The 272,654-nt window shown below is 43.3% G+C and overlaps 2 protein-coding genes, 2 long non-coding RNA genes and 1 other non-coding gene across 8 annotated transcripts; 4 read left to right on the top strand and 1 right to left on the bottom strand.

Moving 5' to 3' along the window:
• The first annotated feature begins 23,432 nt into the window (after positions 1-23,432).
• On the top strand, positions 23,433-25,689 carry CLDN23 (claudin 23). Its single transcript, XM_528065.9, has one exon. The coding sequence runs from the start codon at positions 23,997-23,999 to the stop codon at positions 24,867-24,869; it is 873 nt and encodes a 290-aa protein (XP_528065.3). The 5' UTR covers positions 23,433-23,996; the 3' UTR covers positions 24,870-25,689.
• Positions 25,690-105,087: 79,398 nt separating this feature from the next.
• Positions 105,088-215,093, bottom strand: MFHAS1 (multifunctional ROCO family signaling regulator 1). Of its 4 annotated transcripts, none has more exons than XM_016959060.3 (4): positions 211,524-214,650; positions 118,782-118,908; positions 112,056-112,166; positions 105,088-107,785 (listed from the first exon to the last, which is right to left on the bottom strand). In XM_016959060.3, exons 1-3 carry the CDS (start codon positions 214,519-214,521, stop codon positions 112,139-112,141), a joined length of 3,153 nt encoding a protein of 1,050 aa, XP_016814549.1. In that variant the 5' UTR covers positions 214,522-214,650; the 3' UTR covers positions 105,088-107,785; positions 112,056-112,138. The 4 variants fall into 4 exon arrangements, with proteins under 4 accessions (XP_016814549.1, XP_063672932.1, XP_528066.3 ...); XM_063816862.1 differs by lacking the exon at positions 112,056-112,166 and adding an exon at positions 189,364-189,478; XM_528066.7 differs by lacking the exon at positions 112,056-112,166 and having other exon boundaries at positions 211,524-215,093.
• LOC104004246 (uncharacterized) lies at positions 110,914-113,411 on the top strand. Its single transcript, XR_677141.3, has 2 exons — positions 110,914-111,160; positions 113,190-113,411. It is a non-coding gene; the product is annotated as an uncharacterized LOC104004246 (long non-coding RNA).
• LOC129135636 (uncharacterized) lies at positions 177,483-185,421 on the top strand. Its single transcript, XR_008536607.1, has 2 exons — positions 177,483-177,679; positions 185,130-185,421. It is a non-coding gene; the product is annotated as an uncharacterized LOC129135636 (long non-coding RNA).
• A 2,221-nt stretch (positions 215,094-217,314) lies between the features above and the next one.
• LOC112204237 (U6 spliceosomal RNA) lies at positions 217,315-217,420 on the top strand. The gene has a single exon (XR_002937815.1). It is a non-coding gene; the product is annotated as a U6 spliceosomal RNA (small nuclear RNA).
• Positions 217,421-272,654: the final 55,234 nt, after the last annotated feature.

The following is a 272,654-nucleotide window of genomic DNA, read 5'->3' on the forward strand; positions in this document are numbered from 1 at the left end:
TTAATAGAGATGGGGTTTCACCGTGTTGGCCAGGCTGGTCTCAAACTCCTGACCTCAAGCGATCCACCTGCCTCCGTCTCCCAAAGTGCTGGGATTACAGGCGCCCGGCTGAGAAGGGCAGTTCTTAATGGCTCTGCACAACTTGCTGGTGTGCACTCACAAGTAGTCAACAGAGGTAGAGTATGACACCCAGGAGGCGTTTTACACTCCCTGTGTTGCAGAGTGCTTGGGCCCAGGGTCTGCTTTGCTGGTTCTGTAAGAAGCAGTGTACAGAGAGCTGAAGTCATTGGCTCCGTGTTTCTGATTTGTTCTTATGGCATATTCATATCCAAAGAAGCTTCCTCGAGGCCAGCTTCCTTCTCCCCTTCTCTGTCTCTGCTTTAACCAGAAATTCTTTTCCTTCAGCTCAAATTACCAACATTTAAAAGGGAAAGATTCTAGGAGGAATAACCATGAAATAATTCAGGGCTAGCAATGTATGTATGTATTAGTCTGCTTTCACACTGCTGATAAAGACATACGCAAGACTGAACAATTTATAAAGAAAAAGAGGTTTAATGGACTCACAATTTCATGCAGCTGGGGAGGCCTCACAATCATGGCGGAAAGGGAAAGGCTCGTCTTACATAGAGGCAAACAAGAGAGAAAGAGGACCAAGTGAAAGGGGTTTCCTTAAAAAACCAAAAGATATTGAGAGACTTACTCACTACCACAAGAACAGTATAGGAGAAACCACTCCCATGATTCAATCGTCTCCCACTGCGTTATTCCCACAACACATGGGAATTATGGGAGCTACAATTCAAGATGAGATTTGAGTGGGGACACAGCCAAACCAATGTACATTGGATGTGTGAATGTATAAAATTCCCTGTGTCCCAAACGGAGGGCTTTGAGAATGCTAGGATGCTGAGTGGCAGAAGTTTTCCTCTGCCCTTGGGAAAAGAAGGCAGGCTTCAAAGACAACCTTAGCTTCTTCACAAAAATGCCCTTTGCAGCTCCTGTTTCCATGCGGATGGAAATATGTAACTGAGAGTTGTGATGGGTTGAATTGTGGCCCCCTAGAAAGGTATGCTGAACTTCCAACTCCCAGTACCACTGAATGTGACTTGACTTGGAAATAGTGTCCTTGCAGATGCAATTAGCTAAGTGAAGATGAAGTCAGACTGGAGTGGTGCGGCCTTAGTCAAATATCACTGGTGTTCTTCTAAGAACAGGGAAATGTGGACCCAGACACATAAGGAAAAGGCCACGTAATGAAGGAGGCAGAGATTGGAGTTACCCCGCTGCAAACCAAAAATTGCCTAAGGCCAAAAGAAGCTGGAAGACACAAGGAAGGATCCTCCGTTAGAGGCTCAGAGGAAGCGCGGCCCTGCTGACACCTTGATTTCAGACCATAACCTGCAGAACTGCGGGGTAATGCATTTCTGTTGTTCTAAGCCACTCTGTGTTACTCTGCTACAGCAGCCCTAGGAAACAAACACGGATGTTAATCAAAAAAATAAAGAAACTTTGAATGCCAACATTACACAAAAGCAATGTGAGAAGTCAAAGGGAAACAAAAGTCCTAAGCTGTTATACAATATCCTTGTGTTTCTTATTCTAGAGAAATGTTAAAAATGTACTTATTTTCCACCACCTTAAAGGACCCTATTTATCCGTTCAGATGGAAAAATGGACTTTGAAGATTGTGGGGTCGGCCTCCTGACTCTTTGTTCTAAACTCTGGGAACCAAAAAGGACTCACCTACAGTCCACATAGCCTCAGTTTTTACAAGAAATAAAATTTTAGCTAAACTCGGGACCATACAACAGATCGGTTGTGCTTGCAAAGTTGTGTTTTAGAATATAGTTTTCCATTACATGAATAGCAACAAAACTGCTGAGTCAGAAACTCAAGCAACCTCTCCTAACCCCTATACCGGGTTTTGTAAACACTCACTGGATTCTGGGAAATCACGAGACAGCAGTAAGCAGAATTCCATTTTACCATTTATTAGTCATGCAAACTTGGGCAACTTATTTAACCTTTCTGAGTCTTAGTTTCAACATTTGTAAAAAGGACATTTGTAAACTCCTAATCCACAGATTAAGTGTTAGCAGAGTTTGGACCAAGGACCCAAAACTGAAAACAAGAAGTGTCAAGCACCACCACGTTTTCAGGCAGGCTTTTGGCCATTTCCACAAGACTTGCAGAATTATCCCCAAACCCATTTGCCGCCATTGCCGAATGAGCCAATTACTCCTCTCAAGATATAAAAGAGAATATTAAAGATGTGCTAGAGAGGCTGCCAGGGAAAGTGTCCTTGTGGAGGGTTGCTGGGGTGCCATGCAGTTCACCCAAATGGGAGGAGGCAGGTAAGGAAAGGGGTGCCCTTCTGCAACCCACCTGCTTCAGATCAGAGAGAAACCGGAAAATATTAGAAAATGTTGGAAAACTTGAAGTGTGGAGAGTATGCATGGACTGGTGTCTCATTCATGGTTTTTGTTTTGCTTTGTTTTTTAGAGACAGGGTGTCACTGTGTCACCCAGGCTGGAGTGCAGTGGCATGATCATAGCTCACCGCAGCCTTGAACTTCTGGGCTCAGTCAATCCTCCTACCTCAGTTTCCTGAGGAACAAGGACCACAGGTGTGCACCACCATGCCTGACTAATTAAAAAAAAGTTTTTAGAGAGGGGATCTTGCCATGTTTCCCAGCCTGGTCTCAAACTCCCGGCCTCAAGCGATCCTTCCACCTCAACCTCCCAAAATGCTGGGATTATAGGTGTAAGCCACCATGCGCAGCCTCACTTGTGTTTTATAAAAAGGCTGAAAGCGAGAAGCTGTGGCTGAGCTTCCCTGGAGGCAGAGGGAGGAGTGGGCTCTAGGAGGAGCTAGAAGCACCACACCAGGGGCATCACAGCGGCTATGACTTCCATGGGCCAGATGGCCTTGATCTGGGCCAAAGAAAGAAAGAAGGAGACTCCATCTGAGAAGACCATCTTGGGAGGAGGGGAGGTGGCAGCAGTAATCCCCACCTACAGGGAGTCAGAGTGGATAGAAGTTGAAGAGGCCAACCCAGGAATGATCATTGGTTGTGCCCAATGGGGCTGTCCAAGATCCCCACAAGAGGGACCCAGGAGACACACAATCCATATGTGGCCATGTGCCACACTTGCGTGGGCAGATTAGCACTGCCCCAGTCAAAGACAGCCTTTTCAGCCCCTCAACACTTCTCCTCTCTTCCCTTGAACCCCAAAGGAGCACAGTAAGTTCGGGGAAAGGACTAATGGAAGACAGATGAGGGGATAGGAAGGAAGTTAACTGTGGCCTGGCCACACTGTAGACCTCCTAGCGGGAGGCAGGATGCGTCTAAGGAGAGGAAACACTGTGGTGAATTGGATGTGGGTTGGGGCTGGGTGCGGTGTCTCATGTCCATAATCCCAATAATTCAGGAGGCCAAAGCGAGAGGATCGCTCAGGGCTGAGAATTTGAGACCAGTATGGCCAACACAGCAAGACTATGTCTTTATGTATTTACTTTAAAAATATTTTTTAAAATAAAAATAAAAAATAAATGTGTGTTGGCATTTCAACTACGTATCAGATTTTTTAATATCTGAAGGTGATAGGTAAATCAATGAACTCAGAAATTCATCCAAGGACAGAGAAGAGCAATTATTGGAAAAATACATGCCATGGTATTGAGGAAGAATCAGGTTGGTTTTTACTGTCTCTCTGCAGAGCCCGCCTTGTACAAAGAGCCCTGGGAGATACCGGGAAAATGGGGAGGCCACACGATGGCAGAAGACTCTTTCTAGAGGGATGTCTCTGCCCTGTTCTTCCTAGGTGATTTTTGCACTTTTTCTTATGGAGCCTGGAGGAGCATGATGAGTGATGGTGGCCAAACTGGTTCTGCAGAGATGGTCTGGCACCTGCTGTGGTTGAGCTTTGAAGCCTCTGCCAAACACAAGGAGGGCACAGGAAAAGTCACATTTCACACCCCGTTGCAAAAGAATAGGATGAGTTGATGTGAGCTAAGTACTATGCACAATGCCTGGCACCCAGGAAATGGTATATGGAAGGTACAGCATCTTCATTTTACTGTAGACAGAATGGATGCTAAAATTCATCCAAATCTTTAGTTGTCTCTATAATCTGAAATTCCACTCTCTGATTAATAAAGCTGTCTTTAAGAAAGTGGTTTTTCATTACGCAAATGAAAATTGTGACTAACAAACTCAAGTCCAGCCTCAGTCTCAGGAGGATCCGTTATGCAAAGGGACCCTGCCTTTTGCAACATACAACACACAAACCCACAGCGGGTTCCACTCTCAATGGCTCACTTGTCTGACAGGATCTTCGCTCAGAAAGAAACAATTGTCAGGTTCATGTTGTGGCCTAGCAAGAGTTTGGAAAGTTCCGTAAAGAAAAATAATGTAGACAAATTTAGAACCTGCCCCAGGTGTGTTGATTTGACGCCAAACCATGGATAGGTAACTTGATTCAGCTGAACCTCATTAAAATAATGTTGGAAAACATTACATTACTGCAACGTCCTTTTTATTTATTTATTTATTTACTTATTTATTTATTTTTGAGAGAGAGTCTTGCCCTGTTGCTCAGGCTGGAGTGCAGTGGTGCAATCTTGGCTCACTACAACTTCTGCCTCCTGGGTTCAAGCACTTATCCCACTTCAGCCTCCCGAGCAGCTGAGATTACAGGTGTGCACCACTACGCCTGGCTAATTTTTGTATTTTTAGTAGAGATGGGGTTTCACCATGTTGGCCAGGCTGGTCTCAAACTCCTGACCTCACGTGATCCACCAGCCACGGCCTCCCAAAGTGCTGGGATTACAGGCGTGAACCACCACGCTCGGCCCATTACTGCAACACTCTAACAAATCGGTAATAACCATGTCATTACAGAGAAGCCCAAACCTTCCTATTCTATTTGACATGCACTAATTGAAAAAAGGCACTTTGATTGCTGTAACATAAGCCTATCATCCACTGAATTAGAGTCCATAATTATTAGAATCTATTTTGATGAGCACGTGCTTTTCGGGATGAAATACTCTATATGAGGCCTCTTTCTATCTAATATAGGACTCTTTATCCTTTTAAATGGTGATTTGGTGGCAGATGACAGTCAACATGTCTCTGAATCATCATGAGTTTTTAGCATTTTACAGAACTGGTTTGGAGATTAAAACTAACATCATTTTGTTGCAACAGTGGTGCTGCGTAATAAAAACGAGAAGTCATTCATAGAGTTCATAAACCTTTTTTTAATAATTTAGATTTTAGGCCGGGCACAGTGGCTCACTCCTGTAATCCCAGCACTTTGGGAGGCCAAGGCAGGCAGACCACCTGAGGTCAGGAGTTTGAGACCAGCCTGACCAACATGGTGAAACCCCGTGTCTACTAAAAATAAAAAATTTGCTGGGCATGGTGGCACGTGCCTGTAGTCCCAGCTACTCGGGAGGCTGAAGCAGGAGAATCGCTTGAACCCAGGAGGCAGAGGTTGCAGTGAGCCGGTATCACGCCACTGCACTCCAGCCTGGGAGGTTGCAGTGAGCTGAGATTGTGCCGCTGCACTCCAGCCTGGGTGACAGAGTGCGACTACATCTCAAAAATAATAATAATAAAAAGAAGTAAATAATTTAGATTTTAATTCATTCAACAACTATTCAGCGAGGGCTATTACATGCCCATAGATAAGTGTTGCAATAAAAAGCAGAAATTTTTACATTTCTATTTTTTAAGGAAGGCATTTTCTGACATTTATGAGTAAGGATATTCCAAGAATATTGTCATGTATCTTGTTGTTTCACAGCTCAAGCTATGGGAATGAAAATGTTAATCTGAGTTTCTAATTATTTCCCCGAGACAGCTTGAGAGAGGGGGAGGTAACTTCCCCCATCTCCTAGGTAGGTGGTAGGTAACTAACCCTGCAGTGCAGAACCAATGCTCTGAAAATGACCAGGAAAAATGCCCCAATATCTACTGCTTCCTTCTAAGTAGGAAGATGGGAAAAGAATATTGGAAGAAAAAAATCAAAGTGATTATGAGAAAATCATAAGGGTAAAAATAAAACATGAGAGAGAGGAAAAGCAGCAGCTCTATATTATTTTTTAAGTCTTGTTATGGCAGTTGGTTGCTTTTATTTTCAAGTGGGTTAACCTGACATTCTATTCACTTTGACTTTAAATGCTAGAAGAGTACATTTCAGCAAAAAGAAAAAAAAAAAGCAATGGGAAACTTTCATTGTTATAAATGAAAAGTTGGCCAGGCATGGTGGCTCATGCCTGTAATTTCAGAATTTTGGGAGGCTGAGGTAGGAGGATCACCTGAGGTCAGGAGTTCGAGACCAGCCTGGCCAACATGGTGAAACTCCATCTCTACTAAAAATACAGAAATTAGCTGGGTGTGGTGGCATGTGCCTATAATCTCAGCTACTCAGGAGGCTGAGGCAGGAGAATCATTTGAACCTCAGAGGCAGAGGTTGCAGTGAATCGAGATCATGCCACTGCACTCCGGCCTGGGCAACAAAGCAAGACTCCGTTGCAAAAGAAAAAAAAAAAAAATATATATATATATATATATATATATATATATATATATATATATATTTCATACATATATATATATTTCATACATATATATATATATTTCATACATATATATATATTTCATACATATATATGTATGAAAAGTGACCGTAAACATCTAGGGAGCTGCAGGTGGAAAGAGACAACACCCAAACAGATAAACAAGTGTCTAAAAATGCTGGCAACCGAGCAAGCAAACAAAAGGCATCAGACTTCACCCTGATCCATTATCAGATCTCAGAGTCATCTATGGAATCTTCCTCCCTGAACTTTCTAAATATCCAAAGCCAAATTCCTCCCCTCCCACATCCCTGTCCCTGGCCTCCCCATTCACACACACCCTCTTTTCCCTGTCTTGCTGTGAAACTTGGCTTTCGCCATGCACCCAGTCCCCAGGCTAACCACCACCCCCAGTACCACATTACTTTTGCTCTTCTCTTCTGGAATACTGACTTCCAAGTCTAACATCTGTCACGTGATACACCGCAATTAAATAGCCTCCTAACCAGCCCCCCTTTCTCTCTGTTCTGCTACAGAGTGATGGCTCAAAACTAAATCAGGGCATGGCATTATCTGGCTTTAAAACCACTCATAGTTCTCTCACCTGCAGAATAAAGACCACACCCTCCAGCGTGACATTCAAGTTTTTTCTGAACCTGCCTCAGCAGCGTCACAGTGATGGCGATGGTGAGATCACACACACACATTTGTACATTTATAGTAGGACAAACTTCATGACCCTCAGGAGTTACTCTTCCAGGTTTTAGCTCCCACTGTTTCCTCTGCCTGGATCGCTTTTCTCCTTTATGTGCCTGGTGAAGTCTCATCCTTCAAGTACCAGCTCCCCAGCTCCATTACTTCCTGGAAGAGAGCTCATATGGAGCTAGAGTTAAGAGTGGTTCCTGCTGACGGCCCAGCACAACAAGGCAGAATGAGTGTGTGTGTCTACAGGCAGGAGTGGCTTATGCCACTTAAGGAAATCAAAGAAACATGAGGACATATTTTTAAAATAACAGAAATGGAAGCAAACTGAATGAATTTTTTAGAAGTTGCTGGAAAGAGAAGAATGAAACGTGTCACAAAATAAAGAGACAAGATGATTTCTGGTCCCTTTTTATTTTCAGATGGCTTCACTTGACATTCAATTTCACTGTAAGCACTGGAACAGCACAAGCCAGCCTTTTATTAAAAAGAGAGAGAGAGCACGCCATTTATTTCCATATTAACTAGAAACAAGCAATGAGTCAGGTGTTTAAAAAAGAACCTGATTGCCTTAATATCATCAAGAGTGCAACCTCTGAATGAGGATGTGGGCTAGTAAAAATAAAAATAATGATTGATACATTTTTTTCTATTTACTTATCTACAGGGATTAAAAGGATTAGCTAGATGATGGATTGGAATGTTAAAACTCTCAAAAAACATATTTCCCTAGTTACAGATACAAACAACGAAGAACACTTGTCTTTGTGTCAAATTCTAATAAATGATATTCAGGTATATTACAAAGAAGTTAAAACGCTTATTTCAATGCCAAAGGGGGAGCTGGTGAAGTAAACTGGTGGTAACCTATTAGAGTTCTCCTTTCCCATGTTCTGCAGGGAAGAAAATAAATCAGTTCATTTTCCAAGTGCAGATCATCTCCAAATGTCATGTGCAAAATTATGCTTACCTGTCTATTAAGATAAAATGAATCAGCAGTGAAACTTACATTATGTAAAAGACAGAACAGCAAAGATGAGACAAGGTATAAATTCTGAACCGTCTAGCTAAATATTATAGGAGGTGTCCTTTTCACTTTGTAGGTCCTAGCTGAAACCTGTTGCAAAAAGGGTGGTGAAGAGTTAGCTGAAATCAAGATTCCTTGGAAGGCAATCCACAATGGATTTGCAGAATGAGGTCTGCAAGGACAAAAGTCAAATTGAATCATGTCCTTTTATCACCTGGCTAGAGACTGGTCCATACCCCCTACCATTTCCTTGATTTGGTTTACACTAAGACATTTCTGGGCCTTTGCTACTCCTGTCTCTGCCTGAAATGTCCTTCCCCAACCTTCTCTGACTCATGAAATCTTATTGATCCTTTATGACCCAGTTCAAATGTCACTTCAGTGACCCTCCCACTTTGGCCCCATGTCCCTGGAAACAGCCCTCTGCATATACTTTTATTATACTGTTTATCTCTTGATATCATGGCTGTTTCCTCCTATGCCTGTCTCTCCCTCTGAACTCAGCCTGTTCCATTTTTCTGAGCACCAAGCTCAGTGAGCATTCAAAGAATGCTTGATGAAAGAATGACTAAATTAATGCATAAGTGGAGATGAAATTGCTGGTCTCAGACCTGCCCATGTCATCCCCTCTCTTAAACTGTCTACTCCCAGTTTCCAGTATCCCTTTGTTATAAGGCAAGGCCATTAGATGATTTCTAAAATAACTACAACTCCGGGATTCTAAAGCAGTTTTCTTCTGTATCAGTTAATTATTGCTGCATGACAGTCCATCCTCAAAGTTAATGATTGACTATTTATCATTTCTCTATCATTTGATGTTCTTGTCTGGGCTCATTCATGAGACTACATTCAGCTGGCTGCAGTGCAGGGACCAAGATGGACTTGTCAGGAGCCTTGGATCGAGCTGGCAGCTGGGTACCTTGGTCCTCTTCCAAGCCTCCTTTCATCCTCCACGCACTAGACTAGCTTTTTTACTTGGACAAGCTCCAATGCTTGAGCAACTATCAAGCCTCTGCTACGCCATACTTGCCGGTGTCCCATTGACCGAGGCAAGTCACATGGCCAAGCCTAGTCATTGAGGGGTGAATTAGATTCAACCTCTTTCTAAGCAAAGTGGCAAATAATTTGTAGTCATTTTTAATCTACCACGACTTCATTGAAATCCTATTAATTTTCTTGTCACCACCATTGTAAATGGGATCTTTTTTCTATTTTGCCTCTTCCTGTCAATATTTTTACCCTTAAATGTAGGCCCTTATCTAATTTCATTAGTTCGCCCTTCCAGCTCAATGCTTAAAAAATAGTTCTGAACTTGCTGGGAATGCTTCTGCTATTAAACCACTTATAAAGTTGATCATTGATTTAAGTAAATATTCTTTACCACTGAGGGAAATATCCCTGTATTTTATTTCACCACGGGTTTTTGTTGTTGTTGTTGTTGTTGTTTTAATTAGTTGTTCATGTTGAATGTTAACAAAATAGAATCTTAGAGGATCGAAAAACTGTCTATCAGGTACCATGCTTATTAACCGGGTGATTAAATAACCTGTACACCAAACCCCCGTGACATGCAATTTACACATATAAAAACCTCCATGTGTATCCCTGAACCTAAATAAAAGTTTAAAAATTGATTTTAAATTTTACAAAAAGAATCTGGTAGTATTTTTTAATTAATATAACGAGTTATATGAATAGATTTCCCACTACCGAGCATTCATTCTGTTTTTTATACAGATCCTCCCTCTCCTGCCTCCCACCCTCAGCTGTCAAGAGATGACTATTCTGCATACAGACTGTCAATGGATTTCAGCCTTCCAGTTCCACTTCTTCCTCTTCCCCAGCTGTTAGCATCTAGTTCTGTGCTGTGCAACCCAATCACAACATGCCACCTGACGCTACTGAACACTCTGAATATGGTGAGCTTGAATTGAAGTGTGACACAGTGTAGAACACACAGACTTTGAAGGCTTAGCACCAAAAAAAGAATGTAGATCTCTCACCAATAATTTTAATATTGAGTACATGTTGAAATGCAGCCATTTTAGATATATTGGATTAAATAAAATATCATATGAAAATTAATTTCTTTTCTTTTTACCTTTTTTAATGTCACTACTAGAAAATTTTAAATTATATTACATACATAACTACATGTATCTCTATTGGACATCACTGATCTAGAGGAATTCTACTCTTTGGTTGTAGATATTCCTAAGATATTTTTATATTCCTATTTAAAGATAGTTGACCAGGGACGTTGGCTAACGCCTGTAATCCCAACACTTTGGGAGGCCAAGACGGGTGGATCGCTTGAGGCCAGGAGTTCAAGACCAGCCTGGCCAACATGGTGAAACCCCTTCTCTACTAAAAATGCAAAAAATTAGCTGAGCATGGTGGCGTGGTGGCATATGCCTGTAGTCCCAGCTACACGAGAGACTGAGGCACAAGAATTGCTTGAACCCAGGGGCAGAGGTTGCAGTGAGCTGTGCCATGGTACCCGGTCTGGGCAACCGAGCAAGACTTTCTCAAATAAAATAAAATAAAATAAAATGGAGATAGTTGAACGTACTTGTGATCCATAGTCAGAGTTGTGACCTGGCTTTGTTCTCACCTCTCTCTATACATGCCCTAGATAATCCCCTCTTCTCTGGGTTTGACCACGTGACTTAGCAAATGCAATCAGAGGGTTAAAAAGTGTTTGTGTATTAGGGTTGCCCTCTCTTGCTGCTGGAACCCTGAACCGCCAAGCGAAGCAGCCAGGCCAGCCTTTTAGAGGATGAGAGACCATAAAGAAAGACAGGCCATGCTGTCTCACACATTTATTCCAGCCAAGCCCAGATCCCAGCTGACATCAGCCCCATGACTAACCCCAGGCAAGACCAGCAGAAGTGTTACCCAGCCCAGCCAGAGAATCGAAAGAAATAAGAAACCGTTGTTGCTTTGTCACAAAAATTTGGATATAATTTTTATGCAGCACAGGCCAACCAACTCAATGCTCTATGTCTTTAAGATGGAAATCATGCTATGTGTATGGTGAGCACTGGCCATCCTCAATTTAATTAGTGAAACTGATTGCCAACTTCTCTAGAGTCTCTTGCAATTTTATTTTAAACTAGCCAAACCTGTCACTGGTATGTCATCTCTTACCAATGTCCTCTCCCTTACTTTCTATCTTCCTTATCATGCAGTTCAAAATTCACATACTTTATGGGTTTCTCTCAAGCAACCTCCTTCTTTGCCAACCAGTGACAGATAGGCACTCTTGCCTCCATGAGGTAACTTTTATTGCCTGCACAATAAGTAACTTTTCACAGGTAATGTGACTAATAGGTGACACAGGTCATTACCTCTCCCACGTATCTTTCAGCTGACACATCCTCTAAATCCAGCCCACCTCCTCCCAATGGGATCAGCGGGTATTCCCCAGGCAAGAGAGGGAGCACATATCTTCAAATTCATTAAATCTGGTATTTAGAGCAGAGTCGGCAACCAAGCAACATCATCACTAGAATTTACTGTTCATGAATTACTCTCTAATAGAATCAATTTTCTAAGAGATTTAAAACCTATTTAAATCAAAACACAAATAACATGTGGCTGGGGGCTGATAACAGAACAGGGCGTTGACTGGCCACTGTAGGTTTCTTAAAGAAGGCTGCCAGTTCCTAATGTGTTTGCTTTCTTTTGATTTTCTATCTTCCCCATTCTACCCATTGCAACTTGTATCCTTTTCACAGCTTCATTTTATCATTCCAGTTTGAAATTTCACATTCAAATCGTCCAGTTACATATAAATATTCTGCTGGGTGCAGTAGCATGCACCTGCAGTCCTAGCTACTCAGGAAGTGGAGGTGGAAAAATCCCTTGAGCCCAGGCGTTTGAGGCTAGCCAGGGCAACATAGCAAGATCCCATCTCTAAAATACCTAAGTGAAATTAAAATTTAAAAATTCTACTTTCAGAAATATTCAATTATAATGTCAATGAGAGAAATATTTTTGGCTTGGCACAGTGGCTTACGCCTATAATCCCAGCACTTTGGGAGGCCGAGGTGGGAGATCACTTGAGGCCAGGAGTTCAAGACCAACCTGGCCAAGATGGTGAAACCCCATCTCTACTAAAAATACAATAATTAGCCAGGTGTGGTGGCACACGCCTCTCATCCCAGCTACTCAGGAGGCTGAGACATGAGAACCACTTGAACTTGGGAGAAGGTTGCTGTGAGCTGAGATGGCGCCATTGCATTCCAACCTAGGCGACAGAGCGAGACTCTGCCTCAAATAAAAATGTTGCAATGTATGTTGACTCTTTAGCTTATATTCCATAGGTACAGAAAGCTAGATATACCTAAATATTGCCTTCTCACATCACTAACAATGTCATCAATACAAATGTACTGCTCTCTGCTATACTCTTGTAGGTTCCCATTTTTATTATAAATTTCGGAAACACTAGATGATGAGTATAAGGAGGTTGAAACTCAATATTACCCAAATATAGATTAATCCAGCTCTGTTAGTATTAACAAAAAATATCATTTTTGGCCGGGTGTAGTGGCTCACATCTGTAGTCCCAACATTTTGGGAGGCCAAGGCGAGCAGATCACAAGGTCAGGAGATCAAGACCATCCTGGCCAACATGGTGAAACTCCATGTCTAATAAAATACAAAAAATTAATCGGGCGTGGTGGTGTATGACTACAGTCCCAGCTACTCAGGAGGCTGAGGCAGGAGAATCACTTGAACCCGGGAGGCGGAGGTTGCAGTGATCAGAGATCACGCCACTGAACTCCAGCCTGGGTGACAGAGCAAGACTCCATCTCAAAAAAAAAAATGATTTTTATATGTTATGTATTTTATAAAGGTTTTCTCACCCATCCTTATGGAAATCCTACTGAATAGAAACCATTTCATTTTATTTTATTTTTGAGACACGGTCTTGCTCTGTTACCCAGGCTGGCACACAGTGGCGCCACCTCAGCTCACTGCAGCCTAGGCCTTCTGGGCTCAAGCAATCCTCCTTTCTCAGCCCCACAAGTAGCTGAGACTACAGGCGCCCAACATCAGACCCAGCTATTTTTTTTTATTTTTGATAGAGACAGCTTCTCACTTCGTTGCCTAGGCTGGTCTCCAACTCTTAGGCTGAAGGGATCCTCCCATCTTGGCTTCCCAAAGTGCTGGGATTACAGGTGTGAGCTACCACACCTGGCTTTCATCTTACTATTGAAGAAAAAAGGCTCCCAGAGTTGGTGCTAATTACCTTCACATCATCAGTTCGAAAGTCACTTCTGCCTGCACCATGGTACTTACATTAAGAAAGTAAGGCGTTAGAGTACATGCTCTCTAATGTCCTTCCAGCCTCAACGTTGGCTTATTTGCACATACTATAGTAGGTGTGCCCAGTTCCCTATCGCTGGGCATTTTTCCCAGGTCTCTCTGACACGTAACAGGGTCAGGAATGAAAGTATACCTGCCCAATTGTTAACATTATATGTTGTTATTGATCCAAATGAACTGAAAACCTGATAAAATGCCTAACCCATGGCATCAAGCTTTGCAAACAAATGACAAGTTTGGTAAGTTTAACAGGTTCCGTTTTGAAAGGCATCTACAAGGTAGAGGTGGCAGAGAAAGCTAAGCTGATGACAAAATGGTCTTTCTCAAAAGCGTATGCTTAGAAAGTCTCTATTTTATGACATTCACTTTACTAGACTTTAAACAATTCTCACATCAACCATAAAGCAAGCAATATGCATTTCTGCATGTGTCTATATGGTGTACTTTTGAAATCAGTATGTATTAATCAATGTTAATAATGAGTAACTCCTCTATTTCTCATATTGTAGCTGTTTCAGTGGAATTTATCCCATTTCTGTCTGGGTAAAACATAACTGAGAGCAGCAGTGAGACAGCATAAAGAACTTTCCAGTGCAGGTTCACAGTGCGTTCCACTCTTAGCAATGACTGCTGAAAAATCACATGTCCGTCCTGCTACTCTGATTATGACAATGTATTACTGTTCAGGGAAGCCGGGGCTATTATGCCCTGAAAATATGGAAGGAGACACTTGCTTTTATACTCCTCTTTCTTTCCCAAGTCCAGGGGATTCATCAGTCAAAATGGCTTGTTAAATTAATTAGTTTTTACTTTCTCCAAAACAGTAAGTCCTATGGGATGGGGCAATACTTCTCTTACAAACCACCACAGTTTTATTTGACATCTTTCAGCTAAAATTTTCCCTTTTATATAATTTAAACTTTTACTTATTTATTATCATTATTACTACTATTGTTATTTTGGAGACAGAGTTTCGCTCTTGTCACCCAGGCTGCAGTGCAGTGGTGCGATCTCGGCTCACTGCAACCTCTGCCTCCCAGGTTCAAATGATTCTGGTGCCTCAGCCTCCCATGTAGCTGGGACTACAGGGATGCATCAACCATGCCCGGCTAATTTTTTTGTATTTTTAGTAGAGACATGGTTTTGCCATGTTGGCCAGGCTAGTCTCAAACTCCTGACCTCAGGTGATCCACCTGCCTCAGCACCCCAAAGTGCTGGGATTACAGGCGTGAGCCACCGTGCCCGGCCTAAACATTGTAACTGAAGTTTATGAACTAGAAATATGCAATGTTTCCCTGTGTTACTAGGTTCAACATATTTTGGACATAAGCTCAGAATTCCAATAGCATAATATTGTACACATAAAATTAGACCATTCATAGAGTTGCCTTATTTGCTTAGCGACCACAGGAAAGAAAGGGTATTCAGAGTTCCAGGAAAAAAATAAGAAAATATGTTTGTTAATACTTCTAAGGATGCTATGCTCACCAGTATTAATATGATAATATTTAAAATGACCTTTGGAAAGAAGAAACAATATAAAGATGAAAAATCAGGCTGTGTGGTTTTTCTCTTTACCAGTATACAGCGTATTTGCTGAACATATTCTTGAAGTTCAAAGTCAATGCCATATGTGAATTTTGTTATGACTGATTTGTATGTTGAATTTCATCGTTGCTATTTGTTTCCATGTAAAGACTGTTTCTATATCATGTTTAAACATAAAAAATACTTACAAATGTGGAAATATACCACTCCATTTTTTCCTGGAATATGTGCACATCATTTATTCTGCATGTATTTCTGTGAATGGCCTGTTATTGTATCAAAATAGAATTTAGCTCTGTTCACATAAGACTAGAGCTAGTTATGGCCATAAAAGACTAGAGCTAGTTATGGCACATTCACAATTATGGGAAGAAAAATGTGTGTCATAGGAATGTGAGATTATACTTCAAAATTAGAAAAACGGAGACACTTAACTGATCATGATTTTTTAAAATAATCTTTTTCATATGTTTAAAATTCTAGAGAAACAAAATGTGTAAAATCTCAAACAAAATAAAAATCAATTGTACATCCCATTGTTCCTTCTAGTATTTTTGTATACACAGATATTCTTTTCAAGATTTAATTGGTTTCATACTGCCCCACTACTTTATAATCAGCTTATTATAAAGGGTACTCTAGGCTGGGCGTGGCGGCTCACACCTGTAATCCCAGCACTTTGGGAGGCTGAGGTGGGTGGATCACGAGGTCAAGAGATCGAGACCATCCTGGTCAACATTGTGAAAAACCTGTCTCTACTAAAAATACAAAAAAATTAGCTGGGTGTGGTGGGGCACACCTGTAGTCCCAGCTGCTGGGGAGGCTGAGGCAGGAGAATCGCTGGAACCCTGGAGGTGGAGGTTTCAGTGAGGCGAGATCACGCCACTGTACTCCAGCCTGGCAAAAGAGCGAGACTCCGTCTCAACAACAACAACAAAGGTACTCTAGTGGATATCTTTATACTAAATCTTTCTACATACTCTGTTTATTTCCTTGAAGCAAACACCTAGAAAGTTAATCCAGAAACCAAAGTAAAGGTTCATATTTAAGATTGTTAAAAACAAATTTCAACATCATGTCTGAAATAAATGTTTATTTACTTTACCTCTAGTAGTGATTTTTTTCCACAACTCTGGCCAAATTTGGGTAGTATTTTTCCCCCTACATGATTCCAATCTAAGAAGGAAAAAAATGGTTTCTCTTTGTTCTATTTGGCATTTTTGTGAACAAAAGGGTCATTTAATTCATCACCCTGGAACTTGACTAGTTGATGTCTATTTTCTTTTTCTCTGTGAATATTCTTCGCCCAATTTTCACCGCAATACTAAGATTTCCTGTTGATTTGCCAGATAGATGAAACATCAACTTCTTTTCCACCACGTAAACTAATAAAGATTTGTCTTAATTTTGTGTGAGGCATGTTGAAATCAAAATATTTTAAACTCTTACGTAGCTAAATCTATCAACCTTTTTCTCTATCATTGCCATCTTGGATGTTTTGCTTAGAAAACCTTTTCACTCCTGTAGCTTTATCTCCACCGCCACTTCCCTCTAATTCTTTTATTATTAGTTTTTTGTCTCGTTGTGTTTTGTTCATGGTTTTTTGTTTTCTTTTGTTTTTGTTTTTTTGTTTGTTTGTTTTTTGAGACGGAGTTTCGCTCTTTTGCCCAGGCTGGAGTGAAGTGGCACGATCTCGGCTCACTGCAACCTCCAACCCCCATGTTCAAGCAATTCTCCTGCTTCATCCTCCTGAGTAGCTGGGATTATAGGCACTCGCAACCAAGCCTGGCTAATTTTTGTATTTTTAGTAGAGATGGCGTTTCACCATGTTGCCCAGGCTGGTCTCGAACTCCTGACCTCAAGCGATCCACCTGCCTCGGCCTCCCAGAGTGCTGAATTACAGGCACGAGCCATCGCGCCCGGCCAGTATTAGTTTTTACGTGTAACTAGGTAGTCCACCTAGACTTTGTTTTTGCATATTTTGTAATGTATATGTATGAACTTAGGTTTTTTTCTTCTTCCAAAGCTAACCAATTGCCACAATACTATTGAGTTTTCATGCCTTTCTCTATGATTTGAAATCCCACTTTTCTCATATTATAAATTTATAACTAAGTTCTACTTTTTTGCTTCACCTGATGATATTTTTATTGATCTACATTCATATTCTAGTGCTAACATAGAATTTAAGTTATTATAGCTTTAAACTACATTTAACAGCTGGAGTGTGCAGAACCTTTCATAACTGCTCTATTTAAAAGTTTCTTGATGTGTTTCATTCATTTATTTTTTTTTTTTGAATGAACTTTGAAATCACCTGTCCAGTTCCTGTCTGACACTTTATTGGGATTGGATTGGGTCTGTACATTAACATGGAAAGGGTTACCATCAGTGTAGTACTCGGTTTTTACATTTAGGACTTTGCCCAGTGGCCATGTGGTTTTCTCAAAAGATAAATTTTGCCAAAAATGAAACAAACCCCTTGTGAATAAAAATAAATAAATAAATAACAACACAAACTGAAAATTATCTCAAAGACTTCAATGAATTTCGTCCATGGCATGGTAAATATGTTTGCCCTGCAGTAGACAGGAAGGGCCAGGGTTGAAGAGAAGCAAGCATGGTGAGACAGAGGCAGCTGCTGATTCCTAGAACAGCAACTCCCACCCCAACTCCCACCCAGCATTTCCCTCTTGACAAGGGAGGCCACTGTGACTGTACGCCAAGAAGGGTTTGAAGCCACTAGAAGATAAAACTTAAGCATATTTTTTGAAATAGTGGCACAGTATCACAGGATGCCTTCTGACTTGTGTGAGAGGGTGGCAAGTTGATTCCTGTTTTAGTGGCCATCTAAAGTCGACACAGGAAACGAAATAAGACAAATTCAAAATGTTGTATACTCTCACGTGTGTAATCCCAGCAATTTGGGAGGCCGAGGCAGGCAGATTACTTCAGGTCAGGAGTTTGAACCCAGCCTGGCCAACACGGCAAAACCCTGTCTCTACCAAAAATACAAAAATTAGCCAGGCATGGTGGTGTGCACCTATAATCCCAGCTATTCAGGAGGCTGAGGCAGGAGAATCGCTTGAACCCGAGAGGCAGAAGTTGTAGTGAGCCAAGATCACTACAGTGAGTGAGATTCCATCTCAAAAAAAAAAAAAAATGTATACATCACAGCAGCATTCACAATAATCAAAAAAGGTAGAAGCAACCCAAGGGTTCACTGATGGATGACTGGATAAACAAAATCTGGAATTTATCGACAATAGGATATTATTTTTTGCCATAATAAGAAGGAAATTCTGACATATGCTACAACATAGACGAATCTCGAGCGCATTATGCTAAGTGAAATAAGCCAGCCACAAGATAACAAATATTGTATGAATTCATTTATATAAGCTATCTAGAGTAGTCAAATTCAGAGTGACAGAAAATAGAGGGGTGATTGCTAGGGGCTTGGGGGACAGCAAGGATGGAGAATTGATGAATGGGGATAGAATTCCAGTCGTGCAAAATGGAAAGAGTTCTGCCAGTTGGTTGCAAAACAAGGTGAATGAACCTAACACTACTGACCTTTACCTAGGTGACCTGTACATGTAACATGTTTAAGATGGTAAACTTTATGTGGATGTTACTATAATTTTTTAAAAAGCGATGTATGCTACATTCTTCTATTGTGTTACTATGCAGGAACTTTACAAAAATTCTTTCATTTATTTAATAGATTTGTACTGAGTACCACTAAAAGCTAGGCACTATTCCAGCAGCTGAGATATAGCCACAAGCAACATCTCTAGTCTTTGAAACTTACAATGCAGTGTAGGAAACAGTATAGATAAGTCAGTACACACATATTAGAAAACACCTGGCAGTGATAAATTCTATAAAGAGAACAAATTAGAGGGAAGTGATACTGAGCTAACAAGAGGGCTATTTCACACTCGATGTGAAAAGTTATTGATTTATTTTCTACAATATTAGGCACTCACAGTTGGTAAAACAGCTGTTGGACTACTGGCCAAAAAGAAAAACTAATACAATATTGAAGGGGCTTTGTTCAATTCAGGCTGTTTTAATGCTATTTAAAAATAAAGATCATAGTTTAAGTTTTTTCATAGTCTAATTTTTATTCTATAACTCACTGAAGTAGATTTACCGTAGGATGATTATCAGTGGAGTTCATTTCTCACTCCTATTCAGAATTCTCATAGTATAACATTGTGAAAAAAATTGTCTTATCGCTTAGCAGACACAGGAAAGGGTGTTCAGAGTTCCAGGAAGAAAAAGAGAAAATAGCCTTCGGAGAAAGTAAAATAAAGACCTGGCAGAGGGAATCTGAGGACATCTTATCATGGCAAAGTGATCTAGTGCAGGGGTCCCCAACCCCTGGGCCACCAACCAGTACCAGTCTGTGGCCTGTCGGGAACTGGGCCACACAGTAGGAGATGAGCCGTGGGCGAGCGAGCATTACTGCCTGAGCTCCACCTCCTGTCAGATCAGTGGTGGCTTTAGATTCTCATGGGAGTGTGAACCCCATTGTAACCCGCACATGCAAGGGATCTAGGTTGCCTGATCATCCAAGATGGAACAGTTTCATCCCAAAACCATCTTTACCCCCACAACCCCATGGAAAAATTACCTTCCATGAAACCTGTCCCTGGTGCCAAAGAGTTTGAGGACTGATGATCTAGTGGACCCTCTGTCCTAGCCAAAGTTGGTAATGTGACTTTCCAAGATGAAGCTGTTGCAGGTTGCACCTTTGTGCGAGGTGGTAGCAGAGGCCTAGAGTGCAGGCAAACAGGGGACTCAGCATCAGTCCCTTCAGAATTCATTGCTGGGGGCTCACTATTCATTTCAAAACCTGCAGCATAGTGAACAGATTCTTGCATTACTACCGGGCCCTTCTTCAGAAAAGAAATCTGTGGTAGAACCTGGGTATCCACTTACACAGCCAGGTCCTAATCTCAGCAATCATTCATTCATTCCTACCACACAGTGACTCATGCTTTATTTCTCCCTCAGACTTCAGATGAACTCAGAAGGCCAGGGAACAGAGGTCAGCTCTATCCCCAGATGCTATGCTTAACACAGTCACTTCTTTCTCTATTGTCGCAGAAAGTGAGCCCCACAGGCCTACGCTTATTTGTCGTAAATATCTGGAGCTATCCCATACTCGTATGGGATAGATTGCTTTCTATGCTAAGGAAAAAGAAACATTCAAACAAATCAACCTGCTTACTGAGATGTATGTCACAATCTGTTTTGGCCAGATGGTCATTTGTTGGAAAATTCAGTAGGTACTATGTGGAAGAACACAGGGCAGAAAGACATAATATTGATTTGTTGAGTGGCTGCGGTGGCCCAGGCACCAAGATGTGTTTGGAGGACAGAACAGAACAAGATCTATGTGGTCCCTGCCCTCAGAGAACTCCCAGACCAGCTAGAAAACAAAATGATTCAAGGACTAAGGAACTGTGGTAAGTGCTGTGACAGAAGGGGTGTCACGGAAGTATATGAAAGGAAAAATTAATTAACTTCATCTAGGGGATGAGGAAACCCTCCCAGAGAAAATGGCACTTAAGCAAAGATCTAAGGATGCACTGGAGTGGGGAAGTGATAGGCAGGGCACTAGGAAAAGAGAAGGGCATTTGCAAAGGTCTAGAAGCAAAAGGGCACACCATGTTCGGGGAAAATGTGGGGGGAAATCCAGTTTCTTTGGGTTATAATGTGAGGAGAGGAGGCGGAAGGGAGGGAGAGACAGGGCTGGAACGCAGGGCTGGGTGGGACTGGGAATGGTCTTGTAAAGGGTTGATGCAGGCCAGCTGTGAGGGTCGTGTGGCTAATAAAAAGGGAGCCACAAAGCCCGGTGCAGGAGACCAGTTAGCAGCTTAAGGAGAAAGATGGGAGAATGGCCTGTACTGGGAAGAGGCAGTAGAGAAGAAAGAGACATGGAAGGACGAAAGACAGATCTAGGAGGTAGAACACCCAGGATGCCCTTCCTCCCCACAGGTAAATAACACCTGGGCTTCACTCATTCCGCAGAGATCTAAGCAAAAGCGAAACTATGTTGGAAGAGGATTCAAATCACATGAAGCATTTATGAAGTGGCAGTGTCGCACATGATACCTTCTGATATGTATGAGAGGGATGGCAGATTGATTCCTGCTTTAGATAGTCAATCACCACACAGTTAGTGAAACAAGACAAATTTTAAATGATGCATAGGCCAGGCACAGTGGCTCACACCTGTAATCCCAGCACTTTGGGAAGCCAAGGTTGGCAGATGAGTTGAGGTCAGGAGTTCGAGATCAGCCTGGGCAACAAGGTAAAATCCCGTCTCTACTGAAAATACAAAAATTATCTGGGCATGGTGGTGGGTGCCTATAATCCCAGCTACTAGGGAGGCTGAGGCAGGAGAACTGCTTGCTTGAACCCAGGAACCAGAGGTGGCAGTGGGCCGAGATTTTGCCGTCGCACTCTAGGCTGGGCAGCAGAGCAAGACTCCATCTGGAAAAAAATTTTTTTAATTAAAAAAAATTAAAAGTGATGTATATATCACTATTACATAAATGATGCAACAGCATTATTCACAATAGCCAAAAGGTAAAAGCAATCTAAGTGTCTATGGATGGAAGACTGGATAAACAAAATGTGGTATTTATGTACAATAGAATATCATTCAACCTTCAAAAGGAAGGACATTCTGACACATGCTACAATATGGATGAACCTGGAGGACATTAAGCTCAGTGAAATAAGCCAGTCACGAAAGGACAAATACTGTCCGATTCCAGTTCTATGAGGTACCTAAAGTAGTTAAATTTATAGAGAGAAAACAGTAGAATGGTGATCACCAGGGCCTGTGAGGGAGGGAGGAAAGGGGAGTTAGTGTTTAGTGGGTACAGTGTCAGTTTGGGAAGAGGAAAAAATCCCAGGAGTGGATGGTGGTGAGGGTATCACAACAACGTGAATGTACGTCATACCGATGAGCTGTACACTTAAAGATGGTTACAACGGTCAACTGTATGTTACATATATGTTACCACAGGCTTTTTTTTTTTTATTTAAAAATATTCTTTTAAAAAAAGCAGTCACTGTCATTCCTAGTGTTGTCCACTCTGGAATATTCAAAATTATTTCAAACCAATGCTAAATTAACTTGAATTTTAAAAATAGTTTTAATTTTAAACAATTATAAAGGCAATACGTTTTCATTGTAAAAATATAGAAAATACAAAAAAGTGTTATTAAAGGATTTTTAGAAAAAATGTAAACATCGTGACTTTCACACAAATATAAAATTAATATGTGTGAAAGAGGTTATTTAACTCATTATTGAATAAGGAAACCAGTATGATGTTAAAACCAAAGAAGCTGGCCACTTGCCTGCAGTCCTAGCTACTCCAGAGGCTGAGGCGGGAGACTCACCTGAGCCCAGGAGTTTGCAACCAGCCTGGGCAACACAGCGAAACTCCCCAACCCTGTTTAAAATAAATAAATAAATAAACAAAAGAAAAAGGAAAAAAAAAAAGCAAAGAACAAAAGGACACACATATACAGGCAAACAGGAATGCTAAAATGAATTTACAAATCAATGCCATACTGGTCAGTATCCATTGGACAATAATCATTCCACTGGGACGAACTCATTAGCCTTGATGTTGGCAAAAGTCATTTGCAATACTACAGGCTTTCTATAATTTATAGAGTTGTAAAATAACCTACAGACGAGGAAAGGCCACAGTACACTGTAAAATTAAATAAACCTGCAAAAAACGCTAAGCAGGACATCCGGGAACACTGGTCCCTCTTTCTAGTCCCCTTGAAAGTCTCACAAGGCTGAAAAAGGAAAGTAAAATCCTTGTGTAACCCTTCTGCCCAGAAATACACTGGCACAGATTCTTTAGAGACGAATTTAATCCAGAGTGTGGAGCCTTTATTAAGGAAATAATCAGGTGCAACGTTCTGGGACACGCTCCTGGGCTGGGTGGGCTTCTGCACACTCACCCAGCGCACCTCCAATCCCCGGGAGCGCTCGGCACCGCCCACTTCTCTGCGAGTGGCTGCAAGTTGCAGAGCAAACCAGGGGGCGATCTGGAACCCTCTGGGAGTAAAGGGCTAAGCTATAAGCGCAGGGTCGACGGGCAGGGACCGGAAACAAATTCTAGGAACCGAGATCCGCTGAGCAGCAGGGAAGCTGCGCAGCCACCGCGTCCCGCCAGCGCCGCCTCTTTCCCTCCCCGCCCACCACCCTCCTGGCCCGGCGGGGCGGCGCGAGGAGCCAGGGGCGGGGCGACCTTTGCTCCAGCCGTGAGCAGTCCAGGCCAGGCGTGGCCCAGCCGCCCGGCTGCAAGGTGGGGTGTCCCCGCCGCTCGGATCCCCATCTCGCCTGCCGCGGTCGAGGTGGCCCCGCCGCTTCCCGCGCTCACCTCGGGTCCCTCCCTCCCGGGCCAGGTTTGGCCGCGGCGGCCGCCCCTGGGCGCCCGCGCCCGGACCCGCGGTTTCGGTCAGACCCGCCCGCGGGCTGGTTTCGATTAGGGCCAGTAGGAGGGCGGAGCGGCCGGGACGCCAGAAGGGAACTAGCCTAAGTGGGGACGGTCCCCGTGCAGGAGACAAAGAGCGTCCCTGGAGCGATCAGGGCTCAGGAGCCCGACCCGGAGCCCGGGGCGTCCGCGCTGACTTCGGGTCCCCGGAGCCTGGGGCACGGCAGGGAGAAGACGACGGCGGAGAAGGCGACAGCGGAGAAGGAAGGCAGGCTGCAGGGGCGCCGTCGGCGCGGCGGGCCGGGATGCGGACGCCGGTGGTGATGACGCTGGGCATGGTGTTCGCGCCCTGCGGGCTGCTGCTCAACCTGACCGGCACCCTGGCGCCCGGCTGGCGGCTGGTGAAGGGCTTCCTGAACCAGCCAGTGGACGTGGAGTTGTACCAGGGCCTGTGGGACATGTGTCGCGAGCAGAGCAGCCGCGAGCGCGAGTGCGGCCAGACGGACCAGTGGGGCTACTTCGAGGCCCAGCCCGTGCTGGTGGCGCGGGCACTCATGGTCACCTCGCTGGCCGCCACGGTCCTGGGGCTTCTGCTGGCGTCGCTGGGCGTGCGCTGCTGGCACGACGAGCCCAACTTCGTGCTGGCAGGGCTCTCGGGCGTCGTGCTCTTCGTCGCTGGCCTCCTCAGCCTCATCCCGGTGTCCTGGTACAACCACTTCTTGGGGGACCGCGACGTCCTGCCCGCCCCGGCCAGCCCGGTCACGGTGCAGGTCAGCTACAGCCTGGTCCTGGGCTACCTGGGCAGCTGCCTCCTGCTGCTGGGCGGCTTCTCGCTGGCGCTCAGCTTCGCGCCCTGGTGCGAAGAGCGTTGTCGCCGCCGCCGCAAGGCGCCCTCCGCCGGGCCTCGCCGCAGCAGCGTCAGCACCATCCAAGTGGAGTGGCCCGAGCCCGACCTGGCGCCCGCCATCAAGTACTACAGCGACGGCCAGCACCGACCGCCGCCTGCCCAGCACCGCAAGCCCAAGCCCAAGGTCGGCTTCCCCATGCCGCGGCCGCGGCCCAAGGCCTACACCAACTCGGTGGACGTCCTCGACGGGGAGGGGTGGGAGTCCCAGGACGCTCCCTCGTGCAGCACCCACCCCTGCGACAGCTCGCTGCCCTGCGACTCCGACCTCTAGACGCTTGTAGAGCCTGGGGGGCGCCGGGAGGCAAAGGACTCACCCCCGCACAGGCCCGCCTGGCTTCGAGTTGCAACCCGGACACTTGCCCCTCACTGGTGTGGATGGAAATCTGCCTTTCGTGGGACCAAACAGGACTCCTTGGACGATTAGTTCAGGTTGGGTTTGGTTTTCTTCTTAAAGAGTTTAGTTTTCCTCTCCAGAGGGATCAGGGTCCTCTTAGGGAGTGACGGGCTTTTCCTATATTTTTGCTGAAGAATATATGGAAAGGGTGGCATTTGCGTCACGTGGACCAGGGACAGTGCTGAAATCAGCAGTGCTCAGAAACAATTTAACGTGTTGAAACGACAATATTCTAAAATACTGATGAATCTTGCATCAATATAATTATTGGGTTTTTTTTTCTTTTTCCTGCTGTATAACTCCTTGCCATGCAAACTCTCAAGAGGCCAATATATTCCTGGCCATGTTTGAATGAGCCTCTTAAAATAAACTTAGAACCATGCAAATGCCAGCAGCTTAATGGATTTCATGGAATGAAATACCGTGATTAACTCATAGCTACATATCATTGCATAAATGGGATTTATCTTTTTTCTCACTTATTTTTGCTGTGAAAGTCGAGGGCATGCAAGAGTTTCTCTTCCAGAAGCCAGGAGGTGAACGAAGGTCCTAATGCTGTACTATTCCACCCTTTGGACGCCTCATCCAGGACGCAGAGGACTCTAGGTTTAACATTTTGTACAAAATGGAACCTGTTAATCACATTAAAGCACATATGTATATATCTTTTATTTATAAATAAAATTTTAAAACAATAGTTTCAGTATATCCACAAAAGCTCTTTTGTCTTCACTACAACGTTTGGGAGTTTAAACATTCATTACTAACAATTTCCTGGCTGCCTCGGCACTTGTGTTTGAAATCTAGCACTCAAATCTTTGCACCTCTTAGCATAAGGTTACTAAAAAAAGCCAACGGGCCCCACTTAAGTCCCTGATTGCTTTGGTTTCAGGTTCATGCCGTTTCTGTGCAAAGCCAAGTCTATTGCTGAGAAAACGAGAAGCACCAGTTTCCACTTGAGGTGAGACTGGAAATCTTTTCCTTTGTAGCAGTGGTGTTTAGAATCACAGGAAGGCAGCTATGTGTTCCATGAAGGGGACTGGGTCTCCAGCAGGGCTGGCTTCAATTCCAAGTGGTTGATTTAAGGGTACCTTTAACTGAACTGAATCTCATCTTTAAAACCTGCCGTTCAGAGGTAGGAACATTCATTCAGTTCAGCAAGCACTGATAATAGCTATAGTGAGGCTAACTTAATAGCACATGCTGCCTGTTAGAGTGGAAGGGATGACAGAGATTCACTTCCCTTGCCATTTGGTACTGGAATCACTTCTTTCTCTCTTTCTGAAGCCAGGCTTTAACGTGTAGGCGGTATCACTTTGGAATCTCTTTCAAATGCAGATTCTGATTCAGTAGATCTGGAGTGAGGCCCTGAAAAGATTTCCTAACTGGCTCCCAGGAGATGCCAATGCTGCCGGCTCATGGACCACACTTGGAGTTGCAAGGCTTTCGCTGGGACTGTCTCACTCGAATTTCAATCCCAACTGGTGGCTCATATTCAGACCTTTGAGTGCCTGCTACCGAGATGCGCTGGGGGACTTGCTCGAGGGTACAGAGCCAGAAGGGAGAAAGTGCAACAGGGCTCTTTTCCACTAACACCTCCGAAGGCAGCAATTAGGGACCTGAGAAGTCAGCACCTAGCAGACACCGTACAGGTACTGGGCTCCTGGCAAATGGTGAGTCTGGGCTGCATCATAATTCTATCTCCAGGGAAGCTTTGGTAAAAACACACAAAACTGATGTTTTGTGTGTTTTGCTTTTCTCCCCATCCCAATGATTCTCCACTGCCTTATATGCAAAACATTTCCTGCCTGAGGATTAGGATTCGGTTGCTGAGAGTTAAAACTCTACTTTTCCCCTATCAAGAGAACAAAGCCAAAACTCCTCCTTTAAAAATACAAACTCCTTTTTGCTATAGAAATATTCAAGACAGCCTGTAATCTCAGTGCTTTGGGAGGCCAAGTGGAAGGAATGCTTTGAGGCCAGGAGTTCGAGACCAGCCTGGGCAACATACCTAGACCCCATGTCTACAAAAAAATTTTTAAAAGTTAGTCACGCACAGTGGCAACATGCCTAGAGTTGTAGCTACTTAGGAGGCTGAGGCAGCAGGATCACTTGAGCCCAGGAGTTCAAGGCAGTAGTGAACTAAAAGCACATCACTGCATTCCAGCCTGGGCAACAGAGCGAGACTGTCTCTTAAATTAAAAAAAAAAAAAAAAAAAAAAAAAAAAAAAAAAAACGGGTACGATGGCTCATGCCTGTAACCCCAGCACTTTGGGAGGCCGAGGTGGGCCCATCACAAGGTCAGGAGATAGAGACCATCCTGGCTAACATGGTGAAACCCCGTCTCTACTAAAAATACAAAAAATTAGCCGGGCGTGGTGGCAGGTGCCTGTAGTCCCAGCTACTCGTGAGGCTGAGGCAGGAGAATGGCGTGAACCCGGGAGGCGGAGCTTGCAGTGAACCGAGATGGTGCCACTGCACTCCAGCCTGGGTGACAGAGCAAGACTTTGTCTCAAAGAAAAAAAAAAAAAAAGGTTCAAGACAGCATGGAAGGAGAGTCCTGCATCAGTCTGGGATCCACGTTTGCCCTGCGGGTCATTCTCTGCCACAGCAAGTCTCAGGAGTTGCTGCTGTGGGCAAGAATGTATCCTAAACTTTTCCTAAACTTACCACTGACCAGCCCAGCAACTGCACCACAGAGAACACACTCAAAGCACTTCTGTCTTGCATCAAGCCCTCTGACCTACCAGACTCATCTTTAATCCTCCCAATCCCCAAAGGAAGTATGAGTCCCCATTGAATGGATGAAGTCTTTTCTAGATTACTCAAGTGATGCCAGGAGGACGGTGAGATCTGTGAAGGTAAGGCAGAAACTGCTTTAACGCACCCCTGCTCTACCCGTTCGCCAATCTGGCTTTTATCTGGACACACGCCCTCACCAAGGAGGGGTGTGGCTTTGAGCACACAGCCGGTTCTCCACCGTGGAGGCTGCGGGAGGTGCTGTCAGGGTGCTTTGGCAACCATCCTTCCCTTCATTGTGTAGATCGTTCACCCAGTATGTTTCTGAGCGTCTGATATTTTGCCAGCACATTTGTGGGCACCATGGAAAACAACACCATCCAGGCCCATTCTGTGTGGAACTTAAATAATCTCCAGTGATCATGTACAAATAAAATGAAAAAGATTAAGCCAGGAATCAAGGGATGGAGGAAGAAAGGTGTTTTTTCTTTTTGTTTTGTTTTGTTTTTTGGAGACAGGGTCTCACTCTGTCACCCAGGCTAAAGTGCAGTGACATGATCAGGGCTCACTGCAGCCTCAACCTCCCAATCTCAGTGGATCCTCCAGCCTCAGCCTTCCAAGTAGCTGGGACCACAGATACGCATCACATCACCCAGCTAATTTTTTTTTTTTTTTTAACAGACAGAATCTCACTATGTCACCCAGGCTGGTCTCAAACTCCTGAGCACAAGTGATCCTCTCACCTTGGCTTCCCAAAGTGCTGGAATTAGAGGTGAAAGCTCCCACACCTGGCCAAAGGTGATATTTTAGGAAAAGTGGTCAAGAAGAAGGAGGTAGTTAGGCAGAGAACTGAAAGAAGAGAGAGAGGAGCGTTTTAGGCAGAAGGAACAACTTCAAGTTTCCACTAGAGAAAATGTGAAAACAGGTGGGCGTCGCAGTCTTACTACCAGCTAGTTCTGCTTCTCTTTCTAGAATCGGGTGGTAAGGCCAAGAAGCAGCTGGTGGTACAACAGAGTAACCCTGAGTCAACCTTGTCATCTACTCTTTGCCAGGCTAACAGATTCTTTCAGAGGGAATACCATCTGGAACAAATTCACGACTGTCTTCTAGAATATTTCCATAAGCAGACAGGGAGGGTCTCTGGGGATTCTAGGAATTTAATCAACTTGAGCAATCAGCCTGTTTTGCAGCCTCGTGCCCTGCAGTCTGTTTCTTCCTAGACCCTGCGTGGTCACCCAGAAGGTTAAAAGCAGCTCCTGACAGGCCCCAACAACTTTTAGATGAATTCGGTGAACTTTCCTCATGGCCATTCTATAGTCTCCACCCCAGGGGAACAGCAGCTTCAGCAGCAACCACATGCGACCTGTGTGCTGGCATGAGGACTCACTGCATTGGTGCCACTGGGACCCCTCCTCGGCATGCGACGCAGTCCCTCCTCTCTCCATTACCCCTTAAAACCCTCCTGTCACATTCCCTCTGGGAGACACTGCTTTGGAGAATAATCCCAGTGCCCCTCTTCCTTGTGCCAAGTAATAAAACTCCTATTGATCACACACCTGCGTTCTCAAGGAGCGTGGTTTGTTATTCATCGGACCAACAAACCCTGATTTTTGGGGGGTAACATTTCCAGAATCAAAAATAAGCAATTTCTTTTTTTTTTTTTTTTTTGACAGGGTCTCCCTCTGTCACCCAGGCTGGAGTGCAGTGGCATGATCTTGGCTCACTGCAGCTTTAATCTCCCAGGTTCAAGCGATTCTCCCACCTCAGCCTCCCAAGTAGCTGGGACCACAAGCACACACCACCATGCCTGGCTAATTTTTTGCATTTTTTGTAGACAGTGTGTTTCTCCATGTTGCCCAGACTGGTCTCGAACTCCTGAGCTCAGGAGATCCACCTGCCTCAGCCTCCCAAAATGCTGGGATTACAGGCGTGAGCCACCATGTAAGCAAAAAATAAGCAACTTCATGTGTGAATAGTCCTCCACTAAGCAGGACTGAACACATGAAAATGAGGTTTCATTTGTTCAAATCAAGGAAAATATAGACAGAGCTTAGCAGGGGGGACAGTGCTGACAAGGGGATTTGATTCTTCAGTGGCACATGGAGAGAATGGCTTAAGACTTGATTGAACCCATTTAACTCTTGTCCTACTGGTGGCCCAAGTTATACCAAGGCGCTGACAAGGTGAGCCAACAGCCCCTTTTGTAAAGCAATGTGACCAATAAGCTGGGTTGACAGCCTGGGAGGGCAGGAGATGTCTTTCACAGGTACCAAATGACTCTCCATTGTTTTGCATAGAGAAAGTGACATGGAGCCTGAGGCCACTGACACTTCTACCCCACCACCATGTTTGCTATTCACAGTGACTCCCAGAGAGCTGCCTCTCACCACGGGGCTGAGGGAGGCTAGACAAGATCACTGCAATTTTTCTAGAACTTTGATGATACCTGTCTCCCAAGAGGGTAAGCCTTGCCCTTGCTGGGCTTCTGTTTCCTCATCCATTAAACTGGGAAGAATGAATTAGATATTTTCAAAGGGCCTCTCTAACTTTATTCTGAGGGTGGCAGTTAAGAATTAAAGGAGGCTGAGAGGAGAGAAATAAAATTTGAACAGTGGAGCCTGAGGAAGCTGACTGATGTGTAAAATTTTTTTAATAATAATTTTTTTTAAGTTCCAGGGTACATGTGCGGGATGTGCAGGTTTGTTACACAGGCAAACGTGTGCCATGGTGGTTTGCTGCACCAACCAACCCATCACCCAGGTATTAAGCCCAGGATGCATTAGCTCTTTTCCCTAATGCTCTCCTCCCACCATCCTCCAAAACATCCCAGGGAGTGTTGTTTCCCTCCCTGTGTCCAGGTGTTCTCGTTGTTCAGCTCCCACTTATGAGTGAGAATATGCAGTGCTTGGTTTTCTGTTCCTGTGTTAGTTTGCTAAAAATAATGGCTTCCAGCTTCATCCATGTCCCTGCAACGGACATGATCTCATTCCTTCTTATGCCTGCATAGTATTCCGTGTTGTATATGTACCACATTTTCTTTATCCAGTCTATCATGCGCATTTGGGTTGATTCCATGTCTTTGCTATTGTGAATAGTGCTGCAATGAACATACATGTGTATGTATCTTTAAAATAGAATGACTTATATTCCTTTGGGTACATACCCAGTAATGGAATTGCTGGGTCAAATGGTATTTCCAGTTCTAAATTTCTGAGGAATCACCATACTGTCTTCCACAGTGGTTGAACTAATTTACATTCCCACCAACAGTGTGAAGGTGTTCCTATTTCTATGCAACTTCACCAGCATCTGTTGTTTCTTGCACTTTTTTTTTTTTTTTTTTTGAGACAGAGTCTCACTCTGTCACCCAGGCTGTAGTGCAGTGGCCGCTTCTCAGCTCACTGCAACCTCTGCCTCCCCGGTTCAAGCAATTCTCCTGCCTCAGCCTCTTGAGTAGCTGGGATTATAGGCACCTGCCACCACACGTGGCTAATTTTTGTATTTTTAAGTAGAAATGGAGTTTCACCATGTTGGCCAGGCCAGTCTCGAACTCTTGACCTCAGGTGATCCACCCGCCTCAGTCTCCCAAAGTGCTGGGATTACAGGCTTGAGCCACCGTACCCAGCCTTGTTTCTTGACTTTTTAATCATCACCATTCTGACTGGCATGAGATGGTATCTCACTGTGGTTTTGATTTGCATTTCTCTAATGATCAGTGATGCTGAGCTATTTTTCATGTGTTGTTGACCACATATATGCCTTTTTTTGAGAAGTTCATATACTTTAAATTCACTGGGTGTGGTGGCTCACACCTGTAGTCCAAACTACTCAGGAGGCTGAGGGGCAATTAGACGGCAAATTACTCAAGGATTGCCTGAGCCCAGGAGGTCAAAGCTGCAGACAGCCATGACTGCACCACTGCACTCCAGCCTGAGCTGGACCAAGTGAAACCCCGTCTCAAAAACAAAACATAACACAAACAAACAAAAGCTAATTATTAGTCTGAACCCAACAAACTCTATATTCTAGTTCCTGGTTTCTCTGAATTCCATCGCTATTCCTCGGTAGTTAAAACAGTAGAAACTTAGTACTTCCCCCTCACCATCCATGACCATCACCCATTTACTTCCTAAAGAGAATGAACATAAAGTGCGTAATCTAACTCTTAATTGCTAGATACACAAAAAGTCAAGCGTTGTGTGGAGCTCTTTCAGCTTAATGCACGAACCAATTAACTTTTCTAAAGCGTCTTGTTTTTCCAGAAGAAAACCCAAACCTATTACTATATTACAGAAGTTGAGTTTCTAGAATGAAATTCAGATTTTGCATCTGCCACAGGCTCACTGCTCCATCTATTGGGTGTAGAGAAATTAAGTGAGAAACCAACATGTAATGTAGAGATGATCACAATAGAAGGCTCTTAGAATTGATAACAAGACATTTCTACAAATAGATACAGTTACAAAATTGATGTATGAAAATCTATTTAGGGGACAGGGATGGCTAGGAATTTTTAAATATAAAATCTTGAGTATCCATCTACAAGATCAAGTATTTCTGATAAAACAGACATTTGGATGTGTTTTGTAAATTCTTGAATGGAGAAAGCATAACAGGATATATTAAACTAGGTTCTGGTAGGGTAACACCTAGGCATACATTCATAGGAGACCAAAGATAGGAAAAAAAAGGTATAGTATAAATAAGCCAGGGACAGAGCAAGGGGAAGAGGGTACATATCTGATATACAGGGATGTGGCTGCATATAGTCAGCAACCTTCCCAGGAAGAGGAAATGGCAGGTGTTTGTTTCTTGGATCCAAGTAGGAAATGAGACCTGCAGAGCAGAAGAGTGGGGCTGAGGGTAACATTTCTCACAGAGCCTGGGGAAGTCAGCTGAGCTAGCTGGAACACAAGCCCTAAAAGGCTGGTGGAAGGCTTAAGGTCCAAAGGAGGCCAAGGCACTAACTTAAATCTGTCCAGACAAAGTGATCATCCTGTAGTACATCATTTGTACATGCTTTTGAGCCTGATTCTTTCATGTCATTTTATGCATTTTGTGCATAGGGAGAGATTTACCTAGAGCAAAATTATCAGTGAGCTTGGCTCTTGGGAGAAGATAGTAAGATTCATTCTGTGTATGACAAGTTGAGAGTCTGGTGAAGCTGACATGGTTTCTCTGAGATACGGCTGAGCCTCTGGGGCAACTTAATGATGCTTGCTCTGTCCACCAGTCACAGAGACAGAGTGATGGACTTAAGTGATGGACAAGGTACGTACAAACATAAGTAGTGAGGTGTGGATATATATGCATACATATTTGTTAGTTAAGAACCATTTCAGGCCAGGTGCAGTGGCTCATGCCTATAATTCCAGCACTTTGGGTGGCTGAGGCGGGCAGATCACTTGAGGTCAGGAGTTCGAGACCAGCCTGGCCAACATGGTGAAACCCCATTTCTACTAAAAATACAAAAAAATTAGCCAGACGTGGTGGTGTGTGCCTGTAATCCCAGCTACTCAGGAGGCTGAGGCAGGAGAATTGCTTGAACCCAGGAAGCAGAGGTTGCAGTGAGCTGAGATCGCCCCACTGCACTCCAGTCTGGGCAACAGACCAAGATACTGTCTCAAAAAAAAAAAAAAAAAAAACCATTTCAGAACAAGAATTCTAGTAACCTCAACTAGATAAGTTTGAATTTATGAAATCAATATCACTGCCATTACTTTTGGTCAAACAGAAAAACAATCAAAAGTTTATATATTTTTTTAAAACTATATAACTTAAGACACTTAAAATATTTGGTTTCAGGACCGCTGCAGTCTATTTATCATACCAATCTATTTTTAAATGGCCATATGCATAGTTTTAACCAAAGTTATATTCTATAAGGATTCATGTGGTAGATCAAAGTGGTGAGTAAATGGACTAGAAATATTTTTCCCATGTAAGTAGGTGTATCTGGAATTATTTTAATATTGTGAGTCCAAGTAAATTGTAGGTTCAGCAAATCTATAAGTTGCAGATATGGAAACGGATCTGGTGGAAGTGGTAGAAGGTGCACACATAAGGCAGGAAGTAGCCAACAGCGTGCTTCTAACAAAAGAGAAATCCAAAAATTAAAGTTGTGTCTAAGTGATTTCACCATATTCCTTATTATTATTGGCACAAGAATTACTCCCCCTTGTGAACGCTACAGGCAAAACGGCTGGGTAGGAAGACAGCAGTATTAGCAATAAAACTACATCTTGCCTCTGCCTTAAGCTGGTATCACCGGGCTATTTCCACTCCTGTGCAGCTGGGGGACCTCTGTGGCAGGGTATATCCAGAGGAAGCCAGCCTAACTTTATACACCTGCTACCCTTCCCCTCAACCCACTCAAAGCTTTATGTAAAACTCAGGGTGACTTCATTATTAAGGAGCAGAGCCAATTCTTTGGCCTAGGCCATCAGGAATGAAAAAGCAGTGGAAGTACATCAGATTTCTGATTTAGTTTTAAAACCAAGTGGTGAAGGTAACAAATTCCCCACTCAATGACCCCCCGCATCGGGTGACAGCAACACAGGGTCTTCAACAAAAGCATCTTCATTTGCTAGCGTCTAGATTCAACTCTGGGAGTCAAAATTCATTTTCTTTTCCTATTTAAGATGATGTGACTAGGGGTCATAACTGCTTGTTTGTCTAGCTAGTGAAGTTTTAGGAAGAAGAGAATTTAAATTGTGAAGTCAATGAGAACTATTGACTATAAGATTCCCGTTCCAAATCTTTTCCTTTACTAGTTATGACCAGATTCAATACTGAGCTCACTGTCTCTTCTATTCTATAGCTTATAAATCTTAGATACCGTTGGAGCTGGAGCTGTAGAATTAGAGGCAGGTGGTTACAGAAGAATTGGATATTACAGTTGCTCAACTGACTGCCCGTGACAACACCTTTCCATGAAGACCCTATTTGGCAGGGTATTTCTTTTTCGTTTGTTTGTTTGTTTTTGAGACGGAGTCTCGCTCTGTCACCAAGCAGGCTGGAGTGCAGTGGTGCAATCTCAGCTCACTGAAACCTCCGACTCCCTGGTTCAAGCAATTTGCCTTGGCAGGATATTTCTGTAACCATCTGCAGCTAGTATTCGAGTACGAACATGACAGTATCAAGTTGTAACAGGACAGCTTTCTCCACATTCTTTGTGTTCCTTAACAACCCTACAAGGCAGAAAGTGCTGTTTCCACTTTTAAAAGGGGGAACACCAAGGCGGGTCAAATAGTTTGTCCAACCTCCTTCACCCCTGGCTATCGTCACAATGTGATCTATTTAAATTGACTGAATCAAATCTACATCAAAAGCATGTTCTCTGAGACAACATACAAATAGTCTAGCCCTTTGGAGCTCACTATCCTATTGTCTGTTCTAAAATAGAATCAAGGCCGGGCACAGTGGCTTATGCCTGTAATCCCAGAACTTTGGGAAGCCAAGGCAGGCAGATCACTTTTGAGGTCAGGAGTTCAAGACCAGCCTGGCCAACATGGTGAAACCCCGTCACTACTGAAAATACAAAAATTAGCCGGGTGTGATGGCACATGCCTGTAATCCCAGCTGCTCTGGAGGCTGAGGCAGGAGAATCACTTGAACTCAGGAGGTGGAGGTTGTGGTGAGCAAAGACTGCACCACTGCACTCCAGCCTGAGCCAAACAGTGAGACTCCTCTGTCTCAAAAAATAAATTAATTAATTTAATTAAATAGAATCAGAGAGCACATGAATTTTCTGGAGTCCTCATAGTCTGTATCTGTTGCCGATAGTTAGATATGTCATATTGTTCAGTTTAAAGAACCCACAGTATTAACAAGGTAATAATTTATAGGATGAAAACTTGAGGAATATTGCAGAATTAGATATTAATAAAAATAAGTCATGCGTGGTGATGAATAAATTACTCCAGCCCATGTTACCAGATGCATCCACACAGTCAGCAGGACCATCATAAACTGGCCCCATGGAAATGCATGTCTGAGCATCCTTACAGGATGTGACGGTGCCAAGCAGACAACGGCTCCAGTGCATGTGTTTGCATCAGCCTCGTAGGACTCCCTGGGACATCTAAGAATCTGTCCTTCAGGGTCTGGGATACAAATATGGCCACATCCTCCATGGTCTTTTGAGCACCTGTTACTACCTGTGGGATGTTCCCACCACCTGCCTGAAAAGCATACTGAGTTTTTAGGTTTCTTAAAGGTCTTCTGCAAACTTCTTGCAAATACATTATCAGAGTTATGGGACCCAAATGTTTTCCCCAAATTAGATTGCTCTTCAATTTAATTCCTTTTACTCAACTAGATACTGAATGACTGGAGATTCTTTCTTCATGGATAAGGATGGTTTTAGAAGCCTAGGAGTTCAGATGTTGGATGGCTTAAGAAAAACTGAGGGGAACTCTGACTCATTCAGGGCCGCATTGTGAGTTCTCTTTGCCCCTCAAGTTATACCTGGTAAAACACTTAATTGTGATAAAACAAACACGCACAGATTCAGTATTCTGACATGTGATGGCTTTCATCCACATTAATTTGTCTAGGGACAGTTAGTATGATCATAGTAAACACTCAGGAAATTCATACCATGCACTCAAAGCTGAGTCAGTGTGCCTGGACAGAAGCCTGAGAAGAGAAGACGGCGGCAGACCTGGCCTGTGGCAGGACTGGGAGGATCACTCTTTATCTGAGCCATCCTGACAGGTGCATGTGCCATCATGGAGGTGCTCCCAAGAAACACGTTCCTCCCCATTCCCACAGGGAACAGAGGATGGATGCAAAGCAGATGTGGCGGAGGAGGAGCGGGAGGAGCAGGAGCGGTCGTTGGGGCTGCTCCTTCAACCCCGGGATCCAAAGCAAACAGCTGCTTCAGCAAGTCAGTCCAGTAGGTTCCAGCAATAGGCATGTGCCCCTACTGTCCCCCTCCTTCAGAAAATCACGTCATGGCTGCGTACATACATTTTTCTATCTCACAGGAAGAAAATGTGCAACTGACCCAAAGCCTGGATCCTTAGGTTAAGTGTGGTACGTTAGCCTATCATCAACTCACAGTGAATTTGGGCAAGGAGTTTTTTCCTTTCCAGCCTACTAACTTTAGCCTTTGGGAAATTTCCAGAACATAGACAACTTAGAGAGAAGGCCTGAAGAATTGTGGGTTGGGACCACTGCCAGTGCAAACATAAAGATGCCCAGGATTTTATCCTAGAAAAACACACTGAAAAGAGTCAGGTAAAGTGGATCTCAAAGAATAACCCCACAGAGGAAGGCTAGCTGGCCACCTCCTGGTTGTCTGCCAAGATGATCATTTTCTTTATATATGGCTCTTTCAACACCGAGAAGACTGCTGCGTCCTCTTGTTCCACAGCACAAGAGCGGCTTTGTCCATAGTCACCAGGTAGGACTCGTAGGCTCCTCTAATCCCGTTGCTCCAGGATTTGTTTAAAGAGTGTGTTTTATTTCTATTTCTTAGAAGACTCAGACTACCTGGGCGCGGTGGCTCACGCCTGTAATCTCAACATTTTGGGAGGCCGAGGTGGGCAGATCACAAGGTCAAGAGATTGAGACCATCCTGGCCAACATGGTGAAACCCCGTCTCTACTAAAAATACAAAAATTAGCGGGCCTGGTGGTGGGTGCCTATAGTCCCAGCTACTCAGGAGGCTGAGGCAGGAGAATCACTTGAACCCAGGAGGCGGAGGTTGCAGTGAGCCGAGATCACGCCACTGCACTCCAGCATGGGCGATAGAGTGAGACTCTGTCTCAAAAAAAAGAAAAAAAATGAAGACTCAGACTTTGCAACCCTAAGAGTCAAGTTCTTATTAACTAATACTGAACAAGTCACCTATGATGGGGGAAAGCATGGGTCCCATTTAATTGTGTCTTTTGTGTGCATATGGTGGAAATGCCATGTAAAGGTTTGCTACTGCACATTCCTTCCCAATTGTATGTTTAATGATGTTACATTGGTAGCTTGAAATCTGGCATCGTGGGAGTATTTGCACCGTGATAATTGGCAAACACTACAAACGGGGATTTCATTTTTTTTTTTTTCATTTTGATTTCTAGACCAGGAAATGGCAAACAATGGCCCTTCAGCCAAACTCAGCCTAATGCCTGTTTTTGTAAAGTTTTAGCAGAGTAAAGCTATGGCCATTCACTCACATGTTATCAATGGCTAATTCTGTGAGACAATGGCAGAGAATCCACCTAGCCTAAAATATTTACTATCTGACCTTTTGGAGAAAAAGGTGGCCAATCCCTAGTCTAGACTTAAAGGAAGTGGTGAAGTATTAATGAGGCAGACTAAATATATGTGTATTGTGTCTATAACCATTAAATTTTAAATACCATAAAAAATTCAGGAAATATTGCCATAGTATTTGAAATCTATTATCCAGTTCAGCAAAGAAGTCACTTATGTCACTGATGGACTAATTCCCACAAGTCTTCATTGCTTCACTTTCATCTCACTTGTTTATGGAAATAAAATCATCAAAAAACATTCATGTCAAGAACACTCATGCACTGACTTCTTTGCCTAATCAGATAGTAATCAAGCACTTATTCATTGCTTTTGTTAAATCTTGAATTGTAACCATAGATTGGCTTCTGATCTAAGAATTCCAAATAAAAAAGCAGTCTGTGAAAATCAGTTAGCTATATGAAATTTGTAATAACAAATATCATGGCCAGGTGTAGTGGCTCACACCTGTAAACCCAGTACTTTGGGAGGTTGAGGCAGGAGGATTGCTTGAGCCTAGGATGTGGAGATCAGACTGGGCAATACAGTGAGGCCTCATCTCCACAAAAAATTAAAAAATTAGCCAGGCATGGTGGCGTATGCCTGTGGTCCCAGCTACTCGGGAGGCTAAGGTGGGAGAATTGCTTGAGCCCAGGAGGTCAAGGCTGCAGTGAGCTATGATTGTGCCACTGCACTTTAGCCTGGTCAACAGACTCAGACCCTGTCTCAAAAAGAAAACAAAACAGGCTGGGCATGGTGGCTTATGCCTGCAATCCCAGCAATTTGGGAGGCCAAGGCGGGCAGATCACCTGAGGCCAGGAGTTCGAGACCAGCCTGGCCAACATGGTGAAACCCCATCTCTACAAAAATACAAAAATTAGCTGGGCATGGTGGCGTGTGTCCGTAATCCCAGCTACTCAGGAGACTGAGGCAGGAGAATCGCTTGAATTTGGGAGGTGGAGGTTGCAGTGAGTCGATACTGCGCCATTGCACTCCAGCCTCGGCGACATGAGTGAAACTCCATCTCAAAAAAAAAAAAAAAAGAAAAGAAAACAAAACAAAACAAAAAGCAAAGAAAAGAATATTGTGTATTTTCTTATTTGTACATTGTGTTACATATCCTTTATACAGTACACTTAATTATAAACGGATGTAGGTATATATGTGCACATATTTTTTTCCCAGAGAGCTGATTGTTAAACATTTCCCAGTACATCACTAGGTATTATAGTAAGAACTCAAATATTAACTACCAGGGATGTTGACAAACAGGCAAAGCATGAAGGCGGAGCTGGAGTAGCAGAATGAGGACGCTGGTACCCCCAGGGCTTGACGTGCTGTAAAATTCTTCCTACATTCTGGGTGTTAGAGTGGGAGAATTTCTTTACTATTTCCTCACACTTGCATATGGAGGAACTTCCATAAAATTACACTTCTGTATACTCCCACATCCATGAAGTTATTCCTACCCAGGAAAGGAGAAGTGACTTAGAAATTATTGGAAATTGTTAAGATGAGGGTGGCCATATTTGGTTTGACCCCTTTGTTGGGCTCTGCCACCTGCAGAGAACACGCGCCTTCCTCTGGAGTTACAAATTTAGCCTTGGCACTGCACAGATTCAAGGTTGAAAGCTCAGGGTCACAGAATGTTCCTTGAGCAATGCTACACTGGTTCTTAAAGGCATGCACTCTAGTTCTGAAACAGAATTTTGGAAGCCTCCCATTTTTCACTAGAAATTTCGTCTGTATTTTCTAGCATCAATTTTCAATATGAATAACATGCTCAAGAAAAAACAACACTGACACTGGCACACTCAATGTAAAGATGAGCTGAAAACTATATGCTGATGGCTTGTCAGAAACCCTGCCATTTATAAACAGGCCTGGATAACAGACAGCACAACTTCTCTACATTTTCTAATTTCACATACTACAGTGAGGGAAATAGGACAAAAGGAATAATGGCCAGAGATGTGCTAAGGTGTTTCCAACATACAGAAGGCCATTAGGAAGGAGGAGGACCTTAACAGAAACATAACCGAGGAATCCAAGAGAATGTGACCTCAGTTTTAGACAATATTTATTATAGAAGTCTCAAATCAAAATTATATACACATTTATGCTTCAGGACAGGTGAGTCACAGAAGAAGATCGTCCGGATAAATACATATGCTTCTTAGACTATGGTTATGTGGCTTGAAGAAGGTAAGGCTCTTCCTACCAAGAAACATACTTGGATAGAGGAGAATAGAGTTCAAGTTCCCAAGGACAAACACATTTAAGACTTCATCCACCCAGAAGTACATACATGCTTCTCTCAAGATCATATGCAATCAACCTTGGCCTTGAATTTAAAGATATGAGAATCTCACAGATGCCTGTTTGTTGATCCAAGACATCAAGCTTTCAATCTGCTGCTGTAAGAATTTTAACATTATCAGCTGTACTAGAAGTAGTGACACATTACTTTGAAGCTTTACTTCACACTTTTTCCTTTAACTAAAGGTGTTTTCCCATCTCCTGTGTCAAAATCTACCTATCCCTGAAGTCTGGACTGTGTATGCAGAAGAAAGCTAGTTGATCTCCTTAGTTCCCCCTCCTTCCTCTGAACCTCAACACACTAAAACTCATCGTCGGAACTTTACTGCCTTACTTGGTTTCAGAGTCAGCTCCTCTCCCACCTCAGCGGAAGTCCTCTCCATGCTTCATACACAGTAGCTGAATGTAATTAAGTGTCCCAGTGGTAAAGAAACACAGGAGAAGGTGAGATTATATTGACTGGGTCTCTGGAGCACCTAGTTCTATAGTTTATAGATGACTTCATTTTAAAGACATTTAATAGCAACTTACCCTCAAACAGAACAAGGAATGTTATAATAGCAGCTTCCTTATGGAAAAAATAAAGTCGTTTCTATACTAGACTTTCACATGAATCATCTATATCACTTTTATCTATTACTGCTAAGAATAGAGCAGGAGCCAGGCTTTGCCTCCAGTATTGAAACTTACTTGTAACTTGACAGTTGTTGCCATCGTAGAGCTGGTGACCTTGAATACAGCCACAGGAGTAACAGCCTGGGGTATTATGACATAGTCGGTTGCTAGGACCACATGCCAGAGAGCACTCGTCTACATCTGATGATAGACAGCCCTAAGTTAGAGAGGACCCAGGAACAATCTTTTCAGTATTTTTGTTCTCCAGAGCCACTTCCCAGATGCTCACTGCATATGTATTATGTGGAAGTCACTGAGCCAGGGGCCAGAATAGACAGTCTCTTTCTCTATAGAGTTCCCACTCACATGAATATAATTTAACAGACACATCAGTATAGGAACCCCAGATGTTTGACTGGTACAGAATATTGATTTATGTTACTTTAGCAACATTTATTGGGATGCCACATGTCAAGCTGGCCAGAGTGTAACTCAGAATGACAAATATTACTGCCTGGACTTCACTACTGGTGCCATGGGACAACCTGTCCAAGGTGATGGAAAAAACTTAAGCTTCCCAGGTATAACTGGTGACATTTAGATCAAGTATTATCATTTCTCAAAGCTCGACGGCAGGGACGCTTTAGAATATGAGTCACAGGACCACGAATGATTTATTTTGGTGTTTGTTGTTTGTTTGGCAGAAAGAAATGTGGTTCCTTGGGGCATTGCCAGAAAAACATCATTTCTCCAAAACCATGGGGTTCTAGAATAGAATGATGCCTTCCCATCCCAGAAGAATAATCAATGTATGGCTACAAGTCAAGTTCAGTGGCCAGTCAAGTCCTGCAGTGGGCCAGGAATGCCGCAGGATGCCTGTGGAAAGATGCCACAGGAGCCTGGGTGTATGAATAATACAAAACCCAGACCTCTCCAGGGTCAGGACCAGAAACCGACTTCAGATTCCTAATAAAGAATGAATAAATAAGTTGTTTTATCCAAAATAGGCTTCAATAATTATTCATAATATGACAAAAACTTATTGATGAATTCTCAATATAAAAATCATCATTGACTGTAACTCTCATGTTATTAAACCAGGGCCTTTTCTCTTGTATCCTTCTGATATGGTTTGGCTGTGTTCCCACCCAAATCTCATCTTGAATTGTAGCTCCCATAATTCCCATGTATCATGAGAGGGACCCTGTGGGAGGTAAGTGAATCATGGGGGCAGGTCTTTCCCGTGCTGTTCTGGAGATAGTGAATAAGACATGAGATCTGTTGGTTTTAAAAAGGGGATTTCCCCTGCACATGCTCTCTTGCCTGCCACCATGTAAAATGTGACTTTGCTCATTTGCCTTCTGCCATGATTGTGAGGCCTCCCCAGCCATGCGGAACTGTGAGTCCATTAAACCTCTTTTACTTTATAAATTACCCAGTCTTGGGTATGTCTTTATTAGCAGCGTGAGAACAGACTAATACACCTTCCCACCTCAATGGGTAAGGCTGCAGGTAGAGCCCATGTAGAGAGAGGGAACTATTGATTAAGGGTAACTGATATTAAGGCTCAGACTGGCAAGACTGATCTACCCAACAGGCCAAAGCATCAAGACAACAAATCCTTTAACCTCCTAATCACATTGTAACCTAAAATACCATCCTGTATTTTTATGGACAAGTGCTACAATAGCAGCCATAACCTTTACACATTATTAATGAATGGTGAAGATATATGAGATTTATTTCAACCATTCTGGCACAAGAATCCCATTTAACAAAGAGGGGAAATGAGACTCGAAGACTTGGAGAAGCTCAGCCAGCAGAAACATGAAAGGATAAACATACAGTGGGTTCTAATTTCAGAATCTGTTCTGATGCCAAGGTGTGGACCTCAGACATGGCCATGAAGTAACAAACATCTATTTTTTTCCATGACAGAAACCCTTCAATTCCATAAGAGAAATACGCTAAATTTAATGTTTTCTCATTAGGCTACAGGTGACCAGCAGTTCCCACAAAAAAGGATGATAACAGGCATTGGTGAGGATGTGGAGACATTGGAACACTTAATTATTGCTGGTGAGACTGTCAATGGTACAAGCACTACAGAAAACAGTTTGGCGGTTCCTCAAAAAGTTAAACACAGAATTACCATATGACTTAGCAGTTCCACTTCTGGTTTATATCTACAGAATTGAAAGCATAAATTCAAACAGATCATTGAACACCAATGTTCAAGTATCTTGGTAAAGGGACCATGTCTTAGTCGTACTTAGTTGTACTTGTACTAAATACTTAGTGGTACTTAGTGTAGTACCACTAAGTACTTAGTACTTACTACTTACTAACTTGTACTTAGTATAGTTACTCATTTGATTTTAAAAGTCTGGCTTATAAAAAACCAGTACTTAGTTCTTACTAAGTTGTACTTAGTATAGATACTCATTTGATTTTAAAAGTCTGGCTTATAAAAACCATTAAAAATAAAATACTTAGGCAATATTAGTTTTTAATGGATAGCTAACAATTTTGCTATCTACTCACATTCTATCTGTACCTCACATGACTTGAAGAAAACTATTAAACTGAGAGTAGTCGATGTCAGTAACTAACATGGGAGCTCAGGCTCAGTCAACAGGCTACTTGGGTCAAAGTTTCAGTTGGATCACTTACTAGAAGCGCAACCTTGGGAGAGTTCCTTCCTCTCTCTGGACTTCAGTTTTCTTGTTCATAAAATGCGGCTAGTAAATAAGTGACGCTACGAAGGTTCAGGAATTAAGTGAGCACAAAACCGCTCGGCACAATACCCACCACATAAATGCTCATAAACTAGTAACTCTTTTGCTCCCTCTTCCCACAGATTCTCCCAGAAGGATCACAAGGTTGCAGTCAGCCCTCAAAGACTCACATCAGGTGAGTGACAACTTGAACAATGATGATTCTTAGTCCAGGGACCAAAAGTGCATGTGGATTCTACACATTATCTGCCGATGAGTCTCAAACCTTACTTTCCAAATTTAAGGAAATGCTTGCTGTGACTACATAAGCAATTTATTTATGAATGTATTTATTTTCATATTAAATTCCTGGTAGCTTTCTCATAGTCTGTCAATATACCAAGCACAATGACTATGTGCCGTTCTAAAACAGACATCATAAAGGTGTCTTCACACTAGAAGGTGTTAGAAATCACTGCTTAGTAGAAGCAAGAAAGGTAAGTAACATTGACTCCTGTTTCAGAACTGGTGTGGGCAGATCAGCTTCAACAGAGAGGCTGGACCAGGTTAGGCAAAAATTCTGAAGCAAAATCGGAGGGTTAGAATCCTTCCTGAAAGAGATGCAACTCAGATGCTAAGTGGCGCCCCCTCCAAACTGGTTCACAGTATCTTGACCAAGAAAGAGTCTGCATAAGTTAAAATTGCTTAAAATCGGCTTTCCAATCATAGGGGGCTAACCAGGAGCACCTGCCTGGCCAGGTGGTTTAACAAGTGCTGGGCGCCGGTCTATAACTCCAGGCACCGCCTTCACCCTTCGGGAACTGTGCGTGTCTGGGTCACCCTGGAACCGGCACTCAGCTCACCCCTGCTTTGGGGTCTGCCTACACCTGAATGGTGTCAATAAGTGCCTCCAGAAAGTGGCTGCCTAAATGCACCTCAAGCCCCCAACACCCTTTCCTCTGGGCTGTTTCTGGAGTTGGGCACCTGTCTGCGAGGTCCGGCGTCTCCAAGAGGCTAAACCTGCTGCCTGTAAAACCCGGGGCGCGGGGCCCGACCCACCGAGATCTAGGCGAAAGCGAATCCCACTCGGCCCCGACGTTAGAAGGAAGAGCCCAAGTGGGAGGGTGCGGCCCGCTCTCAGGTTTGGAGCGGGCCTCTTCTCCCACCTGCTTGAGGGTGCAAAAACGGAAAGACACTGAATTTGTCCGCTGAGCCCACCTCCCCTCCCAGCCACTGGGAGGTCTGTAAAGGCCCGAGAAGCAGGTGGTCCGAGCCCGGGGCATGGACGGCGGCCCCTGCAGAAGGCCCAGCCACGCCCTGCTAGGTCCTGGACAACCCGACGCTGCAGCATGGGACAGGACACACCCCGCGAGGGAACCCCAGCCGCCGGCCCCTGCCGCGCCCCTCGGCGACACGCGACGCCTGCGCCCTGCAGAGCGGTCCTCTCTCTGGGCGCCCTTGGCAGCCCGACCCACTCACCTGACCTGGACACCGCGACGCTACCAGCGTGGCCAATCCTGGCGAAAGGAGGAGGACGGGTGTCCAGCGCCCCAGACCCGGGAGGGGTCGGGCGTGGAAGACCTGGCGCTGGATACCGGCGTCTCCGGGCTGCAGCTGCGCTCGCTGGGAGGAGCAGAGAGGCGCGCGAGGTGCGGGCTCAGTTTCCCTAGGAGCTCTGGGTAATCTGAAAGTAGTTACGAAAAGAAATTCAAAATGTTTAAAAGATGAATTAAGATGTTCTAATTCATAAGTGGCAGTTGAACAATGAGAACACATGGACACAGGGAGGGGAACATCACCCACCAGGGCCTGTTAGGGGGTGAAGGGGAATGGGGAGAGAGAGCATTAGGGCAAATACCTAATGCATGCAGGGCTTAAAACCTAGATGATGGATTGATAGGTGCAGCAAATGACCATGACACATGTATACGTATGTAATAAACCTGCATGTTCTGCACATGTTCCCCAGAACTTAAAAAAAAAAGATGAATTAAGAGCTGTTGTTATAAAAGGCATAGGGTCACGGGTATGACAGAGGAACTGGCAGGGAACCAACCCTCTCTGTCTAAATAAACACCTAGAAAACTGGTCAACTTCCCATGAAAAAATTGTTTTCAGGGAGATTAATCCCCCAAAGAAAGAAAACAATCACTATGAGTTTCCACCTGGATGCATTTGCCAAACCTGGCAATAGAGGAGGAACACAGTAGTCTCATATAATTAAGGAGACAGAGATACACAGAGATCAGAATTCAGGCAGCCTGAAGCAGCTGGAACTTGAGAGGCAGAGCACTAAAGAGAAGAGAGCTGGCTGGGTGGGGTGGCTCATGCCTGTAATCCCAGCACTTTGAGAGGCCGAGGGAGGCGGATCACCTCAGGTTGGAGTTCAAGACCAGCCTGGCCAACACGGAGAAACCCCGTCTCTACTAAAAATACAAAATTAGCCCAGTGTGGTGGCGCATGCCTGTAATCCCAGCTACTTGGGAGGCTGAGGCAGGAGAATCGCTTGAACCCAGGAGACAGAGGTTGCGGTGAGCAGAGACCACACCATTGCACTCTAGCATGGGCAAAAAGAGCAAAACTCCATCTCAAAAAAAAAAAAAGAAAGAAAAAGAAAGAGCTACATAAAAGAGTTTCCAAAATCTTTACAAGAGTTTGTTTGTATCTTTGGCTAAATCCCAAGCTGTGCACGTATAGGGTAAGATTTCACGAGACCAGGCAAAGAATGACTACCAAAGAGTTATAAACAATTCATAGATTTTGACAGGTTTCGGACATCTAAGTTCTGAGCAGTTATTGAACACCTGGGATATTTCATAAGGGCCCAAAAGGCTTCTGGCTGTAAAATGTTCACCTGTAGTCACAGCTACTTGAGAGGCCGAGACAGGAAGATGGCTTGAGCCCTGTAGTTCTAGGCTGTAGTGAGCTATGATCATGCCTGGGAATAGTCACTGCACTCCAGCCTCAGCAACATAGACTGTCTCTAAAAAAAAAAAAAAAAAAAAAAAAAAAAAAAAAAAATTTAGGACCCCCCCCCACCAAGAACTTTTGTTTATGAATATCTACCTATATCTATCAATACTTACTGTATCCTAAATTAAAGCTAAGAATGTTAAAGAATATTTATTAATTCAATTAAAATAGCAATAATAAGCTGATTACATGTTAACATATACAACACATTTTTATGAATAATCACATTTGCCAAAATAAAAAACTAATGAGAACAGTAGTATTGTTTTACATTTTGAAAGCCTCTTTAATGAGATTAATAGAAGACAGCTGCACTCTCCTGTGCATTTGCATTCCATCTATTAGTGTGTTGTTTTGGTTCCAGTATACAAAGAAAATCTGGCCTTACACAGATATGCAGTTGGCCATGGAAAAAGTATTTCAATAGTCCTTTCAGATAATTGCTGATATTCTTCTTTGGTGCTGTTATGGGTTGATTTATGTCCCCTAAAAAGGATATGTTGAAATCCTAACTCCCAGTACCTCAATACATGACCTTATTTGGAAATAGGGTCTTTGCAAATTTAACCAAATTCATAGAATGTGGCCTAATCCAAGATGTCCAATGTCCTTATGAAAAGGGGAAATTTGGGCCGGGCATGTTGGCTTATGACTATAATCCTAGCACTTTGGGAGGCTGAGGTGGGTGGATCACCTGAGGTTGGGATTTTGAGACCAGCCTGGCCGACATGGAGAAACCCCATCTCTACTAAAAATACAAAACTTAGCTGGGCGTGCTTGTGCATGCGTGTAATCCCAGGTACTTGGGAGGCTCAGGCAGCAGAGTCACTTGAACCCAGGAGGCGGAGGTTGTGGTGAGTGAGCCGAGATCGAGCCATTGCACTCCAGCCTGGCCAATAAGAGTGAAACTCCGTCTCAGAAAGAAAAGAAAGAAAAGGGGAAATTTGGACACAGACACATACCTATCTGTGAAGGAAACCAATGTGAGGAGACATAGAGAGAAGGCCATGGAAAGATGGAGGGAGGTCGAGGGCAGGATTATCCATAAGCCAAAGAAGGTGTGGGGCTACCGGGAGCTGCGGTGGCAAAAGGAACATCCTTCCCTAGAGGCTTCCCAGAGAGTCCAGACCCATTGACACCTGGATTTCAAACGTCTAACCTCCAGAACTGTAAGCCAATACATTTCTGTTCTGCCAAGCCATCCAATTTGTGATAGTGTGTTATGTCGGCCCTAGGAAATTTATGTAGATACTAACACCAAAATCCAAGAAGCGGTAATTTTCTAATGATTAGTTGCAATGCATGATCATAGCTCACTATAGCCTAGAACTACAGGGCTCATGCTGTCCTCCGGCCTCAGCCTCTCAAACAGCTGAGACTACAGGCATACACCAATGGGCCCAGGCCTTAATAATTCTTAAGCCTTTATTCTAGAGCCAGTAGCCTTCTGGGAACCTACAAAATATCCCAGGTGTTCAGTAATGGCTCAGAACTCAAATGTCTCTGAAACCTGTTAAGATCCATGAGTTGTTTATCTTATAACTCTTCAGTAGTCATTCTTTGCCTGGCCTCATGAAATTCCACCCTATACATGTACAGCTTGGAATTTAGCTAAGGACACATATGAACCTCTGAAACCATATCAATGAACATTTAACAAATGTTGCGTGTTCTCATTCATCTATGGGAGCTAAAAAGGTAGGTCCCATGAAGATAAAGAGTAGACTGGTGGTTTCCAGAGGCCAGGAAGAGGAGGGGGCATGAAAACAGGTTGATTAATGGATACATTAATACAGTTAGATAGAAGTAATAAGAGCTGGTGTTTAATAGATCGGGAGGGGACTATAGTTAACACTAATCTAGTGTATATTTCAAAACAGCTAGAAGACAGTAATTCAAATGTTCCTAGCATAAAAAAAGATAAGCACTTAAGATGATGGATAACCCAATTACCCTGATTTGATCTTTCACACTATATGAATGTATCAAAATATCACATGTACCCTGAAAATAAGTACATATATTATGTATCAATAAAATAAAAAGCAAATAGCAGGGCCGGGCACAGTGGCTCATGCATGTAATCCCAGCACTTTGAGACGCCAAGGCAGGCAGATCACCTGAGGTTGGGAGTTTGAGACCAGCCTGACCAACATGGAGAAATCCCTTCTCTACTAAAAATACAAAATTAGCTGGGTGTGGTGGCACATGCCTGTCATCCTAGCTACTCAGGAGCCTGAGGCAGGAGAATTGCTTGAACCCAGGAGGCAGAGGTTGTGATGAGCCAAGATCATGCCATTGCACTCCAGCCTGGGCAACAAGAACAAAACTCCATCAAAAACAAAAACAAAAAAAAAGCAAATAGCAAACAAAAATAAAATAACAAAATAGATGAGGCAAATTGCTACACAAATTTTTTTATTTAGTGTTATATTTTGATTTCTACCTGTGAAATTTGCTAATTTATGTATGTTCAGTATATTAATCTCCATCTATGAGTCGATTCACCAATATTTTATACTCTTTCATTCTGGATAGCAGAGAGCTGTGTGGGTGTGTGCATCAAACAACTAAAGAGAATAAATGTTGAATGATGATGTGCCAGGAGATACTAGCCTGAAAAGATTTCACGAACAAGATGAAATTTAAGCAGCAATTTGAAAGAAAAAAGAAACATGCCACAGAGGATTGTTTATGAAGTAAGTAAAATCTGTGTGAATTTTCCCAGCTATTTGTTTGGCAATATGGCAAAGTGAGTCACTTTGAAAGAGTCCATCTGTTTTATACATGTAAAGCATGGAATACTATGCAGCCATTAAAAAGAATGAGATCATGTCCTTTGCAGGAACATGGATGGAGCTAGAGGCCATTATCCTTTGCAAATTAACAGAAACTGCCTTTATCTTTTGCAGAAACAGAAAACCAAATACCGCATGTTCTCACTTATAAGTGGGGGCCAAATGATGAGAACACATGGACGTAAGTAGGGGAACAACAAACACTGGAGCCTGGTTGAGGGTGGAGGGTGGGAGGAGGGAGAGGATCAGGAAAAATAACTAATGGGAACTAGGCTTAATACCTGGGTGATGAAATAATCTGTACAACAACCTCCCATGACGTGAGTTCACCTATATAGCAAACCTGCACATCTACCTCGACCTGAAAATAAAAGTTAAATTTAAAAAGTGTAGCTTGCTACTTTATTTAACAGATTCTCTCTCTTCTCTCTTTTCTTTTTTTTTTTTGTGATTGTTGCTGTTTTTGTTTTTTCCAATTTGGTTCTTATTTAGGTTTGTCCTGCTAATATTTGAAGATTAATGTTCATTTGTTTATGGAACAACAGAAATTATTCCCCAATAAGATCTAGGCAATAAATGGGAAAAGAAAGCAGCAGCCAAGAAATTAAGAGACTGGAATTCTATTTCTTGCTCTGCTCCTTGTTAGCTGTATGATTTTTGTTAAGTTTCTTAGACCCTCTGGGATTCTTATGTAAAATCAGATGGTAGAGATTGGCCCTCTCTTAGTTTTTGTTGTTGTTTGTTTTGTTTTGAGACAGAGTCTTGCTCTGTCACCCAGGCTGAAGTGCAGTGGTGCAATCCTGGCTCACTGCAACTTCCACCTCCCAAATTCAAAGGATTCTTCTACCTCAGCCTCCTGAGTAGCTGGGATTACAGGCACCCACCACCATGCTTGGCTAATTTTTGCATTTTTAGTAAAGACAGGGTTTTGCCATGTTGGCCAGGCTGGTCTCTAGCTCCTGACCTCAGCCTCCCAAAGTGCTGGGATTACAGGCATGAGCCACCACACCCAGTCATCTCAGATATTTTCAAACGTCAGTATTCTGTACATCCCAAACCATATTGTTACAAACATCTAAAAACATGCTTGAAAATCTACATGGAAGGGATTCGGAGAAAATGCCAGCTTAAGCATGCGATTTCCCGACCTTTCATCCTCCCACCTTTTTGCAAGCACTACCCAACAATTGAGATAAGGGTGACATGCCAGCAGGTGCCCGTGGCTGTGGGCAGTGGCCAAGGGCATGCATTTGTTATGCTTTAAGGTGCACACAAATGATCTGGGGATCTTGTTACTATGTACATTCCTTTGAATAGATCTGGGGTGAGGCATGAGTTTCTGCATTTCTAACAAACTCCCAGGTAAGGCTAATGCCATTGACCCGTGTCCCCTCTTTGAGCAGCACAGATCTCCAAAGGGATTCTTGAGTGCACCTGAGGACTGAATTCTCCAGAGGATGGACAGGTGCAGAGACTCACAGCTTGACGTGCTATGTGGAAAGCAGAAAGCCTAGGCTAATGAGATGGGTTTTGCCCCCCAGCAGGGAACCTCCAAGGTACAGGCTGCAAATGCTGAAGTCCAACTGAGAGACTCTACTGGGTCCCTTTTTTGGTACTCTGCATGTTTGCTGAACGTGATCTTTTGGGAGACTGAAGAACCTGGGCTGAGCGACAGCTGAGAAATGACTTGTTCCAAGGCTCTATGGTTGTAAGTGCCTTTTCTTCTCTCCCTTGAGCTTCGCCCCACAACTTGCACCTCTCTTCACCCTCAAAATAATAAGGCCTCCTCTCGTCCACCATAAAACCAATCTGCCATCCCATTCATCATTTCCTGCCCGTCCAGCATTTGCCATTGTTCTTCAAAATCCTGACTTTTGTGGTGGCTGAGGGAGCCCACCTTCATGAACAGGCAGACACTGAAGAAGTACCTGCCTCACAGGTAGGAAGCCTGGCCAGGGTAGACAGGTGGTTTCTACTGAGGCAGAACTCACTGATAAGACAGGAGAGAACGTTGATAAAAAAACACTAGAGAACACTTAGGAGATGTAATGGGAGCAAAAATAAGATGTTCAGAAATTCAAAGTATGATTTACAGATTTATACACTTAATGGAAAAGACATGAAAAATCTTGATAAATGAACTGTGATTTGGGGAGAAGAAATGGAAGAAAGAGCTGAGAACACCAAATAAAATACAAGGAAATAGAAAATATGAAAGAAGAGATAAGAATGGAGAGCCTAGCCTGGAGTTTAATTTTGCGAATAATAGCAGTTTCAGAGGGACAAAAAGCACTTGATGAGGAAATGGTAATGTTCATATATGTATACATAAGAAAACTTCCCTGAGGCCGGGTGTGGTAGTTCATGCCTGTAATCCCAGCAATTTGGGAGGACGAGGCTGGCGGATCACCTGAGGTCAGGAGTTTGAAACTAGCCTGGCCAGTATAACAAAACCCCGTCTCTACTAAAAATACAAAAATTAGATGGGATTGGTGGCAGGCACCTGTAATCCCAGCTACTCAGGAAGCTGAGGCATGAGAATCGCTTGAACTCGGGAGGCAGACGTTGCAGTGAGCCAAGATGGTGCCACTGCACTCCAGCTTGGGTGACAGAGCGAGATTCCATCTCAAAAAAAAAAAAAAAAAAAAAAGCCAGTTGCGGTGGCTCACACCTGTAATCCCAGCACTTTGGAGGCCAAGGTGGGTGGATCACCTGAAGTCAGGAGTTCAATACCAGCCTGGGCAACATGGTGAAGCCCCATCTCTACGAAAAATACAAAAATTAGCTGGGCAAGGTGGCAGGTGCCTATAATCCCAGCTCCTCAGGAGGCTGAGACAGGAGAATCACTTGAACCAGGGAGGTGGAGGTTGTAGTGAGCCGAGATCACGCCATTGCACTCCAGCCTGGGTGACAAGAGCAAAACTCCATCTCAAAAGAAAAAAAAAAAAGGAAGAAAGAAAGAAAGGAAGGAAGGGAGGGAGGGAGGGAGGAAGGAAGGAAGGAAGGAAGGAAGGAAGGAAGGAAGGAATGAAGGAAGGAAGGAAGGAAGGAAAACCTTCCCTGAGCTGAAGAGACTTGTTTCCTGTTAGAAAGTGTTCATTAATTCCCAAGAAAAATGAATGAGATTGGATATCCTCGGCCATACATCACTGAAATTTCTGAACCCCGAGGATGGAGAAAACACAGACTGAGTATCTCTAATCCTAAATGCTTGGACCAGAAATGTTTCAGATCTCTGATCTTTTCCGATTTGGGAATATTTGCATATGCATAATGAGATATCCTGGAGATGGTACCAAGTCTAAACATGAAATTCATTTACGTTTCATATACACCTGACACACATAGCCTGAAGGTAATTTTATACATTATTTTAACAACTTTGTACTTGAAACAAACTTTCTGTACATGAGGTCAGGTGTGGAATTTTTCAATTATGGAGTCATGTTGGTACTCAAAAAGTTTCAGATATTGGAGCCTTTCAGATTTTGCATACTTGGATTAGGGACCCTCAAGCTGTACAACATGTTAGACAGAGAAAACGAGTTCTTGAATAGGAAGAGAATCCAGGCTAGCACCAAACTTCTCATTTCAGACTTTCGATAGAAAGAAACATGGAAGTTTCTATTGATAGTCTTATTTCCCATGAGCTGAGAATCCTGTACAGATGCATCATGTTCAAATATAAGTGCAAAAGAAGAATATTTTTAGGCCAGGTACAGTGGCTGACACCTGTAATCCCAGCACTTCCGAAGGCCAAGGCAGGTGGATCACTTGAGGTCAGGAGTTCAAGACCAGCCTGGGCTACATGGTGAAAACCCATCTGTACTAAAAATACAAAAATTAGCCAGGGATGGTGGCACATGCTTCTAATCTCAACTACTTTGGAGGCTGAGGTGGGAGGATCGTTTGAACCCAGGAGCTGGAGGTTGCAGTGAGCTGACATCATGGCACTGCATTCCAGCCTGGACAACAGAGCGAGACTCTGTCTCATTAAAAAAAAAAAAAGGATATTTTTAGACTTTCAAGAATTCAGAAGTTGATCATTGTTGTACCACTACAAAGAAAATCACAAAATGCTCAAAAAGAAAGTAAAGATTAATTCAATTCTAAGATTTAATGACAGGGAAGCAAAATAAGAATACAGAATACTGGGAATGGAATATATATTCTTGTAAAATGTACAATTTCGTTAGATACTGCAAAAGTGTGTGAAGGTCACCTTCTGTCTTCCCCGCCCTGCCTGGGAGACTGACAGGCATGGACTCTTCAATGAGGACCTGTGTCCTCTGGCTACCACTGGGTTCAGACACTGAGGAGCCCCATCAGGAGTCTCAAGGAAGGGAAGAGTGAGGTCAGAGTCTTCATTCCCCATCTGGCAAAGTCTTCCGGGCTGACCATGTGCCTCTCAAGAAGGCCATTGAGCCTCTTAAGTTGCCTACTCTCCACTACTCTCTCCTTCCCAATTTTGGCAGCCTCTCCCGCACTCTGTTCCATCAGACTCTGGAGTGAAGTCTCTGCTGTGGCACACCTAGGCGTCTGTACTCTCCCTGTGGGTCCTACCTCATCACACAAGTGTTAATTGTTCCTTTTTGGGAGGCTGAGGCAGCCATATCACTTATGGCCAGGAGTTTGAGACCAGCCTGGACAACATGGTGAAACCCCATCTCTACAAAAAATACAAAAATTAGCCAACATGTTGGCGTGCACCTCTAGTTCCAGCTACTTGGGAAGCTGAGGCAAGAGGCTTGAGCTTGGGAGATGGAGGTTGCAGTAAGCCAGGATCATGCCACTGTACTTCAGCTTTGGCAATAGAGAGAGACCCTATCTCAAAAAAAAAAAAAAAAAAGAGAGAAAAGAAACAATTTTCCTATCTGACACTTTCCTACAATTATATCCCAAACAATATAATTGTAAACTCTGAGTGATAATAAATGCTTTTGAAACAGAAAAATAAATATCTTATAAGGAAAAAATTTTAATTACCTGGAATTGGTGACATTATTACTGTAAGTGAAAAATAATCAAAATGCAAACAAACATATATTTATGTTACCTTCGTGTAAGAAGAAAGAAAAATAAGAACACACACATTTCTCTACTTATCTTTATAAAAAGAAATGTAGGAAAGATAAACCAGATATCAAAGAAGAGGATTTCCTACAAGGAGTGGAGGAGAGCAGGAAATGGATAGGAGGAACCTGGGAGGGAATGATACTTTCTCTATGTGCACCTTTCGCTATGGTCATGACATGAAAGCATGTTGGTGGTGAAGGGTGGGAAGAGGGAAAGGATCAGGAAAAATAACCATTGGGTACTATACTTAGTACCTGGGTGCTGTACCCCAAACCCCCATGACATGAGTTTACCTATGTAACAAACCTGCACATATACCCTTGAATCTAAAATAAAAGTTTAAAGAAATGTAAAAACATGCATCACCTGTTAACATCCATTCTTCGCTATGTGGTATTAGAAGGTAGAGAGATGACTAATATTTTTGTATACTCCAAGACTGACTTGAAAAAAGATTTGTTCTAATCTTGTAATATTTTTAAGCACTGCAATAAAAATGAATGAAAATTTAAAAATGAATATGAGAAGAAAAACTGTTGCTCAAGTTGAGAGTGCTCAACTTTGAGAGTGCTCCTGCAGTCTTTTGACATATCTCCATTAATGTCACTGTTATTGCTGTTCTTTGAGCATTTCCTCACTTTCTGATGCTACAAGATACTCCACTCTCATCTTGTTTTTTTATTTTTCTTTTTTTTTTTTTTTTTTTTAGATGGAGTCTCACTCTGTCATCCAGGCTGAAGTGCAGTGGCGTGATCTCGGGTCACTGTGACCTCCGCCTCCCAGGTTCAAGCAATTCTCCTGCCTCAGCCTCCCAAGTGGCTGAGATTACAAGCGCCCACCACCATGCCCAGCTTGTTTGTTTGTTTGTTTGTTTGTATTTTTAGTAGCGATGGGTTTTCACCATGTTGTCCAGGCTGGTCTTGAACTCCTGACCTCAGGTGATCCACACACCTCGGCCTCCCAAAGTGCTGGGGTTACAGGCGTGGGCCACCACACCCGGCCTCCAGGCTCATCTTGTATATTTCCTGCTCAAGCCCTAGAATCAGCCATTTCTCAGGAAGCCCTAGTTCCTTTTATTGGAGAATGGGATTCAAAATCAAGATCTGGACACAACATATGCCCATTGCACTGGCAGGTTATTGCTTACAGGCCTTCTCAACTGATAGAGCAAAGAAACATATGTGTGTATACTAACCCCTATATATACACATATCTATCAATGTTTCCATCTACAACCATCTGTATCTGTATTAAACAAAATGAATTCATACTAATGTCATGTCTGCATCTCTAATCCATTACCATATGGATCATCCTAGCATTTTCCCCTTGCTTATCTGTAACATCTCACTCCAACAGTGAGAAAACTAGCTCCCACCATCTGCCATGCATTTACTTAATGGATCAATTCCCCTGCACATGTAGTATGGTTTACGTGTTTATTAACCTTCACCCCTGCCAGGGTTTGTTTTTTCTTTTTTTCGTATAAAGCAAACAGGAAACAAATAATAAAATGGTAGACCTAAGTTTAACCATTTAAATAATTACATTAAATTATACTAATTTGTTATAGTCTGAATGTTTGCATCTCCCCAAAATTAATATGTTGAGCCTCAATCACCAAAGTCATGATATTAGGAGACGGGGCCTTTGGAAGGTGATTAGGTCATGAAGACCAGAGCCCTCATGAATGGGATTAATACCCTTATAAAAAAGGTCCCAGAGAACTGCCCTGCCCCTCCCACCATGTGAGCCAGAAAGTGGGCTCTCACCAGACTTTGCATCTGCCAGCACCTGGATCTTGGACTTCCCAGCCACTAGAACTCTGAAGAATAAATTTATGTTGTTTATAAGCCACCTAGTTTATGGTGTTTTGTTATAAAAACCCAGCAGACTAAGATGTGATCTAAACAAACTAATTAAAAGACAGAAATTTATAAACATGCATTTTACAAAAAGACCCAACTATATGCCTTCTGTAAGTAATCCACTTTAAATGCAATGATATTGATACGTTAAAATGTGATAAATGTAATGAAAGGATGGTAAGCATACATTATGCAAATACTAATTAAAAGAAAGCTAGAATGGCTACATTCACATCAGATAAATATCAGAAACAATTAAAATTATCAGGGACACAACCTGCGTAGGTGATCAAAATTAACATGGTTCATGAAGGGCAGTGGATGCTGCATGCCTCCAGATAGAATGTCCTGAAGAAGACACAAAATCCCTTCATGAGAATGTGTAACCTGAATCTAATCACAATAGAATCATCAGAAAAATGCAAACGAAATAACATTCTGTTTTTAAAATGTCAGAGGGGAATGTATGCCTAAAAACTATTGATGTCATAAAAGACTAAGAAAGGCTGTGGGGAGTTGCAGGTCAAAGGAGGCTAAAGAGACATGCCAACTAAATGTGATATTTAACCCTGGCCTGGATCCTCCCTGGAGAGGAGTGAGGAGTCCTGTGAAAGACATTATTAGGTCAACCAACAAGACATGAATATGGGCCATAGATTAGATAAAAATATGACATCAATAGAAATTTATGAAATCTGTAACTATACTATGGATATGTAAGAGAATGTCACTCTTCTTAGGAAGTACACACTGAAGTGTTTAGGGATAACAGCCATGATATACGTACCTTACCCTCAAGTGGTTCCGAAAATAATCACACACGTGTGCATGTGTGTGTGCGTGTGTGTGTGTTCAGAGAGAAAGCAAATGAATAGAGCAAATGTTATAACATGTTAATAACAGGTAAATCTGAGTAAAGGGCATTACCAATATTCTTTGTACTATTGTATTTTACTAATTATAAAGTGTTTTCAAAAATGTTATAAAAATTGACCAGGTGTGGTGGCTCACACCAGTAATCCCAACACTTTGGGAGGCTGAGGTGGGTGGATCTCTTGAGGCCAGGAGTTCAAGACCAGCCTGGCTAGCATGGTGAAACCCCATCTCTACTAAAAATACAAAAGTTAGCTAGGTGTGGTGGTGTGCGCCTGTAATCCCAGCTACTCTGCAGGCTGAGGCAGGAGAATTACTTGAACCCAGGAGGTAGAAGCTGCAGTGAGCCGAGATCGTGCCACTGCACTCCAACCTGGGCGACAGAGCAAGACTCCATCTCAAAAAAGAAAAAAGTTATAAAAATTATCCATAACTCAATTCTTAACTTCATTAATAAAATATAGAGGTTAGGAATGGGAGACCCATGGGGAAAGTGAATGTCTTCTCAATGTCGTAGTTGGTGAGGAGTAGGAATGATGATGAATCTTTAGAGAGTCAGAGTGACTATTTTAGTATAGTCACATATTCACAGAGACTTCTAACCCTATGAGTTAAAATATAGAAGATATATAGTAAAATTTGTATTGCTTTATATTTTAGAAGGAGGACACAGAGAGTTTTTTAAATTAATGTCCTGATTAATCTGGAAGAAATTTGAAAAGGAGAAAAGCATGAACAACAATAGGTATAATAAATAGTAAAATGCAAAGTAATAAGAAGATGTGAAATCAAATCCATGAGATACAGGGAGAAATGTGAATGGATTGAACACCAGTATTAGATGATAAGGACTCTCAGAACGGATTAAGACATAATACCAAACTATATGCTTCCTACAAGACACACATGTAAAACTTTTGACAGAAAATTTGAAACTTAAGGGATAGGCAGAGATACCAAGCACAGGCAAACCAAATAATTTAAATAAAATGAAATTCAAAAGCAGTGACTTTGCTATCAGCTGTAGGAGAGCCACATGAGTTTGCAGGTGATGAGAAATCATTTGATACCTCCCTATTTTCTTTCTACCCCGAGGAGGGTGTGCCACGTTTCCTTAACAACCCAGTCCACCCCTTTGTTCCAGCATAAATGGCATTAATGATGGTTTCATTGGTCATCATCTGGGGGCGGTCTCTCACTAACAGCCTAATTTCCTATTGCCGAGAAGACGGTTCTGATTTTTTTTTTTAACGTATAGAAATGTGCATACGTGATTTTTCTGAAGTTTGTTCTAATGATCTGAGCTATCTCTACTCACCCTGGAGAAAAGACTACAGCTGTGAATGGTGTGTTGACTCCACTAAAATTACAGCTGCTTACAGCTTCCAGGTCTTTTCCATAAACCACTAAAAGCAGAACCCTCTAGGATACACCTGGAGCTTTGTGGGCTGGCTTTCCAAGTCTGAGTTTTTGCTGCCACCTACAGGCTCAATCTGGGCAACACACTTTGCCCTTAATGCCACTTTTGACTCATACCAAAAGGTCCCTTAAATAGCGTCTATGTTGCAAATTGCCCAAGGAACCAAAGTAAGTATCCAGCCTTCATGAATATGGCAAGTATCCCCAGACAGGAGCTACAGGGACACGTCCTCTACATATAAGGGACAGCGGTAAAGCAATTAATTCTCACCAGGAATATCTTCCCTTGCCGGACCCTGAGATGACCACTGAGCATGGAATCCCAGAATCATGCCATCTTTCCAGCCTGGAAATTGATCACTTCTCACTGCAAACACCCACATTTATTCCATGCATCCTATGTGCCCGGCATCTTCCCCATGCATTATTTCATTTATTATTCACAACAATACTATGAGATAATAACTCTCATCACCTCTTTTTACAGACAAGGAAACAAACCGAGTTTCAGAGAAACCAAATAACTTGTCCAAAAAATACAACTAGTAAATGATAGATTCTGGGTTTAAACCCAAATCTTGCAGCTCAAACTCAACAACTCTTTAGAGTGTGACATCCTTGATTTATTCATGGAAAAATCAACCCCATTGCCGAGCAACTTGAACAACCTTCCTTGAAGAAGGGTAAAATGTGTTACTTTCATGCTGTATTTTCCTGTTGGTATCAATGTCGAACTCCCAAAAAATCTACAGCAACTGACCACATGAAACTACTAAATTCTTCGGAAGAAAAATTAGTAAGTGCCCATACTAAATGGCCACAATAGCTTCAATGAGCTCTTCTTCTTGGTAAAGATACTTCCATTCATTCATTCATTCATTCATTCATTCATTCATTTATTCCAACATGCTCCTGCAAGCCACCCAGACCATATCAAGATACAATAGAGTACCTGCATCCACAGGGACATAAGGGGAACCCGGGGTGTGCTGTGGGTATGATGTCACCTAACAGCACTAATCTGAAGTCAGTTTCTGTTTTTTCTTCTTCAGAATCCTTTTTCACAAAAACTACAAAGAATTTATCCACAGGCAATGAAAGCCTTTCTTTTCATTGTTCTTTCTATTTCTTTCAAGTTTATGTTTCAATTTCATTTAAATAATGTAACTTTAAATGCATTAATTTGATTGTATTATACATCACTGAGGGAAGGTTCAGGGCAGTTTTTTTTTTTTTTTCTTTTCCTTTGCTTGTCTTCACCCTGTCTTTGTTTTTTCTTCACATTCCTCTCAGTAATCCCCACTTATCAAGGTAAAACATATAATAAATATTATGCTTTGTACTACATGTTTACATATCCCTGTAGAGACATATAAATACGTACACATTTGGAGAGGAAAGCCCCTCCCCAAATCCACTTTATGTGTGTACCCATACAATTTTCAAGGCTATTGTTTGATAAAATCTCTTGGCCACTCAGAATCCATAGACTAAAATCCAGGTGCAGTGGTTCACGCCTGTAGTCCCAGCTACTCGAGAGGCTGAGGCAGGAGGATTGCTTGAGCCCAGGAGTTCAAGGCTGCAGTGAGCCATGATCATGCCTGGGAATAGCCACTGCCCTCAGCCTGAGCAACATAACATTGCCCATTCACTATGATGTTGTCTGTGAGTTTGTCATAGATGGACGGCTCTCAATATTTTGAGGTATATTCCTTTGATGCCTAGTGAACTCCCAGACTCCACAGACTCAGCTAAAAGGATTCAGAGCCCTCTTACTTCAACCTCTGCCTCATGACAAGTGATTGAATAAGCCTCTAAGTCAGATTATTCTCCCTTAAAGATCTTCCAGATCAAAGACGTAGTGATGACCCTAGGCAGGTAAAAAACATGTCTGTGTTTTGTCTTCTAGGGTAGGTAAAAAGATGTTTTCTTAAGTCCAAATAATATATCTCCAGCTTCTATATAAAGTGATTTTACAGATTAAATAAATCCTTATTGGATCATCTGTTCCTAAAATTATTAAAAGTTAATTGAGGAAACAAAACCTACCCTAAAAGAGAAAGTCAATGATGATTCCAAGGAGTGGATAAGAGTGTCATTTCCAAGGCCAGGTGCAGTAGCTCACACCTGTAATCCCAGCACTTTGGGAGGCCAAGGTGGGCAGATCACTTGAGGTCAGGTGTTCGTGACCAGCCTGGCCCACATAGTTAAACCCCATCTTTATTAAAAATACAAAAATTAGCCAGGCATGGTGGCAGGTGCCTGTAATCCCAGCTACTCGGGAGGCTAAGGCAGGAGAATCGCTTGAACCTGGGAGGTGGAGGTTTCGGAGAGCCAAGATCACGCCACTGCACTCCAGCCTCAGTGACAGAGCAGACTATCTCAAAAAAAAAAAAAAAAGTATAATTTCTGAAGTGTGATCAAGTATATTCAAATTCCAGCTTCACACTTACATGCTGTATGGCATTTAGCAAACCAGTTAATCTTTCTGTGCATTGTTTCTATATCATAGACTTCTAAGAATTGAGGTAATACATACAAGGCACAGAGCAAAAGCCAAGGCTCTGGTATGAGTAATAGATTTTAGAAAAATGCTGCTGACCCAGTTTTCAACCCCAGAAGAGATGATTCCCTTGGCTTGACAGATAGAAGCAGAGGACATGATAAAAAAAAAAAAAAAGCCCTCCACAAACTGGGTATCAAAGGAATATACTTCAAAATAATAAGAGCCATCCATCTATGACAAACCCACAGCCAGCATCACAGTGAATGGGCAAAAGCTGGAGGCATTCCTTTTAAGAACAGGTACAAGATAGAGTTGCCTACTCTCACCACTCCTATTAAATATAGTACTGGAATTTCTATCCAGAGCAATCAGGCAAGAGAAAGACATAAAAGGCATCCAAACAAGAAAATAAGTCAAATTATCTATCTTCATAGATCTAATGATTCTATACCTAGAAAAGCCTGAAAACTCCACCAAAAGGCTCCTAGAACCAATAAACAACCTCGGTAAAGTCTCAGGATACAAAATTAATGTGCAAAAATTCAGTAGCATTTCTATACACCAATAACATTCAAGCTGAGATCCAAATCAAGAACACAATCCCATTTATAGTAGCCACCAAAAAAACAAAATACCTAGGAATACATCTAACCAAGGAGGTAAAAAATCTCTACAAGGAGAACTACAAAATACTGCTGAAAGACATCATAGATGACACAAACAAATGGAAAAACATTCTATGATCATGGATTGAAGGAATCAATATCATTAAAATGGCCATACTGCCCAAAGCAATTTACAGATTCAGTACTATTCCTATCAAATTATCAATGTCATTATTCATAAAATTAGAAAAACCTATTTTAAAATTCATAGAGCCTCCCCCTACAAAAAAGCCTGATTAGCCAAAGCAAGCCTAAGCAAAAAAAGTGGAGACATCATATTACCCAACTTCAAACTATACTATAAGGCCACAGTAACGAAAACAGTATGGTACTGGTATAAAAACAGACATATAGACCAATGAAACAGAATAGAGAATGCAGAAATAAAGCTGCACACCTACAACCATCTGATATTTGACAAAGTCAGCAAAAATAAGCAATGCAGAAGGCACTCCCTATTTTATAAATGGTGCCAGAATAACTGGCTAGCCATATAAAGAAGAATGAAACTGGACCCCTTATCTTTCCCCATACACAAAAATTAACTCAAGATGGATTGAAGATTTAAATGTAAGACCTCAAACTATAAAGGTCCTAGGGGAAAACCTAGGAAACATCATTCTGGACATGAGGCTTGGCAAAGAATTTATTTCAGAAAACTTCTGTTTTTCTCAGTCCTCCATATGTCCTCAAAAGCAATGGCAACAAAAAAATTGACAAGTGGAACCTAATTAAACACAAGAGCTGCACGACAAAAGAAAATATCAACAGAGTACACAGACAACCTACAGAATGGGAGAAAATATTTGCAAATGATGCATCTGACAAAGATCTCACATTTAGAATCTACAAGGGACTTAAACAGTTCGACAAGCAAAAACCAACCTCATTAAAAAAGGGCAAAGGACATGAACAGACTCTTCTCAAAAGAAGACAAACATGAAAAAATTCTCAACATCATTAATCATCAGAGAAATGCAAATCAAAACCACAATGAGATACCATCTCATACCGGTTAGAATGGCAATTATTAAAAAGTGAAAAAATAACAGATGTTGGCAAGGCTGCAGAAAAAAAGGGAATGTTTATACACTGTTGGCAGGAATGTAAATTACTTCAGCCACTATGGAAAGCAGTTTGGAGGTATCTCAAAAAACTTGGAAATAGATCTACCATTCGACCCAGCAATCCCAATACTGCGTATATTTTCAAAGAAAAGTAAATCATTCTACCAAAAAGACACATGCACTCATATGTTCATTGCAACACTATTCACAATAGCAATGAGAAAGAATCAACCTAGATGCCCATCAACAGTGGATTGGATAAAGAAAATGTGATACATATACACCACGGAATACTACACAGCCATAAAAACAGAATGAAGTTATATCCTTTGCAGCTATGTGGATGCAGCTGGAGGCCATTATTCCAAGCAAATTAACACAGAAACAGAAAACCAAATAACCACATGTTCTCACTTGCAAGTGGGAGCTAAGCATTGGGTACTCATGGACATAAATATGGGAACAACAGATACTGTGAACCACTAGAGGAGAGAGGGCAGGCGGGCCCCAGGGGTTTAAAAACTACCTTTTAGGTACTATACTCGTTACCTGGGTGATGGAATTGTTCATACCCCAAACCTCAGTGTCACACAATATACCTAGGTAACAAACCTGTACATGTACCTCTTGAATCTAAAATAAAAGTTGAAATTATTTAAGAACTAGAAATAAATTTCTGTTGCTTATAAGCTTAAAAAAATCCAGTACACCATTGATGGGCACCTAAGTTGATTTCATGTCTTTGCTATTGTAAACAGCACAGTGATGGACATACAAGTGCATGTGTCTTTTTGTTAGAATGATTTCTATTTCTTTGGGTATATATCCAGTGATGGGTTTGCTGGGTCAAACGGTCGTTCTATTTTAAGTTCTTTGAGAAATCTCTAAACTGCTTTCTACAGTGGCTGATTTAATTTACATCCCCATCCATACCAACAGTGTGGAAGAGCTCCTTTTTCTCTGTGGCCTCACCAACATCAGTTATTTTTTTACTATTTATTTATTTACTTATTTATTTATTTTGAGAGGGAGTCTTGCTCTATCACCCAGGCTGGAATGCAGTGGTATGATCTCGGCTCACCGCAGCCTCCGCCTCCCAGGTTCAAGCAATTCTCCTGCCTCAGCCTCCCGAGTAGCTGGGACTACAGGCACATGCCACCCTGCCCAGCTGATTTTTATATTTTCAGTAGAGATAGGGTTTCACCATGTTGGCCAGGCTGGTCTCAAATTTTTGTCCTCAAGCGATCCGCCCACCTCGGCCTCCCAAAGTGCTGGGATTATAGGCATGAGCCACCAGGCCCAGCCCTTTTGACTTTGTAATCATAGCTACTCTGGTGTCAGAAGGGAAGCAAGCACTAAAATGCTGCTGAGTGAACCAGAGACTGGGGTATATGGGCAAAGCAAGGACACAACACTCAGAGAAGGCTGAGAATCTGCACGCAGAAGGAGCCTGGGCCCTATTTCCTGGGTGGCCCCCTGGGAAAGCAGCAGGACCCAGCATCTCTCGCCCCTAAATGAAGGAGATGTCACCAGGGTCACACATAAATGGCAGTGTGGAGTCATTAAGGAGACAGCTCCAGATGCAGCCTGGCACCGGTGGGCATCAACACGGGCAGAGATGTGGTCAGAGGCCAGCAGCCCAGAGAGGCCTCGAGCTGGAGAAAGGAGGAAGCGGGGTTATCTGAAAGCCTTCCACTAGGAAACCAGATAAACTTTGAACATCTTCCAGGTGCCAACGGGCACAGACGATCAGAGGCCAGTGAGAATGAGGATTCAGCAAAAGATGCCAGGGTGGGCACACAAGCCCCAGGGGCCAGGCCCTTCACCCACTCCTTGGCACTAAACCCCCTTGAAACTCAGATGCAACCAGAGGAGGACGGAGGGAGGTGAGAAGCTCCTGGATTAACTGGAGAATACCTGAAGTGGCTAAGATTGCATTCCTATCACCAGTGCAACGTGGGCCCAAAATATAGAATCAGGGATAAAAAATAATTTCTAAAGCTTGAATTTGAGGCCTGAGACATTTGTATCTCCTAAGCAAATAAGCACTTAGCACAGCATCGGGCATATAGTAAATGCTCCATAAACGTTAATAATGATCATTACTACCAACACAAGCTTAAAAAACAAGTCATCGAGGCAAGATGAGAAAGTAGCAAATGGCGAAAGGCTCAGAAGCACAGCAGCCATGGAAATGCACAGCCCCAGCCTCCTGCTGCAGGCAGCAAGTTGACTGACAGCCCCAGCCGCTGCTCCTGGCCCTGAGCTGCTCTCTGCCAAGTCCTCCATGACTGGAACTCCTCTATGGGCCCCTCGGCTCAGGAGCTCCTCTCCATCCTGGCTGCAATGCCCGCAGAGCTGCACTGCTGCCTGGAACTCCTCGCCCCCGCCCTCCCTCCTTCCTCCTCTCCCCTACAGACGCCAGCCTGCATCTCTGTCTGACGCTCCTTTGCCTGGTCCTGCTTTCTCCCCTTCATCCTTCACAGGCATTCCCGCAGGACATCTCCTGCACATCTAATCCTGTCTTGGTGTCTTCTTATCAGAGGACTCAACTTCTTCAAGGGGCCTCATCCTATTATCCTCACTGTGGGCCAGAAGGACACATACAGCTTCCATGAGGAAGTCAGATTGGAGGATCAAAGGGAATTAGATGTGCTTGGCTAAGAGCCAGGGTCTTAGGGGCACTGCAAGCTCACATGACCTCCGGAGCAGGTGTGGGCACAGGCTCTGGACGGTTCACCCATGGTGGGAGTTACACAGCAGACCCCGTCAAAGAAGCCAGGCTCTGTCTAGCAGTCAGTGCGTGAGCCTGTTGAGGGGCTTTTGTTAGAGGAATGCCGGGGAACAAAGGAGATGACTAGAGCTCAGGAATTTGCTCTGGAAGCTTCATCTCCCAACGTGGAATGCAAAACCCTGTCTTCTAACACATGAATTCTAAGCTTTAGCAAGTGTGTAAGGAAAGATATCTCATTCCTGACATTACACCATACAATCTAAGCACGATCGGAGAAACACAAAAGACCTAGTGTAATTGCTGCAGAGATGTCCAGCTTTTAAAAAGCATCTATGTTGGCCGGGCTCAGTGGCTCATGCCTGTAATCCCAGCACTTTGGGAGGCCGAGGCGGGCAGATCACGACGTCAGCAGTTTAAGACCAACCTGGCCAACACAGTGAAACTCTGTTTCTACTAAAAATACAAAAAAAAAAAAAAATTAGCTGAGCGTACTGGTGGGTGCCTGTAATTCCAGCTACTCCAGAGGCTGAGGCAGAATAATTGCTTGAACCTGGGAGGTGGAGGTTGCAGTGAGCCAAGATCGCACCACTGCACACCAGCCCTGGCGACAGGGCAAGACTCCATCTCAAAAAAAAAAAAAAAAAAGCATCTATGTTATAAAAAGGTATGTAACATTTAATTATGAGGAACAGTCAATTTATATACCACTCCGAACCTCAGCCTCCTTCTCGTAAAAAGAGGAAATGATACCACATGGACCCTAAGATCCGCTGCAGATCTCCTGGCCTATGGTTTTCAGAGTCATTGAACCATGAGCAGTGGCATCACTTCAAACTTTACTTTCAGCAACTAGAAGATGCCAGACTACTTTTATTTGTTGTGCTTGACATCTTGTCACCAAAAAAAGATTTCTAAACAGATTTATCTTTCTCATGAGACTTTGAATATCATCTGTTATAAATAATTGCTGTTGACAGCTTATACTGACAGGTGTTTGAGCAGTTGTCAATAATATGCTCATTTTATTGATTCTTTTCTTCCTTATATATCATGACTGAAATTTAAGTAGCTCAGAGTATATATTAATTGAGCCATCACTCTTATCTCCCTGATACATGATCACAGAACCAACAACTGTGCCTCTAATGTCCACATGGACTAAAAGTCACAAGATTGTGAGAGAAAAAAAAGGGCAACAATGCAGACAGGCTAAATTAGTATTAGGTTAGTGCAAAAGTAATTGCGGGCCGGGCGTGGTGGGTCACACCTGCAATCCCAGCACTTTGGGAGGCTGAGGCAGGTGGATCACTTAAGGGTCAGGAATTCAAAACCAGCCTGGCCAACATGGTGAAACCCATCTCTACTAAAAATACAAAAATTAGCCACTCGTGGTGGTGAGCACCTGTAATTCCAGCTACTCAGAAAGCTGAGGCACAAGAATCGCTTGAACCCAGGGGGTGGAGGTTGCAGTGAGCTGAGGTGGCACCACTGCACTCCAGCCTGGATAACAGAGTGAAACTCCATCTCCAAAAAAAAAGTAATTGCGGTTTTTGTCATTAAAATTGTGAAAACTGCAATTACTATTGCACCAACCTAATAACTCAATGTCATCAAGAAACCCACAAGAACAGCCACAAGTTTCTTTAGAGATGATTCTCAAGATTTCTCCAAAAGTAGAGTAAGATGCCAGATCCAAAAATACAAGGAGTACGTGAGAGTCTACCTACCTTTCTCCACCCAGCCTCTTCCTCCGCCCGGGTCCGTCACACCTGCACCCAAGCTTACACTCTCCCAACAGGAAACGGGGCATGCATCCTTCTCTGGGGATATTAACACTTAGAGGTTGCCCAATAAAGCAGTGCAGTCACTTCCCAACCCTGTTATAGTAAAGACCACTAGACACAAGCCTCATGAGATACACAACCTACAATCAGCTCAAAAATATGCCTCGCTCATAAATGGCTGGGCCAAACTTGCCAGGCATTTGGGGAAAACGAGATCTAAAATAAAAGTAAAGTGAAAGAGCCTGGGCACAGTGCCTCACACCTGTAATCCCAACACTTTAAGAGGCTGTGGGTGGATCATTTGAGATCAGGAGTTCGAGACCAGCCTAGACAACATGGGGAAACCCCATCTCTACTAAAAATAGAAAAATTAGCTGGACATGGTGGTGCTACACCTGTAGTCCTAGCTACGAGGGAGGCTGAGGCAGGAGAATCACTTGAACCTGGGAAGCAGAGGTTGCAGTGAGCTGAGATTTTGCCACTACACTCCAGCCTAGGCAACAGATCAAGACTTCATGTCAAAAAAAAAAAAAAAAAGTAAAGAGAAAAAGACCAAAACAAACTAATGGAAACCAGAAATTCAGAGAAACAGAGACAACACAGGGAGCATAAGAGAGTTCCATAGAAACTATGACTGTTTGAGAAATAAGCAAACACAAGACATCTATAGAACAAGAACAGTATCACCTTAAAATAAAAATCAAAGAACAAGAAAAGCTTTGACAATTAAAAACCTGACATAATTTTTCTTAAAAAATCAATAAAAGTATTCAAAAATAGAGTTTTAAAAATCTTTTCAGATAGGTTTTTTTCAACTTTTGTTTTAGACTCAGGGAGTTCAAGTGCAGATTTGTTACTTGGATGTATTGTGTGATGCTGAGGTTTGAGGTATGAATGATCCCATCACCCAGGTAGTGGACGTAGTATCCAATAGGTCATTTTTCAGGCCTTGCCCCACTCCCTTCTTCCTCTCCTCTAGTAGTCCCCAGTGTCTGTTGTTCCCATATTTATGTTCATGAGTACTCAATGTTTAGCTTCCACTAATAAGTGAAAACATGTGGTAATTGGTTTTCTGTTCTTGCATTAATTCGCTTAGGATAATGGCCTCCAGCTGCATCCATATTTCCACAAAGGACATGATTTTTTCTTCTTTACGGGCTGTGTAGTATTCCATGGTGTACATGTACCATATTTTCTTTATACGATCTACTGTTGTTGGGCACCTCTGTTGATTCTATGTCTTTGCTATTATGAATAGCACTGTGATGAACGTGCACCTGCATGTGTCTCTTTGGTAGAATGATTTGTTTTCTTTTGAATATTTACCCAGTAATGGGATTGCTGGGTCAAATGGTCCAGATAGTTTTTGAAAAGGACAATAGGAGGGGCCGGGTATGGTGGCTCACACCTGTAATCCCAGCACTTTGGGAGGTCAAGGCAGGTGGATCACCTGAGGTCAGGAGTTCAAGACCAGCCTAGCCAACATGGCGAAACCCCGTCTCTACTAAAATACAAAAATTAGCCAGGCATGGTGGTGCACACCTGTAATCCCAGCTACTTGGGAGGCTGAGGCAGGAGAATTGTTTGAACCTGGGAGGTGGAGGTTGCAGTGAGCCAAGATCATGCTATTGCACTCCAGCCTGTGCGACAGAGCGAGACTCTACCTCAAGAAAAAAAAAAAAAAAAGACAACAGGAGGGCAAAGGTAAGTAAATTAGAAGATCATTGCAGGTGTGTGAAAGTTGTCAGAATCAAAATTCAGTCACATGTTTAAAATTCTAACAAATAGAGCCAGGGAAGGTCATAAAAGGAGAATCCTCATTAAAAACATATCGTATTTTTTGGTATACTTTATATGCAGAATTATATATATTAGTTAGAATTTTTAACTCTTAATAACTTTAATTTCTAGTGAAAACCTAGGAAATAAGATGTTTTTTAGTGTCTGTCACATATCAATATTTTGCAGATGTGAACCATTTTATCATTTCAAAAAGCATTTCCCCAAAACATAATTTTTGTGTGTATTAATAAACCCAAATATATTTAGTCTTTATATAAAATTCAAGAAGCCAAGAACAAACTTATATATTTATGTTCAGCAATTTATGTTTCAGTATTTTAACTTACTTAGAAATGACTCAGATATTTTATGAATATCTATTACCTAATTTAACATAACCTGAAAATTTCACAAGTTTATTTATAAATGTTTATCGCATTGCATTTTCCTAATGTATTTATTTTTAACAATTTACCTAGATTACCATAGCCAAACTATCAATCGAGTGTGAGGCTAGACTGAAGACCATCTGTGACCTCACGCAAGGGTCATAACGTGTCTGCACTTCCTGTTCCTCCATACAAAAGCAATGAAGATGGTAGCACTGCCTTGCCCGTCTCACAGGATCCTTATCAAGATAAAATAAAGCATAACTTCCATCCATAGAGTACTAATTCCCTTGTAAGTCATAAGCTCCTCTGGGGCAGTGTCTAATTATGATTTATCTTTGGACTCTCTAAATTACCCAGACCAGTGACTTACACATAGTAAATATCAATAAATACCCTTTGAATGAATAAATAAGATTTGTAGAGCAACTTTCTAAAAGTTGAAAGATACAGCACTTTATATATAACCATAAAAATTTAGAAACCTAATATATATATACATATAAATAATACTGCGTTCTAGAAAAATAAAGTATGACATGGCCATGTAGTAAAATCTTGTGTATTCATTAGACTGAGTTGTTGTTGTTGTTATTTTGACCAGGGAAATTGTTCATGATGTAATGCTGCAGTGTTTAAGGTGGGTTGTAGATCAGTGAGAAGTGACATTCCCCCTCAGAAATACACACATTCCCATACACCTGCTAGATTTCCCAATTGAATTAGGCGAAAAGAGGGAAATTAACAGAAACAAGGAGGCTCCCAGAGAGTGAGTAAGAGACCCGGAGAGGTTTGTCCTGGCTCCTGACTTGCCTATAGTACTCAAGGGACTGGTGTCATTCTCTGTCCAGGTAGGTCCTCGTCAATGTTGAGAAAACAGCTAAACCCTTGTAGTGCAACAACCCTTTTAGACTCAGGCAGGCATTGCCAATCTGGAATAATATATGCTGGTAATCCATGTGCTTCCATTTGAGGTCGTATTGGAAAGCATCAGCCTCTCCTTGTTCCTGAACCTGCCTCGCAATCTACAAGGCCACCTCCCCTTCCAGGTAGAAAGCAGAGGCTGTGTCTAGATGGCCCTGAATGACAGCTCTGCCTGCCATTCTCCATTGTCCTAGAAAGCCCACCTCCCCACCGTCCACCCCTCTCTGATTTCATCCTCTGTTTCCCAGATGAATCTCAAACTGTGTTAGTTTGAGACCTAATGTTACAAATCCATGTAGTCTGTGATCTCAAATATTCAAAAATATGGAAGAATCACTGAGGCAGTAGCATCAACTGAGCCCAGGAGCTTGAGGCTGAGAGTGGGAGGACAAAATGTCAGGTGGGGAGAGAAGACCCTCCCTGGTGGCCCTGCAGCGCCTCTGTGGATGGATTTTACAAAACAGTACAAAGGGAAGCTGAGGGTCAATAAACGAATGCCCTGAAAACCACCTGGCAAGAAACCCTTGTAAAGTTTCTCTGTAACCTCAGGGTGATAGAGGCCCCAGTTTAAAATCTACTCATTCAGAACTCCAGGACTGCAGGTTCTTGCTAAGCATCCAGTCTGCTGACAAAAGCACTGTTTAGGCAAGATGCCAGCGGGACTAAGGAGCAACCCACCTCTAAAGGTCGATGCTTTTCAAAATGGGTTTCCTAGATCACCTGCATCAAATATTCTCTGAGAGTTTATTCAATATGTTTAACACGAAGATTCCTAGGCTGTGTCTCAAACCAGCTGAAAAGGAATCTTGAGGAAGAGGGACATGTGAAACTGTTTGTTGAAGCAACCTACAGCAACGTATGGGCTTTTTGTTGTTGTTGTTGTTTAGACGGGGTCTCACTCTGTTGCCCAGGCTGGAGTGCAGTGGCCCCTCATCATCACACCCACAGCATTCTGCTTTGTCTAAGGCTTCCAAATGTATTCCCTAGTTTCCACCACACCACGGTAGCCCCTCAAGCTCCGGGGCTGGATCTATGTCTAATTCATCATTGTGTCCACATCCTAGCCACATGACTAGCACATAGCTGTGCTCAATAGATACTTGTTGTATGAATAAATTCATAGTAAGTAGAAGATACAAAAATGAAGAAGGTGGCTGGGTGCAGTGGCTCATGCCATAATCCTAGCATTTTGGGAGGCTGAGGCGGGAGGATCGCTTGAGTTGAGGAGTTCAAGACCAGCCTGGGCAACATGGCAAAACCCCGTCTCTACAAAAAATAAAATAAAATAAAATAAATGAAGAAGGGAAGAATGTTTGAGGAACTCCCAAATATAGGATTAGTGCTCGGTTACTAATACACTAAGGAGCAGATTGTTGGTATGGATCAGCGCAACCAAAAGGTAACCTCCAAATCATTGCTATCTGACTATCATCTATCTATTATCTATCTATATATATGTAATCTATATATGTGTATATATAATCTATATATGTATGTAATTTATATATATCTATATGTAATCTTAAAATTATGTAGTGATAGAAAGGGCAGGCTTATGCGATGGCGGATGGGATTATGCCTTCGGCTTTTGGAACTATCGAATATCACTGTGGAAGACTTGAAGACCTATTTGCTGAAGACCCTCTAAGCCTCTTAGAAAACAGTGACAAGAGCTTTGGGACATTTGCTGGGACACCGGATATTCTGGCATTTATGAACCAAGCCTGGGGATGCTCTCTACTGCTGTGGAGTTGGGGTGGTTTCAGCGGAGGACAACAAGGCTGCTAATTTGTTACTCAACTGCCCTTTGGCCCAACGCTTGGGAATTTATCCTAAATGCCTCAGTAAAGGAGATTGTCAGTTAAAGAGTCCAATTACCCACGAGAAGACTTATTAGTAACTGAACTTGCTCCTGGGCAAAGAATGCTGACCATCTCGGGGAGAAGAACCCTAAAGCCTGAATTCAAGACAGCAGCAGGGAATACAGCAACTGTCAGTTACAGCCACCAGGTGGCGCAGCAGAATGCCAAACTCTCAGGAGCGCAAGGCAAACCCACATCCTGGTTCTTCTCCCCTAAGAAACTTGGTAGCCTCAGAAATTTGTCTGGAGGAGGGCTTAGAGGCAGACACCATTGAAACGGTAACCCAAGACCTTAATTTCACCCTTGCCTCAGTTTTACCCTTAAAATTACACCCAGAAAATGAACTGATATGACTCGCTCTTGAGAGCCAATTGCTAAATTTTTAGTCCATCTTTTCTCAACCTCATGGTCAGTGACACCAAGTTGGTAACTTGAAATTGGCCATGGAGGAATATTTACACCATGGAAATTGGCAAATGCTATAAATTAGTTCTTCAGAGGGTTGGTTGTTAAACATTTACCCAACACTCCTGGGTGAGAAGGAGAGACCGCCCATAAATTGTGCTGGGAGGCAAAAGAGGAAAGTATGGCAATTTGCTTCTGATAATAACTCAGACAAAGTCAAATGTAGCAGCTAAAAACTTGGACTCCGTATTCAGGATTTAGGACTTAAATCTGTTGTTTAAGATTAAGCTCTGCCATTTATTAGCTGTGTAGAGTTGGGCAATCAACTCTTGGTGCCTGTCTCTTCATCTGTAAAAAAGATATAATTGTACCTACTTAGTAAGGCTACTGTATAAGTCACCTGAAAATAACTATATGTGTTAGATATTACTATTACTAAAAGGTGATGAAATTATTAATACCATTAATACAGAAATCATTACGATGTAAACAACAGAGACACACTTGAATTTTAAGACCTTAAAGCTATTTACCAATCTTGTTATATTTTTATATTTAATTTCAGATCCTGATTTAAATTTATTTTCTGTAAAGTGACTAAACACATTGGTTGGTTTTAATCCAGAACAATAAGCCTTTTACTATCATACATTCTCTTTTGAATGTTTGGGAAGTAAATTATATATTTCCAGGGTTTTGCTCTAAAGGCTTTTTATTCTTTCTTTAAATATTTTGTAAATATCAGAAAGTCAGTTGGGTTTCCCAAAGAGCATGCCATTTAACATGAGTATGTCTCAAATTGAGTCAAACAGAGGTTGCTCAGAAATTGGGTTAATAGAAACTCCAAGTCTCATTCCTCTAATGAGGGGCTAAGGGTTTTTCTCCATGTTTTGGATGGTGGCAGCCTTTGAGAATAAATAGATGAAATGATCTCTCATAGCGACAGAAGGAAAGTAGAACAATCTAGAACAACTAGACATGTGACTTTCTCTGAAACCACAAAGTAAATAAAAGACTCAGCTTTATGTTTTAAGGAGCTTCATCAATTAGGTCTGGATTTTGATTGATAAAAAATTCAGGGTGTCTGCTTACATAAAATTGTGAGACTTTTCTAGAAGTTTAAGGAAAGTTGGGTTGCGACCTACCCTCTGACATCCTGACATTAAGAGTCACCTGGCCTGAGGCCAGAGGAATGAATACTCAGTGACCCACCTATGTCACTTCTAACTGGCAGAAATTAGAAAGCTGTGAAACTAATTGGTCAAACAGGCTGTCAAACTCATTGCATCACCTATACTTTAAAGCCCAGAACTGCAGCGCTTTCTGCTCACTCCAGCCACTTACATTTTAACTCACTTATTATATTTTAATGAGCCAATCAGACTCGTATGTATTGATTTCCTGTTATTTCTACCCAATACTATGAGATGTGCTGTTGAAAAATTTATTTTAAAAACTACAACCACAGGGAAAAGAATACTTTTTCAAGGCACAACAATTAAGAGGGCATGCTCTATAAATCTGTAATAAATAATAATTTTCTAAAAATCAGGCCAGGTGTGGTGGCTCATGCCTGTAGTCCCAGCACTTTGGGAGGCCGAGGCGGGTAGATAACCTGAGGTCAAGAGTTCGAGACCAGCCTCGCCAACCTGGCGAAACCCTGTCTCTACTAAAAATACACAAAAAATTAGCTGGACATGGTGGTGGGCACCTGTAATCCCAAATACTCAGGAGGCTGAGGTAGGAGAATTGTTTGAACCCAGGAGACGGAGGTTGCAGTGAACCGAGACTGAGCCACTGCACTCCACTGCACTCCAGCCTAGGCGACAAGAGCGAAACTGTCTCAAAAAAAAAAAATCAAAGGATACTTTTAACAATGCAGACACACTCCAAGTTTCTCACTCTGGAATGCTTGGGCCACAAGAAAGTGACAGGGTGCTTCCGCAGCAGAAATCATGCACATTGCTGTTTTTAGAATTCCTTCTGGTATACGGTCTACTCAGCACCTCAGGGGAAAAGCATGTGACACTCTCAGTCATATGAGACTACAGCTGTCTTGCTGTCATGGTCATACCCAGAACTATTTTGCCACCACCACAGCTGCTGGTGGAGCCCAGATGGGTGTGTCCATGCATAGCCAAGCAGCAACAAAGACAAACAACTGTCATCAAAAAGGTGCCTTTCGTGACAGGCAGAGCAAGGGCCACAGGCCCTGCTAGAGCTTCTAAAAATTTAAATAAATGGATATTTTTAAAATAAATACACATGATTGAGCATGTGTAGTATGTAAAAACATAAAGATTAATTTCAAATGTAATGTTTTTATTACTATGTAATCTCACCATCCAGATACAAACTTTATTAACACTTTCGCTAAATTTCTGTCAGTCATGTTTTTGCATGTGTGTGTCTCTGTGTGTGTTTGTGGAGAGACTTTTTAAAAAAATTCTCACTGTCTCTACCAATTACTTTGAAATAATTTCAGGCTTATAGAAAGATTGCAAAAACAGAATAAAGAATTCCAATACGGTCTTACCCAGATTCCCCATATACAGATATTGTCATATTTGCTTCATATCTCTCCAGCTTTCTCTCTCTCCTACGTATATTACTTTTTTTGAACTATCTGATGGTAAATTGAGAACCTCAAGCCCGCTTCCCTTTAAATACTTCCGTGTGGCTGGGCACAGTGGATCATGTCTACAATCCCAAAACTTTGGGAGGCCAAGGAGGGAGGATTGCTTGGGGCCAGGAATTTGAGAACAGCCTGGGCAACATAGCAAAACCACATCTCTACAAAAAAAAATTTTTTTTAATTAGCTGGGGTGTGGTGGTGCATACCTGTAGTCCCAGATACTCAGGAGGCTGAGGTGGGAGGATTCCCTTGAGCCCGGGATTTTGAGGCTGCAGTGAGCCATGACCACACATCGAGCTATGAGGTGCACTCCAGCCTGGAGACAGAGCAAGACCCTGACTCTAAATAAATAAATAAATACTTCTGTGTGTATTCTCTAAAAACAAGACCAGTCTTATATATACCCCCAGATTCGATTTATCAAAATCAGAAAGTTAACGTTGAGATTATAGTAGAATTTAATCTACACAGAATTTATTTAATGTCACTAATTGGCTCACAATTGCTCTTTTAGCAAAATAAAAGATTCTGGTCCAGGATCTAATCCAACAACACCTATGACATTTGTACCCTTGGTATCCTTTAATCTGGGTTCTTTGGCCTTTCTTGTCTGGCTTTGACACTTTGGAAGAGTACAGGTCAATTATGTTGTAAAAGAGTTTTGAGTTTCTTGGTGCTTCCTCTTGGTTAGGTTCATGTCATAGATCTTGGCAGGAATATTGCAGAAGTGATGCAGTGCTTTTCTTAGTGCAGGAGGCACGTGCTGTAGTTCTGACACACTCCGGATGTTGTCAACTCTGAGCATTTGATTAAGGTGGCTCCTACCAACATGAGCTAATATAAAAGCTGCCATTTTACTCTTTGAAATTAAAAGCTATCTGATAGGAGCAACTAGATATTATGTAAGTATCCTATTAAATCTTTAAAATGGTACTTGTGGCTGGGCATGGTGGCTCACACCTGTAATCCCAGCACTTTGGGAGGCCAAGGCAGGTGGATCGCTTGAGCCCAGGAGTTCAAGACCAGCCTGGACACCATGGCAAAACCCTGTCTCTACAAAAAAATACAAAAATCAGCTGGGTGTGGTAGTGTGCGCCTGTAGTCCAGGCTACTCGGGAGGCTGAGGTGGAAGGATTGCTTGAGCCTAGGAGGTTGAGGCTGCAATGAGTTGAGATTGCACCACTGCACTCCAGCTTGGTGACAGAGCGAGACCTTGTCTCAAAAATAAAATAAAATAACATTTTACTTGCTATTTTTACCATCCTTTGATGATTCTTGCTGAATCTGTTATTATTATGAAGGTTATCAAAAGGCAATTCTCTCATTCCATCATTCCTCATTTATTAGTTTGCATCCTGCTCTAAGGAAGCACTTTTCATTCTCTCCATCCATTTATTTATGTATTCATTCATTCATTCATTTATATCAATGTAGATACTTATGAATTCTAATTTTATTCGATGAATGATAATCTGTTGCGCTATCTTTTATTTTGATGCTCAAATTGTTCCAGAGTTGGTCAGTGGGAGCCTCTTCGATCTGGTTCCTATGTCTTTGTGACATGTCCCTATCATTCCTTGAGCATTTCTTTACTTACTTGCACAGCAAAATGTTTCATTTTTGGATTCAGCCAACTCTCCAAGGAGCTCTGGTTCCTTTCAGTGGAGGGTGGTATTTAGAAACCATGTCTGGGCACTAAATGTGCTCAATGCTACCAAATGTCGTTACTTTTAGACACTCTCAGCAAACAGAACCAGGTATATGTCTGTGTCCTGAGATTCATATTGATTTCTATAACTACATATTTAAAACCACATATTTATACTGATACCTCCAATTACAATCCAACACTACAAGATTCTTTGTAGCTTTCTCCCTTCGTGTATTTGTAATTCCATTATTTGATAGTAAAAAAAAACCTGGATTCCATTATTTTGTCAATTATGGAATATACATAGCTTCAGAAGGCTAACACATAACACTGTGAAAAACAAACCTACAACCCTACTAACTACAATAATTGCTTACAGTTTTTGTCTTTAACCTGAGGACATAAAGTCAAATTCTTCTTTTCAAAAATACTTGGTTGCTTCTCCTTGCTCCCTTTCTGGTGGTGACTGTTTATTTTAATTTTTGGTTTTTTGTTGTTTTTTTTTTGAGACAGAGTTTCACTCTTGTCACCCAGGCTGGAGTTCAATGGCTCGACCTCGGCTCACTGCAATCTCCACCTCCCGGGTTCAAGTGATTCTCATGCCTCAGCCTTCCAAGTAGCTGGGGCTACAGGCATGCGCCACAACACCAAGCTAATTTTTGTATTTTTAGTAGAGACAGGATTTCACCATGTTGGCCAGGTTGGTCTCTAACTCCTGACCTCAAGTAATCCACCCACCTCGGCCTCCCAAAGTGCTGGGATTACAGATGTGAACTGCCATGTCCAGCCCTAATTTTTTAAATTTCTTTTTATAGTACACCATCTCTTCATTCATGTATGTTGCAAATATTTCTTTAAATTTATTTTCCACGTTTATATTTTGTCTGCAGTACTGTTAGAACTTTTACAAGATGCATATTATCAAAAGAAGTAATTTCTTTCATAGCTTTTGTTAGAAAATTCTACTGTATTTGAAATTAGGTAAATATTCATTCTATTCATCTAGTAGTTTTGTATTTTCAATGTTTACAGTTAATCTCCGTATTCTCTTCTGGAATTTACTTACGTATGTGTTAAGAAGAAAAATCTAACTTTTTTCCCACATGTAGTCAAGCATATTTCCTAGGACATTTTTGCTGTTTAAAAACTAAATGGCCATTTAAAAAAAACAAATATTTGTATTTTTATCATCTGTGTTTTCCTATCTGTAAACTGGGGATAATAATTTCCACCTCATCATTGCATTGCACACAGAAAACATGAACTCGGCTGGGTACGGTGGCTCATGCCTGTAATCCCAATATTTTGGTAGGCCGAGGCGGGTGGATCACTTGAGGCCAGGAGTTCGAAACCAGCCTCGCCAATATGGTGAAACCCCGGCTCTACTAAAAACACAAAAATTAGCTGGGCATGGTGGCGCACTTGTACTCCCAGCAACTCTGGAGGTTGAGGCAGGAGAATCGCTTGAGCCCAGGAGATGGAGTTTGCAGTGAGCCAAGATCATGCCACTGCACTCCAGCCTGGGCAACGGAGTGAGACCCTGTCTCAAAAAAAAAAGAAAACATGAACTCAAGTCCTGCCAGACTATTGTGCTCCTTTTTTTTTTTTTCTATAGAGACTGGCCTAGTGTGTTCTTATATGCAAGGAAAGCACTTTGAAATGTGGATTCTGACATCTGATGCCCTGAATTAATGTACCAAAGACAGCTTCAGTTGATTATAACTTACCTGGAGCCAAAATGAAGCACTTTGGGGAAACTGTTCACACTGTGGTACTCTCAGTCTCATTCCTCTGCATCTTGTTTTTCTCCTTTTGCCAGTCCCTGGATAAACCATTCATCAGATACATAGAAAGATAAATCAGATCAGCTGCAAGACAAGAAAGGGAAGGAAGCAAGTGACTAGCAAAATTTACTAGATTAAAAAAGAAACCTGTGAAGAATTGTACCCCAAATTTCTTCTCTATATGCCCTCTTTTTTTTTTAAGACGGAGTTTTGCTCTTGTTGCCCAGGCTGGAGCACAATGGCGTGATCTTGGCTCACGGCAACCTCTGCTTCCCAGGTTCAAGCAATTCTCCTGCCTCAGCCTCCTGAGTAACTGCGATTACAGGTGACCATCACCATACTCAGCTAATTTTTAGTATAGATGGGGTTTCACCATGTTGGCCAGGCTGGTCTCGAACTCCTGACCTCAGAGGGTGATCCACGCTCCTCAGCCTCCCTAAGTGCTGGGATTACAGGCAAGAGCCACCGCACCTCACCTCTCTATATGCTATATTTATTCTCACATTTATTCCTTACACACACACACATTTGTTCAAGAAAGAAATATATTGTGGTGTACTGACTCTCACCTTTATAGACTTATTAAAAATTGTAGATAGAACCCTTCACATGCAATCCATAAAACTCCAAGTTTATATTAAATAAAAACTAGAGAATGAGTATACTACTGCAAAATTATCTATTCTATGGGTCACTTTAAAGGACTAGCTCTCCTGGTACATTTAAATTTACCCAGCTGACAAAATACAAGGTTCACAGTTGCAGAAATTAAAGCTCATGCCATTTCTGTTTGACAGCTGAACTTCCACTCAGGGAATACTGTAATCATCTACTCGACCTTCACCCAGGAGGTATTTTATATGTGGCCTTACTAACTTAATAATACAGCAAAGCTTTACAACATTTTATGATTACACAGACTTAGGAGAAACCATTGGTTACATTATGTACTCATAGAGTCACTAAATGGGGGTCACTGCAGCTACAGCAAAGGATCTATCCAACACAGTCAACTTTATAGGCATTTTCAGTGGAGGGGACACGGATCCTTTCCTTCCCACCCATCCTCACCTATCCAAGCATTTGGAAGAGTCTCTGCCAGGGCCAATGATGCTATTATTAGTGAAGCCTCCTTCTTGAAGGGCCTTATGGTTCGGTGCCTGACTCAAGAGTGGTGAGGTTGTGTTCCTTGCATGTCTAATGGCATCAGAACTGTTTTAATGATTTGGCATCCTTTTTGTTTTGAGGCCAGTTCCTAGCCACCTACAGCCTGGAGTCTATCCTCTTCAGAGGATGTAGAACCCCTTCTTTATTTCTTTGGAGTTTAAAGAGATTCTTGAGAGGAGGCAGGAGAGAAATAGAGTTGGGGGAATTCTGTCCCAGAGAGTAGCAGGGAAGGAGGTGATAGCTGTTGCCAGGCTCTGAAAGAGGAGAAGAGCTACCTAGTAACTAAGTCTTCCAGGATTCTAATGGGCTGATTGCAAATTCTGCCTCGTTGGCCCATGCTGTCTGCCATCTCATTTCCACTTTCACAGCTTTCAACACTAATGTACCACTGGAGGTGGTCCCACTGCACCCTATATACCTCTCTTTTAAGCACTGATATTGCAGTGGTTCTCCAAGTGTGAGCCTTAGGCCAGTCATAGCAGCATTTCCTGGGATTCCCAGACTGACTGAATCAGTAGCTCTGGGGTGTAGCCCAACAATCTGTGATTTAAAAAGCCCTCCAGATGATTCTGATGCATACACAATTTTTTTTTTTTTTTTTTGAGACGGAGCCTCCCTCTGTCGCCTAGGCTGGAGTGCAGTGGCATGATCTTGGCTCACTGCAACCTCCGCCTCCCCAGCTCAAGCAATTCTCCTGCCTCAGCCTCCCAAGTAGCTGGGACTACAGTCGCATGTCACCATGCCTGGCTAATTTTTGTATTTTTAGTAGAGGCGGGGTTTCGCCATATGGGCCAGGCTGGTCTTAAACTCGTGACCTCAAGTGATCCACCCACCTCACTATCCGAAAGTGCTGGGATTACAGACGTGAGCCACTGTGCCTGGCCTGATGCATGCTTAATTTTAAGACCCACTGCTGAACTGTAATTGTTGATTAACTCATCTATATTCTCAGCAAGACAGAAAGTTCCTTCAGCATACAGACAAATGTATTTATCAATACACTTAAAGTACAGAATATTATGGCTGAGTGCAGTGGCCCATACCTGTAATCCCAGCACTTTGGGAGGCCGAAGTGGGAAGATCACTTGAAGCCTGGAGTTTGAGACAAGCCTGCGCAACATAGTGAGACCCCCTTCTCTTCAAAAAATAGATAAATGAAATAAATAAAGTAAAAAAGAAAAATCAGCCAAGTGTGATGGTGCACACCTGTAGTCCTAGCTACTTGGGAGGCTGAGGCAGGAGGATGACTTAAGCCCAGGAGTTCGAGGCTGCAGTGAGCTATGATCATGCCACTGTATTCCAGCCTGGGTAACAGAGCAAGACTCTGTCTCAATTTTTTTTAAGTATAGAATATCCGAAATGTATGTTGCATGAATAAATGAGTGAAACAAATAGACTAGTGCAGTCCTAAGTAAAATGCTTAGTAAATACTTATGACAGCATCAAGCTTGAGTTGTGTTGATGTCTAATGATCTAGAGCCAATGAATTGCTCCTCCCACCCCAGAAATAAAATAATATCTATCCATGAAAATAAACATTTCTCTAGAGTTCACTTAGAACTTTAGGACTCAGGTACATTTCAATAAATGTATATTTTTCTGATGGGAAATGGAAGGTAGTTCCATTACAACGTAATTAGGAAATGCAAAGGAAGTATTATATATATATATAATATTATTTATTATAAATAAGATATGTATATTATTTATTATAAATAAGAGGTATGTGATATTATTTATTATAAATAAGATACACATTATTTATTATAAATAAGATATATATTATTATAAATAAGATATATATTATTGATAATAAATAAGATATATATAAAGTCTTACTTCACCACCTTCTGAGTCTTCTTTCCTATGCACCTTTTTCATATATCACCCTCAGTTATGATGTTAAAAATAAAAAGTACTCTTTTCCTTATAAAAGCAACACAAACTCACTCAAAAAGATTAGAAAATACAGAAAAGCATCAAAAAGAAAATAACACTGCCAATAATTTCATTATTCAGAGATGTAACTACCCTGGGGGATATGCCTTCAAAGTATACTTGCTGTTACCCCACAAGACAAACTTGTGGAAAAAGCCATACACTGGATGTGGCCCAAAAATCCAAAGCTTAAAGTCTGCTCTCTGATTTTCCTTGGCCCCACCTTGACTATTTTAGGATGGGTTAATTTAGGGGGAAAACACTGGAATCTTCCAAGAGTTTGGAGTTCCTGCAGAAAAGCCTGTTCCAAAAAAGTATGAAACCATCCTTGCCTTCCTGTAGGATCAAGTTGTGCTGGCACTGGTTTGCTCTCTCTGGCCCTTGACTTTGCTCAGGGATTCAGAGCCAGAGTCATCCACGAAGGCCCATCTTGCTGTGTTTCTTTCTGTTATCCTTAAAATAATCACTTGAAAATAAATAGGCTGTTGTCCCCACCACCTTGGGATTTTCCATTAAACCTGGCTTTATGGGCTGTGACATTCGTAGTCAACACCAGCAGAAGTCAATTCTGTAGCTTTGATGTTCTGCAGGGAGAGAGGAACCAGGTGACCAGCTGGGAGACAAGGCAATCTCAAATAAGGAACAAGTAATTAAGGCACGAACAGCAGCTGTGTTTCTTAAATGACTTTTATAATTTTAAAAATTTATAATTATAAAAGCTTTAAGGTAAAGCTTATTGTGGGTATTTGTGAAACAGAGTGAAGTATTAAGGAGAAGGGAAAAATCACCCATCCTCCCAAATCTAAAGTAATCTGTTAGCTTTTTATCTTTTTATTTTATTTTATTTTATTTTTATTGAGATGAAGTCTTGCTCTGTCACCCAGGCTGGAGTGCAGTGGCATGATCTCTACTCACTGCAACCTCCACTTCCCAAGTTCAAGTGATTCTCTTGCCTCAGCCTCCTGACTAGCTGGGACTATGGCACATGCCACCAAAGCCCGCCTAATTTTTGTATTTTAAGTAAGAATGGGGCATCACCATGTTGGCCAGGCTGGTCTCGATCTCCTCACCTCAAGTCATCTGCCCACCTCGGCCTCCCAAAATGCTGGACCCACTGCACCCAGCCTTATCTTTTTGAGACAGTCTCTCACTCCGTCATCCAGGCTGGAGTACAGTGGCCCGATCTCAGCACTCTGCCTCCCAGGTTCAAGGGATCTTCCCACCACGGCCTCCGGAGTAGCTGGGACAACAGATGTGCACCAGCATGCCTGGCTAACTTTTTTATTTTTTGTAGAGACAGGGTTTTGCCGTGTTGCCCAAGGTGGACTCAAACTCCTGGGCTCAAGCAATCCACCCACCTTCGCCTCCCAAAGTGCTGGGATTACAGGTGTCAGCCATTGTGCTGGCCCCCTCTGTTAACTTTGTCTTGCATTTGTCTTCACATGTGTTGAAAAATATTGTATGCAAAACTCACAACCTCATTTCTTTACTAAGACTGCAAACAAATTTCTGTATATTATTAGAACAGTCTTCAGAAGCATCATTTTAGTGACATTTTCTATCACATACTGTGCTGAATCATTTTCCTGTTGTTGCTTTTAATTTTTGTTGGAAACATCTTTTATACATACATTTTTGACCATCTCTTTATAATGTTGGGATAGATCTCTGAGAGTAGAGTTACTTGATGAAGGGATTTGGATGCATTAATGACTTTTAACAGATATTGCTAATTGCTTTCCATAGTGCTCCAACTTCCAATGCTGTAACCTCAGTGTGCTGTGACCTATGAGTCCAAAAAAGGCAACCTTTAAAGGGATAGCGTTTGAAAGCATCTATAGCACTACATGTCAAAAATAAAATGGGTTTACTAACACAATCCCTCTTAGCATCTGTATTTTATAATCCTTTTTTTTTTTTTTTTTATGAGACAAGATCTTGCTATGTTGCCCAGGCTGGTCTTGAACTCCTGGGCTCAAGCAATCCTCCTGCCTCAGCCTCACAAGTAGCTGAGGTTATAGGCATGCACCGCCATTCCCAGCTACAGTCTTCTCAATGTATTGCAAATCTGTTTTGGATTCCGTCTGGGCAGTTTGGCCTCAGGAGTGCTGCACTTCATAGTCTCATCGGTCCATGTTTCAAAGACATGGATTCCAAGAAGAGCATTTTAGAGGTGCCCAAAGGGTAAATATTTCTGAAGTCAGATTTACCATTTTCCTAGAACTGTGTCAAATCTCCTTATTTCTACAAGTGATTACCCCTGCACAGAAAATGTATCCCTCATCCAACGGCTTAAGAACTTGAACATGTAGTTCTTTGGAGTTTAAAAATATCCAGAATCTACAATTAACTCAAACAAATTTACAAGAAAAAAACAAACAACCCCATCAAAAAGTGGGCGAAGGACATGAACGGACACTTCTCAAAAGAAGACATTTATGCAGCCAAAAAACACATGAAAAAATGCTCATCATCACTGGCCATCAGAGAAATGCAAATCAAAACCACAATGAGATACCATCTCACACCAGTTAGAATGGCAATCATTAAAAAGTCAGGAAACAACAGGTGCTGGAGAGGATGTGGAGAAATAGGAACACTTTTACACTGTTGGTGGGACTGTAAACTAGTTCAACCCTGTGGAAGTCAGTGTGGCAATTCCTCAGGGATCTAGAACTAGAAATACCATTTGACCCAGCCGTCCCATTACTGGGTATATATGCAAAGGACTATAAATCATGCTGCTATAAAGACACATGCACACGTATGTTTATTGCGGCACTATTCACAATAGCAAAGACTTGGAATCAACCCAAATGTCCCACAATGATAGACTGGATTAAGAAAATATGGCACATATACACCATGGAATACTATGCAGCCATAAAAAAGGATGAGTTCATGTCCTTTGTAGGGACACGGATGAAACTGGAAATCATCATTCTCAGTAAACTATCACAAGAACAAAAAACCGAACACCGCATATTCTCACTCATAGGTGGGAAGTGAACAATGAGAACACACGGACACAGGAAGGGGAACATCACACTCTGGGCCTGTTGTGGGGTGGGGGGAGGGGGGAGGGATAGCTTTAGGAGATATAGCTAATGCTAAGTGACAAGTTAATGGGTGCAGCACACCAGCATGGCACATGTATACATATGTACCTAACCAGCACATTGTGCACATGTACCCTAAAACTTAAAGTATAATAATAGTAAAATAAAATAAAATAAAATAAAATAAAAATAATACTGTGATAAAATCCTTGAAGACTGGTGATCACATGAATGAACTATCTATTAGAACATGCTGCTAGAGAGATAATAGCAATCCTGGAAGCTGTGCCCCTAATACCATGTATGGACACATTGTCACAGTCCCAGCCAAATCGCCTTACCTCAGGCCACTGTTTGAAAATGCAGCGTTAGTCACAAAAAGAGCCAGGTCAGAACATGTGTATGAATCAGTGTAATTAGAAGAATAACACTAATGTTGATGGGTCAGTTCCAATAATATTGTAGATGTGGGACAACAGTCTAATGAACTGACGTAGATTCAACTCAAACCGTGGAACGGACCCTAAGCAATTATTGAGTATACAGATGAGCAATCAAAGATTTAAAGAAGTCCAGCAAGATGCCCAAGATCCCCTGGCTGCTCAGTGACTATCTGAGTCTTTAATTAGGTCTTCCAATTGCAAGTTCAATGCTCTTTCTAGTACTGCATTAGCTCATCTCTGGCCCATGTCCATGAGGTCTTGGCAAGGTCCATGGGGCTCCATAGAAGAAGTGGTTGAAAAAAATCCTGGACACATATACAAAAGACACAGACGATATCTTTTATTATTCTCCACGTTGCTGCCACCTGCACATCAGTAGTGGAATTTTCTGGTGCATCGCAGAAGCTGAATCCACTTATCATATTCACCTCTCAGGAGGAAATAAAATTCACTTAAGAATTCATTTCCCCAGCCCCTTATTTGTAGCAAGCCCCATGCACGAAGGGCTAACTCCAAAGCGAGATTCTTTTCTGATGAGATGCAAACCACTCGGCAGTAAAACATATAACCAGGGAACTGTAATTTCCTGACCCCAAACATCATTAAATGTCCGCAATGCCATCACATTAGCTTGTTTTCATGTAATTGTATAAACACAGTTTTGCCAGTTCAAAGCACTTGCAAGTGTTTTATTATGCTTTCTTCCTAGCTGTGCAATCCTGACCACATGCCAAGGCTGAAAAACAAACTAGCTTATCCATGAGCTGGTGATAATTTAGATTTGTAGGAGGGCAGCTAGACTGAAGCGTTTAATTATGCGTCACTATTTCATTTTACTTTAGGAAATAGGGTAGGTCATATTCTTGGATATGGAAGCTGGGAATAAGGGATGAAGGTCAATGTCCTGCTCACTTTCTCCCTCACTGGGTCCTCATAGGTTGAATTTAATTTTAACTGATATTCATTGAATGGATCATATGGGGAAAGTTCCATGATAAGCCCTAGGAAGACGGGGAATCAGGCTCATTTCTGGTTCTTTAGGAGTTTACATTGCTGAAGATGATTAGGCATGTAAATAACTTGAAGTCTGAGGCCAAATGGCATAGAGCCATGATGGCCACAGAAGTGTTAAGTGATATAGGAAAGAGGGAAATTAACCTTGTCTGAGAGTTTCTAGAAAGCTTTAAGGAAGAGGTAGCATTTGAGCTAGACTAGGAAATGGGTTAGGATTTTAGCTGGTAAAGGGATTTCTATGATCAGGAAATACTCTGAACAGTGTGAGTGAAAAGCTTGTGGCCAGGATGGGCCAGCGCGGGGCATGGAGCTGTGCTGAGTAATCCAGTAGTGAGTATTGAACTTTACCATCTGTGACCACAAGCAAATCAGCTCTATGCAAGGGTCTTATCTAGTATTGAATCTTCATTGCCCCAAATAGCACCTAGCACATGAGTGCCTGTCTCAGTCCATTCAGGCTGCCATGGCCAAATACCTTAGACTGAGTCATTTATAAATAACAGAAAGTTATTTCTTACAGTACTAGATCTTGCAAAGTCTAAGATCAGTGAGCCAGCAGATACAGTGTCTGATGAGGGCTTCCTCTTTGCTTTATAGATGGCACTTTCCTGTTGTGATCTGGCATGATGCAAGGGGCAAACAACTCCCTCAGGCCTCTTTTATAAGGGCACTAATCCCATTCATGAGGGCTCCACCCTCATGACCTAATCACCTCCTAAATGTCTCTCCTCTTAATACTATTGCACTGGGGATTAGGTTTCCATATATGAATTCTGAGGGGACACAAGCATTGAGACCATGGAAGTGCCCAGTAATGGAATGAAGGAATTCTTAGGAAAGGGGTATTGCTTCAACTGGGTATTGTTGTTGCAAATGCAAGGATCCATTCAAATTCTTGCAATCAGTGGGTTTCTGGGGCAGATGGGTCCTTTTAAGAATATATTTGAACTGGGAAGATGGAGGTGACTCTAGAGACCCCTGATCATCTTCAGATCCACTCACAGAATGTATGGTCTCTGGCATGCTTTTCTGCATTGTTCAGTTCTCTTTCAGCCAGCTTCTTCTGCCTTATCCAGGTCTGTTCCATCTTAGGTTTGACCCGGAAGTGGCCTTAGTGGCCACTCTGACCCCTCTCTCCGAATCACATTCCCTCTGCCCCTAATTTTTGTTGCCTTGCCCATTTCTAGTCCTAAAAGTAGAAGCCTTACTGGACTGGTCCATTTTTGCATGCCAGGCCAGCAGATGTCCATGCCTACTCCAACCAGCAATGAGGGACTCAGGGAGAGGCAGGAGGGACTGTTGGCAAGGGAGTCCCCCTTGGAAGCAGAGGTATGCTTGCACTCACCATCTAAAGTACACCTGTACAGGGAATAGAATTAAGTTAGATTTAAGCCAATTGACCAAGAAATTTGAGTTGTATTCAGTAGGCACATTCCTTCATGACCTCAGACTCTACCAGGCCACTGGCCAGCAGCCTAACCACTTGTGACTCCAAATCTTTTCCTTTATTTCAGTCTTGTGTTTCACCTAAAAACATCATCACTCCATCCTCAATATGGCTCCATCACTCTCTGCCTATGTTCTCCAGGGCTTTCTCATAGAAACCTGTGCTCTTACCTCTCCTAACAGCAGGGAAGTGGGATGTATAATAATAATAGTACTTGCCTGTTATGAGCTGAATTATTTCTCCCCTAAAAAATTCTTATGTAGGCCAGGCATGGTGGCTCAGGCCTGTAATCCCACCACTCTGGGATGCCGAGGTGGGTGGATCACCTGAGGTCAGGAGTTTGAGACCAGCCTGGCCAACATGATGAAACCCCATCTCTACTAAAAATACAAAAAAATTAGCCATGCATGGTGGCACACACCTGTAGTCCCAGCTACTTGGGAGGCTGAGGCAGGAGAATTGCTTGAATCTAGGAGGCAGAAGTTGCAGTGACCTGAGATCGTGCCATTGCACTCCAGCCTGGGCAACAGAGGGAGACTGCGTCTCAAAAAAAAAAAAAAAAAAAATCATAAGTTGCAGTTCTGACGCAAAGTACCTTCGAATGTGGCCTTATTTGAAGATAGGGTCTTCAAAGGAGTAATTAAGTTTAAATGAGATCATTAGGGTAGGCCCTAAATCTGATATGACTGGTGTTCTTATAAGATGAGGATATTTGGACACAGACATGTACAGAGAGAAGACCATGTGAAGACACAGGAAGAACACAGCCATCTACAAGCCATGGAGAGAGTGACGCCTTTGCTCCCAGCCCTCAGAAGGAATCAACCCTGCCAACACTTTGATCTCTGATTTTCAGCCTCAAGAACTGTGAGAAAATACATTTCTGTTGCTTAGGTCACCCAGACTATGGTACTTTGCTATGGCAGTCCCAGCAGAATAACACACTACCTCATGTAGTTATTGGGAAGATAAAATTGATTAAGGCACTTAAAACTCTTGGACCAGTACAAGAAGGATTAGCAATTAATTTCCAAACCTCTTAATCCTCCATCTTTCTCCTATTATTATTGCAGAGCTCCTATTTGTGCTGCTACATGTGACCTGACATCAAGCTGACTTTTTCAAACCTCCTCAATGTTCAAAGCAAAGAAATGGGGAGCCGTGTTTACTTGCTACCTCCTTCCAGCAACATGCACACAGGAAAGAACCCTAGGAACTAAGTTCAAAAGAGTTGCCTAACAAAAGTTAAATATAAACTCTTAGAATAAATTCAAGGCAGTATTAACAACTAAAAGTAAAATTTATCTACTATTTCTTCCCATGACCATGTAGGATGGAAATTCTTTTTTTTTTTTTTTTTTTTTTTTGAGAGGGAGTTTCACTCTTGTTGCCCAGGCTGGAGTGCAATGGCACGATCTCGGCTCACTGCAACCTCCGCCTCCTGGGTTCAGGCAATTCTCCTGCCTCAGCCTCCCGAGTAGCTGGGATTACAGGCACGCGCCACCATGTCCGGCTAATTGTGTATTTTCAGTAGAGACGGGGTTTCGCCATGTTGGTCAGGCTGGTCTCAAACTCCCGACCTCAGGTGATCCGCCTGCCTCAGCCTCCCAAAGTGCTGGGATTACAGACAGGAGCCATTGCACCTGGCCAGGATAGAAATTCTTAAGCAAAGTGTTTATAACACACAGAGGTTCCTCACTGAGTTTTCAGGTATGTCCAGTAATCTGTTGCAACTAATAAACTAAAGACTATATACAGTCTACCTTTTCACGTAGTGGCAATCTTGCTCATCTATCGTATTTAAAAATAATTTTACTGCTTTTACCATATAATCCACCCTTTAAAGTATACAATTCAGTGACTTTTTTAGTATAATTATAGGGTTGTCCACCTGTCATTACAATCTAATTTTAGAACATTTTCGTTCCCCCTAAAGAAATTCTATACCCATGCACAATCATTCTCTATTTGTTCTCCCTCTATCTGTAAGCAACCACTAATCTTTCTGTCTCTATCTATTTACCTATTCTAGATATTTATTTATTTAGTTTTGAGACAGGGTCTTGCTCTGTCATTCAGGCTGTAGTGTGATCACAGCTCACAGCTCACTGCACTGCAGTCTCAACCTCCTGGGCTCAAGTGATCCTCCCACCTAAGCCTCCCAAGTAGCTGGGACTACCAACATGTGCCACCATGCCCTGCTAATTTTTTTTTAAAAAATTTTGTAGAGATGGAGTCTCCCTATGTTGCCCAGGCTGGTCCCTAACTCCTGGGCTCAAGAGATCCTCCTGCCTCAGCCTCCCAAAGTGCTGTGATTACAGGCATGAGCCACCATGCCTGGCCTATTCTGGATATGTTATAGAAATTAAATCATACGGTGTGGTCTTCTATGACTGGCTTTTTTTTTTAACCTAGCATAATGTTTCCTGGATCATCCAAGTGATAGCATGTCATTCCTTTTTATTGTCAAATAATATTCCATTGTGTGAATACACCACATTTTATCTATCCATTCATTGGTATATATATAAGTGTTTCTACTTTTTCGCTAGTATAAATAATGATGCCATGAATGTTTGTTGACAAGTGTTTGGATGGATATGTATTTTCAGTTCTCTTGGAACTGGAGGAGTGGAATTGCCTAGTCATAAGGTAACTCTATGTTTAACATTTTAAGGAACTGCCAAACTGTTTTCCAAGTGTCTGTGCCGTTTTACCAGCCACGTATCAGGATTCCAGTTTCTCTACATCCTCATAAACAGTTGTTATCTTCTACATTATTGTCATCATTATACCATTATTATGGGTGCAAAGTAGTATCTCATTGTGGTTTTGATTTGCATTACCTGAATGGCTGATTTTTAGTATCTTTTCATGTGCTCATTAGCCATTTGATATCTTCTTTGGAGAAAAGTGTATTCAAATCCTTTGCCCATTTTTCCATTGAATTATTTGTCTTTTATTGAATGATAAATGCTCTTTATATATTTTGGATTCCAGTTTCTTATCAGATATATGATTTGTAAATATTTTCTCCCATTCTGTGTGTTGCTTTCATTTTCTTGACAGCCTTGTTTGTAGCAGAGTTTTAACCTTTAGATACAGTTCAGTTCAATTTATCTATTTTTTCTTTTGTCAATTGTGCTTTTGGTTTCGAATCTTAAGAAAATATTATCTGACCTCAGGTCACAAAGATTGACTACTATATGTTCTTCAAAGAGTTTGATCGTTTTTAGCTCCTACATTTAGGTTTATAATCTATTTTGAGTTAAATGTTGTGTGTGGTATGAGGTAGGGGTCCAAATTCATTCTTTTCCATGTTGATTCCCAGTTGTCCCAACACTACTTGTTGAAACTATTCTTTCTCACATTGAGTTGTCTTGTCACCTTTGTCAAAAATCAATAAACATAAATAAATGTAAGGGTTAATTTTGGGAATCTCAATTCTATTCTATTGGTCTATGTGTTGATCTCCTTATACCAGTACTATAATACATTGTCTTGATTACTGTAGCTGTGTTGCAATTTTTGAGTTTGGGAAGTGAGAATCCTCCATTTTTTTTTTTAATTTAAGATTTTTTGGCTATTCTGCATCTTTAGCATTTCCTAATGAATTTTAGGATCATCTTGTCAACTTCTACAAAAAAAGGCAACTGGAATTTTGACAGGCATTGTGTTGAATCTGGAGATAAATTTAAAGAGTATTGACAGCCGGGCACAGCAGCTCACACCTGTAATCCTAGCACTTTGGGAGTCCGAGGTGGGCAGATCACTTGAGGTCAGGAGTTTGACACTAGCCTAGCCAACATGGTGAAAACCCATGTCTACTAAAAATACAAAAATTAGCTGGGCATGGTGGCACGTGCCTGTAGTCCCAGCTACTTCGGAGGCTGAGGCAGGAGAATCACTTGAACCTGGGAGCTGGTGGCTGCAGTGAGCCAAGATTGCACCACGTCACACTAACCTGGGCAACGGAGCAAGACTCTGTCTCAAAAAGGAAAAAAAAAGAAAAAAAAGAGTATTGCCATCTTAGCATCTGGTGATCCATGAATATAGATTGTTTTTTCATTTATTTGACTTCTTTCAACGTTTTGTAGTTTTCAGTATACAAGTCTTACACTCATTTTGTTAACTTTGTTCCAGAGCATTTTATTCTTTTTGATACTATTGAAAATTGAATTGTTTTCTTAATTTTTGGAATGTTCATTGCTAGTGTGTAGAAACATAACTGATTTTTGTATGATCTCGTATCCTGTAACCTTACTGAACTCATAGTTAGTTCTAATGCCTCTTTTTTTTGGTGGATCCTTTAGGATTTTTTATGTACAAGATCATGGTGTCTGGAAATAGAGGTATTTTGTTTCTTTTTCCCAATCTGGATGCCTTTATTTCTTTTTCTTGCCTGGCTAGAATCTCCAGTACTATGTGCCAGTTCATGAGAACAAATATGCTTATCTTATACCTAAAGTTAGAAGAAAAGCTTTTAGTCCTTCTGAAATATTATCATGTTATTAAATATTATGTCAGCTTTGGGTTTTTAATAGATATTCTTTATCAGATTGATGAAGTTCCCTTCCATCCCTACTTTGTTGGATGATTAGTTTTTTTTTTTTAATTATTACTGTGTTTTTAAATCATGAATGGGTTTTAGCTTTTTTACTCTGAAATCTTTGGTTTTTGTCTTTTATTCCATTGATATAGTAAATTACATCACTTAATTTTCAAATGTTAAGCCAACATTGAATTTCTGTGATAAATCCCATTTGGTTATGGCATATACTTCTTTGTATGTGTGGCTGGATTCAGTTTTCTAGCTTTTTTTTCCCAGAAATTTCGCCCAGAAATTTTTTAGGGATATTGATCTATAGATTTCTTGTCTTGTGATGTCATTGTCTGGTTTTGGTAATATTAGCCTCATAAAATGAGTTAGGAAGTGTTCTGGTTTTTGGAAAAATTGAGAAGAACTGGTCTTAGTTATTTTAATGTTTGGTAGATTTCACTAGTGAAGTCATCTGGTCCCAGTCTTTTTTTTTGTTTTTGTAAGAAATTTTAAAATGACCAACTCAATCTCTTTGCTTCACACAGGTCTATTTAGATTTTCTATTTCTTTTCGAATCAGTTTTGGTAACGTTTGTCTTTATAGAAATTTGCCCAGTTTCACCTAGGTTATCTAACTTTTTGGCATACAATAGTGTTTCCATATAACCCTTTTTATTTCTGTGGGGTCAGTAGTGACGTTCTCTCTTTCCTTCACATTTGAGACCTCTCTCCTTTTTTCCTGATCAATCTTGCTAAAGGTTTTCCAAATTTTGTGGATCTTTTTGAAGAACCAACTTTTAATTTTGTTGCTTTTATCTGTTTTTCTATTCTCTGTTTCATTTATTTCTGTTCTTTATTCTTTCCTCCTACTTGTTTTGCATTTAGTTAGCTTTTATTCTTCAAGCATCTGCAGGTCAAGCTTAGATTACTGATTTGAGATCTTTCTTCTTTTTAATATAGGCATTTCCAGCTCTAAATCTCCCCCGTACACTTTTTTAGCTAGATCCTATAGGTCTTGGTATGTTGTGGTTTTAAGTTGTATTTATCTCAATATATTTTCTAGTTTCCCTTGTGCTTTCTTCTTTGATTCAGTTATTAAAGAGTGTGCAGTTTCATTGATACCATCCTGTGTATTTCCTTACACCAATACAGCTTTTTTCCACCTGGCTCCTTTGTGCTCTTGTTGTCAAATATATTACATTTCTGTATGTTACAGGACCAACAACACAATTAGATACCTATTGTTTTGTGCAATTGCTTTCTTAAATCAGTTAAGAGAAGAAAAATGAAGGCATATAATTATGCAGCTTTTATCATTAGCTACATAATTTCCTTTATTGAAGCTCTTTGATGTCCCTGCTCATATATTTCCCCTTGTTGGATCTGCATAGCTCACTGTTACTGAAAGGTTGTGCTTAAGCCCCTTAGTTAGATTTTCATCCTTTACTGTTGGATATGTGTGTAGTTCAGAGGTTGCTATCACACATTGGGGAATTTACATTTTGTTTGGCTCTGCATTCAGCCAGGGACTAGTAGCTTGGAGTCCCTCTTTAATCACTCCTGAGATGTCTCAGCCTCAAACACACACACAGTCTTCCAGACAGTCAGGAATGAGAGCAATTTTAGTTTTAAGCCTGGCTTCCTAGGCCTCACCCCTGGGTTGGAGTAGCTTATTTTTAAGCCAGTGTTTGCTCAGAGGTTGTGTTTACGCCTCTTGTACCAGTGAGACTGTAAACGACTACCCCATTTTCCTAAAAATTATCTTTATCTTTTCTCTTTTTCCCTGCATGTTCACTTCTTACTTAGCTCTTTAGGAATGCAATTCTAACCTTTACCTTCTCTCCACCAGGCACTCCCTGCACTAAGAGCTTATCTAACTACATGTTTGCTTAGAAATTCTAAGGACCAAATGTTGAACCAAACCATGCACTCTCCCGGATTCTCCCCCACCAGGAAATTGCCTCAAGATGACAGTCAATTTACAACCCAGCTCTGCCCTTCATGGTGGCAGCCAGCAAGTCGCGAGTCACGCAGACCCCGCGCCTCCTCCTCTCCATAGCATGCACTCCAAGTCCCCCTTAAAGCCTCTGCTTTCTGCCCCCACAGCTGAAGTGGTTCCCTTAAGGCAGAAGCCTGTACCTCTTCCCCTCAGCTAAGCTCTGGAATAAAACTCGCTTTCTTTCTATCAGCCCTCACTCATTAATCGGACTATGAAAGCAGTGAGCAGCTGGACTTGCATTTGGTTACAAGCCCTCTGCCTTGTGTTGATTGGCCTGTGCACGGCTTGGGGAAAGCTTTCAGGTCTACCCAACATCCTGCTCTGAATGGCCTTGAGTGGGTGAAACCTAGTGCACGTTCACCGCCTTCCCAACTCGCAGAATTGACTGTGATCCCAGAATTGACTGGGATCCCAGCAGCGCTGTTCTGGGCTCTTGACCTGGTTCTATGAAACTTCCAGCTGCTCTGCCGTTCCACTCATATCCTGGAGCTCCAGCCTCCTTCACTGCTCTCCACGCAGTCTCCACTGTTTTGACAACACCCTTAGGCATACAGTTCTCCAGGTAATGTTTCAAATAAAGTCAGTTTCCTCAGGCAGAGCTGCAGAGCTCTTCACCCTGACAGCATGCCCTCCCCACGACCCCACCACCACAGGGCCTTTTTCTAGGAATGACATCCCTGCTCTACAGGGGGGCACTGAGGGAGGATGATGTAGCAGCCCTGGTCTTCTTGGTTTGCCTTCCCTGGTATAGAATTCCTACCCTGTGAGAGAGCTGGCAGGGGCAATCAGGCCTCTTATTGGTGGCCTGCTGCAGAGCTCCTGCCCTTTAAGTGCAAGGAGGCCCTAGTCCTGTTAGCTACCCTCGCTTGGAATAGATCTTCCACAATAAGGAGCTGGGGAGGATGAGAAATGCCAGCAGTCCCTCCCTCCTGGTAAAAGAAAAACTTCAGCCGAATTAAATGTAAAGGAGTTTAATTGAGCGATGAACGATTCGCAAATCAGGCAGCCCCCAGAATCACAGCAGATTCACAGAGACTCCAGCACAGCCACACGGTGGAAGATTTACAGACAAAACAAGTGAAATGATGTGCAGAAATTGGCAGTGAGGTACAGAACAGCTGGATTGGTTGCAGGTTGGTGTTTGCCTTATTTCAACAGTTTGAACACTTAGCAGTCTATGAGTGATTGAAATATGGCCACTGGGATTGGCTCAGCCTCCCAAAGTAATTTTTGTATTTTTAGTAGAGACGGGGGTTTCACCGTGTTGGCTAGGCTGGTCTTGAACTACTGACCTCAGGTGATCCACCCACCTCGGTCTCCCAAAGTGCTGGGATTATAGGCATGACAACAGGGCATACTCCTAAGTTAGGTTTTCAATCTTGTCTATTAAGCTAAGTTACAGTTCATCTGCAAGGACTCAAATATAGAGGTACGGAGGCCTTCTCGGGCCATATTTAGTTTGCTTTAACACTCCCAAGGTGAAAGTGCAGCCCCAGACAGGGTGTTAAGTGGAGCGGGAATCTCTGTCTTCTTGGTCGCATCTGCCCAAGAATGGGGCCCAGAATAGAGCTTCTGGAGATATGGGGAGGAGGGGTAGGCAAGGTCATGGATCAAGGGCCACAGACTTTGGCTATTCTTCTTACCAGTGTTTAGTACATTTCCTTTTCCTTTTTCTCTTTTTTTTTATTTTCTTTTTCCTTTTTTTTTTTTTTTTTTTTTTTTGAGACAGAGTCTCACTCTGTTGCCCAGACTGATGATCTCTGCTGACTGCAACCTCTGCTACCCAGGTTCTAGAGATTCTCCTGCCTCAGCCTCCCGAGTAGCTGGGATTACAGGTGACCGCCACCACGCCTGGCTAATTTTTGTATTTTTAGTAGAGACAGGGTTTTGCCATGTTGGCCAGGTTGCTCTCGAACTCCTGACCTCAGGTGATCTGCCCACCTCAAGCTCCCAAAGTTCTGGGATTACAGGAGTGAGCCGCCATGTCCGGCTGTTTATACATTTTCTCAAATGACTGTTTCTCCATCTGCTATATGTTTTAGGACAATTTCCAGAGACTTTCAATTATTACTTGTTTGTATTTTCCTTTTTAAAATACTTTTCAGCTGGACGCGGTGGCTCACACCTGCAATCCTAGCACTTTGGGAGGCCCAGGTGGGCGGATCACTTGAGGTCAGGAGCTTGAGACCAGCCTGTCCAACCTGGCAAAACCACATCTCTACTAAAAATACAAAAATTAGCCGGGTGTGGTGGTGCACACCTGTACTCTGAGCTACTCAGGAGACTGAGGCAGGAGAAATGCTTGAACCCGGCAGGCAGAGATTGCATGAGCTGGTATCATGCCACTGCATTCCAGCCTGGACAATAGAATGAGACTCTGTCTCAAAAAAAAAAAAATTAATTAATTAATTTAATGTTTTTCCCCAGTGAAATGGGCTGTTTTGCTGGGGAGAATTTCAACTGAGCTTCATTCTGTGTCCCTTCCATTCTGGAAGTCCTGCTCATTTACCAGTGAGGAATGCTTTCTGGGGTAGGAAAGAGTGGCTGGATCTCTAGTTGGCAGGGCATTGCGTAAACCCCTGAACACACACACTGGGTATGTGGCCTGTACCCAACCTCATTTCATGCCATGATTTCTCAAGCACTGAACATAAAATAAACCCAAGCAATTTGTTCTGTTCTATGTGTACCAAATCGGTTAGCAAGATTTGGCTTTTATTTCTAATGAGGGAAACATGTGGGTTCACTTTTTCAGTTTGGCTTCAGTAAAACATTCCCAGAAAAAGTATTCTACCCATAAGGACCTCTTGAAAAACATGAAAGTTTTCACAAATCAAATTTTCCCAAGTTTCAGAGTTATATTACGTGAAAAGGCTGTGCTGAAACAAATGTTAAGAATGCACAACTTACTTTACCTTTCAAATTTTAAAAATATTAGTTTTATAACATAACAATTGTTCCATAATCTCCCAATAAGCCTCTTTCTAGCAGAAATTTTAAAACTGGAGGAAGCATCTTTTTATTTATTTATTATTTTATTTATTTATTTATTTATTTATTTATTTATTTATTTATTTATTTTGAGACAGGGTCTCACCCTGTTTCCCAGGCTGGAGTGCAGTGGCCCAATCACAGCTCACTGCAGCCTTGACCTCCCAAGGCTCAGGTGATCCTCCTGCCTCAGCCTCCCAAGTAGCTGGGACTACAGGCCCATGCCACTGTGCCTGGCTAATTTTTGTATTTTTAGTAGATATGGGTTTTTGCCATGTTGCCTAGACTGGTCTCGAACTCCTGGGCTTAAATAATCCACACACATAGGCCTCCCAAAGTTCTCCCACAGGCATGAGCCACTGCACCTAGTCATCTTTAAAAGCTTCTGTGGTGCTTCAGACTTACTCAGGCAAATCACCTGGTCTCTCCCACGGGTTGCATTAATCAGTGGCATCACATTAGACCAGGAGTCCCGGACTGTCTAGTTTCATTATATTATGCAGACTTTCACATACCCCTTTCATAATTGTTACCATATCTTCACATTTTTTTCTACATCTGTGTATCAACTGCACTTATTAAAACTTTTTCTAATACACTTTTAAGTATTTCTTTCTAAATGCATTCATTTTTAAAGCAAATGTTTTATCACTCGTGCAAAAAGCCAATTAATAAATATAATGAAAACAAAAATTAAACATTCTAGCTACACACTGTTAAAGGCTCTGAACTTGAGGCGTGCTTTCTCTGTATAAAGAGAGCTATGCGGCCAGGTGCGGCAGCTCATGCCTGTAATCCCAACACTTTGGGAGGCCGAGGCGGGTGGATCACGAGGTCAGGAGGTCGAGACCATCCTGGCTAACACGGTGAAACCTCGGCTCTACTCAAAGTACAAAAAATTAGCAAGGTGTGCTGGCGGGTGCTTGTAGTCCCAGCTACTCCGGAGGCTGAGGCAGGAGAATGGCATGAACCCAGGAGGTGAAGCTTACAGTGAGCTGAGACCACGCCACTGCACTCCGGCCTGGGAGACAGAGCGAGACTCCATCTCAAAAAAAAATAAAGAGAGAGATATGCAATAGAACAATTGTATTTGATTAGTGCTGTCATAAGCACTTTATACATGGTATCTCATTTAACATTTATAACAATTGTATGAGGTAGATTGTTTCCCCATTTTACACAAGAGGAAACTGAGTGATAGTGGGTCCGTGTCCCCACTCAAATCTCATGTCAAATTGTAGTACCCAACGTTGGAGGTGGGTTCTGGTGGGTGGTGACTGGATCTTGGGGGTGGATTTCCCCTTTGGTGCTGTTCTTGCGATAGTGAGTGAGTTATTTCGAGATCTGGCTGTTTAGGTATGTAGCCCCGTGCCGCCCCCACCCCTCCCTGCCCCACCCAGTTCTGTCTACTCCAGCCCTGTAAGACGTGCCTGGTTCCCTTTCACCTTCTGCCATGATTGAAAGTTTCCTGAGGTCTCAGAAGCCATCGTGCTTTCTGTACAGCCTGAAAAACTATGAGCCAATTAAACTTTTCTTTATAAATTACCCAGTCTTAAGTATTTCTTTTCATCTTTCTTTTTTTTTTTTCAGATGGAGTCTCGCTCTGTCACCCACACTGGAGTGCAGTGGCATGATCCCAGCTCACTGCAACCTCTGCCTCCCAGGTTCCAGCAATTCCCCCACCTCAGCCTCCTGAGTAGCTGGGATCACAGTTACCTACCATCATGCCCATCTAATTTTTGTATTTTTGTAGAGACGGGGTTTCACCATGTTGGCCAGGCTGGTCTTGAACTCCTGACCTCAGGCAATCCACCCACCTTGACCTCCCAAAGTGCTGGGATTACAGCCGTAAGCCACTGTGCCCAGCCAAGTATTTCTTTATAGCAGTGTGAGAACGGACTAATACTCTGAGGGACAAGATAGAATAAATGGCAGAGGCAGCAGATCAAGCAGCATTAACATAAGCAACTCCATCTTAGAAAAAGACTCCATCTTACATTTTAAAAGCCATCATGCCGACAGGGACCAGATGTTCACCTAATCAATAGACACTGCACCCAGCCAGATAAGGACAAAACCAGGCGCACTTTTCCACTATCAGGCCTCACCAAACGACTCTGGAGAGCAGGACTTCGCCAGCTCAAAACGCCCATCTTAACAGACACTGTCTTGCTGTCACTTGTGATAAGCACCTGGCATCCACCTCTGAAGTCTGTGCCCACATAAAAGACTCTTCCTTGCAAGACCTTGCAGGAAATTCTTTTTGTCTATATTGCTCTTCCTGGACTGGTTAACTCTTTCCCTCATCCCTTTTCTCTTGATTTTTTTTTTTTTTTTTTTTTTTTTTTTTTTTTTTTTTTTTGAGACGGAGTCTCACTCTGTCACCCAGGCTGGAGGGCAGTGGCACCATCTCGGCTCACTGCAACCTCTGGCTCTCAGGTTCAAGCAATTCTCCAGCTTCAGCCTCCAAAGGAGCTGGGATTACAGATGCACACCACCACACCTGGCTAATTTTTGTATTTTTAGTAGAGATAGGGTTTTACTACGTTGGCCAGGCTGCTCTCAAACCCGTCACCTCAAGCGACCTGCCCGCCTCGGCCTCCCAAAGTGCTAGGATTACAGACGTGATTCACTGCACCTGGCCTCTCTTGATGTAAAATTTACTTTATTTGATGTGGAATGTTTAATCTATAACATTTATATATCGATTAAGCATACCACACTATGTATGGTTTGCAATGCTGACTGACTTGTGGAACGGTTTGAGCCTCACACCTCTGACTACTGACTGAATGGGTAATAGTAAGGAGAGTCGCCTCCTTGGTAATTCTATGTAGCTAGTGGCTTCTGTGACTGAAATAGCATCAACAAAAGTCTGACATTGTGGAAAGACACAAACATGTGTGGATCTGGTTATCTGACCTTGAGACGCTCAGGATAGCCAGGATTCAAATGGAGGCAGTCTGGAGTCAGTGCACCTAGCTGTCTCCTACATAATGCAAAAGAGAAGTGATTCGCTATGATTTGATGCCATCTGTGCCTCAATTACAAACGCCTGAGACTCCATTGGAGTACATGGCCCTACTTTGGAAACACTGGTCTGGGGGGATGTCCAGACAGCTCTGGGGAGAGGCGTCTTCCTTCCACGCTCAGATACACATGGAAATGGTGCACATTCTCTCAGCTTTTGGAGATTCACCTTTTGTATTGGTATCTAAATGGTTCTCAGAGTCCTGCAGCAAAGACTGTCTTAAGCTTTCTTTTTCTTCTTTAGAGACAGGGTCTCATTCTGTTGCCCAGGCTGGAGTGCAGTGGTGTGATCATGGCTCACTGCAGCCTCGACCTACTGGGGTCAAGTGAGCCTCTTGCTTCAGCCTCCTGAGTAGCTGGGGCATGTGCCACCACACCGGCTTTTTTTTTTTTTTTTTTTTTTTTTGTAGAAATGAGGTCTCACTGTGTTGCTCCGACTGGCCTCAAACTCCTGAGGTCAAGCAATCCTCCCACCTCAGCTTCCTGAGTAGCTGGGACTACAAGTATGCCACCACGCCTGGCTGATTTAAAAAAAATTCTTTTTGGTAGAGATGGGGATCTCACTATGTTGCCTAGTTTGGTCTCAAACTCTTGAATTCAAGCAATCCTCCTTCCTTGGCCTTCCAAAGTGGTGGAGTTACAGGCATGAGCCACTATGCCCAGCCTCTTTTAAGCTTGCTTTAATGCAGCATTTCTTATTGGATCTCACAATCATTTTAAAGAGGAGCCTGCATTTGTACCTCAGGAGATGCAAATGTTCCATTAAGCAGTCTGAATCCTTCTCAGCATTTAGAATAAAATTCATTTCATTAAAAAATATTCCTAGTTTTTAAAGATGAAGAAAGTATTGCTTCCCTGAAAGAGGTTACAAATATTCAAATAGGGTTTCTGTTACCTGGTGAAATTTCTCATGCCGTCGAACACAGATCACTTCAGAAGGTCATCTGCTTTCTAACACCCCTTCCAGTCCTTCCACACCCCCTTCTGACTTGGCAGCAGGAGCAGCATTTCCACCAGGTGATGGCCTTTGTCTCCGCCAGTTCCACTGGGGGGCACCAGCAGCCTTGGGCAAAGGAAGCCCTGGGCATTTGAATTTGGCACAGAAGCTGCCACCATGTGTCAGGCACTCTGTATTCAAAGAGTGAAAGGAAAATAGAATCTCAGGATCCCAAACTCAGGATGGCAAAGGGAAGCTTCAGATGGGAACTGAGTCACGCAAAAACTGCTGTTCCTTCTGTTCCCAGACAGCTGTAATTTCACAATCTCATGTCACAGCCTCATTTCTTCTACTCCCTCTTTAAACGTTAACTTTATCTTGTGTAAAATGTAGATTTACTGAGCTTATCTTGTGTAAAATGTAGATTTACTAAGCTGGAGACAATGAATAATTGTTTTTTTCCTCTACTCCCTCTTTTCACAGGTAAAATGTAAATTCACTGAAGCTGATCAGAGCCTCACAAGAAGGTAACCATCCGCCGCATTGCCTACCCTCCCTATTTTTCCCTCTTGCTTGCTCTTTCCCTTTTAAATACCAAAGTTCCCAAAACCCCTTTGGAAAAAGCACAGGTCACAGATGCTCCTGTGATCTGTGCTTTTTACTAGGCGCGTCCTTGACTTTGGCTAAATAAACCTCAAATAGATTGAAACCTGCCTCACTCACCTTTTGGTTTACAAAAGTTCAGTGAACCTGGAAATTCTTTCAAAAAACTCACAAAAAGGGGAAATTGCCTTAGGAGGGAACAACATATGTGATAAGTAATGCACTTCTAATTGTCACCACTGACAGGTACTTCTGCGTGGCCTGGTCAGCAAAGAACTGAGTTTCTTGATAAAGAAAAACAAGGCCCAAATTGATGTGTGCTAATTGCACGACCTTCACCAGGAGGAGGGAGGCAGTGGCACGGAGTGAGTGCTTGGGTTTGCTGTGTGTCCGGAAATGGTGAGTTCTTGGTCTCACTGACTTCAAGAATGAAGCCGCAGACTCTCGTGGTGAGTGTTACAGCTCTTAAGGTGGCGCGTCTGGAGTTTCTTTGTTCCTCCTGATGTTTGGATGTGTTGGCAGTTTCTTCCTTCTGGTGGGTTGGTGGTCTCGCTGGCTCAGGCAGCAGTGAAGATGCAGACCTTTGAGGTGAATGTTACAGCTCATAAAGGCAGTGTGGACCCAAAGAGTGAGCAGCAGCAGGATTTATTACAAACAGCGAAGGAACAACGCTTCCGCAACGTGGAAGGAGACCCGAGCAGGTTGCCAGTGCTGGCTCGGGCGGCCGGCTTTTATTCTCTTATCCGGCCCCACCCACATCCTGCTGATTGGTAGAGCCAAGTGGTCTGTTTTGACAGGGCGCTTATTGGTGCGTTTACAATCCCTGAGCTAGACACAAAGGTTCTCCACATCCCCACTAGATTGGCTAGATACAGAGTGTCACACAAAGGTTCTCCAAGTCCCCACCAGCATAGCTAGATACAGAGTGTCAATTGGTGCGTTCACAAACCCTGAGCTAGACACAGGGTGCTGACTGGTGTATTTACAATCCCTGAGCTAGACATAAAGGTTCTCCACGTCCCCACCAGACTCAGGAGCCCAGCTGGCTTCACCCAGTGGATCCCGCTCCGGGGCTGCAGGTGGAGCTGCCTGCCAGTCCCGCGCCGTGCGCCCGCACTCCTCAGTCCTTGGGTTGTCGATGGGACTGGGCGCCGTGGAGCAGGGGGCGGCGCTCATCGGGGAGGCTTGGGCCGCACAGGAGCCCACGGAGGGGGTGGGAGGTTCAGGCATGGCGGGCTGCAGGTCCCAAGCCCTGCCCCGCGGGAAGGCAGCTAAGGCCCGGTGAGAAATCGAGCGCAGCGCCGGTGGGCTGGCACTGCTGGGGGACCCAGTACACCCTCCGCAGCCGCTGGCCCGGGTGCTAAGCCCCTCATTGCCCGGGGCCGGCAGGGCTGGCCGGCTGCTCCGAGTCCGGGGCCCGCCAAGCCCACGCCCACCCGGAACTCCAGCTGGCCCGCAAGCGCCGCGCGCAGCCCGGGTTCCCGCTCGCGCCTCTCCCTCCACACCTCCCTGCAAGCTGAGGGAGCCGGCTCCGGCCTTGGCCAGTCCAGGAAGGGGCTCCCACAGTGCAGCGGTGGGCTGAAGGGCTCCTCAAGTGCCGCCAAAGTGGGAGCCCAGGCAGAGGAGGCGCCGAGAGCGAGCGAGGGCTGTGAGGAGGGCCAGCACGCTGTCACCTCTCAGCGGGATGCAGCCGTAGGGCCAGCCACACCTCTCCCACGTGGGACGCACCTCTTGTGACACTTCTCTTTTGGAAATTCTAGTTGCCTCCCGGTTTCTTCTGTTCTGTTGGCAGAAGTGGCTTTGAATTCTGCGCACCCCACGGTTCTACCTGCCTTGTCAGGAGTCTTGCAGTGAGGCCCTCGTGGTCTGAAGCGATCCCTTCTTCCCTGTATTGCGCTGTCTTCAGGGCAGGGCTCCTCTTGTTACAGTAGGTAGTCAGGCACACATGAGCAGGGTGGAAAAACGCCCCCCAGCAACCATCAGGTGAGATGGTCAGGTGGTTGTTACACTGTCTCTCTAAAATAATAATTGGTCACAGCCGGTGCCAGGGAAAGGCCGGCTCCCAACAGACAGAAAACACCTGAAGCTGGTGATCAGCAGCTTTCGGATAAGAGCTCAGGATTTGGGTGAGTGGGCTCAAGCATGCGCATTAAGAGGCAAAAGGACGGCGCTTGACTGGTATAGGACCTTCTAGGAACATTCAACCAGTAAGGGAAGAAGACCTCAAGTGAGCATGCGCACAACTCCAGTAATACATTGCGCGTGCGCCCCCTCCCAAGCACTGGGAGGCCACTGCGTATGTGGACGGCCAACCCCAAGGAAGAATCAGGGGAGACCTCGGAAAAATGCCCACGTATAAAACCCCAGGTCAAAGGTCAAACTGTGCACTTGATCTCTCAAGCCGCCTGCTTGGCCCTCTTCCAAGTGTACTTCCTTTCGTTCCTGTTCTAAAGCTTTTTAATAAACTTTCCCTCCTGCCCTAAAACTTGCCTCCGTCTCTCCTGCTGTCTTATGCCCCTCAGTTGAATTCTTTCTTCTGAGGAGGCAAGAATTGAGGTTGCTGCAGACCCGTTATGGATTCACCACGTTAACACCCTGGTTTTGGTCCTTCCTTATCTTCTCTTTGCCTTTATTTAAACAATATGGAGGACTAAATCCTCTGATGGGTACCTGAGAGGCCTGCTCTTCCAGTTTGCAACTAGGGCACCCTGAGGCAGTATGTAGCAGGACTTCTGCTAAGAGCCTTTGAAAGAAAGATCAGGGGAACTTCCAAAGCTACCATAAATTCAACAGCTGTGACTTAGGAATATAGTGGATCATTGAAAAAAAAAAAAAAAGATTCTGATTTAAGAGAGCTGATCTTCAAGAGTTATATCCTCAGCCTGAAAACAGAGGCAGTTTTAAAACAGGGATTCTTTAGTTTTCTCTTCGGAGACCAAACAGATGAGAGCTACCACCACCCACCACCCACAGCTCCAACAGTACCACTAAGGACTAAAACTATAAAACAGTCATTCCTTAACTGATAGAATTAAAAGTAAAAACAAATGAACAAAATCTGAAATAATTAAGTTCTGGGAATACAACTGTTTAACCATTTCTTTGTATTTTTATTGATTTTTCTTTTTGAATTTCTGCCCAGTTACAACAACGAAATGGGAAACCACAATTAAAATTCACAAACCATGGCATGAAAAACAACACGCACCCCATCAGGAATTACACCAAACCCCTTTTCCTTTTTATTCATTCAAAAGAGAGTCCAATACACAAGTGTCAAATATGAGCACTGTCATTTTTTTTTTCTTAGAAGGGGGAAAAACATTTATTTTGGCAGTGCTTTGACAATTCCAGGAAGTGGTTTTGATACCACAAGTTGCAGGAATAGAAACCCTAACAAACTTGGAGGGCATTTGTTTGAGAGGCAAGGGACGCCTTGCTTAGAAAACATTCCTCTTGTGCTTAGTGAATCGCCTATCGCCTCGGTGGGCTGCTGTGTCTTTCCAGGTGCTGAAAGAGAAAACGGAATTTCTTGCATAGACAGCTGAAGAGTCCTGTAGAGCAGAGTGATTTTTGTATCTCCAACCCTCCTCCCACCTTGAAACAAATTCTCAAGCTTCTCTGGAGCATCTTTTGGTCACATGACCCTCTATCATGGTAACCCTTTTGCTAAGACACATGTGACACCAAGGTTTCCTCTGACACTGCTTCTCTAGGGTTCAGATGACAGCACAAAACATCACTGGTCAAAAATATTAGATATTAAGAATGTGGGCGTTTATGTTCATAACAGCAAATACTTTGTAGGGTGTGTCACCCAAAGGAGCATTTTTGTCATTTAATATGGTCCCCGGGGAGTTAGCCCAAAATCATACAAATAAGCCTTTTTCTAAAGACGGGTCAAAGTTGGTTAATTTAACAGTTGAGGAACCGTCTCATGCCAATTAAAAAATTCTTACTTCCCAACTATTCAATGGTCCAAAAAGCAATTAAATGTGACCATTCAGTTTTACACACATGCACACACACACACGGAGACGCGCACACACACACGAGAACTGTGACAAAAGGATTCACCAGATTAATCTTGTGACTGTGTTCTAAAAGAAAATGAAATCTCAAACTTGAGGTGTCCTATTCAAGTACTAAAAAAATGCAAACATCGTCTGATCCCATTCGATTTTTATCATCATAGGAAATCATTCTCTGAACTGCAGGTTCTGGAGTCAGTGAAATTAATGCCTGGGGCACAAAATATTCTACAAAAATCGGTTTGTGATTTCTAGCAGGGCAGTCGCTTGCTCCTTATTTCTTTTAAAACACATGTTGAGACTTTGTATACTGTAGCCTTCCAAGAGTCAATACTTTACAAAAGAAGTAAAAGAGTAGCGAGTACCAGCAACTCACTCTTCTTGTCTGACGCTGGCGAGAAGCAGTCAGTTTTATACATTTTCGATCAACCCACGGAGGAGGCAAATGTAAACAGAGTTTTTTACACTCTCCGAAAAACATGTTACTACTGTAGCATATGCTGTTTGACCCAACTAAAAGTAGAATGGAGAGCAATTTGTTTGGTTGGCTTTTTAAGTTTTACCTTGTGAAGATTTTAAAACAAGGGTTTTACTAGTTCTTGGCAGGAGACCGTCCAATCAGAGGCTCTGTATTTATAAATAACCCGTGTGGGATTATGCTCTCCAATGAATGTAACTGGAGTCTAAATTCACAACCTTAAGATCTGACAGCCAGATGTGGAAGGTCTACAAAGAGCTCTGCTAATAAGTAATATGTTTGCAAAGTGCTCCGCTAAGTAAGGTACTTATTAAGCAGAGCACTTTGTACGATTCAGAACTGACTCCTGATTATCTTAAGCCATTAAAAGACTCAAGTTTTGCATGGACTTTTTGTCCTCTTTGGCCCCTGAGTGTGCCCCATCTCTGCCCAGCACTAATAACACGTTGGAAGAGCAAAGGATTTCCCACCAGCGTGCCAGATGATTTATATAGGCAGGGACCTTTATTGAAAAGAAGGGAAGGGACACTGTCTTAAATGCACATTTAAGGTTCTTTCTGATTATTGGCAATCTCTATGAACCAACACTTAATCCATGGGCTAACAGAGAGATTTTTTTTTTAATGTGAAGAGGATTAAAGAATAAAGAAAAAACAAAAAAGTCTTATACTAAAATAAGAAATCAGCCCCATCTTGGCACAGTTCTCATGCAGAATATTGCACCCAGTGTGAACTAACGCTAGAAGCTTCAAACTGTATAAATTTAAATGTATTTGCATATTATAAAAATAAAGATAAACATATACATATTTTATACTAGTTATGGAACAGCAATGAACGTCAGTCGATCCCTCTTTCACATTTAACAGAACTGAAATCTGAGTGCTCTAAATACTGCCACCTGTACTGTAACTATGGCTTATATGTGCACGGAAAACAAAATCCCTGAGAAGCCATTCGACTTTTTTTTTTTTTTTCTTTTCTTCAAGTAGCGCGCTCCTTGGAGGATCACAGTTCTGAGGTTCAGGTTGTAAAACATTTGCTCCATGTTCTCGTCCATGCTTCCCCCCACCACCCCCTCCCCACCTCTTCCCCAGTCTTCCAAAAAGCACCCTGCAAGCACGCGTTGTCACTCAAGTTCACAGAACACGCTGGGGTGAGTGCAGAGGGTCTGCCAGGTGCAAAAGATGGTCCAGGTGTTCAGATGCTCTCTTTTCTCCATGGAAATTCCACAGCCACAAATGTCACTGGTTTCTGTGCTTTTCACCAACATTCTTCCTGTATGGGTGGACAAGAAGAAAGCACAGAGATGACAAAAAGGTACTGGACAATGCTACCCTCAATAAGAAAAGGAAGTGATGATAGAAATCTATTTTCTGCACATATTTTCATTTCTACTTCCAGGACTCATTATAAACATGTAAATGTCAGGCAACTAATGTCCCCACAAAGGAAAGAGTCATTTTAGCAGTCTATTTGCCAAACATTTCTGTTGGTGTGTTAAGCTCAGTTCAGCTTTAAAGAGGGAACTGTACTAACTGGCTGTCATCACTTATTCCACTGTAATTTTATAGCTTAACTAGACCTCTAACTAACAACCCAAAGCTCTAAACACGGAACTGTTTCTTTTCAATAAACACACACGGTCACACGCAGACACACACCAAATAATCCTCTAGAAGAAGGAATATATACTAAAAAGTGAGATGTCTGTCCGCCTAAAATGCATGATTTTACTTAAAATGTTGTAAGTTAAGTTGTCCATGAAAATCTGGACTCTGATCAATATAGAATGAATAAACTACTGCAGCCTCAGCAAATAAAGCGGGATTCAGTTCCGATAAAATGGTTAGAGGAAAAAATATCAAGTGTTTTTCTCATTTTTGCTTCCCTACAATGACATGTGATGGGATGTTTTTGAAAGTGTTTTTTTTTTTTTTTTAGCAACTTTTAATAAAATATACAAAGACATTGAAAGGAAAGGAAAAAGGAGTTACGATTCGTTTCCTCCAATCCCCTATCTCTCATTAGGAGAGACACTGATTTCATGGACGCTGATAATTCAGCATCTGCCTAAACACTTCTCCAGTCCATACAAGATTCAGTCATGGGCTCATTCAAGCATGATAATAACGACATCACCAAAACAAAGCAAAGCAAAGCAAAACAAAACAAAACAAAACAAAAAAACCAAAAACCTCTCATTTACTAACTACGTGCCAGGAATTAGGTTGTTCACTCTAGTGCATTATTTATCTTCAACTCCTAATAATCCCACCATGTAAGTTCCATCTTACTCAGTATTTTTTTTTTTTTTTTTTTTGAGACAGAGTCTCGCTCTGTTGCCCAGGCTGGAGTGCAGTGGCGCAATCTCGGCTCACTGCAAGCTCCGCCTCCTGGGTTCACGCCATTCTCCTGCCCCAGCCTCCCGAGTAGCTAGGACTACATGTGCCCGCCACCACACCCGGCTAATTTTTTGCATTTTTAGTAGAGACGGGGTTTCACCATGTTAGCCAGGATGATCTTGATCTCCTGACCTCATGATCCGCCCACCTTGGCCTCCCAAAGTACTGGGATTACAGGTGTGAGCCACTGCGCCCGGCCTCAGCATCTTACTAAGAAGGGAACTAAGGTTCCAAAAGATGAAATAACTTCCCCAACGGTGCATACTAGCGAGTGACAGAGCCAGGCCTTTCACTAGGGTGATCTGACTCCAAAGCTCAAAGAGAAGTTGGATATTTGGAGCCCTAGGAAAGAGTTTCACATTTCTAAGGCACTCTGCCACGAGAATTTTTTGAATGCCTATTAATATAGTAAACTCCCAGAAGAGAGGGTTTTGAAAACTGCCTCAAATTCAACTAATAATATAATCAATCTAACTGTAAGGAGGATGCCAGTGTAAAAACACACGTCTCAACCTAGCAGCTAACTTTGGTGGTGTGAGTTTTGGGTTCACGTGGGAGATGTGTTACATAAACATTTTCCCACTGAATCTGACAGACCTTCAGAAATGCAGACAGTCTGCTCCCCGGGCTACACGTAAGACTGAGAAACACAAGAATACCTAATCAAGGACACCTAGAGGGAAAATCCCACCGTTCAACCAGCTTGAAAATTGTTTCACATCTATATGCCTTTTTCCACATTTGGGATCTTAGAGAAAACAACCATCAAAATCACCAACCTTCTCTGTTTCTCCCCACCTCTCTAGCTCCATAAACTTGTCCTCCTTCTTCAAGATCCATCTCAAATACGACTTCCTCGAACTTTTCCTGATTCTTCCTGGTAGAGTTCTTTCTTCCCTGTGCTTACAAGACTCTGTTCATACACCTATCACGGCAGGTACCATGTTTCAATTATAATTAGACTCTGATAAGTTTGCCTGGTTATGGCTTTGATTCCTGTCTTCTCCAAAGAGGCTATTAGGTTCTGGAGGGCAGGATTTGATTTAGTTCTTTATGTATCCTCAACACCCGGCCCAATGCCTACTAGAGGATAATTACTCAACAAAGATCTGTTGAATGAATGATGGGTCAGATGTGATGAAAAAGCCACAGGTAAAAAGTAGCCAAGATACTATGAGATCATTACCAAATGAGGTATATAAGAAGTATTGAGGAGAGCCAGGTGCGGCAGCTCATGCCTGTAATCCCACTGCTTTGGAAGGCTGAGGCAGGCAGATCACCTGAGGTCAGGAGTTTGAGACCAGCCTGGCCAACATGGCAAAACCCTGTCTCTACTAAAAATGCAAAAATTAGCCAGGCGTGGTGGTGCACGCCTGTAGTCCCACCTACTCGGGGGGCTGAGGCAGGATAATTGCTTGAACCCGGGAGGCGGAGGGTGCAGTGAACCAAGATTGTGCCAATACACTCCAGCCTGGGTGACAGACCAAGACTCTGTCTCAAACAAAGAAACAAAAAGTATTGAGGAGACATGAAGAACAGAGTGACTGGTTACAGTTAGGATGGTTAGGGGAGGCTCCCCAGAGGAGCTGACATATGACCTTGGCCTCAGCGACCAATGGGCCTTCACTGGGTAGGAGAGAAGGGCAGCAGCCAGCCAGCGGACTGAGAGGCAGCCACGGCCCACCACGGTTGACCTCCCATGGTAAGGGAGTATCTGTGTGTTGGCAGAGTGGCTGGGTCTGATTGTGCAGGGCCTTGTGAGCCACGGCCAGGAGTTTGAACTTGAGCCTGTGATCACCAGGAAGCCATCCAAGGCTTTTCAACAGGGAGAGATGTGATGGGGTCTGATGTTAAAAGACAATTATTGTCGGTTTGAAGGACAAAAAGATAAGAGAGCAGGCAGCCAGCTGAGACTCAGTCACAGGAACCTTGGCAGAGATGGGGGAAGTGGTGGCTGGGGGGGTTGGGCCCTAGAGGGAAGCCCGAGGCTGAAGCTGAAGATGTGGGTCAAATTCATTCACGTCAGGACACAGATGAGATGGGATAAAAGGTGTTGGAGAATTACTACATATAGGGAAGAAAGCAGAGGAAGGCATTGAGGCTCACGGACTCCTAGCTTGGAGCCGATGGTACAAAGCTACGCTGTTACCCAAGACAGGTCACAGACTGAGGAAGAACTTTGCAGGAGGAAGGCAATAAATTCAGCTGTACACCTGTGAAGCCTACAGACATCCAGGGATGATGCCAGGTGAGACACTGGAAACAGAGGTCTGGGGCTGAAGGGAGGGTCCAGCCTGGGGGGCACCCAGCCCCCGAGTCCTCCCAGGTTAGGGAATTGAAGTCTGCCCTTCCAGGATGCAACAAAGAAATTATGACTGAAGGTACTGAAACGCTTAGGCTGAAACTGAAGCCATGGCATGTTGTATTAACCATGTCTTTTATTTTCTGTATTCTGGTGCTTTCCTACTCCGGACCTTGCAAACTCTGGAGGGACTGCCCCTCCTAGGATTAGCCAATTCCTAGAGATGGTAAAACAATTTGCCCGGAGTATACTCTTCAAATACAAACCAACTAATCCTGAACCCACACCTGGAACACCTCCTTTACTGGCTCTCACACTCCAGGCCACCATCCACCTGCCCTAATCACCCCTGAGCCAGGTGCCAGACGACTAAGGCAACCCCTCTGCCCCAGGGCCACTGAGATTATTCAAATAAGCCTGTCCTAGACCTGCCTACCCGGCCTTGCCCGTTCCTCCCCTCTCCCCTCCTGCCCCCAGTCCCTCCCTTTCCCTACTTGTGACCATCCCGGTACTTTCCTGTGTAGTTCCTGAAGGTGTGGACCCACTTGATGTTTTATTTCTGCATAATATTAACATTTTTTAAAAATGACTTCCTTTTTTGAACAAGGATCTAAGATCACTGTCTATGCAATATCATAGTGAATTAAGCAAAAGAATCAAGCAGTTCCCTTCCTCCTAATTCCCATATGCAACTTGATTCTAGAGATGTATAAGGTTTGTCTAGGATTCCTGTTCTCCAAAATCTCTTCATCCCAACACCCCCATATCCCCCCTAATCTCTCTGAGTCCTCACGAGGGCCTTACCTATTTAAGAAATTCTCTCTGTTTCACGGAGACTTACCCTTAAAAATTGGTGCTCCTAAAGTCACAGTTTGGGTACAGTAAAAATGATGGCATAAGGAAAAGAAGCACTATCTTTTCCACTTAATTTTCCAAGAAAGTATGAAGATACCTAAGCAGAGAGGGAAAAATTCCAGTATCAATGTGGCTGACGGGAGACTAAATAATTAAAGAAACACAATTCCTCCTAGCTTGTTAAAATAGCAAGGCAAAGAGCTGCCTCACTCCTTGCATAGAACAGAACAAATCAATGCAAATCAATGTGAAACACCCCACAGGCAACCTCCACATGTGGCCTTTTCTTATAAAATACCATCCCATCCTCACCCTCCACATTTTAAAATTCTGTGGTCAGTGAAAAATTCTCCATTGTGATGAAGCCTAATTCATATCACGCCACTGCCTTTTAAAAATATTTTATCAAGTTCATGCTAATTTGTGTGCTGTTAGGCATACATGGCCTGTTTATTTGGTGATATAAAGGCTACAGACTTCATCCTGCTTTTTATGAAAGGCTACTGCAACTGGTCTTAAATGTCTTTATGTCAAAACGATGTTACTGCCAAAATTCCTGTGCAAAGTAACCACGGTACTTCTGAGAATACTTACAAACACCAAGTAACTGGAATTTAGTGGGGATCTTGCTTGAATGGGAACTCTACAGTATAGGGGCAATAATCCAAGATTTTAAAAGGGTATTTCGAAATGCAATAACTCAGCCTTCCCCTCTATTATTATTAGTACTTCCTAAAAAAGGAGAAAGCTTAGCTCAACCATTTTCAAACCACCACCCCACCCGTTTTTTTTTTTTTTTTTTTTGCTAATTCTGTTAACACATGATCAGCCAAAATCAGAATGAACTAACTTCTTCAGTCTCAGAACTCCCACCATTCCCCACATATCGGAGCAAAGACAGATACGGTATTGCTGCAGGAGAAACGTCAACCGTCAGGAAATAAGAGTGACACATGCCCATTTCCTGTATATTCAAGGGTCAGTCCATTAAGAAACCACATGTTAGAATGTGGGTCGCATTCCAGTAATGCCTCAAGGTAAAACATTTTCATATGATGACCTGTTGAATTTGCTTGGTCTTTGACACAAAAATCAGTAGATAAACTGGGTTATCTGGCAGGTTATCAAAGAGTCTTCAGTTTGGTGGAGGACGGATTTGCTCTAAAGCTCTTTGGAAGGAGAAAGAGAAGCATTCTGCAGGAACCCTAGAAATGAAACGCAACCAGCAAGCTGCCATTTGTCCAGAGAAGCTCACACTCCCTGGGAATTGGAATATTGGGTCTCAACCTGAAGAGTAGCTGGACAGAGACAGGAATTCACAAATAAAAGCTTTAAAAGATAATGCGATCTACTTGCTTCCTACCTTGCCCACGGGAAGTATATGTTTGCCCTATCTTTTGACTCCTAATGTCAAGGCTCAGTACCCCTGAAATATCTAGGGCCTAATTAGGCTGCCATGAAGAAGTTCTAAAGGAGGAGCCCTCCAAGCAGCTCCCGCTCCTCTCCACCATCCAGGAAATAGGGGGCTGGCAGTGGCAGGAGCAAGACAAGCCACTGCCTTTATACTGAACTGTGCCAAGGATAACGTGTTTATGAGAACCTCTTTAAAACTCAGAAATCGGCCAGGCGCAGGGGCTCACGCCTGTAATCCCAGCACTTTGGGAGGCCGAGGCAGGCGGATCACGGTCAGGAGATCGAGACCATCCTGGCTAACACAGTGAAACCCTATCTCTACCAAAAATACAAAAATTAGCCAGGCATGGTGGCATGTACCTGTAGTCCCAGCTACTCGGCAGGGAGAACAGGAGAATCATTTGAACCCAGGGGGCAGAGGTTGCAGTGAGCCGAGATCATGCCACTGTACTCCAGCCTGGGTGAAGGAGTGAGACTCTGTCCCAAAACAAAACCAAACAAAACAAAAAACAAAAAGCTCAGAAATCTGCTTCATACTAACACACCAGCCAGCAAAACCATTCCTGAAAGTGACACTAAAAATATTTATTGGCCGGGCGTGTGGCTCACGCCTGTAATCCTAGCACTTTGGGAGGCCAAGGCGGGCGGATTATCTGAGGTCGGGAGTTCAAGACCAGCCTGGTCAACACGGTGAAACTCCTTCTCTACTAATACAAAAAATAAAAAATTAGCCAGGTGCAGTGGCGTGTGCCTATAATCCCAGCTACTCTGGAGGCTGAGGCAGAAGAATTGCTTGAACCCAGGAGGTGGAGGTTGTGGTGAGCCAAGATCACGCCACTGCACTCCAGCCTGGGCTACAGAGTGAGACTTCATCTCAAAAAAAAAAAACCAAAAAAACAAACAAAAAAAACTTACTGACTGCATGAACTAGGTGTTGGATAAGACACAAGTTAACTGCAAATAGGCAGGAGATTTCTTTTTGGGGTGAAGGAACGTTCTAAAATTAGATTGTGGTGATGGTTGTATAAATACAACTCTGTAAATACGTTAGTAATCATTGCACAGGTGAATTTTCTGGTATGGAAATTATACATCAATAAAGCTTTTAAAAATGTATCTGTCACAATCTGTATCCTTGAGGAGGCCAGAATTTTTCAGAGCAACCCAGGCAAATTTGCTACTAGGTGAATGTTCACCTCATCTTAAATGCAGATATCCTTGAAAATCATCTCAAGATATTCAAAGCATGGAAATGACTCATATTTCTATCTGATAATCAGCAAGGGGGAGAAGAAGCCACTCAGCTCCTGTTTCTCCCTGGAGGGTGAGGTGCAGAAGGGGAGGCATTTCATCCAGTTCCTGAAACCTCTTCCCAATGAAACGCTGGTGGAGACCTCAACCACCAATCCACTGAGACAAGTTATAAGAGTAAATCATGTTGTTAAAACAAAAAAAAAATCACTACCTACTTCTTATTCTCTGTCTCTCCCCATGGGGAAATAAAATGTCTACAAATTGTTTAGAAAAGCTTGGAATTCATTTAAAAAAGGCCAATCAGGTAACAGTCATCTACAGTTTCTTCTTTATAAAGAAAGCATTGCAGCACCATTAGTCAAAGACAGGCAGTTAAATGACAAGTCTCTGATTTGACCAATAAAGGAGAGGGCTAAACCAGCCAAAGAAGAGCTTGGAATGTCTTTTTAAAAACCATCATGAGATCTAGATCAGCCACCTAAGCCCCACAAAAGCCAGCAATCACCAAGGGTAATTATTCTGGTCTACCTGGGAGCTTTCTCTAGGGCACCCATCATCCCAACATGACTGACAGCCGTCCCATCACTCTCAATCCTCTTCTGATTTGAACAGTGAGTGATATGTTCACCTTACCTGAGAGTGGGAGGCACTGTGCTGAGGCTGAGAGCAGACAGCATGGACAGTTTTGCCTTTGTGCTGCAGAGCAGGTATTGACCACAGAGCAGTCCTAAGGCCCCACTGGCCAGAAAACCCACCCTTAGAGGCATGGACTGGAACTGAACCATCAGAAAGTCGTGTACACACGTTAGACTCATCTGGGTGGCTTCTTCTATTTTTTAGTGACTCATGCCTGGTCCCTTCCCTGAGAAATTCTAACTTAACAGGTCTGATTAAGAAAGCCTGACCTTGGCCGGGCACGGTGGCTCATGCCTGTAATCCTGGCATTTTCGGAGGCTGAGGCAGATGGATCACTTGAGGTCAGGAGTTCGAGACCAGCCCAGCCAACATGATGAAACCCCGTCTCTACCAAAAAATACAAAAAATTAGCTAGGTGTGGTGGTGTGCACCTGTAGTCCTAGCTACTTAGGAGGCTGAGGCAGAAGAATCACTTGAACCCTGGAGGTGGAGGTTGCAATGAGCTGAGATCGCACCACTGCACTCCAGCCTGGGTGACAGAGTGAGACCCTTTGTCAAAAAAGAAAAAAAAAAGCCTGACCTCTATGGTGACCTGCTTAAGTTACCTTGGCTGGAGTTGAAAGCCAGTGCAATAGCCCCGGACTTCCAATGTCTAGTGCCTGCTGAGACCCCAAGTCTCAGGCTCAGGCCCAAGCTGTGTTGACTTAACCACAGATTCTTTGCCAGCTATCCTAATCGATCCCCCCAAATCTCCCGCTTCCAATCCACTGTCAACCACCCATGAATGGGACCTTCCCCGGAGCCTGGCCCGGCCTCCACATGAGTTTGTTTTTGTCCATGTGTTCATGGATGTAAACTGTGGGTGCTTAAGGCGGTGAAGGTGGGGGAACACTGGGCAGCTCGAGCACAGGCTTCGCATCTACGTGTGCTTTTCTATAAAGTCACACAAGAGATCATTTACCCCTTGCAGCTGCACTAAAATATGGTAATTTTCCAAGAAACGTCTTGCCAGGAATATGAAACTTCCCTACTTAGAGAACATTCCTTCATTTAGAGTTGAGAATTATATTGCAAAGCTGTCATCCATTTCATGAGACTTTTTTTTAACCTATTTCAAAATAAAATGATTCTGATAGCTAGGTCAAAAGTGGTTCAATGCCTAAAGAGGCTTCCTCGGCATCTGGATGTCTGGCGCCATGTACCGCCGCTTAACCATGACTTTAGGCTGCTTGTTCATTCAGGTTCAATACGCTGTCGAGAGAGAGGCTGATAACATTTTTTTCAGGTTGGTATACACGTGGTCTTTCTGCGGCAGTACAAGAAGCCCATGGGAAAACACTGATAAAGCTGGCTTGGTGCCAGGAAGGTTTCTAGTGCAAATGGATATTTTAACTCCTATCTCTATCGCACCTATTCGACGGCATGTGGCTATGGCAAAACAATAGGTTCATGTCTCTCTTGGCTCTGGAAAGTTTACGCCAATGAAAAGTATAGTGAATTTTTGTTTCCTCTGTTTCATACCTTGCTGGTTCTGTAATATCCGCTTGAGCTTTAAGAACTTACGGGGTATTAAAAAAAGAGACAGAAGAAAAAGACAACATATAATATCCCCTTATCCATCCTCACCCAGGTGGATCTGAAAGAAAGGGACCAATATGTACAATTTCAAAGAAATTAAAAAAGAAACAATAAAATTTCTGTTGTTTGATATGTTCAGGACAGGGGATATTCAGGTTAATATTCGGTTGGTGCAAAAGTAATTGTGCAATTACTTTTAACAGTTATTCTGTAATCCTATTTTAATATTTAAGAAGCACTTCAAGATTCACAATGTCTTAGGGTCAGTGATAAATTAAACTATGCACATGATAGTTAAATAGTACTCTGAATACAAGAACATTAGATAACAGTTTTCCTTGGGTGTTCAGTGATATTTTCCAGCAAGGATAGATTAGGGATGTTCTATGTAATGAGTTTCCCAGTTTGGAGAAACGGGGCACTGAGCCGAGTGCCCTCTACTTCTACTGCAGCAGCTAATGAGTAAGAATGACACTGGGAACCCTCGCTTTGCAGGGAGCACACCAAAGGCAGGAAAGCTGCCATGTGAGGGGCGAGACGGACGCCCGTCACACTGCCTGGAATGCAGCCGGACAGCAAGTTTCCCAAGAGGAGATGACAGGTCACAATTCCCAAAGGCACACTTTCCAACCTCCCTAAAAACAGGCTTAGATTCATACATAATTTTTTCATTAAAAAATTCCATGTGGCCAGCTAGGAAGAAAAAGTCGAGTTTGCTGCATGGATATGAATACTATGCTGGAGAAATCATGGTGCTGACATCACCCAGATCATGAGATCTGACCCAAGAAGATCTGTGGCTGCTGCTTTTCAGGATTTGAGGTAACAGGCATTTCATCTCAGCTTAAAAGTGGCCTCTTTGGTTCTTAATACAAACAAAACAAAACAAAAAACACACACACATAAAACCCAAACAAACAGGATGAGTGTTATCTAGAATAGTAGTAACCCAATGTTCTATCTAAAAGTTACTTTGCATGTGTACATTCTCTGTCTTCAAGTCCATTTTGGGGCAAGGTGGTGGCAAACTGCACAGCCCTTGATTTTCAGGGACTGACTCCAAAATCAGAACCATGCAACAAAAAACAGTCTATTACTGACTTTCTGCAGGCTTTGCTCATGGAATGGGCCTGCACTGTTTTTTGATGTGAGAGCCAACTTAATTCTGCAATGACAGAGTTAAGACTGCCCATCAAAAAAATATTTTCTTTTGTAATCCCAGCACTTTGGGAGGCCAAGACGGGCGGATCCTGAGGTCAGGAGATCGAGATCATCCTGGCTAACAGGGTGAAACCCCGTCTCTACTAAAAATACAAAAAAATTAGCCGGGCGTGGTGGCGGGCGCCTGTAGTCCCAGCTACTCGGGAGGCTGAGGCAGGAGAATGGTGTGAACCCAGGAGGCAGAGCTTGCAGTGAGCCAAGATCGCGCCACTGCACTCCAGCCTGGGTGACAGAGTGAGACTCCATCTCAAAAAAAAAAAAAAAAAAAAAGTTTTTTGGTTGCATATACCTGCAAATAAACTAAAAACCAATGAACTGTACACTTAGGTAAGTGAACTGTGGTATGTGAATGGCATCTCAAAAAGGCTGTTAAAAAATGTTCTGACTTTATTAGCTAAAGTAAAAAAAAAAAATCACAAAAAAGAGGAAATAAAAGTTCCTGTTTTGCTGCATAAATCATGATGCTGATGTCATCCAGAAGAATTATGTCTGTTCAGGAGGACTTTGCAAGGTTTGTGCAGATGCACTTTAACCTGGATTTTTGTTGTCATATCTGTGGAGCTGGGATCAGGAGCCAGGTCCGGGGGCCAGAGGGACTTTGAGAACTCACTTGGAACAGGGGCTGATCACAGTCGGCGTGGGTGGGTAAACCAAGGCAACATTCACTCGCTCGCTGCCGTTCTTGGGGCAAATGATCTCTGCCACTCCTTCCGGTCTGGGCTGACTCAGCAACTCCCCTGTAGGAGGAGAGAGAAAAATGTGTTAGGGAGATGTGCACTAAAAATGGGCTCATTTTACAAAGACAGCACTGCCCGGGGATGGGGGCAGGGGGAGAAGGGCAGAGGTGAAGCAACGAAGGGTGTGAGAACAAATGTGCAACCAAGAACAGCACAATTGCCTGGGCGCCGGCTCCAATGCCTAAATCCTCCTCTGCGTCACCGTGGAGAAAATTTTCATGGTTATGGCAGGAAGGCCCACACTAGACAAAGACAGCATCTGTCACTGCTCTGCTCACCTTCCTTTTAACAGACTGACTCCAGGGATCTTTATCTAGATATCAACGACTGAGCCAGAGTCCCCAGAGCCCACCGAAGCAAGGGCTGCCAAGGAGGTGTTCATAATTAGGATTTGGGGCAGATGGGACTCAAGCAGACCAAAGCAACTGTTCAACAAAGCCCTGTATAAATGATGTGGAAACACAGTAGACTAAAGGTGTTAAAAACACAAACAGCCTAAGATCAGCCCAGCCTCCTCTGGGTAAGGGGATTGCCCTGATAGGTATGTGTGAAGCGGATGCACGACACAACACTATCTAACGAGTCTAGCAAAAACACATAATTAACCTAATGGATCACCACAATACTTAAAGGAACGCTATTACTCTGCATGCCCTGGATGTAATCTCTCTTCAACTAGATCATTACATCTCTAAAAGCAGTGATGACTTCCATTCTCTCATCCATATACCCAGGGCACCCTGCCCTTTCTCAGAGAGTACTCAAGAAACAGCTCCTGGCTGCAGATGGGACACATTATTGTTCAAACTGCCCTACTTAAACCTAGGAACTAAATTTTTTGTTGTTGTTTTGGAGACAGGCTCTTGGTTTGTCACCCAGGCTGAAGTGCAGTGGCCTAATCACAGCTCTCTGCAGCCTCAATCTCCCAGGCTCAGGTGATCCTCCCACCTCAGAGTCCCAAGTAGCTGGGACCACAGGTATGCAGCACCACATCTGGCTAAATGTTAACCTTTTACTTTATTTTTGTAGAGACGGGAGTCTCGATATGTTTCCCAGGCTGGTCTCAAACTTCTGGCCTCAAGCAATCCTCCCACCTCAGCCTCCCAAAGTGCTGGGATTACAGGTGTGAGCCACCATGTCTGGCTTCTAGAAAGTCAATTAACCAAATCAAGGATGTGAAATGTACACCAACTGGGGAAAGACACTACTGCAATTAAAACTTCAACTCTCTGCACCAACCACTTCTACTGCTGACTTGAAATTCTAGAGACTCCGGGCTGGGCGCGGTGGCTCACACCTGCAATCCTAGCAGTTTGGAAGGCCGAGGCAGGTGGATCACAAGGTCAGGAGTTCGAGACCAGCCTGGCCAATATGGTGAAACTCCACCTCTACTAAAAATACAAAAATCAGCTAGGCATTTGTGGCAGGTGCCTGTAGTCCCAGCTACTCAGGAGGCTGAGGCAGGTGAATCGCTTGAACCCGGGAGGCAGAGGTTCCAGTGAGCCGAGACTGCGCCACTGCACTCCAGCCTGGGCGACAGAGTGAGAATCTGTCTCAACAACAACAAAACAAAAAAAAAAAGAAAAGAAATTCTAGAGACTCCAAAGAACAGCAGTCCCCCCTTATCCCTGGGACATGCGTTCCAAGACCCCAGCGGATGCATGAAACTGAGGACAGTACCGAAGACTATACAGACTATGTTTTTGCCTATAAGTAGATACCTATGATAAAGTTTAATTTATAAATTAGGCACAGTAAGAAATTTACAACAATAAATAGGACAATGATAATATACTGTATTAATAATTAAACCTTTATGAATATGGTCTCTCAAAAAATATTATTATGCTGCATTCACATGTATTTGGACCACAGTTGATTGCAGGTAACTGAAATCACAGAAAGTGAAACCACGGATAAGGGGACCACTGTATCTGCTGACGTATAATGATATGAAATTCCTTTGCTTCAAAGTACTGTATTTCCGGCTGGGACAGTGGTTCATGCCTCTAATCCCTGCACTTTGCAAGGCAAAGACGGGTGGATCTCTTGAGCCCAGGAGTTCAAGACCAGCCTGGCCAACATGGTAAAACCCAGTCTTTACTAGAAATACAAAAATCAGCCAGGCATGTTGGCGGGCACCTGTAATCTCAGGTATTCGGGAGGCTGAGGCATGAGAATCACTTGAATCCAGGAGGCAGAGGTTTCAGTGAGCTGACATCAGGCCAATGCACTCCAACCTGGGCGACAGAGTGAGACTCTGTCTCAAAGAGCAAAAGAAAAGAAAAACACCGTATTTCTAAATGTCTCATCCCCCGCAAAGGCCACACTGATAGCGCAGGCCCATATCAGCACTGGGCTTGCAGTTTTAAATGTACACTTCGTGTAATCTTCACAATGGCCCTAGATGGGTTTATCCTCATTTTACAAATGAGGATGCTAATGCTCAGGGAGGTTATGCGATGTACCCAGAGTCAGGAGCTAACCAGCGGCAGACTTGGGATGTGAACTTGGGGAACCCACTTCTGGGGCCCTTACTCTTTGCCCCCAGGCTAATTCCTCCCCAAAGCAAGGACTGCTTCTTTATGCCAGAACTCATCTTTCCTAAATGAGCAAGATAAAAACGCTATTTTTAATTAATGAACTAAGCGGCATACTTTTATGAAAGACATTAATTTCCTGATGTGAACATTTTTATATAGTGTCGCACAATATTAAGTGAATGTAATTTGAGTTCCTTAACCAAACTCCTGTAAACAGCAAACTGCTACAAAAGTTAATTTAGCATCATTAGCTTGTAGCATGGCTATGTGGATATCAGAAATGCACTTCAAACACCAGCTAGGAAAAGATCCTCAAATATAAAAATGCAAGTTAAAAATGTAAACGTTAAATGCTTATCAAAGTAATAAAATGAACCCAAGTAACAGCATGTTCGAGCTAGACTGGAACCTGGAAGGCATCCAGTCCAAACATCAACTAGTAAGTCAGAAGCCCTCTGAGTTTAACAGATTTGCTCCAAGTCCCACAGAGAGCTGCAGGTCTGTAAACCAACCCACGCACCATGCACCACAGGGGCCAGGACTCCAACGAGAAGTTGCTGTGGGCACCCCAGTCTCTTAACACCCTTACTTCTGAGACTGCCCTCACCTAGCTCCTTGCCTGCTTATCTTCAAGTTCTACTTTTGTCCTAAAATCATCCCCAGGGCTTGAACACAGATGTGGCTTCTTTGGCTTCCCCTGAAAACTCTCTCCTGGTTGGAATTCCACACAGGCCCCAGCTCCACCTGCTTTTATCTGCCTGGACACTCAGAATAACAACTGCAGATGCCAAGCCCCTGTCCTCAGCACCCATCCCTGGCACCAGCCTGGTGCAGCAGGCTTCTTGGCTAGTATGTCACAGCTTTCGGTGGTCAGATCATTTTGCCAGAGAATTTGAAATAACAGGCTGGGTGCAGTGGCTCACGCCTGTAATCCCAGCACTCTGGGAGGCCGAGGTGGGCGGATCACAAGGTCCGGAGATCGAGACTATCCTGGCCAACATGGTAAATCCCCGTCTCTACTAAAAATATAAAAAATTAGTGGGGCGTGGTGGCACGCGCCTGTAGTCCCAGCTATTCAGGAGGCTGAGGCAGCAGAATCGCTTGAACCTGGGAAGTGGAGGTTGCAGTGACCCAAGATTGAGACACTGCACTCCAGCCTGGACGATGGGGTGAGACTCTGTCTCAAAAAAAAAAAAAGAAAGAAAGAAATAATGTACAGCAGACTATTAAGCCTCCATTATCAACTCTAACTGTACCCCAGACTGTCCACGTCACACAGAGCCAGGTAACTGGTTTTGTTTGGGTCTTATCTCTAGCAGCACTGCCATCCATGGAAACAGAGCACGAAGGTGGAAGGCACTGAGAAGTTTCACACATGTGAAAAATTCACTTGATGTTAACAAATACTGAGCAACAAGTAGAACAGTCCACAGCTTCCAGCACGTTTGTATACTCCAACAACCTACTACGTGGTGCCAGTATCCTTAGGATTTAAGAAATGTGCACAGTTCCTAGATTAAGAACATAAGAAAAACAGCTTTTTCCTTTCAAAATGATCTGAACTCACATATGAAGAATGGTTTGTGTGTGTGCTATCTAGCAAAACAGAAGCTAATCATTCTCAAATTGAACATAAACTTGATCTTCAAAATAAAGTGCATTATTTCACTGAGTAGCTAACTACTGAGACCTTACTGTGGGTGAGGACTGAAGAAGATGCAGGGGTCTGAGAGTTGAGGGCACAGCCTCCACCATGGAGGATCCCAGTGTCCACAGGGGAGGCCAGGTGTGCAAAGAACTACAGTCCTGTAGGATGAGGTCCCCAAGGAAATTTACAGGAGATGCTGGTGGAGTTCGGAGAAGGAGAGATTCATACTGATTCACAGGACTGGGAAAGACTTCAGAGTGGGGAACACTTAGACGAAGGACCCAGCAACTTTTGTTATCAGAATGGAGAACGATGCGTGCACTTTACCTTACCATCATAGTGTAATGTATGTCAAACTGCAAAATAAGCCTAAGTTAATCCAGGAAGAAGAAAAGATGACTACAGCAGCAACTGACATTGAGCGAGCACTTTTTACTGGCTTGATGTTGTTTATGTACCATCTCAGTCTTCACAACAACACCAGAAGGTAGGGACAATTATTATCCTCATTATATACAGAAGAGGAAATTGAGGCTCAGATGCAAGAGGTAGTTTGCCAATGGTCACAGGAAGAAGTGGCTGTGCTGAACTTTGACAGTAGGACTGACTAAATTCATCACTACCAGATATCCTGTGTCAAGGATATCATGATGTTTAAATTAGGTAACACATACATGAAACATACTAAACACTGTATCTGGCACCTAGTAAGTACTTGACCCTATTACTGTAGTCACGAGAAGATTCTCTAAAGGCTTACTCTTCTAAATACACAAAGAGTTCATACAAGCGCATGTGAGGACATGGCGAGAAGACACCGTATGTGAATCAGAAACCCCTCACCAGATACCAAATCTGCTGGCGCCTTGATCTTGGACTTACCAACCTCCCACACTGTGAGAAACAGATTTCTGTTCCTTATAAGCTGCCCAGTTACAAGTAATGAAGGGTAGGGTATGGAGCAGCTCCTTGGATGGTGGAGAAGCTGGCTGGACTGCCCTAGGCCAGACTGTCCATGATCAGTTGGCCAAAGCTAGCAGGCAGGGGACTGTCCTCTGGGTGCCAACAAATTCCCTGGGAAGCTATCTTGGGGGGTGAAGGAGCAGGCTGTGTGGAAAGCAGGCTACAGAACTTTCTGGGAAACATGATGAGGCAACAGCTGTGGTCCCTGGAAGGCCACCCACACGGGATGCTGAATTCATGGGGAAGGCAGCTGGAACATCCTTAAAGGGGCTGAGTTGCTGCTGAACTTGCAAGGGACTTACCCAAGGTATGCAGGCTATCGGTGGATTTGGCAACAATCTTCCTGCATAGCCACTAACAAGTCAGCTGGGGTACCCACAGGTATATTCAACCACTAAGCCACATATCTCTTAGGGGGTTTTGGGGATTCAAAGAGTGGTTCCCCAAAACTGTAGGGATGTTGCATTCTTCCTGTGAACAAGGTTTGCTCTTGGCTCAATTACAGAGTTAGCCCTCCTTATCAGTGAGTTTTGCATCCACGGATTCAACCAACTGCAGGTCGAAAAAATTGTTTTTAAACTGTACCTGGGCTGGACGTGGTGGCTCATGCCTGTAATACCAGCACTTTGGGAGGCCGAGGGGTGGGGGCAGATCATTTGAGGTCAGGAGTTCAAGACCAGCCTGGCCAACATGGTGAAACCCCCATTCTCTACTAAAAATATGAAAATTAGCCAGGGATGGTGGTAGGCACCTGTAATTCCAGCTACCTGGGAGGCTGAGGCAGAAGAATCGCTTGAACCCGAGAGGCAGAGGTTGCAGTGAGCCGAAATCACGCCACTGCACTCCAGCCTGGGCGACAGAGCAAGACCCTGTCTCAAAAAAAAAAAAAAAAGAAAGAAAAAGAAAACTAAATTCCATCTGTACTGAACATGTATAGACTTTTTTCTTGTCATTATTCCCTAAACAATATAGTATAACAACTATTTACATAACATTTGTATTGTATGAGTTATTATAGGTAACCTAGAGATGATTTAAAGTAAGGGAGGAGGCTGGGAGCAGTGGCTCACACCTGTAATCCCAGCACTTTGGGAGGCCGAGGCAGGCAAATCACCTGAGGTCAGGAATTAGAGACCAGCCTGGCCAACCTGGTGGAACCTCGGCTCTACTAAAAAAACAAAAATTAGCGGGGCATCGTGGCACATGCCTGTAATCTCAGCTACTTCAGAAGCTGAGGCAGGAGAATCACTGGAATCCAGGAGGCAGAGGTTTCAGTAAGCCGAGACTGTGCCATTGCACTCCAGCCTGGGCGACAGAGTGAGACTCTGTCTCAAAAAACTAAACTAAAATAAAATAAAGCATCCGGGAGGATGTTCGTAGGTTATGTGCAAATACCATGCCACTGGATATCAGGGTCTTGAGCATCCAAAGACTTTGGTACCCATGGGGGTCCTGGAACCAATGCCCCACAGGTATCATTCCTTTTCAAAACGACTCAAACTCATAGGGTCACTTGATAATTGAATATATCCTAAGGTATGGTTCCAACGACAGCTACAAAAACTTACACCATCACAAATTATGACCCTCTCCTAGAACCGTTTTCATTTTCAGCACACATCTCTGCAACTCTTCAAAATGTAGGAATCCACTGAGTTCTGGGCAATTTAACAATGTAAGGAAATTTCCATTTTCAGGCATTTGTGGAATTCTCAAGTCCGGTTTTGATACTGAATGCTGAAACTTCAATAAAATAAAACAAACAAAAAACAAACAAACAAACAAAAAAACAACACTCAGAAACACCCTTCAGTGTCTTGAAGCTTTGGAAACCATTTGTGAAGCCTTATCAGTCACAGAGTACAATCGGTAGGGTAAACACACCAGGTCAGTTGGGGCCTCTCAGAGATGCCCTTAAATCAGAAAGCCCTCAGCACCTATCTTCAGTGAGTATTCATGGCCTGGTCACTAGGCAACACTAAACAAACTCAGTGTCAGCACTTGGCTTCTTCCACTTCTTCCAAGCATCCTCCAAAGTGGTGATAGTTATAGGCAGAAGGAAGAAAAAAGGCCACACTCTTGATTACTTCTGCGACTCACACAATGGTTCTCAGATTCTCCCAATGAATAAAGCCAGGGAAGCCATGCCAGGCCCACACACTGGGCACGGATGACAGGCGCCTTTCAGTTTTCCTTTCATGGCAGGTGCTCCGCCTGGAGCCCATGACCTCAGCTTTTCCTTGTTTAGCCCAACTCCTGGCAGAAGACAATCGTCCTGACAGTAATGTTTGCTTGCTAATTACATAAAGCTTTGTTAAAATTATTTTTTGGTTTGAAAGATAGGAGGGAGAAGGGGATGACTAAATGATCTCAGGTTTGCTAAACCAAGAGGAGCTGCATTTGGTCCAAGGGCCCCTTGAGGGATCATCAGTCAGGTCTCTTCTAGATCAAAAAGCTGCGGCCTCAGATCACAACGGCCCTTCCAATGCATTTGGTAAACGTTCAACCACAGAAAGCCAAGGGGAAAAAACTGCTACTATTTTTCAAGTCTCTACCAGAATTTAGTCTCTTCCCTCACATTACAAGCTTATATAGTTGACCCTTGAACAATCAATACCCCAAGCAGTCAAAAATCCACGTATCATTTCTGACCACCCCCAGAACTTAACTACAAAAAGCCTACTGTTGACTGGAAGCCTTACCAATAATGTAATCAGCAGATTAACAGATATTTTGTGTGTCACATATAGCATGTGCTGTATTCTTACAATAAAATAAGCTAGAAAAAAGAAAATGCTATTGAGACAATCATGAGAGAGAATATATTTACTATTCATTAAGTGGAAGTAGACCATCATAAAGGTCTTCCTCATCATTGTCTGTTCATTGAGGAGGCTGGGGAGGAGGGGGAAGAGGAGGGCTTGGTCTGGTTGTCTCAGGGGTGGCAGAAGTGGAAGAAAACCCTTCTGTAAGTGGACCGGCACAGTTCAAACTCGTGTGTGTTCAAGGGTCAGCTGCATTTCCCTTTCATGATAACCTTTTGTTTGGAGGGTTTTTTGTTTTGTTTTGTTTTCTTTTTTGAGACAGAGTCTCACTCTGTTGCCCAGGCTGGAGTGCAGTGGCATGATCTTGGCTCACTACAACCTCCACCTTCCGGGTTCAAGAGATTCTCCTGCCTCAGACTCCCAAATAGCTGGGATTACAGGCGCGCACCACCATGACTGGCTAATTTTTGTATTTTTAGTAGAGATGGGGTTTTGCCATGTTGGCCAGACTGGTCTCTAACTCCTGTGACCTCAGGTGACCCGCCCACCTTGGCCTCCCAAAGTGCTGGGATTACAGGCGTGAGCCACTGCGCCTGGCCGTTTGGGGGTTTGTTTGTTTTGTTTTGTTTTAAAAATAATTCATACAAATCCAATCCTCTGTAGCATTGTTCCCTACGTCTTCCTCATGCCTGGTTATTTGCAATTCCTCTTCCTCCTGCTTTCTCTGTTTCTAATATCTGCAACAGGAGAGCCCATCTCCCCTCCTCCAAGCCACTCTTCCTCACGGGACGCCCACCTGCTGCAAAAGCGTCAGAGTCTTGGCATCTCCAGAGTCCCTGGGGAGTTTCCTTCCCCAAGTGTCCATTACAACACTGGGATGAGAGGCCAGGTAGAAACTTCAGGAGCATTCCACTTTGAAGTGTGAGGCTCTACCAGACACAAAATAAATATTACTGGGGGCCAGAATAAACATCCAGGGCCAGCAAGTGAACCTGGCTTACGTGGCATGCATTAATATTTGGAGAAATTTCCCCAGCGAGGTTGCAGGAAGCTGAGTCACCTACTAAGAAGGGCTTTATTTTTGGTTCTAAAAGACAGAACAATAGCAAAGTAAAATATTGTTCTATATCAAAGTTCTTTAAACTTACTGTTCTCAGCATCTTCATCAGTCCCAGATTAACCCTGATACTATACAAATTGCAATAACACAAGAACGGTAGATGCTTTCTTTAGATTTTGTATGAGATTTCTCTGGAATTTCTAAAAATCCTAGAAAGGGGCCGGGTCCAGTGACTCAGGCCTGTAATCCCAGCACTTTGGGAGGCCAAGGCTGGCAGATCACCTGAGGTCAGGAGTTCGAGGCCAGCCTAGCCAACATGTTGAAACCCCATCTCTACTAAAAATACAAAAATTAGCCAGGCGAGGTGGTACACATCTGTAATCCCAGCAACTTGGGAAGCTGAGGCAGGAGAATCGCTTGAACCCGGGAGGCAGAGGTTGCAGAGAGCCGAGATTGTGCCACTGCACTACAGCCCTGGGGACACAGCCAGACTCTGGCTAAAAAGAAAACACAGAAAGGAACCATGAGGCACCACTTGAAGCTTCAATGAGGTGGTTTTATGATGTTGGGGGTATAGAAAATCATTCCTCAAAATATGGCACCTGAGCACGCTGGGCGCTTTTGAAAGCTAAGCAGCCCCTGAAGTAAGCCTCAGAATGAAGGTCCCTCTAACCTTGTCTTGTGCCTCCCCAAACCACAAGGGCAGGGACTATTCCTGGAACATCCTTATCTGACCAAGAGAGCTTACCAAAAGAAACATAAATGCTTTCTATGCCCTCCCTGGAATCTCATTATCTCAGAAAAAAAGCCTGACGAATGTGACCACACCTGACAGACATTTTCCCGAGATAATGTCTGCCTCTCAGGCCCATTCAGATTCCAAAGAGAATCACTTACAATTTCATTTCGGTCTCTGTGGTCCATTCATTCTCCCTAATCCTCACTTACTGCCTCTCAAAAGAACTGTCTACATTCTCATCTCTTCCCTCCCCTATGAAAAAGCGTATAGCTTCTGTATCCCACTGTGATTCCCTTTGAATGTTAATAAATTTATTTGCCTTAGTAATCTTCTTATTCTTATTAATTTGCCTTTCATCAGTTGATTTTCACTGAACCTTCTTCTGAGAGCAAAGGGAAAGCTTTCCCTGTACCCCCTACAATGAAAAGAAAGCATTCGCGTGGATGGCATGCACACTTAAAAACCTCACCATCCACAAGAAGTGGCCAGAGCTGGTGTGAAAGGCTGAGACTAATTCAAGGAAGTAAATTAATAGTGGGACACACTGTAAGTAGCTAAAACTTCCGAGGTCAATGTTGCAAAGGAGAGCTAAGGCCTTCTACAACATTATTCTCTTAGTAACAATTAAAAAAGTAAAATGAACTTGAACTTGTCATTCATCTGTATGTATCACTATATATAGTGATATATTTAGATATACAGTGGTCCCCCATCATCTGTGGTTTTTGCTTCCAAAGGTTTCGGCTACCAGCCATCAATCTGGGTCTGAAAATATTAAATGAAAAACTCCAGAAATAAACAATCATCAGTTTTAAATCTAGCACCATTCTAGTAGCATGATGAAATCTCGACCTGTCCAGCTCCATACCCCCCAGCACCATGAACTCTCCTGTGTCCAGTGTCCCCACACTGTAGACGTTCCCCTGGGAACCCTCCTCTGCCCAGTGTCCCCACACTGTAGACTCTCCCCTGGGAACCCTCCTCTGCCCAGTGTCCCCACACTGTAGACGCTCCCCTGGGAACCCTCCTCTGCCCAGTGTCCCCACACTGTAGACGCTCCCCTGGGAACCCTCCTCTGCCCAGTGTCCCCACACTGTAGACGCTCCCCTGGGAACCCTCCTCTGTCCAGTGTCCCCACACTGTAGATGTTCCCCTGGGAACCCTCCTCTGCCCAGTGTCCCCACACTGTAGACTCTCCCCTGGGAACTCTCCTCTGCCCAGTGTCCCCACACTGTAGACGCTCCCCTGGGAACCCTCCTCTGCCCAGTGTCCCCACACTGTAGATGTTCCCCTGGGAACCCTCCTCTGTCCAGTGTCCCCACACTGTAAACGCTCCCCACCTGCTCATCACTTAGGCACTTTCTCGGTTATCAGATCCACTGTCAAAGTGTTGCAGTGCTTAGTACGTCACCCTTACTTTACTTCATAATGGCCCGAAAGTGTAAGAGTAGTGATGCTGGCGATTTGGATCTGCCAAAGAGAAGCTGTTAAGTGCTTTAGTAAAAAGCTGAAAGGTCTTGACTTAATAAGGAAAGAAAAAAAATTGCATGCTGAAATTACCAGATCTACAGTGAGAATGAATATTCTGTGAAACTGTGAAAAAGGAAAAATAAATCCATGCTAGTTTTGCTGCTGCACCTCAAACTGCAAAAGGTATGGTTACAGCACCTGCTAAGTGCTTAGTTAAAATGAAAAAGACATTACATTTGTGGGCAAAAGATATGACCGGAAACGTTTTCCAATTGATGGCAATTGGGTTTGGTGCCATTGGTGGTTTCAGGATCCAGTAGGGGACTTGGAAAGCATCCCCCGCAAATAAGGGTTGGAGGAATGACTCTATAGCAAGGGTGCCCAACGCCAGGGCCATGGACTGGTACGCCTCCATGGGCAGCACAGAAGGAGGTGAGTGGTAGGTGAGCAGGCAAAGCTTCATCTGTTTACAGCCACTCCCCACTGCTCAAATTACCACTGGAGCTCCATCTCCTGTCAGATCAGGGCAGCATGAGATTCTCATAGGAGTGGGCAAACCCTACTGTGAATTGCGTATGTGAGGGATCTAGGTTGCGCGCTCCTTGTAAGAATCTAATGCTTAATGATTTGTCACTCCCATCACCACCAGATGGGACCAGCTAGTTGCAGGAAAACAAGCTCAGGGCTCCCACTGATTCCACATTATAGTGAGTTGTATAATTATCTATTATCTATTACAATGTAATAACAGTAGAAATAAAGTGCACGACAAATGTAATGCACTTGAATCATCGTGAAACCATCCCACCAACCCCAGTCTGTGGTGCCGAACAAGGTTGGAGACAGCTGCTCTACGGTGATATAGACATACAGTGAGATGCACACACACCCTGCCCTTTGTTGCTCTATAATGGTCCTACATGTAAGTATGTCCTTAAGAAAATGTGCACAAGGACTTACACCATCCTCTCCTCACTGACCCTTAAAAGGTCTGACACCATCTGACCCAAGTCAAAGCCACCTCTTCCCGCCACTCACTCGTCCCACCACGCCTCCCTGCAGACGCGTGTGCCACTTGGCTCCATTTTGCTCGCTAAGGGTTTATATAAATACAAATCCACCCAAGAAAGGAAAACTATTTCCCCTTTTCCTGCTCTGGATAAAGTTCCAGCAGACTTGGCTAAGGATGAGACAAGCTTCACAGATCAAAGACAGTTGGGGGGAGGGGGAGGAGGAGGAGCAGAGCACAAACCTAGCTCAGCCCTCTCCTCTCACAAAACACAAGATTATAAAAAGCCCACAGTGCTGCACTGAAGTGCTTTCAAAAGGTTACTCTTTATTTTGATAGCCTGTCACCTACTTCTTACTGGAAAATGGTTCCAGACTCAGAGAGGTTACTGCAGACGGCATAAAAGCATTCAGACGACAACGTTCTCTTCCCAACATTCATTTTCCTTGCAAGAGAAAATAGGAGGAACCCTTATGACCTGAAATTATAAAACTAGCCCCCAAGGACCTTATCAAAATCTACCTGACTTTGAAGTACTAAGGGGAATCATGTGAAGTCCTTAATAATGATCAGAAGCCAGGCCGGGCGCAGTGGCTCGCGCCTGTAATCCCATCACTTTGGGAGGCCGAGGCGGGCAGATTGCTTGAGACCAGAAGTTTGAGACCAGCCTGGCCGACATGGTAAAACCTCATCCTACTAAAAGTACAAAAATTAGCCAGGCATGGTGGTGGGCACCTGTAATCTCAACTACTCAGGAGGCTGAGGCAGGAGAATCGCTTGAACCTGGGAAGTGGAGGTTGCAGTGAGCCTAGATCATGCCACTGTACTCCAGTATGGGCGACAAAGCAAGACCGTCTTGGGAAAAAACAAATGATCAGAAGGCGTATACAGTCAACTCCTGAACAACAAAGGTTTGAACCATGCAGGTCCATTTACAGGAAATTTTCTTCCACTTCTGCCACCTCCTGAGGCAGCAAGTCCAACCCCTCCTCTTCCTCCTCCTCAGCTCACTCAATACGAAGACGATGATGAAGATCTTTATGACAATCCACTTCCACTGAATAGTAAAATACATTTTCTCTTCCTATGATTTTCTAAACATTTTCTTTCCCCTAGCTTAGTTTATCGTAAGAGCACAGTATATAATACATAAAACATACGAAATACATGCTGATGAACTATTGATGTTATCCGTTAAGGCTTCCAGTCAACAATAGGCTATCAGTAGTTAAGGAGTCAAATGTTATATGTGGATGTGATTCCATGGGAGGGGGCTGGTCAGTGCCCCTAAACCCCGAGTTGTTCAAGGGTCAAGTGTACTTGCTTCTTGTCTCCTAACATTTCTGCAAATTCATTTTTCTCCAAGGAAGGAGGAGGAGTGAAGGTTGGGACTGGGAGGTCTGGTAGAGCTGAGGCCTCCCTGAAGAGTCCTGGGAGAGAGGAGAAAACCCACAGGCTTGGAGTCAGACCCACAGCAACTCAAGGCCAGAAGGAACCTTGAAATGGCTCAACTTTCTCCTTTTGCTCATGAATAATATCTCGCGCAGGCAGAAACATCTCCCACAGCACTACAGGGAGAGGATTCCAGCTGGAATCCTCTCTCAACACCAGCTTTTCTTTATCTACTCCCCTACCCAAGTGTCATCCGCAGAATAAAATCCAGCCGGGACTTGAGGCCATTTGAAACCCACAGCATCTATGATGACGGGAAAAGCACTAAATTGCACGACTAATTTAAACCCAGCACTGCTAAGCCTCTTCAACCTCTGAAAAATTATAATTGCAAACCAGAATAAAATTTTTTTTTTTTTTGAGATAGGGTCTTGCGCTGTCACCCAGGCTGGAGTACAGTGGCGCAATCATAGCTCACTGCAGTCTCAGCCTCCCAAGTAACTGGGACCACAGGCACACACCATGATACCTAATTTTTTTATTTTTATTTTTTGTAGAGATGAGGTCTCGCCATGTTGCCCAGCCTGGTCTCAGACTCATGGTCTCAAGTGATCCTCCCACTTCAGCCTCCTAAAGTGCTGGGATTACCGGCGTGAGCCACCATGCCTGGCCAAGGCCAGGGTTATTCTCCTTTGGGTAAATAACGTCCACCTGACGCATACTAGCTGATGCTGCGTCTCCTCTGCAGGGACGTTAGCTCCACAAGAGTGGGATTTTCCTTACTCACTGTGGGATCCCAAGCATCCAGAACAATGTCAGGCACACGGCAGGCCCTAGATATATGTTAAAGAACGAAACTCATCCATCCCCGAATCCATAAGTTGGGGCATAAACACGGAGGTCTCTCAAGTGCCCTCAAGTGTGTGGTTCTGAATCCGACACTGGTGTGGCACAGGGTTAGGCTGCGGGGGCCAGAGTCCACACCCTCCTCTTCCACAGGGTACACAAGTCCCCACCTAGGAAGCTTCCAGACTTTCCTGGGCAGTACTATCTTCTCCACATGCCATCCAAGGGCAAACAAAAAACCCCAAAACCAGAAGCACTCCAGGAAGTGGTCACCCTGCTTTGCTGTCTTACCAGATTACTGGATCTTTTTCAAACTAAAGAGAAAACCACAACAAAGTCAAGTTCCATGTGGGGCGACTCTAATGCCAACCTCTTAAAATATTTTCTCAATTTTGAGGATTACATGGCTCGGAGAAGCCCGTAAGTGTAGTGCAAAATGTCCTCTTCTGAATCGTAGTTGCAGATGGCTTCCTTTGAGGGGGAAAGAGCAGAGATACGAAGAATCATTTAGTGGTTCGGGGGTGTGGGGTAGGAGGAGACTGAAGCCGGCGTAAGATCTTAGCATCCCCCTTTTTGTCCTCCAGTCTTGGTTACTTACACGGGCTGGTCAGTATGCTGCTGGGTCCCAGGGTGGTGGGCACATCTCTGGAGATCTTTCTTTCTGCAATTCTCTCCTCTGGGTCGGCTATCTAGGCCACCCTCCTGGCACCACAGCCTGGAAACTTTCAAGACAGTAAGCTGGGGCAATGACAGGGCTTGCCTCCTTCATTTCTCATAGCTCAGGATCACTGTCCTTTGTTGCCTGATGCTCATGGTCTTGGAAATCATTACTTCTTATATTTGACTGGGGTTTTTGCCCTAGGTGTGCAAATGAATATGGTTCCTGTGACACTGTCTTGGCAGGAAGGGGTAATGTGGCTACAGGCATGTTTTGCTTTTGCTTTTGCTTTGTGCTTGTTTTTGCCATAGGTTTTTTAGTGCTTGATACTGTGAATAAAATACAATCAGCCACTGTCTAATGACTTCTTTTTTGCCTTTTTGAGATAGAGTCTCGCTGTCACCCAGGCTAGAGTGCAGTGGAGTGATCTGAGCTCACTGCAACCTCCACCTCCTGGGTTCAAGCGATTCTCTGGCCTCAGCCTCCTGAGCAGCTGGGGTTACAGGCGTGCACCACCACGCCCAGCTAAAGGTTGTATTTTTAGTAGGGACGGGGTTTCACTTTGTTGGCCAGAATGGTCTCAAACTCGTGACCTCAAGTGATCCGTCCACTTCAGCCTCCCAAAGTGCTGGGATTACAGGCATGAACCACTGCACCTGGCCTTCATATAATGACTTTTTGAGCAATGGTGGACCCCACATTTATAAGGGTGGTCCCACAAGATTACAAAAGAGCTGAAAAATTCTTATCACCTAGTGATGTCGTAGAGCAATGCATTATTCTTATGTTTGCAGTGATGCTGGTATAAACAACCTACTTCACTGCCAGTCATAAAATGCTAGCACATACAATTATGTACAGTATATAATAACAAACGACTATGTTACTGGATTATGTGCTTACTATACTATACTTTTTATCATTCTTTTAGGGTGTACTCCTACTTATTTTAAAACATTACTGTAAAACAGCCTCAGGCAGGCCCTTCGGGAGGTGTTCCAGGAAAAGGCATTTTTATTACAGGGTATAACAGCTCCATCACTGTCATTGTCCCTGAAGATCTTCCAGTGGGACAAGATGTGGAGGTAGAAGACAGTGATATTGATGATCCTGACCCTGTGTAGGCCTGGGCCAATGTGTGTGTGTCTTCATTTTAACAAAAAAGCTTTAAAAATTAAAAAACTATAAAATTTAAATAGAAAAAAACTCATACAATAAGGATATAAAGAAACAATATTTTTGTACAGCTGTACAATGTTTGTATTTTAAGCTAAGTGTTACTGTAAGAATCAAAAAGTTAAAATATTAAAAGTTTATAAAGTAAAAAAGTTACAGTAAGCTAAGGTTAATTTACTATTAAAGAAATAAAGACTTAATAAATTGGATGTGGCCTAAATGCACAGTGTTGAAGTCTACAGCAGCAGTAACGTCCTGAGCCTCCATATTCACCCACACTGACTCACCCAGAGCAACTTCCATTCCTACAAGCTCCATTTATAGTAAGTGCCCTACATAGGTGTATACCACATTTTTATCTTTTTTTTTTTTTTTTTTTTTTTTTGAGACAGAGTATTGCTCTGTTGCCCATCCTGGAGTGCAGGGGCATGATCTCGGTCACTGCAACCTTCACCTCCCAGGTTCAAGCGATTCTTGTTCCTCAGCCTCCCAAGTAGCTGTGATTACAGGTGTGTGCCACCAAGCCCAGCTAATTTTTGTATTTTTAGTAGAGACAGGGTTTCGCCATGTTGGCCAGGCTGGCCTCGAACTCCTGACCTCAAGTGATCTGCCCGCCTCAGCCTCCCACAGTGCTGGAATTACAGGCATGAGCCAGCATGCCTGCTCACCATTTTTTATCTTTATACTGTATTTTGACTGTACCTTTTCTAAGGTTAGATGCACAAATACTTACCATCGTGTTACAATGGTCACAATATTCAGTACAGTCACATGCTGTACAGGTTTGTAGCCCAAGAGCAACAGGCTAGACCCTACAGCCTGGGTGTGCAGTAGGCTAGACCATCTAGGTTTGTGTAAGTGCACTCTGTCATGTTCGCACGATGACACAGGCGCCCAAGGGTGCGTTTCTCAGAACATATGCAAATTGTTAAGCAAGGAATGACTGCAATTTCTTTATTTAAATGGTAAGCCTGTCATGAAAGTTAAAAAAGTTAAGCTCTTCCAAAAATGCTGAATGAAAAGACAAGTCACAGACTGGGAGAAAATATTTGCAAAGTATGTATCTGATAAAAGACCTATGTGCCAAATATGTAAAGAACTCTGAAAACTTAAGAAAATAAATAAAATAATTTTTTAAAATGGGTAAAGTTCTAACAGGCACCAAAGAAGGTAAACCGATGGTAAATAGGAGCATGAAAAGACACTCAACGTGATGCATATTGGGGAGCTGTAAATTAAAACCACATGAGATACTACTTCATGCCTGCTAGAATTTCTTTTTTTTTTTTTTCTTATTTGAGGTTCTGGGGTACATGTACAGGATGTGCAGGTTTGTTACATGGGTAAACGTGTGCCATGGGAGTTTGCTGCATAGATCAACCCATCACCTAGGTATTAAGCCCAGCATCCATTAGCTATTCTTCTCAATGCCCTCCCTTTCTCACCGCCCCCCACACAGGCCCCAGTGTGTGTTGTTTCCCTCCCTGTGTCCATGGATTCTCATTGTTCAGCTCCCACTTATGAGTGACAACATGCGGTGTTTGGTTTTCTGTTCCTGTGTTAGTTTGCTGAGGATGATGGCTTCCAGCTCCAACCATGTCCCTGCAAAGGACATGATCTTGCTCCTTTTTATGGCTGCATTGTATTCCATGGTGTATATGTACCACATTTTCTTTATCCAGTCTATCATTGATGGGCATTTGGGTTGATTCCATGTCTTTGTTATTGTGAATAGTGCTGCGATGAACATACACATGCATGTATCTTTATAACAGAATGATTTATATTCCTTTAAGTATATACCCAGTAATGGAATTGCTGGGTCAAACGGTATTTCTGGTTCTAGGTCTTTGAGGAATTGCCGCACTGTCTTCCACAATGGTTGAACTAATTCACACTCCCACCAACAGTGTAAAAGCATTCCTATTTCTCCACAGCTTCGCCAGCATCTGTTGCTTCTTGACTTTTTAATAATTGCCATTCTGACTGGTGTGAGATGGTATCTCATTGTGGTTTTGATTCACATTTTTCTAATGACCAGTGATGTTGAGCTTTTTTTCATATGTTTGTTGCATGCCTACTAGAATTTCTAAAATGAAAAACACTCAGCATAATCAATTGTTGCTGAGGATGTGGGGGAACTGGAACTCTCCTACACTGTGGGTGGCATTTCTTGAAAAGTTGAAACATACACCTACCATGTTACCCAGCTATGCCACTCCTAGATATTTACCCAACAGACAACAAAGCATATATCCATACAAAGACTTGTAGCAGCTTCATCTGAAGTAGTCAAAAAGTAGGAACTCCCTCATCTGAAGGAATACAAGTGTCCGTTAAAAGGTCGGCACATAAACAAATTGTGGCGTATTCGTATAATAGACTACTATCTAGGAAGGAAAAGGAATGAGCCATGGATATATACGCCAACATCGATGACCTGGGAATAACTATGCTGAGTAAAAGAAGCCAGACCAAAAACAGAGTGCATAGTGGATGAGTCCATTATACAAAACTCTAAACAATGCAAGCTAACCTGGAGTGACAGGAAGCAGATCAGTGGCTGCTGGGGGTGAGGATGGGAGCCAGGAAGGAATGGAAGTGAGCAAGGAGTGAGGGTGATGGACATATTCATCATGGGGTCTGGGGTGACGATTTTATGGGTGTATGTATATATCAAAATCTATCAAATTGGACACTCAACTATGCATTTTTCTGTGTGCAAGTTATATCTCAATTACAAACAAACAAAAACACAAAACCCTATGGTTAACCCAAAACCTAAACTATCACCAAGAAATATCAATTGGGGTTATGGCATGACCATCCTCCCCAAGAAAATAAAATGCTTGACAGATTCTGAGAGGGACAAATTTCACTGATCATATCCCATGAGTTTCATGCTAAAGAATCAGGGAATCTCATAGATCAAATGCACACACAGGCAGAAATGCCATATAAGCGTGCATCGTTCTGTGAAATATTTATGATTATTTCATTTCTGCCTTACTGTATTGTTTGTAAAAGAAAAAAAGTATATTCTATGAGATGAAATTCAAGCTGAAGCTCTACGCAAACATGTAGAAAGTTCTAACATTAATAATACTAGATGCTATCTAATAATAATTGGTAGATGACACTACCTACCAATGGTTATTATATCAGTAGGTCAAAGTAGTTAAACATAGTTGATGGTTATAAACTTTGAAGGAGTAGCAATAACATGGAAACACACCTACTGACTGAAGGACCCACATGTAAGAGCTGACATTTAGGGAAAGGTAAGCCAAGGTTAACATACTCTTACCCATCTCTAATCAACTAAAGACATATATAAGCGTGGCTTCTTTCTCCTCTTCTTCTTCAGCCTCAGGAAATGACTCCCTACCTGTTTACAAGGTTTAGAGAACTGTAACTTAAAAGTGAGACACGAGCTTCAGTGAGTGTTCATCCAACACTATCCCCCTCGAAATGTCAAAGAGACACCAAGGCTAAGGGTAATTAGAGATCAGGACACTGGCTGCTTTCAATATAGAAGCACACAGCAATCTAGTGGCAGACTCCGAAAACTAGCTCCAAAGAGCACCATCCTCTCTCCATCTAAACTGGATATTAAATCACTTCTGATAAAATGAGTAACTACCATAATAATCTCTATCAGCTATGAGAAAATTTACCTTGGCTTCTATAAAAGGAAAAAAAAAAGCACTTGATTTCTTGAGCTGAGAAATTACATTAAATTACCTCCAAGCTCTTTGTTAATTGACGTCCATTTGTATCAGAGGTAATTCGCTTAATAAAGCCATTTGAAATAAAAAGTATGGGCAGTTGCCAACCTACACATACTTGACTTTCAAAAATAATAAATGGCCTCATTCCTCCTCACAGTGCTCTCTCTGAGGCTTTCAACAATTCCACCTAAGAGGCCACCTATTGCCCTGTATCCTTGGCCACAGCCCCAGCCTTGCTGCAGCCTCGAGTGCTGCCGCAGTGCCCCTGGACTCCATCCCAGCCCGCAGATGGGGGGGCTCTCGCCCCTCCTGTTCTCCTTGCTGTGGCTCTAACCCAGCAGTCCCCAACCTGTTTGGCACTAGGAACCAGTTTCGTGGAAGATGATTTTTCCAGGGATGGCGGAGGAGGGGGATGGTTTCTGGATGAAGCTGTTCCACTTCAGATCGTTAGGCATTAGATTCTCATAAGGAGTGCACGGATCCCTAGCATGCAGAATTCACAATAGAGTTCATGCTCCTATGAGAACCTAATGTAATGCTGCCGCTGATCTGACAGGAGGCAGAGCTCAGGCAGAAATGTGAGCTATGGGGAGCAGCTATAAATACAGATGAAATTGCTCACTCCTGCCCTGCAGCCCAGTTCCTAACAGCCCATGAACTGGTACTGGTCTGTGGCGCAGGGACTGAGGACCCCTGCTCTAGCCTGTATCTATCCATACATTCTCCCCTATGCATCCCATTATAGACTAAGAACACCAAGAAATCATGGCCACCCATACGTCATACTCTTTCAGAATGTTCTAAGTTAGGTGGGCTTTGTGGGTCCACCTTGAAACCTGACCAGCTTTCAGAGCATCATACTTCAGGGCTGGCTCTTCTCCTTTAAAGTCAGTAGACTCAGAAGAGTTTCTGGAACACAGCCCTTTGTGGTTAAAGACAATCCTCATAATCCAACAGTAAATTTTCTCTGCACACCCTACAAACTTATTAAAAGTGACTTCTTAAGTACAAGCAAAGTCATACATCACAGGTCAACCTCAGGTGAAACTGGTCTTCCACCTAGTTCCTGGTTCATGCATCCCCAGATCCTCCACAAAGCAAGAGCTACAGAGATTTCTTTTTTTCTACGAGGAAAAGAAGGAGAAGGACTGTAAAAAGCTAGAGTACTTTCATGAAGTCTGAAAGGTGACTCTGCCATTTATCCACTGGATAACCCTGTGGAACTGACTTAGCCTCTTGAGCCTCATTTTTCTCATCTGTGATCTGTGGATAGTAAATGCCAAATATGGACCTTATAGGAACACTACAAGAATTAAACAATACTTGCAACTGACTTAACCCTAGGCTTGGCACATAATAGCAACTCACTCAATGATGACTTCCTTCCTCACACCCTTGTTACCCTGAAATATAAAAACCAAAGTTTGAGCAAAAATATCTTCTAGAAAGAGAGGTGTCTATGAGAGAAGCAACTGCAAGGGCCCTGACTTTCCTACTTCCTTCTCTAAAGTCCCCGTCGCTATCATTATATTTCATCCCACTTCCAATGCAGACCTTGTTCTATAAAGGATATCTAGCACTTTCACATGTTTCTGAAGGAAGTGTATTATCTGTAGCCCCTTTTTGGAGAAAAATTATTCTGCTTCAAGGTATTTATTCTACGGATATACTAACATGTGTCAAAGAATACAATCTCGAGTCTTTAGTGTTGTTTCTGGAGTAAAATATTGAAAATAATCAAAATGCTCATCAATAGAAGGCTGGCTAAATAAAGTCGGCTTATATAATGGAGTATCACGCGGCCAGTAAAAAAGAATCAAACAGCTCTCTATATACCAATATTTTGCAGTGTATATAGTAAACTTTTAAAAAGCATACAAAACACTGTTTCTATTCTACTACCATTTTGGGGTGGGAGACTTTCTTTCCCTACTCATTATATACATGCAAATATACACATTATAAACAAATCTCTAGATTTTTTAAAATATAGAGCATTTCTTTAAGAATATCGAAGAATTGGCCAGGCGCAGTGGCTCACGCCTGTAATCCCAGCACTTTGGGAGGCCGAGGTGGGCGGATCACGAGGTCAGGAGATCGAGACCATCCTGGCTAACACGGTGAAACCCCATCTCTACTGAAAATACAAAAAATTAGCCGGGCATGGTGGCGGGCGCCTGTAGTCCCAGCTACTTGGGAGGCTGAGGCAGGAGAATGGCGTGAATCCGGGAGGCGGAGCTTGCAGTGAGCCGAGATCACGCCACTGCACTCCAGCCTGGGCGACAGGACAAGACTCCAACTCAAAAAAAAAAAACAATATCCAAGAATCTGGCCAAAGTGGCTGCCTCCAGGAAGGGAAATACATGGCTGTGGACAGAATAGACAACTTCCTTTTCCCCACAGAGCCTTTTGTACCTTTTGAGTCACCTAGGCTGGAGTGTGGTGGTGTGATCACAGCTCATTGCAGCCTCAGCCTCCCAGGCTCAAACAATCCTTCTGCCTCAGCCTCCCGAGTTTCTGAGACCACAGGTGTGCACCACCATGCCCAGCTGACTTTTTCTATTTTTGATAGAGATGGGGTCTTTACATTACCCAGGCTGGTCTCAAACTCCTGAGTTCAAACTATCCTCCCACCTTGGCCTCCCAAAGTGTTGGGACTGCAGGCATGAGCCACCACACCCAGTCTATATAGACTATGAAACACAAAACTTAAAATAATCAATCTCAGTGTAAATTTAGTTTTTGTTCTGATTTTTCCCCCAGAACAGCTCTCTCACATTTAAAAAGTCTTTCTCTAAATTTATTTAATTACAAAAATTAACAGTGCTGGTTTGAATAAGGAAATAAATATAAAGATGTGCAAAGAAAAGGATATAATCCTTTCCCTTACTCCCCCTTCCCAAGTCCCCAGGGTTAGACTGCTATGCTCCCCCTTCCCAAGTCCCGAGGGTTGGGACTGCTGTGCTCCCCCTTTTCAAGTCCCCAGGGTTAGATTGCTGTGTGCCCTTCCCTACACCTTTTTCCAAAAGCGCATGCACACATCAGGAATTTTTTGTGTTGATTTATTTTCTTCCAAGCAGAATCAAGCCATAAGCATAACTGCAACATTCTCTTCTTTCATCTGACAGTCAGGTTAGTGTGGGAATGGTATTTGGTCCCAATTCCTTTATTCACTTGATCTCAATGTCTTTCTCTTCCCCACCCTGCCGCTCCACCCGTGCTCACCCAAACAATTTTACATAAGTAGACTAATATCATAAATTTTTTTTTCATGGAATCCCCCATTGCCTAATCAATCTCCTTGCATTCCCTTGAGGAAATGAGGCTACACGTCCATGTTCCCATCCTGTGGTCTTTCAGAGGCCCTCTCACTTGGGGCTGGCTCCCGCTCTGAGATTATCTCTAGTCAGGATGGGAAAAACTGCAGGGGTGCCCCGGGAAAATCTCTAGCCGCCTGGCCAGGCAGTTAAAGGTGGCCTTGACCAAGTGCGAAGCGTGATTCCAGGCCAAAGCTGTGCTGCCATTTGCACCGTGGAATTAAATGATCTAAGTGGAGAAGCCACTGGATGCTTTGAACAAACCCACATCACACATTTAATGAAGAAAAAATAGCAGCAGTGAGAGAGAGAAGCTCTCAAGCAAGACCTGGCAAGGCTTCTAATTTCACTGTCCTTCCTACCCCTCTTCCTTTAAAAGCCAACAGAGATGACAGCCTACGTGAGTCAGCACAGGGAAGTGGGGAGGCCTCTGGGTCTCAGTTCCAAATATCGTCCCCCTGCCTGTTCCCAGGGGTCTGCAGGTCCAACGGCCACTCCCTGAGAGTCCCTGGGTGTGAGAGGGAGCAGCTGCCAGATGGAAACGGAATGAACTGCCTGCCAGGGGATTAGCAGCTTCTGTGCAAAGCTTACAGGATGCCTCTAAGGCCCCTGTGGCAGGAGGTCAAGAATCTTAACAAGGAGATGGGAAGTGGAAATAGAAGGTCACTTACTACTAAGCCTATTTCCACCCTCCATTTTTGGTTCTTGGATTTCATCACGCCGAATTTTACAGAATGCAAGTAAGTATGTACAAAGATCGAAGATCGGCATGGAGAATAGCATGAAGCAGTAACCTCCCTCCCAAATTTGCTTACAACTCTTATGTCCATACAAAGTTGTTACTAATGCCACAGGTTATGAAAATACAAGTCAATCATCACTGATTAATCACACTTTGATTTATGCAAGAGCTTCACATTTTCTTAAAAGGTGGGGGGTGCTTTTTAAATATCGCACAAAAAAGCCAGCAGTGTTTAAATCTTCCTTTGATGTTGCTACACAGACTTGATGTATATTAAATCCTCCTCTGCCTCCAAGCATGCAAAGATGTTAGCAGATACTACGCAGGTTTTCCATCAAGGTTTTAATAAAATCCTATCGCTATCAAAACCTAGTCTAGGTGCCTAATAGTAACTTTTCCAAATACGTGCAAAACACAGCTGGGTTTACTCACCATAGGAGCATGTGGACATGTGAGGAATTCACTGATTAACTGTGGATAAGTCCGCGTCAAAAGGAGAACAGCGCAGCACTGGCTTTGGGGTCTGGCTCCAGCTCTGCCATCTCCTAGCAGCGGGTCCCTCGACAAATGGCTCTGACAGCTCTAGGCCTGAGTGCACATGTCTAAGGGCAAGGTCACTGCATGCCTCGTAAGACTGTGGTGAAGCCTGCATGAGATGCTATACGCAAGTGTGTAGCATGAGGCCTTGAGACCCTGGCCACACACAAGACGAGGACTCTCCACCTGGCCACGGGCAGCCAATTCCTCTCTGTGGCAGCACCAGGCAGGCTGAGAGGAGCTCAAGCAGGCAGATCAGACAGCTCCCTGGGGATTTGAAATTGGGGTGAGAGATAGAATTAGTCTGTGGTAGGGGACTGAAGCCAAGAGAGGCTGGAGCGGTCGTATGCATCGTGCGCAGCTGCAGAGGAAGCTGGTCTGAGGGGAGAGGAAAATGGAGCAAGTCCTCAGGGAGAGGGTGAGATGGCACTGAGACGTGACCATGCCTGATGCAGAGGGACAGAGATGGGAGCAGGGGATGGAGCGGGAGACAGGGTACCACGCCAGGGGCACTGAGATGGGGACAGGGACCAAGTCAGGGGGATTGAGATGGAGACAGGGACCCAAGTCAGGGGGACTGAGATGGGGACAGGGACCACATCAGGAGGATTGAGAGGGAGACAGTGACCCAAGTCAGGGGGCCTCAGATGAGGACAGGGACCAAATCAGGGGGAATGAGATGGGGACAGGGACCCAAGTCAGGAGGACTGAGATGGGGACAGGGACCACGTCAGGGAGATTGAGATGGAGACAGGAACCCAAGTCAGGGGGCCTGAGATGAGGACAGGGACGAAGTCAGGGGGACTGAGACGGGGGCAGGGACCAAGTCAGGGGACTGAGATGGTGACAGGGAACCAAGCAAGGGGGATTGAGAAGGGGACAGGGACCAAGTCAGGGGGACTGACACAGGGACAGGAACCAAGTCAGGGGGACTGAGACGGGGTCGGAATGACTGAAAACCAGAAAATCAGGACAGGAGGTACCGACAGGCTGGTGGTGGGAAGGGAGGGTAATAGAGCCAGGCATGGGATCCCGCACAGAGGACACAGACAGAAGACCGGGAAGGAGAGACAGAGGGACACAGGACAGTCTCGAATTCTAGTCCATACAGAGATTCTCTTTCCCATCCTTGGAATCTGGGGATAGCCCTCCTCCTGGCAGAATCCTGACTTTCCTTTCAAATTAGCTCAAGAGCTCTGACTAGAACACAGTAACTACAAACGGTTTTTCTCAGGGGTATCCATTTTTCTCATTAACTGTAAATGTTTATTTGCAATTTACTATGTGGCTCTAACAAGTTATTATAAAAACAGCTTCTGAAGCCTTGCTTTCAGATGAATAATGTTTCTCTCCGTATCCAGAGAAATGTACTGTGAAGGCCCGGTGGGCATCGCTGCCAGAACAAAAAGAGTAAGGAGCTGGACACGGGGCCCCGCGCTCTGATCCCGGTGCTGCGCCAACTCCCTGCGAGTTCCCGAAACACCGTTGAGTCCTCTGGGCCTCGCCCCTTCTACTGCAAAACGAAGAGACTGAACCGGTTTATCTCTAGGGTCTCTTCAAGCTTTAAATAGTCTGTTCCAGCTTAAAACACTGTAAAAATATATTTTCTACTTAATTTTCTAGGCTTCGTAAAACTCCTCACAAATTTAGCATGAAGTAGAACGATCGCCTAAATAGGGCACACAAACATGTCCTTGGTTCTCCCAGGCCACCACTTCCCTAATTCTCCCGTCTTCAGTCTTTGACACAGGTAATGAACCCACAGGTCACCGAGAAGAGCATCACCTGTGAAATTTCAACAGACCCACGGTGGCTGTGCTCCATCTCTGATGTAGCACAGAAGATAGTGGGGGCTGAAAAAAGAAAGAATCTCGCCTCTCAGAGATGTGCCTGTCTCCCTCGTCTTCAAAGATCTTAGCCACGTCCTGCATAATGTATGAGTGAGCGCTCACATAAAAGGCCTGTTACGCAGTTCTCTATCACAGCAGATTTCCCTACAGGGAAGAAAACAACGGTAAATCATAGAAAAATAGGAGAGATTTAATTTTGTGCTTAAATAAACATGCTTTTCATTCCCTACTTAGCAAAAACAGTTCCCCCTAGGAGCTCAGGCTACCTGCCTGTGAGGCAGAACTAAATCTATGCATCCGTACAGCTCTTTTGTCTGACACCTGACCAGTGGGGTCCTCTATGCTCCCTTGAGAAGAAGCCAGTAAACAGACAGGCAAACTCCATAAATAAGGCCACCTTCTCAGGGGCTCTGCAGGGAGCAGGATGCCTGGAGGCCAACCTCTCCTCACCTTCCATCATCTAAGCATCTCACATCTTGCATCTTCTTAAGCATCTTAAGAAATACAGGCCTGCCTCCCTCCAAGCACACAGGGTACCCCGGAGTCCTTACCCACTCCAGCACAGGAAAACCAGCCCTCACTTAGCCTCAGAAAAGATCCAGTCTCCCTTAAATGGCCTGGAACACTGCAGGCCATTTCAGAGTCTTCTGGCTCAGATGCAGTGCTAGGGTGAGGGCTTAAAGGGCAATGAAAGTCTTTCTCTTTCTCTCTCTTTCACTCACACACACACACACACACACACACACACACACACCCCTTTCTGCTCCATCAGAAGAAGAAAATGATTCTTGCCAATATCTATAAGAATGTCACTCATATAACATAAGATCCTGCTCTCAAATCTCACCAGCTGAAGAGATATAGATCATCTCTAAAAGATAAACCATTTGTAGTCCAGATGGGTTTAGCAGTCAGAAGCCAGGCAAGGAATCTAGAGTGAGACAGGGTATCCATCAATTCTGAAGTTCAAGGAAAGAAAATAGATTAGAGAACAGGTAAGCAAGTTGGAGGCAAGGCCCCAAGGAACCCAGGAAGGAGGTGTGCACAGCGATCGGACCCTGGAGGAAGGCTGCGCTGGCCTCACAGGAACAGATTTGCTTCTTCCAGTCAGATGCGCTTCTCTGCCCCCAGGCCACGTTTAGCATTTGCAGGTTCCCAGGCTAGATTCCTAGCGGACCTGCTTTCACCAAGGAAGGGAATAGAGGCAGTAGCTAAGTCAGTGCAATCTCATGCTGTCCTAGAGATTCTGCAAAATGCAGAGCTCCCCTCACAAAAGTGTAAAGGGACAGAAGACTGCATCAGCTTGCTAAGGCTATCATAACACAGGACTACAGGCTGGAGAACTTAAAGAAAAGGGTTGCGTTTTTTTTGTTTTTTGAGATGGAGTCTCGCTCTGTTGCCCAGGCTGGAGTGCAGTGGCGCAATCTCTGCTCACTGCAACCCCCGCCTCCCGGGTTCAAGGAATTCTCCGGCGTCAGCCTCCAGAATAGCTAGGATTACAGGTGTGCATCACCACACTCAGCTAATTTTTGTGTTTGTAGCAGAGACAGAGTTTCACCATGTTGGCCAGGCTGGTCTCAAACTCCTGATCTCAAGTGATCCATCTGCCTCAGCCTCCCAAAGGGCTGGGATTATGGGTGTGAGCCACCATGCCCAGCCTAAGAACAGGTATTTATTTTCTCAAATTCTGGAGTCTGGAAGTCCAAGATCAAGGTGCTGGCAGGGTTGGTTTCTTCTGAGGCCTCTCTCCTCCACTTGCAGGTGGCTGCCTTCTCCCGGTGTCTTCACGTGGCCTTCCCTCTGAGGATGTTTGGGTACAAATTTCCTCTTCTTGTAAGAACCCCAGTCCTACTGGATTAGGGCCCAACCTAATGACCTCATTGAACCATAATTACCTCTTTAAAGACCCTAACTCCAAATACTACCTTCTGGAGATTAAGATTTCCACATATGAATTTTAGAGGGAACACAATTCAGCCATAACAAAGGCTAAGTAAGAACCTGTTTAAAATCCTGGATGTCTTTTCTTGCTAAAGGAGCTGACTCTTAGTTCTCTCCTTCAGCTCCTGGAGATTGTGTAATTAACTGGAGGAGGCTCAGAGGTAGAAGGAGCCTAAGATACTATCTATTCTAGCCTCTCATTTTGCAGTTGAGGCTGAAGTCCACAGAGGTTAAATGACCTGGTTCTGAGTAACTGGTTGGACAGCTGTACCCAAGAGGTTCTGATAATGGATTGTTGTCAGCTTCCTATCAACTTCCTTCCTTTAAAGTTAACACATATTCATTGTTTTTTAAAAAAATCTGCAGGAAAGAACACTATGAAGTGAAAAATAAATGTCCACCTTCCTCCTGACTGCCAGTCTATTCCACAGAGGTAACTACTGTTACCCATTTCTCAGGCGCCTTCCAGAAATACTGCATGCAAACACAAAGAGTGTGTGTGTGTGTGTGTGTGTGTCGCACACTGCTAACTGCCTACCCAATATCCCTTCTCCTCTTCTTCCATATTCACAGAACTCTGGATTGTGTGTCAGGGAAGAACACGTGCCTAATCAAAATTTTTGCCTTGACAGATTCCCTGAAGGTCTGGGTAGCCATGGGATAGTTCTAGCCAATGAAATGTAAGCAGAAGTTGGGCCAGGCATGGTGGCTCATGCCTGTAATCCCAGCACTTTGAGAGGCCCAGGAGGGTAGATCACTTAAGGTCACGAGTTCAAGACCTGCCTGGCCAACACGGTGAAACCTCATCTCTACTAAAAATACAAAAATTAGCCGAGTGTGGTGGCGGGCGCCTGTAGTCCCAGCTACTCGGGAGGCTGAGGCAGGACAATCGCTTGAACCCAGAAGGTGGAGGCTGCAGTGAGCTGAGATCACGCCACTGCACTCCAGCCTGGGTGACAGAGTGAGGCTCCATCTCAAAAAAGAGCTGGTTGGACATTTCTGGAAATATTTTGGGTTTTCCGATTCCAACTTCTTACCTTCCTCCTTACATCTTTTTTCCATCAGAAATGCAGATGTGAGGTCCGGTACAGTGCAGCCATCTTGCTGCCATGAGGAAACACACCCACATAATTAGTACCGCAGAGGAGAAAGATGGCATCTGAGGCAGGGATGGCATAGTGAAACCCTGTCCCAACCCTGCACTGCTGACATATGAAGATGTCTTGTTGTACAAGGTAAATACATTCCCTTCATTTTTATTAATTTATAGCTAATATCTTCCTTACTGATATCCCGTATATCTTTTCAATTTTTAACACAACATCCTCCTGTGCATAGTGATTTGCTTTTCCATTTAGTATCCTGAACCTTTCCTAGTTAGTACGTAGAGAATTGTGCCATTTTTAACACTACACAATATTTTGCTGGACACCTACAGATGGTCATATAAGCTACCTGTATTTTTTGCTAGTATAAATGCTATTATTACAAATATCTGTGTAGTTATTTTTGTGTACATGCTGGAAAACATTTACAGGGTCATTAGTGGAATTACTGAGTCTAAGAATACAAACCTTTTAAATTCTAGTCTAAGGATATTGTAGAAATGCCCTTCAACAGCACTGGTCAACTCAATATGTCTGTTTTCTCATCCTTTCACCAGCAAGGTGGGTATTATCAGACTTAACCACATCCAATTTCACAGGTGAAAACAATGAGACCTCTTTATTTTCCTTTGCATTTTTAAACAAAGTGAAGTTTACTATGTTTTCACAAGCTCACTTCTAGCAATGAACATTGGTTTAACTATTCCATTTTTCATTTTTCCTATTGACTTCTAAGACTTCTTTCCATGTGAAAGGAATTAGCTCTGACACAAAGGCTGCAAATATTTTTCTCCAATATATTACTTGTTTTTTGACCTCATTTATGGAATTTTTGCCCAACAGAACTTTAAAATTTCCTCATGAAATTTTTCTTTTAGGAAAGTTAGTCTTTTTCTTTACAGCTTCTGTGTTTTGTGACACACTTTGGGGGGAAAAAGTCTTCTGTCTACATTCCAAGATATATTTAAAATTTACTCATGTTTCGTCTAACAATTTTTATGAGTTCATTATTTAAGTCTAAATCTTTCAGACAATTTAATTTCTTTTTTTTTTTAAGAGACTTTCTTTGTTACGTAGTTTATTTTTATCTAAGGAATGTTGGAGGGACCCCAGCTCCCTTTTTTTTCTAACAGCTCTTCAGCTGTCCTAAACCACATTTATTGATGAATTTACTTCCCCCGGTGATTAGGAATGCCACCTTTTCCCAATCTGGAGGCAGTGTGAAGCAGCCTACATCTGCCAGGACTCTGACATATGCCCTACCTTCGAGAATGTTTCAGTGAATGATGCTGATGCAAATATACAAGGGAACTCGTCAATCATTTGTGTCGCTTACAACCAAGAGAATAAATTAACAGGATGAAACCAGAGATTAAAAAACATCTCAAAAGCCTGGAGCAACAGGAACTGTTTAACAAGATAATGTCTAATAGGATATAGTTTGAACTTACACTTAGGTGCGGTGAAATCAAAGCCATCAGATACAGAAGAGAAATAGTGGGGAGGCAGAACACATGCCAAGGCCTCCTTGGGACACTGCCAGTAGCTCTGACCTAGGGCAGTCTGAAGCTGCAGTGTTCTCAGATGGCCTTCAAAGACGCAGGGCCATACTGTATCTTAGGCCGTCTTCACAGAAAGAAGGTAACAGCCCGGGCCCTAGTCCACATTGCTCACACCATTACCTAGAGCCTGCAATTCAGTTTCAGACACGACCAGTTAAGGGGAATATCAACTAGACCACTCCACGGAGGAAAAACGCAAAAGCTAAGGGCATTTAAAACAATATCACATGAAGAAGGAATAACTGGAGATGCCCACTGCCCACTAAGCAGTGACACTCTGTAATGCGGGCAAGGCCCACGCCACCTTTATCTGTGCAGTCCTCACGGCGTGCATAGCCTGGAAAGAGCTGGCCCCTAATGAATAAGCATTGAGCAAAAGTGGAGAACTGAGGGGACAGGATTTGCTGCTTTAGATTTATGAGGTAGATTCCTTAGAGACTAGTGGCCAAGCTCTTATCCTGCCCCTAGCTCAGTCCTTCATGTCTTTCCTTTAGATCAGGCTCTGTCAATCTGCTAAGAGCACCCCTGCCTCCCACTTGCGGCCCGTTACTGCAGCTAGCAGCCTTCTTCCTACAATGCAAATCTATTCTCCCCAGCGTCTCACATTCAAGTGAACTCCTCGGACACTGCAGAATGGGCCCTTTGTGATCCAGCCCCCTGCCCACTTTCCCAGCTCCTTGCTACTTTAACATAAGGAAATCAAACTTTTCAGGGACCCCAATACGTCACCTCTCAGGCCTCTGCAAAGCTCTTCTCTGGGTCCGGAGCGCCCTCCCAGAACCCCTTCCCCATCCTGAGTCTGGCAGATTCCAACTCAGTATGTGTACCGGGCTGCACCCCCACCTGGAGGCCCTCTCCAGCACCCTTCTCGCAGCTCAGCACCCTGGACATCATCTTCTTCACTGCATTTCTCACACTGTGCTCTAGTTCATTTATGGACATTTCTATTTCTATATCAGATCGTGAGATCTGTCCAGCGCCATGGCCCATGCCTGTAATCAGAGCACGTTGGGAGGCCTAGGTGGGTAGATCACTTGAGGTCAGGAGTTCAAGACCAGCCTGGCCAACACGGTGAAACCCCATCTCTACTAAATATACAAAAATTAGCCAAGCAAGGTGGCAGGCACCTGTAATCCCAGCTACTGAGGAGGCTGAGGCAGGAGAATCGCTTGAACCCAGTAGGTGGAGGTTGCAGTGAGCCGAGATCACGCCACTGCACTCCAGCCTGGGCGAAAGAGTGAGACTCTGTCTCAAACCAACAAACAAAAGATTGCGAGATCTTTGAGAAAGGAGATTGCGTGGGGTATCCTCAGTGCCTGACACACTGGCAGGACCAATGGATGACAGCAAGTTAAACTAGAAGGTAGGGGAAGACACATTTCAGATAAATACAAAAAAGAGACTTGAACAGAACTGTCCACAAATGGAACAGATTGCCTCACGTGAGGTCACGTTCAGAGGTGCCCAGAGGCCAGATGGTCTGCTGGGAAGACCATACAGAAGATTCTTCACTGTTCAACTAGAACAGTGCTTCTCAGCCTTGCTTTAGAGTGTGCCTGCTTCGGCAGGTCTGGGGTGTGGCCTGGGATTCTGCATTCCTAATATTCTCCCAGGGGAGTTCGAAGCTGCTAGTCCAGGGACCACATTTGAAATGCCCGGGACTAGATGACCTCTAATTTCTCTGCAATCCTGAGATCTGTCCCAGGACACATATATGAGGTGGCCCCACACCTCTGGCGTGGGGAGCCATTAACTAAGGAGAAAGCATTGCTTCGAGTTCTGTGTCAGGAAACACCAAGCAAAAGGCCCAAGGAAGAAATGACTGTAAAAACTCCTAAAATAAACTAGAGTCTGGTTCTATCTACATCAGGATTTTCCTGAAGCATTTTAACTAAAAGAAGACTAAGTTATTATTAAGTGTCAGCCACTGTTTTCATCAAACGATTTGGCTTTCAGTATTGTTTTTGTTCAGCTATTTTAAAACCTGAATCAGGGCAGAGAATACAAGTAAAAGAGAAAATCACTCATAATCCATCTAAAATTACAGGTTATTAAATTTAAATAGGACATTAGTGGGGGCTATTCTAGAGTTCTCTGGACCAATTTTCTAATTTTACAGGAAAGGAAACATGTACCCAAGGTCACCAAAGTTGGCCCTAAAGCAAGGAATCCTATCCTATATATTTCTTTTTGAGATGGATTCTTGCTCTTTCTTCTAGGCTGCAGTGCAGTGGTGTGATCTTGGCTCAGTGCAACCTCCGCCTCCCGGGTTCAAGTAATTCACATGCCTCAGCCTCCCGAGTAGCTGGGATTACAGCACCACCATGCCCGGCTAATTTTTGTATTTTTAGTAGAGGCGGAGTTTTGCCATGTTGGCAGGCTGGTCTCAAACTCCTGACCTCAGGTGATCCGCCCACCTCGGCCTCCCAAAGTGCTGGGATTACAGGCATGAGCCACCGTGCCCAGTCAATATTCTCAGTATACTTTCCCTTCCTTTAAAGTCAGCTTGCTCTTTGTCTTAGTCTGCTCAGGTTGCTATACCAAAATACTAAGGATTGGGTAGTTTAAACTACAGAAATGTAGTTTCTCACAGTCCAGAGGCTGGGAGGTCCAAGATCAGGGAGCCTGCATGGTTGGTGTCTGGTGAGGGCCTCTCCCTAGCTTGTAGAATGCTGCCTTCTTGTTATGTCCTCACATGACAGAGAGAGACACAGTGGGCTCTCGGGGGTCTCTTCCAATAAGGACACTAACCCCACCGAATCAGCAACCACCCTCATGATCTCATTTAACCTTAATACCTCCTTATAGACTCTATCTCCAATATACATTGGGGGTTGGGGCTTCAACATATAATTTGGGAGTCACAAATCAGTCCCAAGCAATGCCAACTTTGAAAAATGATACTCTTACTTCATTTTTCCAATATGAGTAGAATAATGCATTTGATAAAAGTTTGATCGAATAAATCCAACTTAAAAACACACTTTCTTGTCTACAGCCATACTACCTGATCTGGAAAGCTAAGCAGGGTCGGGCCTCGTTAGTACTTGGATGGGAAAAATACATCTCCACAATCACCTGATTTCAAAATGTACCACAAAGCTACAAGAATCAGGGTAATGTGAACAGACATATAGATGAATGGAACAGAATAGAGTTCAGAAATAGACAAACACATAAATGGTCAATTTTTTTTTTTTTTTTTTTTTTTTTTTGAGACAGTCTCACTCGGTCGCCCAGGCTGGAGTGGTGCAATCTCAGCTCACTGCAACCTCCGCCTCCCAGGTTCAAGCGATTCTTGTGCCTCAGCCTCCTGAGTAGCTGGGATTACAGGCATGCGCCACCACACCCATCTAACTTTTATATTTTTAGTAGAGACGGGTTTCACCATGTTAGCCATGCTGGTCTCAAACTCTTGACCTCACGTGATCCCTCTGCCTGCCTCAGCCTCCCAAAGTGCTGGGATTACAGGTGTGAGCTACCGCCCCCAGCCGTCAATTGATTTTTGACAAGAGCCCAGGCAATTTAAAGGAGAAAGAATAGCTTTTTTCAGCAAATGGTGCTAAAACAACTGGATATCTGTATGGAAAAGAAAATAAACCTCAATCCTTACTTCAAAGCGCACATGCACGCACACACACATAGACACACACACACACACACACACGCACCAAAGTAACTTGAAATAGATCCTAGACCTAAATGCAAAAGCCAAAATCACAAACTTCTAGGTGAAGGTCTTCTTAACCTTGAGAGGGACAGAAAGAAAGAAAAAAAAAGTACTAACCGGAAGACTTCGACAAATTGAAATGTTAAACTCTTGCTCTTCAAAAGACACTTGAAGAAAATGAAAAAGCAAGCCACCCACTGGGAGAACATGTTTGTAATACATACATCTGGCAAAGGACTTGTTTCTAGAATATATTTAAAAACTCATACAGCTCAATGATAAGACGACAAGCAACCCTATTAAAAATGGGCAAAAATTAGAACAAGACACTTCACACACACACACACACACACAGCCAGTAACCACACAAATGGCACAATGAGCAAAGATGCTCATCATTAGCTATCAGAAACACAAACAGAAACCTTACTAAGATACACAACACAACCACTAGAATGCCTGCAATTAAAATGACTGACAATACCAAGTACTGATGAACATGTGATGCAACCAGAATTTTTTTTTTTTCTTTTTTCAAGACAGAGTCTCTCTCTGTTGCCCAGGCTGGAGTGTGGTGGCTCAATCATAGCTGACTGCCACCTTGAACTCCTAGGCTCAAACGTTCCTCCCACTTCAGCCTCCTGACTCGCCGGGACTACAGGCACATGCCATTACTACATGCTAAGTTTTCACTTTTAATTTTTTGTCGAGGCGAGGTCTCTTTTAGTTGCCCAGGCTAAGAATTTTCACAAACTATTGGTCGAATTGTGTATTAGCCCATTCTTACACTGCTATAAAGAAATACCTGAGACCAGGTAATTTATAAAGAAAAGAGGCTAAATTGGCTCACAGTTCTGCAGGCTGTAGAGAAAGCATGGAAGCATCTGCTTCTAGGAGGGCCTCAAGGAGCTTTTACTCATCACAGAGGGCAACGGGGGAGCAGGTGTCTTACATGGCAGGAGCAGGAGGAAGAAAGAGAAGGGAAGGTGCCACACACTTTTAAACAACCAGATCCCATGAGAAATCACTATCGTGACAACACCACCAAAGGGGGATTGGTGCTACACCATTAGAGACCGCCCCCTGATCCAATCATCTCCCACCAGGCCCCACTTTCAGCACTGGGGATTGCATTTCAACATGAGATTTGTGTGGGGACATAGATCCAAATCATATCAGAATGTAATGGTACAAACACTCTGGAAAAGTTTGGCAGTTTCCTATAAAGCTAGACATGGGCTGAGTGCAGTGATTCATGCCATAATCCTAACATATGGAGAGGCTGAAGTGGGAGGATCGCTTGAGGCCAGGAGTTCAAGACCAGCCTGGGCAACATAGGGAGACCCCATGTCTACAAAAAAATTAAAAATTAGCCAGGCGTGGTGGTGCATGCCTGAAGTCTCAGCTACTCAGGAGGCTGAGGTAGGAAGACTGCTTGAAACCAGGAGTTCAAGGCTGCAGTGAGCCACGATTGCACGACCACACTCTAGCCTGGGTGACAGAACAAGACCCTGTCTTTAAGAATAAATAAATTAAATAAACAAATAAACAAAAAGCTAGACATGCACTTTCCATATGACCTAGCAATTCTAATCTTAGAGCAATGACAATATATGCTTACACAAAGCCTTACATGTGAATGTTCATAGTGACTTTATTCACATTGCCAAAAAAATGAGAAGAACCCAAATGTCCCATCAAATGAATGAACATATTGCAGTACTTCCTAAAATGGAATACTACTCAACAACAAAAAGAAACAGGCTACACTTTGGGAAGCTGAGGTAGGCGGATCACCTGAGGACAGGAGTTCAACACCTGCCTGGCCAACATGGTAAAACCCCGTCTCTACTAAAAATACAAAAATTAGCTGGGCATGGTGGTACATGTCTGTAATCCCAGCTACTCAGGAGGTTGAGGCATGAGAATCGCTTGAACCCGGGAGGCGGAGGCTGCAGTGAGCCAAGATCGTGCCACTGCACTCCAGCCTGGGCAACCGAGTGAGACCCTGTCAAAAAAAAACAAAACAAAACAAAAAAAAAACAAAACAGGAACAGACTACTGTCACATGCAGCATAATGACATTTTATACTATGGTGGTCCCATAAGATTATAATGGAGTGGAAAAATTCCTATCACGGAGTGACATCATAGCCGCCATAACTCAATTTTTTAAAATAAATTTAGTGTTGCCTAAGTGTTCCATGTTTATAAAGCCTGCAGTAATGTGCAGTAATGTACTAGGCCTTCACATTTACTCATTACTCATTCACTGACTCACCCAGAGACACTTCCAGTACGCAGGCTCCATTCACGAGACATGCCCTATACAAGTGCACCATTTTTTGTGTTTTATACTGTATTTTGACAGTACCTCTTCTGTGTTCACATTTGAGATACACAAATACCACTGTGTTATAATTACCTATAGTATTCATTACAGTAACATGCTGCACAGGTTTGTATTCTAGGAGCAACAGGCTTGACCATATAGCCTAGGTGCATAATAGGTTGTAACATGTAAGTTATGTGGGTCCACTCTATGATGTTCATACAACAATGAAATTGCCTAATGACACATTTCTCAGTATCCCCATCATTAAGGGATGCATGACTGTATTCATTCATGTAACATAAATAAACCTCCAAAACATTATGCTAAGTAGAAGAAGGCAGATCTACGGTTCCTCAACTGTGCACGAAATCACCCCAGGGCCCCCAGTGAACTCACAGACATGCCACTGGATATTTTAAATCTTTGAGGGAAACAGCAATAATTGTGGGACACCATGTAAGCTACTTTTAATGAGTTCTCTGGATCTAATGGAACTGGTAGGTATCTCTTTTAACTTTCAACACCATGAAAAAATTATGGATTCTAAAGGCGCTGTGAACCAAGGAAGTTTGGAAACCTCTAAACCAGACACAAAAAAAGTACATACTAAATGACTGAATGTATATGAAGCTCTCTAATAGGCCAACCTAATTCCCATGGACAGAAAGCAGATAAGTGGTTGTTGGAGGGTGAGCATTAGGGGAGTGAGGGTACATTTGGGGTAAGGGGAATGCTCCCTATCTTGATTGGGAGTGAATGCATGTCAAAACCCATAGAATCTATCACACACTTAAAAAAATAGGTGCATTTTTACTGTATATAAATTATACCTTAATAAAGTTTATTTAGAAATTAAATACTGCAAGAAAAGTTTAAAACACACATTCCTAAACACCATCCTGTCCCATGGGTCTTGAGCATCTTTCTAGATGGTGGGCATCCCGGAGCAGAGTTACGAGATACCCATCATGCAGCTGCCATCTCAGTGACTACAAGGTATCATAGCTCACACTCAGGAAACAAATGTTCATTAATTCCCTCATTTTCCTCACGATGAAGATGTTTCTACAAGGAAATGAAAACTGAAACTAAATTCCAAACTTGCTATATAATGAACTTTATGAGAACAATTTTTTCAACAACTTAATTTTCAGCACTTATTAATATTTATAAAGCTTTTCTCTCTCACTTCCTCAGGATTCCTGCCACTGAATATGGTTTCAAATTAAAATTTTAAAAGATCCTTTACTGGGTAAGAGTATTTGGGACACCCATTATACTACGTAGAAGAGTCAATATTCAGACCCAGTTCTCATGTATGGAAATTAAACTTTTCATGGCCTCTTGTGATTATTTAGAACAAAAGTTGGCAAAAGATGGCCCGCTGCCTGTTCTTGTAAATAAAGTTTTATTGGAACTTAACCACAGCCACTCATTTACATATTATCTACGACTGCTTTCCAAGGTGGTGCAATTCTGCTAACCAATGCTACTACAGTGGCACAGGTAGGTGGTTGCCACACAGACTATGGCCTGCGAAGCGAGAAATAATTACTATCTAGCCCTTCAAAGAAAAAGTTTGCTGAACTCCAATCTATAATATATCTGTTGACCTAAAACAACATGCTGAACCATGCAAGACAGAGAGGAAAGAAAAGGAGAAAACCAAACACCTCAGTGATGTTATTTCTTTTTAAAACACAACTGAACAATTACATAAAGGCTGGGTATGTGAGAAAAGCATACGGTTTCAAATGCAAATTTCAGGCAACCCTGTTGCTTCTGACAAAATAATAGTTTGAGTAGCCTCAGGTTCTGGGTGGTGTCCCACTCAAAAAGTCTGCTTCTGTGAGTTCTAATTATCAATGGCTCTTGGCTTCTTAGAAAAAGTACCCAGCTTTCCTTTCTACTTTATTGTTTTGTTTTGTTTTTTAGAGACAGGGTCTTGTTCTGCTGCCCAGGCTGGAGTGCAGTGGCATGATCAGAACTCACTGCAGTCTCAAACTCCAGGGCTCGAGTGATCCTCCCACCTCAGCCTCCAAAAAGCTGGAGACTACAGGTGTCCACCACCACACCCAGCCAATTTTGTTTTTTCTGTGGAGGCAGGGTCTCCCTATGTTGCCCAGGTTAGTCTCAAACCCCTGGCCTCAAGTGATCCTCCCACCTCAGTCTCCCAAAGTGTTGAGATTAAATGCATGAGCCACCTCGCCCAACCATCCAGTTTTCCTTTTTGAACACTTCCTGGTATCTCCATTCATCTCTACCCATGAACTCAAGGTTGGGGACAACAAATGAAGTAGAGCTAGATAACTTCCTTTAGTTCCCTTTCTACACACAGGGGTCTAAAAATTCTCATTCCCTTTCCCATCTGAATCTTGCCATTTTTCTCTAAGTTAACCAACCTTTCTTCTTTCCTCTTTTTGTTCCCCCGCAGTGATAGTCATCTTGTTGTTTATTTAAAATGACCCTTTAAAGACATATTAAGTCTCATTCTGTCTGCTTAATGTCATGACCAAAAACTAGTTTCATGCAAAAAAGATTTTAAGCATTTTTGTACAAGCTGAACTGGATTGGGACGTGCAATGGCGGAACTTGTGACTTTGGCAAAACATAATAACTAGGCTCAGTGCCCACAAATATTTATTTAGCATTTTGAAATATGAACTATTCTAAATATGTAATTAGCAACTAGATGTTCATACCACTGCAGTTCTGAAATGATGATACAAATGTTCTGCTGAGTTGAGCAAGATCTTTATATATTCTTACAGCAGAAGAACAAAATAGTTATCCTTGCTGGGCTTTCAAGTCCAAATATTTTAAAAAGCAATGCAGCAAAGGAGTTGAATAGACATTTCTCCAAAGAAGAACATCCAATAAGTACATAAGAAGATGCTCGGCCAGGAGCAGTGGCTCACGCCTAATCTCAACACTTTGGGAGGCAGGGCAGGCGGATCACTTGAGAGATCAGGAGTTTGAAATCAGTCTGGCCAACATGGTGAAACTCTGTCTTTACTAAAAATACAAAAATTAGCCAAGCGTGGTGGCGCACACCTATACTCCCAAGCTACTCGAGAGGCTGAGGCACAAGAATTCCTTGAACCCAGGAGGCAGAGGTTGCACTGAGCCAAGATCGCGCCACTGCACTCCAGCCTGGGCGACAGAGTGAGACCCCATCTCAAATGAAAAAAAAAAAGAAGAAGAAGATGCTCAACACCACTTATCATTAGGAACATGCAAATTTAAAACACAATGAGATACCACCGCACACCCATTAGGAGGGCTACTATTAAAAAAATAAATAACAAGTGTTAGGATGTGGAGAAACTGGAACTCTTGTGCACTGTGGGTGGGAATGTAAAATGGTACAACCGCTACGGAAAACAGTATTATGACTGCTCAGTAAAATCAGCGAAATGATTTAACACCATGTGACCCACCATTCCACCCCTACATGTTTACTCAGGAGAAACAATGACATGTCCAGCACACAAAGACTTGTACATGCATGTTCATAACAATTGTATTTATAATCACCCCAAACTGGAAACAGCCTCTATGTCTATCAGCTGGTGAATGGATAAATAAACTGGCATATTCAGCAATAAGATGGATGAAGTACTGACCTGTGCAACACCTCAAGAGTGAGTGTCAAATACATTACACTGAGTGAAAAGGTCAGACAAAAGACTATTCGTTAGGATTTCTACGAAGCTCTAGACAAGGCAAATCTAATCTATAGTGACAAAAAGCCCATCAGTGGTTGCCTGAGGCTGGCATGAGGGAGGCCTGGCTGGGAAGAGGCAGAAAGCAACCCCAGGATTGAGGGGAAGGGTCTATATTCTTGATTGTGGTGGTAGATATCTAAATCTGTCACAACTCACCCAAATGTATAGTTAAAATGGTACATTTTATTGTATGCAAACTATACATCATTAAAAAAATTTTACGCTATCCTGCTGTGTTTTCATATTTAAAGGTGAAAAGAAGCGAAGCTGTCCTTCTTCTCCCTATACCCCACACCTCCTAATAAGCCTCACATAAAATTCCATATATCAGCTGGGCACGGTGGCTCATGCCTGTAATCCCAGCACTTTGGGAGGCAGAGGCGGGCGGATCACCTGAGGTCAGGAGTTCAAGACCACCCTGGCCAACATGGCAAAACCGTGTCTCTACTAAAAATACAAAAATTAGCTGGGCATGGAGGCGGGTGCCTGTAATTCCAGCTACTCAGGAGGGTGAGGCAGGAGAATCGGTTGAACTGGGAGGCGGAGGTTGCAGTGAGTCGAGACTGCACCACTGCACTCCAGACTGAGCAACAGGGCGAGACCCTGCCTCAAAAAAAAAAAAAAAAAAAAATTCCACGTACCTTCAACCTTCTCTTCTCCCCTCCTGAGTACCAGTTATTTTCATATTTTAAAGGACTTTCTCTTTCTCTGATCTAACACAATGACAACTAAGCAAAGGCATGTACCATTTTATAATATATGCAGGGTCTCTTTGCTCCACTCTACACATGTGAAATATTTTAATTCAAGTACAAGTTACTACTCAGAAGGACAAATGCTATTAAGAAATGAGAGTAATATTGACAAACTAGACCACTAAAATTTATGAGAACAATAAACCCATTTCCTGCAGGAACTATCTATTCTGGATATTACTTAGTATTATAAATCTGCCTCTTAAGAAAATTAAACCTGGGGAAGAGAGAATTAAAAAAAAATAAGGACTATAAAAGACTTGATGCAAAAACTGACTGAGAAAGAGAAAAATAAAGTTTTTTTTTCTTCTCAACAGTATGCAAAGACTCTAATTCCTCCACATCTTCATCCAACATATGTAATGTAAAGACATTATTTGTCTTTTTGTGAAGAAAATGTGCTATCTATGTAAAAGCCTGTCAAACTGTGAAGTGTTATATATTTGAAAGCTATCATCATTAAAGAGCCAGACTGTCCTTTTAACCAGATGGCCCCTTTAACAAATATCACAGAAAGAACACTAGGCTGGAAATGAGATATCCTAGTTCTGGTCCCAAATCTACCAATTATGAAATTAGTGACTGTGGGTAAGTAACCACTTGCCTTAACCCTCCATTTCTTATGTCCACCAATCCATGCCTTCCTCATCTCATAAGCTTGCTCTGCAGATCTGATGATGGCATATAAACAAACTTTGAAAATCACCAAGCCGCTCTCAATAAAAGAGAGCAGTATTATTTATTCCTAAGTCTGGCTGAAATAACGTAATATATTATTGATTACATATATCAATGAAACACCATCATGATATCCTTGTAACACAAGCCCAAAGAGTAACAGTCGCCTGGCTGAATCCACCTGTTTCTAAGAAACAAAGAATATCTCATTTCACATAGTATTACAGTGGAAGATCCAGAACCTACCATGCCTGGACTGTCTCAGATGAGTATTTCCAGAGCTTTAATAGCAAGTCAAGATAAACACAATAACTGGAGGAAAAAGAAAAAAAATGATACAAACCCACTAGCATTTGAATGCATTCTCTTAATTCTAGTAAATGGATATACATATACGTATATATACACATATATGTTTGTACAGTGTAACTCAATGTTTTTAAGGAATTGTTATCCATCAAAAGACATATCCAAGCACCTACTGTTCCAACCCCACTGCCATTACCTCATTATTAGGAAGACTCCAGGGAAGCAACAAAATGCTCATTACTGGCCGGGCACAGTGACTCACGCCCGTAATCTCAGCACTTTGGGAGGCCGAAGCGGGCAGATCACTTGAGGTCAGGAGTTTCAGGCTAGCCTGGCCAACATGGCAAAACCCTGTGTCTACTAAAAATACAAAAATTAGCCAGGTATGGTGGCACACACCTGTCGTCCCAGCTACTCAGGAGGCTGAGGCATGAGAATCACTTGAACCTGGGAGACGGAGGTTGCAGTGAGCCGAGATTGTGCCACTGCACTCTAGCCTGGGCCACAGAGTGAGACTCCATCTCAATACAAAAAAAAAAAAAAGAATGGTTCATTACCATCTGGAACATCTTGTTCAAATCTCAAGGACTTGGCAGCCATGATGGTGCCGGTCATTCATGGACCCGACCCGGTAATGACATATCATCAAACTCGGCACACTGTACACGAAAGCAAAAGTATCCTTCAGTTCTTCTGAAGGCACAATCTTTTAAGATGGATGATCACTTCTTCAACATTCCTTTAGGAACAAGTCCATTAGTTCGATGCCGTTGGTTCTTAGAATCCCTGTCCCCCTAAATCTCACACCTCACTACACTTCTAGTCGAATTCTATGTACTGGATGCCTAACCTAGTGATTTGCCTTGCCTTGTGTGATAAACATGCTCCTAAAAAGATGGTGTAGAAGGTACCACTTTTTAAAGTACTACAGGATTCCTGATTCAAGTATCTTATAAATCCTTTAGTAAAATGATACACTTCTTACACAAGAGCATATTCTCATATTGGATTTGTTTTAAACAAGGCACACAAACTATGACATTGTATGTAAAACTATAAGCCCCATCACATGTAATATTTTAAATGTCTTCATTTAACCTTAAATAAGTAAAAAATAATAAAATGTAGGGCAATTACCAAGTGCCTTAATAAAGGTCAAGCTAACTATGTAACATCTCCTTCGCATATTCCTTAAGATATTCTTCATGTGCTAAAAATACCGATGGCGGGCTGTACTTCAAGACTTCTTTTTGGGTCGGGCGTGGTGGCTCACACCTGTAATCCCAGCACTTTGGGAGGCCGAGGCAGGCAGATCACCTCCGGTCATGAGTTTAAGACCAGCCTGGCCAACACAGTGAAACCCCATCTCTACTAAAAATATAAAAATGAGCTGGGCGTGGTGGCACACGCCTGTAATCCCAGCTACTTGGGAGGCTGAGGCAGGAGAATCGCTTGAACCCCGGAGGCAGAGTGAGCCGGGAATGCACCACTGCACTACGGCCTGGGCGACAGATCAAGACTTCGTCTCAAAAAAAAAAAAAAGACTTCTTTTTGTTGTTTGCTGGGAATGGATCCACCACGTGCAAAACACTCACTCATTCCCCTCAAGCAAACATGCTGAATGTAAGAGGCCTTGTGAGCTGACAATCACTCAGTCAGACAGTCGAGTGGAGGACTTTTATTTCAAAAATGGCAATGGTAAGGCCAAAAGGGAGTTAAGTAGCTCCTTCCAGGCTGCAGAGAGACTGAACAGGAATAAGAAGCCAGCCCCTGGTTATACTCTTCCCTGCTCCACGAAGCCTTCCAGACCCCACATGTGCCACACCCCACGGGTACGAGAGTTTGGGTTGAACCAAAAAGACTTGATCTTCCTGTTCGTATCCCAGAATAAGCCACCCTTATGTTGCTGCAGAATTTTAGGAAATATGCCATCCTACTTTGGCAACCCTATGTGAGATTTTCTGCATTTAAAGAAAGAGGGATGTGTGTTCTGCATTAGCTCCAGAAATAAAAACCCCTACTCAGTCTCAGCAAGGCATGCAGTTAAAAATAATCAGAGCCGGTGTTTCTCTACGGCGAAAGAATGAAACAGAGAGCCAAGCAATGTGGGAGGCTGAGTGCCAACAAGGCTGCGTCTTTATAATCATCTTAGTAACCGGACTGCCTGCCGCAGGTTTTCAAGGCAAGTCCTGAAAGAAGCAGCACAACCCACCCTACCTTCTTCCGGAGAAACTGTAACTTCACACGTCTGATTTTCTTTTCTTTTTTTTTTTTGAAACGGAATTTCGCTCTGTTGCCCAGGCTGGAGTGCGGTGGCACAATCTCGGCTCACTGCAACCTCCACCTCCCAGGTTCAAGCGATTCTCCTGCCTCAGCCTCCTGAGTAGCTAGGATTACAGGCACCCACCACCAAGCCCAGCTAATTTTTGTATTTTTAGTAGAGACAGGGTTTCACCACGTTGGCCAGGCTGATCTCGAACTCCTGACTTCAGGAGATCCACCCACCTCAGCCTCCCAAAGTGCTGAGATTGTAATAGGCGTGAGCCACCATGCCCGACCCCACGTCTGATTTTGAATGCTAACATTTCCTCGGTACACAGTAACTCACAACATCAAAGTGACACAGGACGCACATGTAAATCGCACTAGAAGCCTCATCCGTACAGCCTTGCTATCAAGTGTGGTCTGCACCAGCAGCACCGGCATCACCCAGGAGCTGGTAAGGAAAGGAGAACCTCAGCCCCTGCCCCAGTAGGAGAACCTCAGCCCCTGCCCCAATCTCTGGACTCAGCATCATTCATTTTGAGCAAGGTGCCCAGGTGATCGGACAGCACGTTAAAGCTAGAGAAGCAATGCCCTAATCCTAGTAACCCATGCACCATCATGAGAAATCCCAGACACTGCCTCCTCTTCCTTCCCACCTGATGCTACAGGACACAGGACGGATGCTCATGGTGCTCCCTGTGATCTCTCCAATTTCTCACTTGGGCCTTTGCAATCTGCATTTACAAATTAGCATGGTTTGAATTAACAGGAAAACAAAAGAGTAGTATCTGGTTAGCATCTAAGAAAGCAAAAGACGGCCAGGTGCTGTGACTCACACCTGTAATCCCAACATTTTGGGAGGCTCAGGTGGGCAAATCACTTGAGGCCAGGAGTTCGAGACCAGCCTAGGCAACATTTCAAGACCCCCATCTCTACAAAAAATAAAGAAACTCACAGATATGGTGTTGTGCACCTTTAGTCCCAGCTACTCAGGATGCTGAAGCAGGCGGATGGATTCAGCCCAGCAGGTTAAGGCCGTAGCGAGTGGTGATCACGCCACTGCACGCCAGCCTGGGCTAAAGAGTGGGACTCCGTCTCAAAATTAAATAAACACATAAATAAAAAGAAAGTGAGAGAGAAAGCAGGGAGCGGGGTCTGTTTGGGAGAGAAAAAGAAGAAAGTGAAAGGTGAGCAGGTCCGGTGTAGAAGAAGCAGGTCAGAAGAGAGGGCAGAGGCTCATTTCTCCCCACATGTCAGTCACCCTGCGCCTGCTCCCATAAACATCAGCGAACTCATCCCTATCTAACAGGCTGGAAAACGAGTCACATTTCTCTTAAATTTAACTTTTACGCTAAGGTCCAAAAATGGAAAGGTAGAAATTGAAGAATTAATTACCTCTGTTTTATCATTAACTAAAGCAGTATTACCTGCCTAAAGAGGACAAAATATTAAAAAATAGCAGAATCTTATTTTATAAGGGATTGTGGGATCAATTTAAGTAATTAACAATCCACTGTTCTCTGGGACTCTACCTACATGGGTGTCATGCTGAAAGGCACAGAAACACAGATTCTAATCCTTTTGAAAAGAATGACAGATGGAGAAGAAAGAACTCTGAAGTCAGCAAGCCCAGAATGCAGTGTCAGCCCTTCTACTACTAACCTAGCAAGAGAACTGTGGGCAGTTTCTCAGGCTCAGCTTTGTCATCCAAAGAAACAGGAAAAATCAACCAACGTTGTCTCCAAAGGTCCTTCCATAGGAGCCCTAAAAACTGTATGATTCTAAGTCAATTAATCATTGTCTCAATATTACTATTTCTCTTTAAAATGGGAAAAATGACTCACAGGTAGTCTCACCAGATGCAGACTTCAAATGTGTCATTTGCTCATTTTAGGAAACAGTCCAGACTTCTTCAAAACATGACTCTATTCACACTTAGCCAGTCTTGTTTACCAAAATACAAATATGCCTAGGCATATACACAGCACACCTGTCATTGTTTACAGTTAGCATGACTCCTGCACCAGCTTCTTATCTGAAAAGATCTGAAAATGACACAACTGGCGTGCTCTAATTCTGCAGAGGCAGGGCTGGCTTCTGTCCACCTTCTCGGGCATAAACGGGAAGCTCCTGCAAGGTCAGCTCTCTGCTTCAGATGCCTCCTTCTCAGACCATCTCTCATGCACCATCCATCACACTCTATCCCCTGAACCTCTCTTACATCTTCTCAAAGCTTAAATTATAATTGGCATATTGGATTACTGACCGTTCCTCTTCCCCAACTTGATTTTCAACTCCTAGAGAGGAGGGGTGTTACCTGGCACTACTACTACATCAAAACAGTGTCTGGCACAGAGGCCATAACCACTGGCCAAATAAGCAAATTTAAGTTCTAATACTGGTCAGTGAGGTTGTTGCTGTATTTTTAAGAAGAAGGCCCAAAACTATCTGCATGACAAAGCAATCCTTGGATGAAGATAAGAACAAGAGCAACAAAAGAAGAAGAAGAAGAAAAGAATTCATTTTTGTTGGAGTAAGAGGAAAACTAAGAAGACCTATAAAATGGATTAAGATACAACTACCCTCAGTATTCGGAATGCACATGTGTTTTTCCCTTTAGAGTTACGAACAGAAATTTAAACTGACCCTCTGTCATTCATACGCAAAGAGGATAAAATCAAGTGGATTTTTTATGTTCTGCTTCAACTGCCATTCTTTTTCAGATTTAATCAGCTGAACAAATAATGGTAGTTTTCTAGGTTAGTTCACATAAAAGTCAGAAACAGTCCTATAGACACTTAAAAACTTTTTTAAAAAGGTGCTTTCATCATCAATACCAATATTGGCAAGATTACAATTGATGTATCTGTGAAGCAGCAGAAAATCATATTCCTTTTCAGTAATATTAGCATATCACAGAGCATATCGGGTAGTGAAACCCAAGCCTAGGTGCACACTTATCTAGAGGCAGACCCAGGAACAGAAGATTATGAGTGGCATCTGTGAGGCTGCCGGAAACAGGTTCTCAATGAGACACTTACAATTTCATTAAATGGCCTTTGACAAGACCCTCCTGCTGGGGGGCCCATGGCAGGCTCCTGGGAATGCTTCTTCCTCAGTGGTCTTTTCTAGTCTTTATCCTGAATTTTCCTTTTTTTGACTTAATATTTCCCTATCTTAAGCTTAGTGTTACACTCTGAGATTTGTTAACAAAAGCACACTTATCCCTATAGAAAAGCATAGAGAAGACTGAATGAGACAATAATAGCTTTTCATAACAACCACAGCGAAAAACTAAATGAGTCCCACACCCAATTTTAATTTTCCCCACAAAATCTGCTCCTCTCCCTAGCTTTCTCAGTTCAATAAATAGCAACTCCATCTTTCTGGTTGTCAGGCCAAAAACCTTTGTCTTTACCTCTTTCTCTCAAAACCCAGAACAAATCCATCAACAACCCCTTCAACTCGATCCTCCAAACAGATCTAGAAAATGGGCCTGGCACAGTGGCTAACACCTGTATTCCCAGCAGTTTGGGAGGCCAAGGCAGGCGGATCACTTGAGGTCAGGAGGTTGAGACCAGCCTGGACAACATGGCGAAACCCTGTCTCTACTAAAAACACAAAAATTAGCTGGACATGGTGGCACGCATCTGTAATCCCAGCTACTCAGGAAGCTGAGGCAGGAGAATCGCTTGAATCTGGGAGGTGGAGGCTGCAGTGAGCCAAGAACACGCCACTGCACTCCAGCCTGAGCAACAGGCGAGACTCTGTCTCAAAAAAAAGGGGGGGGGGGAAGGAGGAGGGGGGGAAGGGGGGGAAGGAGGAGGAGGGGGAGTAGGATAAGAAGGAGGAGGGGAAGGAGGAGAAGGACGGAGAGGAGGAGGAGGAGGAGGAGGAGGAGGGGGAGGAAGGGGAGGAGAAGAAGGAGAAGAAAATGACCACTGGTCACCAGCTCCACTGCTACTATGCAAGTCCAAGGTATCAGTGTTCCTTGCCCAAACTACTGCAAAAGTCTTCTGCCTTACCTCCCTGCCTTCACCCTTACCTATTCACCACACACTCTCCAGGACCTTTTAAAACTAGTTCATTTAAAATGTTCTCAGCTCAAAGTTCCCAAGCCTCACAGAATCTCCCCTCTGCTGCTGGCACCTCTCTGATCTCTTTTCTCCTTCTCCCCCTGCTTGCAGCCTTCCTGTCGTGCCTCAAACAAACCAAGAACACAGCTGTCTCTGGGCCTCTGCACTTCTTCTCCCTGCCTCAAATGCTCTTCCCTCACATAATAAGATTGCTCATTCCCTTACTTCATTCAAGGTTCTGCTGAATTATCCCTCCCAGACAGGTTTTCCTTGGCTGCTTTATCTAAAATAGCACCGACCCACCCCGCCCATCATTCTCTCTCTCATCACAAGTATGTAAAACCCATAAAAACAATGACTTTGTGCAGTGTATGAGCTTTGATACACTGCATTCAACAAATGCTTGCAGAATGAATAAACTTATTATGCATCTACTATATGCCAGACACAATAAATATTTGTTGAATGGATGAATAAACGAATGAGTGAATTCCAACATCCCTCCTCCAAACACACTCAGAAAAACAACTGTCTTAGATTTTTCAGTGGAATCACCTAAATGAGGCTAACACCAATGATATTTTTTTTAATTGGCAGGAAGACTGGAGACACAGGTACTTGTGTATACCGACTAGTTAGAAATATTTTTTGTTTTTTTTCTTCTGAGACAGAGTTTTGCTCTTGTCATCCAGGCTGGAGTACAATGGCTTGATCTGGGCTCACAGCAACCTCCACCTCCCAGGTTCAAGTGATTCTCCTGCCTCAGCCTTCTGAGTAGCTGGGATTAGAGGCATGTGCCACCGCACCCAGCTAATTTTTGTATTTTTAGTAGAGACGGGGTTTCACCATGTTGGCCAGGCTGGTCTCGAACTCCTGACCTCAGGTGATGCACCTGCCTTGGCCTCTCAAAGTGTTAGGATTACAGGTGTGAGTCACCATGCCCGGCCAGAAATATCTTAAGAAACAAAGAAGCAGAAAGGATCTACTCAGAAGCAGGCAGGATCTACTTGACAAAAGACAGAATGGAAATTCATTATTGATAAGACAGCTGGTGGTTATATACTAAGAAATAAAAAGAGCCCTATGTTTAGAATTGTCATTTACTAACTACCTGATGAAGACATCTCATGACAGACGTATAAAACAATTTTGCAGTAAATTCCCTGCACACTCTGGACCTTCAGAAAATGTGTATGGACTAAAATTCCATTTTATCATAAACAGTGATAGGAGAGTTTCTATTCCCAACCGCTTCAGACAGCAGGTGTTTAAAGTCAATTCATTCATTAAGGGATGCTCAGCTTAGTCTAATCAATACCTGGTATAGCCCATGTTGCTGAATAACCTCAATTTCGCACCGCAGTTATGCTTTAAAAAAAGATTTGTAAATATTGAAAGAGGCAGTATACTTGCTGTGATGCACATAGGTAACATTAAAAGCACTATCCAAACATCCTTCCCTGTTAGGGGATATTTTCCCCATCCTAGGATAAAAGGTGAGAAAAAACAAAGCACAGCCTAGACACTGGGTTGCAACTGAACTGCTGGGACCATCATCTGGGACGGCTGCTTTCCACCCAGCCCACCCAGGGCTGCACTGGCCAGTCCCTTTGCTTCTCTGTCCCTTTTAGCCGAGCTCCCAGAGTGTCCCACCTGACACCACAGGGTTTGCGGTTGCCATCTGCATCCTGCTGTTCTCATCTCTTTAATCATTTCTCCAACATTTATCATAATAGCCTCCTCCTAGTCTTCAAAGAAGGGATTATGACTCCAATTTACACACCGCTGAACCCGTGTTAGCCATTTGGAGGGAGTGCCTCCACTTTCCATTTTAAAAAGGGCCAGTCAGGCCTAAAGAGGAAGAAAAAAAAAAAGAAGAAGCCATGCCATCCCATTTCATTTTCTTCTCCACTGCAGGCAAAGGAATAAAAGTGAAAGCCATTAACATAAAGAGACACACGTAAAGGGCAAACGGCTCAGGCAGAACTCAAAAACCCCTGATCATTTAACTGGAAATTGAATTAAAATACTTCATGAGATAAAGACAAGCCCTTTTACTACTAACGGAGCTGGGCAGTTATTAATTTTTTTTAAACAATCAGATCTCGCAAGAGGTAGTTATTTTTAAACCATAAATTGAGTACTCAATAGAGAATGGACAAAGATTTTGGTCCTTACATTAGGACGTGTTTTTTAAAGCAAACAAATGAAAAACACAGACTGCTATGGCAAGCCATAGGCCCACAGGCTACTTAACACAAATGAATTAAATAGCCACAGAACCACTTTAATCAAACAGTGCGAAATCGGCTTCCGATCTCAAAGCTGGTGTTTTTAAAAACTGGTTAAATCAAGTTACCTTTTTTCTTCTGAAGGTAGGAAGAGGGATTTACTTCTGAATTCAAAACACTATTATACTTACTTTTTTCTTAAATTGCTACATGATGGAATTGACCACTTCCTCCCACTAGCAGGGTAAAGGTACACAATGCAAAGAACAGCTCTGCAGCAATTAATTCCTTTTTACCTTTTTTTTTTTCTTTTTGGAGACATAGAGTCTAGCTCTGTTGCCCAGGCTGAAGTGCAATGGCACGATCTCAGCTCACTGCAACCTCTGCCTCCCGTGTTCAAGCGACTCTCCTGCCTTAGCCTCCCGAGTAGCTGGGACTACAGGCGTGAGCCACCATGCCCAGCTAATTTTTATATTTTTAATAGAGACAGGGTTTTGCCATGTTGTTCAGGCTGCTCTTGAACTCCTGGCCTCAAGTGGCCTGCCTGCCTCAGCCTCCTGAAGTGCTGCGATTACAGGTGTGAGCCACCGCACCCAGCCTTGTAGCAAGTAATTCTGAAAGCCTTGCAGAAAGTAATACTTGCAGCAAGTAATTTCAGTTCACTGATTTTCTGCCTTCACCACCCCACATGTGCATAATGTGTGTGCACTTACACATGTGTGTATTCTGTGTCGGTAAGAAACATGTGGGGTTATTATAAAGATATTTGCCAGTTGCAAATTAGACCTTCACAGCTGCGGTCCTGTTCAGTCCAACTGTGGCCCCAAAGAGCCTCCCCTGGGCTGAAAATGCATTTTGTGTCTCCTGGTCAAGAAATGAGCAGCCCAAGTGGACACTTCATTGTGGTCAAGGGAAACTATGCTTTTGTATAAATAAACTATTTGTCTAAACTTCAAACAGGTAAGGGTAGATAAGCTTTACTTTCTAGCAAGGGCAAAAGTTATCTCCTTTCCCTTTCTCTCAGAGGGAACCAAATCCTGAAGACGGTTCATGGCTCAAAGCCCTAATTGCCTGGTATGACCCAGGGAAAATTCCATTTTAAGAAAATGTACTTTCCTTTAAATATTCGGAGACAGAAAGCAACCAGGTCTCTGAAGAAGCTGCTAGACTTTCTCGGGATGGTAGAAACTTTCAGGAAAGCAAAGGAATTTAATGAAGCCTCAGAGAGAGTTTGAAATCTTTACCTTACATAGCACTGATGGCTAATACTATGCTTGTTCTAATGAAGGTAATTTTGTATGATTCTTGACTAGGTTTGAGGCTACCAAAACCAAAAATCAGTGTGTATACCTTTAAATCCCGAGGCAACTAACAGCTATTAAACTAGTTAACATTTATAAACCATTAACTCTCACCTATACCCCTTGTAAACTATTAACTCTCAGCTACACCCCTTGGTAAATGTTAACAGTTAAAGTTCTCTTTCATTCATTAAAATGCAAATAGCTTAACATGTCTGTGACAATACACACTAATAATTTCCCACTTTTTATTAAATGTTTAATAGCAATGTAAGTCTCACTGATACCCAATCTGAAAAAACTTCCCATATTAGAGAGATAGACTGTGGTGCTAATATTTTCCTAGCAAACGATAGAATTTTTAAATTGGAACAGACTTTAGAGATCATTTAATCCAGCTTCTCATTTTAAAGATCAGGAGATAGAACCAGAGCCTCTGAAATGTCCAAAGCCACAGAGTTTATTAGTAAATATAAAATCAGAACACCCAGGGTCGGGTGCGGTAGCTCACGCCTGTAATTTCAGCACTTTGGGAGGCCAAGCCAGGTGGATCACTAAGGTCAGGAGACCAGCCTGGCCAACATGGCAAAACCCTGTCTCTACTAAAAACCCCAAAATTAGCCTCGCTTGGTGGCGCACACCTATAATCAGGAGGCTGAAGCAGGAGAATAGCTTGAATCCAGGAGGCGAAGGTTACAGTGAGTGGAGATCGCGTCATTACATTCCAGCCTGGGCAACAGGAGTGAAACTCCGTCTCAAAAAAAAAAAAGAAAAATCAGAACACCCAGAAAGATCAGGCCAGCACCTGCTACACACCAATTCATCTAACCCTTCAACACTCACGTAATCTCAGCGGTCTCTTCTCTTTCCCCATCTCCAGCTAGCAGGTTCCATATTCACCCCGATAGCTCCATCCGTGGTTTTACCACCCTGGGCAATAATCACCTACACCTGCTCTGTTCCTCCTTAGTGAATCTCCTCGACTTTATCACCTCGACTTTATACTTACATAGGGTCACGTATATAAGCGTGCCTCAAGAGGTTAGGAGAAAATCCCAAGGCTAGATGAATTACAGAAGATGAAAAATACAGTTTTCTCTTTTTCCTAACCCTTGGTGGTTTTCAGGATGCTGAATGTTACCAAACAGAATGTGCACACTTCATTTGTCCTACAGTTTATTTAGTCTTGGGTATCTTATAAATAGAAACTATATTTTGTGGTTGATCCCAAATATTAATATTTAGCATTCCTCCAGCACTTAAAATGCACACAGTTTCTGCCATTTCAATGAGTCCCTACAAGTCAGTAGGACACTAGGCTTTGCACAAACATAAAACGAACAGTCAGCACACAAACGTCTCAGAAATGCATGGACAGGTTCAGGGAAATGCTCTTAAAAGTGAGGTCTAGATACCACAAAACAGGCTCTTCAAACTCTACGTGTGGAGTTGTTATCTAAATCAACAAGTTTGCTTGGCAGCTTAATTAAATTCATCCTACCATGTAGTACAACAAAATCGTGTTTCCACATACTATTAAAAAACCAGGGACTAGAAAGTTTACAGTTCTTATCTACTGTTGCAAAACAAAACTGGAAACAAAACTCTATTCTTTCATATTATACCCCTTCCTCTTGCCTTGTTTTTCTCTTTCCATTCACTGAGTAACACTTTAACTAAAGAATGTATTTAAAATAAGAACAAATACAGGAAGTTAATCCAACCAAAACACTTAAAGTAATAGTAAACTAAGGTACATGGAAAAAGAGGAAGTTGTGATGCCCCCCGCAAAATAAAGATTTCCTGGCAGGTGAGACTTGAAAAGCGATCACAGTGTCTCCATTCTCTTGGTGATAGAGAAAAAATGTTTTCCCTCAACAAAGTTGAAGCTTAAGTGTAAATCTGAGGTCACCAGGCGGATCCCTAATAAGGACAGAGAGCTCCCTCAGAAACAGCGACGCCAAGCCCAGTTTTGGATACACAGGGAGTGGGTGGTGGAATGCCGGCTTCCATTCGAAGGAGACCCCTCTCCAGCACCATGGGAGTCGCACCCTTAGCAGATATTCTGTCCTCCAGAGAGCTGAGGTTTCAGGAGTGCCAAGCAAGGTATAAATGTCATTAGCGTGACTACTTAAAACATACCACAATGTCCGGGTGCGGTGACTCACACCTGTAATCACATTTGGGAAGCCGAGGCGGGCAGATCACTTGAGGTCAGGAATTCGAGACCAGCCTGTGCAACACGGTGAAACCTCATCTCTACTAAAAATACAAAAATTAGCTGGGTGTGGTGGCATGCACCTGTAATCCCAGCTACTTGGGAGGCTGAGGCAAGAGAATCGCTTGAACCTGGGAGGCGGAGGCTGCAGTGAACTGAGATCACGCCACTCCAGCGTAAGCAACAAAGCGAGACTCTGTCTCAAACACACACACACACACACACACACACACACACACACACACACACAAGAGGGTTTAGACCTGGTGCCTGCTGGTTTCAGCCACTCTAAAACCAATGGGAGGATTTTATTATTTTATTTCTTTGCAAAATAATGGGTTCTGTGGACACCATCGCCCTTCATTAAGGCTGAGATTCTGACTTCCATGGCCATTTGCCATTGATGCTTTTAATAACCATGCATTGATTCCGTTCTGAAGTCCAGAGAAAAAGCTTTCTATTTTTGCCTTCCCTAATAGGGCACAGCCAACAGAAAGCTTCCCACCATGCAAAGCTCTAGCTTGGCTGACATCAGAACAGAGTCCGGTAAACAGTTTCTTATATTAGGCTATCATTGTTGTTAGCCCCGATGAGTCAAATTTACATTCTGGGAGAAGGGTATGAGCCCTCACTTCTACATACTTAAAGTCAGAAGTGATTGCATTTCCATAAGAACATTTATACCCGGATGTATTTCAGAGTCCTACTTTGTGGCTGAGAAGGTGGCCTAAAAAACCCAATATAACCCAAAGGAAGCAGGAGGTCCTGATTCTGTTCTCAGCAGCAACTGCCTGACTCAGTCCGTGTGTCTGCTCTCAAGACCCCAACTATGCCCCTGCAGGCTCCATTTCTCCTACTATACAAACAAGGCTCTTGCCACCCACTCAGGCTTATTTACTTGCACTGTGTACATATACACCGACTCACACACACACTCACATACCCCACAAAAAAAATGGAGGCTTAAAAGACCCCATTTTGTCACAGTTTGCTCGGAAGCTACTCCCTCTATCTCAATAGGCGACAAGCTCCTGTCCTACCTGCCCCTTTCTACCTTTTGGGAATAAAAAGGAGTAACCAGAAATAGCAGAGAAAGCAGAAGGGAACCAGGATCTGACTCGTAATTACAGTTCCATAAACCCAGACAACTATTTTTGTTAGTTAACCTGGACAATCGCACAAGATGTCTGCTCATTCTTAAAAAAAAAAAAAACACGCACAACTTAGATTGCTAGTGCCTGGCACGTACAAGGCAAACAGTGTGGGTACAACCATTAGGTCAGGTCCTAGCTACGTATATATATTTGAGATGGAGTCTTGCTCTGTCGCCCAGGCTGGAGTGCAATGGCGCAATCTCGGCTCACGGCAAACTCCGCCTCCTGGGTTCAAGCGATTCTCCTGTCTCAGCCTCCTGAGTAGCTGAGATTACAGCTGTGCGCCACCACTCCTGGCAAATTTTGTGTTTTTAGTAGAGACAGGGTTTCACTATGTTGGGCAGGCTAGTCTCGAACTCCTGACCTCACGTGATCCGCCTACCTCGGCCTCCCAAAGTACTAGGAGCCACCACCCCTGGCTTAGCTACCTATTTCTATTGTCAAGGTTATCCAGTTGTTGTAGGTTAAATGGTCCATATTCACTAACACACTGGTGAAGGTGGGTAATTACTATTTCCAATTCCCATGTTGCATTCCATAAAAGACACCAACCAACTCCATGAACACCTTGATTTGTCTTAGTTGTGTTCACATTATTAAATTACACTGATTTAGGAGCAAAAAATCCTTTGTAAGTCATGGGCATTGTATAAGGTTGCCCAATTTACAAAACAAAAATATACGCTGGGTGTGGTGGCTCACAGCTGTAATCCCAGCTCTCTGGGAGGCCAAGGTGGCAGGATGACTTGAGGTCAGGAGTTCAAGACCAGCCTGGCCAACATGGTGAAACCCCGTGTCTACTAAAAACATAAAAATTAGGCCAGGTGCAGTGGCTCACGCCTGTAATCCCAGCACTTTGGGAGGTCGAGACGAGGTCAGGAGATCAAGACCATCCTGGCTAACACAGTGAAACCCCGTCTCTACTAAAAATACAAAAAATCAGCCAGGCTTGGTGGTGGGTGCCTATAGTCCCAGCTACTCGGGAGGCTGAGGCAGGATAATGGCGTGAACCCGGGAGGCGGTACTTGCAGTGAGCTGAGATCGCACCACTGCACTCCAGCCTGGGCAACAGAGCGAGACTCTGTCTCAAAAAAAAAAAAAAATTAGCCAGGTGTGGTGGTGCATGCCTCTAGTCCCAGCAACTCAGGAGGCCGAGGTATGAGAATCGCTTGAACCTTGGAGGTGGAGGTTGCAGTGAGCCAAGATTGCGCCACTGCACTCCAGCCTGGATGACAGAGGGGGACTTTGTCTCAAAAAAAAAAAGGAAGAAAGAAAAAAATACGTATTATGACTAAATCAGAACATCACATGGAACATATTTACACTAAAAATTATTCATTGCTTACGTGAAATTCAGATGTAAGAATAGATGTACACATGAGACCCACCCATAAGCAACACTTTATTGTTTATCTGAAATTCAAATTTAACTGGCTATCCTGTTTTTTTGGTTTTGGGTTTTTGGGGTTTTGTTTGTTTGTTTCTTTGTTTTTGATACAGGATCTCACTCTGTACCCCATGCTGGAGTGCAGTGATACTATCACAGCTCACTGCAGCCTCCATCTCCTGGGCTCAAGTGATTCTCCCATCTCAGCCTGTCAAGAAGCTGGGACCACAGTCGTGGTCCTCCCTCAGTATACATGGGGGGTTTGGTTCTAGGGCCCCCACCCCCAGCATACCAAAATTATTTTTTATTTCTTGTTGAGAGAGGTCTCGCCATGTCGCCCAGGCTGGTCTCGAACTCCTGGGCTCAGGGGATCCACCCGCCTCGGCCTCCCAAAGTGCTGGGATCACAGGCGTGAGCCACCACACTCAGCCGACATCCTGTATTTTATCTGGCAATCTTAACATTGTATTAGGACAAGCGGAAAACAGATGAATTAAGACATGGCATCTTACCACAGGAGCTCATTGTCTGGTGAAAGAGCCAGACCTGAACTAGAATCATACAATGGAGGATTGGAGGCGCTTACCAAGCGCTTTCAAGAACACAGGGAAGGAGCAATTAAATCCTAACTGAGATGCACACTAATGTCTCCATCCTGCACAATGAAAATGAACATTATAGAATTTATTCTATCATTCTATATATCCCACAGATTCTTTAATCCTGATTCATGAACTCGCTACAGTGTTTTCAGCCAGGCACAGTGGCTCACACCTGTAATCCTGGCACTTTGGTAGGGCGAGGCGGGTGGATTACTTGAGGTCAGAAGTTCAAGACCAGCCTGGCCAACATGGCAAAACTACTCTCTACTAAAAATACAAAATTTAGCCAGGCATGGTGGCAGGCACCTGTAATCCCAGCTACTTGGGAGGCTGAGACAGGAGAAGCACTTGAACCTGGGAGGCTGAGGTTGCAGTGAGCCGAGATCACGCCACTGCACTCCAGCTTCGGCAAAAGAGTGAGACGCCATCTCAAAAAAGAAAAAAACAAAAAATTATGCTTTCTGCCGTTATTTTCATCTGAAGCAAGTTACTGACAAGGTAATGTGAAGAGGGTTATAAAACACTGGCCATAACAGATTCAGAAACACAGATGAGAAAAGATGCTCAGTTATTTCAATGCCAAATAAGCCTCCTCACTTTTGTGCTTTGAAAGCGAGCGGGGACTGAATGTTTACCTGTTTCAGAACTACAGTTTAGAAGACAGTCTTCCCCATGTCTGCTGAGATGAGGGATTCCCCATGAACTCCTCACATGCACAGCTCTGAAAGTAAGATCTGGGGCCCGTATTTGGAAAACAAACTCCCTAGATCTTTTTGCTCCAGCAGCCAAAGGAGCTGGGCAAGGTACAAGAGTCACTGGTCAGGTGGGGTCAAGCCAGGACAGTGCTGGAGAGATCTGTCCCGAGCTCACTCGAGTGTCTTTCTCATGGCACTGGGGCAAGCATGATCTGCACAGCCTGGCACAGAAACAGCACTTGCCCGGAAGATACTTCCCCGTATTTCAAGATCAAAGAAAGTAGGACGCAGAAAAGAAAAGAAGCAAGGGAGGTAAGGGATGGTGTGTACATATTTCCTGTTGGAATTCCTCTGGAGTATAAAAAAGAGGGCCTGACAATTGCCAAATGTATCAGGTGAGGCTTTGGGATCCACTGGTGGGAAACACTGAATATATTTAATATCCAAGACAATAATTCAAAGACTCTAAATTGGGAAATTAGCTTAATAGTATTGTAGTTGCAAGGTCCTACATTTCAATATTAAAAATACTGACACGTTAAAAAATGAAATTGGTCTTTTATTCCTAGCCTATTCATCTTTGCATCTTTCCCAGCACAGAGCATCCTCATGGCACTTAGCAGACCCCCATGATGTCTGGTCAATTAATGAGTTAATGGATGGTTTCAAGCCCATGAGCCAGATTCCTGTCACCGGCATTTATCAGTTTATTGCTGCACACGGGAAACCTTGCAGCCACAGGGCTTTGTTTATACCCTGCCCTAGAAGCCACTAGGATTCTCTAGATCAGAAAGAGAAATATATTCTAGTTCTCGTCTTTCAAACTGGCTCAAAACCTGACACTTTCACATCAGGAAAGTTAAAAAAAAAAAAAAAAAAAAAAAAAAAAAGAGGAGAGATACCAAAAGAGTCAGGCTGTTCATAATTTTGTTTTGGAGGCAGTGCAGAAGAAAACATCCTAGAGAGGCACTGCCAAATTCTAAAAAGAGTCTTAGAATGCCAAAAACAGATTCAGTCCCTTAAGCAAAGTGGAAGAGAAAAAAGAAGCCTATCAATTCAAAGCAATAAAGATTTAAACAGAAAGTTCATGAGAGATCAATAAATTCCGCGTGTGGCCCTATTGTTTAGTTACTAAACTGCCAATGCAACTTTCAATGGTTAACCAACACAGGACAAGTTTGCTCCTAATTTAATATCCCTTTCAGATTTCTGACTCCATAATGAGACATATTCCAGGCCAAAATATGCCAAATTTTTCTACCCTGAAACAAACCTCTGAATTTTCTGGGCTTAGGTCCTTTCTTTTTTCCTCCATTCAGCCACTGAAATAATAAGAATTCTAATTAAAAATGAGTTCAGGCCCAGCGCGGTATCCCACGCCTGTAATCCCAGCACTTTGGGAGTCCCAGGCAGGTGGATCACAGGGTCAGGAGTTCGAGACCAGCCTGGCCAATATTGTGAAACCCCGTCTCTACCAAAAAATATATATAAATTAGCCAGGCGTGGTGGCGGGTGCCTGTAGTCTCAGCTACTCAGGAGGCTAAGGCAGGAGAATCGCTTGAACCCGGGACGCAGAGGTTGCAGTGAGCCAAGATCGCACCAAGGCACTCTAGCCTGGGCAACAGAGCAAAACTCCGTCTCAAAAAAAAAAAAAAAAACAAAAAAAAATCTTTTGTTTGTAAACTCAGTAGATATATAACTGTCCTACAGTGACATTGACAAGTTAACTTTTAAAATACCTAAAGCAAGTATCCCTGTAGAATTGGGGAAATTCCATATGCTGACTGCCCACTTGTTGATACATTTTGCTATCAGGAACCCAACACCACCAATTTTGGGGAAACCTTTTTCTAAACAAATGAGAAAATCCAAGATGATTCAAATAGCTGAGCTGAACAAAACAAAATGCTCTCAGACAATGACTGGTGTTCACTGATCTGGGTCATTTGCCTGCCTCCATGCCTGACAGCCTTTGACCTATCCCAAAGCAACACCATCTGTCTAGTATCTGAACACAAACTGGGACAGAGCACAGGGGGTATACAAGGCAGGGAGTAGTTAAGGAGCCAGCAAGGGAAGGAAGGAAATTGTTTAGTAAGTGCCCACTACATGCCAAGCATTGTCTTAGACATTTTTATATGCATTATTTTATTCAGTCCTTACAATAGCTGTATGACATAAATTTTGCTTTTTTAAAACTAAGCAAGTCCCAGATGTCTCCATATCATCAAAATCTAAATATATAACATTATTACCCTTTGAAAATTCTAATACATGAAAGAAAATTTAAATTTAATATTTAAAATTCTATTAAATGGCCCATCCAGTTTTGGAGGCTAGGAAGGGTTCAACAAGAGTGATTTATTTTACTAAGACCGAGAGCAACAGACGAGACCTATGCTACTGAAAACGATTATGCAATGCTGTAATTACAACTATATTCAAAATATGCCTTTTGGGGGATACTCTCTTCACTGTGGCGATGGCCTCACAGGTAAAAAACGAAAATAGACAGTCCTCCCTCAGTATATATATGGGGGGTTTGGTTCTAGGGCCCCCATCCCCAGCATACCAAAATCTATGCATAAAGTCCTGAAGTTGGCCCTCGGGACCTGCATATGAGATGAGTCAGCCCTCCGTATGCACAGGTGGCGTCGAGGTGGACCCACGCAGTTCAAATCTATGTTGTTCAAGGATCAACTATACTCATGATTCAGACCAAAATAGAAATAAAGAAAGTGAAAATATCTGTAACAACAAGGATAAAGCATTCTCAGTCAAAAAAGACTATATAGAGGAACACAAGCCAGATATCTCTGTTTTGTATTTCTCAACATATTTTCCGCACAATACCAGCTCCAGGGGATGCTACTTCTTACATATGCACACACATACACACACACATAAAGATTCTTCAGTCAGTAAGTTTGAAAAATGCTTGGTTAAACAAAGCTCACCATGGCTGGTTGCGGTGGCTCATGCCTGTAATCCCAGAACTTTGGGAGGCTGAGATGCAAGGATCACTTGAGGTCAGGAGTTCGAGACCAGCCTGGCCAACATGGCGAAACCCCGTCTCTACAAAAATTACATGGGTGTAGTGGCACACGCCTGTAGTCCCAGCTACTCGGGAGGCTGAGGCAGGAGAATCACTTAAACCCAGGAGGTGGAAGTTGTAGTGAGCCAAGATCACACCACTGCACTCCAGCCTGGGTGACAGAGCAAGACTCTGTGCCCCTCACACCAAAAAAAAAAGTTCACCATGTTTCCTAACTGTGGAACTTCTCAGAGGCCTTCTCATACACTAAGATACTTGGTGCTATTCAAAGACAGCTTAATAAAATACAGTTGGTCGTTTACCAACACGGGTGTGAACTGTGCAGGTGTACTTATATGACAGTTTTCTTCCACCCCTACCATGCCTGAGACAGCAAGACCAACCCCTCCTCTTCTTCCTCCTCCTCAGTCTACTCAGTTTTAACATGACAAGGATGAAGACCTTTACCGATGATTTACTTCCATTTAAGGAATCGTAAACATATTTCCTCTTCCTTATGGTTTTCTCAATAACATTTTCTTTGCTCTAGTTTACTATATTGTAAGAATATAGTATACAATAGATATAATGTACAAAACATGTGCTATTGACTGTTAATGCTCTCAGTAAGGCTTCTAGTCAACAGTAGGCTATTAGTAGTTAAATTCTGCAAAGTCAAAAGTTAGATGTTCAACTGAATGGGGGGTCGGTGCCCCCAGTGCCTGCATTGTTCAAGGGTCAACTGTATTTTTTACTAATTTTAAGTGATATCTGGTATTAATCCCATTTTCAGTTAAGTGGCAGTTCAAACAAATTAAAATAACTTACCCATCAGGACTGCATACCTTAGGTGGAGGATTTAGGATCTGAAACACATTTGGCTGGCTCCAAAGCCTGTATTCTCTCCCATTGTCCCACAGTGCCACAAAAAAAAATGGAAATAATTAATTTGGGTCTGCCTGCTCCCTCTCAGGGCTGCAAATCCTTCATCAAGAGTCAAGGTATGGTCAGAGGGAGCACACGTAGGCCTGAGATTCCACAGAAAGAGCACAGAACAAAAGATGGAAACCCATCCCACTCACACGACAGCCCTTCTTGGGTACACTCTCTTTGGTGGCAGATGCCCAAAGACAACAGACTGTGCTACGCGTCAACAATCTCATCTGACTGCTAGGGTAGGTCCATTCTATGTAAAAATAACAACAACCCCTGCCTTCTCAGTCCCCTGTACTTAATTATTAGAAAAAGAGAAGGAGAAAATACGCCAGTTAGGAAACTTCAAGAACACCCTCTGTTCCTTTCCATTTTGCTGGCATGCATCTCCACTAGAAGCCTGAGAAAATATGGCATCAAGGTGACCAACCTACATACACTTGTACCGGATTCTCTAGAATTTGTCTTCAGGAATTCCCCGGGGCTCTTCCTGTGGTGCTGAGTGTGGCTCTGCCACCGTCACAGCAAACAGGAGGCTTAAGGATGAAGTGACAGCCGCTTTCCCAAATGAAATGCCATAACATCACCCAGACCGCCTCACTTAGGACTGAGGGCTCCACGCATTCAAGCAATAACTAAAGGAGAATCAGTGTGAGTTCATCCACTGAGTCATGCCAAACTACAAGACCTTTTTTTCTCTTGAAAAAGGCTGAGAGAGATGTTTGCTCTTGTCAGACAGTTCTAATTTTCATGCAAATTAAATCACTGGTCTCGTTTCCATTTCTTCTGGGCTCATATGCATACATATTTATGTATACATACGTATACAAACCCACAACCACTTATTTCATCACTATGAAAGCCCAAATATCTTATTATAATCACTGCAATGGACATGACAAGAACTGGGAGTTCTATTTCACAGTCCCTATTAGCGATTATGACATAAAGTCTACACGTGCCTTTTAATTTCATCACTCAACGTTTCTTGGGCTGAGGTAATATCAAACTCATCTTTACATTCATCCACTGTAATTTCAAGTAGAATGCCTGAAAAGTGGTAGACATATATAAAACATCTACCGAACTGAATTAAAGCAAAATAAAACATGTAATGTAAAACAGAACACTCAGGCCTTGTGTCTTACAAAATGCTTGAAACTTCACAATCGAGATGTGACCATTGCCAAGTCTTTCCAATGAATTAAAAAGCAAACAAAATTTCTACTATACTTATGCCACGCGAAATTGCTGCTTTTGTAGGTCAAGAATGATTGGATATCAACAATTTCATGTGTTTCAGTCTAAGAGAATATAATCAATCACACAAACTAAGGTAGAAAATCTGGATATATCTCCAACAACAATGTTCCACTTACCACAATATTCATATATAAAGGATATAATCACAAGGCACATACCAAATTAGTGTGAAAAGAGCATGTTTCAGGACATCTAAGGAAATCGTATAATCAAAACTTATTTTTTAAATTAAAAAGATATAATAAAGACATTTTACGTGTAATAAAATTCACCAATTTTAAATGCAGAACTTGATGCATTTTGACAGATATAGTCTCGTAACCTCCACTACAATCATGAGGTAGAATATTCCCATCACCACAAAAAGGTTCTCTTGTACCCCTCTGCAGTAAATCCCTTCCCCATACCACTGGCCCCAGACCTGCTTTCTGACAGTGTATCAGTTTTGCCTTTTCTAGAACTTCATATAAATGGAGTCATACAATATGTACTCTTGTCTGGCTTCTTTCACTCAGCATAATGCTTTTGAGAATCATCCATGTCGCTTTATCAGTAGTTCATCTCTTTTCCTTGCTATGTCGCATACCACAATGTGTTTATCTGTGCACCAGATAAATTGTTTCCAGTATGTGGCAATTGTGGAAAAAGCTGTTATGAACATTTGGGTGTCTTTTTAAAATGTATTTTCATTTCCCTTGAGTGAATTAACTCAGAATGAAATTGCTGAGTTAGCTAGTAAACATGTGTTTAACTTTATATGAAACTAGCAAACTGTTTCCCCAAATGCTATATCATTTTCCACTCCCAAGAGCAGCGTAGGAAAGCTCCAGTTGTCACAGCTCCTTGCCAACACTTGGTATGGTCAGTCTTTTTCATCTTAGCCACTCTAGGAAACATGCAGTAGTATCTCCTACTGGTTTAATTTACATTTCTCTAATGATTAATGATGTTGACATCTTATACTTACCTGCCATTCATATATCATATTTTGGAAAATCTCTATTCAAAATATTTTACTCATGTTTAACTGGGTTGTCTCAGCTACAAGAGGTTTTTTTTTTTAATCAGATACATATTTTTCAAATATTTTCTCCTAGACTATAGATTGCCTCTTCATCTTCTTAACATATCTTTTGAAGGCCCAAAGTTTTAAATTTAGATTAAGTTAAAAAAATTTCTTAAACTAAAAAATTATTTAGTTTCTATGCTAAAAAGAAAAAATATCTGCTGTTAGGGGGTGGAGGTGATGAACAGGCAGAGCTCAGAGGAATTTTAGGGCAGTGAAACTCTTCCGTATGATACTATAACGGTGGACACATCTAATTACACATTTGTCCAAACTCATAGAAAACTAAGAGTGAACCCTACCTAGTGTGAACTACTGGACTTCGGGTGACAATGTTGTGTCAATGTAGGTTCATAGATTGTAACCAGTCCCACTGTGGTTGGGGATGCTACTAATGGGAGAGGCTGCGCATGTGTTGGGGCAGGGAACAGATGGGCAATCTCATGCCTTCTGTGCAATTTTGCTGTGAACCTAAAACTTCTCTGAAACATAAAGTCTATTTAACAGTAAAAATCTTTGCCCCTCTGAAGGTCACTAAGAGTTTCTCCTATGCTTCCTTGGTAAGACTGTATAGTTTTAGCACTTACATTTAGATCTATTACCCATTTCAAGTTAATTTGTGTATATGGTACAAGGAATGACTCAAGGTTCATTTTTAATATACAATTATCTGACTGTTTTGGCACCACTTGAAAATATTCTTTTCCTCACTGAATTATATTTGTACCTTTGTCCATAATCAATTGGGCATGTATGTGTGGGTCTATTCTGTTCCATCAATCTATCTGTCTATACTTAGGCCAATACTACACTGTCTTAATTACTACAGCCGGAAAGTAAGCACTGAAATCAGGCAGTGTAACTTAGAATACAGTACTGATTTTTAAATAATTTAATAACTGTCGGACAATTCACCCCCAATGGATATATCACAGGACCTCAAAATGATGCTGTTACTCCCTCCATTCCTTTTTCCTCTGTAAATTAACAGTGGCTCCTTGCACACATGCCAGTGGGACTTCAAAGGCCTCCATGTATTTCCTGCTTAGATGGAGCACAAAGAATTCCTGCCCAGTTGACCTCACCCAGAATGGACTCTTACCTATATTTATTACCACGTATGATCTTTTCTTGTTCCACTAGCCATAACCCCTTGTACCCGTGGTCTCTAGTCCTTAGATTTTTCCAGACCATATCATTAAAATGTTTCTAACCTCTGTTTTGATCATCTGATTCCTACCTATTTTGGACTGCCTCAGAGAATCATTTCCCTAACATACTGGTCCTTAACCCAGACCATGGCCTGTTTTCACTCAGAGTCTGGCCCTTACCTCTAACTGAAACCCACCCCATCATCTCACAGAACTAATATATTAATACGTAGTTTCTAATGAGCTTAGAAATTGACCCACCCTATCTTAAAACTTAAGAAAGTTTCATTTGTTTTATCTGAATTCCTTTCTCAGAAAACCAACCATCAGGGCTCCCAGATATCAAGGAGCTGAAACTCACCAGATCACTGCATTTGGACAAGGAGACACCAGACCCTTCACCCATCATGGCTGCCTCAGTGACCACCAGCTTCCTGTTGACCAACTCCTCTTCCTTATACCTTCCTAATTCCTGTTTACCGGCATGTAGTTACATTGCCTTCCCACTATATCAGCCCCCAGTTTTAGTTGGTCAGGGAGATGGATTTGAGACTGAGCTCCCATCTCCATGGCTGCAGTACCCGATTAAAGCCTTCTTCCCTGGCAACACTCGTCTCAGTAGTGATTGGCTTTCTGTGCGGCAAGCAGCAGGACCTAAACCAAATCTATGGTGTTTTGGTAACATAAACACAGAAGGGTAAGTTAAAAAAACAAAGCCATTTTCTGCCCCTGTGCTCAACCAAATCTGCTGCTACTGGCCATGAGGGTCACCCACTGCACAATTCAAGGATGCCATTCACACCAAGCAACAAAATGGCCCTGCCCGACTCCTCCTCCTCTTTGCCCACCCTCCCACATTAGTAGAAACAATGTCTTCCCATCAGAATCACCAAGTAAAAATATTTTTAATGTTCCTTGGACCAAATTCATATCCTAAATATTCTTATGTTAAACTTGATGTGTTTCAGACAAGTCAAAATGCAATCTACAAATAACTGTTTCAGTGAGATCACTTTTTCATTTATTTCTCCTAAAATCCTCATATATTTACATCATCTTATAGAACCACAATGACCATAAAATTAGCTACTCTCTTCCTATCATTTGTACTAGCTACCCACCAGAGAGTTTTGAAATGTATCATGTAAACTGAATTTTCCAGTTGCATGCCAGGATAAAAGTCCTTGAACTTGGGGTCACTTGGCAGTCATTTTATCTTTAAACTCACACCTACAGGCACTAGGGAAAAAAGGAAAGGGAAGGAGAGAGGGCGAGAGAGAGGACTCAGATAAGATGATATCATAAAGTTATATAACATGGTGCTGAAATTGTCTCATCCAAAAAATTACTTGAGATTTCTTTTGGCTTTAGGTATGAACCACATATTAGTTACTAGAAAAGGTATCTAGTTTCCACCTAGATAAAAAAACAAACCAAAAACATGTTTCAGGCCAGGTGTGGTGGCTCATGCCTGTAATCCTGGCACTTTAGGAGGGCAAGGTGGGTGGATCACTTGAGGTCAGGAGTTCAAGACCAGCCTGGCCAACATGGTGAACCCTCGTCTCCACTAAAAATACAAAAAGTTAGCCGGGCACAGTGGCGTGCACCTGTAATCCCAGTTACTCAGGAGGCCGAGGCAGGAGAATCGCTTGAACCCAGGAGCTGGAGGTTGCAGTAAGCCGAGATTGTGCCACTGCACTCAACCCTGGATGACAGAGTGAGACTCCATCACAAAAAAAAAAAAAAAAAGAAAAAGAAATGTTTCACTGTCAAAATGACAGGCTGAGAAATTATTTCCCCATAAAAACCTAGTTCCACTTAGTTTAAGAAACAAAACTCAAAAGGCAAAAATTAGAAACTCCTGGATACAAAAATCAGAAATGGGAAAAGAGACACAAGGTACAGAGGATGGAGAGGAAGGAGACTAGGAGTTACTACCCTAACTTGATGAAAGCTAAACACAACCAGGGACCCCTCCCAGGACAGCCCTGGTGAAGTGGAATCACATAGAAAAGCAACAGATGACACTTGACATGAATTACTCTCCAGAAAACTTCATTTTAGAAAATGGCTGTTAAGTACAATTTTATATCACTCAACTGTCAAATCCTAGTCTACTCAAGGTGAGGCTCCTATAACTTCTTTGAAATTTCTAGTAATTATTATCTGAATTGAGTTGCCACTATTAAACCAGGCAGCCACTTAGTCCAACTATTTTTGGTTCCCAAATTTAACACTTAGTGTCTTAGAAGAATTTAATTTTCATAGTCCAAAAAGGTCAGAAGCCTGGTTGATGTAAAACAAGTGGTGTATATTATTTTTCTCAGGAAGGCAGAAAAACTAGGGCAGGGATTATTGCAGCTACAGAATGACTGTCCTCCACACCTCTCCTTGTTCAGGCGGCTTGGCCTACTCTCCTGACAGTGCAGCCACGGAAAAAGTGCCAAAGCATGCCAACCTCAAACAGAGGTGATGACAGAGAAGCTGAAACCCTGCTTTCCCTGGGGATTTGGCTGGCCAATTTTTAGAAAGCTTTACTCCTAGCTGAAGTGCTTTTATTATTCTCTTTTTCTAAGCGGGAAGAATATAGAAGAAGAGGGCCTGGGAACCTAGGAGCACTTCTCTTTACCATTGGTCCAGTAAAATCAGTGTCATTTTGCCTGTGAAAAGCTCTCTAACTGATCCCTGTTTTATCAGACGATAAAACTCTGACACTGAATGGGAACCTAGAACAGGGATCTATGGCAACTTAGCAAGGATCACTTCTTTTTTGTTTTTTTTTTTTTTCTTTTTTGAGACAGGGTCTCACTGTCCTCTAGGCTGGAGTACGGTGGCGTAATCTCAGCTCACCGTAGCCTCTGCCGCCCTTGCTCAAACAATCCTCCCGCCTCAGCCTCCCCAATGGCTGCAACTACAGGCATGCACCACCACGCCCAGCTAATTTTTTTGTTTTTTGTAGAAATGGGGTTTTGCCATGTTGCCCAGGCTGGTCTTGAACTCCTGGGCTCAAGCGATCCTCCCACCTCAACCTCCCAAAGTTTTGGGATTACAGACATGAGCCACTGCAGTCAGCCAGTAAGGATCACTCTTATCCCTAGTAAAAAGGATCCGTGATACAAAATGGCCACTGAGTCCCTTCTCTCTCCCCAGTCTCTTACACGTTCTCATAAACAGTGATTATTGACTCACTTATTTTCTGCAGAAGATAGAATGGCATGAATGGGATGGAAATGGTTCATACGACTACTTGGATATCTCTCATCTTGTGAACAAGTCTAACAAGCAATTACCTTGAGGAATCTGAAAATAAAATCATGATATGAATTCATGAATCAGGAAAGAACCGTGTACTTGCATAATTAGCCTTCTTTAGAGAATGGGGAAATACATATCTGATACAAGACAATTTTTAAGGTGTAATCCCATCATTTGCAAGTCACTAAGAATAAATTTGAAGGTGACAGTGGGAAAAAAAAGAAAGAGAGAGATGGGTTGGTATGATCTATTTTTAGCTTACAGTTCAGCTACACATAATATACTAACAAAATTTCTGATACTGCTAAGGTGCATTAATATAGATTAAAGGAAACAAGATAATAAAGGAGATGGACTGAGCTCTTCAAGTCTGTGCTAGTAGGAAATGGAATTAAACACAGGCTGTGGGGTTTTATTAAAGTCACAATGGTCATTAGCATATGCAAACCCACTAAATTCTTCACCATATAAACTTTTTGTTACATTTTTATAACAAAAGTTAAAAATATACCCTCACATTTTTGAAAGTATGCTTCTTATGGTTCCTAAGATACCAAAAATAAAATAAAACATTCCTAAAACAGTCTAAAATTAAAAGGAGGCCCATAGGTACTTCCCTATAGGTGTCGCACAGAAAATTTTTTTTATAAAAACAATGTTTCTATTCTTTTATTATTAATCCAACCCCAGAATTTTAAAAGTATGCAAAGTATTATTACACGCCAATAGGCTAATGATAATTCAAACATTATAAATTGCTATACTTTTTTATTTTTTTGAGGTGGAGTCTCGCTGTCTCCTAGGCTGGAGTGCAGTGGTGCAATCTCGGCTCACCGAAAGCTCCGCCTCCCAGGTTCATGCCATTCTCCTGCCTCAGCCTCCCGAGTAGCTGGGACTACAGGCACCCGCCACCACACCCGGCTAATTTTTTGTATTTTTACTAGAGACGGGGTTTCACCGTGTTAGGCAGGATTGTCTCGATCTCCTGACCTCGTGATGGGCCCACCTCGGCCTCCCAAAGTGCTGGGATTACAGGCGTGAGCCACCGTGCCTGGCCATAAATTGCTATACTTTCTTAGTAACAGGTTAAAAACCCTGGGATTTGAGGGAAAGACCAATTGTTTAACTCCATCCTTCATTCTCAACATGCGTTTCCTACCACTAATAAATGGAACTCGAGTTTTTCCATGGCCCCACTCAGTTGGAAGAATCCTCTTTCTCGTCTGAACTCCTGTGGCACTCTGTCCAGACTGACTTTTACCATTTATTATAACAAGTGGTATAGCGCACAAACCTGATCCATTTTCTAGACCAAGTTCCCAACGCACAGGCTCTGAGGCGGATTCAGTTGAATCTTCCAGGTGCTTATCCCTTGCTGCAAGGCCTCTGGAAACTCCTGCTGTATGAATCTAGAATCAATGAATAAATATCCTGACAAATAGCTACTTACATGTAAACTCGAGATGTTATCTCATTTCTCTACACTGCATGAGCACTGTGTTGCATCTTTCAGCTAATAATATAGACAAACTAAGTTAATGATTATTCTTGCAAAGATGCAAAGATTTTTTTTAATCTAGTATGAGCTAAAAGCCGTAATTAATCACTGAGAAGGATAGCCTCAACTTTTTTAAACTGACTGTAAACTGATTACCTAGTGCCACTCGGCTAATACACTGGAACCAGCCCTTGGTAGACAGATGTGCCCTTCCAAACAGATATGCACAGTAGGCCTGGGCTCATCCCAATTTGGAGCTACTCCCAACTACTCGGATCTTTGCCTTGGATCAGCCCAACAAATGATCATCTTATGGAAGATGAGGCCGCTCACAAACCCACAATGAAATACATGGCTTGGGCCCTCTCTAACGAATTACTCATGAGTCAGGCATGACACCTGAGTCTGGGAGGCTCCTCTCATAAAGTCGGTAGTAACCTTCACATAGAAAGAAGTTATAAATGACTATGCAACCTTACAACTGGCTTCCACCCATAGTCATCGCCACTTCATATGCAAACAGCACCTCTGATATCTCACTCAGATTCTAAAGAAATCTTTGCTAGGGGAAGAGAAAAAGGGAGAGGAAAAAAAGACATTCTGTGCTGTGTTTTACATTTCTTAATCCTCTCTAGTTTCGTCTAGAGTCTAGAGAAAGTCAGTGAGAAAAAAGATGATGGGCATGTTCCTAACCATTTATTTCAATTTCCTTTATTATTAGGTGGAAAAGTAGTTAAGAGCTATGCAAAGCAGGTGCAGAGAGGAGGAGGAGGAAGGCAAAAAGAGGGCTGCTTTTGAGGTGCATGAACCAAGAAGAGTCGCTGCCTGCTCTGTGCTATCATGCAGCTGTTAATGCCACAAGGCTGCTCTCCCACCCTCCCCAAAGTTGATAATGAAAAATCAAAGCACAAACAAAAGCAATGCACAGAACAGGACAGCAAAACCTGATCATCCTGCACCAACCACATCTCTTCAATGCATCTGCTTTGACCTCTTCTTTTACAAGCACTACCACTGAAAATAAGCTAGAACAAAAGCTGATTCGTTATGCACAACCATAAAGAACTCCGGGGCACGCTACATACATAATTCATCATGCCAAGCACGCGACAATCAGCATCATTTATCTTTGCGGTATCATAAAGCGGTGACAGGTTACTAGATATTTATAAAGTCTCTTATTTCTATGAGACCCTCCCAAATTTAAGAAATAAAGAACCTTATTCCTCTGCAAATGGCACTGCTTACAAACCTAAGACTATATATCTCCTGGAATTCACGTGGTATCCATCGTAAGAGGGTGGCTACACGACCCTAATAAACCAATTAAGCTAGCAGCCGTTCCACATCAGTCCTGTTGAAATTAATCTTATCAAATCACTTCCGCTTTCTGTTTTTTAAAACATGCTGCAGTCTTCTTCCCGCTGTGGTTAAAATTTTTCTTGAAACATACACTTAAATCAGTCATGCTTTCTGTCTAATGGATGAGGAAACCGGAGCCTGGGAAGGTTCAAGAGCTCAGAGCTAGGAGGACAGAGGCCCAGGACTCTGCCTCATTAACATCCGAGACTCAACTGCCTTCATCCCCAAGGACCTACCTGGGGGCCTCTATCGTTTATTATTGTCTGAATTACCTCTAAGTGGTCCCTCTGACTCCATTCTTACTCCATTGAAATCCATCTTCCACACTGCTGCCCTGAGTGTGCTGACAAAATGGAAATTTGACATTTCCCCATTTGACCCTTCAGTATTTTCCTCTCACCCTCTGAAAAAAACCATCAGGCTTTAATTTAGCTTAACACCCAGATGCCAGAAGTTCCTTCTGGTGAAAAAGTGTTAGCTAGTGAATAGATAGGCTAAAAGTTATTTACACGGGATATGTACAGTGGTTCAACCTGTAATCCCAGCACTTCGGGAAGACAAGGTGCACAGATCACTTAAGCACAGGAGTTCAAGACCAGCCTAGGCAACATAGTGAGACCCTGTCTCTACAAAAAAAAAAAAAAAAAAAATTAGCCAGACATGGTGGCACGCACCTACAGTCTCAGCTAACTCGGGAGGCTGCAGTGGAAGGATAGCTTGAGCCCAGGAAGTTGAGGCTGTGGTAAGCTGAAATCGCGCCACCTCACTCCAGCCTAAATGACAGAGCAAGACTCTGTCTCCCAGGAAAACAAAAAAGGTTTAAAAAGAAAACAAAAATATTTACAGACGTGCATTGATAAATGAATAGTTGGGCTCCCAGTAATTTGTACAGCCCACACGTCAGGGGCCCTGGTTTTACAGAAAGTCCCTAAGGCTCACCTCCCCTGGAGACCTCCCATCCATCTAACCACCCCATACACACACACGTGGATCAAGACAGATTCCATCCCGCAGGCCTCTCCAAGCCCCTGGAGATCTTTTTCTCCTGGAATTTATTACACGGCCCTGCAAATCTCTGCTTACTGTCCACACTGCTTCCCTGGACTGCAGCTTCCCGGGGTCAGGGCCTTGCTCCCCTCCCATGCCCCATGCTCTGCCCCATGGCTGGTCACTGCCAATCCCCAGCAAATGTTTATAGTCCAGTACTGCAATGTTAAAAGCAAGCATGTGCATTTCACACAAGGAGTCCTTACTTTTTTTTTTTTTTTTTTTTGGTGACGGGAGCGTCGCTCTGTTGCCCAGGCTGGAGTGCAATGGTGCAATCTCAGCTCATTGCAACCTCTGCCTCCGGGGGTTATTCTGCTTTTCATTCAAATAACTACCCATTTTTAATGGGTGACAAGCTATTGCCTTCCTGAGAAGCAGCACAGGGTGACAGCAAAGACCATACATAGGTTCCTGAGGACAACCTGGGCTCTGCTACATGCTGTGTGCCCCTGGCCACATGACTTAGCCCTCCTCTGTGTCTCCGCTCCTCATCTGTAAACCAGGATGATGGTAATCAGAGCTAATTTTACTGAGCCCTTATTATATGGTAAAAACTACTTGCAGCTGAGCGTGATGGCTCACACCTGTAATCCCAGCACTTTGGGAGGCCGAGGTGGCTGGATCACTTGAGGTTGGGAGTATGAGACCACCCTCGCCAACTTGGTGAAACCCAGTTTCTACTAAAAATACAAAAATTAGCTGGGCATGGTGGCACATGCCTGTAATCCCTGCTACTCATGACAGTGAGGCACAAGAATCATTTGAACCAGGGAGGTGGAGGTTGCAGTGAGCCAGGATCACTCCACTGCACTCCAGCCTGGGCAACAGAGTGATCACAAACAAGCAAACAAAGAAAAAACTACTTGGGGACTTGACATCTATTCATTCATTTCCCCCTCACAACATCTAAGGAGACTCTGATAGCAGGTGTAAATGCTTGGGAACTGTTAGAATTATTTTTACCTATTTACAGAAGAAATTGAGGCCCAGGGAGGCCAAGTGGCTTCCCAGAGGTCCAGGCCCCCGACTTCCTAATCCACTGATTTAATTTCATCCAAGGCTCAGATGCATGGGCTCAGATGTATGAATGGCATTCAAGAAGTGCCTGGGAGAGGTTAACATACTGCTGATAAAAGATGCAAGGCCTCTTTCTCTAATGCTGGTTTAATATAAAGCAAGTAAGCTGCATGGCAATATTCACCTCTAGCTACAGCTAAGGTGACACTTGTTCTGTCACCCTACCTAGGAAACCGTATCAACTCCCTGAGATGAAAATCTGCCCCATTCCAGAAATGAGCTAAATCAAAGGAGGGAGAAGGAAGGAAGAGGAGGCTAAGGCAAAAAGTTATTCACACTTTGCATAAACATGCCCGGATGGCAAGCATTATAAAACGATCTGTGTAACATAAGCTTCTGGGTCCTTGGGAGGCGAGGGAGCATGTGATTGTGCACGGATATGAACAAAGCCACCGACACACCACCAGATTCTTCAAAAGCAAATATTTGTCTATGACCAAAGAATCGGGATTCTTTTCTAACAAAGAGCAATGTACACCATTCTAATTCCTGATTCTTCCTCCTGCTTTGCAGTGGGTTATGATCTCGATGGAAATCCCCCCATGAATAAATGTGTCTGCAATCACAAATGGCCCCATAAATCAGAAGATTTATGAACTGTAAAAGGGGACGGCAGGAGGATTCCAACCTTGTAGCTTCCGTCATGCGGACCACCTGGGGCCGGATGCATGGCAGTTTATCAGTTCCTGGAAACAGTCATCTGGCTTTTCTTTTTAGCTAAGCAAGAAAATGTTATCAGCCCTGGTAATCAACAAGATGCAATCATCCCTGCTATTTGGGTAAGCTTTTAATGCCGCACCACATTACACAGAGGAGGCTCAAATGCATAGGCTCGGATACATGAACAGGGTTCAAGAAGTGTCTGGGAGAGGTTAACACACAGCTGATAAGCTCTGGCTGGCTGCAGTGAAGCCTGGCCCAACAGCCCCTAAGGCAAATTCCTGAAGGGACTAAATAGAAAATGAGTGGATATTCCCTATTCCAAGGGAAAAAATAAAAATAAAAGATGGGAACAATACAGTAAACAGGGAAAAGCACAGAGCATGCACATGTGTGTTTTTCCTGGGGAGGGGGAAATGCATATATTTCAGAGGCTTAACAAATACATTCAAAAGAACACCTGCTCCATCCCAGACAGGCAGCAGAACATCGTGCAAGAGTGAGACGGAGACAACCGGGCAGTGCCACTCATGAGCCATCTGGGAGTGAGGGGTGTCAGGGAAGGGGACAGATGCACCCTACGGGGCTTTGCATCCCAGTTCTTATTACTGTACCTTGGGCACAAAACAGCCCAGCTCTAGGCAAGCCAGTGAGCCATTTTTGGTATCATAGTGTTCTTTTGGAAAATTCACATTTCAATTTTTAGTTCTTCCACATGCAATTCATAAGCAACAGCCCTCCGGAATCAAAGTCACCTCAGCTATGCCATGAGTCAGGAGAATCCCAGCGAATATATTTTTTAATAGCATGTTCAGGGGAAATGTGACCAGCTCTGTTCGGCCATACTGTCTGCATTGACTTGGCAGTTAGCATGAAATGAAGGATTTTAAAGACCAAACACTTCAATGAGTCCTGTGAAAAAAACTCCCAAGAACCTGACTGGGGACTTTGTTAGCTTCAAATAAATATATACGTCATTAAGTATGTTTTAAACACAGAAGCAACTATAACAGGATTTAATTGCTTACTGTTTTTGTTTTTTTTTTTTTACAGGTCAAACACATTTTAGAGTGCTGGGTTACACCCACTCTTTCTTCATCACACGTACAGAAAGGCAAAGAGTGTGGGTAATCTCTTAAATTTTAAATTCCCACTTGGTATGAGGATAAAACATCCAAGAAACATTTCCTGTGCAGAACACACCAAGCTTAGGTGTAGAAAATACAACGGTGTGGAACTCGAGAGGATGGTTATAGGATACAAATAAAAACAACCACGCAGCGCGGGCAGATTTTTGTTTAGAAAACAGATGGGACAGAAAGGCAGATGCAATGTTTTGAGTCAATGAGATACAGTTCGTTCTTAATTATATTTCACTGATTTCTTACATGGACAGAACATCATTCTTGCTGCCACTGTTTTATTTTGATCAGCGGTATGTTTATCTGTAAACATGTACAATTTGTAATTATTGCTATGTCTAAACACTGCATCATGTGTAATGGCTGAATTAAGCTGTGAAATGCGTAATTATGCTGAAAACAATGGTGTTCCAATACACATCACCAAAGCCAATTTAAAAAAATTACCTTGTTTCAAATCACAAAGCGAAGCCTTCATAACCCTCGAGGCTTTTTTTAGGTCCCACCACTTTGATTTAGAGATTTGTCTTCTTCTAATTGCATCTCAAGAGTGTTCCGAGCACAGAGAGCGATTATTAACCCTGAAGGAAATAAAACTGAGTATTTCTTACACCTCTGGAAGGTGGAGAACGTACTTAGTTTAACAATCTGGAAAGGATCAAAGGTCTGTCGGTATAGGTGTGACTAAACAATACATCCATTGGTAGACTACTATGCTATATTTGTAGGATATACTATAACATTCTATACACACACACACACACACACACACATATATATAATAATCTTCTATAACAGGGTTCTAACTGTTCATATGGAGGCATCTCAAAAATATATTTTGAAGTGATGAAAAGCGAGGTGCAGAACAAGGAGTACAGCATGATCTCATTCCTGTTAAAATATATGCAAATACATGCTTTATTTTCCCTGGAAGAAATCAGCAAGAAACATTTTACAGAGGAGACAGTTTGGGGAGGGGTTATAAAAAAGGGGGCTTTGCTAATGAATCTACCATCCATATATGGATAGTCCTTTTTTTATTTTCAGTTAAAGTTATAAGGGAAAAGAATCACTATGTGATTCCTGCTGTCACCTCTGTATTTAGAAAAATGTTATGAGGTTTTTTTTAAGCTCTAGAAGAAATCACAGTGGAAGCTATTAATATACTGAATGAAATTTGAAACTTCAAAACATTAAAGGTTTTTAAAGCAAAAAGGGGAACAAGCTAGAAAAAAATGCCTTAAGTATGATAGACAAACGGTTATTATCTTTCATATATGAAGAGTTAATATAAACTGATAAAACTCTGTGATTAAAAAAAAAAAAGAAAAACCAGCAAGATGATGCCAGAAGATGTTATTAGAGGATTCAGAAAAGAAGCAACACAATTAGGCAACATTTATACAAGAAAACGTTCACATCCACTAGTTAAAATCTTCAGTCACCAGTGACATATTGTTTCCATTAAACGTTAGTGCATTTTATAGATGATACCCAATGCTGAGGAGGTACAGTGAAAAAGATCTTGCATCTGACGTGCCCATCCTCATGGGAAGCAACGTAAACGTGCATTGAGATTTAATGACATTTTTTGCCTTTGACTCAATGACTCTACTTCGGGGATTACTGCCCAAATAAAAAAGAGTTTTTATAAAGAAATACAGTCATCAGAGAATCACTCACAAAAAAAACTGGGAATAAGAACACAAATGGTTGGATAAACAAAAAGAAACACAAGGTTAAATAAACAAAGGTGAAAAATCACCTTGATTTTATTATGCAAGCATTTATAATTACTGTATAAATACTAATCACAGGAAATTATATTCATGTTAGCATAAGTTAAAAAAATCAATATTTGAATTATTTATACAATTATAACTACATATTTTTAAAACCTAAGCTTAAGGAGGAAACAAAGCTAAAAGACACAGAGCAAAATGTGTAGTGATTACTTTAGATACCCACCATGAGAAACTTTTTTTTTCTTCTACTCTCCAAATTTTTTACGTTTTTTTTGAGTCAGTCTCACTCTGTCACCCAGGCTGGAGTACAGTGGCACGATCTCAGCTCACCGCAACCTCTGCCTCCTGGGTTCAAGCGATTCTCCTGCCTCAGCCTCCTGAGTAGCTGGGATTACAGGTGCGTGCCACCACGCTCAGCTAATTTTTGCAATTTTTTAGTAGAGACGGGGTTTCACCATGTCAGACTGGTCTCGAACTCCTGACCTCGTGATCCGCCCGCCTTGGCCTCCCAAAGTGCTGCGATTACAGGTGTGAGCCACCATGCCCGGCCTATAAGTTTTTATAAAGGGGAAAAAGCATTTATAAAAGGGCATAAGGTATTCATATGAACAGAGATCATACTGTACTCCACCTCTTCTATGAAGAAAAGAGTTTTGATCCACAAACTTATCACTCTTCTAAATGTAAGTTTAGACTCTTGTACCTTCTGGAATGGTGAAAACAGCAGCAAACTCCTATTGAGCTCTTGCCAGGTGTCAAGCATTGTTCTAAGCATTTAACACATATAACTCAATGTTCAGAACCAACACAAACTATTATGATGCCTAAAGTCACACAACTAAGAAGCAGTGGCACAGGGATTAGAGCCCAGCAGTCTACTGCAAGAGCTCTTGCAACTAACCACCATATTATAATGCTTCAATTCGAAAACTACACAAAATCCCAACTGTTTCAAGTCAAACTATAAAGCAAATACAAACAAAATATAACCTAACACTTAAAAATATCTTGTACTTCCTAGGATTTGATTAAATGTAATTGAGGAAACTTTGATAAGTTGGCAGGCAAGGGAAGACAAACTCAAATGATGATAAGATGCAAGAAACCACTGTTGTCGGCCGGGCGTGGTGGCACATGCCTATACTCCCAGCACTTTGGGAGGCTGAGGCAGGCAGACTGCCTCAGGTCAGCAGTTCGAGACCAGTGTGGCTAACGTGGTGAAACCCCCGTCTCTATTAAAAATACAAAAATTAGCCGGGCATAGTGGTGTATGCATCGTGATCCTCCCGCCTCGGCCTCCCAAAGTGCTGGGATTACAGGTGTGAGCCAACACACCTGGCCTATAAGTTTTTATAAAGGGGAAAAAGTAATTTTAAAAGAGCATAAGGTGTTCATATGAACAGAGATCATACTGTATTCCACCTCTTCTATGAAGAAAAGAGTTTTTATCCACAAACTTATCACTCTTCTACATAGTGGTCCCAGCTACTCAGGAGGCTAAGGTAAGGGAATCGCTTGAACCCAGAACACAGAGGTTGCAGTGAGCCAAGATCATGCCACTGCACTCCAGCCTGCATGACAGAGCAAGACTCAGTCAAAAGAAAAAGAAAAAAAATGAAACCACTGTCATAGTGCGGTAAGTGGTGTCCAACAAATGAAGTGCATAAGACATAGTGGTCCAGGGCTCGGTGCAGTGCCACACACCTGTAATCCCAGCACTTTGAGAGGCCAAGGTGAGTGGATTGCTGGAGCCCAGGCATTTGAGACCAGCCCAGGCAACGTGGCAAAATCCTGTCTCTATAAAAAATATAAAAACTAACTGGGCATGGTGGCATTTACCTGTAGTCCCAACTACTGGGGAGGCTGAGGTGGGAGGATCACTGGAGCCCAGAAGGTCAAGGCTGTAGTGAGCTGTGACTGTGCCACTGCACACTCCAGCCTGGGTGACAGAGTGAGACCCTGCCTAAAAAAAAAAAAAAAAAAAAAAAAAAACTACGGTGTTCCATTAATGCAAATTTAATAAAAATGGCATTTTCAGTCAGTGAGTAGTGTCACACACAAAAAAGCATACAGTAAATATAGTGAAACTTAAACAGCCCACAATAAAATGGTAATTGTGTCAGATCCGAATTGGCCTTTATTGCAGGGTCTATTAGGGTAAGATTTAGAGCAGGGAAAATCGATGTTCTGGAATACATTCCTAGGGATTACAGAGGCATGCGGCTCTCTGGCTGATGTTAGAATGAATAACCAATGCTCCTCTTCTCCCTCTACTCCGACATAGTGAAAGTGACCAGCAGCACGCTTAGACATGGCTCTGCAGAGCAGGTGTTCTGTCAGCTTAATAATAACTTGATTATGAGTCTGAGCAAATCATGTGAAACTACCCTTCCGTTTTCCCAGCCATAAATCTCTTCCAAGGTCTCAAGAGAGCACAGCCCAATGCCAAAGGGACAGGCTAGAACAATGCTTCTAAAACTCTAGTAGACGGGCCAGTGGGTCACTGGCAAGTGTCTACCAGTCCATGAATGCCATTTAAACAAAGAAGTCTCTCCCTTACCATAATTTCTAAATGCAAAACGCATCTGTGCCCACACATGCCCACCCCTAGGCCTGCTGAAGTCTTTGTCTGCTCCCTGCCTTTTAAATGGCATTCTAACTGGAAATGCTCCACCTCCCTTCTTCAGGTGGTTAACTAGAAATCATCCTCTGACACTCAACTGCAGTGTGGCCTTTCTGGGAACGCTTCTCTGAGACCCCTGATGGCGCTCTCCCAACCTTACCTCCACCTGACCATGACCTCCGCTGACCTCTGCACGGGCAGCTCCTGTGCAGTACCAGCCTGTCTGCCCAGAACTTAGAATATGAAGGGAGAGGAGGTGAGCTGGTGTACTCTGGAAATCAATGGCAACCTAACTGAGACCCACGTGACGGTGGGTCAGAGCAGAGGTTTGGGGCTGATATCCTAGAGTTCTCTAACTCTGGGGAATTCACTTAATTTCTAAATGTCAATTTCTCCTTCTGAAAGCAAAGACAGTAATAATACCTACTTCCTAGGGCTGCTGTGGGAATTAAATGAGATCACCCCTAGGAGGCACTTAGCACCGTCTCTGCAACATGAGAAAACGTCAACATTGTCACCTCTTCTATTTTTCTCCAAAAATAGGGAGACTGAAGTGATGATTAACACAATTACCTTGATGACATGAAAAACAAGAATCATATTAAAACAATAATAAAGTTGGTAAGTCAAACAACGGCACCCAGGCGAAATATTTTTCTGGTTTTATGTTTTCCCTTTCCATTACTTTTTTAAAAATTCCTTCCTTTCAAAAAAAGAAAAAAAAAAGGAAAAAAGGAGGGAAGGACAGAAAGAGTGAGGAGGAAGGGAGGGAGGCTTGCTCTAGAGACCTAAAATTCACTACTGCTATAACCTAGTACTAATACAATGTTAATAGCACAGACTTCATTTTAGGAATGAGGAGGATCTAAGAAAATTAAACTCTTTAATTTTCTCAACATTTAATATGCTAATAGTAGAAAAGTACTTCAAAGCATCTCTCAGCAAAGAAATCCAGCAGTCATATATTTTTATTATGATGATATGCACTTTAATGGATGCTGTCTTTGGAGTCAGCATTCATATAGTCTTTGGTGTTCAGAAATGACTGATGATTTGAATCCTTCCCCAGATGGGAGCAAGTCTATAAATGACAAAAAAGGTAAGGACTACTGCCAGGCATGGTGACTCACACCTGTAATCCAGCACTTTGGGAGGCCGAGGCGGGAGGATCACTCGAGGTCAGGAGATTGAGACCAGGCTAGCCAACACGGTGAAACCCCGTCTCTACTAAAAATACAAGAAAAATTAGCTGGGTGTGGTGGCACATGCCTGTAGTCCCAGCTAGTTGGGAGATGAGGCAGGAGAATCACTTGAACCCAGGAGGCGGAAGCTGCAGTGAGCCAAGATCGCATCACTGCACTCAAGCCTGGGTGGCAGAGAAAGACTCCCATCTCAAAAAAAAAAAGGCAAGGACTCCTGAAGAAGAGGCATTTCTTTTCCTTGGAAAGGCTGATTCGTTTGGGAAGTTTTTAGAAATCCTCATATACAATGAATTTCCTTTTTCCAGCATCCTCACAAGTTCTGCCTGAGATTTCTCGCAAACAAGTAATCCAAACTGCAAGTCAGCTCAAAAGAATGACTTGACCATTACTTTCCACCTACTCATACATCTGAAGGAAATTCAAAGCTGTGGCCTGCTTTGCTCAGTAGGATCACATTTTTTTTCTGGCAAAATCAAAAGCCAGGGTTCCCCCAAAAGTAACATTCAAATATGCAAATGATTTTCTCCATATGGGGTCAGATTCCGTATTTACAAGAATCAACAATGACATTAACCAAGATCCCAACACAGCTCCCCAAGCCCAAGATCATGTATTTTATTTTCCTAGAACTCCCAGTTCAGTACAAACTTCTGTATAGAGCAGGTATTCACCAGTGATTGATGACACTTATCTAATTTGGTAATCATCTAAATTTGTATCACTGCCACCATCACCACCCGCTGCCACTCTACTTTCATTAGGTCTTGCCAGTCATTCCAGGAGTTAAACTTAAAATTTATGTTTAAAAAAAAAAGCTCTATGCAGAAGACAGGAATTACACAACATTTATATGTACTTCTCTTCTAGGTGTTCTTTACCGAGCTCGTGTATGTCACCCCTCATTAAATCACATACACCCTAGAACAGACCAGGAGGCTTGCATGCCCTCCTTTCTGTCCTCTCATCCACACTAAGAGGATCCCCACAACCGTGTCCAAGATCTCCAATCAACATGGCATCTCCAGGCCTAGCCCCAAAACCCCTACTCTTCTTAAGTCACACCTTGGAAAGAAAGTTGCTACAAAGCCTGGCAAAACAATTCCCAGTCAATTGGCCCCAGGAAGAATGACACCAATGTATCTGCCCCACCCCTCCAAAGGTGCTTGGCTGAGATGTGGCAGGTGCACAACACTGGGAATGTACTAAATGACAGGGAATGGTTTACTTTAAAATGGCTTTTTCATATTATGTGACTTTCACTCAATAGGAGGAAGAGGAGGAGGAAGATGAGGAAGAAAAGCAGCATCAGTCATCAGGGCTTGACTCATTAAGCCACATCACCCAAAAGGCAGAATGGCACACGCACAACAGAAACCTCCAGAGAGTAGTCTTAACACGATTCCAGTTTCCCTGCCTCCTTGCCCTTCTCCCAAGCATACTTGTTCAGATTTGCAAAAGTGAAAGAAACCATTTGCAACAGGCTGGGTGCTGGGGGCTGTCGGTCTAGGGCAGGACATCCCTTCCTTTTTTTTTTTTTTTTTTTTCCCACAGATGGAGTCTTGTTTTGTCGCCCAGGTTGGAGTATAGCGTCGCGATCTCAGCTCACTGCAACCTCCGCCTCTTGGGTTCAAGTGATTCTCCTGCCTCAGCCTCCCAAGTAGCTGGGATTGCAGGCACACACCACCACACCTGGCTAATTTTTGTATTTTTAGTAGAGATGAGGGTTCACCGCACTGGCCAACCTGTTCTCGAACTCCTGACCTCAAGTGATCCACCTCCTCAGCCTCCCAAAGTGATGTGATTACAGGTGTGAGCCATCACGCCTGACCCATACCTTCCTAAGATGGGTGAAACAGGCTCCAAACTCACAATGTCCCTGCAAACCCACCAGCAGTAACCCGATGCCTCTGTCTTCCTCTGCCCACATTCTTCTCCTGCTCCAACGTGCACTTTTTAGACTCTTTGCTTCTATAAATTTACAGCAAAAGAAAAAAACTTGTTGGTAATAGCTTTTCATTAAATTTACTCTTTTAATAAACAAAGCCCCAGTATTTTCAGCTAAGAGATTGAGGAAGGAAAAATGTTCTGAAGGATTTAGTGCCAAAAATAAAAATAACTCAGAATGTTTCCTTCTTGGTCTCCACAAATAAGTCAGCCCTGCTAGCAGTGGATTCTGGGAACTGTTATCCACGCAGCCACCGTCGTATAGAGTACACATGCGATCATCTCTGCATTACGCCAGCCACCCTTCCATGACCTTCCAGGAACTCACACCAGCAGGTGTAACCTGTACACACTTTCCGGGAACCACTGAAAACATCTTCCTTCCTGCACCTATTCCACCTCCACCATCAGACCTCACGCTCCTCACCATCTATATGCTCCCCCCTATAGAATGTTGGCTGGGCCTGGTGGCTCACGCCTGTAATCCCACTTTGGGAGGCTGAGGCAGGCGGATCACCTGAGGTCAGGAGTTTGAGATCAGCCTGGCCAGCATGGTGAAATGCTGTCTCTACTAAAAATACAAAAATTAGTCAGGCGTGGTGGCAGTTGCCTGTAATCCCAGCTACTCGAGAGGCTGAGACAGGAGAATCACTTGAACTTAGGCAGGAGAATTGAGCCACTGCACTCCAACCTGGTGACAGAGTAAGACTCCGTCTCAAAAAAAAAAAAAAAAAAGAAAGAAAGCAGCAGCCAGTGAACCATCAGCTTTGGGAGGTTGGAGTATTCACTGCCTCAAGGTCAGGTGGTAGAAGGCTTTCTGTGGCCAGCTCCTGCATTAAATGCACACTTGCATCCTGCTGCTAAGTGCCCCTTGCCCACTCTTCCCCCATTTCTGTAAGAATTAGGCGATAGATATGGAAGGCAGGAATACGTATACCAGAAAAACCACATGGGACAATGACACTGGCTTCCTTTAAAATGCATAAAAATAAAGAACATCACAGGCCGAGCATGGTGGCTCACACCTGTAATCCCAGCACTCTGGGAGGCCAAGGCGGGCAGACCACCTGAGGTCAGGAGTTCGAGACCAGCCTCACTAACATAGTGAAACCCCCGTCTCTACTAAAAAAAAAAAAACACACAAAAATTAGCTGGGGGTGGTGGTATGTGCCTGTAACCCCAGCTACTCGGGAGGCTGGGGCAGGAGAATCACTTGAACCCAGGAGGTGGAGGATGTAGTGAGCTCAGATAGCGGCACTGCACTCCAGCCTGGAGACAGAGCGAGACTCAGTCTCAAAACAAACAAACAAACAAACAAACAAACAAAATATCATAAACAACCAAAAAAGCACTTGCCAGGCATCATTTAAGAAATAGCCGTGCGTGGTGGCACGCGCCTGTAATCCCAGCTACTCAGGAGGCTGAGGCAGAAGAATCGCTTGAACCCGGGAAGCAGACGTTGCAGTGAGCTGAGATCGCGCCATTGCACTCCACCCTGGGCGACAGAGTGAGACTCCATCTCAAAAAAATAAATAAAATAAAATAAAAATGAGAGTTTGAGTTCTTTCAAAATAACCAACCTGCTCTGAGCCCCTTCTACCTGATCTGCCCTGTGCCAGGCATTGCACAGAGTCCTGGATCATCACGTGAAATGTCAGAACTCAGAGAGGAGAGTATGCACCTGTGCAGTAATGCTGCCACTCCTAACATACGAGAGTGTCTTTATGATTCAATGACAACACATCATCATAGGTGTTCTGTGGTTGTCTGAGATGCCCGTCAATTGCTCTGTTTCTACACACTGCACAGACTTCAAAAGCCAAGTGGGGGGAACGACCAGCTTCATTCATGCTAGAGCAGCCTTGGAGAAGGCAGGCCAAACAGGGGTTCCTAATCCCTCCCTGCTGAAGTGAAGGCTGCCACCCCCCAGAAGAAGGTAAACCTGACAACCACCCCCCAGCAATTAATGTTGCAATCAGAAAAGCTGAACCAGGCTGGGTGCGGTGGCTCATGCCTGTAATCCCAGCACTTTGGGAAGCCGAGGAGGGAGGATCATCTGAGGTCAGGAGTTTGAGACCAGCCTGGCCAACATGGTGACACCCTGTGTCTACTAAAAATACAAAAATTAGCCAGGCATAGTGGTGCACCCCTGTAGTCCCAGCTATACAGGAGGCTGGAGCAGGAGGATCACTTGGACCCAGGAGGTGGAGGTTGCAGTGAGCCATGACTGTGCCACTGCACTCCAGCCTGGGCGCCAGAGCAAGACTCCGTCTCAAAACAAAAACAAAAGAAAAGAAAAGCTGAACCAGAGAGGACTGAGACCTGACCCTACCTGATGTGCTTTCCACAAAGACTGGAAACACAAAGCAGACCTCCATCCCCAGGGAACAGGGACGCCAAGGCTGCCAGAGACAAGAGAGGGCAGTACTGGGCCTGCACCCACCCGCTGGTTTTCAAAACAAAACAAAACAAAATCAACACGCATTCTGATGCCCTAATGGATGTCGGGTGTCCTTAATCAGAAAGGGCTCCCATGGGCCAGGCGCAGTGGCTCATGCCTGTAATCCCAGCACTTTCGGCAACCAAGGTGGGTGGATCACGTGAGGTCAGGAGTTCAAGACCAGCCTGGCCAACATGGTGAAACCTCGTTTCTACTAAAATTACAAAAATTAGCTGGGCGTGGTGGTGCATGCCTGTAATCCCAGCTACTCGGGAGGCTGAGGCAGGAGAATCACTTGAACCCAGGAGGTGGAGGTTGCAATGAGCTCAGACAGCGCCACTACACTCCAGCCTGGGCAACAGAGCGAGACTCAGTCTCAAAAACAAAGAAAAAGAAAGAAAGGGCTCCCATGGATAGAAGCAAGTTAATGGGTAGATGAGAAGAAAACCAGAAATGTCCAATTCCACCTTTCCCCACTCATTCCCCTCCTGTAATACAGAGTTAAAGCCCCTCACCTCTTCACGGACAAAGGGGAATAACCTCAGAGTATGACATAAAATATCCACTAAATAAAAAATACTGGTTGGCTATGGTGGCTCACACCTCTAATCCCAACATTTTGGGAGGCTGAGTGGGGAGGACCATTTGAGGCCAGGAGATCAAGACCAGCTTGGGCAACATAGCAATGCCCTATCTCTATTTCACAAACACACACACACACACACACACACACACACACACACACACAAAAAGGAAAAAAAATTTAAAGAAAAAATACTTTAGGAAATTCTAAACTACTTGTGCAGAGACGGACTTAAGAGCCTATTCCAGGGTTTAAAGAAGAGGCACCTAATATTTAAAATAATTCAAATACTCCAAAGGATTTCTAGCCTTCTAGAACTCTATTCTGCACAGTATTTGTTTATCCTAGTGCCTGATTAAGGTTTTGATTTTTACATAAACAAAGTCCCAGGGAGTTCAGAGGCCTATTCATAAAAAGAAAAACCAAGAAGCATCAATATTAATAAAGCTTAACCAAAGAGATATTGAAAAACCTTTGTAAAATTAAAAACAATGACTAATTCAATCCAAACAACTAGGTCATGCTCAAATTCCAGTAATTCTAAAACTTAGATATAATAAGGCAAGAATTTTGCTTTGCTTCAGTGGTCAAAATGAAGGACCCATTCAAGGGTAAGACCAGTCATAGACGCACAATGGGAATGCTGGAGGAACACTGTGAGGGGGAGGGAGTTGGGAAGCTAAACAAAGCCAGATAATCATTACAATACTACCTGGGATTTTCACTGAGTGTGTGAATAACAAAGAAAAAGAGATAGTTCTCAGGCAGGGCATGGTGGCTCAAGCCTATAATCCCAGCACTTTGGAAGGCTGAGGCAGGCAGACTTTGAGACCAGCCTGAGCAACATAGCGAAACCCTGTATCTACAAAACAACACAAAAATTAGCCAGGCATGGTAGGGTGTTTCTGGATTCCCAGCTACTCAGGAGGCTGAAGTAGGAGGATCATCACCTGAGCCCAAGAGGTCTATGCTGCAGTAAGCCATTACTGCCCCAATGCATTCCAACCTCGGTGACAGAGTGAGACCCTGCCCCACCCCCCCAAAAAAAAAGTTATTTCTCACAAAAAAACCAAACTATCATTCAGCAAACATCTGAGAGGCTCTGCAGAGGCTACTAAGTCTCGGGTGTGTCTCTGGCTCAGAAGCAGCAAGTGAACAACCTAATCAAAGATATATCATGACGCACCCAAACACCAACAAAACAAGTCAAATATGCTGAGTGTTGCCGGAGAGGTACATTCCATGTGCAAGAAACTGAAGGACAGAAGACATTTGGCAGGAGATACAGAAAGGCATCAAGTTACTGAGTAAATGAAAGACAGCAAAGCTAAAGAAAGCCACATAACTCATTCTGTCTACTGATTTGGGTTGCTTTCTCCTTATTTTTTAAAATGACCTTAAATAATTTGGAGAGTAGGATATTTAGTGAAAATCTGCAGTCAATGCAAGTTTAACTCACTAACACACACTCTTCCAATTCAAAAACACAGTATTCACTCATCTGCTTAAAAGGAATATCAAAGCACTTGAATCTTGCTGCAGGCCTGTGTCCTAACCACCACATCTTAATGTATCCTCGCTCAACTTCAAGAGTACCAACTTTTTGAGTTTAGAGGTCATACTGGTAGAACAGAATAAAAGCATAAACAAATATCCCACAAGAAGAAACTTGCTCTAAGACAAGCATACAGGACCAAGCAATGAGAAGGAAAACAGCAAAAGGAAGGGAATCCTGGCTACCAGCTATGGGCAGCAAGTCTGCAAAGAAGAAAGGGTACCTGCAGGAAGCAGGTAAAGACTTTCTTTTTGGAGCCAGGGTCTTGCCCTGTCGCCCAGGGTCTTGCCCTGTCGCCCAGGCTGGAGCGCAGTGGCACAGTCTCAGCTCACTGCAACCTCCGCCTCCCAAGTTCAAGGGATTCTCGTGCCTCATTCTTCCCAGTAGCTGGGATTACAGGCATGAGCCACCATGCCCAGCTAATTTTTTTGTATTTTTTGTAGAGATGGGGTTTCACCAGGTTGACCAGGCTAGGATGTTGGCCAGGATGGAGAAAGCAGGTCAAGACTTTCACAGTGACATTTAGGCTTCATCATAGGCCATCTCCGAGTTTCCAAAAGAATCTCCTGTCACTCAACCCATTTGTCTTAAATAAGATGTCTTAAAAAGATAATCACGTTGTCAGATTACCTATTTTAAATAAGACAAATAGGTCATCTCTCTGACAATGTGATTTATTTTTACAAAAAACTATGAAACTAGTGATTGCTGGATGTGCATTTTCCAATCATTTCTTTTTTTTTTTTTTAAGAGACAGGGTCAGAGTGCAATGGCACAATCATAGTTCACTGCAACCTCAAACTCCCATGCTCAAGTGATTGTCCCACCTCAGCACCCCAACTAGCTGGGACCACAAGTGTGCACGTTTAGCTGATTTTTTTTTTTTTTTTTGTAGACACGGAGTCTGGCAACATTACTCAGGCTGGTCTCAAACTCCTGGACCCAAGTGATCCTCCTGCCTCAGCCTCCCAAAGCAAAGGGATTACAGCCGTGAGCCACTGCACGCTGCCCATTACTTTTCTTGTATAAACCAAAATAAGAAAAGAGAAATTTACCATTATACTTCCCGTGGTCAACTACAGTAGGGCAGCTCAGGCCAGAAAATCCAACGGGAGAAGGCCAAAATAGGCTTTTCACATAAAAATACTTTAAAAGATATTAGTGCAACTTTATACATTTTTTCTGTATAAAATCAAGAGAGATAGTAATTTACTATTTACTTTTACTGTAACATCCCAAAGTTAAGAAAATTCAAAGTCCAACTTTTTCAGCATTGCATATAAAATTGTTATAGTTTATAGGACAACTTAACGCTTTTATAAAACATAAAAGTAACCAATTTTTAATGTCCCCAAAAGCAAAATGACTTCTTAAAAAGACAAAGGTGGCCAAGCCTAGTGGCTCACGCTTATAATCCCAGCACTTTGCGAGACTGAGGTGGGTGGATCATCTGAGGTCAGGAGTTCAAGACCAGCCTGGCCAACCTGGCGAAACCCCCGCCTCTACTAAAAATACAAAAATTAGCCAGGTGTGGTGGCGCATGCCTAATTCCAGCTACTTGGGAGGCTGAGGCAGGAGAATCGCTTGAATCCAGGAGGCAGAGGTTGCAGTGAGTCAAGATCACTCCACTGCACTCCAGCCTGGGCAACAGAGCAAGACTCCATCTCAAAAACAAACAAACAAACAAAAAAACATGAAAAGGCAAAGGCTACCAATAGATTCAAAGGGTTTCTGCTGAATTAATATATATTTTAATAATCTAGGGATTCAATGAATCTATTTTTAATGTATGCTCTACTTAAACACTCAACATAATTCTGTTCCTACATTTAGCTTTTATTTCTAACTCATTATTTTAACTTTTACCAAATCTTTCGCAACTGTAACAATTACCAACAAATGATGGCTATCACAGAAAAATACAGAAGAGGAAAATGTTTTTTGCATCTTCTTAATGTAATGAGAAATGTACTATAATCATGTTTTCTACTATTCTATACCCTCTGCTACTTTTGAAAAACAACACAATTCAAAAAAAAAACAAAAAGACTATAAGACAAAAATAAGTACGTTGGTGTATATATACATATATATTTTATATGTACATATTTTATAATTATATGTATATGTATATATTTTATAATTGTGTTCTAAAAACAACTGATGATTTATTCCTATTCAATCTATAAGATAACTTTACAATTTTTCAATCATTTGTTTTCCACATTGAAAAAAATCTCTTCCTTATAGCCTGGATTGCAAAACCAGGTGTGCCTCATTTGAAAGGCAAATAGACAACACAAGACAAGGGGCTTGTTTCTGCATCTCAGTACAAGCTTGTCTGTGGAATTTATGACTGGTAAAAATTAAACATAAAGAGCTGAGGTTAGCAAAAAAAAAAAAAAAAAAAAAAAAACCTCCAGCCTCGCCCCTAACTCCTCAAAGTTCTTAGAAGAGCTTTACTTGCTCAATAACCTATGTCTCTCCTTTTGTTGTTAATAACATTCGTTTTTATTACTTTGGATTAAGAATGGCTTCAGGTAGCTCCTTCAGTAAACTACCCTGTAAATGCATAACTCCCAGTCACTTTATTCCATTTGGTATCACAATAAAGAAGTATCTTGCTTCCATGAATAACACACAATGACAAATATAAAACTGAAGAGTCTACCAAGTCATGGAGTGTGACAAGATTCCAGATAAACATACAGAATGGATGCCTCAGTTGACTGGTAACTGAATACGCTGGCTTTTTTCATGCTGAAGAATTAAATTCAACCTAGATCTAGGGCAACGGAAAGATGTCACCTTCGGAAATATTGGTATTCAATTCCTTCCTGATACTATTACCAGCTGCATTCTTGTTGTCCCTCTCTGACCAGGACAAAGATCAGAGTGGGACGCAGTCTTCCATTTCATCACCCCTCCGGGTCCCCTGGGTGTGGGGACCCAGGTGAGAAACGTGCAAGGATGCTATTGTTCTGTCTGGTTTGTGCTTAGGACACTTGGAATGTTGTTAACCACCTGCTCCACAAAAAAACAAAAAACAAAACACACACACACACACACAAAAACAGTTGTTTAAAGAACTACAAAGGATGAGGAAATGGACACGTTCCCAACTAAAAACTTGTTTGATACCAATTAACGAGGCTCAAAAGAAAAAAATCCCATATAAGTAAAACGCAAAACTTATGGAGACAGTAAAAAGATCTGTAGTTGCCAGGGTTGGGGGGAATGAATTGGCAGAGCACAGAGGATTTTTAAAGCAGTAGAACTACTCTGTATGATACTATAATGGGGGATACAGGTCACTGGACATTTGTCCAAACCCACAGAATGCCCAACACAGAGTAAACCCTGTGTAAACTATGACCTTTGGCTGGTACTGATGTGTCACTGCAGGTTTATCAACTGAAACAAATGTACTGCTCTGGTGGGAGATGTTGACGTTGGTGAAGCTACACATGTGGGGAAGGGGATACATGGGAAATCTCTGTACCTTCTGTTCAGTTTTGCTATAAACTTAAAACTGCTCTAAGAAAAAAAAAAAAAACAAAAAACAAAAAAACCCCAGACAACTAGTCCTGGAATTCTTCCACTTGCTTATGATGGTTTAAAAAAAGAAAACGAAAAAAAAGTCTACTGGAAAACACTCTCCAGAAAACTCTTAGCTTTCTGTCCCTTCCATCTCAATTATTAAGCACTGCCAGAAAGCTTCATTTGCTTAACACTTACCAAAAAACAAACCTTAAGACGTCTATAAAACTCGAAACTGCCAGGAAATTCCCGAGGAAATGCCCCTCAAAGATTTCAGTCATCTATCTTCCATGTCCCTGAGTGGGCGGAGGGGAGCAGCAGTCCCAGGATTTAGTCATGCATTACAGTCTGAAATTTTTGTCTTTACTCATCCATTGTTCACTCCAATTACAAAAGATTTTCTCTGGAATTTCTTAAGAAAAGTGAGCAGTAATTTTTACTTTCTAATTACATTCTGAATGTAAGCAGAGTGCTTAAATGCTTGAGGGGATGGATACCGCATTTTACAATGTGATTTCTATGCATTGCATGCCTGTATCACAACATCTCATGCGCCCCACAAATATACAAACCTAGGTACTCACGAAAATTTAAGTTTTTTAAAAAACTGTGACACTGGACACTTGAAACTCAAACTCATCTACCCCTTTGAGACGTGTCTAAGAAACACTTTAGCCAAGGATCAGTAAGAGGCTAACATCGGACACTGTCCAGCATCTGTTCAACCACCTGAAATTTCCTTCCACCAAATGTGGGCTACATCGACAAGAGGGGAAAGGAGATGGCAAATGTTGTGACTGGAACCCATTTTGGAAGTGTGAGTCTATTAGGAGAGGATGACACTTGTGACTGCATTTCATAAGGCTCAGGTACTTACTGCCTTTTGCTCATCTCCAAATCTCCCTGTGTTTCCCTTACCAAGCTTTCCTGGAGAACCCGTGAAGTTAAACAAACATTCTGCCAAATAAGAACCAAGTATCTCCAAAAACATATCTTACAGCATACCACAGAAGAACTTCTCCCTCTCTCCGCTTACCTGGAAAAGCATGTGGATTGGGCGATCCTCTCTTAAGGCACTTAGAACAGAGAATGTGCACGGTGTAGTGCAGTCCAGGCCATTCCTGAAGTAGGACATTCAGTTCCTCCACCAAGGGGGTTATGGCTTGCCATGCGGTCCATATATTTGGTAATGATGCATGGCTAGCAATGGACAGGGTGTCTGGCTGCAGGACTCCCCTGGCAGGTCTGTAACTCACAACCACAGGAACTTTCCCTCTATAGGCAAAGATCTGAAATTTACCATCCGACCTGTGCACCACATGGCTGTTGATCTGGACGCTGTACCGTGCAAACAACCCAGGTGGAAAAGCAAAAGGAAAGCTATATTCAATCTGCAACTGCTCAGCCACAAAAGACTGCCCAGCTAGGTTGGTCCCATTAATCCAGGCTTCTGCATGGGGCACCTCGTTCTGCACATAGCATGGGAACTTGTACCAAGCTGTGGACCCATTCAAAGGCTTGCCCTTGGGTTTATTGAGGCAGTAACAGAGTCCCATCTTCTCCAGCAGCTCCAGCAACAGCTGCAAGTCCTGCTGGGCCTGGACATGAGGCTTAAGCAGCAACCGAATGACATGAGCTGGCAAGAGCCCATGCAACAGAAAGCCCTCCACATACTGATGGAGCTGGGTGGCCCGGAGCAGTTCCTGGCTGGGGGTGGACCGCGCCATGGGCGAGGAGCTTTCCCCCTCCGCCTTGCCCTCTCCACTGGTCCCTAGGAGCAGCTTATGCAGCAGCAAAGACGGATCCCTCTGGAAGAAGACATTGAGGATGTCGATGAGGCGAGTGAGGTTGTGGAAGACGTGCTCCTTGAGAGCCGGACTGTCCTCAAAGTAGAGTAGCTTGCCGCTCTCATGCAGGTAGGAGAGGGCACTCTGCAGTCGGTCCTCGGTCAGACCCGCCTGCAGGCCCAGGCGCGCCGAGTCCCACCAGCTTAGCCACAGTCGGTGGGCCTGAGGTGGCTGGAAATGCAGTTCCTCCAGCACCTGCCAGGATCGAGGCAGTACTCTGTGTAAGTTGGGGAAGATTTCTCGGTGCTCAGCAACTGACAGCAACTTGTCCCGAAGGCGTCGTAAGTGGCGCGGGTCCCTGCAGCTAACAGGCAACACCGGGGAGAGGATCTGCAGCCGGTGGTTGAGCAGGTATTGAAAATGGGCCTTGCGCCGTCGAAGGTTCTTGTCCGAAACGCCGTAGTAGGCTGCGTGGGGGCTGGCAGAGCGCAGCTCGAAGTCCCGGGCCAGTGCCTCGTCCACCACCTTGGCCAAGCGGCTCAGTCCCTCCGCGTCGTGCTTCTCCTGCAGGGCGATCTGGCGGTGAATGTCCAGACATTTCTCCTCCAGCTCACGCTCTCCGCACAGGTCCGCGTGGGTGCCCACGATGCAAACCACCGCGTGGGGCACTCTCGCCCCGACCCGATGCAAGAAGGAGCCCACGGTGGTAGGAAAGTGGCGAGGCTCATAGGTGGCCAAGTTGACCACCAGCACGTATAGGGCCCCTGGGGACAGGAAGAAGGGCTGGATCACCTCATAACTTTCATCCCCAGCTAAGTCATACACGATGAACCGCAGGCCCCGGGAGGCATCGGCCGTCCAGCTGGTCACCTCGATGCCCTTGCTCACAGGGGGAGGTGACGGTGGGTAGCACTTCTCCTTGTCCCCTCCTCCTGGGAATCCCTCCACTCTCTCCTCGGTGAGGCAGTGGCGCAGCAAAGTCTTTCCTGCAGCCTTATGCCCCATGAGGAGCAGCTTGAGCCGGGGCTGCACCGCCGGCTGGGAATGAGCCAGTTCCTTCTGGTAGGCTGCGATGTAGGGGATCCCCTTCATGCAGACCTCGTAGGGGGGCTGGATCAGTGGGTTGTCTTTGATCTTCCACAAACCCACCCGGGAGAGCTGGCCAAAGTGGTCGGGCAGCACAGCGATCTGGTTCCCCTGCAGCACGAGCTCCTCCAGGCCGGTCAGCTCCACGATGGAGTCCGGCAGGTAGCGGATGCGGTTATTATCCAGCCACAAGGTGAGAAGCCGGCCCAGGCCCGAGATAAGGGATGGCACCGAGGTGAGCTGGTTGCGACTAAGGTAGAGCTCCTCCAGACCAGCCAGGGGCAGCAGCGCAGCAGGGAACTCCTCGAAGAGGTTGGAGGAGAGGTTGAGCATTTTGAGCCGCTGCAGGCAGCTGAACTGGGCGGGCAGAGCTTGCAGCCCGTTGTTGTCTAGCATGAGGCTCTCCAAACTGGCCAGCTCGCAGAAGCCGGCGGGCAGCGTGCCAAGCTCGGCCCCACTCAGCCAGAGGATCTTGAGGGCACGCAGGGCACTGATATCCTCAGGCAGGCCCCGCAGCCGGTTGCTGGACACGTCCAGCTCCTCCAGGGCCGCCAGCTGCAGCAGCTGCCGGGGGAAGGCAGTGAGCTGGTTGTGATCCACGTCCAGGGTGCGCAGGCGGGAGAGGCAGGAGAGGGAGTCAGGCAGGTGCGCCAGCCGGTTAAAGCTGACGTCCAGCTCCTCCAGGTGAGCGAGAGCGCCCAGCTGGGCGGGCAGGGCGGGCAGCTGGTTGTGGCTGACGTTGAGCTTCCGCAGCTCCCTCAGAGCACTCACCACCTCCGCGCCCAGGGCGGTCAGCCGGTTGTGGCTCACGTCCAGCTCGGTGAGGTGGTGGCCGAGCTCGGCCACCGCCGGGGGCAGCCGGGCGAAGCGGTTCCTGCGCAGGACCAGGACGCGCAGGCTGCCCAGCGCCGACCCCAGCCCCTCGGGTACCTCCTCCAGGCCGTTGTTCCCCAGGTTCAGTGCCTCAATGTCCCCGAGGTTGGCCGGCAGCACGAGCTGGGGGGAGGCGGGGGACTCGAGCGCGTCGGCCCCGGCCCCGGGGCAGGCCCCGGCGGCGGTGAGCGTGAGCTGGCGCAGGTTGCTCCGCAGCTTCCTGGCACGCAGGGCGGCGTCCCGCCACAGCCTCACGGTCTTCAGGTTGCCACTGTCCATCCCAGCCATGGCGGGGCCCCGGGCCGACAGCCTCACGCGGACGCGGGAGCCCGCAGCTACATGCCGCGCCGCGCCCCGGGCCCTCCGGCTCCTGCCCCTGCCTGCCCTCCCGCGCTCGGCGGCGGGCGGCCGCGGGTCCTAGCGCAGCCAGCGGCCGAGCGCTGGCGGCTAGGGGGCGGCGGCGACGCGAGCGGCTCTGGGGGACGCCGAGCGCGTGGAGAGCAGCTTGCATTCTCCCTGCGGCCGGGCCATGGGCGCGCCGGGCAGCAGGGCCGCCGCCCGCGCGCCGCGGAGGATGCCTGCTCCTCCTCCCTCTCCGCCCGCCGCGCGGCGCCTCGGGGTGCCCGGCTCCGGCCCCGCTACCCTCGCAGCCGCGGTCCCGCGGCCGGCAGCGGCGTCGCCTCCTCGAGCTCCTGGGGGAGGGCGGCGCTCGGCCCGGCGGCGGGCATGCTGCGGGCGCAGGGCTGGGGCGCAGCCGCGGGGAGGGGGCGGCGGCGCCTCCTTGTCTCCGTTTCCCCGGGCTCGGGCGGGAGCGCGGGCGCCGCGTCCCCGGCGCTGGGAGGGCGCGATTGGGAAGCGGCAGCGCCGCCCGCCGGAGCGGCCCCCACGTGACCGGCGGAGGCGCCGCGTTTTCCCGGCACCGCCCCGGGGGCGGGAGCTGCGGAGGGCGCCGGTTGCGGGAGCTGCGGAGGGCGCCGGTTGCGGGGCCGGGGGCGCCTGGCGGGGGCCAGGTCCGCGCCCCGGACCATGCTGGGCGGGGAGGTCGTCCCAGCGGCGGATGTGGGGCTCCGGGGCCCCCCTGGTGGGTTCGCCCGCGCCTGGCTCTTTGTTGGCCCCCAGTCTCTAAGGATTTCTTTTTCTTGTTCTCTAATGCGTCGGATCCGCCGGCTTCCCTTACTCATCCTTTACCTGCTGCCCTGCCGCTCGCCTTGCATCCACGCCGTAGTGGAACTGGCACAACTCGGGCGCCCTGGGTATCATCATAGAAGCTTAGGACAAGAGTGTGGTTAAACAAAATTAGAACAGGCAACCATTCATTCATTTGGTAAATATTTCCTGAGGCCCTATTTCGTGTTGAACATGGGACAGGAGTAATGCAGGGTGGTCAGAGGAGAATAAAAAATACCAGGCAGCAGTTTCACTTGACTAGAGGCTATGGGCTGATAAGACCCTGAAAACCAGGGTGTGTACCAAGCTGGCTAAGACCGGCTGGACCCAACGTGGTCCTGGATTTGACCTAGGTTTCTCCTAGGCCTTCATTATATGCTCTTTAACATCCTAAGTCACACCACTGCCATGACAATTGCGGGGACACCCATATTTGAAGTGAAATGGGTGGCACCACAGTCCCGAAAAATCTCCACACTTTTCCAGGAATTTTCATGAATATTTCACCCCTTGGTTAAAGAAACCCCGTAAAGGTAGCAGCCCCAAGCCCCGTTGTGACTGACCCTCTCTTGAGTACTCCCACAATCCCTTTTCCTGGGTGTGTACTTTTCCCTTTGCAATAAATCTGCATATTGTCACTATTTTCTGAGTTGTCCTTGAACTCATTCTCTGGATAGTGTCAAGAGCCTGGACATTGGCTGGGGTCAAGGTCGCACTGGCTTTAGAGGATCTACCCCAGCCCACCCGTACCAGACCTACTAAAAGACGGTTTTAACCCTCCTGGGGAAGGCTTTTGAGCAGGTGGCCCGCCAGCCTAAAGGAGGGTTGTTAAGATGGGGGGGGACACAAGCTGTTTATCTGGGGTATCCCATTTATCTTCACAACAACGCTGTGAAACAAATACTGTATCCCCATTAATACAGTACACGTTGTTCTGCGGACTCAAGAAAACAGCTATTTCGGGAAACAGTCACAGTCCATTGTTCGACTCTAATGCTTATTTTTATTGCTGTTAGGAAATGTTTCTTTGAGCTCACATCTATGCTAAGTCAATAATTTCTCCCGAACTTATGAAAGCCTGGAAACCTACCAAGACTCCCAGTGTCACCTCCATCATTCCCTTCAGGTTGATTGATAAGGAAGCAAATAGTTTTCAGGGACCGAAAACTGCGTTCAATTGGTTAAAGGCACCACTTGACCCACTGCAGCTCTACCCGACATGCGCTATGGCTGTCATTTGGGGACCCATATTTGGTGCAGTAACGTGAGAAGTTTGTGTTTCCAAAAAGAGCACCTGAACATCTGAGGCTGGAAATCCACCCCAGTGATGGTTATCAGGCTGCAGGTAGTACATGCTGTAACTGGAGGATGTTCCCCAGTTCTGCTGGGTCCCCGAAGCTCTGACACCACAGGTGAAATGTGAGTAAGTGAACAGCAAGAGCTGATCTGTGTTCACTCTGAAGGACTTCCGAGAGTTCAAATGGCTCAGGGTAGCCCCACCCACACTCCCTCCCAGAGACAGTCAGAATTTTACAACAAATATTCTGAGCTATCTAGGCTGACCCTTTTTTTCCCCCCCAGAGGAGGAAATGGGCTCAAAGTAAGTGACTTCTCAATCAGCCATCAAAGTAGAGTAGAGGCAGGACTGCTAACTCCCCGTGTGGAATGTATTCCCCTATGATCATCACCTGTACTCACACTGTTCTTGAGCCAGACCCCAAATTCTCCATCCTGCAGCTTCTTCTAACAAAAATATGAACTCAGCCTGGGTAAGGAGACTGGAGTAGGCATCACCATCCTACACCACCTTACATGATTATATCTCAATAACTGCTAACTGTTCCTCTTTAGAAGCCATCAGAAAATTATACTTCCTCCTGCAGAAGCTGAAATCAATTGAAAAAAATGAAAATTGTGCTTGCTTCAGCAGCACATATACTAAAATTGGAACAATACAGAGAGGATTAGCATGGCCCTGCACAAAGATAACATGCAAATTCATGGTGTTCATTTATTTAATAATATTTTTATTTAAAAAATTACTTTAAAAAAGAAAAATGGCCGGACATGGCATCTCATGCCTGTAATCTCAGCACTTTGGGAGGCCGAGGTGGTGGATCAGTTGAGGTTAGGAGCTCAAGACCAGCCTGGCCAACGTGTCAAAACCCCATCTCTACTAAAAATACAAAAATTAGCCAGGCACAGTGGTGCGCACCTGTAGTCCCCAGCTACTCAGGAGGCTGAGGCACGAGAGTTGCTTGAAACCAGAAGGCGGAGGTTGCAGTCAGCCAAGATCACACCACTGCACTCCAGCCTGGGTGACAGAGTGAGACTTTGTCTCTAAAGAAAATTATATTTTCCTTTCTTTTCTTTTCTTTCTTTTTTTTTCTTTTTTTTTTTTTTTTTTTTTTTTCCTGGAGATGGGGGTCTTGCTTTGTTGCCCAGGCTTGACTCGAACTCCTGGGCTCAAGCAGTCTTCTTGCCTGAGCCTCCTGAGTAGCTGGGATTATAGGCATAAGCCACCCTGACCAGCTTATACTTCTATTTTAAATGTCCTTGGAAAACTGCACTCTTCATTTGTCAGGAGATCATCTATAATTTGCTTTATCTAATAAAAAGTACTGGCTAGGACCCTGCACTAGGGCTTCAACCCCCACTAAAGCCCCAAAGCCTGGAGTGAATAAGTCTGCTGAGGGGGGCAATTCTTTGTGAGCCCCTCAGCTGATGCAGTCAATATAGTAGGAAGCCTTGTAAGAATCCTTGTCTATGAGTTCTTTGAAAGTCAGTATGTGAATGGGCACAGGGGTATATGCCTGTAATCCCAGCACTTCCAGAGGCTGAGGCGAGCAGATCATTTGAGCTCAGGAGTTCGAGACCAGCCTGTGCAACAAGGCAACACATCATCTCTACAAAAAATACAAAAATTAGTAGGGTGTGGTGGCTCACACCTGTAGTCCCAGCTACTCAGGAGGCTGAGGCGGGGAGATCACTTGAGGCTGGGAAGTGGAGGCTGCAGTGAGCCAAGTCTGCACCACTGTACTCCAGCCTGGGAAACAGAGTCAGACTCTGTCTCAAAATACAACACAACACAACAAAAGAAAGTCAGTATGCTAAAAACTAGAAAGTCAAATGATAAAAGATAACTCAATGATAAAAGAAAACTCTATGAAAAGATATTGTGTTCCATATAGCTTTAAAATTTTTTTTTTCTTTGTGCTTTCCACTTTCAAAGAAACTGCTTCATAAAGAACTATAGAAATGATTCCTGGGCTGGGTGCACTGGCTCACACCTGTAATCCCAGCAGTTTGGGAGGCCGAGGCGGGCGGATCACAAGGTCAGGAGTTCGAGACCAGCCTGGCCAACATGATGACACCTCATCTCTACTAAAAATACAAAAATTAGCTGGGCATGGTTGTGGGTGCCTGTAGTCTCAGCTAGTCAGGAGGCTGAGACAGGAGAATCTCGTGGACCCGGGAGGCGGAGGTCACAGTGAGCCGAGATCATGCCACTGCACTCCAGCCTGGGCAACAGAGCAAGACTCCATCTCAGAAAGAAAAAAAGAAAGAAAGAAAGAAAGAAAGGATTCATGAAAGTATCATCTTTTTTGTTTTTTCACTGAGACAGGGTCTGGTTATGTTGCCCGGGCTGGTCTCGAACTCCTGTGCTCAAGTGATCCTCTCAAGTATCAACCCAGGCAAGGACTCCTGCCGTGGGCACCTAACCTGGCCCTCCTCTCACCATGCTGTACCCCGTGTGGTTAAGTTTCTGATGGGCCAAGGGGGCACGCCCCCTCCACCTTCTAGAACACACATGGTATGGAGGACCCTGAATTCCCAAAGCAAATAGCCTCAAGCCTGGATGGGGAGCGTGGGGCAGTCTTTCATAGTCATTCAAAAGAAGTTATTGAGGTGGGCATCTCTAGACCTGGGGGTTGTGCAGGAGCTGGACCTCAGCTGTGTGCCGACGAAGCTCCTCTCTGTGCTGGATGTAGCCCAGGCTAGGGCAAGGAGTGTGAATGTGCCACATCTGTTAGGGTGATGTAACACATTTAGATATTCAGGCATGTGGCATGTGGGCCTTCCCGTGTACCCTTTCCCCAGGCCCTGCAAAGGATAAGCGTGGCCCTGCAAATGGTAGGGTTTTTCTAAAAGCCAAAACAACAACAACGTTGTTTGGAGAGGAGGAACTCTATTATATAAAGTTTTCTTTCCTTAGAGGTCTATCCAATGTCATGAATCTAATCTATAAACTTTCCAAAACCTTTTCAGCTTAAGCCTTTTAATATATCCTGTTTTCTGACTCTTAGATTGTTTTCTCTTTCGCTGCTGCCTTATGATGGCAAGAGCATTCCATACACATTGGCTTTGTTCCAGAGTCTAGACCCTGTCTGCAAGAGCAGAGTCATTCAAGAGAGTGGAGGGTACATGGAAAGAGGTTGTGTCTTGAGTGAGGCCTTGAAACATGGCTATTTAGAAGGGAGAATCCTAGATGCGCCAGATAAGTGTCTTTTGTCAAGAACAGTCTGGATTGGCAATGTGTGGTGGCTCACGACTGTAATCCCAACACTTTGGGAGGTAGAGGTGGGCGGATCACTTGAGGTCAGGAGTTCAAGACCAGCCTGGCCAACACGGTGACACCCCCTCTCTACTAAAAATACAAAAAAAAAAAAAATTAGCCAGACATGGTGCTGCACTCCTGTAATCCTAGCTACTCAGGAGGCTGAGGCAGGAGGATCACTTGAACCCGGGAGGCAGAGGTCACAGTGAGCCGAGATCATGCCACTGCACTCCAGCCTGGACAACAGAGCGAGACGCTGTCTCAAAAAAATAAAAGTCTGAATAGAGGTGGGCAAGAGTAGTTTGTTCCTATCCTTTGCTAAAACTATCAACAAGCCCCAAGTAAACTTTCATCCTGGTTTCTTTTGCTGTGTCTTCAGCATATTCGATCAACCTTCTTCCATCTTGACAGATTTCTCTCAACCTTGCTAATGCCCTAGCTACTGTCTGACTACTTTACTTCCTTTCTCTGTCAAATATCTTCCATAATTGGTCCACGCTAGTCTGACTCCTCTCCCCTGGCTCCCTCCTTGGGCCAGTCCAGGAATCTGGTTTCCATCCCCACCATGTTGATGAGCCTTTCCCTCTTAAGGGTCAACTCACCCTTTCTCCTTCCTTGACCTCCCATCGCTGAAAATGTTAAACAACTTCCTTTGGAAACTTTCTCCTTTCTTGGCCTATAGGATATTTGGTGTCACTTTAAGGTTTGGGTTTTCAAAAGGAGTCCCTGTAAAGGCTAATTATTTCCTTATAGGGATCAAGTTTGCAATTAGAATAAGTGCTACCAAACGAAGCACTATAACTACATGGGCAGAGTGGCCAGGATTTGCCTAGATAATGATAGCTTCTTAGGAGGATATTTAGTCAGTATGGTTTTTCCACTTAAATTTATATTATTCTATTTCTATTAAAGATGCATTTTGAAAATCATATGAGCACCCTTTTCCATTGAATTTTAATTTAATCTATCACAACTTAATCAAGTCTTGATTTTAAGGTGACAAAATGCTCCAATGTGCACAAGACTGAGGGGTCTCTCAGGATAGGAGACATTCTGTTCTTAAAACTAGGGTAATCTTAGGAAACTAGTATAATTTGTTAACTGACTTGGTCTTTAAAACAAACCCTTTAACTTACTCTCCCTTTACCCTTCAGGATTTCAGAAAGCACAGCTTCCAGGAAATGTAGCACATTTTCAGCTGCTTTAGTTCTGATTTAGACTTTGTTCTGATTTCATTTACCTAGTTGTTCACTACCTTAGAAGACAGGATATTCATGGGCTGGAGGTTCCAGCTGACTTTGGAGTATGAAAATTACCTGTCTAGTCTTGAAAGAAAATTTGGCAATCACTTAACCCTTCCACTCAAATGAGACCCAGGGCTGGGTTACAACATCTCATGAGAAAATGAACTGAGTTTTCTCCTTGAAGTCTGGAGAAGCTGAAGATATGCTGCCTGTATCATGAAAAGGGGCAAAGGGTTTCCCACATTTCTCCTTTCTTGTAATTTTAGGTCGTGTTTTGCTTTAAATAAATGACAGCAACAACAATGCTTCCTCCTATGTGGCTAAAGGCAACTAAGAGAAAATCTCACCTTTGAGATTTTAATTAGGCCACACCCTTCTTGGCTTGTCTTTGGAGGAGACAGAAGTGGAAAAAGTCAAGAGAAAAACAGACAGAGGAAAAGGAAGAAATATTTATTTATGTATGTATGTATTTATTTGAGACAGAGTCTTGCTCTGTTGCCCAGGCTGGAGTGCAGTGCCATGATCTAGGCTCATTGCAATATCTGCCCCCCCAGTTGAGGAGATTCTCCTGCCTCACCCTCCCTAGCAGCTGGGACTACAAGCACACACCATCAACCCCAGCTAATTTTTGTATTTTTTAGTAGAGACAGGGTTTCACCATGTTGGCCAGGCTGGTCTCGAACTCCTGACCTCAAGTGATCCACCTGCCTCAGCCTCCCAACGTGCTGGGGATTACAGATGTGAGCCACTGCAGCCGGCCAGGAAGAGATATCCCTTCCAAAGGTGTTAGGCTTGGTCCAAAGCAGGGGATTAGAAATAAAGTCTTAAAAATGGACATCAAACAGTTTTGTCAAACGCGGTCTTGGTGATCATGGCATTCTCTCCTGCCACTGGGCATCACTCAATGGGAAATCTCAGAATAATAACAAGTCATAATAGCTAACATCTCTTAAAAGTTTTCCATGCACCCAGGCACTGTGCTGTGTGCTTTTCATGCAATATTTCATTTAATCTTCACAACAGCCCTAAATAGTAGGTTCCATTAGCCTCATTTACAGATGGAGAAAAATGAAAGCAGAGCTACTGAGTGGCAACATTCACTCAAAACAAAGCAGACTGTAAAATTCATGTATTTAATCACGGTGCTAATTCTTTGGGGGTCAGGAGGGTGGAGGAGATTGGTTCTTAACTGACTGGGAGCAGACTGTGTATTTTAAGCTGTAGAAAAGAGGGAAAGAGGTACCAGCTGGAGACAGGGCTGCCACCCAGTCTTCAGTAGAAATTGAACTGAGCTCTTACAAAATTGAAGAATATTATATTGGACAATCCAAAGCTCTAAACACAGTGTCCCCAGCTACAAGAACTGGGCTGAACAACTATTCTTAAATGTCACTCCAGGAAACCAACAGAATGTCTATGCTAGTTGTAGATCAGCTGTGTTTGTTCAATTTGCTAGTTTTACACAGAAAGGGTTTAATAACAATGTCCGTAAATCTACACTCCAATTAGAGGGTGTTTCAGACTTCATATTTTGACTGCATTTTTTGAAAAAAGATGGAAGATGAATTTATTAAGCTCAGATTAGATACAAAGAATCTGACCCCTTTTGTTTGGATTTTTTAAAATTTTATTTAAAAAATATTTAAAACATACCTCACCCCTCTTTCCTAAATTTAATAAATCTGCCTTGGACTCATCTGATTTGAAAGCAAGCCAGTTCCGATCAGCAATGGCTAAGAAGCCTGAGACTTGCCACTTAACTACAACCGTGGAGCATAAAGTATGTGTTCAAGACACTGACTCCTCCAGAGAGCAAAGGCAAAACTATACCCAGACGACTGTTGTTTTTTCTTTCCCTTGCTCTCCAGAAAACTCATTTATCTTGGAATGAGCAACATTACATTTAACATTGGATCTCTTTGTGTTTCCAGGTCAAGTGGGAACACACATGCTCCCTACTGGGGAAAATAAACTGCAATGTATTTTTAGCATCCGTTGAAAGTACTTTCAGCTGAAGATATTCCACAGGACCCAGGCCATTTCACTGCAAGCCAAAGGATTTGCCTCGACGTCACCTAGAATTCCAGAACTTTTCCTGGGGGTCCCAGAGTAGCAGTGTCCCCTCCCAACCCCCAACTGCCCACCCAATCCTGGAGAAAACATCCTCTCTCTGAGAAAAAGAAGGAAAATTAGTCCAGTGAAAGACAAATGGAAAACATCTGTGAAATAGTCATGACACATGAGGCTAACTGTAGCATACTTGGCATTTTGAAATGAAGCATGTCCAGGAGGAGGGGAGAGGGAGAATGGGTTGCAGGGAGGATGTCCCTATCATCCCCCGCTTCGTGTCTATTGCTAACGGCAAGCATTGGACAGGGAGACACTCTATCGTGGGGCTTTTCAAAAGGGGCCTGTATTAGTCCGTTTTCACACTGCTAGTGAAGACATACCTGAGACTGGGAAGAAAAAGAGGTTTAATGAACTCACAGTTCCACGTGGCTGGGGAGGCCTTCACGATCATGGCAGAAGGCAAGGAGGAGTAAGTCACATCTTACAAGGATGGCAGCAGGCAAAAAGAGAGAGCTTGTGCAGGAGAACTCCCCTTATAAAACCATCAGATATCATGAGACTTATTCACTGTCACAAGAACAGTATGGGAAAGACCTGCCCCCATGATTCAATTACCTCCCACCAGGTCCCTCCCATAGCGTGTGGAAATTCAAGATGAGATTTGGGTGGGGACACAGTCAAACCATATCAGGGCCTGTATGGTGCCTCAGTGAAAGGGAGAGCAATGCATCACTCTCCACAGACCCAACCATGCTCCTAGGCATGGTGAGTGAAGTTTTGGTGCTTTTGTCTTCCATGCCTTCTTCCAAGGGTGTGTGTGCAGAGCATAAGCTGTGTAGCCCTGGGAATGGAGTTTCAGTTACCAGTCTGAACTATAATGAGATGCAGTCACAGTGAGATAAATGGTTTAAGACCTTGCTTCCGTCCACAAGGCTTTGAAATATTTTTCATATTTAAAAATAAATGTACTAGTACCTACCTTTTAAATAAATGACCCAGGGATATTGGGCCCTCCTTTTTGAACATCATAGTTCCAAAATTTCAGAAAACTCTATAATGACCTAACACATACTATAAAGCGTAGCATTGAAAATGTAAAGTCCAGCGCAGCATGGTGGCTCATGCCTGTAATCCAACCACTATGGGAGGCCAAGGTGGTCAAATCACTTGAGGTCAGGAGTTCAAGACCAGCCTGGCAAACATGGTGAAATCTCGTCTCTACAAAAAATACAAAAATTAGCCAGCCGTGATGGCAAAAGCCTGTAATCCCAGCTACTCAGGAGGCTGAGGCTCAACAATTGCTTGAACCTGGGAGATGGCGGTTACAGTGAGCCAAGATCATGCCACTGCACTCCAGCCTAAGAAACGGACAGACTCTGTCTCAAAAAAAACTAGGGAAAAAAAAATGTTAAGTCCTACCAAATTAGTGTAACTATTATTATTAATATTAATATTATTATTGAAGACAGACTAAACTTTGACTTTTTTTCTTCTCTTGCCCAAATTCCTACCCTAGGGGCCTGGGGAGTCACGGCCTACAAACCATAAAATCTCATCAGAGAGGTTATATTTAACCCTATATAATGTGGCCTGCCTTCCAACCTGACTCTGTCCTAACATCACATAACAAGGAAGTAAATCAAAATATTTTAACCCCAAATATATTTCCTTGCCATACCTTGAAAGTGTCCTGCACAGTCGTCTCTTGTGGGGAAAAATCTGCATTCTATAAATAATCCCCTTTTCCCTTTTTCCAGGCCTTTTTCTGGATCCAGGAGCGAATCAACTAAGAAAGAGCCTAGCACCCTTTTAAGTCCGGTAAGAAACATTTACAATCTATTCTCTGTGAAGCCTGCTACCTGAAGACTTCCTCTGCGTAGTAAAAACTTTGGTCACTAAAATCCTTTATCTTAACCCAGACATTTCCTTTCTATTGATCCCAGGTCTTTAGATATACTCAACAAATTGTCAACCAGAAAAATTTTAAATCTTCCTATAGCCTGGAAGCCCCACCCCCGCTTTGAGTTGTCCCACCTTTCTGACACAAACCAATGTACATCTTAAATGTATGTGATTGGCCGGGTGAGGTGGCTTATGCCTGTGATGCCAGCACTTTGGGAGGCTGAGGTGGGCTGATCACTTGAGGTTAGGAATTTGAGACCAGCCTGTCCAACATGATGAAACCTCGTCTCTATTAAAACTACAAAAATTACCCAGGCCTGGTAGCGCGTGCCTGTAATCCCAGCTACTCTGGAGGCTGAGGTAGGAGAATCGCTTGAACCCAGGAGGCAGAGGTTGCAGTGAGCTGAGATCATGCCACTGCACTCCAGCCTGGGCAACAGAGTGAGACTCTGTCTCAAAAAACAAACAAAAAAGAATTTGATTGATATTTTATGTCTCCCAAAAATGTATAAACCAAGCTGTGCCCCACACCTAGGGCACGTGTTCTCAGGACTTCCTGAGGGCTGTGTCACCGGCCATGGTCACTCATATTGGGATCCGATTAAAATATTTCTTCAAATATTTTAGAGTTTGACTTTTTTCGTCAACATTATGAAGGCATGTATTTAATAAACCCAGGAAAACCAAAGTTATCATTTATTTCTGATACTAATGACTCTTATAGCAAAAACAACTTCTGTTTACTTTTCTGTAAAACAAAACAAGAAAACCTAGATCTCTATCTACTCTCGATGTCATCCTATGAAATAAGAGTCCTTGAAATAATGCCATAAGCGACTATGGTGTATAATAATGTAAGCATCGCCGTTGGTCATAAGTTCATTACTAACCCCACAAATATTTATGTAAGGCCCTGGCTAAGCTGCCTGGACTCGAGACAACTTAAGAAGACTTCTATCTTTGTTCTCTCCCTCAAAGCGTACACATAAAGCATTTATCCACTATTGATTAAGGTACTCTTCCAAAGCTGTGGTCCTCTGATACAGTTAACAAGATACACTCTATTTCAAAATTCTCCGATTTGATGGAAGTAGCTAACAGACCCCTCTGTCTGGTTCCTTTGTCCCCTAATTACAGCGGCTGTTCTGGTATTTAAGAACAATTTGAGGAAGCCCTTCCCTTTCTCTGTAAGAGAATATTGTTCCATTGCCTTGGTGGATCTTGAATACAATGATGTTAACATTTAATTTATATTTTCAACACAATACTTGGAATATTAAGTTTATGTATTACAGGTTTGGTTTTGTTCTAGTATGGAACGCTGAATTTATTATTATTTTTCTTAGTTGGGCTTATTTTAGTAAGTTCCTATTAGCAAGTTTAATATGTTGTACCAATTAAATGAAAATGTCCTCCAAAATTGTTTGGAAAAATTACAGAAGCCTTATCCTAGCAGCTTAGGACATAATCATATGTCTCTGCTGCTTATCATGACTGTGTTACAGGCTATGTCTCTGCAGAGCAACTGGATTTAACTGGAACCAAACTCAGGTTTCCTCTTAAGTTTTAGTGTTCACTTTCTTGCGGATGATGTTCTTAAAATGGATAGTTTATTTTTAAATATCCTCATGCGTAACATTAAATCTGACAAAAGATTCTAGGACATGCTTTTAAAAATACAGTTGGTGTGATGCACAGCTTTTTCTTATCTGTGTAAATTCACAATGGCTCTTCAACTGCTCCCTGTCTCCCCCAGTATTGGGCTGTCAGGAGCCATTTGTCCATGTGACCCCACATCCTTGCCTTCGAATAATTAGACCTGAGGTAGGTGCTTAACTGAAACGGGGCCAAAGTCTCTTTCTTAGAAATTTGGACTTGGTCACGCCTATAATCCCAGCACTTTGGGAGGCCAAGGCGAGTGGGTTGCCTGAGTGCAGGATTTCGAGAGCAGCCTGGGCAACACGGTGAAACCCCGTCTCTACTAAAATACAAAAAATTAGCTGGGCATGGTAGCGGACACCTGTAGTAATCCCAGACACTCCGGAGGCTGAGACAGGAGAATGACTTGAACTTAGGAGGCAGAGGTTGCAGTAAGCCTAGATTGCGCCAACAAACTCCAGCCTGGACGACTGAGCGAGACTCCATCTCAAAAAAAAAAAAAAAATACAGCAAGAAATTTGGACTTGGGGTTGAGAGAAGGAAAGCCAGTCTTTCTCTGGGTCCAGATGGTAAATTTGGAACCATAAGCAGCCAACTCCAGACTATTAAGGGGACTTAGGAGCAGAGAAAAGCCAGTCCACCGAGAAAGAAGATGGCAAATATGAGAGGCCACGTTTCTTGAGTTTCCAACATTTTGCTTTCTTGACTGGTATTCTTGAATCCTAGCTCCTCTCCCTGCCTTCGAGACTTACAATAAATCTCCTGCTTTTGCTAGAGTGCCTTTGAATTGGTTTCTCTTCTTTAAAACCCAAAGAATCTTAACATAGAAATTTTTATCTGGAAGTGAGTTTACAAGTTACAGTCCATTAAAGGAAATTGTTATATCTAAGCAGATGGGGTGAGAAGTGGATAGTCCTCTAACCAAGAAACAGTATGGTTTCATGTGTGCAGTTCTTGCAGACTTTCAAGGAAGTACAGTAAGAGCAAGAAGGAGAGAGACTTCAGGCCAAGCTTGCCTTGCTGAAAGAAGACGATGGAAAATAGAGTAAGAATACAGTTATGTACCAGAAGCCTTTCTGATCACAGCCAGCCGTCTAATCTTGCTCAAAGTTAATCTAAAAAGCATCTATAAGGGCCATTCATGGTGGCTCATGCCTGTAATCCCAGCACTTTGAGAGGCCAAGGCGTGTGGATCAACTGAGTTCAAGAGTTCAAGCCCAGACTGGGCAACATGGCGAAATCCCGTCTGTACAAAAAATACAAAAGTTAGCCGGGTGTGGTGGCAGGCACCTGTAGTCCCAGCTACTCAGGAGGCTGAGCATGAGAATTGCTTGAGCCTGGGAGGCAGAGGTTGCAGTGAACCGAGATTGCACCCCTACACTCCAGCCTGGGTGACAGAGCGAGACCCTGTCCCAAAAGAAACACATCTGTAAGGACACAAACCATGCTAATTATGTATCATGCTTAGTAGCAACCAGATCCTTTATTGTAATCATTTTTGAAACTAAAATTGGGGTGTTGATTGGGAAAATGTATGTTTATAATTAGAATGAGAATATCTGATAGAAACCAGAGGACCTAAGGACTTCAGCTTCAAAACTTCTGCTTTGATTCCCAAAACCCTGCACTTGTCTGTTTCATTCCATTCATCCCATCAGATAAACACACTGAGACCTGCCCCCTTGTAAAGCAAATCAGTTTTACAACAGCTTTGCAACATGGGGGCACAGGTGACATTTCATGATTTATTAGAGAAAAAAAGTGTCATCATAAGTTAAAGACAATGATAAAGTGTTTTCAATACATACGACATAGGGTTTATGGTAAAAATATATAAGGAGTTCCTACCAATCAATTTGTGAAAGATGAGTACCGTAATACAAAAATAGGCAAAACAGTTTGCATTAGGACAAATGCAAATAGCTAGTAAACATATTTTTAAAATAGTTTAACTTTGAAGAGTAATCAAACTAATGCAAATTAAAATAGGATACCATATTTAGCCTCTCAAATTGGAATCAATTTTTAAACATCCAATATTAACCAGAGAATAGGCAAAAGTAACACTAACAAATACTGCAGCTAGAGGTGCAAATTGGTAGAACGGTACATAAACATTTAATAATATACAGCAAAAACCTAAGAAAATGTTCTACTCTTGGGAATTATTTTACTTTTAGAAATTTCTGCTAGCCAAAAAGCTGAGAAAAATAAAAAGTTTTCTAAAAAGCCTTGGTACAGTGGCTCACACCTGTAATCCACGCACTTTGGGAGGCCAAAGTGGGTGGATTACTTGAGGACAGGAGTACTTGAGACCAGCCTGGCCAACGTGGTGAAACCCCATCTCTACTAAAATAAAAATTATGAAAAAAATTTTTTTTAAAATTCTAAAGAAATAGAGATGCACCCAAAGATCTACATACAAGGATATATAGAGGGGAATACTGAAAACACTCTGGATTTCCAAATGATTAAATAAATGTTGGCATGGATATATGATGGAATCCATGTAGCTATTAAAAACTGTTTTCCAAGAAAATTTAATAACTTTCAAAAATACTTATGCTGTAGTATTTGTTGACAAGATCAAACTACAGTCCTTCATATAAACATGACCTTACTTGGATAAATAAAATAGATCTATTTGTAATTATATATATATGTGTGTGTAAATATGTATTCATAGAAAAAAGCCTGAAAATATATGCATCAGATTATGAGTAGTTGTTAGATCTGCTTACTGGAATTACAGCAATTTTCTTTTCTTTCTTTTTTATTTTTCAAATTTCCTATAATAGGTATGATCTTTATCAGAATAAATTATATATCAAAAGAAATTCACACAAAAATATACATACACTTTGTTCAATCACCAAAATACTTGTAATATTTAATGTGATATTTCTATATCTCAATTTATGATTCAGAGCAAATATGTTGACAAGGAAATCCCCCTCTTTCCTGGAATATCACACTCTGTGCTTCCTTCTTGGCCATAACACAATCCTTATTCAACATGTGCAGTTTCTCCAAGTTAATTGCATGAGACTCATAAAATTGGGGATTTGTAAATACATTTCAACAATGTCAGGAATCTGGTTGCTTAGTATTTCAGTACAAAACATTTCCAGCACTCTCACTTCTAGCTGGAAAAAAAAAACAATTGAAGCAGATGAAGTTCTGAATATGCTGTTTTTGCTTAACTTTAATCCGTTAAACAGACTCTTCTGCCTCACCCCTCCCTTTATAAACACCCTATTTCTCTACCCCTCATCCCCTTGTGTAGAGCTGATCATTGGACAATAGGCAAACATGTGTAGGTGTCAAGCTTAACAGCAGGTAAAGAGACCAAGAGCACCAAAGGGGATTGAGCCTGAGAGACAGGAGTCTGGGCTAATGACCCATATTATACTCTAGTTTGCCTTCACCTGGCATGTGCATGGAAGATGGTGCTTGATGCCTTGTCCAAGTTGATACAAATATGCTACCAGAAGACCCCACATGTGAGAATTTGAGGTATTATCAAAGACTGGGTAAGGAGGTACATCGGGTGCAATGGTACCTGTCACATGGATAATCTGTTAGGTGGAGTTTTGTAATCAAGTGATAGAAAAAGCCCCATTGTAATTATAGTGAAATCTCTACCCTCCCTCACTCTGTGGCCATGGGCAAGTTGCATAGCCACCATGACTGTCAATTCCATCAACTATAAAAGGAAGGAGTTGAATTATATCAGGTTCTCTTTTTTTTTTGTAGACGGAGTCTTGCTCTATCATCCAGGCTGGAGTGCAGTGGTGCAATCTCGGCTCACTGCAACCTCCGCCTTCCGGGTTCAAGCAATTCTCCTGCCTCAGCCTCCTGAGTAGCTGGGACTACAGGCACCTGCCACCATGCCCGGCTAATTTTTGTATTTTTAGTAGAGACGATGTTTCACCATATTGGCCAGGCTGGTCTCAAACTCCTGACCTCAAGTGATCCACCTGCCTTGGTCTCCCAAAGTGCTGGGATTACAGATGTACATCACATTCTTAATTTGGAGACTGATGATGGGCATCAGAAGGTCCATGAACAGGTAAAATTATCAGCAAAATAATATGCATTTTTCTAGGGAAAAGATTCATAGCTTACATCAGATTCTCAATTCATGAACCCAAGAGAGACTCTGACCCACAGAATTATACAACCTTTAAATTTCATTCGAGATCAACATTCCAGGATTCTCCATTGATGCATATTTTGGATAGAACTTTTACTTGATTAGAAAACTTTATTTTATTGTATCTCAGCTTTTTGGATAGAAAAAGATTTTTAATAATATAAATAAATGAGTAAAAAGAAAGCTTTATTTTATACCACGTTTAGGTTTACTCAGACTTCAAACAGGTAAGGCCAGACTCCAGTGTGAAGTAAAAAATATATTTCCTCTCTCGTCTATAAGGAATTTTTCTACAAAAGGGGTTTGAATATGTATGGGTGCACAGGAGCTACAAAATACAGAAAATATATTAAAATAGTTAAAAATCTGTTATATTTCATGTCAGTGAAGGACATTTTGCAATTGTGGGAAATTAGACACAATTTACTAGTTTTGTTCATCCAATTAAAATATTTTAAATGTAATGTGTGTTAAGGATAGTTATACACAGTGTTTTCAGTATATGATCCCAATGCCGACCTTGGCATAGCATTTTTTTTTCTTTTTTGAGACAGAGTCTCACTCTGTTGCCCAGGCTGGAGTACAGTGGCTCCATCACAGCTCACTGCAGCCTTTATCTCCCCAGGCTCACATGATTCTCCTACCTCAGCCTCCTGAGTAGCTGGGACTACACGTGCATGCCACCATGCCTGGCTAAATTTTGTATTTTTTGTAGAGATGGGGTTTTACCATGTTGTCCAGGCTGGTGTCGAACAATCCACCTGCCTCAGCCTACCAAAATATTGGAATTACAATTGTGAGCCACCACACTTGGCCAGCATAGTATTTTTTTTTTTCTTTTTTGAGACAGAGTCTCGCTCTGTCATGCAGGTTGTAGTGCAGTGGTGTGATCTTGGCTCACTGCAACCTCTGCCTCCTGGGTTCAAGTGATTCTCCTGCTTCAGCCTCCCTAGTAGCTGGGACTACAGGCATGTGCTACCATGCTTGGCTAATTTTTTTGTATTTTTAGTAGAGACGGGGTTTCACTATGTTGGCCAGGCTGGTCTCGAACTCCTGACCTCATGATCTGCCCACCTCAGCCTCCCAAAGTGCTGGGATTACAGGCATGAGCCACCACGCCTGGCCTCAGCATTGTATTTTTACAGAGTAGGTTGGGCTACAGAGGAAGACCCTGTCTCAAGAAAAGAATAGATTGGAAGGATATGAGGGAATGTTATAGAACTGTAACTCCAAGATCCCTAACCCCATCAATATGTAAATAATGTAGCTATAATGAATTCAGAATCTCCAGATTTTCATTCCCTGCTTGACATTAATAATGTAACATATCTATTCACATCGGTCTCTCTGACATTTACCTATTCTTTCAAGAGACCACATTAAAAGCAACTAAATGATGATACAGACGTTTAGCATCTTGCGGCTTTAGACACTAGCTAGAGATGTGTCAGGAAATTCTGTATGGAAGGAGCACTCTGGGAGCGTCTTTGCCAGGGGCCACTGAAGCATGGTGCTAGATAACAGCCCTGTTTTTTGACCAGCCTCGCTGAGCATGCAGAGCTGATCTCACGGGTTCTGGGTGACCTGCAATGATGTCAGTGTGCAGCAGAGACACCACATCCACAGAACAAAACAATAGACCGGCCCTGCAACTGTGGACCGCAGTTCATTTTTATTCTAAAGTAGCTAACCTTGGATTGTTAGAGCTCTTATAAAAGTCTTACAAAAGGTGAAATTTGGTCATTTAATATTACATTGCTCATCTCTTTAGCTTTTTGAAAAATATTGCTACCATGTATTTTTATGTAGTGTTGTCCCCCAAATTCAGTCAATTTGCAAATGAAGATGAAAATAAAACAATTAAAAAGAATAAGACATTGGGAGGCTGTGGCTGGTGGATCACTTGAGGTCAGGAGTTCGAGACCAGCCTGGCCAACATGGTGTAACCCCGTCTCTACTAAAAATACAAAAATTAGCCAGGCATGGTGCCATGAGCTTGTAATCACAGCTACTGGGGAGGCTGAGGCAGGAGAATCATTTTAACTCGGGAGGCAGAGGTTGCAGTGAGCCGAGATAGCACCACTAAACTCCAGCCTGGGTGGCAGAGTGAGACTCAGTCTCAAAAAAAAAAAGAATGAGACAATTGGATAAAAACAAAATGTAGTATATTCATGCAGTGGGATATTATTCAGCCATAAAAAGGAGGGAAATTCTGATATATGCTATAATGTGGGTGGGTCTTGAAGATGTGATGCTGAGTGAAATAAGCCAGTCACAAAAGGTCAAATATTGTATGAGTTCACTAATATGAGATACCTAGAGAAGTCAAATTCAGAGCCAGAAAGCAGAATGTTGATTGTCACACTGTTGAGGGAGTTGAGTGGGCTGGGGAATGGAGAGCTACTGTTTAATGGGTGCAGAATTTCTGTTTGGGAAGATGAAGACTGTCTGGTGATGGCTGGTGATGATGATTGCATGACAATATGAATGAACTTAATGTCACTAAACTTTACACTTAACAATGGTAAATCTTACGTTGTGTATATTTTACCACAATTTTTAAAATCCACTGAATTGTAAAACAAACAAACAAAAGGCTAGGCATGGTGGTGCATGCCTGTAATCCCCACTCTTTGGGAAGCCAAGGCAGGCAGACAGCTTGAGGTCCGGAGTTCGACACCAGCCTGGCCATCATGGTGAAACCCTGTCTCAATTAAAAATGCAAAAACTAGCCGGGTGTTGTAGCACGTGCCTGTAGTCCCACCTACTAGGGAGGCTGAAGCACGAGAAATGTTTGAACCAGGAGTCAGAAGTTCCAGTGAGTTGAGATCTCGCCACTGCACTCCTGGGCAACAGAGTGAGACTCTGACTCACAAGAAAATAAAAAGAACAGAAATAAATAAATTGTGAGATAGTGAAGGAAATTTGAATACTAAGTAGATGTGCAATGATGTAGAAGAATTATTATTAATTTTGATCTCTTTCAAAGACTCTCTTTTAGAGCTACTTAGTGAAATCTTTACAGATGAAATAATGCTGTCATTTGCTTCAGAAAAATCTGGTGAGTGCTAACAAGGAGGGTAGAGATGAAACAGCGTCAACCATGAGTCAGTTAAATTTAAAAAGAGAGGGAAAAAAGAGCACACCTGTAAACACATATTGCTGTTAACCTTACATAAATAAAATCAGAATCTATGATTTTTAACCAAAATGTGTTACCTATTGGAATCTAAACTTTAGTTTGCTTGCCCAAACTAAGAGTGAATTTGTGTATATATTCTCTAAACTGTATACTTCTTGAGAACCAAGTTTGTTGTTTTATCTTAAAAAAAAAGTCGAGAAAATAAAGGGCACTAATAAATATTTGATGAAGAAACAATGGACTCTATTTTTGGAATTCCTATGCTGCCCTGTAGACCATCACTGTTTACTTGGAGAAGAAGTCTGCCTATCTTACTCTCACTCTTAGGACACACGGGTTGATATTGACTTACACAAGCCCCCCAGTCACTCCATCCCAGCTGCCAAGCCTTTGTATTGTAACTTATAGGCCCCCACACATTCTATTTATGATTCCCTTTGTTTAGAAAGCTCTCTTAAGATGTTTGCAGGAACCTCCTCTCCCTGCTTTTTCTTGTAACCTTCCCTAGACGCCTGCTCTAGCCACCGCGATATGGTTTGCATCTGTGTCCCCACCCAAATCTCATGTTCAATTGTAATTGAACATGTTCAAGGTGGGGCTTGGTGGGAGGTGATTAAACCATGGGGGTGGATTTCCCCCTTGGTGCTCTTCTTGTGATAGTGAGTGAGTTCTTGTGAGATCTGGCTGTTTAAAAATTGTGTAGCATCTCCCTCTCTTGCTCCTGCTATGGCCATGTAAGAGGTAGGTGCCTGCTTCCTCTTCCCCTTCCACCATGATTGTTTCCTGAGATCTCCCCAGAAGCTGAGCAGATGCCAGAATCATGCTTCCTGTACAGCCTGGGGAATGAGTCAACTAAACCTCTTTTCTTTGTAAATTACCCCAGTCTCAAGTATTTCTTTATAGCAATGCGAGAACCGGCTAACAAGGAAAATTGGTACCAGGGATCAATAGGATCCCTACTCTTACTTTGTCTACCTCTCTATTTCTTTACCCATATCCTATCTCCTCCCTCCATGCACTTACCACTACCTGATATGTTTGTTTGTTGTCTTCTTCTCCTATAAGACTATAACCTCATGAGGAAGGAAATTTGACTGTTTTATTCACCATTGACTTTTAACCTTGGCCTTGGCACAGGGTAGGTCACAGATGAATATTTATTGCATCAATGAATAAAGTGTTAAAAAGGCACTAACATTAAAGAGATTCTAACTTCTAGCTAGAACAATGAACTTCACTCATATCTTTAGCAACCTCTTCCTTGGGAACTTTCATGGAATTTAATTACTTGTACTTTTCATCTTCACAGTGCATGTAAATAATTAATTATTTTGCTCCATGACACAGATGCTAATGCTGCATTTTATAGACAGGAAAACTAAAGCATAGACTAACTAAATCCCTAAAGATCAATGAATGTGTCAACGTCAGAACCAGATGAATAGAATTTGGGATATTTAGTTCTGAGCAACTGATTCCCCAAAGTCATTTAACTATATTTTGTGCTTGTTATAACTCATTTAAAAGCATTCACAATTCCCCAATTTAAATCTTTTCAAGTGAGGAATTGGTTTGTTGTGACAGCAGGTGATTCAGTTGCTGTAAGCGCTCATTCAAGAACTCATTCCTCAATCTGGATACAGTAATTCACAAAGTAAGCTAATGCTCTCCTACTAATCTCTCTGCCGCCAGTTATTTGTTCTGCCAGGCATCCTTTAGAAAGACGAGAATGTCTTTCTAAATCCCAAATCAGGCCAGGCAGGGTGGCTCATGCCTATAATTCCAGCACTCTGGGAGGCCGAAGTGGGTGAGTCACTTCGTTTGGGACCAGGCTGGGCAACATGGTGAAACCTCATCTCTACTAATAATACAAAAAAAAACAAAAAAAAAAAACAGCCAGGCGTGGCGGCATGCACCTGTGATCGCAGCTACTTGGGAGGCTGAGGCGGGAGGATCACTTGGCCCGGGAGGCAGAGATTGCGGTGAATCAAGATTGCACCACTGTACTCCAGGCTGGGTGACAGAGCAAGACCCTGTCTCAAAAAAAAAAAAAAAAAAAAAATCCCAATCTGATTGTGCCACACCCTAAACACATGTGTGTAAAAGTTGCATAAAGGGTTAACAGAAGCAGAGTTCTTCCTTCAGAAGGTAAAAATGTGTCAAGAAAATTGAGAAATAAAATGAAGAAATGCTGAGTGAGAGCTCAGTACATATCTAGGACTATGAATAACTACATCCAAGACATTATTATGTTTGTCTGTATAAAATATGTTGAATTTGCTTGTAAAATTCAGGCACTCTAATAGATTTGTTTTTCTGCTGCTGGAAATATTAAGGAATGACCATAGGTCAAAATTTGCATTTGCTTCCTATCATGTAGAAACTTAAGCAGAATAAATAGGATCACAAAATTAACATTTTATTGTATTCATTTCAAAGATCTATAGTCACCTCACTAATCTCACTGAATGAAATTATCTTGTTACTTATTTATATAAGGAAAAAAGAGCAAGTCAACTTGAATGAATAAAATGTGAATTTTTTAAAAAAAGTAAATAGCGGCTGGATGCGGTGGCTCATGCCTGTAATCCCAGCACTTTGGGAGGCCGAGGCGGGCAGATTACCGGAGGTCAGGAGTTCGAGACCAGCCTAGCCAACATCGTGAAACCCCGTCTCTAATGAAAATACAAAAATTAGCTGGATGTGGTGGCACACACCTGTAATCCCAGCTATTTGGGAGGCTGAGGCAAGAGAATTGCTTGAGCCCAGGAGACGGAGGTTGCAGTGAGCCGAGATCATGCCACTGCACTCCGGCCTGGCCGAGAAAGCAAGACTCTGTCTCAAGAAAAAAAAAAAAAAAAAAAGTAAGTTACTGTTTTAGCAGAACTATATGGTCTATAAGTAATTTACCAGTTAGTAGTTTCATTAATGTTCATTCCTCATTTTGTTTTAAAATGGATTGTGCCACCCCACATCTATTGCAAATGTAGGGGAAACCCTTTGTGTAGTGTCTGTAAAAGAGTTTCTCAAAGTCTAATTTAATTTTTAATTATTCAAATGTTACTAGAAAGTATGACCCCAAAGTTCAGTATGCAATCTCGTTTTTCATTAAGAATTCTCTTTTAAAATGCGGACGTCTCAAAAGGAAAAAAAAAGGGGGGGGGGGGGCGGTGGGAGCTGGGGGCCATGGCTCACACCTGTAATCCCAGCACTTTGGGAGGCCTAGGCAGGCCGATCACTGGAGGTCAGGAGTTTGAGACCAGCCTGGTCAACCTGGTGAAACCCTGTCTCTACTAAAAATACAAAAATTAGCTGGGCGTGGTGGTGCTTGCTTGTAATCCCAACTACTGGGGAGGTTGAGGCACAAGAATAGCTTGAACCTAGGAGGTGGAGTCTGCACTGAGCCGAGATCACGCCACTGCACTCCAGCCTGGGTGACAGAGTGAGATTCTGAATCAAAATATAAATAAATAATCATAATAACAATCATAATATAGGGACAGTGGTTCTCAACTTTGGCTGCACTTTGGAATCACCTGGAAACTTTACAAATAGTGATCCCTGGATTCCACCGCCTAAGATGTGTGTTTATTTGATCTGAGGAGTGGCCTAGGCATTGTGATTTTTTAAAGCAGCATCCAAAATGCAACCAAGATAGAGACCCTTGAAGAAGAGGCTCAGTCCATGGAAGTCCCTATGCAAGACCTGAGAATGGAATCTAAGAAGGACCCAAAACCAGAGAACCCCGAATATAATGGTTTCTAGATTTCTCTGTAAGTCTAGGTGTTGTAAACAATTTCAGTATTGCCGTTAGTAATATCTTACTGTATTCTTCAATGCTGTGGCTATTTCTCAAAAGGATCTAGTTTTCAGAATCTAGGATTTAAGTTAAATTAGGCTAAGATGAAAAGGATGTCAACGTAATCAAAACTTTGCTATTAGGCCGGGCACAGTGGCTCATGCCAGTAATCCCAGCACTTCGGGAGACTGAGGCCATGAGGATCACTTCAGCCCAGGAGTTTGAGGCCAGCCTGGGCAACATAGCAAGATGCCATATCCACAAAATTTAGCCAGGCATGGTGGTGCATGCCTGTAGTTCCAGCTACTTGTAAACTGAGGTGGGAGGATCACTTGAGCCTGGGAGGTCGAGGCTGCTGTGAGCCATGACCGCACTTCAGCCTGAGGGACAGAGTGAGACCCTGTCTCAAAACAAACTCTGAGAAAAGAAAAAAACAACTGTGGTATTACATGTGAGCCATGCAGAACCAAAGTGGTTATTTGTATAATATAAACTGCCTCAATATAATTCTTAATAATAAAATACACACGAAATATGTTTACTCTTATTTTAGAGCTCTTAAAGCTTCATCATCAATCATTCTCTCTTGCTGGAAAATGGATACAGATTTGAATGCCTGAAAGTTCTACCCATGCTGATACCTATAGCTTAAAGTAAAACACAGCCCTGTTGTTACACGGTAGTTATTACATTTAACAATTCAGATCCCTCTATATGAAGAGTCCCAGGGGTACATGGTTTGCATTTATTTGCTAGCAAGTTCTCACACCTGGTATGTATTTGGTTTGCTTGCTTGCTTAATTGTGAATGTTAACAAAGGTAACATAGAAAAATAGATACAGGTGGTGGCTCATATCTGTTATCCCAGCACTTTGGGAGGCTGAGGCAGGTGAATCACTTGAGCCCAGGAGTTCCAGACCAGCCTGAGCAACAGGATGCAACCCATCTCTACAAAAAATACAAAAATTAGCCAGGTGTGGTGGCACATGCCTGTAGTTGCAGCTACTTGGGAGGCTGAGGTGGGAGGATTACTTGAGCCCGGGAGGTGGAGGCTGCAGTGAGCCATGATTGCACCACTGCACTCCCGCTTGGGTGACAAAGCAAGACTCTGTCTCAAAAAGAAAAAGAAAAATAGATACAAATGAGGAAGTAATTACTGAAAAAGAAATCCTTTTTTCATAATGAGCAAGAAAAAGCACAAAAACTTTGACCTCTGAGATCTAGGACTAGAAACCCTGACCCTCTCCATAGTTCAACCTTTGCATCTCGCTGGGAGCTTCCAGAACCCTGATTGCCTGAATCCCTTCCTTCACTGGTGGTGGTGTTGGGTCCTTGTCACTAGATGACTTAAGCTCCTTTAAAGTGTTGCTTTCCCCCTCCTTGCTCCAGGCTGTTGGGACAACATTTGCTATACGTTCTCAGAAGCAAGGAAGCTGGTGTCATCATTCAGCACCCCTATTCAAACACTCCCTTAATAATTCCTCCTGTTTCGTCTGGCTCATTGGGTGTTGCCCATAAAAACAGTTTGGCTTTTGTAATTACAATTAGAGCAGGCGGCATGACTAATCAGTCAGTTCACTGCATCTCTTGTTATCTTCTGTGAAGTGAGTCAGTTTCAACTTCGCCTTTGTGCTTATGTGTCATTCCCTGCTCTTTGATGTTCAAGTCTATATTGGTTCCAGACTCTGTTTTATTTAATCTGTTTGTTTTCTTTTTAAAAACATATTCTATATTCCCGTTCAAGAGTGGAGCTAACTTCACAGGATTTGGGAAAATTCTGATTATTCTAGCCCATACACAGAATGCCCAGGACAAGGAAGACACCACTTCTCTGAGGAATTGTACCAAGAATACAAGTCGGTGAAGTCAGCATGCACATGTTGAATGTTTACAATGTGCCAGGTACTTTCATATACTATTCTACTAAAAATAAGCAGTATATGGCCAGGCGCAATGGCTCACGCCTATAATCCCAGCATTTTGGGAGGCCAAGGCAGGCAAATCACAGGAGGTCAGGAGTCCGAGACCAGCCTGGCCAACATGGCGAAACCCCAACTCTACTAAAAATCCAAAAATTAGCTGGGTGTGGTGGCAGGAACCTATAGTTCCAGCTACTCAGGAGGCTGAGGCAGGAGAATTGCTTGAACCCAGGAGGTGGAGGCTGCAGTGAGCTGAGATCACGCCACTACACTCCAGCCTGGGCAACAGAGCGAGACTCCACCTAAAAAAAAAAAAAGCACTATACGTTAGAGCAGTTTTAGGTTTACAGAAAAATTGGGAAGACAGTACAGAGTTTCCATATATGCCATACTCAAGTTCCCCTATTATTAACCTCCTACATTAGCATGATCCATTTGTTACAATTAATGTAATGCTATATGAATATTGGTATGTTATGATTAACTGACATCTATACTTAATTTTTATTGCCTTATTTTTTACCTGTTGTCCTTTTTGTGTTCTGGAATCCCTCCCAGATACAACATGACATTCTAGTCATCCATCTCCTTAGGTTCTTCTTGGCTGTGACAGATTCTCAGACTTTCTTTTTTGTGAGCTTGACAGTTTTGAGGAATATTGGACAGGTATTTTGTAGCATATCCCTCATTGACATTTGTCTAATGTGTTTCCCATTAGACTGGAGTTAAGTGTTGGTGGGAGCAAGACCACAGAGGCAGAATGCCATTTTCATCACATCATGCCAAGGGTACATACTATCAAGATGGATTATCACTGCTGCTTTTACGTTGATCACCTGGCTGAGATAGTGTTAGTCAGGTTTCTCTGCTGTAAAGTGACCACGCTCCCCCCCAACACTTCTGTTCTGTGCTCTTTGGAAGTAAGTTGCTATGCATGGCCCACACTTAAGGAGGAGGGACTTACAGCCCATCTCTTTAAGACAGAGGATTTATATAAATTATTGGAAGTTCTTATTTAGTCATTTATTTATATCAACGTGGACCCAAGGATTTTTTTAAATGTTTTGAGTTATAATCTAATTCCCTTCTTTTCCTTCCTTCCTTCCTTCTTTCCTCTCCCCGTCTCTCTCTGTCTTTCTCTTGCTTTCTTGCTTTTTTTTCCAGCTTTGGCCATGCTGCAAGCTCTTTCAGTTGACTTCTCTGTATCTATGACATACTCCTTTGTGTGTGTGTGTGTGTGTGTGTGTGTGTGTGTGTGTGTGTGTGTGTTTATGTTTGAGCACTTCCTCAATTTCTGGCTCTACAGGATATTTCAGACATCTTGTATATTTTCTCCTCCGCTCGTAGAATCAGCCATTTCTCCAAGAAGCCCTGGTTCCTTTTATTGAAAAATGGTACTAAATATCAAGATCTAGGTGGTAGATATGGTTGTTGCTGTGGGGAAGTCTTTGCTTCTCAGCTGAAAGAGAAAGGAAATATATGTGCATACACTAACCCATATATTTACTTATATACATAAACATTGCTGTGTGTTACCATTTATAGTGATATCAAGTTAAATATGCATTCATAGGGATGTCCCAACTCTATTCCATTACCTCATGGATCATTCTAGCCTCTTTCCCTTCCACCAACAGTGAGAAGTCTGGCTCTGACCGTCAATCATCCATTTACTTAAGACCTCCTGGCCTCAAGTGATCTGCCCACCTCAGCCTCCCAAAGTGCTGGGATTACAGGCATGAACCACTGTGCCTGACCTTAATTTTAGCTGAATTTCTATGAAAGGGTTGGTTTTTTCTTCTTGGTACTTTTGACACAAAGCTCATTTCCTTCCTTTGCCACTTCCTTTGCTGCTGCATCACCTCCATCTTTTTTCAGCCTCTGCAGCAGCCAGCCATTACTAACAGAAGTAAGGGGAGAAGTCTTAGCAACTTCATTAGACATTGTGAGGTGAGAGGGCACAGCTGGGTAGCCAGGTGGTGATGGATGGATGGAGGGAGGGAGGGAGAGAGGGATGGAGGGAGGGAGGGAGAGAGGGATGAATGGAGGGAGGTAGGGAGGGATGGATGGATAGGTGGATAGATGGATGAAAAAAGTATCAGTTTATAGGTGCTGACTCATCCAAGATATTAATACAGCAAGGGGAAAGAAACATGTATGGTGGGACAGGATTTACAGGTGACCATTAGTCAACTGTAATTTATATCTGTTAGGATATAGATTACACACCTCTGACTAGTCGGTGCCTCTTCATTGAGCTATGATCAAATCAATCATCAGCATGCTCTTGTCATCTAGTGACAGTTGGTAATTTAAAAACAAACCCATGTCCACGTTCCAATCTGACCTGATGTCTGGACAATAGTGGATGTGTGTCATTATATATTTGTCAAAACTCATAGATCGGGCTGAGTGCAGTGGCTCACATCCATAAACCCAGCACTTTGGAAGGCTGAGGCAGGCAGATTGCTTGAGTCCAGGAGTTCAAGACCAGCCTGGGTAACATGGTGAAATCCCATCTCTACTACTAATAAAAAACAAAACAAAAACCCATAAGTTGTGCAATATCAAGAGTAAATTGTAGTCATAATGACATCTCAATGTAAGTTCATTGATTGTGATAAATGTAGTATTATTGTGGTGTTGGATGTTGATAGCAGGGAAGGTTGTGGCATGTGTGGGGAAAAGGGGTACATGGGAACTCTCTGTACTTTCTACTCAATTTTGCTATGAACCTGAAACTGCCCTAAAAAATAACTTTTATTAACATATGGGCCAGGCACGATGGCTCACGCCTGAAATCCCAGCACTTTGGGAGGCCAAGGTGGGCAGATCACCTGAAGTCATGAGTTCAAGACCAGCCTGGCCAACACAGTGAAACCCCATCTCTACTAAAAATACAAAAATTAGCGAGGCGTGATGGCGGGTGCCTGTAATCCCAGCTACTGAGGAGGCTGATGCAGGAGAATTGCTTGAACCAGGGAGGTGGAGGTTGCAGTGAGCCGAGATCACATCACTGCACTCCAGCCTGGACCACAGAGTGAGATTTGATCTCAAAATAATAATAATAATAACAAACCTAAAGTTGTCCCTAAAATATGAGCTGATTGAGAGTTTAAGATTGTTGAAAGAAGAAAATGGCATGGTGAAAGGAAAGGGGGTTTTGCAAACTCACTCATCTAAGTTTGAATCCTAGCTCTGCCACTTAATAGCTATGTGACCGTGGGCAAATTATTTGTCGTTATTTATATGAAATTGATATTAAAATATTAAAGTATTAAATATAACTCATTAAAATAATATGTAAATGCCATCCTTTATTAATATTTAAAATGATATATGACAAAACTCATACAATTTGATAGCACCAAGAGTAAACCCGAATGAATGCACATTTACTAATCATTCATGAGGTCAAAAGATCCCAGGATAGAACGTGGAATGCAGTAAAACGATCTAACTGTTTTACAAAAGTATGAAACCACCTCACTGAAGAGTGGAGGGAAAAGATGTCAACCTAAGTAACTCTGGAAATGAGTAGAGTCTGATAGACTAAAGGCAAAAGAAATTGTCCATAAACACTGCTGTAGTCAGAAGTGGAATATGAGATTTCCACCAAGTGTCTGTAAAGGAGAGGTGTCTTTCTCCTCATCTCTTCCTTTCCTACTGGGTAGAAGGAGAACTGATAGGGCTCGGCTCTGTGTGCCCACGCAAATCTCATCTTGAATTGTAATCCCCACATGTCAAGGTAGGGACCTGGTGGGAGGTGATTGGATCATGGTGGTGGATTCCCCCATGCTGTTCTCATGATAGTGAGTTCTAACAAGATCTGATGGTTTTATAAGTGTTTGGCAATTACTCCCTCACTCTCTCTCTTTCCTGCTGCCTTGTGAAGAAGGTATTTGCTTCTCCTTCACCTTCTGCTATGATTGTAAGTTTCTTGAGGCCTCCCTAGCCATGCAGAACAGTGAGTCAATTAAACTTCTTTCCTTTATAAATTACCCAGTCTTGGGTATTTCTTCTTCCTCTTTTTTTTTTTTTTAGATTGCTCTGTCCCCCAGGCTGGAGTGCAATGGCAAAATCTCAGCTCACTGCAACCTCCACCTCCCAGGTTCAAGCAGTTCTCCTGCCTCAGCCTCCTGAGTGGCTGGGATTACAAGCATGCGCCAACATGCCCCACTAATTTTTGTATTTTTAGTAGAGGAGGGGTTTTGCCATGTTGGCCAGGCTGGTCTCGAACTCCTGACCTCAGATGATCTGCCCATCTCAGCCTCCCACGGTGCTGGGATTACAGGCATGAGCCACCGCACCCAGCCGGGTGTTTCTTTACAGCAATCAGAAAATAGACTAATACAGGGACAGGTGCCTGACATGGAAGGAACATCCATCTTGGACTACATGGAGTGAAAAGCAAGGGCTGAAGACGATGGAACAAGAAGACGGAAGACGCCTGTCTTCTCAGGATGGTGGTGCCATTATGCCAGCTGAATCTATGTGGAACAAAAAGTAAGCTTCTACCTTGTTTAACCCAATCTGATTTGGGGTTTTCTGTCACTCACAGATCAATCTAATCCTAACTGATATAAATTTTAGTTACGTCTTCTTCTCCCTGCCTTTTAACTCTCCAACAACACCAGCATCCCTTAAAAAATGAGGCTACACAACTGTTCATGATAAAACTCTCCTTGTGGGATACCCTAAGGTACGCTTAAGCACCTAATTCTAGTCAATAAAAGCAGGGCATGAAGCAGACTCTCCCTCACCAAAAGATTATGCCCTTACATGGAATAATAATTGATAATAAGTAGCATAATTTTTGTTAACTCATCATCTTTACAAAACAGATTTTTTTAATGAGCTTTCAAACAACAGTATAAATTTATCTTTTGTTTCCTTTACATAAAAATTACACACTTACTGAATTTTGGGAGAAATGCCAAGAAGTATGACCTATTAAAATGTAAAGGAACACAAATTGCTTTGGTTTGGAAGGTGGTAAGTATGGGGTTTGAATTAGTCCGTTTTCACGTTGCTGACGAAGACACACCCAAGACTGGGAAGAAAAAGAGGTTCAATTGGACTTACAGTTCCACATGGCTGGGGAGGCCTCAGAATCATGGCAGAAGGTGAAAGGCACTTATTAAGTGACAGTAGTAAGAGAAAATGAGGAGAAAGAAAAAGTGGAAGCCCCTGATAAACCCATCAGATCTCCTGAGACTTACTCACTATCACAAGGATAGCACAGGAAAGACTGGCCCCCTTGATTCAATTACCTCCCCCTGGTTCCCTCCCACAGCATATGGGAATTCTGGGAGATTCAATTCAAGTTGAGATTTGGGTAGGGGGGCAGCCAAACCATATTATTCTGCTCCTGGCCCCTCCATATCTCATGTCCTCACATTTAAATACCAATCATGTGTTCCCAGCAGTCCCCCAAAGTCTGAATTCATTTCAGCATTAACCCAAAAGTACACAGTCCAAAGTCTCATCCAGACAAGGCAAGTCCTTTCCGCCTATGAGCCTGTAAAATCAAAAGCAAGCTAGTTACTTCCTAGATACAATTGGAGTATATGTACCGGGTAAATACAGCCAATCCAAATGGGAGAAATTGGCCAAAACAAAGGGGTTACAGAGCCCATGCGTGTCTGAAATCCAGCAGGGCAGTCAAATCTTAGAGCTCCAAAAGGATCTCCTTTGACTCCAGGTCTCACATCCAGGTCACACTGATGCAAGAGGTGGGTTCCCATGGTCTTGGGCAGCTCCACTCCTTTGGCTTTGCAGGGTGCAGACTCCCTCCCAGCTGTTTTCACGGGCTGGCATTGAGTGTCTGTGCCTGTTTTCTAGGCACATGTTGCAAGCTGTCAGTGGACCTACCATCCTGGGGTCTGGAGGACTGTGGCCCTCTTCTCACAGCTCCACTAGGCAGTACCCCAATAGAGACTCTGTGTGGGGGCTCCAACCCCATATTTCCCTTCCGCACTGCCCTAGCAGAGGGTCTCCATGAGGGACCTGGCCTGCAGCAAACTTCTGCCTGGGCATCCAGATGTTTCCATACATCCTCTGAAATCTAGGCAGAGGTTCCCAAACCTCAATTCTTGACTTCTGTCCACCAACAGGCTCAATACTATGTAGAAGCTGCCAAGGCTTGGGGCTTCCACCCTCTGAAGCCACAACCTGAGTTCTATGTTGGCCCCTTTCAGTCACTGCTGGAGCAGCTGGGACACAGGGCACCAACCAAGTCCCTAGGCTGCACACAGCAGAGTGCCCTCGGCCCACCCCACAGAATCACTTTTTCCTTCTGGGCCTCCGGGCCTGTGATGGGAGGGGCTGCCATGAAGGTCTCTGACATGGCCTGGAGACATTTCCCCCATGGTCTTGGGGAATTAACACCAGGCTCCTTGCTACTTATGCAAATTTCTGCAGCTGGCTTGAATTTCTCCCCAGAAAATGGGGTTTTCTGTTCTATTGCATTATCAGGCTGCACATTTTCCAAACTTCTATGCTCTGTTTCCCTTTTAAAACCGAATGCTTTTTTTTTTCTTTTGGAGACAGAGTCTCGCTCTGTGGCCCAGGCTGGAGTGCAGTGGCACGATCTCGGCTCACTGCAAGCTCCGCCTCCCAGGTTCACGCCATTCTCCCACCTCAGCCTCCCCAGTAGCTGGGACGACAGGCACCCGCCACCACGCCCAGCTAATTTTTTTGTATTTTTGGTAGAGATGGGGTTTCACTGTGTTAGCCAGGATGGTCTCGATCTCCTGACCTCGTGATCCACCCGCCTCAGCCTCCCAAAGTGCTGAGACTACAGGCGTGAGCCACCGCACCCGGGCAACTGAATGCTTTTCACAGCACCCAAGTCACCTCTTGAATGCTTTGCTTCTTGGAACTTTTCTCCACCTGGTACCCTAAATCATCACTTTCAAGTTCAAAGTTCCACAAATCTCTAGGGCAGGGGCAAAATGCCACCTCTGCCTGGACCTTATTGTTCATATCACTATCAGCGTTTTCGTCAAAGCCACTCTACAAATCTCTAGGAAGTTCCAAACTTTCCCACATTTTCCTGTCTTCTTCTGAGCCCTCCAAACTGTTCCATTCTCTGCCTGTTACCCAGTTCCAAAGTTGCTTCCATATTTTTGGGTAACTTTTCAGCAATGCCCCACTCTACTGGTACCAATTTACTGTATTAGCCTGTTTTCACGCTGCTGACAAAGACATATCAGAGACTGGGAAGAAAAAGAGGTTTAATCGGACTTACAGTTCCACATGGCTGGGGAGGCCTCAGAATCATGACGGGAGGCAAATGGCACTTCTTACACGGCAGCAGCAAGAGTAAATGAGGAAGAAGCAAAAGTGGAAACCCCTGATTAACCGATCAGATCTGGTGAGATTTATTCACTATCACAGAATAGCATGGGAAAGACCGGCCCCCATGATTCAATTACCTCTCCCTGGGTCCCTCCCACATCACGTGGGAATTCTGGGAGATACAATTCAAGTTGAGATTTGAGTGGGAGCACAGCCAAACCATATAAGGGCCTAAAACAATGAAAATGTTGACCAAATAGTTATTTATGAATGGCATGTTTAAGTATTTTCACAAATAGGCACTAATATCTCTCCATCTCTCTCCCCCGCCACCCTTCCTCGTTGATGTTATACTGGATTTAGGAATTAAGATTTCTGTTCTTAGAAACAGGAGAAAAGGACGATGGCAGTTAGTAGTGGCTTGATGTCCATTTCAAAATGGTTACCTAGCAACAGTTTCAGGCTGTAGCCGCTAGGAGTAGCTCCAGCTGCTCACGGTTAAGCCGGCTTGAGCTACATAGTTGCTCTGCTAAACAACTTGTTTGTATGATTTTCAAATAAGAATCACCTTTTGGGGTTAGATGGGCTGATGCTTCAGCTGGCCATCTGTTTTATTTGTCTTGTCTCGTTCCTTGACAAGGTGAATGTGCTTGCTGTGTTTATAAAAGAAAAAAAACCCGGTCGGGTGCAGTGGCTCACACCTGTAATCCCAGCACTTTGAGAGGCCAAGGTGGGCTGATCACCTGTGGTCAGGAGTTCGAGACCAGCCTTGCCAGCATGGTGAAACCCCGTCTCTGCTAAAAGTACAAAAAAATTTAGCCAGGTGAGGTCACGGCCACCTGTAATCCCAGTTACTTGGGAGGCTGAGGGAGGAGAATTGCTTAAACCCGGGAGGCGGAGGTTGCAGTGAGCCAAGACCACCCCATTGCACTCCAGCCTGAGCAACAAGAGCAAAACTCCGCCTCAAAAAAAAAAAAAAAAAAAAAAAAACAGTTGTGAAAAAAAAAAAACTGACAGTATTTGGAGCCAAAACAAAATGTCTCTCAAAGCTCCTAGATGTCAAGTGATAGCAACTATGATAAACTCATAAATAGATTTTTAAAATATTAATAAATAAAATCTATCCCAGCTACATAGGAGGCTGAGGCAGGAGGATTACTTGAGCCCAGGAGTTCAAGACCAACCTGGGCAATATAGTGACAACCTGTCACAATATTTTAAGTCCACTTTTAAGTAAGAATATTAATAGTTTACTTAAACCCACAGAATGCATTTGAAGAGTTTAAGTCAGTGTTAAATAATTTTCATAAAAGTTAAATATCATTCTAAGATCACTCTACCCCTTGCCTCTTAAGTTTTAATCTCCTTATGTTCAATTTCAGGAAACCAAGACAAGTATCCACAAAAGGAGAAACATGGGCCGTGCGCGGTGGCTCACGCCTGTAATCCCAGCACTTTGGGAGGCCGAGGTGGACGGATCACAAGGTCAGGAGATGGAGACCATCCTGGCTAACACGGTGAAACCCCGTCTCTACTAAAATACAAAAAAATTAGCTGGGCGTGGTTGCGGGCGCCTGTGGTCCCAGCTACTCGGGAGGCTGAGGCAGGAGAATAGCACGAACCCGGGAGGCGGAGCTTGCAGTGAGCCGAGATTGCGCCACTGCACTCCAGCCTGGGCAACACAGACTCCATCTCCAAAAAAACAAAAAACAAAAGGAGAAATACAGGATGTTTTACAGTGCTTATGGTGCTTGATTTTTATATCTTGTCATTAAGCTATGCCTTTATTTCCTTTGTGTTAAACCTCTATTCTTGTTTACATCTGTTTTCTATCTGTATTTCAAAAACATAATGAATATTTCATCTATGTAGTTTCTTTGTAAAGTCTTTTGAGCTCTAACCTCTCAAAGGACAGCCACTCAATATGGTCTGTTTATTTATCTATTTATTTATTTATTTATTTATAGACGGAGTCTGGCTCTGTTGCCCAGGATGGAGTGCGGTGGTGTGATCTCGGTTCACTGCAAGCTCCGCCTCCCGGGTTCACGCCATTCTCCCGCCTCAGCCTCCCGAGTAGCTGGGACTACAGGCGCCCGCCACCACGCCTGGCTAATTTTTTTGTATTTTTAGTGGAGACGGGGTTTCACCGTGTTAGCCAGGATGGTCTCGATCTCCTGACCTCGTGATCCGCCCATCTCAGCCTCCCAAAGTGCTGGGATTACAGGCGTGAGCCACCACACCCGGCCCATCAATATGGTTTAAACACGCATCACACATGCTGAGGCCGGGCACGGTAGCTCACGCCTGTAATTCCAGCATGTTGGGAGGCTGAGGTGGGCAGATCACTTGAGGTCAGGAGTTCGAGACCAGCCTGGCCAACATAGTGAAACCCCGTCTCTAATAAACATATAAAAATTAGCCAGGGGTGGTGGCACACACATGTAGTTTCAGCTACTCAGGAAGCTGAGGCAGGAGAATCGCTTGAACCTGGGAGGAGGAGGTTGCAGTGAGCAGAGATCATGCCGCTGCACTCCAGCCTGGGCAACAGAGCAAGACTTTTTTAAAAATTTAAAAATAATACTAAATAAATAAATACCCATCACGTATGCTGAATGTTTAGAAATTGGATGGCTACTAAAAATCATATTCACATGGACTCAGATATTCGTACACCAAAGTTTATAGCAGCATTATGCATGATAGCCAGAAGGTGGAAACAACCTAGCTGTTCATGGATAGGAAAACGTGACATATGCACACTATGGAATATTATTCAGCCCTTAAAAGAAATAAAAATTTTTACACATTCTACAACATAGATGAACCTGGAAGACGTTATGCTAAGATAAATAAGCCAGACACGAAAGAACAAATACTGTATACTTCCACTTACATGAGATAACCAGGGGAGTCAAATTCATAGAGACAGAAAGTAGCATGTTGCAATGGGGAGCAATTGTTTAATGGGTACAGATTTTCAGTCTGGGAAGATTCATTTAGCTCCCACTTATAAGTGAGAATATGTGGTATTTGGTTTTCTGTTCCTGCAAAATTTTGGACATGGCTGGTGGTGATGGTTGCAAAACAATATTAATGTACTTAATGCCAGTCAACTATACACCTAAAAACGGTTAAAACAGACAATTTTATGCTATGTATGTTTTACATAGCTTTAAAAAAATCAAATGTGCTTATTTGGTCCAGACAAATGTTAACAATGCTCTGATTTTCCCTCGTGTTCCAGTATTTTGCCACATAGCTAGTGGGAGATCATTACATTACTAAAAGAGAAAAATCTGCTATGGAGATTGTGTAACGTGCACCCATGTATAGAAAAATGAACCACAATGTCTAAAAAGCAAAATCCTGGCCAGACACAGTGGCTCACACCTGTAATCCCAGTGCTTTGGGAGGCTGAGGTGAGCGGATCTCCTGAGTTCAGGAGTTCAAGACAAGCCTGGGCAACATGGTGAAACCCTATCTCTACTAAAAATACAAAAATTAGCTGGGCATGGTGGCGGGCACCTGTATTCCCAGCTACTTAGGAGACTGAGGCAGGAGAGTTGCTTGAACCCAGGAGGCAGAGTTTGCAGTGAGCCAGGATCACGCCAGTGCACTCTAGCCTGGGCAATAAGAGGGAAACTTGGTCTCAAAAAAAAAAAAAAAAAAAAAGAAGAAGAAGAAGAAGAAGACTGACTTCATTTAAAAGCATGATTTTTATCTTTATATATATTTCTTCTTTCGTATTTTTCTTTCTGTTTTTTCTTTTCTTTTTTACTTATTTTTTTGGGGAGGACAGGGTATTGCTCTGTCACCCACACTGGAGTGCAGTGGTGAGATTATGGCTTACTCCAGCCTTGAGCCCTTGGGCTCAAGCAATTCTCCTGCCTCAGCCTCCCGAGTAGCTGGGCCTACAGGCACATACCACCATGCTTGGCTAATTTTTTTATTTCTTTGTAGAGATGGGAGTCTATGTTGCCCAGGCCGGTCTTGAACTCCTAGACTCAAGTGATCCTCCCACCTCGGCCTCCCAAAGTGCTGGGATCACAGATGTGAGCCACTGTGACTGGCTATAATGTTATTTACCATTGCAAAAGCAAAATCTAGCTATTATAGAAAAATCAGAAAATGCATGCAGAGCGAATAAATCCTAGGGGCACACGCAGACTAATGGCCACACATAATTCTGCCAAAGAAATATGGTAGGGTAGCATGTCTGCCTCTAAAGACACTGGCCCAATATGTCCATCATCTACAGCCCATTTCCCCCAGATCCATCCTTCCAACCTTCTCTGTGATGCTCTGTCCCCTTAGAGTTGGCCCTCACATGCTGTATCACCCAGGTCCTTCTGGTTGGGCATACCAAGGGAGTAGCGAATTCTCGGAAAACAATTCAGAAGAAAGAATTCCCAGAAAGAATTTCAGACTTCCCCCAATAGCAGATCTTGAAAGAATAATTTGAATGTAAGCAGTTTATTTGGGAAATGATCCCAAGAGAGTGTAGTGGGGAAATGAGGACGTCAGATAGAAAAGAGAAGAAACCAAACAAATGGTTGTTAGCAAGTTACCCTTGTAGGCAATTGGAGTTTAATTTCTGGGGAAATCTTGGAAATAGTGAGGAACATGGACCTGTGAGCTGTCCCACTTGAGGGTGGGGAAGTTCCAGTATGTATCACTACTTCCCATCTGTCATCAGCTGAGGGCTTACTCCGGGATGGTGTACATGAAATGTGAGGTCTGAGGAGCTATGGGGCAGATGGTCGAGGGGACCACCTATTGGGACGTGAAAACAAGAGAAAAATAGAGAAAGGTCAAAAGGGTCAAAAAGCTACACAATAATGCTGTAAGCGAGTACTGAACTGTGCCCATCAATTTCTCAAAAGGAGTAGCTGGATGGACCATTTCAGTGCAACAACAGGAGCTAAAGCCAGAATGCCTCAGAGTAAGAAGTAGAGATCAAGTGTGGGGACAATTTTTTTTTTTTTTAACGGAGTCTCACTCTGTCACCCAAGCTGTAGTGTTGTGGTTTGCCCTTGGCTCACTGCAACCTCCGCCTCCCAGGTTCAAGCTATTCTCCTGTCTCAGCCTCCTGAGTAGGTGGCATGTGCCACCAAGCCTGGCTAATTTTTGTGTTACACGGGATTTCACCATGTTGGCTAGGCGTGTCTCAGCCTCCCAAAGTGCTGGGATTGCAGGCATGAGCCACCATGCCCAGCCAATTCTTTTTTTTTTTTTTTTTTTACTAAGCCAATTAAATTCATATTAGCAATATTAACGTGGTGGATGGTATTTTGCTGAAACTAAATCACTGTCTATCCTGTGACCCTGGCAATCCTGCCACATGCCACACTGCCAGTTCCTCAGCCTTTTTTTTTTTTTTTTTTTTTACTTTGGGAAATCTTTTCTTTTTTTTTTTTTTTTTTTTTTTTTTCTTTTTTATTGATCATTCTTGGGTGTTTCTCGCAGAGGGGGATTTGGCAGGGTCACAGGACAATAGTGGAGGGAAGGTCAGCAGATAAACAAGTGAACAAAGTTCTCTGGTTTTCCTAGGCAGAGGACCCTGCGGCCTTCCGCAGTGTTTGTGTCCCTGGGTACTTGAGATTAGGGAGTGGTGATGACTCTTAACGAACATGCTGCCTTCAAGCATCTGTTTAACAAAGCACATCTTGCACCGCCCTTAATCCATTCAACCCTGAGTGGATACAGCACATGTTTCAGAGAGCACAGGGTTGGGGGTAAGGTCGCAGATCAACAGGATCCCAAGGCAGAAGAATTTTTCTTAGTACAGAACAAAATGAAAAGTCTCCCATGTCTACCTCTTTCTACACAGACACGGCAACCATCCGATTTCTCAATCTTTTCCCCACCTTTCCCCCCTTTCTATTCCACAAAACCGCCATTGTCTTCATGGCCCGTTCTCAATGAGCTGTTGAGTACACCTCCCAGATGGGGTGGTGGCCGGGCAGAGGAGCTCCTCACTTCCCAGTAGGGGCAGCCGGGCAGAAGCGCCCCTCACCTCCCGGACGGGGCGGCTGGCCGGGCGGGGGCTGACCCCCCCCCACCTCCCTCCCGGACGGGGTGGCTGGCCGGGCGGGGGGCTGACCCCCCACCTCCCTCCCGGACAGGGCGGCTGGCCGGGCAGAGGGGCTCCTCACTTCCCAGTAGGGGCGGCCGGGCAGAGGCGCCCAGCCAATTCTTTACAACGCTTGATTCTGAAAGGAAGGAGAGAAAGAGGGCTGTAGCCAAAAGGCTGTGAGGTTAGAGCAATGCTTTTCAAACTGGGGTCCCTGACGGATTCTCAGTCCATAAGACCTGAGAATTTTAAAAGACACACACACACACACACACACACACACACACAGAGTGTCCCGTGGATGCCCATTTCTAAGTGAATATTGCTTCCAAGTTTCAGTTCCTCTGTTTATATTTGTGTTTACAATCAAGTAGTAGCCAGGCAGTAATACTTTAAAGATCATTTTCTTTCTTTTTTTTTTTTTTTTTTTTTTGACGAGGTTTCGTTGTTGTTGCCCAGGCTGGAATGCAATGGTGTAATCTCCGCTCACAGCAACCTCCGCCTCCCGGGTTCAAGTGATTCTCCTACCTCAGCCTCCTGAGTAGCTGGGATTACAAGTATGGACCACCATGCCCAGCTAATTTTTTTGTATTTTTAGTAGAGACAGGGTTTCCCCATGTTGGTCAGGCTGGTCTTGAACACCCAACCTCAGATGATCCGCCCCCCTCGGCCTCCCAAAGTGCTGGGATTACAGGCGTGAGCCACCGTGCCCGGCCTAAAGATCATTTTCAAACAGAAATTGTTCATGCTGTCATGGAGAAGGTATTATCTGGATGAAAGTGTTTCTGTGTTGACAAGAAGGAACAGAGCGCTGCCTTCTGCTCTGATTGTTCCAGCTTTAGAGGTGTTTGAATTAGAGTGAGTGTTCCCCATGGGGGATGCTTGTGTCCTAGAAAAGACATTGAGGGCTGGGCACGGTGGCTCATGCCTGTAATCTCAGTACTTTGGGAGGCCAAGGCGGGTGGGTCACCTGAGGTCAGGAGTTCGAGAACAGCCTGGCCAACATGGTAAAACCCCGTCTCTACTAGAAATACAAAAATAATTAGCCAGGTGTGGTGGCATGCACCTATAATCCCAGCTACTAGGGAGACTGAGGCAGGAGAATTGCTTGAACCCATAAGGCAGAGGTTGCAGTGAGCTGAGATCACACCACTGCCCTCCAGCCTGGGCGACAGACAGGGCAAGACTCCATCTCAAAAAAAAAAAAAAGACATTGAGCCTCAAAGAGAAAAACAAGAAACCGTGTATTAGTCCATTCTCACACTGCTAATAAAGACATACCGGAGACTGGGTAATTTATAAAGAAAAAGAGGTTTCATGGACTCACAGTTCCACATGGCTGGGGAGGCCTCACAATCATGGCGGAAGGCAAAGGAGGAGCAAAGCTGTGTCTTACACGGTGGTGGGCAAAACAGCAAGTGCATGTGCGGGGAACGGCCCTTCATAAAACCATCGGATCTCATGAGACGTATTCACTATCACGAGAACAGCATGAGAAAAACCCACCCCCATGATTTAATTACCTCCCACTGAGTTTCTCCCACAACACATGGAGATTATGAGAGCTACAATTCAAGATGAGATTTGGGTGGGAACACAACCGGACCATATCACAGGGGGAGTAACATATCCATGAGGGTAGATTTGTCACAACAACACAGGAGCCCAAGCCGAGAGCTTTATCACATATACTCATCAAATCATTGTGGCTACTGCAGGACACTTGTCCTGAAATCATCTCTGGGAACATCCAGCTGCGAAGGACTCCAAGGCCTTAATTTTCAGAGAGGACTCTCTTTAGTGGGTCTACAAGTGAATGCCTCCGGCTCGATTGAGTGGGGAGGGCTCCTTTGTGGCCATAGCAGCATTGGAATTGGGGATACAGTGGGCAGGCCAGATGTAAAAGCCACTTGCCATTTGGCCACCCTGAAAATCTTCCTTTCTGTATGGGAATGCAGGCCCTGAAATAATATGATTTATGTGTATCTTCAAAAGCAAGGAAAACTTATAGGTAATCTCAAGATTTTGATGTTTCATAAGAAAGCTGAAGCACTTCAATGATTAGGATAAATCATCTTAGATCCATTCAGTGTTTAAAGAAGTTTTACAAAAAGCACATACACATGTAGTCATGGAGAAGAACACCGCTTTAAAGGAGTAACTAGTTGCAACTTGTTATGTTATTTCCAATCTTGATCTATGTGTCTATGGTTTTAGATCGTTGTGGTCAACGTGTTGAATATTTCATGAGTGACCCCAGACAAACCACTTCACCTCCACTCATCTATTTTCTTATCAGCAAATGGAGATAATTGCTTTTGTTTCATAGGGCTGTTATGAAAAACAAGTGAAGTAAGATAATACAAAAACAATTCGTAAACTCTAAAGTATACAATTATGAGACATTTAGTTACATGTAATTGCTTCTGTTATGTTTTTCTATGTATCACTTGTAACAGTTGCATATTACTCTGAGTTGCTGTCATAGTTTATTTAACCGTTATCTACTTGTTACTCATCCTTGCTTTTTGCTATCATAAATAAAGTTGGTTATAAACATCTCTGCATGGTTTGCATTTTTTCTCTTTTGAAATATTTCTTTAGGAGGAATTCCTGGAAGTGGAATAAATGAGTTTGAATAGTAGTTGAGACATTCTTTCTTAGATGATATACATCATAGTACAAACAAACAGAAAACTAGCTCATTATGCTGTACCATAATTCAGACAAATTAAGAAACTAAAACTAATTCTGGTGGTGTTAGCAAGCCAGCATATATAAAATCATATCATCATAATTTTCAAAAGGCAAATAGTTACATTTTCTTTGATTATGGAACATGCCTCCTGATGGCGTGAAATCCTTTTTTTGGAATGTGGCAGAATAGAGTACGAAATGTAAAGACTTAACGCAGTAGCCTTCTTTTACAGTTTTAGCATCCTCTGTTTACAGAAGACCTGGGTTTTTTTTTTGTTTTTTTTGTTTTTTTTACTGTAAAATAAGTTTATTAGTAGTAATGTGATAGAATTTATTCCCGATATCTGATGTTACAAACTTTAGGGTCCTTGAGATATGCAGGATCTTTGTATGTAACTGACATAAACCCCATTATTTGAGCTCTCTTAATTGCTTTCCTGATTTCTTTCTGTTTCTTCCCACAAAGACCAGGTCCTCGTTGCTGGATACCTGTTTATATTGTGAACAACCTCTTCTCCAAAGCACCGTGTGAGTCCCGGGATGTGTAAGGCTGACAGCAGCCGTTACCAGGTGTGTCAACTTCTTCCTCCCTAGACCACCGCAAACAGCAACCATAGCGGCCGTGGTTCCGCATTTCTTCCACTTCCTTTCATCCGAAATCCAGGACCTGGTTTTTAAAGGATCGCTTCCTTCCCATGTGAGGCTTCAAGCTCCTTGGCATCAGTTGGTTTTGATTCAGAGCAAAGTCATTTTAGTAAAGGACAGTTTGCTACATGGATTTTAGATTAAAATCGAGGAGATGAATTTTGTGCAGCAGGTATGTAAAATACAAAAATGTATTCTCCATGATGTGGTTCCAGTTTGCTGGAAAGATCAAAAAAAAATTTTTTTTCTTTGAGGTGGAGTTTTGCTCTTGTTGTCCAGGCTGGAGTGCAATGGCATGATCTCAGCTCACGACAACCTCTGCCTCCCAGGCTCAAGCGATTCTCCAGCCTCAGCCTCCCTCGTAGCTGGAGTTACAGGCATGCGCTACCACGCCCAGCTACTTTTTTGTATTTTTAGTGGAGACAGGTTTTTTTCCATGTTGGTCAGGCTGGTCTCAAACTCCTGACCTCAGGCCATCTGTCCACCTCCGCCTCCCAAAGTGCTGGGATTACAGGCGTGAGCCACTGCACCCAGCCAGAAAGATTAATATTTTAAAAGTATATGCAGGCCAGGCATGGTGGCTCACATCTGTAATCCCAGCACTTTGGGAGGCTAAGGTTGTAGGATCACTTGAGGCCAGGAGTTCAAGACCAGCCTGGGCAACATAACAAGACTCTATCTCTGCAAAAAAAAAAAAAAAAAAAAAAAAAAAATAGAAATTAACCGGCGTGGCAGCACACACCTGTAATCCCAGCTACTTGGGACACTGAGGCATGAGGGTCGCTTGAGCCTGGGAAGTCAAGGCTGCAGTGAGCTATGATCATGCCACTGCATTCCAGCCTGGGTAACAGGGCAAAACCCCATTAAAAAATTTTTTTAAGTATATGCAGATTCCCAAACTTCTGGAGTGTAAGTGCTCTTAACATCTATTATCTGACACAATTTTTGGAGCCTTAAATGCTCAGATTGGCAAGAGGCTTCTGCCTTTTTGGACTGAAGTTTTGCTTCTCTCTGGGCATTTCTTTAGAGATGGTTGCGGAATCAAAGAAGAAATATCTGACCAAACTAGTATGGTTCAATAGAAACTTTCCCTATGAAACATTTCAGAGGAATTTGACCTATACCACTTATCAAGGGATCAGGGTGATTGATTATTAAGTGTTTAGCTCTATTGCCCTTATTTTGTTTCTCCAGTCACTTCTCTTAAATGGCTTGATAGGAAGTTAAGAGGAGGTATAACGGGAAAGCCTTGGCTGAAAGTTACATTTGATTCATGAGTTCATCTTTGCCACTAACTAGTTGGCTGACCAGATCCAAGTTACTTAACCCATTTGGGCCTGAGTTTTCTCAAGCACAAAGTGGAATCTAAGATGTAGTCCAGTTCCAACACTCTGTGATTTCATCTGGAGCAAAGGCCTTTCTCCATGACACAAGTAATCTTCTGAGGGCCAAATGACTTAAAGACTCTTTTGCAAATGTCATGTGACTGTTGCTGTGCTGCATGTGTGGGTGCGCGGCAGGGAAGGGTGGGTGGAAGTCAATTCCTACTCTCTACAGCAACAGTTAAAAAAACAGGTTGAAAAAAATACAGTGCTCTCCTGTGTTTGGGCAAACAGGAATCAGGCCACCCTGACCTCATGGTCCCGCGGATGCTGCCAGGAAGCCCGAAAACTCCATCCAAAGCTGCTGAGACAGAATCTTTGGCAGAGCTGAAAGGAAGCTGAAAGGAGCGGTGCCGGGAGTTCCTGCCCAAAAAGGGGTGAGCACGGCACTTGGCAAACACGCAGCATGTATTATGTGCTGAGTTAACACCCCTTAGTGTCATTATTAGCACTTTCAGAAATAGCCAGCAAAGCTATTTAGAGAGGGGGTTAAAAAAAACACCACCAAAACCTTTAACTTACTCCAATATTACTTCAGGTGCATTAATACTTTTAAAACCTAAATTGTAGTCTTTCTACTTGTTGTTAAGGCATCATTATTCTTCAGACTCAAATTCTGGCAGTTCCTTGTTGATATATTCCTTCGGTGTTTCTTTGGCATTGCTGTTGAGTCTCAGATCCCACATTGGAGGATCAGCTGCTACGAGGTGTATTATGAGGGTTAAGTGAAAGCAAACCCCAGGGTCTTACGTGACCCCAGCAGGCTCCCTTCCCCTTCGGGTCCTCGCTGTTCCAGACCCAGAGTGTTGCCTGACCATCTGAGGGGCCTTAGTCTCACCCAGTCTGCTCACCTCTGCTAATACGTCTGTATGATTATACTTTTATTTATTGCTAAAGCCTCGGTAGGGGTTCAATCTGACACTGCCTGCTGGTCTGGTTCTGCACCCTGCATCCTCTTCATGCAGCCCCTAGCTCCATAGAAAACCATTTGCTGTGGGCTTTCAAGTGCCCTTCCCTGACCTTCCTCCCAGAAGGTTCTTGCCCCTGCCTGCTGGCCTAGTAAACTCTTAGATTTGCCATCCTTAGGTCAGAGGCATTCCAACCAGAGCTGTGCCACCTTGAACATGGGCTGGATAAAATAAGGCTGAGACCTACGGGGCTGCATTCCCAGGCGGTTAGGCATTCTGAGTCATACCATGAGATAGGAGGTCGGCACAAGATATAGGTCACGAAGACCTTGCTGATAAAAGAGCATGTGGTAAAGACGCCGGCCAAAATCTGCCAAAACCAAGATGGCAAACAAACTGATCTCTGGTTGTCCTCACTGCTCGTAATACAGTAATTATAATGAATCAATATACTACAAGACGTTACCACCAGTGCACGGACAGCTTACAAATGCCGTGGCAACATTAGGAAGTTACCCTGGTCTAAAAAGGGGAGGAATCCTCATTTCCAGGAATTGCCCACCTCTTTGCCAGAAAACTCATGAATGAGCCACCCCTTGTTCAGCATATAGTCAAGAAATATATAAGTATCCTTGGTTGAGTAGCTCAAGCTGCTGCTGTGCCTGTGGAAGAGCCATTCTTTACACCTTTACTTTTTTAATAAACTTGCTTTCATTTTACTCTGTGGACTCACCCTGAATTCTTTCTTGTGTGAGATCCAAGAACCTTCTCTTGGGGTCAGATTGGGACCCCTTTCCAGTAAGACTTCAAGTCTCAGCTAAAATGTCTCTTCCTGGTATTTTATTGTTTCCTCTTGCGAGCTACCTCAGCACCCAGGACGATTCCAGCTGACCCTTGAAAAACTCAAGGGTTAGGGGCGTCGACCCCCTGCACAGTCAAAAACCTGCATATAACTTAACTCCTCCAAAATGTAACTAGCAATCGCATCCCATTGACCAGAAGCCTTACTGATGGCATCCACAGTTGATCAACACATATTTTGCACGTTACATGTATTACATACTATATTTTTACAATAAAGTAAGCTAGCTAGAGAAAAGAAAATGTTACTAAGAAAATCATAAGGAAGAGCAAATGTGTTTACTATTCATTAAGTGGAAGGAGATCATCCTAAAGGTCTTTTTCTTTGTTGTCTTCATGTTGAGTAGGCTGCGGAAGAGGAGGAAGAGGAGGGGCTGGGGGTGGGTGGGTAGCAGAGGTAGAAGAGGTGGAAGAGGTGGAAGGAAGGGGGAGCGGGAGAGACAGGCACACTCAGTGTACTTCTTTTTTTTTTTTTTTTTTTTGAGATAGTCTCTCTCTGTCACCTAGGCTGGAGTGCAGTGGTGCAGTCTTGGCTCACTGCAACCTCCACCTCCCGGGTTCAGATGATTCTCGAGCCTCTGCCTCCCGAGTAGCTGGGATTACAGGCACATGCCACTATGCCTGGCTACTTTTTGTATTTTTAGTAGAGACGGGGTTTCACCATGTTGGCCAGGCTGGTCTCAAACTCCTGACCTCAAGTGATCTGCCCCCCTCGGCCTCCCAAAGTGCTGGGATTACAGGCATGAGCCACCATGCCCAACCTTCAGTGTAAATTTCATTGGAAAAAAAAATCCACATATAAATAGGTTTTGACTCACATTCAAACCTGCGTTGATCAAGGGTCAACTGTATATATCCACCAGAGACTGAGTTTTTTGGAGCCAAGCATTTTATTTTGATTTTTATATTTCAAGCTTTGAAGCTTGAGCTCAGAATCTGGTAAAAAGGTGCCCAGTAAATGCTGTATAAATACATAGATCTGTGTTCCAACAATCTCTTCTTCAATTCCTACTTAAAACAAGGTGAGGGAGGGTGTTAAATGAAAAAGAAATTTGTAAACTGACTGTGGGAATTTATATTAAACCATGTTTATACTTGCTTTATGGAAACCTATCCTGAAACAAAGAAAAAGAGAAGCAAAATAGGGTCCCTTTCTGTTTCAAAGATCTTATGTAAGAGGAGAGTCCCTTGACACCCCTGAACACCCCATCCCCCACACACAGGCCCATGGATTTCCCTCACATTCTAGTAACCATGGGCTCAAGTTTCTGTTTTAAAAACTTCATTACTTGTTAGGAAGGCTAAGCCTCGTTTATCCCTTAATGCAAATTATTCCACATAGAGACCCTCCTACAAGAGCTTCTCGCTGGGGACAGTGAGCACCAGAGATGCGACTTTGAATGTGGGACCCTTTCCTGGCATCCAGGCCATAGCTCAAATGCTAATCAGTGCTCCTGGGCTGCAATCCACTGTTGGCCCAGATTCCTGGCCTGTGGAAACAGGTCTCCACGGTGTAAAAAGCCTGAGCATTCTTGCCAGAAAAAGCTACTTTCAATTCCTGGCTCTGTCACCCACAGGCTCTATGACTTGGGAAATGTTACCTATCTTAGCAGAGCCCCTGTTTTCTCACCCATAAAATGGTGATAACAGTAAATGCCTCACAGTTGTTGGCAAATGAGATGAGAGGGCTGAGGTCCAGTCATGTAGCAGGTGCATATAAAGAGTACTTTGTGTGTCTTTGAGTGACTCTGGGGCTCTGAGACTTGCCGGGAGTAGGTTTGGATTGGCTGGTTATTGGGTCTTGCTATGAATTGGAGATGGTGTTGGGGGTGGGTTGGTAACAGCACAGGGGTCTGGGGGATACCTGGTGAGGTATGGCACACTGTGGACCCCTGAGGTTGGTCTGCTGGGGGATATGGTATTCCAGGAGCTCCAAGGCAACTCTAAACCCACAGCCTGCAAAAGTGGGCACTGGGTGATTCGATTCTGACACCTACTTCCTTTTCCAATGGATAATTTTTTCCATTTCTAGCTCGCTGAACAAGGGTGGGCCACTGGCTCCATAGAGCACTAAACACGAGAAACTTGGATTGTTGAAAAAGAAATTAAATGTCAGAATCTGTTCCCATCTGTAGATGATGTATCTCCCTATCTGACCTTGGAGGTGAAACCCAGAGAAGATTGTTTCTCAAAGTGAATTCAGAGCACCTACTCCTCAGAGCTCAGACATGTTGAATCAAGATCTCTGAGATGGGGACGGAGAGTCTTCATTAAATCAAGTTCCCCCAGGTAGTCCTGGTGCACCTTATACCTTCACTACTTCAAGTGTGGTCCCTGGGACAACAGCATGGGCATCACTGGGCCCTTACAAAAACTTCAGAATCTCAGGCCTAGCCCCAAACCTACTGAATCTGCATGTTTAAAACATCATAGTAAAATGTAATACACATAGCGTACGATTTACCTTCTTTAAGTGTACAGTTCAGGAGTGTTAAGTGCATTCACATGATTGTGTAACCTATCTCCAGAACTCTTTTCATCTTGCAGAAATGAAACTCTATACCCATTAAACAACCCCCATTTCTTAGTCCCACAGCCTCTGGCGACCACCCAGAATCTGCATTTTAACAAGATTCCCAGGAGATTCTTATGCCTATTAAAGATGAAGAAGCCCTGCACTAAGTATGAAAACCACAGATAACAAAATCAGGAGCCTGCCAGTAGGCTTAGCGAGGCAACCGGGCCATTTCCTTAGGGCAAGATTAGGGAAACCAGTGAGCAGAACAATAGCAAATCCCTCTAGAAAATTCTGATGCATGCTCTAGTTTGACAATCACTGCTATCCAGAAGTGATTCGTAACTCAATGTACATATTAGAATCACCTGGGAACCTTCCAAACATATTCATGCCTAAGAGCCATCCAAAATCCACTAACTCTAATCTCTAGAGGCAGGGCCCAAGCACCTAAATTTTTTAAACATCTCCCAGGTATTCTGATTACTCAGTCAGATTTCTTTTCTTTTCTTTTCTTTTCTTTTTTTCTTTTCTTTTCTTTTCAACAGTCTCACTCTGTTTCCCAGGCTGGAATGCAGTGGCGTATTCTCACCTCACTGCAGTCTCCTCCTCCTAAGTTCAAGCAATTCTTTTGCCTCAGCCTTCTGAGTAGGTGGGACTGCTGGCTCGCACCACTATGCCTGGCTATTTTTATTTTTTATTTTTATTTGTGTTTTGTATTTTAGCAGACGTGGAGGATTTTTGCCATGTTGGCCAGGCTGGTCGTGAACTCCTGGCCTCAAATGATCCACTGGCCTCAGCCTCCCAATGTGCTGGGATTACAGGCATGAGCCACTGCGCCCCATCTCAGTCAGGTTTCAGGACCCCTGATCTGCAGAGGTGAAGGAGGTTGGTAGGATGAGGCAGATTCTGTAACCGTGCATGAACATTAGAGGAAAATAATGGTGCCGGGTAAGGCCTCAGAGCTGCTTTTTTATTTTATAATCTGCTCAGCTCTCCTGTTATGAGTGACTGCCCTGGGGAGTTTAAACCAACCAACAAAGCTGTGTTTGCAAAAAGAAATCGCTATCTTATTTGATGTTCCAGTGTTTTCCATGCAAACAATCCTTACCACCTCTTCCCTACTGCCTGCCATTATTTCCTATCACAGCCCTCTCTTTATTTTCCTAATAGCATTTACCACAATTAGCAATTATTATGCTCATTGTCTGCCTCATCTCATGAAAACAATAGCTAACTGTCTCTGTGTAAAAACCAGGTTCATAGGTCTTGTTCACCTCCTCCTCACACAGAGGCCCCTGATAAATATTTGAATGAATGAAACACACATAGTACTCAATCAGCTGATGTACCAATCAACTTTGCTATGCCATGGAATCACTGCCCCCCTCATGGCCCCAAACCAGCTGACATAATATAGAAAGGGAGAAGCAGTCGTCTTAAAAGAAACTGCGGCACTGTCAGGATTGAAAGAATTATGGCAGGCAGGCTGTGCGCTAAAGCCCACAGGAAGCAGTCAAGGGCAGTGGTGGCCCAGTGTTGTCAGGTGGTAGAGACCAGTGTAGGGAAGCAGCACTGGCGGGCGGATTACCTGAGGTCAGGAGTTCAAGACCGGCCTGGCCAACATAGTAAAACCCCTTCTCTACTGAAAAAAAAAAAAAAAACAATTAGCCCAGTGCAGTGGCGAGCACCTGTAATACTGTAATCCCAGCTACTTGGGAGGCTGAGGCAGGAGAATCACTTGAACGCAGGAGGCGGAGGTTGCGGTGAGCCAAGATCGCACCACTGCACTCCAGCCTGGGCGACAAAGTGAGACTTCATCTCAAAAATAAATAAATACAAAAATTAGAATTCTTCAATGAGTGAGTGATAGGTTCATTGAACTGGTGAAATCTGCATGTAAATGTGACCTCATCCAGAACCTCCCAGCTGGTGAGGCGTGGATTACAATGTGTTTATGCAACTCCCCAGGTAGAATTCTATAGCAGAAAGAGCATAGATTTTGGAACAGTATTGAAGACAACTTCTGCTTCCTCTACTAGCTGGCTGTTCAACAGTGGGAAATTACTTATGTGAGCTTCAGCTTCCTCATCTGAAAACGAGATGATCTTTCTGTCATATGTCATGCCAAGCGCCTAGTAAACCGCCTGCTGCATAGCAGCATTTGATGAACGTTAAGTCCTAAATCGGCAATCTAGATTTTCTTACCCATTCTTTCTGAGACTTTTTCTTCCTTTAGTTACAGCTTAGCCATTACCTCCTCGTCACTGGAACCACATGCCATCACTTATAACACTTACTCTTTGTAACATTTGATTGGCCGAGATAAAAATCACATACTGCCTTGTGGATTTTCTTTCATCATTATATTGAGAGTTCTTGTATTGTGAGTATATTAAAAGCTGAAGAATTTATTTAACTTATTCCTCAGCACAAATGGAAATACTTTTGCGATAGGAGGCTTTTACCAGAAAGAGGTCCTGATCCAGACCCCCAGAGAGGGTTCTTGGATCTCCAGCAAAAAAGAATTCAGGGAGAGCCCACAGAATACAGTGAAAGCAAGTTTATTAGAGAAGGAAAGCTCTCGGGGATGCAGGTTGGCTATTTTTATGGTTATTTCTTGATCATATGCTAAACAAAGGGTAGATTATTCAGGAGTTTTCCAGAAAAGGGGTGAGGATTTCCCAGAACTAAGGTCCCTCCCCTTTTAGACCATATAGGGTTATTTCCGGATGTTGCTATGGCATTTGTAAACTGCCGTGGTGCTGGGGGAGGGTCTTTTAGCATTCAAACGCATTTTTATTAGCGTATAATCAGCACTGAAGACAACCAGAGGTCACTTTCATCACCATCTTGGTTTGGTTTTGGCGGATTTGGGCCGGCTTCTTTACTGTATCCTGTTTTATCAGCAGGGTCTTTGTGACCTGGTCCTGTGCTGACCTCCTATCTCATCCTGTGACTAAGAATTCCTAACCTCCTGGGAATGCAGCCCAGCAGGTCTCGGCCTCATTTTACCCAGCCTCTATTAAAGATAGAGTCCCTCTGGTTCCGAGGCCTCTGACACTACTCCCTGCTTCTTGCTGTTCTTTAGCACTGAATTCCACAGTCAGGCACAGGTCTGGCATGCACTATCTAGAGCTCAGCAAGTGTAATAGCTCAGATGAGGAACAATGGTTGCTCCCTAAATAGTCTTCATCCCTCCACGCAAATACTCCTAAAATGCAGCCCAACCATGCATTGGTGATACAATGAATTGTTTATCTATTTCTAGCTATTATTTTATGATTTTTTAATTAATGCATAATAGATGTACATATTTTCAGGGACGTGTCACAATTTAATACATTCATATAGTTTGTAAAGACCAAATCAGTGTAATTAGGATCTCTATCACCTTAAATAGTTGTAATTTCTTCATAGGGGAGACATTCGAATGATTCTCTTCTAGCGATTTAAAAATATACCATACGTTATTGTAAATGATAGTCACCTTACTGATATGTCAAACACTAACTCGGTCTTATTTCTTCTATCAAAGTATATATATATATATTTTTTGTTGTTGTTGTTTGTTTGTTGTTTTTTTTTTTTTTTTTTTTTTGAGACGGAGTCTCGCTCTGTCGCCCAGGCTGGAGTGCAGTGGGGCGATCTCGGCTCACTGCAAGCTCAGCCTCCCAGGTTCACGCCTTTCTCCTGCCTCAGCCTCCCAAGTAGCTGGGACTACAGGCACCCACCACCATGCCTGGCTAATTTTTTGTATTTTCAGTAGAGATGGGGCTTCACCATGTTAGCCAGGATGGTCTCGATCTCCTGGCCTCATGATCCGCCCGTCTCGGCCTCCCAAAGTGCTGGGATTACAGGCGTGAGCCACCTCGCCAAGTTCAAACTTTATTTTTGAAATTCTGGTGATATCCCATACGGATTGAAAAGGGTTTTATATTTTTTAATCAGATTTTTATCTGTTTTATCTTTTAACAGAATTCAGTGTTATGAAAGAGCTGTAGCATCTTTCAATCATTGTGATATTATTTATGTTAAGACAGTGGCAAGAAATACAAATTTCTTTTCCTTATTTAGTCTCTCTTTTTTCTGCAGTAATATATCTCCAATTTTGGTTGGTGCATTGCTGTCCAGTTAAAAGATGACATTTCCTAGTATCATTTGAAGTTGACTCGGTCAGGTATCTAAGCACTTGTCATAGAAATGTAAGTCAAAATACTGCATAGTCTTCTGAGAAGTCTTATAAAGAAAGTGTTCTGGCAGGGTGTGGTGGCTCATGCCTGTAATCCCAGCACTTTGGGAGGCCAAGGTACGCGGATCTCCTGAGGTCAGGAGGTCGAGACCAGCCTGGGCAACATGGTGAAACCCCGTCTCTACTAAAAATACAAAAATTAGCTGGGCATGGTGGCGGGCACTTGTAATTGCAACTACTCAGGAGGCAGAGGCGTGAGAACTGCTCTAACCCAGAAGGCAGAGGCTGCAGTGAGCCAAGATTGTGCTATTGCACTCCAGCCTGGGCGATAGAGCAAGGCTCTGAAACTGCTCTGTGTTTATTCTTTCTCTTTTGCTGCCAGCCTGAACCATGGAAGAGATTACTGGAGCACCAGACACCTTAGACCATGAGTATAAGGACCACACGCTAGAGACTATAGAGCTGACAGCCCGAAGGAGATCGAGTCCTTAATGAATTTGGGGTACCTTGCCACACTCACACCAAACTGCCTACTTACAAAATCCCTTTGCAAGAGAAAGCAACCAAGTGTTATATCAACCTGAACCTAATTTGAACTGATACAAGCTGTAGTAAAATTATACTTTTTTCATATTCCATTCTTATGAATGAGGTTAATTACAGACAATTAATGCATTGTTTCTATGATGACCAAATAGTTTATAGCCTACTAATTGTTCTGAAGTGCTGGCTGAATGTAGCATTTGGATTATAATGCGAAACAACAATATTAAGATGTTTAAGAAAATACAGTTGACCCAAAAAGTCAATTTTAGACAACAATCAATAAATAGGCCCTATGTTTCTCTGGGCACCAAAGATTACCCCTTCAGGAAAACATATGCTAAAAAAAACCCACCATAATCTGCTGAAAGAAAAAGCATTGCCTTTGGTTTTATGGATTTTTCTAGCTATTTTTGTGTGTCTTAAGTTTTAACTAGATTTTAGACACATTTATTGTGCTAGAGAATTTTTTATCTCTAGCAAGAAACAAAATCTTTGTCGTAGAAACACATATATGTAATTTTTTGGTCTTTGTTTATTACTGAAAAATGAGCACAATGAGAGAGAGGTAGGAAAACTGGGAAAAATAGAAGTTAGAGGAAAATGATGATAGAGGTTGTCCTGTAGGTTGGCTCGGATATAGGAATGTCAGAGGTATTTGAACTAGAGCAACTCCACCTTGAATAGGGCCTGGGTAAACCATGGCTGAGACCAACTGGGCTGCATTCCCAGGAGGCTAGGCATTCTAAGTCACAGGATGAGATGGGAGGTTGGCACAAGGTACAGGTCACAAAGACCTTGCTGATAAAAGGATGTGGGAAAGAAGCCTGCCAAAATCCCACCAAAACCAAGACAGCGACAAAAGTGACCTCTAAGTGACCTCTAGTTGTCCTCTCTGTTATTATATGCTAATTATAATTAATTCTCACACTAAAAGACACTCCCACCAGCACCCCGACAGTTTACAAATGCCATGACAACATTAGGAAGTTACCCTATATGGTCTAAAAAGGGGAGGAACCCTCAGTTCCGGGAATTGCCCACCTCTTTCCCAGAAAACTCATGAATAATCTGCCCCTTGTTTAGCATATAATCAAGAAATAACCCCAAAAATAGCCAACCAGCAGCCCTCAGGGCTGCTCTGCCTGTGGAGTAGCCATTCTTTTATTCCTTTACTTTCTTAATAAATTTGCTTTCATTTTGCTCTATGGATTCACCTTGAATTCTTTCTTTTGTGATGTCCAAGAACCCTCTCTTGGGATCTGGATCAGGACCGCTTTCCAGTCACAGGAGTAATAATAATATCCACTATTTGAAGAATAGATTTCTGTTTACGAAGCCCACACATTATGTCACTCAGAGATAAGACTTAGGAAACAGGTTGGATTGCCAGGGGTTATGGGTGAGGGAAGTGATGACTGTAAAGGAATATCACGAGAAAGTTGTTTTTTTTTTTTTTGGATAATAAAAAAGTATAAAGTGACCGGGCACGGTGACTCAGGCCTATAATCTCAGCACTTTGGGAGGCCAAGGCGGTCAGGAGTTCGAGACCAGCCTGGACAACATGGTGAAACGCCATCTCTACTAAAAATACTAAAATTAGCTGGACGTGGTGGTGGGCACCTGTAATCCCAGCTACTCGGGAGGCTGAGACAGGAGAATCACTTGAACCGGGAGGCGGGGCTTGCAGTGAGCCGAGATCACGCCACTGCACTCCAGCCTGGGCAACAGAGTGAGACTCTGTCTCAAAAAAAAAAAAAAAAAAAATAGTATACTCCAACAGTCCATGATAACTCAGGTTGGCCATAATGTTTGTCATGTATGTAAATATCACGGAATGATTTAGGTTTTTAAAATATCAAATTAAGTTCAAGGTCTTCGAAGAAATTTATGCAAGTGAGAGCTTCTGAGCCTTAAATTTCATTAGCTCCACCATAAATCCACCGCTGATCATTATTTATACTTTAAAAACAATCAAAACAGTGTTCATAGTATGCACATTGTTCTGTAAACTTTTTCCCTTCGACTATGCATCTTGGATACCTTTTCCTGTCAATACAGCGGGTTCCAGCTCATCTTTTAAAAACAATTCTGTTTTTTAAAAAAATTCTGTAGTTGTCCAATATTCATTATATACTTCTTTAATGATACTTAAATTGTTTCCACAATTTGTTCCTCTCACTGGGGAGATACTTTATACAACAAAAGAGCCTGGCATATAATAAGCCCTAAATAAATGTGTGTTGAGGTCAAGTGCAGTGGCTCATGCCTGTAATCCCAGCACTTTGGGAGGCCAAGGCAGGTGGATCACTTGAGGTCAGAAGTTCAAGATCAGCCCGGCCAACATGGTGAAACCCCTTCTCCACCAAAAATACAAAAATTAGCCAGGCGTGGTGGTGCGAGCCTCTAATTTCAGCTACTCGGGAGGCTGAGGCAGAGAATCACTTGAACCCTGGAGGCAGAGGTTGCAGCGAGCCAAGATCATGCCACCGCACTCCAGCTTGGATCACAGAGTGAGACTCTGTCTCAAAAAAAAAAAAAAAAGTGTGTTGAGTTAGTGCCTTGTTATGAGCTTGGTTCCAGGTTTGCTGGGGTGTTAAAAGATGCTGATCTTTACTTGCAGCTCCCCTGGCTTGGAGAGGTGAGAGGAGAGAACAAAGCCCACTATTGTCTTCTTCCCCTCCTGCCTCATTTCTGTTTGTCCCTCCTCCCACCCGCTTCGCCTGGCTGTCATCACCCAGCCTGGCTGTTAGTGAAGGGTGGGAAACATCACCACTGAACAGGTTTGGCCAGAAAGCAAGATGGTGTTCTGGGACTATGCTCTCAATTTCAAAGCACTTTTAACGTTAGAGGAAAGTTTTCCTGAACTTTCTTTCCCCACATCAATGACAGGAAAGTCCCAGACGTAAAACAGGAACGACAGGGGCTATCTGAGGGTCCGGAGTGCATTTGGGTAACGTGAGCCTGAAAAACAAAGAATACTCAAAACGAATAAAAATCCCACAAAATCAAGGAGTGTGAGACTCAAAACAAATAAAAATCTCACAAAATCAAGGAGTGTGAGAGTGACTCTAGAGATAAAATTCTCTTTATATTCTTGTGTCATAGAGGGGATTATAGACAAATCTACTTTAGCTAGGCCAAAAGGTGCCATCAGTTTTGTGTTTTTTGTTTTTTGGTTTTTTTAAGAGGTTCTTACTCTGTCGCTCAGGCTGGAGTACAGTGGTGCAATCATACCTCACTGCAGCCTCGAACTCCTAGGCTCAAGCAATCCTCCTACCTCAGCCTCCCAAGGCACTGGGATTACAGGCATGAGCGATCGTGCTTGGCCTTCATTTGCAATTAGAAATGTTCTTAGTCACTAATAAGCAGAATAAATGTACTGAGGAAGAAACAGTCGTTTCAAAGTCTATCATCCCAGAATGATAGAATTTTAGTGTTTGTTTTTGTTTTTTGAGACGGAGTCTTGCTTTGTTTCCTAGGCTGGAGTGCAGTGGCGCAATCTCGGCTAGCTGCAACCTCCACCTCCCGGGTTCAAGCGATTCTCCTGCCTCAGCTTCCCAACTAGCTGGGACTACAGGCACACACCACCACGCCCGGCTAATTTCTGTATTTTTTGGTGGAGACGGGGTTTCACCATGTTGCCCAGGCTGGCCTTGAACTCCTGATCTCAAGTGATCAGCCTGCCTCGGTCTCCCAGAGTGCTGGAATTACAGGCGTGAGCCACTGTGCCTGGCCAAGTTTTGGTGTTTTTAATGAGAAAATGTATATGTTCATTTCCTAGAATAAATCTCTACATCACTCATGGAAGTTAGTGGAATATTAAGCCTGCCAACTTCTCTCTTTCCAGCCTCTGCAGCCCCCTTGATAGTTTGGCCTGGGACCACTCTTCTCCATGGATTTCATCATGTTCTGAGGCTCAGGAAAATCGAAGGGACCCAAGGCCAGGTGCTCAGCATGAAGTCCAAGGTCACTGCTGTCCATTTCTACTTTTTAGCTGTTACATTGGCTTGCCAGGACTGGGCTCCTGCTTCATTTACAGGGCTCAGTGACTGCTTATGGGGTTCAGGACACACTATCCCAAAATATTTTAGGCTGAAAGAACTTGAGAAAATGGCAAAACAAGAAGGTGGCTCTCACCTTTCCCCCTACCCTTCTTCCTTGAAGCAGGTCATAAACTTAGGAAGGATTTTTTTGATGTTGCCCTAAAGCAGGTCATAAGACCCTCATTCCAGAGGTGCCCTCCCTATACCTGGAGGAAAGGAACATCCTAACCTCCAACGACACAGGGACCCAGAGGAGAACCTGAACAAACAGGCCTGGCTACGTTTCTCTCCAGTTTACTGCCATTAAATCATACAGCTTTGTCCAATCATACTTTTCCACGGCCATCCTCATCTTCATCAAACTTAGCATGAAAATACATGGGCTTACCCACTTCTTCAGGGCTTCATTTCCTTATGAAGGCTCCCGTGTCACGTAAAACTTATACTCAATATGTATGCTTTTTTTGGTTTCTTTTCTCTTGTTTCTTTTGTTATAGGGATCTAAGCCCTGAACATTGAACCTGACATAGGAAGGTAAGGTAGTTCTCTTCCCTGACACTCCCACGCCAAGTAACCAGGTCTCATGTCTACCCCATAGTGTTCTCCAGACTGTTGAGCCACTTTGGCCCTTTATTTATTTATTTATTTATTTTGAGACAAAGTCTCACTCAGTCGTCCAGGCTGGAGTGCAGTGGTGTGATCTCAGCTCACTGCATCCTCTGCCTCCCAGGGTTCAAGCGATTCTCCTGCCTCAGCCTCCCGAGTAGCTGGGATTACAGGCGCCTGCCACCATGCCCAGCTAATTTTTGTATTTTTAGTAGGGACGAGGTTTCACCATGTTGGCCAGGCTGGTCTCAAACTCTTGACCTCCAGTGATCCACCCGCCTCAGCCTCCCAAAGTGCTGGAATTACAAGCATGAGCCACAGCACCTGGCCTTTAGTTGTGTTGTTGATTCTTATTTGATTCAGTTCATTTCTGGCATTCAGTGTCACCCTGCTAAGGGAGAATGGATTTTGTTTGGTTAACGGCCTAACCAGCATCTGTGGTTAGACATTTTGCCTGTTTCCTTCATTCACTAAAATTATAATTGTATTTTACTGCAAATGTCTCTCCATTTAGGCATTGAGTGTAATTACCATTGAGTCTCTGCTGCTCCTAGTGAATTACCTAATTCTTCTTAATTACTTGCTATAGAGCCTAACAGCCAAATGGTTTTAGTAAGAGTTCAAGGTAAGAAAAAATGTAAACTTGGACAGGAGCACCTCATTCTTAACTTTTGTGGGTGTCATATTTCTCTATGGCCATATGAAAGCATTTACATCCCCTGTCCCCATAACTTTCACAGAGACCAGGAGACCTGGAGGCAAATGACAAGAGTCAATGGGACAATAAAGAGGTTTACTGTTGTCATTTGCAGAGCTTTGTCTCTTTAAAGCAAACAGCCTCTTGTTTTTACAGTCACACCCTTGTCATAGTCATACTCATAAGCAAACAAATGTTGAGAAAGTGCCAGAATCACTCATGAGCAAGCTCTTTCTTTTTGAATCAGCCTTCCTCATGAGTTTCCACTGTCCCGCCTAGGGAAGGCTTCCTATGCCTCCTACTCCCTCAGCCTGTGCGTGCAAAACCAGTATCACAGC

Source organism: Pan troglodytes, chromosome 7 (genome assembly GCF_028858775.2).
Source record: "Pan troglodytes isolate AG18354 chromosome 7, NHGRI_mPanTro3-v2.0_pri, whole genome shotgun sequence".
In the NCBI taxonomy this organism is placed as follows: domain Eukaryota; kingdom Metazoa; phylum Chordata; class Mammalia; order Primates; family Hominidae; genus Pan; species Pan troglodytes.

What these genes read in the sequence shown, in the direction of transcription:
- CLDN23 (XM_528065.9), top strand. Translation starts at nt 23,997, where the DNA reads ATGCGGACGCCGGTGGTGATGACGCTGGGCATGGTGTTCGCGCCCTGC.
- MFHAS1 (XM_528066.7), bottom strand. Translation starts at nt 214,521, where the DNA reads ATGGCTGGGATGGACAGTGGCAACCTGAAGACCGTGAGGCTGTGGCGG. An exon ending in CAATCCACATGCTTTTCCAG is followed by an intron (nt 118,909 to 211,523) that starts GTAAGCGGAGAG and finishes CTCCTCCTACAG; the next exon opens with GGGAGTTGCTGAGTCAGCCC. An exon ending in GTGATCAGCCCCTGTTCCAA is followed by an intron (nt 107,786 to 118,781) that starts GTGAGTTCTCAA and finishes CCACCCATACAG; the next exon opens with GAAGAATGTTGGTGAAAAGC.